At 36.0% G+C, this 251,713-nt stretch overlaps 1 protein-coding gene and 1 non-coding gene across 2 annotated transcripts; both read right to left on the bottom strand.

Moving 5' to 3' along the window:
* Nucleotides 1-13,269: 13,269 nt before the first annotated feature.
* Trnai-uau lies at nt 13,270-13,372 on the bottom strand. Its single transcript has 2 exons — nt 13,335-13,372; nt 13,270-13,305 (listed from the first exon to the last, which is right to left on the bottom strand). It is a non-coding gene; the product is annotated as a tRNA-Ile (tRNA).
* Nucleotides 13,373-17,908: 4,536 nt separating this feature from the next.
* Nucleotides 17,909-186,249, bottom strand: LOC120774337 (acetylcholine receptor subunit alpha-like). The gene is made up of 10 exons (XM_040103896.1): nt 185,216-186,249; nt 105,257-105,551; nt 101,558-101,738; nt 88,387-88,502; nt 47,951-48,119; nt 40,635-40,771; nt 27,605-27,751; nt 27,412-27,504; nt 26,324-27,320; nt 17,909-18,523 (listed from the first exon to the last, which is right to left on the bottom strand). The coding sequence occupies exons 1-10, from the start codon at nt 185,268-185,270 to the stop codon at nt 18,323-18,325; spliced, it is 2,391 nt and encodes a 796-aa protein (XP_039959830.1). The 5' UTR covers nt 185,271-186,249; the 3' UTR covers nt 17,909-18,322.
* Nucleotides 186,250-251,713: the final 65,464 nt, after the last annotated feature.

The raw sequence follows: 251,713 nt of genomic DNA, 5'->3' as shown, positions 1-251,713 counted from the left end.
ACTACCTTCTGTATTCATCGATCAAAACCCATTAGAAAAAAGTCGCTTTCTATAAAAGGTGTGATAAAAATATTAATCTTAAGATCAGTGCAAAAACAGTACCTTTACCCAAAGCAAATAACTATTAATGAATGGGCTAGAGCTTCTCATCATACCATAACTACTCAGATAACATATACAAATTTTCACAAATTCAGTTTCAAGAACGTGGGTAGTCAGTGTCTGTATTCGGTTTAGGAGCTGTGAAAGTTGGCTGTTATTTTCTTCCGTGTTTTGGCAATGGATCAATTAAAACTTAGGCGAAGTAAAAGTTTGGTGGGACCTAAAGGGGTACTAACGCCAATTGTTGGCTCTAAACGGCAGTTGTCAGACCGATTATGACATACGATATATTGGTCTGGTGGCGAATACTGAAAATGAAAGATGCATTAAGCACATTTATAGTATACAAAGAGCAGCAAGTATTCATAAGTATGAGTGCAGCTCTTAGAACAACGCATCCCACAGATTTGCTTTATTGTCAATTTGCAACGAAGTCGACACTTGGCCTGCGGAAATCTTCTCTATTGGTCTAACCTGTAATAAGGGACATTCTAATTTACTTGGAAAGTTTCCAGTCTACCCAATACTAAGCATTCTTTGTAGTCCTTTAGAAATAAATCTAAATTCGGCACTTTATATTGCCATCCCTTCCAAAGAGGTTTAGGTTAGGGGTGACGTTGACAATGACACAGAGATAAGTATCAATACGTTCACGTCCAAATCAAATGAATTAAACATCAGAATCACCTCCCGAATACCAGATTTTATAGTGTCTTCCAAGCAGAGTTCACTGCAATTAAGGAAAGCCTTGATCTGATAAGGTGGGTGCTTATGACAAGGTATATATGAGACTAATATCCTATTCCACGATAAACCTGCAATGGATTTTCAGGACACAGTGATATTTCAACAATCCCACACTTGTTCAACAAGCAGACAAATGAGGTATGGGCTGCAAATCTAAACAGATTGACACAAGAATTCTTGTAAATCACTGTCTTACTAGAAGGCACTCCAGCGGACTGGAAATACCATACAATGGTTAATGTAAAAGAATGCAATGCTTTGCATAGGAAATAACATCCCCATAGACAGATAAGCAGCAATCAAGGCAGAAACCTCGTAACGCATATCGGTCTTGAGAAGCAGGGCGGTAGTGGTAAGTGCTGTCAAAACCTAGCATCATCACTTCTAATGGGTGCCAGGCCACAAAGGAATCGAGGGCAATGAAACAATGGACGAGATTGCCAAGAATGGTGTATGGCTAACATCCGAAAACGTGATCAACATTGGGAAGCACATGCATTGTCTATACGACGATCTCGACAGAAACATGGTAAAGAAAATCAAAATCCCATGGAACGAGTTATCTGGATGCAAAACTGCAAAAGTCAATGTGACAAACGGTAGAGTATGCAAAAATCCTATTGACACTCGATAGAAGAGACTGTAGGAACGTGATGTAGAATATGATGACTGACTAGTCACTGTCTGGTGGCGCAACATGCCCGCAAAATGTGGCTGACAGAACGAGAAGATCGTAGGAAACGTCTAGACCCGGGCACCAGGGAAACAGTGAAGCATCTTTTGTGCATGCATCCTAAAGAATGACTACTCGTTTTGGACTTAGCAACTGAACTTCATCTGGTATCGCAAAGGACAAAACTGGTCTATGTGTGGCTTATTGGCCTACCAGATTAACCTAACCCAACCTTTATATAAGAAAAGAGTCGCATCAATCGGCTGTGGTTATCATGATGATGCCTTGGAAGTTGCACAAATTCAGATTTTCGAATTGATCAACTTTAGCAAGACCACAGAATTCTTTAAAAAGGACATGCTTGTGTGAGAGAATGTCGCTATAGTTACACAATGGGTCTTTTGAAAGCCCAGATGCGTCATCAGCGATCTATTGAACCTACCTAACCCAACTTAATCAGAAATAGTCTTCAGTCAACAATGAAGGTTTTGAAGGAATTGTCCATGTATAGTATGTATACATATGTACATACGTATATAACTACTCTTCTTTTGTACTAATATATACCGGGCCTTACTCTGTAACTTAATTTAACCTAACTTTTGTACCACTGGACTTACTTTATTCATTCATTAAAAATATTAATATAATTAGCTCGAGCTTCATTTTTCTTTTTTGAAAAATAAAGCGATTGAGTTTTTATTTATTCTATTCTATTATGTAGCTATATATTTCATTTTTTCTCAATGCTATTTGGATATATATTGGAAATAGTATAAGAACTTCATGTACTATGCACCTTGCTTGTTCGATTCGGCAAAAGTTGGAAGATAGCTGTTAAAATAATTTCAGGCTTTTTAAACACAAAAAGGTATACATCGAATTGTTTTGAATTTACTTGAAACACTTTGTGCCATGATTTTCATAGCAGACTGTAAGCAAATATTTCGGAAATCGCGAATTTGGAAAATCGTTCAGTGTTGATGCGTAGTGAAATTTGTAATTTAATCAATATGCATATGTTATTAAATTCTATAGCTTAATTGCCAGCAATAATGATATTTGCCCCTCAAAACACACACACATACACAGGTATAAGTACAATAGGCGTTGGTTCTGTGCAGCACAATGTGAAATGTGATTATAACTTATGCGCACAACATATACATTGTATATATACAAGTATATGTACTAAAATTATATGAATTTATATATACATACATACATATACATATACTTAAATGTATGTTATGTGTACGTGTATATATTTGTTTATTTGCTTATTACCTAGACTTATGATTAGTTGAGATATTTTGCAATTATTATTAGTAGGTATGTATGTAGGTATATAACGTTAACTATGTTCCGTCAATGAGTGTCTATGTACAGATGTAAATGCTGTGATTATGAATTCATTGTAATGAATGTTGCGTGCAATATTTGTGCATGTGTTAGTGATGCACAAACCCAACAACAAGTTTAGTGTCTTTGGTTTTTATTTTTGTAATTTTCTCGATTGATTTCGTGTCTTATAATTAGAAATTTTAGAACTATTTGCTTTAGCTTTGCAATTCTTTGTGACAAAGAAAGGGTTTATACAGGGTGTGGTTTTTTTGGACTTTTTACTTTCCAAAAGTATCTATGCATATTTTTTTTTGTTGATAATTTCAAGAATATACAATGTGTATCTTTGTATCTACAATTAGTGAGAAATATGCAATATTTAAGTGGTTAGGTTGTTTTTCGAAATCATATTTTAAAAACAAACAATCGTTTAAATAAGCAAAATTTAAGGAAAATTTAATTTTGAAGCATTTTTGTGGAGCAAAAAAGTTAAAGGTTCAAATAATGTCATAATTAATGGCCTGCTGAGGCTATGGTCTATTTACCGCAATTTATGATTAGGGCGCGGCATGTATTCTGTAGTCATTCAGCTGTCATTCGCACACTGCTTCGCAGGATATTCGCGCTAATGAGCTTCATTAGAATGCGGCTCACGCTTTTAGCACGCTTCTATGATAATGAGTTGCATTGTGCGTTAAGTTTTGAGAGCCTAATCAGTAATCAGAAAATATTATAATATTTGTGACGCAGAAAAGTACGAATTAGACAAACCTATTCGCTTGAATAAAAAAATGTATGAAATGTTAATTATAATTGGAATCACTAATTATATAGAAAATAAATCTAAGTCATCTGTGTGCTTTTACCTAAATGGGGTGATTTAAAACTCATTGTTTTTCCAACGATGAAAAGAAAATTAATTACTGCACCTCTACGGAGTTCACAGCAAAAATATGAGAGTAGAGACTTACTGACCTTATTACATATTTCTTTTAAATAATTCTTTAAAAACCTCGGCGAAAATAATCAAAAGAAAATGAAAATATCACTAAAATAACTGTTTAGCTCCCATGGATTACAATTACAGGATGCAGCAGTAGCAATATATGTATACAATTCTCAAAAGATTCATATATCTACAATTTTATGAAAATTCAACAGTTTTTATTTCACTCAAGCCTCTTTTGCAATCTTTTGAAAAATTTGTTCCATCAGTTTCCATTAATATTTACATTTTTTGGTTAGAATACTTGCTTCAAATTATTACAACCTTGGTTACTACTTCAGTAGTTTCTGGAATATTTGCTAAAAATGAGGGAACCGCACAAACTCGTTCGTACTTATCGGAAGTGAAACAACTTCACACTCAATGGAAGAAAAATACTTATAGTGCAAATAGTTATCGATAAAATCGATACTTTTATAGTCTGAGTAGTGATCACAATTATCAGTAAGTATATTTATTTGACATATGACTTGAGTTTTCATATCTTCGCACAAATTAATTTTCTTAATTTCCGAAGTATCTTAGAAAACGCTTACCGATCATTATTCGAAATTTATATAAAATTATAAGACTACCTGAACTCACAAAGCAATCAAGAATACACAACAACTGAAAATGCTTCCTAGTAGATCACATCCACAATTATTGGTATAAAATGCATCGTAAATTACTTGAACCAATAAACCATACACCCCCAAATTAAAACACTCTATCACTCTACCACCATGCTTAACTCAAGGAATAGTCTACTTTAGTCGTAAAAATTATAACACAAGGAACACTGTAAACTACAGACCAATTATTTGTTTAGCAACTCCCTAGAAAATCCTAGAAAAGATCATTATTATTAGAGAAATAACCACCTTTTATATACAAGAAATTACTCATTTATAAAGAGTAAAGCTGTAGAAAACAAAGTCAATGCTAATGGAAAAAAAGAAACCTCCCTACGTGTTACATAAAGAACGAAAAGCCATTTGAAAAAAGCACCAACTAGTTGGTACATCAATGTATTTAAAATCTAGAAAATACCGCCCAAACTCAGAGACATTTTAAAAACCAAAATTTCACACTGCAAAATAGGAATTTCTTTACAATCATCAAGAACAGATAAAACAACAGCAATTATATACATATATGAAAACATGAATATTCCAAGAAGACGCGTTCAGGGTATTATGATTCTGTATAGTTTTTCAAATTATCTACCTCAAGACATACTTCTTCAAACAAAACACAACAGTGGTACATAAAACAATGATATACATAAGCTGGCAAAGAACTTAAGCATTACGGATAAAATCGGGAGATACCAAAATAAACTATGAAGATTACCATAAACCTGTGGAAACATAATTAAATCCATCGCAAACATCGGCACATCAATCAATCAATAACAATGAGAAATAAGGGATTTTATAAGAGCTGTTCAAGATAACGTGACGGTGACGAGAACTTATTGTGAATACATTAAAAACAATCAAACCATCATATCAGACAAATGTAGTATTTGCAACATGCACACATAAACCTCAGACCATATAACATAAGAATGCCCAATACTTCCGGTAACAGCGTACAGACACTGTGCTTAAAATATACATAAAGAAATAGCATATAACCCAAAGCAACCCAACACAAACACTTCATACTACCGATATACATACACCACAAAAAATATTTTAAAACTGCTTTTAAATCATATAACAAGTGATCAAAGTAGAGGAACTTTTCTCAATAGCCTTTTTTGACAGATCACGCGTGATTTGTGCCAAGCTGTCCTGTTATGTTTGTTCAGTATTGAGTGGCTTTCATCAACGTTTACAAATCGTTCAACTTTGTTACGAAAATTCACTTATGGTCAACATAATTGGCCTACTGAGCGTACTATTCGCAACGCCATCACCTACAGGTATACTGAGACGTAGATTTCATTAGTAGTGAAGAAAATATAGCAACCGTAGCTGAGAGTGTACGCGAAGATCGTGGAGAGTCAATTTGGCGCCGTTTTCACCAACTCGGACTGCCGTATGACTTGACTCTTGAAAAGTTTGAAGGAGCAAAATAAGCAAGTTTGTTACATTTGGGACTAAGAGGAACATGAAGAGAATCAAGAGCTGCCATTTCGTCCAGGTGATATCATGGATGCACATTTTTTCAAAAATGATGCCAGTGAGAACATAACCGACCGTTATCGGGTCATGAAAACTGACTATTTTATGTCTAAAATTGAAGCTCGCAATCTCGGCGCTATTTGATTTCAACAAGACGGCGCCACTTAACACAGATCACAACAATCAATAGATTTATTGAGAGAACACTTCGGTGAGCAGATAATTTCACGTTTTGGGCCGGTTGATTGGCTACCAAGATCACACTATTAGACTATTTCCAGTGAGAATATGTAAAATCTAAAGTCTATGCGGTCAATCCCGCTTCGATTCAGGCCTTGGAGCAAAACGCCAGTTACCGGTCGAAATGATCGAACGAGTCGTCGAAAATTGCACTCAACGGATCGACCAACTGAGACGTAGCCGGGGGCAACATTTAAAAGGGATAATATTTAAATAATAAAGGAAAAAGAATTTTCTTTCGAATCATAAAGAATATTCCTTATTAAATTTGAAGTTTGTGTATTTTTTCTTAAAAAAAGTAGGGAACCTCGTTATGGATCACCCTTTACAAAGACAGAAAAATTGCATGTAATAGACCAAATACACCACTCTCTCGTGTGGGAATAATAAACAAATATAGTAGTTATAGATAAAGGGTTTGATAACGTAGGACTTCCTATAAATTTCTGGTAACTAAAGGTCTCATTGGAGCAAAGAACGAAAACAAAGACGATTTCTAAATTTACTTTAACTTGTATATAGCGTAATAGAAAATGCAAGTCGTCTGGACCAAAACAAAAAATTTCAGAAAACGAGGAGTATCACGGGATATCGAGGATGAATTATTAAAAATTTTTGATGGATGCTTACAACTATCATCTGTCTCGATCGATAAAAGTTAATAAATTTACTAACGTCCAAAAACTATAATTTCATCAATTAGTTTTTTTAATTTAGTTAAGCAAGTACAAACTTATATGCAATATGGCTTGAATGAAGAGCACAATAAACAGTAAAAGTATGACGAAGACATAGAACAATACACATTGCTTGACTAAAAGGTTCACTGACCTTGGTATCACATAAAGTTGTACCACATTTGCTCCTTTCACTTTTGTGTAGGAAATACCAATATTATATATTTATACGTATGTTTGTTTATTTCAAAGCTTCCCTGACAATTGCAACACTTCCTACTCAAACAAATACAAAATCCTAAGTAATACACAAACATAGATTACTCAGGAAGAGACAAAAAATTGAGAACTTCTGTAAGGTGTCAATGATATTGTGCTACTCTCGGCTTTATCGCAATTTCGTTTGCATATATACGACTAAAAGTGAATGTATTGGGTGCTAACGGCAATTTCATATTATTTATTTGAATATATAATATATTTATAATACAGGCACATATGTATGTACATATAGAGAACAGTTAAATGAGCAGAAAACCAGCCGAAGCGCCATAATAAGGAAGACCACGATGTAGCACAAGAAGTTCAGAAAGAAGTGTGAAAGTGTGCGAAGAAGCTGTGGCAGCTTTGCGAGCAAAACCATAGCGTGTCAGTGGACTCATAAAATAAACGAGCGTAACTTTACGATATTTTTATATTAACCCCACTTAGCTGGCGATGCCCTGCATTGCCATTTATTCGGCCACTATTCGGTATGATTTTTTTCGCTTTAGCAGGAAGGTATGCACGTGTGTTTGAGTATGTTTAGGCTCTTGAGTGTTTGTGTTAATAACCGAAAAATATTTTGTCTGTGGCCAATAAAGCGCGTTAATGGGCATTTTGTGCGTGTAAACCTATCTACTTGTATATCTATATATAGTATAGTACAAGCAATTGCAAAGGATGTATATAGTAAAAATCGGGCTGATTTTTGAAAGAGACTACTCCCATAGTAACTATTTTGGGAGTATTTAAGAAAATACCTTTGAATTGTTAGGAAATATATATCTTTTCATTCTTCGAGAAATAATTATTATAGTAATCGATGATTAAATATAAAAAATAGCTTTATGCATTGCTGTTTTTTTGTCCGATAAGAGGCGGAAGGTATAGTGGCGCCTATACTATAAAGGAAACAAAATGAACTTTAGAAATTCCTAGAACTGTCAAAGGTGAAGTAGTAGTACATATATGTACAACAGTTTCTAGTGATCTTTCAGTATGAAGTTCGAGTTCGGAATACATTAATCAACGAGTGGCATTACTCATTAATATAGGATTAAAAGTTCTTCGACTAGTTTCAAAGAAAGCTTTAACGAAACAAAATGAGTATGTCTTGCATTTCTACAGATATTGATAAGTTTACTACCGGGTACACGTTCTCTCAAAAAAAGTGTAATGAAGTGCTCTCGTATGCATTCCACTTCCTCGCCTTTGTTGTGGGGCAATTATGCTTTTGCGGTTGTGGAGCTCTTTGTGTTGTTTATACTCATTGATATTGTAGAAATATTGCTGTTATGTTTGGTTGCGGTTATTCTTGCGGTTATTTTTCACTCAAGTTTCCATTTTCTTAAGGGCCTTTGAAACATTGACTCCGGTGTGTCTACTTACATATTTGCGCATAAGAATTATTTATAGAACAGTGTGCTAACCCAACAGGTAAGCTATAGTGGGGTGGAATATACTTTAAAGCGGACAAAGTTCAGAGTCCTTCATGGAGTTTGAAACAAAGTTAAATATTCTGTGTGTTTAACCTTGTTCCTGATTGGAAACAGTTAAGCTAAATCGAATATAAACTCTTATGTGTTATAAAGCAAATCTCTCTCTATCTCTCTCTTACTTTTTCTGTGTGGTATTTGTTTGTCAGGGTCAATTGAGGGATTGAGACTGCAATAAACAGACTTTAAGGAAAAAATTTTATTTTGAAAGTGCATCATTGAATGAATTTCAGTTGTTAAATATATTATCCTATTTGTTTAATGAAATATATGTCCCAACAGCAAGTCTTATACGAAAATCTCTCCACATATTTACACGTATATTGTAGTTATTATTTTAAAAATACTTACAATAATATTAGCGTGACTTTCGAAAAGGCTCTGCTTAGTATAAAAAAGAAACTCATATGGAATAATTTTTCCTACAAGCCATACTTTTGCCTTTTCCTGAGCAACTTTGCATTTTTGTGGTCAACCCTTTTCACACAAGTAATTCTGCATGTATAGAAACATTTTGTATACAAAAGGTTGCCGGAAGTTTGTAATTTTCTACCTTAGTTGCCCCATTTTTTTAACTTTTTGGCAAACAAATTTGCTTTTCGATCTTATCCTCATTGACTGCATAAATATTAATGTATGAGCATATTTGTTCGGATATTATAATAATTTAAAAAGGTGCAAAATATTGTTACTGAGCTTTAATTGGCCAATTGAAAGGTAATTTTATGGAATTGATGTGAAAATATTTTTTTCCGCAGAAAAAGTTACAAAGTGGCGGTAATAAGAAGGCGCCTTTGGGGGGTCTAATTGCTCAAATGAAGGGAGGTATACATTTCTGTTAATTTTTTGAAAACAGTTTCAATATAATATATATGTACATATATTTACTATATTAAAAATTCCGTGCATATGTCTAAATACACCCTTAAAATTTTTTAAGCAATTTTTGCCGTAGTAGCTTTTTATTCCTAAAAAGCTTCCTGTTTTAGGCTGCTTCACTCATACCAAACAGTTTTAAATTAAAGAACATTAAGCTTACAACTGAAAGTCAATATTCGCAAATATATATATGTTTATGTATCAAAGAAACAAATAGAGTAAAAGTAAGCAAACGAAAAATCAATTAATCGAAGTCTAATGAAAATGTTACTCATACGCCCGGACAGAAAATACAGGCAAGCAAAGGATGTTACAGATGTATAGTAGATACATGTTTATAGGTATGTACATATATGCTGATGTGTTTTGTATACAAGTTGAAAATTTAATGCTAAAAGATTTTTCGTATATGTACACATTACAACAAACAAACAGACAACAAACACAGGCAATGTCCTCTCATATGCACTTCCACACACATAAATATTTATCTTTCATTTATTTGTGTATTTTTTTCCAACAAAGCACTGTCTCTAAATTTGGCTTAACTTTTGCTTTGTTATTCACCAACAGTTACACACAGTTACGCAACATGTAGCGGCAGCAGGTGTTGTTGCAGTGCTGCTTTATTATTGTTATTATTTGTTTTTGCTGACTGCTGGTGACCATTGCTTTTAACAGTTTTCTAAGAGTATATCGTTGTAGCACCGTTTTTTGTGCCTGCGTTTGTTTTCCAAAAAGATATTTGTTGTTTTTGTTTACGCAACAATTTCTCAAGTGCTCCACATAAGGGCAATGAATGTTGGAGTAGAACAGAGCGTGCGTAACAAAGTTTACTAAGGGAAACTGTTACCGTTACATTTGTAATACACACACTTTTGTCGAAACATTGTTTATGTACATAAATTAGAGGGGCAGCCAAATACATGTATGTATGTATATGCATGTACACATATGAATCATAGTATTATGAGGATGAAAAGGAGGAGTCCGTATGGTTATTTCCTTGCAAACAGTAGGTATTTGTCTACATTTTATATGTACATATGTATGTGTACTTTCCTTTTAACGTTAGCTGCGTTGGTCAATGGTTCTGAGCTGAAACTGCCACAGCTACTTGCAACACTCATACTTGTGCAAACAAAAGCGCAAAATAATCGAAAGACTTCAGATTATTGTTACATAAGTACAAGGTACTTATACAAGGTAATATTAGATATCTAATATTAACAAAAGAGCTTACTTAGAAATGGCGCACATATATATGTATTGTCAATACGAGGTTCGTTTGATAAGTCAAATTTTGACAACTTTTTTTTCCACTGTAGGAGTACGGACAATATCAACTATTAGTAGAGATTTTTTAGGCTTCATCTACGGAGAAGGTCAATCGGTCTCCGAAAATATTCAATATTCAAAATTACTGTGTAGAATATAAAATATGATTAAATTTTTCAAAATATCTGTCAGTGTATTGAGAAAATTTCAGAGCCATATGTGTGACAGCTATGAAAAAGCAACTTCCAAATTAATTTTACGAAATTTGACGAAAATGGGAGCCGCTCATGGCGATCATGATCGAAACAAAGATACTACTTAACAAATAGAAAATTTCGATATCAATTATATCAAATATGAAAAAGCCAACAACCGATTGCAGAAAAATGTTGTCATTTAAAAACTTGTTATATCCAACTACGCTGTTATCCATAAGCATAAGTCCGCATAGAAAAAAACTATCATAGACGAAATTGACTTTAGCGACGAAAATAGCTTCGAAAACTACCGTGTTATTCTTAGTTTTTTTGAGTCTTCTGCTTGTTGTTTTTCACTTAATATCCGTATTTTTATCCAAATATTGGATTAACTATTTTCCTTCGTCTAAAAGTAGACTCTCTCCAAGTGTGTGTAAGTACACATATTCAATATTTAACTTCGCCATCGAAAATACCACTTACATATAAGCTTCATTTTTATCGCTTCTTACAAGTCGTTACCAGCGTCATAAATACGTGATTTACGACATACATATGAATCTGGTTGAAAATACTTGTATGCTTTTATGAGCACATATTGACGCCTTTTGACATTTTATTACATCAATTCGTGTTAATTTGAAGTTTCTTGGCCTTATGTTAAGCGGTCAATAAATCATAGTTTGTGCAAAAAATTCTGCATATTTTTGACTAGTGAACATTAAATGGTTTGGTTATGCCTCAAAACAAACAAAAATTAATAATAATAAAAGTGACTAAATTTTGCCCATGTATTGGTATAGACCGGGACCGAGAAGTAACGAGGAAGTTCGACTCTATTCGAAGGATCCCACAGGATCATTTATTGTTTGGAGAAAATAAAAATTGGCTTTCTAACAGCGATTGTCGCTAAAGTCCCTAAAGCACTAGAATATTATAAGCTTCTTAAACTATCCTACAAAATAACGGGTGATCAAAGTAAAGGTACTTTTTTTAGTAGCCTTTTTTGACAGATCACGCGTGAGTAGTATCAAGCTGTCATGTTATTTTTGTTCAGTATGATATTGCACTTTATCATGGAATGACGTACGTCTGAACAACGATTTCTAAGTTCAACTTACGAATATTCACGTTCTGTGAAGAATGTGTTTCGCTTAAATTATGATCATCATAATCGGCTTACTGTGCGTAGTATTCGCAAGACCGTACCTCACATTGAGACGCAGCATTCGTTACTGGATAATAATCGACCGAATAGATCACGTTCAGTACGCAGTGAAGAAAATATAGGAGTCGTAGCTGAGAGTGTACACAGAGACCGTGGAGAGTCGATTTGGTGCCGTTCGCGGCAACTCGGACTGACGTGTGGAACGATTTGGCGCATTTGGCGTCGAGATTTTAAATTGAAAGCGTACAAAATACAGTTTGTGAAAGAACTGAAGTTACTACACCTTCTCAACCAATATTGCTTCGCCCTATGGGTTCTTGAACAGTTCCAAAAAAGATTTGACGTTTTCCAACCAAATCTTGTTCAGCGATGAAATGACTCAAAATGTAGCTAAACAAGCAAAATCTTCATATTCAAGACTAAGAGCATCCTGAGGCGATTGAAGAGCTGTCATTTCATTAAAAAAAAAAACAATGGTTTGATATGGTTGTGGACCGGTGGAATATTCGGTCCATATTTCTTCAAAAATGATGCTGGTGAGAACGTAACCGACAATGGCGACCGTTATCGCACCCTGATAACCGTTAGACTTTTTCCTGTGGGGATATGCAAAGTCTAAAGACTATGTGGATAATCCCGCTTCGATTCAAGCTTTGGAAATATATCACGCGTTTCATGCGCCTATTACAAGTCGAAATGTTCGTACGTGTCATCGAAAATAGATCATCTGAAGAAAAATAATGTTCTTTCGAATGATAATAAACATTTCCTATTAAATTTGAAGTATATATGTTTTTTCTTTAAAAAAGTTTAGAAGAGTGTTTTCGAAATATGAATTTCATTGTGGTATATGTTGGGGAGTTTATGCATCAATAAATTATATTAATTACTCAAAAATTAAAACAAGAAAATTGCTATATACTAAAAATATATGGACATAAATATGATAATACTAATATTTTTAGTTCCTTTTTTTTACAAAAAACATTACAGTATTTAGTGAATCTCATGTTACCCAAGAAAGTCAGTGTACAACATACAAAAAAAAATTGTGACATAAAACTTTCTGCAAAATATTTACTAATGCTGCTCCAGGTGAGGCTCGAACTCACAACCCCGGCATTGCTCAACCTCAACACACAAGTTACTGATTATAAGTACCGTGCGCTAACCAATTGCGCCACTGGAGCGCTGCGTCATCAATTTGAGCGAGCAACTAGAACATTACTCACTGCCTTCTTTCTGACAGCATAAGGCGAACTTTTTCATTAAATGCCTGTTGCTAAGTTCGGTTTTAATTATAAAGCAAACATACAGACATTTGTACATAGAGCTCATAAAAGTCCATTACTTACTTGAGTGGACTTTGATAATGCTTTGAGTATTTAACATTTTGATTAGAGTTGTGGCTTTGATATTTTGTGTGTTTTATGTTGAAAAGCAGAAAATTTTAATTGTCATTGCTTAACTGCAATAATTTTAATTGAATGATGGGAATGTTTGAAAATATGATTTAGTAGATAAAATCTACTAATGGATATTTGTGACTAATCGGAAAGTTATAGTTCATAAGTGGTTGGAAATTGTTATCTATACAACACTCACATATGTATATCTGTATATATAGTTGTTGTAAGCAATTTATCTGCATTTTTGTGAAGATGTTCATGGAAATAGTTCATAGATTAGCTGATAAGTCACACATGGTGTAGATAGTAATGCATAATCATCAATGAGTTAATGCTAGAAATTTCAAATCGAATTCGAATCTACATTTTTTATAAAAGTAAATACTATTTGACAAGTTCCGAAACCTTGATTCACAAAATTGCGTGGAAACAGCGCATTATGTTACAGTTTCATATACGGATACCATTTATGCTACCGTTACTTTCATATCATAGAGTTGTATGCAGTTGGTGCAGTGGTTAGAGTTGTGCGCTCCCACTTCGTTGGTTATGGGTTCGATACCCAACTCCAAGAAAAGTTAAAAGCGAAATGTATTTTGTCATAACAATCATTCTTGGCCAGTGAATGACAAACCTTCGATTGCAATGAAAAATCTGTTGATAAAAAGAACCAGTTGCTTAGTGAGCGGAGACTTAAATTCACTAGGGTTTAAACATGACCTTAAAGATTGGGCGTAAAAAGCTCGACCAGACATCTATTAAAGTTGCACGTTGCAATGACATATATAGTATTTACAAATTATATATTCGTATACGTATTTTGTAGCTTTTATATGAGTACTTAAGCCACAGCGAACATAGTACTTGTTCTGAATTATGGTTTTGAAGTCAATGTAGGAATATGAATCAAATATATTGCACTTAAAATACACAATTTGTGTAATTGTCACTTTCCTCAAATATATTTTACAAAACTGTGCTTGACACATAAACTCTGAGCTTGATAAGTTGATTGACACTTTGGCTGATGAATGAAGTCACAAAAGCAATGACAATCACATAAAACATAATTCAAATGATATTAGTAGGTGAATCTCAAAATGTAAATATGTATTTATCATAAATGCCAATTTCACAGGCATTCGATATGAATTAAATAAACAAGCTTTACTTGCCATAAACCACTTGAGACAATAATAAGCGAATATGGTAATTATTAGGTGCCAGGCGCATAAACTGCTTACCTGATAAGAAATTTGTTTGTATATTGCTTAGGAAAGTTATATACATACACATATTGCCTATGTTCTACGCCATCGCTTCTGGGAAAATTTAATAAGTTACCAACGAGAAAATTTACAAGTTACTGTTTGAAGTTCATTTTATGAATTTTCATTGAACAACATTTTATAAATTTCGATTATGATAACATAATAATTTATATTGAAGGACTAGTTTCAACTCTACTCTTAGGATAAGCACATATTTCTTTAAACCATCCTAAATAAAACCCAATACCCTCACAAAATGAAACAGATCATTGACACGCCCACATAATGGTTATATAAGTAAATTAACATCCAAGCTAGGATAATAAAGCTTGGTTAGAAATAATAAATGACAAATCGCAAGCTAATGAGATTCCAAAAATCGGTCTATGCTATCGATTGTACATGTAATTGGTTTTCGAAAATTTTAAGTTGTTCCGGAAAATGGTTTCGGAGAAAGGAACATATATAGTACATAAACGGAAGTCATCTTCAATCTCAGACACCTCTTTTCGGAGGTCCTCCTAAAGATTTTTAATTTCAAAATTAATTGGCGATTATTAAAGGAAAATAATATGTGTAAATGCACATTAATTTTTTTAATTCATTAAATAAAATGCCCTAAAAAAAAAAAAATCACGAAAAATACATTTTTTCTAACTTACAAGTGGATATAAACTCTTTAAAACTCAAATATCGTATATATGTATGCAGGAATAAGCCAGAAATCATAATTACTTTGTATACCCCACATTCCTCATTTCGAAGGAATTTCTAGGTATAAATAACATTTTAATTTCGGTATGAGGTTCGTCTATTTCGATCAAAATTGGTTACTTAGGTTACGAGGTTTGACCAAGCGTATCGCGAATATTGAATATACGTAAACTCGATTTTCGATTGTTTTATTGCTTTGCATTGGTACCCATATCTCTTGGTTATGCTGGCAAGGTCGGCAATTTGGAATGCTTAATTAATTTTTGAAAGTTGTTTTGCTTGGAAACGTTTCTGTTATTCCAGAAATTGGTCAGAGAGCCTATATGAAATTTTGTGTGAAAAACAAAATTAAATGTGTGGACGCTATCGAATGGTGACTGTGGCATATGGTGAAGCTACTTTCGACAAAAGCAATGTTTATCGGTGATACAAATGTCCTCAGAGGGACATGCCACGCCAAGAAAAAACGAAAAGCATTTAAGAAGTGAAAAAATCGTATTGGCCAAAACTCGAATCACTATTAGAGTAATTGCTTAGGAACTAAACATATTCGATTGGTTCATGACATTCGATTTTAAGCAATGATTTGTGTATGAGTAGATGCGAAGTATGCACCAAAATTACTCATTTTCGACAAATAACTGCGTCCCGTTGACATTGCTCAGGAGATTTTCGGCTCAGAGTGTCATAACTGGTGGCGAATCATGTGTTTATGGTTTTATAAAGGGGAAACCAGAGCTCAGTCATCCCAATGGAAGCGTCCGCATGAGCCTAGACCGAAAAAAACGCGCCAAGTTAGGTCGAAAGAGAAGGTTTTGTAAGCAGTTTTCAGGCGGTTGCAGGGATATCGTGCATACTGAGTTCTTGCCAAAGCGTCTTACGGCAATATAGAATATTATCTGCAAGTTATGCGCAATTTGCGCGAAGCAACCCGCCAGAAACGCCCGGATTTATGGAAGAACAAAAATTGGCTTTTGCCTCATAATAACGCTCCAGCCGACGCATCGGTGCTTGCGCGCGAATTTTTGATCAAAAGCAACACAGTAATGGTGCAGCAGCCACTGAATTCCCCAAACCTGACCTGGTTTGTGACTTTTTGTGTTTTTAAAACTGAAGACGCCCATGAAGACAATGATACCTTACGATTGAGGAAATAAAAACTGCAGGGAAAGAGTAAACAAGGTCACAAAAAATTACCCTTTTAAGTGTTTCCAGAATTGAAAAAAAAACTCGGGCAGCAGTGCAATATATCTGGTGAGTGATTACTTTGAACAACACTAAATAGATAATCATGAATAAATAAACAATTTCTTAAAAAATAAAAAACTCGCGAAACTTTTTCAACAAACCTCGTATGTTAGTGTCATATTATATAAGTAGTGAAATATTAGAACCCTTCAAAGGTGGATATTTTTTATGAGTTTTAAAATTCCTGATTTGTTTTGAAATTTAACAAAGTAGCTGCGGCAGCACTCATAGTACAATAACAAAGGACTGAAAAAGTTTTTTCGTTTCGTTCGTTTTCGTGCGACTTTAAGATCATTGTGGATCTATGCAATTAGAGTGGTTATGGGAACTACTCTCCATATGACAATATAATTACGAAGAGAACTTAATAGTAAAACAATTAACCTTCAAACACCGACACTCAGCCACTCATTCACTCACACACGTATATGCTCTGAATCTCATGTAATTTATAATAATTTATACATATGTAAATACTGTGTATATTTACCACAAATTACTTAATTATAATATTACATAATTACTTATAACAAATGTTACTATGCCAAAAGTGCACCTGGCAGCCGTGCTTGCGCATGATTTTGCATGCCGCAAACTACCGGCCTGTTAATCATCGCACATACACTTCACTTGCAACATTTGCCATGATTTTGTTTTCTACTTTGTTATTTAGTTACTAATATAGTAGTTAGTTTTTGTTCTAATAATATTAGTTGTGTTAGTGGTACTTGGCATTTATACAGTTACAATACAACACTGCATTCGAATTACCGTCCAAAATCATTAATATTAATGCTTTAATGATAAATATACATACAAATGGATCTCGTTTGGCATTTAATTACATATTTATGCTGTACAGTGTTAGGTCTATGTTAGTAATTGGTTCGTATCAACTGCTTGAGTTTTGTTTTATTGTAATTGTTAGTAAACATTGTTGTATTATATGTAATCACTACAAGTATGGTAATTACTCATTACATTATTAGTAGTATTAGTAGGTATTAACTATTTAATAGTAGTTAGTTAGTTGGTATTAATAGTAGTTGTATTTGTAATGCTTTATTATATAACTTACATGATTAGTTGTTGTTGTTTTCCATGGTGTAGTGCGTTGTTATGTACTTGCAAGTCCATTTCCATTATGATTAATCCTTTATTGCTGTTTTTATGTTGGTATATATATGCTTGTAGGTATGTATATATTTCAGTTGACTGCTGCCTTCCACCTGCTTCTGTTTCTTAAGTTATGTTTATGTTTATTTTTTTTGTTTTTTTTACATTCAACTTAATTTATGTAGTGTACGAGCATTTGTTATCTCTTCTAAGCACTTTATGTTAAATTACTTTTAACGTTCTTCTTATTATTTATTGTTGTTGTTGTTGCATTAAGAAACTATTTTATGTTTTCTGCTTCTGTTTCTGTTGCGGTTTCTGTTTCGGTTACTGCTTTTGTTTTCGTTTTTTGTTTTTGTTTTGGTTTCTTTGCAATTTGTTTTTATAACACAGGTTTGGCAATGCTCGGTTTCGCTGTTGTCGTTGCAATTTCCGACAATTTAATATCGATTGGTACGCGCGTGTCGTATAACGTCGGCGCTTGCAATATTATTCCGGCCGTACCAACGACAACGGCTATTGTGAATAACCATAAGAATAGACGATCCAATACCATGGCCACGTATTTCCAATCTTCTTTGACCTATTGTGCAATAAAGAGAAAAAGAAAATATTTGTCAAAATCTTGCTTACATTCAAGATGTTTACAGAATGCGTGTAAATCATTGTAGAAAAACTTTGAATAGAAAGTTATAAATAATACAAAGGTACTTGTTTAGAAATTTTTATTACAGTTTTCTTTTTAAAGTCCTGAAGTGTTCAGTAGTCTATGAAATAATAATAGTTACAATGAAAGTTTATTTTAGTTGAAAAATGCTTTTAAATAAAATTAATTAGAAACTCATATACCATTTCTAAAAACAGTTAAATCACAACTTGTAGAGTCAAGAGTTCCAGAAATTAATCGTTCTTCTCAAAAACAAATTAGCTTGTGGAATTTGATACAGATTACTCATTACAGGGTAATATATCTTCAGCACAGATTAGTTACTGCTCCACGGATCTGTGTCGCTTCTGTGACCGAAGAGCTGATATACCAAAGTACATACCCCTTGGTTGCCCATCAATCGCAAAAAAAAATGGATTAAGGAAAATGAATCCGGTGAGAGAACATATTACAACCATTAACTCAGGAGCTTTACTAAGATTCGATTGGATTAAACGAAGTGTTGTGAAAAGAGAATAAGGGCAATATACCACTGTTCATAGTGCATTATTCAACTTTCAATCTATCCCTGGAATCATCGGCCCATATTTCTTCTAAAATGCCGGTGAGAACGTAACCGTCAATGGCGGCCGTTATCGCGCCAAGATAACCGACTATTTGATGCCTGAAATTGGAGCTCGTGATCACGGCGACATCCCACTCATCGAATCAATCAATGGATTTATTGAGAGAACACTTCGGTGAGCAGATAATTTTACGTTTTGGGCCGGTGGATTGACCACCAAGATCACACCGTTAGACTTTTTCTTGTGGCGATATGTAAAGTCTAAAGTCTATGCGGACAACCCGCTTCGATTCTGGCCTTGGAGCAAAACATCATTGCGTATCATTGTTATTTACCAGTCGAAATGCTCGAACGAGCCAGCGAAAATTGGACTCAACGGATGATTTGAGACGTAGCCGTAGTTGAAAGAGATAATCTTCGAAAAATAAATGCCAAAAAATGTTCTTTCGAATGATAATAAACATTTCTTATAAAATTTGAAGTTTTTGTGTTTTTTCTTTAAAAAATTATGAACCTCAAAATGGATCACCCAAAAATTTGTACTAGAAGATGTTGAAGAACAACAAAAAATTATAAAAAATATGTGTAAGAATCAATAAATTATTTTATAGAAAAATATTATTGATATTCAGTACTTCTTTATTAATACTTCACAGATATTAAGAAAAAAAAAAAATTATTACTGAATGTGTAATTTCTCCTCCTGCAGAAAACAAACAAACTGAACGTTCAAAGTAAATATTTTCTCTATCATGATTAAACTTTCACGAATCTAGTCCATACCGCAGTACACATAATTAATAAATTCAAAGTTCAGCTGCAAATGATAGAGACATAAAACATGGAAGGAGCTAAAAGAGAACAAAGCGTTGCCAGCTTTAGCGATGTAATTGAAAAAAAGATATAAAAATATTTCGCGCTGATATTGGCATTACAATTGCCAGGGCGAAAGATGCGAGGGATAGTGCAAACTCTGTTAAGCTATAAAAATCAACAATCAATAACGATGTCCGCCAGTTACTCGCTTCAAGCACTCGCCACCGTGATTCCAGTGATGCGGCACATTATAAGTGCATTTTAATGCGACACAGTGGGTTGTACTCCGCAGATTAATACTCATTGCAATAATAGTGGATGTAGAAATGTTAATGACTCAATTGCACATAATGGGCATATTACTATAATATTATATTGATATTTTCACTTTCATATTGAACTTGTAAAAGGACTGTAAAACTGGTACCAATGAATTCTTTTAATTGTTTTTGAATATGTTTAAGAATTTTAAATAATACTATTTTCAGTCCTTTCTGAAAGTTGTACCACTATAAGCAAAAAATAGTAAGACTTTGTAAATAATAAAAAAATCTTAATTTAATTTACAAAATCTATTCCCCTCAAAGTAATGCCACATGTGCCAAAAAATAGCTTCGCGCAAACGACGCATCACACTGAAATAGTATTCTCTGTTGACAGTTTGGCTGGTCGGAAGGAATTCGGAGTACACCACACCTCGATAATCGAGGTAACTCTTAACATAATCTTCATTTTTGACCTGCTTTGACGTATTTTTTTCGGCTTAGGCTCGCTTTTGTCACCATATTCGACCGATGGATCGTCTTTTTACGGGTCATAATCATAGATCTAAAACTCATCGACTCATCGCCAGTAATAATACGTTTCATGACTTCCTGGCTTTCGGAAAGCACAGACATTAACGCGACGTTGTCGAAAAAAATTAGTAATTTTGGAACCAATCGTGCTTTCACTTTTCTTAGGCCCATATGATCTTGCAAAAAGGTCTTCACTGATCCTTTCGATATTCCAACGATGCCAGTAAGATCTCTAACTTTTATTCGTCGATTCTCAAGCATCAATTATTAACGTGTTGATCATCAGTTGATGTTGATGGCCCTCCTGGATATAGTCAACAAGTTCTCGACTCTCTTTGAATAATTTGTACCAATAAAAACCACTTGCTCGCAACAAACAATTATCACCAAAGTCCTTTTCCATTATTTTTTGAAGCGTTGGAGATAATGAAAATGCAAGTCAGCGAAGTGAATTAAGGCCCTGATATTGTGGAAGCCAATCACGTTGAACTTTGGTTTCGTTGAACCATTTAAATTAGGCTGGATCTAACAAGAGGCTCGATGTCTGAGTGCCACACAAACTAAAGCAAAAAACCTCATGGATTGAATTTTCATCTGCGAATCGCAACAAAATCGATCAATTTCTGAAGCGGATGGTGAGTCGGTGGTCCTGGTACGATTGACTGACAGGAAGTGTTAGGTGTATGCGTGATTTAGCCGTTTAAAGCAAGCAATCGCCCATAAGGGACTGTTTTGGACAATATGAGAAAATTGTGTTCATTCCAACGTAAGGCCACACACATCGATAGTGACTCGTCTGTAGCTCAAGAGCTTGGTTGGGATGTACATATGTATGCACCCACGAACAAAACGGTTTTTCATAATAACTCTAAGCATGTTAGATAAAATCTACAATTTAAAGCAAAAATTATTGACTTCATAAATAGATCAATCTTAGTTAGTTTGGCTCACCCTAATGCATATTTTTCTCAAAAGGCACACAAAGTGATATGCTTTTCCGTTATCTTAAACTACAAGTATATATGTATGTATATTTGGGATATTTTGCATTCTGCACTTCATCGTTATTGCTTTTATGGTTTTATTTCGTCCTTCATTTGCTTGATCGCCACTTCTGTCGTCACTCTGGTATATATTTGTTGTCTTTCATCGTTTTGTTGTAGTGTTTATTTGCTTTTGGCCAAATCGACTGCACAAAATGTTTGGCAGCAACGCTCGTACGGCAATTTTTACCGAGCTGTGCCACTATTCATTCGGTTATGCATTCATTCACTCATTCATTATTCGCTACAAATAACTTCCAATCCATTCAGTTGCGATTCAAGACGACGGACGATTGCGACAACTCGGAGCGACTTTGCGGTCTGTTTTTTCAGCAGTTTTTTGTTATTTTTGTGCATATTTATTAAAACAGCTTTTGGAATTATTGAAGATGGATGAATGAAATATTGCATTCGAGTGGAATTGACAGGATATTGCTAAGGCAAGGTCATCAAAAGGAGCGATGAGCGCGATTAAGCGTGCGACCAATGAACAATGAGTAGTTATTGTTGCTGTTGTTGGTGTTTTTCGTCGCATTGCAACTACTGCGCCAATAAGTGAAATAAAAATGATGAGATTTTGTTGTTGTTGTAGTTTAAGCAAGCATATGACGATGATAACGATGACGGTATTTAGTCAATATGTCGCGCTTCACTGCTCCAGCGAGGAGCCCGCGCCCCATATAGCGGTACTTATGCTGCCTTGTGTTGGTGTTGTTGTGGAAAACGAGTTTTGTTATTGCTACTGTTGATGTTGATGTTGGCTGTTGCTTGCTGCTGGTGATGGTGATGGTGTTGGTGCCGACTTTAATGGTGATTGTATTGCTTTTGCCGTTGCCTGTGTGCTTCGATGACATTGATGGCGTTGGTCCTTCAGCTTGTGACAATGATGAATGACAAGTAGTTCGTGGATGCAGTAGTGGGCGCATGTGGAATGTACTGCAGCAACAGACTTTCGCAGCGGCAATGTAAAATGTTCGCATATCAATTTTAAAGGATGCGTCGAATGAGGTTGACGGGAGAAGTATAAAAAAGAAATAAAACAAAAGCCCGTATGTATTGCTTTCAAACCCCAATGAACGCAATAAACCCGTTACTCTTCCTTAACCTTGACCGCAACGCATCATACTAACTAAAGGCTTGGTTCTTTCACCCCGTCTCTCGCCGTTCAACAACTCGCCATATTGTAATATTTAGTGAAGCTTGGGTGCTCATCCTTCCAGCTTTTATGCTACAAATACTAATGCCATGCTGTGCAAAGTGTGCATAAAGTCGTCTTATGCATGTTTTTCTTTGCAGCTTAGCATTTACAAGTCATAAAGTAGCTTTGCAGTGTGCTCTGTTTAACAAGCGCTAGCGCTCAAAGCCATGATATGGCGTAATCCGCAGATAGAATATGTTGTTCAGGCGCATAAACAAACAAATATGTAAATGACACACAATAACAACAAGTCAACAAAGAAGCAACGTAAAATGCAAATATGTATGTGGATAATACTTAGAGGGGAGAGAGACAACGCTTTGGAGTACTTAGGTATTGTAAAGCACACGAATTACTTATATGTAGTACTGGCTGGAGGGAAAGAGGGCAGGAGGACAAGCGCTTAAACACTAACCAAATAATGCGGAATTTTGAAGGTTTTGACTTTTGTGTTGAAAGCAAAGTATGGGTAATGCCACCGAGATATAAATAAGTTTAAATATAAACATTGAGAATTGAAAACATCAGATCGAACTTTGTTCTACATGAGAGCGTATGATCGTATAAGAAAATGAAGAGTGTTTCAGTTGGGGCAAAATCGAATGTTAAACATTCAGTATTGATTGCAGAAGAAATTGAACTTCGAAATCGATGTAGTATTGAACTTAGCTTATTCCATATGTCCGCTTAAAAATGAATTGTGTTGGCAATGCGAATAAGAAGAATCAGCTGACTTTCAATTTAGTTTGAAATTTCAAATTTGTGAATGGAATATTAATACACTATACAATATACATATATGTACGTACGAGTATTCATTTGAGGTTTAGAATACAAAAAACTGAAAACAAGTGTTCATATTTGTCTTAATTTTAACTCAATACTCATCCAAAAAATCTGTAATTTTGGTTTGTTTACATTTTCATCTATAAAAATGAGGTTTCTCGCTTTGCCAACTACTTTTTTTTGGAAAAAACCTTGCTATTGTGAATGAAAAGCGATGAACTGGCAATGCCTCTAATTCAATATACGAGCTATGATAGGTAATGACAAGCCAACATAATTATGTTGGCTAAGTCTTCGATACAAAATAGGCTAATAGCTTAATTTGCTGGTCAAATAAAACACGCCTAATGTTTTTGACATACATATTTAGTAATAGGTCTTACAAAGCTCAATGAACAGGTTGGCTCCAATTTTAAGGTTAGATAGAAACACATATAGTATATTTAAGATATATCAGTAGATTAGTTATCACCATAGAGGTGATATACACTGAAGGCAAATAATAGTAAGACCATTCATTGAAATATTTTGTTTTTGGTTGGTATGACTCTCAGCGACATCTGTGAAAAATGTTACATCGAAATAGTCATTAGTGTTTAGTATACCCTTGTCTTTCTGAACTACATTAAGAGTATTCGGTGATTTTTCCGATAAGTGAAACTATTCAACAAAGAAGTTCCATTAGATTTTGTGTGCGGAATCAAGTTTCTGGGAATTGGAAAAGGCCTTCGGTGATACGCCCACGTCCAAGGGTCTTCAACATCAACTGATGATCAACATGTCAATAAAATAAAGGAATTGGTGCTTGAGAATCGACGATTAACAGTCAGCGAGCCAGTAAGAGCATTGTTGGAATATCGGAAGGATTTTCGACTACCAGAAAGTCATGAAACGTATTATTATAACCCTGATCGGTCAAACACCGGCGTGTATCAGATTTTTTTCTCGTAGAACTCCTTCTTGCGTGGAGACGATCTACCGCTCGAATATCGTGGCAAAGGTGAGACGAAGATGAAAAAAACATCGTCAAATCAAAGTTATGTTGACAGCATCCCTGGATTATCGAGGTGTGGTTCACTCCAAATTCCTTCCGACCGACCACTGAAATACTATATGAGTGTTATGCGTCGTTTGCGTGAAGCTATACGCAAAAAGACACAAGTGTATTGGGGCCAAGGGGGATTACTTGAAGAATAAACTAAGAATTTTCAAATTGCGAACAAAGTCTTACTATTTTTTCTCATAGTAGTATATATAAATATTCTATGGCTCAACGTAAGAGCATAGGGCGCAGCAAAATAAAACTCCCATTTATTTATTTTTTTGGTATTCGTGTAAGGTCATAGAAAAGTCTATAAAAACGGCAATCCAATTAAACCCTCACAAATTTAAGAGATATATCACTTAGGAAAAAAATTGTGCTGACAATATAAAAAATTTTAAATGATTTGCTGAATTGTGTACAGATTATATGAACATAGAGACGTCAAAAGCAGTGGATTTCCAGAAGAGGCCTTTTGTGTGGTCTTTAGAGCTATTTAAACTCCATAAACATAAATTATTGCATTTGTGTTCTAAAACTCAATCCATAGTGATCCTCATGGAATGACTGAACCGAATATAAAGTGTAGAAGGTTGCAACAATATTGGATATAAGGACAGTACCGAAAAGAAACTGCACACTTTCAATTCAATATTTCTCATGAAATATACCAGCCAAATGGCTGGTTACATTGCGGTAAGTACCGTTAGAAAGCTTTATAAGTTCTGCTTCGTTTGTTTTTTCTTTCTCTGTTCTCTAATTAAACGAAAATTCGACACAAATTAAGATAATATTATTTTTTTACTAGTTTTACTTCAAAGTGGATAAAAATCCCTCTATTTGTTATTAACAAAGTTATATGCAAAAATTAATAAAATCCGTGACGTTACAAATAAAACATTGTGCGCAGTTTCTTTTCCGTATTTTCCATGTACTATTACACTCGCTTCTAATATCATTTATTATTACTAAATTAAGAAATATTTTAGGGGAAAAATAATTTTACTAACTACCAATAAATACCGTTAGTCATAGTTCTACGTTAATTGTTGCGTATTCGCTTTCGTGAGCGTTTTTAAAAAATTTACGATAATTGTGTACTGACTGCATTAGTCAAATCTCTCTTTACGTAGCACTTCCGGCCGTTGAGCTGTCCGTCGGCGAGGAGGACCATTTTCGAGCAGTCCAGTCTGCAGACATCTTTATTTAACGGTCAACGTTGCCCAATAAATTTCACAGACTTAGCGCAGCGGTGCCGCGTATGCCACACCCACATACAAACAATTTAATTTACGACCGGCACCGCTATTATTGCGAAATTTTATTAATGGCCTTTCGAGGTTTATTGGCCGGAATACGCTTTTTGGTCAACTAATCGCCAAGCGAAGACCTCCGCGTTTTTTTACATGCTGTTTGTATTTAGAAGCCACAATAAAAATGTGAGAGTAATAGGAGATATTTGTACTCACCCTTGTGCTTTCCTCCTCCTTGCGCGTTTGCTCCGCTATATAATTCACACCTTCCATGGCTTTCCGCAGTTCGGGGCAGGCATGCCAATGATGCCGCGTTTCACTAAAGCAGCCTCCCTTTTCGCCCGTTAGACAACAGTGCGTGCCACCATCTCGCTGACACGCTGGCAGTATTTCACGCGGCAGGGCGCCACCAGCGGCTCCTTGCGCACCGCCAACGCCAATGCCACCGGCACCAGTTGTGGCATATTGATGCGGCGGCTGTTCAGACGATTGGCAGGCCGCACCAGCACCCGCACCTTGGTGTATGCCGCTGCAACAAGAGTCCGCCAGCGTCGAAGCGGTCGCCACCGAGTTCACGGTGGTCGTGGACTTTATCACATTTGCATTGCTGTGGCCCAGCAGATCGCACGTCGTGGTCGATTGATGTTGCTGATGGGGATGCAGTGGTGCTGGGACGGGTGAAAATTGTGCAGAGGACGCTGACTGTTGGCGATACAGATGGTGTGTAGAGGTGCTGGCCGCACCGAAACCTACACCGACACCCACACCCACCGAATGCGTGTGGACGTGATGTAGCGTCGAAGTGGACGCCGAGATGGCGCCGATGGGCAGTTGTTGTTGGTGTTGCTGGTTCAGTCGGCCGAACTGTGAGGTGGATGGCCCGTCGTAACCGTTCGTCTGTACCGAAGTGGAAGTCTTTTGTTGGCGAAATTTCGTTGGCGTCAATGGATGATCGAGCAGTGAGCCGCCAGTCTGTTGATATTGACTATGATGTTGTGCGTCCACGAGCGATGATGTAGTCGATGTTTGTTGATTCACCGTCGAGATATTGGAGGGGTAAAGTGTGGAAAACTGACCAGCTACGGACGCAGTGCCGGTGGTACTGAAACCCAGACCACCAATCGTCGTGTCGTCCAGTATATTTAGACTTTGTACACGATGCTGCAGATGTGGCGAGGTACTGCGCGACGTTGTCTTGGGGCTGTGATGCATTCTATAAGTATTCAAAGAGGTTTATGAAGAGGTTAGTTTTCAGTAAAGCGAAAGCTGAGTTAAAGAGCAGTCTTTATAGTATAAAGTAGTACCTAGACAAGGCCGCTGGTGGTGGTACCGGTGGTATTTGGTCGCCCAAATCAAATCCGTTGCAGGTGCGAACCATCAGGCGACGCGATGATTTGCTGCACGAAAAGGCAAATACAAAGTAATTAATTATTTATAAAAAATATTTGATTGAGTTATTTAATTGAATTTTTGTATGTGTATTTGTTTCGTACTCACATCATCTCACTAATAGGGTAGAGTGGTCGCCGTATGACCAAAAAGCGAGGCAGTTGATTGATGAACACCGTTCGCACCCAGGGCGCCATCGTATGTGTCTGCGGCGAGCGGAAGTGTATGTTGAGCACCACGACCGTGACACATATACTACAGGGTGACACCCAGGAGTGAGTTTGCGGTATTAGTTGTGCAATCCATGGTGTTGCAGGACATGTGGACATTGCGGATGGTGAATGTTCCAGATCGAGCGGCGTTGCGTCCAATGTGGCACACCGGAAAGCATTACAAATTGCAGAGAGATAGAAAAACCATAAATATGTATGAGAAAATTGCACATATACGTATATATGTACGTATGTATGGTAAATATGTTTGTGAGCGCATAGGGCGGTCAATAGATAGAGCTAAGCGTGTAATATACTTGTTTATAAATTATTTTGGAGGAAATTGATGACACACTGTGCTTGAGATGAATTTTTTGCGCTTTGCATGTAACGGAAATTACTGCGTGGTGCTGGCATGCACTCTTTCACGATTCAAAGCAAAGGACACACCAGAAAAACTCATTTCCACGCAAAGACACATCGGTAAAGCGGTTTATTAATGGTTGTATGTGTAAATACATATATACTATTAATATTTTCAATTGCATTTCAAATCTGTAAAGCTGTAATTGACTATAGACTATCAGATACGAGTACAGGGTGATTCATATGTATATATTTCAAACATACAGTTATAACTGTGATCAGTGATAAATATAAATAAATTTATTTTAACAAAAAAAATAAGCTATTTTTAGAAATCCTGGTTGTCTCAAAAAAATCATTCAAAAGCATAAATATGTTTATAAATAAAAAAAGTAAGATTTTAAATAAATGTTCAAATCGGAAACTGTCCTGTTGATTTTTATTTAATTTTAATATTTTATTTCCTAAATTCGGTTTAACAATATTGACTCTATGCTCATACATATGTACATATGTATGTTTGTAATGTGTTTTCTGTTCTGCTATAAATCTAATAGCTCTACTCAACATACGTTTTTACTTTCCCGTTTAGTAATTCTATACTCTCGCAACATGTTGCTACAAAGTATAATCGTTTTGTTCACTTTACCATTATTTATACACATAAACTCATCAGGAATAAGAGATAAATTGAAAATTAGTAATGGATGTAAAACCACCTACTTTTATAACTGATCCAATTTGACTCGGACTGGTCCATGTAAAGGTGCGCAAATCGAATCGAAAATTTTTCTTTTCCTAGGTTGGCACACATTTTTCATGTTCATGTGAAGTTTGATATATAGCAGTGGGTCTCAACATTTCTTATGGATTGATTAAATACATTATGGTAGACCATAATCTTTTGCAAAACAGTTGAGATCGCAAATGGGATGCATGATAACCTAGCCTGCCTTACAATAATAAAACCCATCTTTACTGGCAACGAGATATGGCTTTATGAATATCAAATCGAAAATTTCCAAAAATATGGCGAAAGACGAGCCCTCCTAACACTTAATTAAATGAGGCTAGCTTGTATTAGCAAAAAAGGAGCCTATTTTGTATACGCAAATCAGTCTCTCACATGTCGTTCTCTGGCGTTAGGCCTCTCTGTGACGTTGTTGTGGCGAATTTTGCGAATAGATCTTGGCCTACATTCTTATATTTGGTGCGATTTATGGGCCGACTTTACTGTGCATGGGAATCGCTACCACTCAATGATAACCGAATACTTTTGGGCCAAAATGGCCGCCTCGGCCGTGCGATTTGACGCTGTTGGACTATTTCCTGTGGCGCTATGTCAAGTCTATGGTCTATACCAACAAGCCTGGGACGATTAACGAACTTCGTACGAATATCGAGCGTGAAAATACAGTAGTATCAGGCGATTTATGGCTTAAAACCGGCGAAAATTGCGTTCATTGTCTGGACTTCTGCAACACAAAAGAAATCGAGTTCCATACATAATGGCATCGAATATGCTTTCACAGGAATAAAAAATTTCCTTGATATCCCAAGCCGTTTTTGTTTTATTTAAAAAAAAAATATAGCTCTCTTGTGGAAAAATCCGTTACATACTCGGAAAATATATAATCTTCGGTTGCACCCAAATGTAGGCCATCCTTACATGTATTAACTGGTTACCCAATGATTTTTTTTTGGTCGACAGCGGTTTGGTATCATCATTTCGAAAGAAATACAGTATGTAGTTATATATACATATATAACCCGCATAAATATATACCTATGTATGTATATTGAAAGCGTAGTCACCTGAAGTAGAAATTCCAATACAAGCAAAACAAAAACTATTTTCAAAATGTGTGGGTTCTCTGTGTTTTTGTTACATTTTTAACTGTTATTTGATAGTTTGAGTATTGAATAATTAAGAACCCAATCAATTTTTACGTCGTCCATGCACTGGCCAGAGGGAAATAAAAATTTAAACAATCCGCTGGTAATGTGGCTAATCGACGACTGAGATAAATTGAAACAGGTCAGAATAAAAAGTGACAAAAATGTGGCAACCGTGAGCGTATTGAAATTTAAAGCGGATTTTTAAATCCCAGAGGTACGATGACATTGCTTCACATAAAAATTGTATTTGGCAAAAAGTTAACTGTAACAAGTAAGGAAGGGCTAAGTTCGGGTGTCACCGAACATTTTATACTCTCGCATGATAAAGTGATAATCGAGATTTCATTATCCGTCATTTACATATTTTTCAAATACCGTATTTGTGTAAAGTTTTATTCCGCTATCATCATTGGTTCCTAATGTAAGTACATATATATTATTCAGAGAAGGCATCAGATGGAATTCAAAATAGCGTTATATTGGAAGAAGGCGTGGCTGTGAACCCATATTTCGTAAATGTCATCAGGGTATTAAGAAAGTATTATATACCGAATTTCATTGAAATCGGTGGAGTAGTTCCTGAGATATAGTTTTTTGTCCATAAGTGGGCGACGCCACGCCCATTTCAAATTTAAAAAAAGGCTGGGTGCAGCTTCCTTCAGCCATTTCTCCCGTAAAATTTAATGTTTCTGACGTTTTTTGTTAGTCGGTTGACGCACTTTTAGTGATTTTCAACATAACATTTGTATGGGAGGTGGGCGTGGTTATTATCCGATTTCTTCCATTTTTGAACTGTATATGGAAATGAAGGAAACGACTCTACAGAGCTTGGTTGACATAGCTGCAGTAGTTTCCGAGATGTGTACAAAAAACTTAATATGGGGCGGGGCCACCCCCACTTTTCCAAAAAAATTACGTCCAAATATGCCCCTCCCAAATGCGATCCCTTGTGCCAAATTTCACTTTAATATCTTTATTTATGGCTTAGTTATGACACTTTATAGGTTTTCGGTTTCCGCCATTTTGTGGGCGTGGCAGTGGGCCGATTTTGCTCATCTTCGAACTTAACCTTCTTATGGAGCCAAGGAATACGTGTACCAAGTTTCATCATGATACATACAGCTTGCACGGACGGACGGACGGACAGACGGACGGACGGACAGACAGACATCCGGATTTCGACTCTACTCGTCACCCTGATCACTTTGGTATATATAACCCTATTTCTGACTCTTTTAGTTTTAGGACTTACAAACAAACGTTATGTGAACAAAGCTATAATACTCTCCTTAGCAACATTGTTGCGAGAGTATAAAAAGTAAGTAAAAGTTGTGTATGTTTATAATTTCGCATCACATTGAATACATGATTTGGAACAGTTTATATTAATTTGCTTCCGGTTGGTAAAAAATGCAACAGCAGGGCCGTTATATGCTTTGTTTTGTAATTTTTATATGGAGTTCCGGAACTTTTAATATTTATAAGGAAAATAATATTCGAATACTTCTTGTATTAAAAATCACTATTAAAATTAAATACATTTAAAATTTATCAAAACGAGCTCAGTCGTCATATTTTGTTTGCCTTGTGTATAAAAAAAAAGTATAGGAAATTTGATGAACGATTTTCTAAAAGCCAATTTGCTATCGTTACTAGTATGCTTCTGCAAGATTGAGAGCCCCTATGGCACAATTGTTTCAAAAGATATTCCAAATTTATAAAAGCACGATTTTCTAAAATATTTGAGATATTTTTATCGACATAAATATAAGTAAACAACCACCTATGTATATCGAACTGTTTGATCCTCTGTCTGTACAAACAATAATTGGCTTAAAAGTAAAGGATGTCGTCAGGCAATTGAATAGGTTTTATGAAACTTTTGTCACGCACTCAATATACTATTTTTATAGTTTTGTTCACCTAAGGCTTGTATGTATCACCTAAAACTAAACGAAATAGATATAGGGCTATACACCCTGTCAAGAAAGTATCGGAAATTTATAAATAAAACGAAAATTTTTAATCATCATCCAAATTTATTTTATCGCCTTCAAAGTAACTTCCATTTGAAGCGATGCACATATGCCGACGCTTCTTCCAATCGTTAAAATATTTTTTATAGGCACTTTCCGGCATGGACTTCAGCTCTCGCGTCGAATTTCTTCCGGTTTTCTCGGAGCGGTCGTTTGAGTTTGCTTAATAGCCAGAAATCACACGGACCTAAATCAGGTGAATACGTTAAAAATTTTTGAAAAATTCCACAAATCACTCTACTCGACTAGGAAAAAGAATTTATCTGTATTCCATATAAGCGGGAGATGAGAGGGAAAATGAAAAATTCCCGATGCTTTCTTGACAGGGGTATAAATGATCAGGATGACTAGAAATTTCGGTTGATTGTCTTCTGTCCGTCCGTCTTAAGTAAAATTGACATATCTCGATGAAACTTGATACGTGGGTTCCTAAATACAAAAAAAATTGAGTTAGTAGATGGGCGTAATCGGACCACTGCCACGCCCACAAATTGCCATTAACGGAAATAAGCAATAAATTAAGATATAAACTCATAAAATCTTGAAAAAGTGAGCGTGGCCACGCCTTCTAATAAGTTTAATGTATATATCTTCTAAACCACTAACATTACAAAGACCAAATTTGCTGAGTATAAATCTTATAAGAACTTCTACCGACAGTGTGAAAATAGATGAAGTCAAAGGATAACCCAACTCACTCCCCATTTTACGGTTCTGGTAAAAACTACTAAAAGTGCGATAATTCAATAACTAAATACGCCACAAATATTAAATTTTACCATCGAGATGGAGCAAGAGAACTTTATGAGAGCTGGTGTGAAAATTGGCCAATGGGCGTTGCACCGCCCATTTTTTGGTGCAATCCCAAATCTCGGAACCCGAGGGACCGATTTCGACAAAATTTACTACGTGGCATATACTTAATTTTAATTAAGATTTTCGAAATTCGAATATTTGAGTTATCCCAATGAAAATAAGAGGGAGTGTTTTATTCATAACAGTGAATCTTTACGTCTAAAATAATTAAATTTGAACGAAAAATTGGCTTAGCTCCTATATAACTAATATCAGGATTTTCGAACATCCGGCTGACTTTTACACCTTAAAGTATTTCCCCGACTTCGATTCTTGCAAGTTGCAAGATTATAAAATATTCGGTTGCACCCGAACTTAGACATACTATACTATACTTATTATATGTATATAATATTACTCACGGTCAATTGCGATCACTGACGCGTACAATTCGAACTTCTTACTGTGACACGTCGTGTCGTGAAATAAGAAAAATGAGTGCTCGGTATTAGAAAAGTTTTGAAGCATAGTTTCTAACGAAGCATCCTAAAAATCTCAAATGGAATATGAAAAAAACTGCAAAGTATTTAAATATGATTTGTACATTTGTGGAGAAGTGGTCTGGTCACTATGGAGAAACTGGAAATGTAGAAGACAAGTCAGCTATTCTTCTCATTTTTGAGAAGAAATCACTGCTCAGTCTAAGGGAAAATTTAGTTTAGTAGGGCATAACATTTATCTCTAAATACAATACGGGAAAAACTTCAGAGATCTGGTTTCAAACGCAGCAGTACTGTAATCAAACCCCGACCTTCATAAGCACACATTGAAGCAAATTTGCATTGGGCGCATGATAACGTCAACCGCGATGGGAGAAATGTCATATTTCTATAATAGTCAACTTTTGTGTGGTTAAGCTCCTTGACAAGTGTTTGAATAAGGAAAGGGCGAACCTTTATTCAAAGGGCGTTTATGGACGCATCTCTGCTTATGGATTTGAGGTTTGAGGTGCTTCACAGAAAACCTAAATCATAAAATGATATAAAAAGCGAAGTGAGCTGAAATGCTTTACGACAAAAATAAACATGATTGGATACTGAATAAAGAAAATGATCCAAACATAGAAGCAGACGATAGATTGGAGCAGGTATTGAATAAACGTGAGCTACTACGAAAGAAATCTGTTTTTTATAATTACAACTTTTTTTCCAATAAACGCTACATGCACTTTAGAAAACGAAAACGTTATTTTGTAATGAAAGCATTACATTGTTCACAAAATATACTAAAAACGCTATAAATTTAAGGTTTGGGAAAAAAGAAGGTTCCGTCTTCATTTAGGTGTAGTATATCTCTCAAACTACTTTTCCGACTCGCATAAACTTACTGGGTAACATTTACACCATTTGAACAATATTTAAACATGAGAAAAATCGGACATCAACCACGATTATGTAAAAAAAACATACTGTGTAGATACCAAAAATTAATGAACATTGATTTCGATTCGCACAACTTCTCTTTATTTGAAACAGTGAAATATTTTCTTTCTTTTCATTCGAATAACCAACAAGCAACAGTCTGATATCTGGAGAAACTGGTGTAGCATACTCGTATATTATAAATTCATAATATTTCATATAACTATTATAGTTCTGACTCATTTCTTTCTTTTTTCCACTCAGAAATCTACAATCAAACTCCGAAACATGCAGATAATTAAAGTGCAAATATCAAATTTACATTATTTCATACCCGACTACGCTGTGAAATTGCTATCAACTGGGCGCGACTTAATTAGGATGCGAACACAGCGCACATACTCGTATATACCGTACTCGTACCGGTTATTACAGCGAAAGCAAGCGAGATACCTGACGACAGAGAGGGTCGCGCAGAGACAAGAGAGGAATGAAATGCAAAGGAAAGGAGAAATTACAGATGGGCGTTGAAAAATATGAGTTGTTGGTGGGATTTCCAGCGACGTTGACACTTCATACCGGTCATTATGCCGCTGGGATAATGCCACAACAACAGCTGCTGTGGCACTGGCAACTTGCCGGACACTAAAAAGCGACAGCATAATGATTACAATGCGCAGGTGGCCGCATATTGTCTACGTAGTTGCGTGGAGCAACAACAACGCTGACGGTTGTGTTGATGAGCGCGTTAAAATCGTGGCTTCAATTCGCTTAAAATGAAGCTCCGTTGATAAGATGGGATTTGCTGGACAGTGAGAACGGTTTGAGCGCTTTGACTGAATGCAAATTAAGTTAATTAACCGAGCGGAAGTGAGTGAGAGTAAGAGTGAAACTATTAATAGGGATCGAATACATGAAATAAATACTTTTATACTATATACAAATATATATGTAGAAGTAAGTTGAAAATGGTGAACAAAACCGAAATTAAATTAAAATATGTTAAAAATTATAAAGGAATTAGAGAATATAAAAATGGATTGTAAAAAACTAAAATAATTGAAATAAAATTAAACAAGTAAGGAAGGGCTAAGTTCGGGTGTCACCGAACATTTTATACTCTCGCATGATAAAGTGATAATAGAGATTTCATTATCCGCCATTTACATACTTTTCAAATACCGTATTTGTGTAAAGTTTTATTCCGCTATCATCATTGGTTCCTAATGTATATATTATTCAGAGAAGGCATCAGATGGAATTCAAAATAGCGTTATATTGGAAGAAGGCGTGGTTGTGAATCGATTTCACCCATATTTCGTACATGTAATCAGGGTGTTAAGAAAATATTATATACCGAATTTCATTGAGATCGGTCGAGTTCCTGAGGTATGGTTTTTGGTCCATAAGTGGGCTATGCCACGCCCATTTTCAATTTTTAAAAAAAGCCTGGGTGCAGCTTCTTTTTGCCATTTCTTCCGTAAAATTTAGTGTTTCTGACGTTTTTTGTTAGTCGGTTAACGCACTTTTAGTGATTTTCAACATAACCTTTGTATGGGAGGTGGGCGTGGTTATTATCCGATTTCTTCCATTTTTGAACTGTATACGAAAATGCCTGAAGGAAACGACTCTATAGGTTGACATAGCTATATTAGTTTCCGAGATATGTATAAAAAACTTAGTAGGGGGCGGGGCCACGCCCACTTTTCCAAAAAAATTACGTCCAAATATGCCCCTCCTTAATGCGATCCCTTGTGCTAAATTTCACTTTAATATCTTTATTTATGGCTTAGTTATGACACTTTATAGATTTTCGGTTTTCGCCATTTTGTGGGCGTGGCAGTGGGCCGATTTTGCCCATTTTCGAACTTAACCTTCTTACTGAGCCAAGAAATACGTGTACCAGGTTTTATAATGATATCTCAATTTTTACTCAAGTTACAGCTTGCATGGACGGACAGACAGACAGCCGCATTTCAACTCTACTCGTCACCCTGATAACTTTGGTATACATATATAACCCTATATCTGACTCTTTTAGTTTTAGGACTTACAAACAACCGTTATGTGAGCAAAACTATAATACTCTCCTTAGCAACTTTGTTGCGAGAGTATAAAAAGAGAATAAATGGTAAGAGAATGGTAATTTAAATAATAGATAAAAGTGCAATAGAATATTTCGTATGTAGAGTGTGGACAATATCGACCACCTATATTTTTTATAATTCGAATTGATAAGAGAATCCAAGAAATGCTATTGACGAAACCCTCCTCCCTGGTTTCGTCAATAGCATTTCTTCAAACTTTCTCAACTTCAATTTACACTCTGAATCAACCAATTTTATCTTCAGCAATCCTAAAACGTTAACTCTTTAGTTTATTTTTAACGTACGGGAATAAAAAGTTATTCGGGGCAATAGCTTCCGGAACATCAACAATGTTGGAAAAACTTCACGAAATTCGTCTTGGAGTGAGCGAGTCCGAATTAACTTCATCGACACACTATTACTGAGTTTTTCCATGTCGAAGCTGTTAAAAAAGAATCACGCGAAAATGTTCGCTATTTAATTTAATTTTTGTCTGAGATGAATATTTCAAGTTACCGTGAACAACACAAATACCGCTCGTATGACAAAACATTCTGAGTATGTATACCAAAATGTCAATCTTTAGGGTTGCCAAATTCTAAAATCTAAAAGAGAACCTACGTAACCACTTTTTGCAATTTTTTTTTACATTAAAATTTTTTGAAATACAACTGTTATATCAGACAAAAGAATTGTCAGACTGAATTTTACACAAGTGCCTTGTGAAGGCTGAGTCTAGCTATAAAAGTGCTATTCCATGATAATTTTGTGATGAAGTATTTGGAGTAGACCTTAAAAACTTATCTCATGCGAGTCGTTTAATAAAAAAATTCGTCGTTTTATCGAAAAATTCAAAAATGTTCTTTTCAACAAATTCAATGCTTATAGCAGATGTTCCTATCATACGGTATACAAGGAGCTTTCCAAAGTAAGCAGGACTATTTGAGTCTAGCGCCCCCTGGTGATATCTATATGTCGACTGGTGCGTTAGAATTTGCTATCTTTGGCGATTGTCCAGTGAGAATTTCATGACATTTCATTAATTGGAAGTGAAGTTATTGCGTTTTAAGTGTCAGTATGTTTGTGTTATCGGTGCGAAAATAATCTTTGAACATAGAGTCAACATTAAATTTTGTTTTAAAATTGGAACAATTTTTACCGAAACGTTTCAATTGATGAAACAAGTTTATGGCGATGATTGCCTATCCCGTAGCAGAGTGCACGAGTGGTTTCAACGTATTCAAAGTGGTCGTGAGGGCATAAATGACGATCAACATGTGGGCCAATCAAAATCCATGATCACCGGAAATTCCATCGAAACTGTGCGTGATCATGATTCAGATTCAGCCGAAATCATCATTGAAATTCATGCAAATGGAATTGAACATCTCCAAATCATCGATTTATTGCATTTTGACCGGGCTTACGAAAGGAACCCATGCGATAAGTGAGCTGAGAGTAGATAGAGATAGATGCTGGCAGCTAATTACAGGTTTGCAGGAATAAACTGCGGCCACTACTGGCAACTTATACCGTCACCAATTAAATATGGGCATAGCCCTTTTTGAAAATTATCGGTTCTGTGACATAGAACCTGAAACTCCGGTTTCTAGATTACCGGAGATATAAATCCGAGTAGGGCGCATATTGACTCAATGGCCTACTATATAACAGCATACTCATACTTAATGGAGTGCTGGACTTACAACGTATAGGTCGCTAAGTATTATTCTAGCCTTGGAAAGGAACTTTGCATGATCCAAATTAAATGCATAAGCCATTGTAAAAAGAACAACATATACTACATACCGAAGTGTACTGTTTTTATGTTTCACCGACTTATCGAACCACTTTGGTCGATGTATTCGTATTTCGAAATTGGTGTCAGCACTTTATAAAATTCATTTACTATAGTACATATGTATGTATAGTATATACAGGAATCTGCAGCCGAATGTTGAAAACAGATTTTATTCACCTTCACGCTTTTGTGGCATGTGGCACAGTCACACGCTGTGAAGGTATGCGAGTGTGTGTGAAAAATTCATAACGTATGAACTGGCTGCTGTATTGTGCTGGCACTGTATTGCTGCCAAAGGTGTTGCCGTAAGTTTATTTTATGGAGAAACGTACAATTTCACACACAAATACAGACACATATATACAAAAATACAAACATATGAAGTGAAATATTGACGCTTGTTTATTTCGCTTTCTATGCCGCACAGTGCTGCCAAGCGTTTATTTGTAATGAAAAAAGTTAAAAGACGATTTCTTTCATAGTTTTGGCAGCAACAACAGCTTTGCCAAAAACAACAACAAGGCAAACGCCAACGCCGATAGTGCCAACAACAAGAAGTTTCCTCACACCGCAAACTTATCCAACGCCAATTCGGCAATGGTTTGTGGTGTTGTTTGCCGTTGGCCGTCGGGCAAAACGCCAAAGTCATTGCATTTTTCGCGAAATTTGAGAAATTCGCCAACATTTCCGAAAAACTGCCAGCTTCCGTCAGCATGACAATAACAAATAACTTGCTGAATGGCTGAATGGGTGGTAAAATTGCATAAAAATATGGACTCCGCGATGAGCAGGAAAAAAGTTTGGCCAAAACTTGTGCACGAATGTTTAGAGAATATGGAAAAGGTAGCAAATAACTTGGAAAGTGACAAAAAAGTTGTGACAAAAAAGAAAAATACGTGTTGGAAACTTAAAAGCAATTTAGTGGCACAAAATGTGTTTTATTCCAACAGTGGTTTCATAATTCTGTTTCCATTGGGCGACAAGCTGTGTGATAGAGAGTTTTCTATACGATACCAATGTACTAGAGGTTTCATCGGAAAAATGTCGATCCAACTTACATACATTGTGACAAAAAAGTACCAAGGAATTGTAATTTAAATTTTCTGAATAAATGATATTTCAAAAAAAAAAATGTTAGAGAGATGCCAAGAGAGCCCGACATTTTTCGCGAGTCCTTTCGAATGATTTTGGTGGATATTTTGGGTATGAAACTCGTTCTTTCTCGACTTTGTTCTGATACACCTGATTGTTTTTTTTTCAAAAAGGGTACTGTATAAAGGTCTCTTTGGACATGCTTGATCGTGCGAATGCCGATCCCACGTTAATGGAGACTATTTATCTGCCGATGAGATTTAGGCATATGAGTTTGACATGCAAACAAGTCAAAAATCATCGGAACGGAGTGAAAAAGCAAACCGAAACCAAAAAAAAAACCAAAGTCGCTCAAAAATCATGGTGATGTTAATTTTTTTCGATATTCATGGTTTGGTTCATTATGAATTATTTCCGGAGGAACAAACGGTCAATAAGAAGTAAGGCCGGAATGAAGAAAGAACAATTTGTGGATTTTACACGATAATAATGCACCATAGCATCGAGCCACGATTGTGGCACGCAATGAATACCATCGATCAACCACCGTATTCACCAGATTTGGCTACATTAATTACATACTGACAGAAGTGTCACTTCGCAGGAAAAATAGAGTTCAATCAATTTGAAGACCAAAAATTTTATTTAAGGGTTTCCCAAGAAAGAAGAAATTCATTGGGAAAAACTTTGGACTATTAAGTGGCCTTTATGAGTTGTTGGGCTGTGAAATGTCCCATTGATTGAGCTGGAGTAATGGTGAATGATGGGTCTTTTAACGAGTCTGTATTTATAGGATAAGTGTCACTCCAAATTTGTTTGCTCACCCGCCTGGCACTGATAAATTTAAAGCTGGACCATTTTAATTTGTTTAAATATTCGAAGACTTTGAAAGACGGATGATGAATGACGAACGTAAGGGAGGTTAACTCAAGCTAGAGGCAGGAATTAAGGACAAATATGTCAATGGTTTATTTTACCAATAATCCAATACAAAATTACAAAACAGTGATTGGTATGGAAAAAGGTAGCAAAGAAGTAACTCTTAATTAGAAAATATTAGAAATATTAAATTATAAGATTTGAACGATCCGAAAACGACTCGCATAATCATAAAATACTCCTATATGGCCCACTCTGATATTCCATATTTTATGCAAACCTGAAGTTGGATTATTGTAGTTTTGATATAATTCCAACCGTATGAGCTTATTATTTACATAATTCTATAAAATTCAATGATTACTGTAACTTTCAACAACTTATAGAACGGATTTCTTTATATTTATATTTAATATAAGAAGAAGATAAGAATAAGAAAATAATAAAATATATACATATGTATCTGACGTTGATTGCTGACAGTGTACCGAGTGTATAGAATATGTTCAATGGATATACATATGCTAATATATAGTCTTTTATAACTCACCTAAACGTGTCCAGTATCATTGTGAAGAGCACAAATTTCCCTAAAAGTGGCACAACTAACGACGTTGGTGGAATAATTTCAGCCAACAACAAGAAGAACACAGTCAGTGACAGTAAAATGGATATGCTTAATGAGACCTATAATTGAGAGATACATAAAAAATACAGATTAGAAAAAAACACATGTGAGAATACATAAATAAATGCTTAAAGTTAGTCTTAATGCAATGCTTATAAAGATATTTGTAAATGTATTTGTATGAATCACGGCAATGTAATGAATAAGAAAAAACAAATATTTTTTCAATCGAATATAAATCTGACTAAAGACAGAATGGAAAGCGAGAGAGAAATTTTATTAATACTCATTTTATTTCGATTCCCAACTCATTTAAATTGCATCTAAAAATTTTTTGAGATCTCAGCAACGAATCTTGTATTAAATATTCCATTTTATAAAACCAAAAATCTAAAGTATGATTAACAAATTTTGTGACTTATTCTAAAAAAGTAAAAAAAGTATTGCTCGAACAAAAGTCGGAACTATTTTAAGGAGAGGGGTAGACTCTTTATATAAAAATCCCTTGCAATAAAACTATAATGGACAGACAACGGATTTATTGGAGAGACCCTCTGGTAAAAGCATTGTCAAACGGTTTAATGATTTGAGTAGACGATATATACTTAAAGTATCAAAGGATAGGCCAACTATGCGGATCCTAAAAAGATGTATCAGTGGGGTTTTAGACTTAGAATACGTGTCATAAAAACCACTTCAGCCTGAACGCAATATCGGCTAATGGATGCAAAGAATCCATCCATTTAAAAGTAATTTTATAATACAAATTCAAAAAAGGTCTTAAATTTTCGTTTGCTGTTTCAATTTAACACCATAGAACTACCTAAAAATTTAGCAAAAGCCTTCAGGGGTAACCATATATTGGTCCCAAAGCTTTAGTTTCTATGCCAGTCTGCAGTGAAATCGGTCTTTAAGTATATATTTAAGTTCAAAGCAAGTAAGGAAGAGCTAAGTTCGGGTACAACCGAACATTTCATACTCTTGCAACTTGCAAGGATTAAAGCCAGCGAAGTACCTTGAGGTATAAAAGGCTTACAGTTATATGGGGTCTAGTTCGAGTTTTCACCCGATTTTATTCAAGAAAATATTATTAGAAAATCTTCATATTAGGTATATAAGTCCATTTGCGCCCATCTACAAACCTGTCCTTACTTTTTTGGCAAGGAACATATGTATAGTATAAGAAATGTCAACAAGATATCTCAATTTTTACTCAAGTTACAGCTTACACTGACGGACGGACAGAGAGACAGTCACCCGGATTTCAACTGGTCTCATCATCTAGATCATTTCTATATATATAATCCTATATTTAGCTCCATTAGTGATACCGTTAAGTAAGAAACCTATTATACTCTGTAGCAATATGTTACAAGAGTATAAAAATGACTTTCAAAATACTAAAAGTGAAATGCGACCAGTGATTGTCTGAAAGTCATCGAACCTTAACCAGTGAAATTCCACCGAACATTTGAGTGGTAGAGTGATTGCTTTAGCAAAATAAATGTGAGACAATGCGTAAGAGCAGAAAACCCCGACCCACAACAACAACAACAATTTTCGTTGAAACTCGTTGGCCACGTTAGCGGCTGTTACCTCAATTATGCAAAACGCCACGACAAAATTTCGCGCAATTCCCTCGTTGAGTGCCACCGAAGCGCCAGCGAGAGTCGGCGAGTTCAGTGAATTCGGTCTTGATTGTCACAACATTTTTGTGGCGGTTATGCACGTGCCACCAAATATTTGAAAACCCATTGAGACAAGCGAAAGTGCACGCATGCGGTCGCAAGTGGCACATACCGCCGCACAAAGATGTGTATGTATGTATGCAGGCAGGCGTGTGCGTTTATAAGCAAATAGACTCCATGTGGTCGCATCGATGTGGACACCCTCGCGTAGCATCGATAACACTCCCAGCATATTTTGACACATGCCGACACAGCTTTATAAACACTTGTTTTCATTTCTGTTTGTACACGTGTGTAAGTATGGCTGAGTGTTTGCCGACGCAATAACCGAAATGTGCGTGGGCGATTTTGAGCGTGTCCTTTGTCATGCTGAGCTTTGCCTGTGGCATGGCGTAAAGAGGACAATGTGTTCCGCAGGCACATTATCCCGTTATTTCGAGGTTGAAGGGCCTTTAATGAAGCGATTTACAAAATTTTGTTTGAGCAAAGTTGAGCTTCAATGAAAACAAGAATTATTGCTGTTAAAGCCAGGTTGTAGATTATAGTGAAATGGTAAAATATTCCAATTTTAAGTCTTCCGATCACTTTGTATAAGGTAAATATAATAAATTAAACAGACAAGCCTTTGATACTGTAATATAGTATATTGTATACATTTAGCTCTGAAAAATGCTTAAATGGAGTGTTGATATACACAATGGTATGTGAGAACAACGACAACTTGTGTTGGAATTTATGCTTACTTTAAGCCACGTCCAATAAGTTATCCTTGTATAATATTCAGTCATCAAAGCTGGTCCAGTTTTTTTGAAATGTAAAATTTTTATTTTTTTGAAGATCCAACTTTGTTATATGGGGAATATAAAAGTAATGGGGTAAAAAATAAAATATTGTACACCATCGAAATAGAAGGAACATGTTGTTCAGCTATTCTTCTTACTATAGTTAAATTAATTTCGAATTTCGAAGCAATTAATTCGATTTTAGAGGATAATTTAAAAGAGGGAAAATTATTTTGTTTTAGTATAGGAGCAATCTCTCGAATGAAATTGTCTTGGCTCTGTACGCAGCCGAATGTTGTCAGTCCTAATGATCCTAATGTTATTGTTGTATTTGCAGCTACACTTAGACTTCTGAAAATATATTTGTAGAACTCTGCCGTGTTAATAGTAATTGGACAGATACAAATTCGTGTTCAATTCGGTTTTGCAGAGTCTATTAAGGGAGGGGTTAGCGTTTCAAGGTAATAAAAAAGACTTCTTTTGCGAATTTATTACTTAAATATGGATCAAGTAATTTTAATCGGACATTTTGTACTTTATTGAGCGCACTTTTGACAATATAGGGTAATTATTTTCGTCACTTTTCTGGTTCATAAACTTTAGACTCGTTTTTCTCAAAACTAATATTTCAAAGTTCCTTGGTAATGGTTTCTCTTTAAGGTTAAAAAGGTGTGCTTCAATTAGCTTTAGAGGTTTCTAGACCTCCACTGTTCAATTGATGGGAAGATCGTTGAAAAATTTATTTCTATTATGAACAAAAATTTAATGAAATCTAAAAGGCCTATTGCATATTATAATTATTTATGTTTAGGTTAAAATACCCCTAACCACAGTAATTTCATTCAAGATCATTGGAAAATTTTCCAGACAATGTAAATCTTCTTATTATATCTAGGAGAGTCTTATGTTTCAGTCAAACAAAAACACAGCCTTCTTTTTATACGAAAACTATCTAATTTAAAGCTTGAATAATCAAACTTCATCTTAAAATAAATATAAATAAGCAAATATGTACCACTTTGGTCGACCACTTTTGGCATTTTTCCGCTAGGGACATTATTCCCTCAGTGTAGATCGAAATTTCCAGAATGGAAGCAAGCGAACCATTGTAGTGCTACACGAACTAATATAGCATTCTTCCGTAAACTTCACAAATTTCTTTTTTCATCAAATTTTTTATACAAAAATTTCAAAATGTAGCAAATTTCTCCATTATTTTCACCCATTTTTGAACAGCTGTAATTTCTTTTCAACTTCCCCGAATTAAATTTTTTTGATTAAATGAGCTCTCACCTTTCCAACACTATATGGTATGACACAAAGTGATTGGTAGCACTGGAGATATACGATGATTGCAACGACATCGATTGATAAAATACGAAAATACTTTTTCGACCACTCAATATGTAGTTTATAGCACATGGCTGAATTTATCTATTTTATGGATTAAGGTATACAAAATTTGGTGCCCATCTCATATTTTTCAAGCACCCGAAAAACAATTATGGGTCAGAGAATTCTGAATCAAAATTTTTCTTCTTCCTTAAGAATAATAATATGTTGAAAAATAGTTTGTAAACATTCCTTTAGGATATTTGAAATATTTTAAGGAATTCTCGATATTGCTGTGGATCGTTTCTAAACCGTCTAGATATACAGAATGTACACTGACTGCCGTGCACCATCAGTTTGAGCACAGTGTTTGCCTCACACAAACACCCATAAATTTGTAATAATTACAAAACTATATCGGTAATTTCAAAATAATGTGCAGCTATAAATATTCTTTTGCGGTTTTGCGGCCACAAATCGGATATTTCGTAGAAATGCTTGTGCGCAGCATTCAAAACACATTTCCTGTTTATGCAGAGCACCCCTTTCCTTCCCTTTGCTATTTATTTGTTGATAATTTGTGTTTTTCTATATTTTACAATTATTCACAATTTGTTTGCACATTGCGTTTACTATGTTTTTACTAAATTATGCATAATTTTCATTTCCAGTTCAGATTTTATGCGCAAACTTTCATTGATCACTCATACGCCGTGGTCAACCTGTATTGCATGGGTAATGGGCTGTTAATTGCAGACCGAATGCAAATTAATGAAAATTGTTTCAGTTGCCATTTATGTTTGTTAATACGAGTATATGTATGTAAATGAATTTATTGATTATTAGGATTTGGCTGTTGGTGTGAATTTTTGATTAAATTATTTAATTGGCGCAAATTTAATGTGAAAGTCGATGAAGGGATTTCTAAAGTAAATATTTTCGAGTGAAAAAATCTGTGATGATAAGTGGGCATGCATTTATCTTTATTATTTCATATTCTTTAAATGTGCATTTAAGCTTTAATTAATTGAATTAGGCTTTTTCATCAGTTATTGCAATCAATTAAGCATTTTTGCGAAATTTTTTCCTGAAGGTAGCTAATTATGAATAATGGTACACTATTTATCACGATAATGATGACTAATATGTTTTCATGGCAAACATATTTAAATGCGAGATTTAATGCTTGAAAATTGATTTGCAATATTTATTTGCGGTGAAATCAATTTGGCGGTGAGAAGAGGAGTTCAAGGGGTAGTTTGAGTTTGTAAATAAAAATGCTGTTAACTTTTGTACACAAAGAAAAGAATGACACTAGTGATTTCAGCACTATGGGAGTTTTAAAATTAACCTCGTTGGAAATAGAAGAAAGGACTCAAAATAGAAGTTTATAACTATTTTTTTTCTTTCTAGCCATTATAAGTAATATTAGGTTGTCAAATATCTCCTATATGTCTTTTGGTCTTTTGAATTTCGCGGCTATGTATAAAGCGCTACAGAGCTCGTATCTAACAATACTATACATCTTTGAAAGGTCTTGACATAACCTACAAAACGCCGCTATGCATGATAAGTTTGGATATTGTGTTCAACAGTTATAGACGTGTAAACGTGGAGTTCACTAACAATGAAATTCGCGCTCCTTTAAAGTTTTCCTTCGTTAAAGACAAATCCGCTAGAGAAACGCTCCGTGATTTAATGGTGTTTTGGGGGATGGAACTCTATCACTTCAAACTGCGGAAGAATGGTTTCGACGATTCAGAGCGGGTGAAAACAATACCATGGATAAGCCAGCCAACGGAAGACCTGTGACGACGAATACCGATCAAATCTTGGAAAACATCGTGTTAGACCGGCATGTGGCATCTCGTGACATCGCCCAGAAGATGGGAGTTAGTCACCAAACCATTTCAAACCATCTGCGATATGCTGCTTAAACGGAATGAACTCGACCGCTTTGAAGCGGATGGTGACTGGAGACGAAAAATGGATCACATACGACAATATCAAGCGAAAACGGTCGTGGTCGAAGGTCGAAGGCCGGTGAATCAGTGGCCAAGCCGGGATTGACAGCCAGGAAGGTTTTGCTGTGTGTTTGGTGGGATTGGAAGGGAGTCCGATTTCTTTGCAAGTAAGGAGGGCGGCTTCTACGGGTTGGTATTATGAAGTTGCCGTCTAGATGGAAACAGATTATCGAACGAAACGGCACATTTTTGAACTAAATCCGATCACTGTAACACTTTTTATAAAACATTGAAGAAAGAGCAAAAAAGCGGAAGGGAGATATTTGACAATCTAATACTTCAAAGAATTTTGTAGTAACTATTACAACATCGAGAGGTTTGCCAATAAATGGTGAAACTCGATTGAAAATGAGGAACAGCAAGTATTACCGATTAAGGTTGTTGGCAAAAAGAGCTCAAGCTCGCAGAATTTTTAGGAGTAACTCATGCGGAAACAACTGAATATTTGCAAAAGCAAGGAAATTGTCATATGAATAGCAGACTTCAAGACTTTTGAGACTTCGATAGATGACTTTGCATACCAAAAATGCTCATATGAATAGCAGACTTCAAGACATTTGAGACTTTGATAGATGACTTTGCCTACCAAAAATGCTGCTTTAACGCTGGAAAATCGGTTTGTGACTAGTGATGAAAAATGAATCCATCACTACAACCTTTAACCTATAAATCCATGTGTGAATCCTGCCAATAAGCGAAATGAAAAGCAAAGCTGAATATCCATCACGCCAAGGAAAGACTCTGTATTTGATGGGATCAGAAGAACGTGCGGTATTATGAGCTTCTAAAACTAGAGGGTACCATTAGTTGGAACGTTACCGACAGCAATTCATTAAATTTAAGCATGGTTTTACCAAAAAAATCGAAAAATTTGTTTCTAATCGCAAGGCAATTGTTTTCAATTATGATAACGCTCAGAAGCAAAACCGGTTAAAAATTATTTAGAAAACAGCGACTGGCAAGTTTTGCCTCACTCGCCGTATAGCCTAAACCGTGTCCTTCCGACTACCATTTGTTCCGGGCAATGGAGTACCCCCTAGTAGAATAAGTTTCGCATCAGAACAAGGTATCAAAAACTGACGTGATTCATTCAAGGTCACAAAGTCCACACAGTTCTTTTGTGATGGAATCTCAGAAATGTCGGGAGGATGTGAAAATCGTATGCTGTAGATGAGCAATAGTTTGAATAATACTTTCGGTTATGTTTTTTTTTGAAATCAACATTAAAATAAAAAAAAAACACACACGAACACATTTATAGGTTATTGAAAATAGAGGCAAGGGTTAAAGTTTAAAACTAAATTAATCTAGCCACTGTAAGTAATACTTATGCTGTATCAATCTTACAATTCTATAAAATGAATATATTTGATTTCATTTGGTAATTAAAATTGTGTATCGTTTCTACTTACCTTTTCGCCACTGTCCGATGGCAGATAAAAAACTAATATTGTTAAAAAACTAATACCCATGCAGGGTATAATGAGATTGACCGTATAGAAAAGCGTCTTACGGCGCATTGTGATATTGAAGGTTATGTCCAGATAAGGTTCATCGCAACACGTGTAGAATTTCTCATTTCTGCAAGTAAATATTAAAAATAAATACAAATTGGTTATTATTAAATACCAGAAAGTAATTATTAGTTTAAGATATTTAAAGATTTACTCATCTTACATCTTGATATTTTATTTAAAAAATGTAGTTTCATTCATAAAATTTGGTTAATTAAGTTATTAACACACATTTTCAAGTTTTACTGAAGATTTAAGGAAATTTAATATCTACAGCCAGGCTACCAGACACTTACTTCAAGTACTTAACTATATAAGTATGTATGTTTACTAGGGTGGATAAAAAAAAATATTTTCTTTTCGTTTGGTACTCTGAAAAATAGGTTCCTAGACACCTCTAAGAAAGCATCTCCAAAAACCTATGAGTTTCATAATTCATAATGATTTTTTTTCATTGAGTTATAAAATTCATAAGAAATAAAAAATTTTCCAAAAAATAATCAAACTTCAACCGCTAATATCTTTTAAAAGGTCGGGTTTACGAAAAAATCGTAAGAGACCTTTTTTGTAGAGCATTCAATTTCCTACAAAATATAGTGAACATGATATTTTTTCAAGTAGTTGAAGTGAGATATAAATTTTTCTATCCGATAATAAGAAAAAATAGAAAACTGTAAGAAGGAGGACCTTCCCGTTAAAATTAAGAACTCAAGCTTGGAGAGGCTTTCTTAGAGGTGTCTAGGAATCTATTTTTCAGAGTACTAAACGAAAAAAAAATTATTTTTTGTTTATCCACCCTAATGTTTGCATTTCGATTGTGTTAATAATTTATAAACATATCAATGGTAGATATATTTATGTATAAGTACGAAGCATGCACATGTACACAAATATTATACATATTTTCAACTGGCCAGATATTTTGCAAAATTAAATTAAATAAATTTACGCAATTGCTTAAGTGATTTACAAATTAGCCAATAAATATAATTATACTTGCAGGCTCAAAAATTTAGTGATTGCAGTAAATATATTATGATAATGCCTATTTATACACTTCTGCGAGTAAAATTATAGTTTTGTTGTACAATTTTGGACAACAATTGAAAATAGCATTTGTCTAAATTCTCTACTTATTTCAGTGAGGTACGTTACAATGTTTTCGAAAAAACTTGTACGCTAAAAATGATTTATATAAATCACTTGCTGCGGGTTAACTGAAACCAGACATATTTACCCACATGTAAATTGTACATTATTTGTACATTATTTAGCACAGTTGAATATCTTAAATGTGGCAACATTACCTTTCAGTGAGCGGGCACGTTTACTGTTATAAATTTTTAGTGAAATTATTATTTTTGTATCTTGCATTTAATATAATTATTATTGATTATTTGTAGTTCAATTATTTACATATTTCAACAAAATTGTCCTAAAATTTCTTCCGGTGACATCAACCAAAGCATCCTGAGCGGAAATATAGTCTACATGGTATGTTGATTCGCTGGAAATCCTATCAAAACTTACACCTTCATGTATAAATATAAAAGCTTTGCATTCTGCAATAACCCAACAGTAAATTATTGCTGCCTAATGATAAATGCAGTTGCTTCTAACAACGAAAATAAATCGGGACAGAAAGGGACTCATAAACTTTAATTGAAAGGCGTGAGAAAGTGACTAAGATTTATTGAAATTTGTTTTTATTCAGCCTAGTAAATGTTGAAATTCAAAATAGTGCACTCTTTCAAAAGCAATTGGTGTTTATAAAAGCTTGGATTATTGGCATAACAAGTCTGACTTTTAACGAGAGTTATCATTATTATCAGCGTAATTTTCTTGAAATATTATATATTCTTATCTTGGTCACGGTGGGAGAGGAATCTTCTTCTTAATTGGCGTAGAAACCGCTTAACGTGCTGTCGAGGTGCATGCCCTCAATTCGTAGTCCTTATTTCGTTTGCCATGGTCGTCATCAAAAGGGGGGTCTCTCATCCGAGGCTGGTTGTAGCTCTTCACTGGGGGTGTTTTTTATGTGGCGGGTCCCAAACCCAGCGCACAACCCTTGTAGGGAATGTTTCGCCTTCTCACTTTAGCTCGCCTTCGAACGGATGTTCTTAGGCTACCCAGAGGATACTTGGTCAAAGACCGGAAGTAGTGAGCCGCTTGAGCCATGTGTAAAAGAATGGTTTCTGGCCACTACCAAGTGAATGGCGATTAGAGAACTTTCCTCACTTGCGTGAACTTCTACACATGACTCCATCCTGGGAGAGGAATACCAAAATAATATTTTTGAAAATTTGATTATCCAGGTACTACTCGACCAAAATTTTTAAATTGAAACCAAAATGAGCTACATCGGTTTGCATTTTCGGTTAATAACGAATCATATCGTTTTGTATGTAACTCATTTTCTTATCAAGTTTTAACAGTTACTGCTAAATGTTTTACGTTTTTAACACATGCAAATTCTAAGAACTTTACAGGGTCTACCACGGCCGATGTTAAGACTTGCTTACTTAGTTAGAAATATTCAGATTTTTAGAAAATATTTACTTGTATTTATAATTTATTATAAGATTTCAAACATATATTCATAGTTACTCAATCGTACCATAAAAACTCATAAAACTCACTTAGTTCATTTGTCAGAAGAAATGTTCCAACTGAGTTGCAGTTATTTTAAGTTTTAGTATTAAAAAGCTATCTTATTTTAAAAATGTATATACAAAGTAATGTTTGTTAGGATGGCAATTAAGTAGAATAGGGCGGAACACAGTTATCTCGAAGAACTGCCTATAATGCTTAATCCATTTCATAATGTAGAACGGCGTTAAAAAGTTAAGAGTTTGTGTTGAAAATGCACTTAAAGAAATGCAAGCGCTATCAGTGGACCAACTCACTGGAAAAACGAAATTTTTAGACAACCGAGAAGGTTTATTTGCATAAAGTTTAGGTTTTTTCACACAGTGTTTTTAAGTTTCATATGTTTAATACCACATATTAGGGTGGGTCAAAAAAAAGCGAATGTTTTTCACATTTCGTACACAGAAAAAGTATGAGCTCTCAATTTTAATAAGGTCCTTCCTGCCCAACGTTTTTCTATTGAAAAATTTGTATCCCGCTTCCAACTAGTTGAAAAAGTATTTAGTTTTATGGATAAGTAGGAAACTAAATGTCCTTTAAAAAAGGTCTACTCCGGTTTATTCGTGAATCTACCATTTAAAAAATATTAATGGCTAAAGAGTGATTATTTTAATGAACATTTTTTTCTTGTGAATTTTATAACTCAACGAAAAAAAAAAAAAAATAAATAAAATCGGAATACTTTTGGTAGGAAATTTTTTGTAGGAAATTTACTGCTCTACAAAAATTGCGACTTATATTTATTTTTTTATTTCTTTAACATTTTTTGCTTATAATGTTTTGTTTTACAGCTTAGAGAATTTTAAAGAGAATACAATTTGCTACAAAAAACACTAAACAAAATTTTTTTTTGAAATAGTGTACAGTGCGAAAATAAAACCATTCTCATATGCATTTGTATTTCCTTAAAGTTTTGCAAGCAAGCACAATTGTCAGGAAAATGTACCATACTATATACATATCAAATGAGTGTGAGTACATGAAAATAATGTGTACTCAAAAGTCCTTCAAACTATTTTACTCATTGTGTCATTATTACAAAATGATATTGTAATTAAACTGATTCACTTCATGTTTACGTTGAGTAAATTGTAAATAAGTGTGTGATAGTATTTAAATAAGTTTTTCATTGTCTAAATATGTATGTGAGCAGATCCGCTTTTCTATACATACTCAGAGATTTCTTGCATGTTGAGTGCATTTAGGGGATGTCACAAATATAATGAGATTTGAAATTGTGGATATTCTATATATATTTACACACAACTTAGCTTTTCAAAAAAATGTTTTCCAGCTGTCAAAAAGAAAGGAATGGCGCTAGTTTTGTGCTGTTGATGTTTGGAAGATTTTTCATAGAAAAAAAAAAAACTATTTGTTTGTATTATTCTGATTAAGTTTGGATACATCCTCTTCGCATAGTGGAAGAAGGCACTAAAACAGACTACAAACACGTCCACTTCTACTTTAAAAGGACATTGCATTCAGCTTATATGACTTTGTGATATTGTGCCGCACTTTTGGTGATCGCGTCATATCAAGAAGTTTAGCATTTTGGATAAATGATTTGACAGATTGAAACGAATTTATATTATGGGTGTGGTAGACCCACATACATAGGTATACCAGGAAATGTGTCTCCATCCTACGCTTATGGGATTGATCTAGCCCTTTTATGCTTCATTCTTTTATTATTAGAAACCTCTTTAAGAAATATTCCCTTTTATATTAAGCTTGATTCGGATACTGTGTATTATCGAGGAAGGGGTATCGATGTTTAGTTACGCTAAGTTTTCATTAGCACTTGTGATATAATCTTTTTTATATTGATTGGAACTATTCTAAAAGATACCCAATACTGACAGAAAACAATATGCAAAGTGCCACTCAAACCGACTTCTTAGCGATTGTTTAGAAATTAGATATATTGAGAGCTTGCACAACAAGTCTACAGCCATCCTTCTATCAGCCATAAATAATCGTATCTGGCTTGATTTTGAAATCTGTTTAACTGCTGAGCGTGAGGGACATCAAGCGGAGGAAAGTGCCACAGACACAAGCATATGCTTAAGCACATACTAAAGAACAAACTACCGACTTGTGCATGTTAGCAGGCAAAAATAATAATAATAAAAATATATAAAAAAAAGTATAGTCGAGAAGTGAGGTAAGTCGAGATGTACACACGCAATAAAACTTTCATAACATAAAATGGAGGACCAACAAATCATATTATACTTATGTGAATGACCCTTACCGTTAGAAATTATTGCAAATATATGTGTGTAGAGCGGCAAGTGTATTTACATTTGAAATATGAGCGCTCCTTCATCGAGCATTCAATATTTCTATGGCTAACCGACAGCACAGACCGTTGTTATTGGGCTCAAGTTGTTGATTTATACAACTTTTTTTCTTTATTACTTGTGCATTCTTGATCTCGGCTATTGTTTGACATTTTTTGCTTATACTCCTTCACTCAGCTGACTGCTTGAGAGTTTTGCGTAAACAAACAAAAACTTTTCACTTTATAAATCATTTATGTAGTAGGTTTTGATTTTTCGCGTTGCTCCCGCAATTGCCTGTGCTCTCCTCAAGTGTTTTATGCTGTGTGTTGTGATTGTTGCCCTTTTCCGGTGACCGCACCGAAATCTACAATAATTCTGCGGTCTACGCCTTCAACGCACTCAATTCAAAAGGAAAGCCGGAAATCAGTCAACCCGAAAGCAATGCGTTGGACAATTGGTTAAATATAGCTAGTTTGCGTGAATTGATTGGGTAAGTTTGGGTTGCTGGGATTGCTTTGGTGTATAGTGTTCGGTTGATCGGTCAATAGATTTTGGGGTTATCTATTGGATGCAATGATACATAGTTGTTTGCTTAGATTTACTTTAGGCAATTGGGGCATCCTTTCCCATTATTCTTCTAAATTTAGTACCTCCTCTTTCGTATTTTCGCAGTTTTCACTTAAATGATATTCGTGTTGGCCATTAACATAATTGAATGTTTATGTTAATCAAGAAAGTTCACTGCTACTTTGCATTTTCTCTTTGACGTGTGGTTCGCCAGTTGACATTTGTCAATCATTATTTATCATTTCGGCGCAATTTTTTACTTGCGTAATAGGCTTGTGTAAACCCGGCTATAACCGCGTGTCTACGCTAAAAAAGCAGAATGGATTTGAAACTCAGTTACTCCCCTTGCTTCCCAATTTTCAACCTGTGCAATCTGGTTTAAAACTAGTAGAACTCTCTGGATAATAGTAAAAACACATATAGAAAAAGTTGGAATCGTCTATTCTTCAAGTTTGATCCAGTTCAAAACCTGATTTTATTATAGATTAAAGACAATGAAAATTTTTTTCTTTTTCTTTTTTTTTTTTATTTCCTCCCCCTGCAGGTTGCTGAAGATTTTTTCAAGAGAATTGAAGTATCTTAAAGTTATTGAAGGCATATTTTCCATACGTGATGTACTGTGATGCTAGGTTAGGTTAGGTTTAGTTAAATGGTTGATGAAAGATCGCACGTGGACTGCTATATGAAGTCCTTTTTGAAGCCATAAAAAAGAAGAATTCTTGTGTTCGAACTAATAAATTAGCAAAACGCTTAGTAGGCAATACAAATTTGCACATGCGTTCAATTTCTATTTCCGTCAGTTCGGTGGGATTTCTGAAGATATGCGCACCCAAGTGTCTCAGTCTCAGTTTTGACCTCCCAAGCGCAGGATAGTCAAGAGTGGAGTTGTTTCCACCTCATTTTCTTCCATACAGCCTTGCTGTGGGGACGCCAATAGGACAATGACCTGTTAAAAGCCTCACAACTAGAGAGAGGCTAACCTTACTGAGGGCAAAGACTTTTGTATTTCTTGAACTATATGAGTTTAGACTAATGTAAGACTAATATAAGATAATTAAAAAATATTTTGACGCCTTAACCTTAACCACTCTGATGTTGTACAATATACTATTATCAGCAAGGTTAAGGTTCTCATTTATCTGTCGGCACTTTTTTGCCGCTTTAAAGACATTTAGCAAAATGCAATGAAATTGGTGTGTTAGGCGAAATAGACGCCAATAAAGGCCTTTATACGTAGTACGAAAACTTGCGTGTTGAGTGGATTCATCGTATTGGATTTTCAATTTTTGAAGATTAGAAATCGAATTTGAAATCACGACTACTAAGTTTACAACATACGGATTTATGTTTTAAGTCGTCGCTTTAACCCTTTGCGACCGTTTGTCTGCTCTCAGCCACCAAAGCCAAAAAAAGTAATAATGTTGTTGCCTATCGATCAGGTGATATTTTATTATTAGCGCGGAAGGATAAGAGAATAGTTACCATTTTAAGCAGCTACGATGATGTCGATAAGGCTGATCAATATGCAAATTCATATTGTGTTATGAGAAAATCATGTAAATGGTGGAGAAAAATGTTTTTCTGGGGAGTAGAGATAAGCGCAATCAATGCATACATTTTATATAAGAAGTCAGCAACAAGAAAAAACAAGACGCCTGTTTGTCCGAAAATTAGTAGAACAACTTGTAGGTGATTTTCGTGGTGAAATATTTTCAAAACCAGGAAGACCATCGTCCTTAGATACAGAGGAAAAGCTAAAAAAAGTAAAGATTATTCCGTACATATGTTCAAACAGAAAAATTTCAGGCGGAAGACGCCAAACTAACTGTTTTTGTGACACATGTGAAAACTACCACACCATGAAGGACTATAAAATATAATTACACCCTGAACAGGGTGTATTAAGTTTGCCACGATATTTGTAGCACCCAGAAGGAAGCGTCGGAGACCCGATGAGCTGAGTCGTTTAGGCATGTCCGTCTATCTGTCTGTCCATCTGTATATATACGAACTAGTCCCTCAGTTTTTAAGATATCGTTTTGAAATTTTGCAAACGTCATTTTCCCTTCAAGAAGCTGCTCATTTGTCGGAACTGCCGATATCGGACCACTATAACATATAGCTGCCATACAAACTGAACGATCGGAATCAAGTTCTTGTATGGAAAACTTTCACATTTGACAATGTATCTTCACAAAAGTTGGCACTGGTTATGTTTTAAGATAATAATGTAATATACGAAGAAATTGTTCAGATCGGCTTACTATAGCATATAGCTGCTATACAAACTGAACGGTCGGAATCTAGTGCTGGTATGGAAAAGTTTGCATTTGACAAGATATAATCACGAAATTTGGTATGAGTTATTGTTCATAGAAGTAATGTAATATCGAAAGAAATTATTCAGATCGGTTAACTATAACATATAGCTGCCAATACAAACTGAATGATCGGAATCAAATGCTTGCATGGCAAACTTCTTCATTTGACGCGGTATCCTCACGAAATCTCCGAAGAAATTGTTCAGATCGGTTACTATAACATATAGCTTTCATACAAACTGTTTTTATATAAATTTAAACATATTAGTTTTGAAAAGAATTAAAAAAATTTATTTTTCCTTTACAATCTGTGCATTACTGTTTTTTCAACGAAAATTAATTCCGACCAGCATGACACCCATATATAAAATTAATACGGTCGCAAAGGGTTAATAAGTCGTGCTAGTCGGCGGTCAATAGTGCCAGTCATGGTTTATTTACCAAGAGGAATAAAATCCTAGGCTTCTCTATTTTCTTTGATGTGGCTACCATTTAGGTAGGAGTAGATGCATTGCACCGAAGTGCAGGTTTTTCCTGGGAGGTGTCCATTCACTCCGATAATAGAACGGTAATACTAGCGCTGAGCTTAGTGACATTGAACTCACAGCTTTGCAAGGAGGGTACGTTCTCATTAGCAGCAACGTCAGATATGATACTTCATTATCAGGTTCACTTGGGTGCCTAGTCACAGCGGTATTGCTGCAAATCTAAAGAGTTAGCAAGAGGGTGCACCCTTACCGCAATAAAATCAGGAGCCATACACGAAGCCGGTTTTAGTCGCCTCAACAAATTTCTTATAGGCTCAAGGCGCCATTATGATCGATATACGGAATTCTAGGAATTAAAATAAGCTATTTGAATGCAATCCATGCTGTCACATGTAACTGTATCGAGTTTTTAACCTAACCTAATGTAACCTATATTTATTTTAGAGAATCTGAGTGATTTCACTCAACTTTTGATTACAAATACATATGTATATGACAACAAGTCTCGATTACTATCTATTCTACTACTTTTCCCTCAATTGAGTTGTGATGCGTTAAAGCTACATTTTAAAAGTTCTATTATTTCTAATAATAATAAGTAATAATCAACTTGTTAGGCTTTAGCCACCGTCTTCATTAATAAAATTACTCCGCATACGCAAAAACAAAATAAAAACAACAAGAAAATGAAATAAGTGCAAATAAAATTAATGAATTAAGAGCAATGGCCAAGAAAAGTATGTAGCGTGAGCATGTGTGTGTCAGCTTAAGGCCAAGTAGTCGATGTGTCAAGGCAAAAAGTTAAGCAGCCGCAGCAATGACTGACAGTCACATGCAATAACTGCCAGCAGCAGACTAGTAAGGTAACGGAACATGTGAAAGACGAAAGCTGGAAGAGTAATAGGGGGCTGGAATGCCTAGCTTAAACACAGTCCATACAAATGCACACATCCATATAAGATATTGTATACAATTGTGTATGGTATTTGCCACACATGCTCGTTCACACATTTTTACCAGCGCCGACACTTGGATCAGGTTTTGAGCCGACCTTTATCGAACGCTGGTCAATCCAAAGACAATGCGAAGCTTTTGAAGCCGTCGAATGGTAAACAATACAATTGTAAGAACAAAGCCAGCTAAGCGCCTAGACAACAATAGCCAGCAGCCGCAAATGGGAACAACAAAAAGAAAAAGAAAACAGAAGGAGGAAGCAAAGTGGTAAAGGGCTTGCTTTAGTCACGGCATTCCAAATACCATAATGGCAGCAATAAATCATTTGCGAAAACTTGCAAGGATTTAGCGAGACAAGACGAAAAAAAAAGTGAGAGCGTTTGTTTGCGCGCCGAAAAGGATATACACCGAGCTCAAAGCGAGACACAAGGAAAGTAAAAAAATGCAAAAATAACAAAGGTTGGCAAGCGTGCAAAAGAAAGTAAAAGAGAAGCAACTGAGAGGCGGCAAAAGTAAAATATTTGAGGTTGAGCTTGTTCACAATAACAATGCGGCTGAGGCGGCGCACTTATTTACTATATGTGGCCTAGCGCGGCATATCGATGTCTTCTGGCGCCAATAAAACGTTTTTTTCTCCGATTCGCTGACCTTTTGTGTCGTGTAGCATTTACGCTGCGTTACTTTTGCCGTGGCAAACACATTCTTTCTGGTTGTAGCAACCTTTCGTTTGTAGTTTTGGCTCAGTTCTTTCGTCTTTTGGATATTTTCGAACTTTTTTCTCTTTGTTTGTTGTTCTTCTTCTTTGAATGTGGTTTTCAGTTTTCGGATTTTCATTTTGAATCTGTTTCCTTATGAAATCCTTGATTTGTCCACTTGTTTATTATTGTTATTGCTGCTACTTCATTGCATTTTCTGAAGTGGAAGTGGAAGGAGTGGTGGCACAGTAAACGTGAATGAGGTCGCCTTTTTATATTGTTGTTTTCCTCAACATAATTGCTAATGCAGCGGAAATATTTATAGGTCCTTATAGATTTCGAAGCCATTGATTTCAACATGTGTGTTGCCGTCTTCATGTAATTTATTTGAAATATGAGTATTAACAATAAATAATTACTTCAAGTGGGGTTCTAGCGAATTTTTACTGTGTTTAGTGAACTTGGCCGGCATTTGGAATTTCAATTTTAAAGCAGAGATCAAGAAAGTACAAGGTAGCTCTGACTGCCAACTAAATCATTACGGATTTTAGCTACATGAGGTTTGGAATTTACTTTCTTAAATATGGCAGAAGTAAATTTTATAGGATCGCTATATTTTGCTTCAAATACTGCCACTGATTTATAGGTATGAAAAGACTAAGTTCCGTGCGAGGTTTCTTACTGAGAGAGGATTCCCCTCAGGGCGCCTTCTGTCACTTAGCCATAGGTTGTGCTTACTCAGTCTATTGGTCCATTATACGCGACGTCGCTAAGCACCCTTCTTGCCCAGTCAAGTGTGCTGCAGTCCTTCTCAGATTCCGGAAAAGTGCTCCTGCCACTGTAGCGAGTTTTATTTTTGCTGGCATGCTATGGTCCGACTTCAACTTCTTAACTGCCCTCTACTGAGTATTTTAGCGTTGCCAACTGTCCCCGAACCCAACATGAACTTAACGGAGGTTTCTTTTCTGATGCTGGCGATTCTGCCTCGCCCCTTTGTTTAACTGGTTGGCTTACCACCCTTAACCGGTAGCCACGCTTTCAAAAGAGAGGTTTTTTCGCTGCCCCTCATGAAGGGCGAATCCGTTACTCCAGGCAGTGAGCCACCTGCGACGCTGTTCGATTTTATCGTCGGTATTAACCTTCTCTACCTACATCCCTTTCGATATTTTTTTACCTTACTCATGTCTATTGGGTGACCACTATCCAACTCCCGGAAGGTAATTGCCTTTAATGGTCCTATGGTTATCTCTGTTAAGGGGCCAAGGCGATGGTTGACACCCGCCTTTTGGAGCACAGAGTACAGAGCTGACCAGCCAAAAGAAGGACTCCTATCAATCGAAACCTATCATATCAACTTAATGATGACCGGAGAGAAACGTATTTTGAGGCCTGCCAGGTTTTCAACGGGACGGAAGCAGCCTCGGCACTAATCCACCAGCTATTTCTGCAGTGTATTATTTTTACATATTCAAGTGACGGAATACCAGAGTTCAACCAAATCCAAAAGCTTCAGTCATGAAATCATAGTTCTAGTCGAATCAGAGGTCACGTTCTTTAGTAGTTTTTACAAGCCGTGAAGGCCGCAGCTCATTTAGCGTTAGCCAGGATGCACCATGCGATGACGGCCTACTTTACATCCGTAAAGATCTAACTTAAATTCTAACCTTTATTGCTTCAAGCAGCCTTTACAAGGCCTCGATATTAATGAAAAGTATGCTACCTTAGTTCATCAGAACCATTTAGGTCATAGTAATGACCCTCAAATCCTCTTATAGATAGGGGAAATAAAAAAAAAACACTGCTTTCAAGGTAGACGAGGAAGCATTCATAGCTTTGATATTAAGACATAAAATAATAAACATCTAAGATTCCACTTCGTTCTCTTGCATGAAAACATTTTTGAAATTATTTATTTGGATTTATATTTTAAGGCTGCAAGATTTTTTGTGACCTCTACTCTTGAAATAAAAAGGGATCTATGAAAATTACAGACAATGTGAATTAATGGTATTGATATATGTATAAGTTCTCTTAACTAACTGAAGGCAATGCACACCATAAACCACATTACAATCGTTAATTTGAATCAAATTCATCTATAAATAACCGCTTTCCGTTTCTTTCTTTTTCTTTGAAATAAATAACTAGTCCTTAAATGTACACTTTGTCTCCAGAAAGTTCAATTAAAATTCTTTTAAGCAGTAAAACATTTGATGTTAACCTAAATTAACCTTTTGCCCAACTAAAACAAGTCATTACTAAATTTACTTGGGTCAGAGTTGAAGTGCGCCAGCTCTTGGAAAAGTTTCTTAATTATACAATCTGTGGTACTCAATATTTACCTGCTTATAATAATATCTAAACACACACATAAGGGCAAATGAGGCACACATAATGCTTAAATACATGCCAACACACACACAAATACATACATACACACACACACACACATTCTATTTAACTACTCGTAATAACGGTGTTAAGTAAACAAGTTTGGCTTGCCAGCAGTGGTTTGTATGTGTGTATGAATGTTTATGTGAATATGTGCTTCCTGCTGTTGACATTGCTGCCTATTCATGCTTGACCCACAAAAGGGTGTCCCACTCATATTGAGCAACTTACATCAATCATAACAGCAAAGTCAAGTGAAGCGCGACAAAGTGAAAGTTGAAAAAATATATATGTTTGTATGAATTATAATGTGTAAGGTAAGAGTTTTATGCCCAATACGACAAACGTAAATTAGTCAGCCATAGAATTTGAAAAGCTTGAGTAGTGAAGGGAGTCAAGGCAAAGGGTTTGTACCTTTAAATACTTTTCTTAAATCATTTTTGCACTCCAGACACGTTTTGGCGACGAAACAACCTTTGACTGCCTATTTTTAATTGCGCCAAAGTGTGTCGATAAGAATTTAAGCAGAATAAGTTTCATGCGACATACACATACATTTTCGTATATTTAAATATACATATATATGTACATATATATATGTATACCTAAAAAAATTAAAACTCCTGCAAAAAGGTTTCTAATGCACCCAATTTAATTATATCCCTTCTGCAAATACACACCTACATGTGTTTGCTTGTAAAATGTCCTCCCACAGTGTGCTTGCGTTCGGCACGCCGTATGAGTGACTTTTAATTCATGCAAAGTGCGCGTACACGTATTTGTCGCGCTCGGCGACTTGCCTACACGAGCGTGTGGCCCGTCTGGCGCCCCAAATCAACGTAATGAATTTTAAATATAATTTTCTGCCACATCGGCCGCTGTTGGCGCGTTACCTACATTGGTGCTGTGTGGGTCTGCGAGCACGTAGGGGACAAATGGTCCCACGAAATGTCAGTCGCTTGTTTGAATTTGGATAAAATATTATTATTGAAGATTTATACCCAAATCAAATAATGTAAAGTTTTCTGTGGGTATTTGACTTTCGACGTAGTCCACCTTTTGCGTTAAAGGCAGCTGTGTATGTGTCTTGTGTGGGAGCGACAGGTAAGATTTGATGTAAATTAAAAGTAAATACACAGAAAATTACTGAGGACCGAAGCGTTTTCTGAGTGGGTGTGAAAATATGCATACAAGTAACATTTTGTACAGGGATCATAGTATTTGAGAGTAGAAGTTTAAGGTAAACTCATTCATATTTTATGTAATTTACTTAACTTTGTAGTTAACTAAGCTGGTGGTTTAGGTAGGATTTTCATTGAGGGTAAGTTTAGTATAAATTTCGTGACAAAAATACATAAACTTCTACTTATTGGCTGAATTATTAGAAAGTTGATTGTTTATTTATGAATTTAAATTGCTAGGCCATACTTTTACCTTTAAGGGTAAAACATGTCAAATTGTGGGATTTAGTAAAATTTTTTAAAAATTTAGGTTAATTGCCTTCTTAGTTTTCTAAAACTTATTATTTTGGAATGGTGAACTTTCCTAACTATAGTGAATAGCTTAAGAAAATGTTGTGATTACTTTATATACCTTAAAATAATTTTCTTGCATATTTAAATAAATTTCCTTCTCTTTCTCCAAAAATGCTGATCACGTGATTTAGAAACCGTTAAACTTTATAGATAATGACCTATGGTTGAAGTGACTAAGCATATTAATGTAAGTAGGGATGAAAGTGAGACTTTAATGGTGGAAAAAGTCAGTGAAATAATTGATAGCGATGCAAATTTTACCATGAGAAGGTTGTCTGAGCGATTAGACACGAGTATAAATACTGTTTGGAGAATTTTAACTGCATATTTGGTTAAAAGAGAGGTCTGTGCGCAGTTTGTTCCGTATGAATTGAATGAAAACCAAAAAAGTTGTCGAGCTTATGATGAATAAACGGATTTATCTCATCAACTACCCTACGTATTCCCCTGACCTATCTTAATTTGACAATTTTCTATTTCCAAACTCATAACCAAAATGTAAGGAGCCTTTTATAGTACCTAGTTTTCCAGGCATTCAAGCAGCCGTAACCGAAGTGCTGAAGAACATTTCTATAAAAAACATAAAAAAATCTAAGAATGTGCTGGTTGATCGTTATAAACGATGTGTTAAGTCTAATTGAAATATTTTCAATAAATAAATTTTCAAAGATAAAATAATTTCATTCTGTATTAAAAAAATGCGGTTATTTTTGAGACACACTCTCATATTTCAGATAATCTACTTCACTCTCAAGTGATTTCTTCAGACCGCTTATTATACATTATGTCAGAAAAACTTGCCATACAAGACACTTACATTAGTTCGTGACATCGCTATTTGCAGAGTTAATGGTTTAAACATACAAGTACAGCCTGATTACTTAATTCATTTGTAATTCGAATTTGAGAAAAAAGGCTAAATATAGAAAGATTGTACAAAAGCATAATATATTTATTTTAATGCTCGGATTGGAATTTTGATTAATTAGAACTATTTTCGATATTTTGTATAGGAGATCAACAACTGGCTGGAAATCTATTAAAAATCATAAAGAACAACATATGTACATATGTATGTGTAAACATCCGGTGACGGACAAAGTTAAAATAATGAAGAAAATTTACTCCTTCTAAAAATATGTTTTTTATTTATTTGAAAGCGCTAGCAATTGACTTCATTTAGATGCCTTTGATGACAACTTCGGAATCTTTGCCATAAATGAATCATTGCACTCTCAAAAAGTCTAGCGGCGTGAAATTTCAGAAATTGAATGTAAAAGTTCTCATTCATCAATCTATTTGCACACCATCAACCAGAACTGAGTTTAATTTATTTTAATTCAGTTTTATATAATTTCATTTGAATTGACAAACAGCCTTTAACATAATTTCAAAACTTGTTGGCTGATCAAAAGAAGTATGTAGATGAAAATCAAAGCAAACAAACAAAGCTAAACGTAAGATAATGATAACGACGGAAGAGTGGATAATGAAAGGGCTTTACTAGTTAACTGAAAGGGAAGATTTCAAAGACATGCAATTAGGCAGTAAGATTAATAATGACTAACAGAAAGATTAAGATATAGCACATTTGAATATTCTTGAAAATTTCGAGATAAAAAATATTATAACAAAAATAATTGAAATATTACTCAGGTTATAAAGTGTATCCCATTAATATTGCAGTTATATTTCTTCATTTAATAAATGGTCTGTTAGAGAATTCATATGTAGAAATGAAATTTCAAGCAAATGCGAACATTTCGAATTTAATTGTGATGTGTGCTTGACTTTGGCTTTAATTGGTTCAAAATTTAATTGTTAGCTTAATATAATATTTTCATTTGAGTCATAAATTTCGGATTTGTGTGATTGCTTGTGTGTCTAATTCTTTTTAACATTGCAATAACAATAACAACAATGCAAAATTCGTGCATGCATTGAAACATTAAGCTTAGAAGTACTTAAGAAAGCAAATGTTTTTATGAGCTTTATTAGAAATAAGCTTAAACAGCGAGGAGCTTTTAATAAGTCTTTATATTTTTATTATACTAATTTCATTTTCTGTCATCTTTCACTTATGGTATATCTTCTTTTCTTCTTTACTGATATATGACAACATCTCAACTTACACTACTCAACAAATCTGAAGGAAAAATTTGCGACTTATGTGCTAGGAGGGTTTAAGTTGCAGGGTTTTTAAGTTGTCCTGATTACGGATTTGAATTCAAAATATTCCATCACGTACAGCTATTTTTGTCATTTTATTAAATGGTGATGGTTTGACCCCTACACCCCTTGACTGCAACACAAAATATGTGTTTTCCAATAATTTTTAGTTTTAGCTAGCCAAAATTAGCAAGAAACAGCAGTCGCAAAATGACTATAAACTACTGTTATTAATTTAGTCAAACTCCGTATATTTTGCGAAATAAATAAGATTTTAATTGCGTGTAGAGCGAAGAAGAAAGGTAAATAACGATTTCACCTTGGAAAGTAGTTAAATTTGAGAGAATATTTTGTGTTAATTTCGATTTTGGTATTTTAAAGCTTGAGCGATTGAGCTCTTTTTTCGAAAAGTCCAAAAAGTTGAATGACTTCTAAATGGATTTATGTGAAAAGTGAATAGTAGGTGGTATTATAATAGTAGGTAACATACAATACATAGTGGGTCTGGTAGTGAAAGAGTGCTAGACGAAATATCTCCTCGTGGCATTCACGACTTGGCTCCCACGCCACTGTTGACAGTAACTTTGAAGTTGTAGATAATTTCGTCTATCTTGGAATCAGTATTAACACCAACAATATTGTCAGCCTTGAAATCCAACGCAGAATGACTCTTGGCAGAATGACGAGTAGGCGATTGAGAATTAAAGTCCTCGCTCGACGAACAAAAACCAAACTCTACAAGTCAGTCATCATCTCCGACCTGCTATATGATGCAGAGGCATGGACGATGACAACATCTGATGAGTCGACGTTGCGAGTTTTCGAGAGAAAAGTTCTGAGAAAGATATGGTCCTTAGCGCGTTGGCCACGGCAAATATCGCGTTCGATGGACCGATGAGCTGTTCGAGATATACGACGACATTGACATAGTTCAGCGAATTAAAAGACAGCGGCTACGCTGGCTAGGTCATGTCGTCTGAATGGACGAAAACATTCCAGGCCTGAAAGTGTTTGACACAGTACCCGCCGGGGGGAGCAGAGGAAGAAGAAGGCCACCACTCCGTTGGAAAGACCAGGTGGAGAAGGACCTGGCTTCGCTTGGAATTTCCAATTTGTGCCACCTTGCGAAAAAAACGACTGACGTGTAACTCGGCTATAATCGCGTAAGCGTTGTCTACGCTATGCCACAAATACTCTCTCTATAAAATAATGGATATCAGATAAATCAAGGATAGAATAAAAAGAATCAGAGAATTTGGAGGACTTCATTACAGGAATAAATAATTTTGTATCGAAATTAGGTAGGTATCTCCCGAATAACAACTTTAGACTGTCATGATCTTTTTTCTTAAATTATTTAAAGGAGTATGTTGCAAGTGGGAGAAATATGACATTGATTATTATTTAAAACAATATTTAAATATAAATTGCGGAGGAAATATATTTAAGTTAGGAATTCGCATTTTAAGCACAGCGTTGACATAAAAAAAACCTTAACCCCTTGCTGCCTTGCTGCTTTAAAATCATATTATATTATATTCTAACGAAAGAAATATTTCTAAGCTATGCCAAGTTGAGTACTTCCTGCTAAACTCATAACCACACACACACTCACGACTGCATATACGCACAAACACACTCGTTTATTTACTTTTCAACTAAATTGCGCTCTTTACGGTGTCGCACACATCTGTATGTCCATGCATGCGTACTTATAAGCATGAAATATTGCACTTTTGCAGTTAATATACGCTTGTATGCACAACAAACGTGCCGCATGTTGAATGCCACATGCCACCAGCCGAGTGTGCTGCACCGCCTCGCTGCGTGTCGCCGCCTGTACAATAACGCTTTTTAGCTGCCTCTCTTTTTATTGCATTATTTGCAACATTTATTTCATATCTTTTGTTGTCGACGTGCATGAATGCGTCTGCCCCATTTTCACCGTGCCACATAGTCCAAGCGCTGCTACCTGTGCGCAAATCACCCAGCTACTTGAGCTTTGGCTTTGTTAAGGTTTTTTATTCAGGCTGCGAGTGTATTTCCGGAACACCCGGGCAGCAGATGTGTGTGCCTTCGTATTTTTGAAGGTGCAATTTATGCATGTGCATTTTATACATACATCCATGTATAAAGTATGTGTATATAAGCAAGCGTTTACTCATATGAATAAATTTGGAGCGGTGAGCGACAATCCTTCATATGAATTTCGGTTTCGTTTTGAAACGTAGCAGCACACACATTAGGAGCAAATTGCAGAACGTGATTCGAATAACGGTAAACTATAGCTTGGACCGCTAACACTCGTTGTTTTTTGTCATTTTCACAAAAGATTTGGATCGGACTGGTGTCAGCTTGGATATTTTATCATTCTTTCTTACACTGAGAAATAGGTACAGTTGTTTGATTTCCGGTTTTTAAGTAGTATGACAAGGAGAGTTGGGTGGATATGGAATGCGCTATGAAGTTTACTTCGACTTTAGTTGTCCATTCTGTTACCATGCAAACAATGAAAAAGAGAGGCATATCTTTCAATATTTAATTGGCTTCTTGCTATTGATATAGAATTTTGGAGAATAAGGTGTGTGAGTCAAATATGTCAAATTTTTATACTCTCGCAACAATGTTGCTAACGAGAGTATTATAGTTTTGTTCACATAACGGTTGTTTGTAAGTCCTAAAACTAAAAGAGTCAGATATAGGGTTATATATAACTTGAGTAAAAATTGAGATATCATGAAGAAACTTGGTACACGTATTCCTTGGCTCCATAAGAAGGTTAAGTTCGAAGATGGGCAAAATCGCCACGCCCACAAAATGGCGGAAACCGAAAACCTATAAAGTGTCATAACTAAGCCATAAATAAAGATATTAAAGTGAAATTTGGCACAAAGGATCGCATTAGGGAGGGGCATTTGGACGCAATTTTTTTGGAAAAGTGGGCGTGGCTGGCCCTGCCCCCTACCAAGTTTTTTGTACATATCTCGGAAACTACTATAGCTATGTCAACCAAACTCTACAGAGTCGTTTTCTTCAGCATTTCCATATACAGTTCAAAAATGGAAGAAATCGGATAATAACCACGCCCACCTCCCATACAAAGGTTATGTTGAAAATCACTAAAAGTGCGTTAACCGACTAACAAAAAACGTCAGAAACACTAAATTTTACGGAAAAAGTGGCAGAAGGAAGCTGCATCCAGGCTTTTTTTTTAAATTTAAAATGGGCGTGGCGTCGCCCACTTATGGACCAAAAACCATATCTCAGGAACTACTAAACCGATTTCAATGAAATTCGGTATATAATATTTCCTTAACACCCTGATGGCATGTACGAAATATAAGTGAAATCGGTTCACAACTACGCCTTCTTCCAATATAACGCTATTTTGAATTCCATCTGATGCCTTTTCTGTATAATATACATATAGTACATTAGGAACCAATGATGATAGCGGAATAAAACTTTACAAAAATACGGTATTTGAAAAATATGTAAATGACGTATTATGAAATCTCGATTATCACTTTACCATGCGAGAGTATAAAATGTTCGGTGACACCCGAACTTAGTCCTTCCTTACTTGTTATTCATAAATCAGTTACGGTGAAATACGAAATCAGACCTTATAAGGCTAGAACCGATGATGAAATCAGAAACCGGAGTAAGTTTATAAAGTTCTCGAGTTTAAGTTAAAATGTAAAATAAGAAGTGAAGCAGTGAATCAAGATAGTCAACTGATTCGATAACGTAACAGCTTTTTAACAAGCCAATCTTATATTATTCCAGCTAACGCCCATAATACCCAAAATTCAACCGTTCAGACGAAAAATATATCTCTTCGAAGTAACTTTTACTACCTTTTCATAGCGCCCGTTTGCTCGTCGAAATTTATTTGGATCTAATCGTAAGTGAGGCAGTCGAGCTTTTAGTACATTAGACTCTACTCAATTGATTGAAACTCTTCTTTGAGTAAGGATTACTTAAGGAGGAGAAGAGACTACAGACATTTTAAAACGTCTTGTAAAGAATTTATAAAATATTTTCTTAAAACATTTCAGTTATTCTTTTTTTGCTTTGGTTAAAAAAAAAGTAATTCAGAAAGGACTCCTCCAGTAACCCCTTATTATAATGTAAGTATTTCAAAAAAATGTAGTTTGCTAAGTTGGTAGGACTGTCCTTAATTACTATGCCAAATAAGCGATCTTTCAACTGGTTTGTTAACAGCAGCAGCTTAAGTCGGTGCACCTCAGCAGTGCGTTGAAATTTTTACAATGGATAGAAATATCGAACAAAGAATTTGTCTGAAATTTTATATTTCTAACCGAATTTCGTGTGCGGAATTGGTGCGAATGTTGGAAAAAGTTTACGTTGATTCAGTTTTATTAAAACCACCTACCTTTGGTACAAAACCTTCAAAGACTTTCTGGATGATCTTCAACCTCTACAACTGATGAAAATAGTAAAAAAAATAAACGATATGGTGTTTCAAAATCGTCAGGCAAGTGTTAGAGAGATGGCAGGAAAGCTCGACTACTCGCGCGAGTCCCTTTGAATGATTTCTTTGGATATTTCGGGGATGAAATGCGTTCTTGCTCGACTCGTCACGATAAAGCTGATTTTTTTCAAAATTACTACCGTAAACAGGTCTCTTCGAACATGCTTGATCGTGCGAATTCTGATCCCACTCATCATTATAACTACCGATAAGTCCGAGATTATGAGTTTCACATACAAACAAATGAACAATCATGGGAATGGAGGGAAAAACCGAGCCGAAATCAAGAAAACCACACCAACGTCTTTCAAAAATCAAGTGATGCTCATTGTTTTTTTCGATATTCGTGGTTTGGTGCATCATGGATTTATTCCGCAGGGACAGACGGTCAATAAGAAGTTCTATTTGGCTGTATTGAGGCGTTTGCGTGAGAACATCTGCCGAAAACGGCTGGAACTGTGAAAGAACAATCCATGGATTTCACACCATGACAATGCACAATCGCATAGCCCCGCCGGTGACCGAATTCAAAGCCAAAAACGCAATGAATTCCAACGATCAACCACTGTATTCACCAGATTTGGCTTCGGGTGATTTTTTCTAAACTGAAATTGCCGCTCCGTGCATCCTGTTTTCAAGGTGTCATCCCAAAAGGTGCTTATGAAAAGTGTTTTGAGGGCTGGAATAATCGTTGGCATAAGTGTTGGTCTGGTGGGGACTACTTTGAAGGCGACAAAAAAAAATTAAATAGTATTTTGCGTTTTATTTACAATTTCCGGGAAGGTCTTTACCAAATTTGGCATGAAACTTATATTTTATATTTGTGACTGGTATTGCAGCTTCGGTGCAACCCAAGTTCTTTGTTAATAAATAGATTGTTATAGGCGAGTGTTACGGAAAATCATTTCTTTACTATGAACGAAAAAAGCTTAATCATCAGTTCCATAACAGAATTTCTTACAGTGATTACTACTGTAGAAGATTACTACACTTCGTATCTTCCACTATATGTATGTATATTCAAAGAGGAGGTAATATATATTGAACTAGAGGAAATGTTAAATTTTTTTTAAAGAAATATTCGATGTATCTAATACATGACGTCATTGTTATAAAGAATTCACTCCTTTTTCGACTTCAATGCAACAACTCAAATCAATTTGTTCAAAATGTGCTTTGAATGCCAAAACGATATCGACTGAAATTTATTTAATTATGTAATGTAAGACAAAGAAATTAAATAATTGAATTAAATTAAGTTAATTTCATTAGGCATAAAAGCAAATAAATGTTTATCAAGAAAAACGATGGCGAAAGGCGGACGAAAGACACATGTGAATACACCAGATACACAAGTAGTATGAGTGCTCAAAGTAAGCAACTTGTCATAGGAGTGCTATGTAGGAAAATTGTCATATTTACGAGGAATTCCTACACTACACAAAAACGGTAATTTTTGGAAACTAAAAAAACAATGTATAAATTGCTGAAAAATGATTTTAAGGCTGCATTTATACATTTTTTAAAAAGAAACATAAACAAATTCTCGATTACTACTTCCAGATATTGTCCGTAGACTTAGATGCGGTCGAAAAAAAATTGGAATGCGGCGACGTTTAAAAAAAATTGTTGGTCTATCAGAATTCGATTTCGATTAGATAAAAGAATTCTTAGGTTATAGGCAGGTCACTGATAGTGATTGGATCATTTGTCGCCGAGTGATCAAGCAAATTTGAAGGAGTAGTTTTGAGAAAACTTGGTTTAGAGATATCGATTCAAAATTTTGGTATGTTATTTTTGAAGTTATAGCGTATAGAAACAAGAAAAGTTGAAAATTTCTTACTAGGTGACGATAAAACTCTTTATTAAGTCATTTCAATCTAACTTTGTAACGTTTTTGTTTTGTCCAATGATTGGAGCTCAGTTTAGTCAAACATAAAAAATAGGCTCTCTATTTCCGTTTGGGTATGGTCATATCCACATGTATGGTATTAGTAGATATGCACATAAATATATCAACTTCAACACGCCTTACGATGGCAATTCGCCGCTGTTGACAGACCAGACACCGATGGCAACGATGACAGCGACAAGGACGCAAGCGATACATAAACACGAAAGGATGCGCAATAAAGACAAGAGAACAATCACATAATTACAACGCAGATGGCATTAGCCTCCAAATCCACTCACACACACTTGCACATATCCGAGTAGCAGTGTGCCAGGTTTGTGCCAACGTAAGCCTCGCAATTTTCAAACCTTCGTCAGGGTAGACGTGTGCTTGAATTTACTTATTTGTTTGTCAGCACTCAAGGCATGCGTGTTTGATTCCACGTGTTCCAATGTCTGTCTGCTTTTTGTACGCTAGTGCCAGGCCATATATACTGGTTGTCATGTGTGTGTGAATTTTCATTTTTATTTTGTCAACACATGCGTCTTTTTCTTGGCCATGCATTTGCGAATGTGTCCTAATCAATAATTTGGTCCTTGACTTTTGTGCAAAGATTAGCAGGCCATGGTGAAACTTTAAGACGGTGAGAGCAATGGTAAGCGTAAGGGCTATCCAATGGCAATATGACCATACCAGAGATGAAAAGAAAGAAAGTATAATCGACAGAGTCAAGTGGTACAACGATACTTTGAAGAAGAGGGGCGTAACGAATTTGCCGCTGAACATGACAATATAAATTATTCAACATAGTTAAGGCGATTTAGGACAACTGTAGGATTAGTTAATAAGAAGAAATCATCTTTAAGTATTCTTGTGATTTATCAGTTATATACTTCAATCTAAAAGCCGATATCTTACACAAATTAAGCGGTGAAATTATCCTTTACATATATTGCTTACAATTCAGAACTTCCCGTCGACGTCGCACACCTTATACACATAGAAAAGTTGACACGGAAAGTTTTAAAACGAAGAAACTTAACACCAGGTGACAAAGCAAGCGTTTTTGCATGGGCAGTTGGAAAATTAAGACTTCACGATAACATCTTCGACAATGGAGGGAGGCTGTTTGACTTCGTCATAGCGCGTAACATGGTAGCTATTCGGTTGTCTCCGCGTCACAACAGGCGTAACCAAATTGATCATGTTGCAATAGATAGAATGCACGGTTCCAGTATGCTAGCCATATGTTCGATCGAAGTGTTGATATCGACTCACATCACTATCTTGTTGCAGCCAAGATTTCCACAAGTCTCAGAACAGCTAAGGGCGTACGTCAAAAAGCTGCAATCACAACAGACAGTCGTGGACTATTGCACTGGATTATTCATCCCGCTTAACCAAAGCGACTCCCTTCAAGAGGGCTATACGCACTGTGGGACTTTATCGCCAATATCGCGACGTCACTGCAGAGAAAAACGCCGCGTACAAAGCCACCCTACCAAGTCCACCAACTATATTCAGCGAAGAAGCTAAGGTACTTGCTAGTATGCCGCCCATATATGTACGTCCAGGGAGACGAGCTCACGAGATTATATGAACTATCAGCGCGAAATACAGTAATAAAAAAAGAGGGGAGAGAAAGAATGTCATAATTATATGACAACGGTGGCAAACCTTAACCAAAGGACGGTGGACTCACAGACTAATACCTGACATACATACGAATATAAGTTGAAAACATGAGCACTTGGATTTCCACCTGACCAAAATATTAAGCAGGAATGGGTGCTTCAGTCTGTATTGTTCGATGTGTACGGAGTTCATAGAAGACTCGGAATACGTGTTTTTCCATTGTCCTCGGTTTCTAAACATAAGGGAAAAGTTAGAAATTGCACTAGGTGGTAGTGTCTTTACCGTCTTCTTAAATTTAAGGCTTGAAAAAAGTGAAATACGCGTTAATAAGTACCGCAGTGGCACTGTCTGTTCTAAAAGTTCAACGCCATTGGGCTTCACAGATAATATAAAATCAGCGCAGACTTTTCCAGCCAAGAAAGAGAAGCAAAAAAGGTGTTGCGGTGAACGAGGACATGACAAGCAACGTGGAGGCCACATTGTATTTCCACATTGTTATTCCTCGCGACTTGTTGGCAGCTTTAAATTTGAAAATATGAAGGACTTTGTCTGTCTTGGAACTACTAACAATCTAAGAGATCACGCGCAGAATAATATTGTTAACAAGTGTTGTTTTGAGAGGCATTGCTATTGGGTAGGTAATTGTGATGCAGATCCCTATCTCGAAGAACAAAAATTATGTTTGTTGAGTCATTTATCATTCCCATCCTATTATACGACTTAGAAACACGGACGATGATGAACGGAAAGCACTTGTCTCCGAGATAACCGTTCTTCGCAAGGCGTTTGGAGCCGTCCGCGTGAGCGATGAATATCGAAGGAGATGGAACCACGAACTGCATGGAACCATGAACAGCATGAATATGGTTAAATGCATAAAAATCCAACGAATTCGCTGGTTAGGCCATATCGTACGCATGGGAGATGAGGATTCAGAAAAAAAGCTTCTTTGATTTGCACGTTGCAAGTAAGGGGCGCCCACACTTCGAATGGAAAACAAGTACCATAGTTATGGATCTGTCTGCGTTTGGGACGTAAAATTCGCACGCAAAGAATAAAGGCAATTTTGTGCTCTCGGTCTACATAGACGATTGTTGAGCCAAAGGAGAAGAAGAAGAGGTTTAAAAACGTATATATTAAAATTTTTTTGAAAAACATTTAATTAGCAGGAGGATAAATTACAATTTAACACAGGTTCTAAACTTTGCATAGCCAAGATGTTATCTCCCTTTTTAATGAAAACTATCAGCAGTTTGGGAAGTTTCTATTTTTAATAAGCAGAAATGCGATGGTGACTCCTTCGTAACTTCTGTTGAAAAGTGCGATTTTAGAAAACGATTGTTGCTAGAAAATGCTAGAGATATTAGTGCGAAACATGATAACTGACCTATGGGTTAGGAAACAGTTTTTTTCAGAAGATGTAAACTTTCCATCAAATGGAGGCGTAACGTTGAAGCTTTGGTTAACTATATTTGAAATCTTCCCAACTGATAATATCATAGAAACGCAAAATATTAACGGTTTTTTAGTACTCGAATTGTTGACACAGAAATTAAGATCCAAAAGAAGGTGAGGGTATATACATATGTATATACATATACATACGTTTTTAAGACCGTCGAATCTAGGTATCTTATCGGATTTCAAGGTCTGTCTGCTACCTTTCAAACATCTCCTAAATAGTCTTTATGGAATATGAGCTAAGCGGCCTAAAACCATTTTACTATTTGCAAGATTTACTCCATATACAATTTCCCAGTAATCGGGCTGTCTATTTAGTGAAAAATACAAAACACCTGTCAGCTTGTCAGATTGAGTGTGAGAACATCAACGTCACATATTTTTCTGAAAACTTTAAGCAGTCTAAGCAATTCCAACACCATACTCACACGGTTGCGAAAAAACACTAACGGCATCGTTTACGTCCATCACTCGCTCAGCGACAGTGTTTTAATCGATTTTGCCGGTCTTCGCTCACCGACGCTATTCAAGTCATGTCACCTGTTTAGTCGATCACCGGAAATATCAAAGCCTGCAGGCGTTTTCTTCCTACACATACACACACACACAAATGCATAGGTATAAGTGTGCATATTTGATACAGTTGTAGAGTTGCAGATACCACGGCTGCCAACCGTTCCTCTGCCACTACACCACAGCACCACTGCTAGCCTGTTTGTTGGTTTTGCCTTCTCTATTTGTTTTTCAAACATGCACAACTCAAACACCAGCTGCTGCCATGTCACATTTTATTCAAATCAACCATCAACCGCTGCCAGTATCTACACATCACTCCACTCCCTGGTATACCTGCCCGATGTGTTGTGCCACGCGCAATTTCGCTAGCTGTCAGCCTCACCTGCCACCATCACCGCCACCACCGCCAGTGTCATCTGTCGTCCGCGCATCGACTTCATCAGCGTCACAGCCACAATCACAATCCCAATCACCGTTACTAACCAACACCACCACTATCTAACAAGGCAAAGCAGAACACACATCGATCCACACCTACTATTCTTCTTCTTGCTTTGGGGAAATTCAATTTTTCATTGCGTATTAAAATTATGACTTTGCTCGTTATTCACTATTCGGTGTGGCATATTTAAGTGATGAACGTGCGCCAAAACCATACACTCGGGTGGCTCCACAGCCAATCGCTGACAACCGGTTAAGTAAGCAGCCCACAAGACTTCATCTTCAACAGCCTTCCACCAGGTGACTGCCGCCTTCACTACTGCCTGGCCGTCCATGTGGGTCGCTATGGTGGTGGTGTTGTGGGTAGGGTCCTTGCTGTTGAGTCAATTTGCGTTTAGTTTCAGCACGTTTCAAGTTTTTGCCTGCGCCACCGCTACCTTATCATAGCAACTGCTAGGCGGAAACGGAAACTGTTATAAATTCAATGGGAAGGCAGTAGATGAGATGATAAAACTGACGATGATTAAATAGTTTGTATTTTGCCATTTTCTATCCGAGTATATGGAGTTGGAATTAATTTATTGCGGTGTTGTTGCTGCTGTTTTTATTGCAATCGTATTCTCAGTAATTATTCTAGCAATATTTTATTATATGTACCATATACATTAGTATATCACAAGCAAATGTGAATTTATGGAATATTTCTACTTTTATTTGAGGACGGAGCTTACGGAAATGATTTACTTAAATGAACCGACAATTCAAATACTGCAGATTCTATGAATGAAATTGAAACAATGTCTGCAATGTCGACAAATTTTAATGTTCATTATTAAGGACATCAATAATAAGTTTTAGTAAACTTTTTCCCACAAATTTGAATATAGCACTAGTTAATAAAACTATTATGGATTGAGAATAAAACTTCGAAAAAGAAATACGAAAGGATTTTGAAATAGAAATTATCCTAGTGTTTTTTGGAAGTGGCAATGAGGCAACACCTTGTTTAGGATTGGTGGTTAATACTTAATTTACAAGGTGTATTCCAAAGTAAACAGTACTTAAAACAAGAAAAAACGTTAACTTCGGCCGCATCGAAGCTAATATACCCTTCACAGGTGCATTTCTTTTAGTAACTATGTGTTCAGTTTGTATGGAAGCTATATGCTATAGTAATCCGATCTGAACAATTTTTTCGGAGATTACATTGTTGCCTTAGAAAATATTTTATACCAAGTTTGGTGAATATATCTTGTCAAATATGAAAGTTGTCCATACAAGAACTTGATTCCGATCTTTCAGTTTGTATGGCGGCTATATGCTATAGTGGTCCGATATCGGCCATTCCGACAAATGAGCACTTCTTGAAGAGAAAATGATGTTTGCAAAATTTCAAATCGATATCTTAAAAACTGAAGGACTAGACAGACGGACATGGCTAAATCGACTCAGCTCAACATACTGATCATTTATATATATATTTTATAGGGTCTCTGACGATTCCTTCTGGGTGTTACAAACTTCGTGACAAACTTAATATACCCTGTTCAGGGTATAAAAAACAGAACAAGTGGTTTTTTCGGCAAAATCAATTTATTTTACTCAAAATAGTCTCCTTCTGCTGTCGAACAAGTGTTTTAGCTCGTTGGCCGGAAGGGCGCCAGTGTGTCGGTGCAAGCCTTTTGAATGGCCTCTACGTCTGCATAACGCTTTCCTTTCATGAGCAAAGGCATTATTCCGAAAAGAAAAAAGTCGCACGGTGCCATATCAGGTGAATACGAGGAGTGGTTAATGGTTAAAATGTGATTTTTGGTCAAATAATCGACCAAATAATTCGAATGTTGGATTCTGAGCAATTTTTGGTCGTCAGTCAATTTGTGCAGAACAAACCGTGCACACACCTTTCGTAAGCCGAAATGTTCGGTGAAAATACGAAAAATCGATATTTTGGAGATGTTCAATTCCATTTCCATGCATATCAATAATGATTTCGGCTGATTTTTAATGAATTCACGCACAGTTTCGATGGAATTTGCGGTGTTCACGGATTTTGATTGGCCCACATGTTGATCGTCATTTATGTCCTCACGGCCACTTTGAAAACGTTGAAACCATTTGTGCGCTCTGCTATGGGATAGGCAATCATCGCCATAAACTTGTTTCATCAATTCAAATGTTTCGGTAAAAGTTTTACCAATTTTCAAAAAAAATTTAATGTTGGCTCTTTGTTCGAAGCTCATTTTCGCATCGATAACACAAACAAACTGTCGCTTAACACGCAATAACTTTACTTCCAATCAATGAAATGTAATGAAATTCTCAATGGAAAATCGATAAGAATAGCAGATTCTAACGCATCAGTCGACATTTAGATGGCACCACCAGGGGGCGCTAGATTCAAAAAGTCTTGTTTACTTTGAAACGCTCCTTGTAAACACAATTTGGTTTGCGATTTCAAAATGAACTGATTTACTCCGGACCAACTTTTGCAAATCGTGCAAATTTATTACGAAAATATTGGGCATCGCTCTCTGCGTCCAATATTTGGTCGATATAATCGCCCAGCAGAGTCAGTAGTACGAGTACCCATGAATCAGTTTCGCACAACGTCTACTCTATCAGATAATACGCATGTCTAAAAAAACACATGCACAACTTTTCATCAAAGGCATCAACTGTTTGGAGACAGCTAACGCTTGTAAGATTTATTGACTACCGCTTGAAAAAATGTGAAAGTAAAGAGCTCCCTTTATTCGTCCCCAGAATATGGTCGAAATCGATCAATGTTCTTTGAGTCATATAGAAAATCCATGGTTACCTCCCACATTCAAATATTTGTAACGAGTGATCCAAGTAGAGTTACTTTTTTCAATAGCCTTGTTTACCATTTCATGATGGAAAGACTTACGCCTAAACAACTTTTAAAAATCGTTCAACTTTTTTTCGAAAATTCACGTTCTGTTTTCGCGCGCTTCGCTCAATTTATGGTCAACATCCATTTTTAAAGATATAATCTTCAAAAAGAAAATATGCCGAAGAATGTTTTTTCGAATTTAATAAGCATACCCCATTGAATTTGAAGTTTCTGTGTTTGTTCTTCAAAAAAGTAGGGAACATCGAAATGGATATATAATGTTTTGAAAAATGTTGAGGAATTGCAGCGTTTCCAAAAAAACTTGGCTTCTGCATATAAGAAGTTTTGAGACTATCTGACATTGGCAATTTAAAGCAGAGATTGACTTAGTACATGTCAAGGAAAGTAAAGTTACGGCTTCACTATATGGGACTTTATTGGTTATTACACTCCGCTGGTTTATTTTCTACTTGAAAAACATTCAAGAATTTGCTTTGGAAATTCTAAATCAGGATCTAGTGATATCTCTGTGGAACCCTATATAGAGAATAAAAAAGTGAATCGAATTTGAGCTTATGATGGTTTTAGTTAGCTGATCACAATGAGTTTTTGTATAGTTTCAGGTAAAGGGTTGGGACCATTGAACAATTGCTTTCAATTCTAATATTACAAGGCGTACAAGAAAATCATTTAAATTTGAAGCAGTTGGTGTGTCGAGCAAATTTTTTACTGATATAGCAGATTTGCATGTTTTTACTGAATATTTGTGACTATAGAAGGAAGTCGAACCAAGAGCGTTAACGATAAATTGTTTCATCAAAAATTTGGTCCAGACCTATTAATAGAATTTTTTGTTGACCTTAAAGCAAAAGCTCTTTCGAAGCGTGATTAGTTAAATATGAAAAATAGATCTTTTAGAGCGATCGGAGCCTTTCAACCTGTTTAATACCATCTGATCAAATTTGGTCCGGTCTGGTTCATTTAACCTGCGCGCTCAAACCAAATCGAAAACTTTTTACAACCTGTTTTATGTTTGTGTTAAGTTTTATCTCTACATATGTACATATATGTTATAGTTTAGATTTTCAAAAATTGAGATTTGTTTGAAATTTTGTGTTTTCATCCACCATATTAAAGACGATAACATCGAATGAGTTAAAAGAACAGTGATTGAAAATTGTCGCGTTGGCATCGAAGAGATAACAGATGATCTCAACATCTCTTACTTATCGAATCGATATATTTTAGTTAATGTATTAAGTGTGTCAATGCCAGGGTAGTACCACAATATCTTAATTTTTTGCTGAAATGACATCGAGTAGAAGTCGCAAAAGAGATGCTTGACAATGTAGTTCAAATTGGACGTTCATCCAAACCATCATTAAATTTGGGTTTAAGAATATAACTTCGAAATTGACCACAAATTTAACGAATGAAGCTCTAAAAATTAGATGTGATCGAAAAAACAAAATTAGCTGAGGAGCCTATTTTGAAGGTGATAATACAGAATTTGATTAAAATACGTATAAATTTGTTTCTGTGCGAGTCAAATATGATCGGATGCTATTTCATTTGAAGTACATTTCTTTTGTTGGGAGAAGTTTTCAGTTAAAAATATCTGTAAAATGCTCAGCAATATTAATAATAGAATTAACTGTAACAATGTAAATCTGTGAACTTACTGAATATAATCGGAGCGAAACGGATGTTATGTTAGGTAAAAATGTAAAACTATAAATAATTTTGAAATGTTTTTTCCAAGAATACATAGTTTGTCATTCACCTTTTTGGATGTGTATCTAAAAAGAAAAGTTTTACTCTCAATTAAGGAAACGGAAATGGTAGAATATATTACAGATAGAAATAATTTGAAAACTTTTCACGAAAAAAAACAATTAAAAATGTGCCTAATAAAGTAAGACAACATTAAAGGTACAAATACACGCACATTAAATAATTATAAAATAACAGCTAAGAAGCCTACCCACCCACAAAAGGCATAACGCTTGGCAAATCTTCTCACTATCATAAACTTTGATGGAAGAAAATATGCTCGGGAGAAAAAATAAAAAAAAAAAATAATGCAAAACAAACGGAAAAGTTGTCACGTCTAAAAAACGCAAGAAAGCTAAGCAAATGCATTTGCAGCTTGTAGACTAACTTGGCACAAATTCTTTGCGACTGAGCTGGCTGGCTGTCTGCCTTGACTTTCAATTTATTTGCTTGTTTGCTTATTTGGCGAGTTGGCGCAGGTCAAGGATGCAACGCTGGATACTACTCAAATATCAATTTCTGATTGTTTTGCATTTTTGATTTTTTTTGAGAATGCGAAAATTAATTAAACGCACTTCCATTTTGTGTTTCGGCATTTTACACTAATGTTTATTTTAATAGCAGCGCAAAACATCAACAGCGATTCGCAACTCACTCAGCGACTGAATTGACTGAAAGCAAGTCAAATAGAATAAACGAAAGAAACAGAAAGAAGGTTATATGTATGTATGTATGTATGTTTGTAGGTATATAGATACAAGTGCATTGGAAAGCAGTGAAACTTTTTAAATTAAAAAACTTTTGCCACTTACAACATTATACTCACACGAGCCGAACGGAGAGGAGAAAGTGGTGTTTGCAGTGCCGTCGTTGGGTAATTCTGTGCGAATGTACTGAGGTTCTTTAAAAACTAAAATGTTTCCATACAAGAACTGGATATGGTATAGTGGTCTTATATCTGTGGTTTCAATAAATCAGCAGCTCCTTCCACAGAAAAGAATTTGTTGAAGATTTTAGATTGAATTCTCAAAAACTGATGAACTAGTTCTCGTATATACAAATAGAAAGACAGAAAGATGGCTAAATCGACTCAGTTCGTCATGCTGATCATGTATGTATAGAGTTTGTCGCACCAACTGGATTCGGTAGAGAGCGTTCCTAGCTAACAAACGAGCAGAGGATCAGTTGTCTGTGAGCACCTGGAGAGTCAGGATAAACTTTTTCGCGCGACGTGTTTCTGTGAGTGGTACAAGCCGAAAATGCAGCGTTCGTTAGAGCAGAGGTACGCGATTAAATTCTCTGTGAAACTCGGTAAATCCGCGACGGAGATGTTTGATATGATCAAGCAGGTTTACCCAGATGTTGCTTTAGCAAAAAGTGTTGTTTTTCGGTGGTATCAGGCCTTTTTGGAGGGCCGGGAAGAGGTCACTGATGAAGGCAGTGCTGGGAGATCTGCGATTTCGACAAACACTGACAATGTGACTCGTGTGTGCAATGTTTTGAACTCAGACCGTCGATTAAGTATTCGTTTAACAAAATCTGTCCTCAGGAGACTCAAAGTTGGAAGTTGAACTCAAAGTTGGATTTTGCCCCGGCTCACACCACCTTTCTTGTGAACAGCTAGGTAGGCGTACCAACGCATCCGCTGTCGCCCCACAGCCCAGAAGTGGCCCCCTGGACTTTTTGAGTTTCCTTGCCTGAAAAGGCCGATGAAAGGCAAGCATTTTGAGACCACAGAGGGGATCCAAGCAGCATGCACCTCGGCTCTCAAGGCTATTCCGGATAATGTCTTCTCTGACTCCTTCAATGTTGGGCCTATTTTCAAACTTTTTAAAGAATTGTAACGGTTGGTTCAATAAGTTTTTTTAAATCGACTCCAATCTTATTACCTGAAAAACAAACCTTATATGGCACAACTCCTCCCCAAAAATTCAAATGCGCGTTAGCTTTTTGGTTAGTTAGTGCAGACGCTTTCGGAAATGAGTTAAATACTTGAAGCGTGAAGTAAGCCACATGCGTTCAACCAATAGGGCTCTAGTAAAACACTACAACATCTCAAGCACAACAACAACTTAAGCACAACAGAAGCTTCGAAGTTAATCATGTTGTTTGTCTGTTTGGATAGACTTCATGAGGGGAGAAACTAATTTGTCAAGCAGATCTTAAATCTCAAAGTTGAGCGAAGTTTCAAAGAGCAGCTTAAGTAGAACGCCCAAGTTAGAAACAACAGCGAAGATAAACAGTGCGCCATAAGTAGGAGTGGAATAGGGAAGTTGTGGAGTATCTCCCAAAAACCAAGACACATAGCCACTTTGTAGTCAGCTATTAAATACATAAATGTCTGGCGAAATTGTTTGTAGACAATGCCTTACCGAGTGTTATCAATCAGATACATGTGTACAAATACTTATAATGTTACATAAGTATTTAGCTCATAACGTCTATTATGCTCATTTGGCGAATGTATTGTGATAGCCCACAGGTTTGCTCCATGTACAAAAGTCAAATGTGTGTTTATATGCACACTTATATCTGTCTACACACACATATGTAGTCATAAATGCCTGCAGGCCACTTAAGTATGTCGCAGCTGCCTGAACTTTTGTTGAACGCCACAATCTTTCATTCTCTCTCCCATCATTAATTGATTGCTGTCATTTATCGAAGTCATAGGTTTATGCTCAGTGGCGGCTGTTTCACGCCCATACACGCGCCACATGCTTCAAAGTGTTACGCAACTGACATATTTTAACCCATCAACACATAATGCTTCGACGAAAAACGAATATGTCTACACTTATGAATAGGTACATGAAGCATTGGTGTTCATAATGGAGGTTATATACCCTGAACTGAATATATTAAGTTAGTCACGAATATTGTAACATCTAGAACGAAACGTCGGAGTTCTTATAAATTATACTATATGTTTAAGATGTCCAGTATTACGGAGAACTTTTTCCATTTAAAGAGAAATATTCATGAGTCCATTTTCAGAAGAAATTTTTTAGATCGGATCACTGTAGCCATATATACTGACCGATAAAAATCAAGTTCTTGTTATTAATGAAGGCTTTTTTCTTGTTATTATTCAATTTATTGTGACCACTATGTATATATAGACTTATACCCTTGAAATCTCATATTGAAATCTTCAGAAAGATATACTGTAATATCAATAATTGTAATATATAATTTTGTAAATAAAATGTTGCCTACATTTAGGATGAATTCAAAATTAAGATGTCCATTAGCACAAATAATGCTTTAGAAGTGCTTTCGAATATAATTTGCATCCGTATAAATATCCACTGTTGAGTATCATGTTCGAAAAGAAAGTATTAGTAAAAATCTTAAGAATTTTAATATTCTTTTACTGACTAATTATGTTTTGAACTCTGCAATTTACTTGCATTTAATAAGGATTATATTTTGGGTGAGCGGTAAGCGGAAGTCAGAAGGAGTAATTCCTATGAAGTCGCCTACACAATTGTTATAAATATATAACATTTTTCGGAGTACTTTTATCTTGTTTATAAGAGCTTTTACTCTGAGAAAAAAAGTGTATGTTAAGCGGGTCTCGTGCCATGAAGTTAAATTGCTGGAATTTAATCCTTCTACTCGATTTTGGTCGAACAACAAGAAAGATTCTTCAATAGTTATTGTAAAAACAAGTAAGGAATGTATGTTAGAAAAACGAAAATCTTTATACCATACAAATGTAATGTATGTACGTAGTATATTGGAGTTGGGAGTAGTATCGTTTTTATTTATTTTTGCTAACACTACGTACTAATTAAATGTTCCCTGAGATTCATAAAGGTACCTCACATCCCATCACCAAGCATTAGGAGTAAAGTCAGCTGGATGTTTGAAAATTTTGATATAGTTATACTATATGTATATGGGCTAGGCCAGGTTTTTGCCAAATTTTAACTATTTTAGGTAGAAAGATACTATCATATTTTCAGTAAAACATGCTGCTTCATTTTCATTGAAATAACTCACACATTGGTTGATGTATGAGGTATTAGGTATGGGGGGCTAAGGAAAGTATTTATCTGATTCAACTCATTTTTGATATACAGATATTTTATTATCCGGACCGATATTTGCTGTCAGAAGTCAACTGTGGTCAACATTTTCTGTACCTAGGGGCTTGGATAGTTTTTTTTTTGGATTCGAATAATTTTTGGGCACAAGGTATAGCATACCCTAAAGACATTATTTGAACAAAGTTTTATTCCGTTATATTGACTGCTTCTTGATTTGTACACTAGATAGACAAAATCAGATGGAATTTAAAATTATGTTACGTGAGAAGTAGGCGTGGTTGCAGTCCGTCCATTTTCGCACTGTTACACAGGAAAGTGAGAAGAATGTCAAATATCAAATTTGCTTGAAATCGGCCGTTCAGATACCGAGATATGTAATTTTAACTAAAAGTGGGTGTTACACCGGCGGTTCGCGTTCAGTTTTGACCACGTCTCCTATTGGGCCCTCCCACACTATCTCGAGTGTAAAATTTTATGTCCCCGGTTTACTTAATTAATTATCAACGATTTGACAGCTATGTACATTAAACCTATTAGATGGCAAGGCCACGCCCACTTTTTAAAAATTTGTATCTCACTTGCTATTGCGATCTCCTGTGCCAAGTTACAGTTCTATAGTTTAGTTAAGTGCTTGGTTTAAGCACTTTATTGGTTTTCCTTGAATGGCGTTTTGTGGGCGTGACAGTGGTCTGATTACGCCCATCTACGAACATTGCCTTACTTTTTTCCTGGGAACATGTGTGTCAAGTTTCATTAAGATATCTAAATTTTTACTAAATTTCCATCTTGCATGGACGGACGGTCGGACAGAGAGACAGACACTCGGATTTTAAATAGTCTCATCATCCTGTTCATATATGTATACATAACCCTATCTCTATAACTATATCGATTATTTTTAGGTGATACATGAAAACGTTAGGTAAACAAAATTATTATACTCTGTAGCAGCATGTTGCAAGAGTATAAAGAGACTGGGGATGCTTTTCTGGAATAGTTAGTTTTTTAATGCGTTGCAAATGAAAAAAATGTAGGACCCATCTCACGGTAATAGAAAAGCCAACCATTGCTTGAATTCAAAATTATATCAACTAAACTTTAGGTCAATAACTCTATGCGTTTGAGAAGACTTGAGAGAATTATAAATTAAATAAGAAAAAAGGTGTAGTTGATCTATGCTTACTTACTTGAAACAAGAGTTCTACCAAGGTTCTATGAGTGAAAAATATCTTATATAGGTGTATGTAAATGTATTTGACGTATTTTTAGAGTCACTTATATAATCTACAAAACTTTTCTTGCCGATATAAGCAATAAATATGTGTAGCTTTACTAAATTTAGACCTCTTAACTCGCAATCGCTCAAACATTAGGTAAGGACTTGGAAAAAGGTAAGAAAAAAAAAACTAAAAAGGTGAACGTGCCAATTAAGGAGCGAAATCGTTATAAAACGAGTCAATTCATAAACGTTGTGACTATATTGTGTAGCATGACAATCTCATTTGAAGCATACCTTTAGGCGCAGAGAAGCGTAAAAGAGACATAAACTAGTAAGTGACAGAGAAAAAGAAAAGCACGTGTGCAAAGTTGAATAGAGAAGCGCCTATAAAAGCATACTTTCGTAGGCACGTACACGCGCATACGTTGCATAGAAGAACATGCATAAATACGAAAAAAGTCTAATTCACTGCAGTGACTTTGCAGAGTACAACAAAGAGAGCAAGCAGCTGGCAGTTTAGCTGCGTATGCGTGAGTGCTTGTTGACGCCTGTCACGCCAAAGGCTTTTTTCAGCAATTTCGCCTTTTTTCGAACACACTTTTCTTAACAGCGCTTTGTTTGTTGCTGAGCAAATGAAGCCACTGCGAAAGATGTGTATAGAGGAAATAAAAAAAAATTAAAAGGTACAAAAGAAAAAAATTAGATGAGCTGAGCTGAGTTGAGTTGTTAGTTGCATATGTGATGGTTGTGAAAAGTACAAAGTATGCTGGTGACTGCTGGCTGGTGCCCTGCCATCAAAGAGTGTTGCCAGTATGCGCTCTCCGCCACTCTTGTTGCTCATGAATCCATATGGGTTATGGCGTTTTTTCCTTTGGCAAACACAGTCGCTTTATAATCAGCTGGGAAATAAGTGTGCACACGTGCCTCTTTTTGTTGTGTTTTTGGAGTTTTTGTTACTCTGCCATGTTCACTTTCTTACACACGCCTTCTCGCAAATTTTTTTATTTGACAGCAGTTCAGCAAAGTGACATTGTGTCATCATCATTGTAGCTATTTGGCAGCGCCGGGCAACTAACAGTTAATAAAAAGGTCGCATTTTTCACTTTTTCACGCAGTTACTACTTTATTGCTTGTTTGGCTATTCACGTTTTCCCCTGGAGTGTGTTTGCGACGTGGACGAAATGTCTTAATGTCCACCAAAGGTATTTGGACCTCAGGGAGAATGGGACAAAAGGCAAATAATCACATGTGAGCTTTGTATGTACATATGTGTTCATTTACATATCGTTACTGCTCTCTGGAATATTATTCAGGGACGGATCACAATGATGTTGGTAACAATAAGGCGTAACTGGAGTCTGGAGCTTTGGGCTAATAAAAGCGTAATTTGGAGGTGGGGGAATAATACATATGTCATTCACATGTTAAACATAATGAAGGTAGTAAAGACATGATTAGTTCAAGTTACACCAAATACCAATTTTAGTAATTATGATATGCTAAGGAGGATGAAAAGTTCATATGGCATAAAAAACTCATAAATGGTGACCCTAAACTGAAGTTGATCGAAATGGCTGACACTTCTAATATAATAACAGAAAAAAGAACAATCTTGCTGAACAACCGACCGATTCACTGTGCCAAATATCTGAGAAAAACAACAATACATCGTCTCTTCGAATACTCTCTCAATAGTTATTAGTCAGAAGTGGGATCTTTTAGTCGATATTAGAAAAAAAGCTGCTAAACAGTGATTTCCGTACGCAATTTCATACAACAGCTTTTTCTTAGAATACTCGATTTAATTTATATTATAGGGAATGAATTTACCATTTACCCATTTACCACAGAAACTTCTTGAAAATCGTAATAATAAAAAAATGTCTTTATAAAAGGAAGACTATTTACATGAAAATAAGTCATTAACTCTCATAAGCCATAAGAATTCTACTAATCGTCTAATTTAAATGGTGAAATTACTAAAACAGGATTATTTAGAATTAAAATTGGCTGCTACATTGAGGGAAAAAACTCATTATATCGGGTTTTCCAACAGAGATGATATCATTTCTAAGTGACGTTTCGGCCATTTTTAATATAATATGATCTGTAATTTCTTTCATTGTATTCAGTAATACAAAATGCGTTCCAAAGTAAATAGGACTTTTTGAATCTAGCGCCACTTGGTGGCGCCATCTATATGTCGACTGGTGCATTAGAATCTGCTATCTTTATCGATTGTCCAGTGAGAATTTCATGACATTTCATGATTGGAAGTGAAGTTGTAAAGCTGGTTACAATGTCATTGTCAAAGAAGAACAACATATATCGATTATAACTAAATCGGAAGAAGTTGATCTTGACAATATCTGGTTCTAACAAGACGGGGCTACGTGACAAACAGCACGTGCAACAACCGATTTATTGCGAGCACAGCTTGGAGATTCGATTATTTCAAGAAATTGTGAGATTGAATGGCCTCCAAGAAGTTGTGATTTAACACCATTAGACTACTTCTTGTGTGGTTATTTGAAGTCATTGGTCTTTAGCAATAAGCCAGACTCTCTTCAAGCTTAGAAGTCAATATTGAATATCATGAATAGCACCATAACATATGACTCGATTTAGTGGAAAAAGAACTCGAAAACTGGGTTTATCGAATTCGTTCATGAAAAGTGTGAGTCATGTTATATTCAAAACTTAATGATATTAATTGTACTTCACATTATATAAAAAAAAAACATTTGAATTTCCTTAACTTACTGTTTGTTTTTAAAAAGGAATCATATCACAGTTATTGGAAAGCACTGTATATATATTTTATTCCGTCCAAGGCTTACCGACAATGTGTCTGAGGGAGTAAGTAGTGAAACACTAGAACAATTCATACAAGATAATTAATATCTGATTAAAATTGACCCGGACTAACACAGAAAAAATAAATGTTTACGTATTTTAGTATAAATCTTTATAATTGCCTACAAAATAGGCTTTGAGCCAATACAATCATGCCAATGATTAATGAAATTTTCTGTACACTTGTTATGGGATGGATGGATGTTGGGACGGTGTTCGTGCCTTCAGCGAATTTTGTTTTTTTCGGTTTTGGCTCATTTTTGGGGCGATATTTACTAGGTTGACATGTCTCGACACGAGTAAGGTTTTCAATACGTTTTCAATTATCTCTTTCGCGAACACTACTCGACATCGTATTTCCAAAATAATCAGGTCTTTTAGCACTAGTCTGACATTGACACGCTTCATACTCAAAATCTTAATCAAAATGTGTGGAGCCTATCCATAAGGGATATTGAGATCGTCCCATTTTCCAGTATCCTAAATTTTACGATGGTATCGACGACTTCATTAAATGTTTTGTGCCACTTAAATTTACTTTACAGGAACATACGATGGTTGTATCAATTTAGAAACATTTTTTATCGATTCGGCTTGTGCGCAGTGTAAATAAGTCAGTCAGCGTTAAATTTGATCAGATCATCTAAAATTACTCAAAGGATTTGTTTTGGTCAACTAAGTTCTGATTTTAGATATGAAAATTCCGCCAACAGCTAAAGACAGAAATAAAATCTACTAACATGCTTCATTTGTAAAGTGACACTCTCTCACACGTGTTAAAAAAAAAACGAATAAAGAGCACCAATGAAATATTTAGTTGAATATTTATTAGTTGCTCTGAACAAATTATTACGCTACGGTAAAAGATATTGGCTACAAAATAGAAGGATGGAGTCTGAAAGCAAAATCTCTTAGAAAGATGTTTGGTTTCATTTGCAGCAAATATTTTAAATTTTTCTTAAATTTCATACGAAACATTTTTTTTTTAACCGCAAATACTTTCCATTTAGAAATATAATCACAGTCAAAAAAACAAGGGAGATAAAAAAACTATTTAAGTAAATTGTTGCTCACTCACCGCACTGCAGGAACTTCTAATATATCCCATTCGACTGATGTGTAAAATTCTGATAGATCAACACCAACTTCAACAACGTTAGTGCCATTCAGCTCGTCGATATGCCGCAGGTCCACCTGAAGAGCAAATAAATTAATAAATAAATGTGGCGTAATTAATATTTAATACTGTGTAAATATCAAACAACTAATTGCAAGATAAATAAAGAGCATAATTTGTTTGCAAAATAACAACAGCGGGTTTTAAACATAACAAAAAAAGAAAAAATTAATAATTTTTCGGGTTTTATGTTATTTTTTTCCTATACCAATGGTTAGTAATAAAACATGTGGACATACATATAAATATCAGTCAACGCTGTGAAGTATGAGAACTTTCGTTTATCTGCAACCACACTAATGCAAAACTTCAAAAATAAACTTCCAAAAATATCTAAAGTTGTAAGGCTTCTTTAAGTTCTTATTTATACCGCAAAATGTATTTATGCTCATTTTTATTTTATTTTTACTATGGTCAGTTTATTATAATTTATGTATAATACAACATTAAGTTTTCATATACAAAAGTATAGTAAGACGCAATGGAAAATATTGAAAAATCTACATAAATACTACAAGTATATAAGTGCAGGAGTCTATGTATCTATCTGACTTTCTGCCCTCTTTTGTCATAAATTTTTTTTCAAACTTCGCCGAATCACTTCAAAGCAATCAAGTAACAAGAAACCTTAAAAAATCAAACGAGCAAATAAGCCAGTAAAGAAAGATGAAAATAAAATTCATGAAGAAGAAATAAATTAACATAAAATTATGCAACAAAAATCGCTGATTGGTGATGATTGGCTAAATCAAATCACAAAGTCAGCACAAGTACTAGCCAAATTTATAATGTCATTTAAGCTAGAAGACGAAATTCCAAGCAAGAATTAGAGATTTAAGTTGCAAATACATTATAAGCATTAAATTGCAAATATAAAGAAAGTTTAGAAGAGATGGGAGAAGTAATTGCACCGTCGGTCTTAGTGTACTTTAAAATTTACTTTCTAATTGACATTGTCATTGAGTTGTTACACAAAACTATCTTCATGTTCCAATAACTTTAATAATATTCGGAATTTAGATTGTTAGTGGAAGGGATCGTTTTCCAAATAATCCACAAATTCCGCTGGGTACAGTCATTATAAAAATCAATTGATATATAGGGAGTTCTTTTTAGAGGTACATATAGGTTTCAGAATTGCTGCTAACTTCATATATTTTGAGGTTAGCCATGAAAACGTTTAAAAAATTGAAAACTGAATTCCAAATCTCAATTTAACTGTGGCGATGAGGGATAAGAAGCACGAAAATTTTGATATTTGCAAGGCTAATAATTGTAATAAGACTTTGCAGTCACCTTTGCATCTAGAGAAAGTTGTATCTGATATCCAAATATAAATATGGTGAAATGTTTCAGAGGGGCAAAATAACCGTTGTCCCTTTTAAAAAACGAAGACCTCTTCCGGGCATGAGGCCCCTAACACTAGGTGGCAGGAGGTGTTTAAAAAGGTGATATTGTTTTGCCTAAGTTTAGACTCAACATTACAGTGGAACAGACATGTGAAATTAACACTGTCCAAAGCCACCAAGACACTTATGATATGCAGACGCATAGCCTGCAGATCCTAGGGCTGCGAACCAGGTATCATAAGATGGCTGTATGTATACCATCATCATAAGGCCTATTGTCACTTATGGAGTGGTTGCTTGGCCATCTAAGGCAAGGCAGTCTTCGATAGGCCACTCAACTACTGAAGCTGCAAAGGCTCGCCTGTACACTAACTGCTTGAGAACACCGTAAGGAATTGGAGCAAGCATTGCGGGACCGCATACCAAACTACCCATACCAATGGGATGTTTTCTGAGCATCTTTCAAACAGAAGTCTTTGCTAAAAATCAATGTGCAGAAATCAATCTCCACCACAACTATCGCAACAAGCGTATCGCTATACTTAGTGATAGTCAAGCGGCACTAAAGGCGATCTAAGCTTATGAGGTCAATTCGCTTATAGTGGATGAGTGTGTAGGAAGGCTGAACCGTGGAAATTGTTCAGAATTTTGGACCTTTCTGACCATATGTGATATAGGAGAGGACACAATAGACCATATGCCGCAGTGTAAAGTCTTAATTTTTTTTGGGTTTTCTATCTTTTATCTTCTTCGGAGGGAATCAATATACCATACCCAAACCATTTCAGTTTTATATGTGTACAGCAGGCGGTGTAACAAGACCTACAATGTAAAAAACCTTTACTTCATTGAGATCAACTTTAGGTGACCGAATGATATAGGGAAATATTACTGTCTATTGGACCAAAGTGTTAATCATACCGTTCACTTTTTAGTAGTTTTTGTTGAAACATAACTTACAGCACTAAAAACATTTAGGGCTGCACAACTACAGATATGATATCGCTGGATCTCAGCTTCACGATTTGCAATTATAACACAGTGCTCGGTTTTGCAGGTCCGCTTATCCCTAAGCAAGAATCTTCGACAGAGAAGTCAGCAATGTGAGTGAAAAACTAATTCTAGGGTAAAGCGAGGCAATTACGGTAAATTTTATCAATAAATTTGTATTTTTTGACCTACTTTTGAAATAAGAGGCTTTCAATATATAATTGCTACACAAATTATATTGAATTTTGGGTATTGAACAAGAAAGAATTCAATATTTGAAAGCAGCGGCCCTCGTAAAATCACGAATTCACTATGAATAATTATATATGTCAATAACAGTTTTTATTTGTATTTATTACTGCGCTTGTAATCTAACGCTAAATGCAATGCAAATATTTGGTTTCGTTCAAATTTAGGAATTGTAAATAAATCACAGGCGCGTATAAATCGAATTAAACGTTGACGCTGGTCGAAAAGATTTATTTACACTTTATTTCCGGTACACTGGCACCACAATTGTGGGACTTTGAAAATTTAACGCAGTTGTTTGTTTTTTGCTCAATTCATGTACATTACATTTAGGCAAATTTATTTACTTGTGCATGAAATTGCTTACAAAAAACTGAGAAACATGGATAATGGCAAAAGATTTTGACTATTAGCAGCACTGGCTATGGTAAATAGTGGACTAAAGCATTGATGAGGAGATCCGTATGATGGTTTTAAACTAATATCTCTTCCGCCTAAATGTAGGCAACACATTTAATAGATGAATATGGAATTAACCAGAACGATTTAATATTATTAATACCTAATGTTGTATACTTAGACACCACTGAACTCGTTTTTTATATCCACTACACATTTTTCTCATACAAATTTTTATTTCACCGAATTTTATCGCTTTTTCTATTGTTAGCAACAACACAGCGAACTCCATCACGCGCTTAACGCAATATTTATTTTCCTTTCTTTGCAATTTTTATGCACAGCACTTTGACTTCGTTTCTGATATTCTGGAACGCATTAGTACCAGGAAATGCTGCCGGCTATACACGATTGCGGAAGTTAGCAACGGATGAGTTGCTTTCAGAAACGTGTTTAAAATTTATGAAAAAAGGAAAATACGAAAATGTGGGGAGTAGTGTGAGGAAGTGTGAGGAAGTGTACACACCGAAGAGTACGAGTATAAGAATGACATGAACTTTTTTTGAATAAAAACAAAACAGAAGAATTTTGAAAGTTTTGTCATCTATTTTTTTGTTTTTGCTCACAAAAAAACTATTTTTAACTTTCAGCAATTAAGGCGAGACGTGTTGTGCATCTGCTATTTGTTTGTGCCTTAATCTGTGAAGCATACCTCTAGGCGCGTAGCTTTTTATTTTTGGTAATATGGTAAATTCACTTATTGTTTGTACTTAAGAAAACCATTTTCGTTTTGTTTTTTATTGTAGAAAAAAATTTAGAATATTTTTATATTATTTAAAACCTTCAAAATATACTAAATTCAAATTTATGATATACATAGCAATTAAAGAAAAAATTTTCCCAGATTTACTAGCAGCACAAGCAAAGAGGTGTACAACTCTCATGACAGCGGCTACTCTGGCAAGGTCATGTCGTCTGAATGGAGAAATCACTCCAGCTCTGAGCGTATTCGACGCAGTACCCGCCGAGGGAAGCAGAGACCTCCACTGCATTGGAAAGATCAGGTCGAGAAGGACCTGGCTTCGATTGGAATCTCCAGTTAGTCCCAAACAGCGAAAAGGAAAAACGACTTGCGCGCTGTTGTTAACTCGACTAAAACCGCGTAAGCGGTGTCTACGCCAGTAAATAAAGAAAGAAAGTATCCACATTTAGGTGAAACCCCATATCTCAGAATGTACTCTACCGATATCCACCAAATTTGGCACAAATATTCTCTTGACATTCCTGTGTTCCAGTGCGAAATCAGAGTACAACCAAGAATACTTCCTATATGAAAAAATTTTAAATTAAATCTGCTTCTTTTATTTTCCTGTATCAATGATATATCGCTTTGCAAGAGCATGAAATAATCGGTTACACCCGTTCCCGTTTGGTTTCGTTTACCAAAGTTGCATTTGATGCATGTTCGCGCTTTGCAGTCAATGAACGTTGCCACAGGGGACGTGTGCCATTCCCGCAAAGTCAAAGTGTTCGATGTGAAATGCGATAGAGAGAAAGAGAGTTTGAAATGGAAATCAAAAATTGAAATGAATTCGAGGTGGTCAACAAATGTTCAACTTTTTTCTGAAAGAAACCCTTACAGTGATAAATGATGCATTTCGATGTATGTATGTATAGTGTGTGAGTTTATCAAAAATGTCATTTGCTTGTCGATTGTTGAATTGGTAATTGGTTGCTTTGCATGCTTGATTTACCTTACAATGCCTCTAAGGTGTTAATTGATAGGCAACTGACAACGTGGCTGCACTTGTGATGAGCCTGTGTTGGTTTTGTTTTGAAAATTAAGTTGAGTGTTTCGATTAACACATTTGTTAACGAGTACATTAAAGAGTTAAATCAATAGAATAAATTGAATGTTATTTCGTCATTGAGAGAGATGGTTAAAGTTTCGTCGAAAAATTTAAAAACCCTTCAAAATTGTATATACAATATATAAACTATAATTCGCAGAGCTGTTTATCGCGTGCTATATTTCCAAAATTTGAAGGCTTATTTAAGAAAACCATTATACCTTGAGATCAATAATGAATCGAGCCAATTTTGATACTTTGTTTTGATGGTAACCGCCTTCTAGTGAGGTCGTTCTGCATCGACCGGAATTAATGATAGTCATAAACAACAAGGTCTGGGCGCTAAGGCTGAAGAGACATAAATCAGCCATTTTTTTTCAAATATTTTTTAATTGGTTTTGCAACATAAGTCCGCGCGTTGTCAATGGTTAATCGCAAATTCTGGACATTTTTCGGCAAAGCCGCTGAAAACGGGAATAAATGGACTTTTTGTGAGAAAATAGTTTCCTTTACGACTGCACGAACAAGGATATATGTATATGCATCTCTTAAATGCAAATGGTGAATTTCGCAAGCTTTAACTTTTTAGCGCCTAAAAATTTTACAACCAAACAATTTTATGACTACTTTTATTTTTTTTTGGACAAATGGCGGAAATTCGGCGAAATACGCGAAAAAAGTTACATATTTACCATTCATTTTTACGTTTACTTGAGGCCACTTCGCGGCGGCGTCGTAAAAAATTACATAGCCAATGGATAAACAATTTTGTAAGCTCGGCGAAAGCGTAGTAAAATGAAAAATTGATGCCGACATAATGCACTAGATTATTATGTATGTATTTTTTTGCCGCAAAAAATGTGAAGTCGTAAAAACGACACTTTTTGCCATAAAATTTACAATGTGACGAGTCACATCAGCCGTGAAGTTGTAGTGTTGTGAAAGTCTCTGTTGAAAATGTATTAAACAATAAACAGCAGAAGGCATGCAAATTATTTAAATGAAACTCGGTTTGCAGTAATTTGGAGGAATACCAAACGAAGGCCTAAAAGCTGCAGTTTCGCGGTTGAATATTTTTTTAGAAGAACTCTTAAGTTATAAAATATGTACATATGTGCTGTAAAAAGATAAAATATAACTTTCAAATTTGTATATGTCGGAATTAAAATTCACAATATTTAAATGTTAACGTTCTTAAGGTAATGTGTATATAGTAACACAGTAAATTTAATAACTTTTACATTCCCAAGCTATTTTTTCTAGGAGTTATTCCAAAGCATAGATAAATATTATCCCTCAGGATGAGCAAAGGTTCGTATATTGACTCTATTATCTTACAAATGGTGGCAGTTTATGATAAAAGCTTCAACATATTCAAACCAATCCCAACTGAAGGGCAGATGTCATGTTCGCAAGGTTTAACTCCAAGCCAATGGCAAGAGGTTAGTGTCGGTGTTTTGAAATAAAAAGGAAAATGAGGAAGAACTTTGAAGTGAACTCATACATAGTTAGACTATCACAGACAACTTCACGACTAACAGGCAAGGAAATTATTTGTGATGGCCTCAGCATCAAGTAAATAACACCCGAATGTTCTGTATTCTGGTAATATGTATACAAGTGATATTTGTATGTAAATCGAATGATATTATTCTACACGTAGGACACGTAGGTTCTGACTGAGATTCTAAACATCATTCATAAAAACAATTGCATCAAACTACAAGGTCGCATTTGGTTCTTGCTAATGCGTAGCATAATCTTTGGGAGTCACTCAAACAATCATTTTAAGATATTTAAACGAGGCTGGTTACAATCAATAGCAAGAAAACTGGGTGTCAGAGTGAATTGGAGCCAAGAGAGGTTGAAAGACGATTTTGCATGTCAGAAATGCCGCTGAAACGCTATAATGTAATGAAGTCGATTTTGTATTGGCTGGTGATGAATGAAACGCAAAAAGTCATTTATGAAAGCTGGCCAATATTCATACTGCCGAGGTTATGCTCTGTATTTTGTGCCTTCTAGAATCGGGTGAAACTATTAATGGGAACCATTCCTGACAACAACTCATAAAACTGAAGCGAGCAATTGTCGAAATAACCACCAGGATTTGTGGCTAGACAAGAGACAATTAGTTTCTAAAATGAAAACGATCGGCCTCTGTCGCAAGACGTATTTGGAAAACTGCGACTGGGAAGTTTTGTCTCATCCATTATGTCCCTTCTCATAACATTTGATCCGGTCGATTAAAAAAATACGAGAAGAACCCGCCGAATAACCTACCGTGACAACGTTATCGTCCCGCCATTCTAACAAAATGAGGTTAAAACAATATGCGAAACTTATGGCGGGATTAGTCTTCTTAAAATAAGGTTCATTGGATAGCATTATGTCGAAAACTTAAGCTCTTTGAAAATAAACTAATTGGACTTATCAGTGTGGATTTAGCTCTGTAAAATCGAGCTTGGACTAGATTCTTATAATAATTCAAACATTTTTGTCGATATTAAAGCCGCTTTCGATGCACTGACAGGAATAATTTGGTATCCCTGTGAAACTCATACTGTTAGGCTAAATGACATCGAACACAACCATCAGTTCTGTCAAAATCGGAATGGACCTTTCTGAGCGTTCGATGACGCTTTAGCAGGGTGATTCTCTAACGTCTTCTTTAATATAATGCTAGTCAAAGTCGTTAATCTGAAGCACGTTACGTTGACACTATCTATTTAAAAAGTACAAAGCCACTGGGAATGATATTGACATCGTAGGCCTTAACAATAGAGCCGTCAGCACACCTTTTGAAACCTGGAGGTCACACACAAAGATTCCTCGTGTATTGGGAACTTCATATGTCACTTTTGGCAGCTTTAAATTTAAAAAAGAAAGACTTTATCCGCCAACAAGCTAAACCTGGGTACCGAACGCAGAATAAATTTTGCGACAAGGTGCTAATTTGTGATCGATAGGCAATTGGAAAGTTTTGTGTTCTCAGTCCAAAATGATCCACAGTTTTATAGAAGACATTTTGTTAAATAAAAATGTTTTCCACACATTAACAGGTAATGTTCAAGTTATAAATATACGAATAGCAAACATAAAAAGCAAGTGTCAGACATTGAAAGAGAAAATAAAGCTTAAGGAAAATAAAAATTAAAAATTATTTAGCAAATATCTAATAATGAAGCGTTAATAACTAAAATCTAATTAAAATATTCTGCGAAAACACAACTCTACTTATTCATATAGCCTGTATTTCATGAATCAGTCTAATTTTTGTGCCACATTTTGCATTCAACTCATTTAATTATTTATGCATTACAATAACATATAGAAATATTTATTTGTACGTGTTGGTCTGCTTGCAACTTTTATGCGGATCAGGAACAATGCAAACGCAAATATTTATTCGTTGTCAGCGGTGTCATGAAGTCAGCGGTGATTTCAGCAACAAAAGCAATAGCAAAAAAAAAACAAAATGAAATTGCAGCAGCAACAACAACAGTGTAAAATATGAGATTGCATTTAAATTGAAGTGTCACATCTGCGCACTATAATATTCCACCTACAAACACGCGAGCGCTCGTGCCACCACTGCCACCGCTAGCACACGGGTGCACGTGGCGTATGAGTAACCTATCGCAATGAATTTATGCAAAGCAATGCGAATGCTGTGAGTAAGGGACACAATCAAATAAGCTGGGGGCAGTAACAACTGCAGCTGATGCCAATTGCTGGCATTAACATACCGTGCATGTATAGGCTGTTGTTGGTGGTTGTTGTTGTTTTGCTGATGTTCGGTTGCTGCAAATACCTGTATGAGTGTGCAAGCGATTTATTATTTATGCACATGTTGTTGTCGTTGTTGTTGGTGACTGTTGCTGTTTTCGTTGTTGTTGTTGTTGTCTCTACAGTTGGTGTTATTAAATTGCAAATTTAATTTCATTTGCTCCACGTGCCACACTCCTTCACCTGCCGCCAGCCTAGATGGCATAACAAGAAGTGGAAATATTTCATTACGTTTCGCTTCCACTTGCATGATTTTCCATCATCAGCACATGGCAATCCAAGGGCAGGTGAGAGAGGCAGCAATAAAAAAAAATAAAGACAAAAATGTTGCAAGTTGTGTATAAGACGAGCGATATGCCGAAGCATTTCATTTATTTCCCGCTCCAATTGTTGCCGTACACCATTTCGGCGTTGCGCCACCACCGAAGATGCCTTTAATAACAATTTACGCCACATCAGCTCATCAGCGAGGCGGCGTCGATGCTCGGTAAGGCTTGCACTGCGAAGTCCTATGCCTCGGAAACTTTTGGCAGGCCACTATAAGTGCTTCCTGTGCCACGAAATTGCTTGCCACCTGACTTTCTTCTGTGCTGTTCCAGCATCTCCGCGATTACCTCAGCTGTCGCGCCTCAACTCCGGCGCTTGTCGTGTTATGCGCTTCAATTGTCTGCAACATGAAAACCCAATTTCGATACTTGGCAGCCGTGAATGCTGCGAAATCGCATTCATAGCACTCAGCTCACTTTGGCGGCAATCACTTTTGGTCCGCCTGCTGATGCCGCGAGCTCAACTGGCCGGTGTGCTGCTCCGCTGAAGTTGATTTTGTGCGATTGCACGTGGGTGTCTATAAATGGCGGAATTGCGCTTTTCTTTCGTTAGCGGATTTCATGGAATTGGCAGTTCAGTGGCACGCCGCACTGTAAGTGTCTTCGCACTTGCAAATAGTTGTCGTTGTTTGTGGTGTTATTGTGCTCATTCCGCGATATTTAGTGGTTGCTTGGTTCTGAATATGATCAGTAAGGATTTAATTTGATTACTTATTATACATATAATTTATCATTTGAGGGAGTGGGAATTCACGGATATTCTCAAGGCCGTGGAATATATAGTAGCGAATAAAAAAGGAGGCAATAGAGGGCGTGCATGTAGTGAGAGTATTGCTCTCAAAAAAGCATTTTAAAGAATTCCATGCTAGTGCAGCAATACATCTCGCGCATTTTGACTAACGATATGGTAATGTAGTAAGGATGCTCAAAAAGAGTTTTGCGTTACATAAATATATCTCGGGTGACAGAAAAATTTAGCTCCGGAGCCACATCAAAACAATATTAATAAAAATTAGAACACTTAAACTAACAACAAAGCGATGATAAAACCAGTTTCAAATGAGCCACCGTGGGCGTCAGCTCAAGTCAACTTGATTCCTGTGATCATTCTGCTTATGGTTCTTGAAAAATTTGGTGTTTGCTGCCCGGAATTCAGAAAAAAGTGAGCTACAGCACGAGTATTCCTGAATCTTATATCCATGTATCAATTAGTATTTAAGATGTTAGAGAAGTGTGAAGAGTTAGTGAAGATCATGAAGTTATCGAAAATTTCCCTCATGCGAGTAGTCATCTATTTAGAATGATAAAACCCAAAACATTAAAGAACAGTGCTTGATAATTATCTTGTTGGCAACAGAGAAATTGTAGAGAATCTCATTATCTCTTATGGACCGACTCAGCACATTGTGGTTTACGTTTTGGGTATTAAGCGTTACCTGAATCTTTTCTGAAAACGGTATCGAATAGATGTCGCAAAAGTGATACTGAGCACCTTACATTCATCAAACGCATCATTACATGTGATGAGACGTGAGTTTCTGAAGACGACATCGAAACTGTCCAATAACCTAGCGAATGGTGTTCCAAAAAAGAGCCGAAACGAAAGATTGTAGATGACTAGTTATTCATTGACTACCAGAATGAAAGAAGGCAGTTGAAGCTATTTCTGTGTATGAGACTTTTGGAAAATATTTCTTGAAAAACATAAATTGTATTTAAAAATCTTGAATCGTGCATAATATGTAGTAACAGATTTTAAATAGAGAAGGCTACACGCTAATACATAGCACCTTGTTTGAGTACATTTTCACCACAGTTAAGCTTTCATGGCTTAAATAAGTTGGTGAGTTTATATTTATGTTTATTGTTTGTTTACTACTTTTGAAGCGGTTTAAGTCGGAGATCTTAAAGATAATGCGACTAGATTGTATCTAAAAATTTTACAGCTGAAAAATATAAAAAATTAATGCTGATCTACGACTGATTCGTTTGTATTTATTTCCATCCAAGTTTGATGTGTTTTAATTTTCAAATTCCCTAACTAAAGTCATAATAATTTTTGCTTAATTGCGGAAGTGTATAACCAAGTAAATTAACAAGTTTTTTTCGACATCTACTTTTTAGAAATTTTTGTTGAGTGTGCTATGGTGTAAATTTCAGAACTGGGAGAAAATATAATAATTTTTCTAAAACTAGTACTCGTTGCACAAGAGAATACTAGATTAATTGTGTATAGTAAAACCGTCCACCCTTTTGATAATTTGAGTCAAATTTGATACTGACGCATTATCTTTGGATTCTCTTATTAGTGTCTTCTTCCTTTACACCTTCTTAAAATTAGTCAATAGGTATTTGGTACATATTTTTTGTTTTGTAATATCTATCCGAAAAGCTGGTTTGATCTGTTTTGGGTCAAAATATATCGAAGTTGATAGGTAAGAATTTGTTTGCCACAATAGTTAGCTTAGATTAAAATCTTCTTGACAAAAATGTTATAATGGACCCGTTTAAGATTTTTCTAATAGACATTCAGTTTTAAATAAAGATGAGTTGCTTTTGAAGGAATATTTTCAGTATGAAGGTTTTGAGAGAGGCATTTCGGCCATTTCCGAACGGCATTTCAACTATAAATAGAAGTAAAATATTTTCTTAAACATTATCCTTGTGTATGCCATTTCAATTCAATCAACCTCTGGAACATTAATCTGTTCCAAACTTCGTGAAGTTATCCTGTCAAATAAAAAAGGTTTCGACACAAGAACCTGATTTTGAATGGTTCGACAAATGATAGGTTGTTAGGGAGAAAAGAGTAGGCAAAGTTGTAGATCGATATGCAAAAAATGAGGAGCTATTGCGCGTGTTTACATACGGACATGATGAATTCGACTCAGTTCACCACGTTGATTTATAAATATATTTTATAGGGTCTCCGACGTATCCTCCTGGGTGTTACAAACGATGAGGCAAACTTAATATATCTTGTTAAGGGTATAAAAATTACGAATATTTTAAAGAAGCCACTACTTTCGAACATGAGGGGGCATGAAAGTGGATATTTTCAGTATTTCTAAACGTATGGGGATGTATAGCAATATTTTGAAGTTATGGAATAGAGAAGTAAACAAAATAAATATCTGACTCTTTCTTATTTTCACTTAAAGTTTTGAAAGCTTCAAATGTGTTCTGCTGTACATTATCTCTATAAAGCCAATCGGATTCGATTTTACCGATAGTTTCAGCAAGAACTCAAAACGGTTTGAAAATCGGTTTGAAACTTTTGCTGCTATCGACAGAAAATATTTGAAAATATTGTAATATTTGAAGCAGTTAAGATAATTTTCAAATTCCGGATTCTTTTAGTTTAGATATTTTTGGAGTAGAGTTGATAATGAGCATTAAACAGAAATCCGAGCAAAATATTATCAAATAAGCGCCAAATATCAAGGGTTTCAGAAAGTCGTTTGGGGGAGTAATTGGAAAGCTCTAAATTAAATTTTTTCCGGAAAATATTTTATCGTAAAACTGATTATAAGCAGTTAAAAAACTGCACAACGTTTTAAAAGTGCTTTCTTGAAATGTATTTTGGAACAGCGTTTGCTGCATATAAAAAAATTGAAGAATCTACATACCACCTACATCGAGTTGATAAAAATAATTTAACAAAACATAAATTAATAGCCACGCAAATCTGCACGCGCTTCCATTAAAATTTCCAGATGTAAAAACTTTATTCTAAACTAATCGAAAATCCCCAGCTTTTCTACTCTTAAACAAACTTCAAACGAACATGAAACAAGCAATTAACGATTCGAGTCAATTAAACATTTGATTGAGTTCAGTTTACTCAGACGAATGAGGTTGCAAACGAAAAACGTGTAAATTGCATAAAAAAATAAAAGAAAACCGTAAAAGACGCACACACAACTCCATGAAGTGCTGAGTTTACAGAACCTGAGTTAACTACATATATAACTCCTTATATACCCGTATATGTAGGAATATGTATGTACAAAGGTATATAAATGTATGTGGGGCAAAACATAAAATAGCATAAAAACCGGTAAAAATCCAATAAGTAAATCCAATCGTACTCGTGGCTAAATTTCAATTACAAACTCACCTGAAAGCCATCATATGTCCAGCTGCCGAATTTCATCACACACGTCTGTTCGTCGAATGGAAAGTACTCGACATCGATTTCGCAGGAGCTCTTATAAATCGCCGGTGGCCGCCACTCGACGCGCCCCGTATAGTTGAGAGTGGCCTTTGTGGCCAACGTCACTTCGAAATTGCCATCGGCGCTGTGGCGGAGCGGAGCAGCAGAGTGGTGGTGTTGCGGTGCCGGTGGCGATGGTGGATAAAGATTGCAAAGAAAAAATGTAAAAAAGAAAAGAAGTAGTTAGCATCGGACAGGGTGAATTATTGCAAAAAACTGATTTGGCTGACTCGAGGAAGGTACAAAGGTATTGTATAGTTGTATGTATGTATATGTAAGTATATTTTTGGTAGAAGATGTATTGTATGTCTGGTTGTAGAATCAAAAAAGATTAAAGAAGATTGAACACAATTAAAAACTTGCAAATACAGATATTAATATATATAGTAGTGTACAAAAAAGTAGTAGTGCAATGAATATTCAATCTAAATAATTGTAGGATAATTTTACAAAGGCTCACTGCATTGATCCACGCTGTATAGTTAACTGTCGTTATAAAGACATATCATAAGATTAATTGAGGATTTATAGGAAACGTGGAGGTAAAATATGTGAAAATAGTGAGGCGATAACTAAAATTTAGGTCTAGATAATTAAAGCAAAAACTAAAGTTTTCTATTGGAATGACCGTGGTTCACTAAGAAGCATGTTACAAGATGTCTGTGAGATGAAAGTAAGATGTTGTTATTGTTACTTGAGTTGAAAAGAAGTAATTTAATTTTTCACCGAAATCAAATAAAGGGTTTCCATGAGATCGGACCACAGAGAAAGAGTTAGATTAGTTGGTTTTATCGGGCATGCAAAGTGGTAGTTAGAGTCATGCGGAGATTGTAATTTCGAAGTTGATTTCTAATTTAAACTGCTATAAAGCACTAAACTGTTAGATTCGCGAGGCAACTAAAAGCTCTTTTTATGCTACAGGTGGTAGTTGAACTCTAAGAACGCCTTTTACTGGGTGGTAGCTTCACTATGAACAGCGTTCAGTGCTTCTCTAATGATTGATACGTTTGTAGTCTGGGAGGTTAGGAGAAAGGGACTCCAAATAAAGATATGTGTGATCCAAGCAGAGATCCTGTTTTTGACGGATTACGCGTGAGTCGTGTCAAGCTGTCATGCTATTTTTGTTCAGTATCGTTTGACATTACTTTCCGGGATAGACTTACGCTTGAACAACGTTTACAAATCGTTCAACTTTATTAGGGAAATTCACGTTCTGTAAAGAATGTGTTTGGCGCACTTCGCTCAACTTATGGTCAACAGGACGATTATTACTGTGAGTGCTATTCGAAACCCATCATGAGACTCGGCATTCGATTCGGCGCCGCTCGCAGCTACTCGGACTGACGTATGGAATGACTTGTCGCATTTTAGGGTGAGATCTTAAGGGGTTACCTAGGTTTACGGGTTTCAAAAAATATAATTTTTTTATTGTCTTAATAAAAAACACTTCTAGAATATTGTCCTAAATTTTTAAGTTAATCCGAGCAACAGTTTCGGAGATACAACGTTGAGAACTTGTAGCTTAGCTAGACTAAGTGCGCCGTTTTAAACGCATTTTTCTCAAAATTGTTTTTGAAATCGGTTGGCGAAGTTTTCTCAACCAATCTTCATGAAATTTTACATAGTTCTTTGAGATACAATTCTTAAAGACTTCAATGAAGATTTTTTTTCGATTACAGCTATTTGAAGAAATATTTCGCGAAATTTTCATTTCTTGTAAAAAAGTCTGACAAAAATCCAATTTTCAGTTTTTTTCCTTCGTTCAAGTTCTAAGTTAAGGTATTAACTAAAATAACGTATTTTTTCACTTCAGATGATGCTGAAAGGAGTTATCCTGCTAACGCGGGCGCATCTTTTTTCCGATGGGTCACTGAAAATGGCGTAATAATGGCCGAGTTTAAAATATTTTTACCAAAAATTTGAGAATTTCTTTCCGCTTGACTTCCCCAAGCGACATCACTTCGCTCAATGGACTTTTGAAAAGTTCCAAGAAGATTTTCGAGCCAAATTTTGTTCAGCGGTGAGGCCCATTTCTGGCTCAATGGGTTTGTAAACAAGCGAAATTGTCGCATTAAAGACAAAGACCAACCTGAAGACAAAGACCATCCAGATAACACAACGGTTTGGTGTCGTTTGTGGGTCGGTAGAATCATCGGTTCATATTTCTTCAAAAATGATGCTGGTGAGAACGTAACCGTCAGTGGCAAATTTGACCACGCCAAACCGCCTATTTGATACCCGAAATGGAAGCTCGTGATCTGGGCGACGTTTGCTTTCAGCAAGACGGCGCCACTTCCCACACACCGCATCAATTAATGGAATTATTGAGAGAACACTTCGGCGAGCAGATAATTTCACGTTTTGGGCGGTCGATTGGCCACCACCACGTCGTGTGATATCGAGCCATTAGACCTCTTTTTGTGGTGATATGTAAAGTATTAAGTCTATGCGGACATTTTCGCTTGGATTCAGGCTTTGGAGCAAAATATCACGCATATCATTCGCCAGTTATCAGTTGAAATGCTTCAACGAGTCATCGAAAATTGGACTCAACGGATGGACCATCTAAGATGTAACCGCGGCCAAAATTTTAGAGATAATCTTCAAAAAATAAATTACAAGGAATGTTCTTTCAAATGATATAAGCAATCCCCACTAAACTTGAAGTTTCTGTTGCTTTTTCTTTAAAAAATTTGCGAACCTCGAAGTGGATAACTTCTTATATTAAGTGAGTTTCAACATATTTCGAATAAAATACATATGTACGTGCTAAAATATGCTGCGGCATATAAAATTGCACCGAAAGAGGACGGGATTGTTCTTCTCATCGAATTTTTTTAGTGATTCTTAACAGTCTGGGAGTATTGGAGATATGGATATTAAACCGATTAAATAACGGATAAGAAATAGTGAAAGTTTTGAAACAACCTTTATGTACAAAACTATTTCAGACCTATATTCGCAATTATGCATGCAATTCAAAAAGAGAGTGATAAATAGTTCAGACTTAAAATCTTTGACTTGGAAAAATGTTTTGCATTTGCATATACTTAATTGGAAATACTTAAGCCAGCAGAAATCATTTGCATATGTGTGTATGTGTTTGCATGAGTTTGCATAAAATGAGAAACGGAAATGTGAAATTTCATAGAATATTTGCCAAAATAAAGGAAACAATAAATAAAATTGTAAGACACGCTTCGGATGAAATAAATCAAAAAACCGCAGTGATGAGTAAAAGAGGCGATGACAATGACAGCATAGCAACAGCAGCAGCAGTGGTAGCGGCACTGCTAGTGAAAAGACTAGCAACAACAACAGGAAGAGAGTGAGTACACAAAAAGATAGAAGTTCCGCATGTCAGCGCTCTTTTCGAGTCATAGCCGGATTTTTAACGGAACAGCAACAACAATTAATTTTTTTACTGCTAGTTTTGCAACACGCGTTGTTGCTTGTCGCTCACTCATGCTGCTGATGATGCGGCTGATGATTGTGATATATGGGAATTTGATGTGGTGATATTTCACTGACTGAGCGCGCTGACTTTGCGCTGAGTGTGTGTGTGTGTGTGTTGTGGTTTTTTATTAATGCCAAACTACTTACTTATTATATAACACAATATCCGGCCGCCATATATGATCCGAGGGTACATGCAACATTTCAACACCGCCATACTCTTTCGGCTCCCATTGGAGTTTGTAATCGTACCAGGTTTGTTCCACCCACAAATTGGTTGTCATGATTTGATTTTTCAAATTGACATCAATCAATTGTGATAGCTTCAATTTGATGCGTACAGTTAGAGCGTCAGTCACATTGACAACGGGACGCACCAATTTGTTATAGTTGCTGAGGAGATCGTCGTAGAGGCGCTTAGCATCGGGATTCGATGTGCTGCCTAGAAAAAGCACACACAAAGAGAAGAGAAAAGCAATAAAAGTAATGAGAGAATGCACAAGAAGAGTGAGTGTACAAAAAGTGACTAGAAATTTTTTGTTAATACGGAACTGACAAAAAAAAATAACATCCACACCCAAACACACCCTTTCACACACTCATATGCTACAAAGAGCAAACATTTGTAATCAATAATCCATGTTCTGTTCGTAGAAGGTTCTCTGCAATTGGTCGCGTGACAAATGACAGGCCAAATTGTATTGATTGCAAAAGGTTATTCGGCGAAACTTGGCCTTTATGTAAAACAACTCGGAAAGTCACAGCGCGTGAAGACAACGACTTTCCATACCAAAACTATGCAGATAAAATAAATTAAATGTGAGAAATAATATTATATAATACATATGTACAAACCGCAAAAATTGCTGTGGCAAATAAATCTGCAAAGCTTTTGTGTTTGTCTGCGTCAATTTGGTTGGATTGGCAAATACTTAATATAAAACGCTTAATTTTCTTTGATTTTACGTCCACACAGCAATATTTTACGAGCGTTTTATCTTAATTAATAGCTAGCAGTTAATTAGGGCTTAGAAGCAGATGGTGCATATGTCTTAAAAGCAAGAGATTGAACGCTATAATATTTCATAAAATGCCGTTATTAATATTCGGCGATTTCGAGCGACACGATACGGATTTGTGCACGAATTGTCTCAATAAAGTCTATGATTTATATTGCACAATTTATTCGAAAATTATGGCAAAAATCACGAAAATGGAGGAGTAGCAAAAGCACAAGTGATAAAAGCTTTTCTTGATAAGGACAAACAAACCAAGCTAAACGACTAACACTGAGAGAGGAAAAGTAAGTTAATGAAGTTTTGACTGGAAAGAAAGCACCGGAACTCGGAAAATCTTTATTAAACATTTTTTTAATATTTTCAGGTCAACTTACACATATATGACGCAACTAGAATAAAACCTATATGATTTCTAGTTAGCCCTAATTTTCAAAAGGCGTGTATAAATTTGGCAGCTGTTGGATTCTTAGTTTGTGAATTGTCATTTGGAGCGAAGCAACGTTTGTTATTGTGAAATAAATTCATAAAAAGGAATGATTAAATATTTTTGAAGGAAAAAAATACAGTTGAAGCAAAAACTTGGCTAGATGACGAGCTTCCAGACACTACTCCAGAAAAATCAACCATCAAAGCTTTGTATGCCATGTTTAGACGTGTTGAAATGAGCACCGAAGATAGTGAAAGCAATGGACGCCCAGAAATGGTTGTTACCGACAAAAACATCAAAAAGTCCACAAAATAATTTTGGATAATCATAAAGTAAAGCTTGCCGAGATAGCAGGTACTCTGAGGATATCAACTGAACGTGAACATCATATCATTCACGAATATTTCATTATGCGAAAAGTCTGTGCAAAGTGAGTGCCGCGCGACTTCACTTTCGAGCAAAAACAACGACGAATTGATGATTTTGAGCAGTTTTTGGAGATGTTCAAGCGTAATAAAACCGAGTTTTTGCATCAATATGTGATAATGGATGAAACACTGTTCCTATTTTCTGTTCTAGGATCTCAACAGAATGCACGCTGGAAAAAATGTTCGTCGAATGTCCGTGATGAGGACTATTTTGAAGCAAAGAACAAATCATACAACAAAAATAGAGACGATAAGTACGATCACTATAATCAATGTATCACCTTTGAAGGGAACTATGCTGAATAAAATAACGAATTATGCAAATAAATATGTTTTATTTTGGTAGGTCGCACAGTGCATTTCGGCGGTAAAAATAGGATTTTTACACTTTCCAATTTCAAAACTTTCATGATTTTGTTTTGTAAAGAAATATTTGGATAAGAAAAATTCAACAAGGTTTTTTATAAAAAGTGAAATTTTATAGTTAAAAAAACTAACATGCAATATGCAATTAAAACATTGCATATTATATTGGATTTTTATTAAGGTAAAGGTATAAATAACGTCACTTTGCTTTTAAGTTTAATTTTTTTTCATCAGGAGAACTCAATTAAGAGGTGTCCCGAATTTCAAGTCCCTAGGTCCAAAAATAAAAATTTTGGCAATTGCAGTTATATGGGAGGTGGGTGTGGCAGTGGGCGATTTCCCAAGATTTTTTAAAAATTTCTTAATTTAGTCCAGAGTAGTGTTTCTGCAAAGTTTCATTGTTGTACGACCACTCCTTCTATTTTTTTCCAAGAAATGTATGGAGCGGTGCCACTGTGGGTCGGGGACTTCTCAATTGACCTGTAATTTATCTATCCACCGTATACACAGTAAGTCATTTAATTTAAACAGTTGTTTTAGGAGCTATAGATTTCCTAGAGGGATAATTACTAAAACGTCATATATTTGCTTGAATTTTATTTTTTTTGGTATTTCACAGAGCAAGTTATTCCCTAGAATTTTAGAACCCAAGATATTTATTGCCATTCCTGCATTAAATAAATGTCAGCGATTCTATTGTTAAAAAATTTTCGGCGACAAGTCACCTTTTTGAATTAAGGGCATCGTAAATAAAAAAATTGCGAACAAACTTGAAGAAATTCCTTAGAGTTTTGAGGGTCGAATAATAATAAGATATAGGTCTGTTGATCGACCATCTATGTTATGTGATTCGATTCCGTTGATTAGTGGATTACGTCTAGTAATTTTTCTATGACGATGAATCAGTTATGACTGATAATAGGTTAGTACCAAAGTTGTTATTGTTATGGTACGGCTAACCCGGAAAAGGATGTTAAACAATTGTTTGAAAGCATAAAAAATAAATATAAAAACCTAGAACTTCGTTATTTGAATTTTTTCACGTAAATTGCAAGATTATATCAAAAAAGAGTTAATATAAGAGTTGGAGAAGATCCTTTTATCACCACTACTTGCCATTTAATTTTTGCACGGACGGACGGACGGACAGACAGACATCCGGATTTCAACTCTACTCGTCACCCTGATCACTTTGGTATACATACTTATATAACTCTATATCTGACTCTTTTAGTTTTAGGACTTACAAACAACCGTTATGTGAACAAAACTATAATACTCTCCTTAGCAACTTTGTTGCGAGAGTATAACAAAAACCGCGAAATAATCACCATAATATACATACATATGTAGATGCAAAGAGCTCAACTGTGAAACACTTATTCATTGCCTCCAACTCCGGTAAGTTCTATATTTCACTCCAATTGTTAGAATGCTAATATCCTAGTCAGGCTATTTCAACAGCACAAACAAATAGTGATAGCACAATGATAATCAAAATTAATACGGCATAGCATACCAATAACATTTACGAGTAAATCACCGAATATTGCACAAGCAAATTCGAATTGAAATGAAATGAATAAAGACTTGTATGTAGATATGCGCCGATATGAATAAATGATTTGTAATATAATGAATTTTATGGGCCGCGCACATTTCGAAGAAAGCAAACAAAGACGAAGACGAAATAAATTGAAACGAACCAAAGTTAAATGAAACGGTCTTAAATGCTGGCAACAGCTACACAACCACACATAGTGGTTGCTTAGCAAACATTCTTGGGTGGTTTGGGTATAAGCGTGTGAAATGCGCCGTAAAAATATGCACATCAGCAGATCATTAAGTTGTTGGGTAATTAAATGTGTCATCACTGCCGACAGTTAGAGCGCCAGCATAAGAGCGAGTGTTGGTGCTGATGCTGATGGCGATTGACACGTGGCTGAATGCTTGCTGGGGGGTTTGCTCAACCGACTGTGTGTGAAATGGCGGCCTTATTACCACTCCTACACCTACAAGTATTCATTTGCTCCAGTTTATCTGCCTGGTAGGCAGACATTATTTATTTTATTTGGTATTTGGGATTTATGTGCGAGACCATTAGTCAGAGCGGATTTCGGTAGGTTATAAAATGGTATGTATTATTACAGCTCTCTAACTGAGAAAAAAATTTCGCTTAGTAGTTGTTCCTAGTTTCGTGAACTGCTATAAAGAATTACACCTACAATGATAAGGCTCCTTAAAAACATGTCCAGTATGGTTTATGTAGGCCGAGATTGCTTCCAAGTGAGTGAGTAGAAGCTTACAGCGGCTCACTGATTAAAATCTCAATTCACTTCTTTTTATTTGTTGAGTACAAAACCAGAAAGGATTCAGATTTTTATTCATACAAAGACTGTCAATTCGACAACAATAACTTGATTTATTTTTGGAAAGTATGAATTTCGACAATATAAAAGATGTTAGAATTATCCTTGGCCTTTACATAGAATATTATATTCATTCAGAATATATGAAGTATGAAGAAGAAGGTCTATTCAGGGGATCAGTTATTCCTGCCAAATGTTCCTTCGTATTTTATTGGGTCTAAGTAACCGAACGGATCCAGATTTTTATCCGACCATGTCTACTCAAAAGTAATAATGCGTTGGATGAATAGAGAACTACGTTGTCAAGCAGCTTCTACCAGTTTCATACCCAAAACATTAACCAAATGATTCCCTATAAGAGATATAGAGATTTTCGGCTACCTCTCTCATGTCAACACGATTATTTTCAAGCACTGATTCCGCTGTAAACACTAAATTTCAAGCAAAATCCTTATTAAATTTCATTTCATGGAAAAATCGTCAGTCAAACCCCTTGTAATCAAACGAATAGCTGCCAAACACACATTAATGGACATGCAGATGAACTTCAAACGAACATTAAAAAGCGTGACATCAACATAATATCCAACGGTTACCTTGGTTACAAATTTTTTTCCGAAAACCCTTAAACAGTAAAGCTCTTTGTGTATCCGAGTACACGAGTAATGCCATCATTTGAAATAATTAAAGGATTTACGAGATTCACGAAATCATTATAGAAACATTAAATAATCACTTAAGTATATTAAAATAACTGAACCTACCACAAAGCCAAACATCAATTCAACCCTAGCCACATTATGCCTTAGCGCTTACGTACACAATTTTATTTACACAAATACATACATACAACATTATTATATGTACATATGTACCTGTATGAGTAAACGAAGCAAGTTAAATATCTGCATAAGCTGTTTGCTCTGCAGCAGAACAAACAAAAAACCTTGAAAATCCGCATTAATGTCAGAGTTTCAGAGAAAAGAGCAAACAACTTGCCAGGTGGGAGTAAATGCTGAACAATCGGCAGTGAAAAAGTCTAATGAAAGTCTAAGCAAATATAAAGGAAAGAAAATAATGAATGTAAGGGAACAGTGAAGCTAATATCAACGCTTGGCAGATCACTAAGTGCCTGAGAGAAAATGAATGGCTAAAAGACAGAAATCCGATTAAAAGTTTAAAACGATAAAAATTAAATGATTTAATGCCATTGGTAGTATATACTTATGTATACTGCATTTAGTATGTATATGAATGTTCCTACTTATGAAGTAGGCAGTAGTGGATACCCTGCAGGAAAAATTTGGTTTGGTAAATAAATTTTAAATTTGTTCACTTATTTCACTTTTCAATTTATCGTATATAGAAGAAAAAGAAGTTAGTGTTTAGTAATGAATAAAGAAAGTTTGGCTGTTTTAAGTTTTTACTAAAGTTTTTATAGGGTTGTCATCGAATTTCCTACTGCAATGCCTTACAAGTCGTTCAAAATTTATATTCAAAACAGGGACAGAAAAAAAGTTTCTGAGATTAATTCAAGCATGTTTTGCTACAGCCTTAATACCTATAAAAAAAAACAAATGCTGATATTTAGCTTCAATCTTGGGATCATTTCAGTTTAAAAAGAAATATCTGGAGAAATCTAGTAAATAGCAAATATTATGAAACCAGCTCAATAACTTTGAGCAAGCCTAGTTTTAAACATCATATTAAGGGTTTGCTTACTTATGGTTCGCTTTCGGGTTCGGGTTCGGTGCTCTTCAGGTCAGTGTTGAGGCCAATCCGAATCAGTCGGGTCAACGACGCTTTCCGTATAAGATTGTGTTGGCACAAGAAGTGAAGCCAACAGACCATTTAAAGCGCCCTAACCTTGCCGATTGGGCGCTAGAAATGATGGAAGCCAACGATGATTTTTATCAAAAACTCATCTCTTCAGATGAGGCCCATTTTTTGCTTAATGTCTTCGTCGGCAAACAAAATTGGGCTCTATTGGGGTGAGTCAAATCATGGTTAGTTCGGGCATTTCATTTTAATTAAAGCAGGAAATGCCGTTTGTCATCAATATCGAATGTTATAACACGATGCTGACCGAATCTTTTCCCAGAATTTGATAAAATCAACGCGGACCATCATTATTTCTACACACGACACATTGCGTATAAAGTTTGGCGAATCGATAATTAGAATTGGTCTATTCTGTATATATAAAAAGTACGTGTCACGTTGTTTGTCCACGATGGACTCCTAAACTACTAAACCAATTTTAGTAAAATTTAGCACACTGTGTCCAGTTCGAACCAACTTAGAAGATAGGATAGTAAAACCAATTCAAAAATAAAGAATATAGTGAAAGCTCTATTAAATGAACGCCATATTAAGGGGACATTTCCATTAACCATGCACATTGTTGATGTTTATTAAGTACAATCGATTAAGCGGACTCTCTCTACTCTAGTACTCTAGTAACTCGAACTCTAGTAACTGAACAGACATTGAGAAAGCAGCCTCAAATTCGTTATTTTTTCCAATAAAATATATTTGTATGAATATACATATTCAAAACTAAATATTAAGTGCAATCCCTTGGATTCTTATACCAACAAAAACGTTTTCGTCTTTATTCGTAAATAAAATTTTCACTGTATTGAATAGTTTATTACATGAATAATAGTATAAAATGTATATATAAAATTTATAGAGTCTCCGACTACGTGGTAAACTTCATATATAAGTACTACATGCACTCTATTGAAAAATTTGTCCGCCCACGAATTTAATCACTATTTATATATTTTCTTATATATGTATGTAAAGACAGAGTCTACAACCAAAGTTAGCCACCTTCCACCAACACGCATAAAATGACAGCCAAAGCTGAAGTGCTTTGTCGCTCAAAAACAAAAGCTAAAAAATTACGGAAAATTTTCATTCTCCACTTCTTCGCCCTCTCTTTTCATTTACTACTTATGCTATATAAATTTACATAAATATTTTGCCCATCAAACTAGAAGCTTAAACCGTCGCAATGACCTTAACAAAAAAGCAAAAATCAAAAATTGATGCTGTCGGAGTGACGCAATTATATTTCCAAAATAATACCAAAAAGCATATGCCACGGACAGACACGCACGCCAAACACAGAGGCACAGGGCGCGGAGCTGAAGCTGGAAGGACACCGAAGGGCCAATGTAAATCTGCCAAATTTCAAACCGCAAAAAAGTAATTACCAAAGTGGTCAGAAGGATGGTCACACACACACTCAAACATACAAAGAAAGGTATATAGCAAGTTATAAAGCAAAGATCTACTGTGCGCTGGACACGACGCCTGAGGCGTCAAGTGGCGAACAAACAAACACATAATGGTTTACAAACCACAGTCAAATGTCCCGTGACTAGTCGAGCGGTGTTGGGTGTCGCAAAGCAGCTGTGCCGCAATTCTATGCCAATGGCGCGCAGACCGTCTCTAACTGCCGTTGCCTTGCATATACAGAGTTTAGAAGGCATGTGTGAGTGCGTGCGTGTGTTAGACAAAACTGGCAGCCAAATAGACAGACAATTTTCGTCGGCGACTGGGTAATGCCGCTTAAATATTGCGCCATTTGCTATTTATGCCGTTCGTTAACTGTTTGCCAAGCTATTAGGCGTCTGCCACGCACACGCACGCAGCACGCTGCTCAATTGGATTGGTTGCTCAAATTAAAGCAGCCGAATTTGCATAGAAATTTCTCGCTGTGTTTACTTAAGGCTTAAGTGTCTTAAATTATCTATGCGTTCATTTAAAATTTTGCCATTTTCATGTCTAATATTATTTGGATAATTTTTAAATATCTTATTGGATTAATGAATTGTTTCTGATTATGTACTGAAGAAGAAAATTTCATTCAACGTCGAGCTTAATGGAACTAAATATAATATTTTTTCCTAAGTAAAGAGACAAAGTACACAAGTAGAAAGAAAATATTATAAATAGCTTTAGAAAGTGAAATAAAATGTTCATTCTTAAGTTGGTAGTAAGTTTTTACGATAGCTGAAAGTAAAGTTTCTCTATGCTACTCGCTAGCTAATTTATTTAGGTTTTAAGAGATGATTCTGCTCAATCTGATCCAACTGAATTTTTTTATTACTGTTATAATAACTGGTTTTAAATTTTTTTAATTATAAAGGGACTTCACAAACCAGAGTCCTTCCGATACGTGCAAAGGTTGTTGAATTAGCTAAAGGTAAACAATCACTGATTTCATAATATATAAACAAAGGAGTCATTGTGCTCGGCCAAATATAACTTCATAAAATGTAAACAAAAAAAGTCATTGACCACAAACGGTTAGCAAAGGTTGTGGATTTGGCTAACCGTAAACAATGGTTGTGGACTTGGCTAAAAGCATATAAAGGTTGTGGACTTTGACAAATGTAAACAAAAAGGTCATTGACCTCATAAAATGTATAAAGGGGTCCATTGCCTCGCAAAATGGAAACAAAACAAAGCTCCTAAAATAAAACAAAGGGGTCATAGAACCCAAATTGTAGGCAAAAGTTGTGGACTTAGCTAAATGTAAACAAAGGGGTTATTAAGCTTACAAAATTTAAACAAAGGGGTAATAGACCCCAAAATGTAAAAAAGATTGTGAGCTTGGCTAAATGTAAGCAAAAGAGTCATTGATTTCAAAATGCAAACAAATACGACATTAAATCCGGCCGAATGTAAACAAAAGAGTCACTGACTCCAAGTGTAAGCATAGATTTGCACTAGTCTAGCCAAAGATCCTAAAACGCTTTCAAGAAAGACGCTAAGTAGAAATTGTAAAAGTGAAAAACATAGTAGACTCTACATTCATCCAAATGCATCATTACTGATGAAATGGAAACTGAAAAAAACGATAATTCTCTGTGGATAGCGAAGACTATCCCAGCCGCTGCTTATACATAAAAGGTATAGGAATTTTATTAAGTATTGACATGCTTGTATTGATCAGTGCGTGCCAAATTTTTGCATAGTAGGTCAAGTCGGCCTTTGCTGGCTTTGTTGCAGCTTCGTCAAGGACTACATGGTAGAGCACTTATACTTATATGGAGTGTGGTAGTACAATTATGTTATGAAATGACGGACCTCCGATATAAATAATAGGAATAATCTCAACTTTGAAGTATAAGCCAAGTAAAAATCGGATAATCCTACATTAAAACGATGTTTCTACCCCAGTTCCGATTGACATAGAAAAATTGAGTTTGTTAATTGTTCTTGGTGTACTTTATTTCATAGAAATCTGACTGAGAATTGTTGGCCGCGTCATTTATATGGTAACACAATTGAGAGAAGAAATAATTTTCTTCCCTTTCTTTATGTTCTGATAGTTTCGTTATAGGCACAGTTTTTATAGCTATAAACTGAAACAGTAAAAAAGATCATTACATCTGAACTGAACATCATCCCTCTCACGAAAAAACGTGATTTTAGGCGTAAACAAAAGTTTAATATTTTTTTCCAATTATTCGTTTCAAATTATGTCAATTCATAAGGATCGACACATTTCAAATTTGGGCATAATATTTAGCTATTACTTTTCCTTACTTTGGATGAAAGTTCAGGTTTCGAGATGTGTGCGCTAATTATGAACTCTTGAGAAACATGGAGCAAATTGGTAGAAATAAAACAAAATGGGTACCAAAGTGAAAATATTTTTGAAAATCATAGGCCTGCTTTAAAATAGAGATAACATATATAATTAAAACGGAAAATACTACCAATTTAAAGCTTTTTAGGAAGCCTCACAGAAGGTATTAGGGAAGCATACGATGAATAAATATTTTCTCAGACAATTATTTTACTAATTTAATTATTATATGCAGTAGAAATGATAGAATTTTTAAGATATATAGTAAATATAATTTCACAGCTTTAAGAGGATATTCTAAACTACCAGCATGAATTTCGAATTTCGTCGTTACAATTTTTACACGTGCGTTCAAGGAAACAAAACAACCGATTAAGGATTACTATAAATGTCATTATACTTGTAGTATGAATCAATATAACTAATAAAACAATTTCATAAAATGGCTGCTACCAAAAATTTAGATACATTTTTATTAACTTTTTTTATTTTCTTATTCTTTTTTTAAATATTGCAAGTCATAAAATTAGAAATTTTGTTGAATTATATGAAAAAGTGATATGTTAAGAATAAACAGGCCAAATTTCGATTAAATCAACTAATTAGATTTTTAGATATCGTGACGTCCGCATCCAACGTTTTTTGGTCCACGCAAACCGGTCGAGTTAACTTTGAAAATAATTTGAATTAGGAAACATCATTTTAGAATAGCCTTTTTGAATATTTAAACTAACGAAATATGTTAAAATTTTTTTTTTGAAATTTGGAAATTTCTAGATTAGTATACCATTTTGTAAATGTTGTATACATGTAGGAGTGAAAAAAACAGGAATAACTTCAATAGACTATATTAATAATTATTATATTATTTCATTTAAATAAAAAAAAATTAAATATTTAATAAAAAATAAGGTTCCCGAGCTTTGTGTAACACACATACACCGACACTCGCGATCGATATTTTGGCTTAATGTTAAAGCTGACCGCGTGTGAAATTTTTCACGTGGAATTTGCCGATTATGCGGCCATTTGTGTTGACTAACGATGTCCGCAAATAGCGCACAAGCAAATACAAATACAATTACTATTGCAATTCATAGCCAATACCAATACATTTGGATACACAGTTAGCTATATTTGCAGTATATTGATGACTATACAATTAATTGTCTACAAATATGCGGGCCGAAGGTGGTGCTAGTGGTAAATGTTTATATGTATGTGAGCAAATATTGACAGAATATACAAGTATATCATTATAAGCCCATATATTTAAAATCGTAATAGAAAGTGTATGTGTGTGTTTTTATACCCAAGAGTATATTAAGTTGGCCTCGAAGATTTTAACACATACAAGAAAGCGTTAGAGACCCCAGAAAAATATACCCCTTATAAATGTAAGTGATCAGCGTGTTTGGCCGAGTCGATTTAGCTACGTCCATCTAAATTTTCCGATATCGGCATATAGCTGTCATGCAAACTGAACGATCGGAGTCATATGCTAGTACGAAAAACTTTTTATTTGAAGAGATATCTTTACGAAATTTGGAATGGATTAATATCTTAGACAATAATGAGATTTCCGAAGAAATTGTTCCTATCAGACTACTATTACATGTAGCTGTCATACAAACTGAACAATTAAAATCAAGCTCTTGTATGAAAGCTTCTTCATTTGACGGTATATTTTCAAAAAATTTGGCTTAGATTATTGTCTAAGGCAATGGTGTCATCTCCAAAAAAAAAAATGATCAGATCGGATCACTATAGCTTATAGCTGCCATATAAACTGTATGATTAGAATCGAATGCTTGTATGGAAAGCTTTTTAATATGACATGAATTATTGTCTAGGATAATGATACAATTTCCATAGAAATTCTTCAAATAGGATCACTATAGCATATATCATCCATACAAATGGCCGATCAAATACAAGTTCTTGTAAGAAAATGTGAAATGTGAGTCAGTGAAGCTTAACATAATTTCGATGCAGCCAAATCTAACGTTTTTTCTTGTTATTTAAAAATTTGAACTTTGTACTTTCAAATATTTTTATATTATCAATCAATTAATTACCCCTAGTATATTAGTATATAATAGCTAAAATATTTATCCAAAGTACTCCTTTGCATTCATTTTTACTTCTCTGCACTCTTTCTACAAAAATCTCACAATTTATATACGCTCGTCTTATAGAAAACACACACAATTACACATAATTACTCCCCACCGTAGTCATTACTGCGCTTTTATAATACTGTCTTCTTTATATCTTCGGCTCTACCCAGCCAGTTTGGTTAGCGTGTTTTCACTTCATTGGCCTCATTTGTATTTGGCTCACAAAACGAGTTAACGGCCAGAGATTAGTTGGACCAGTAACGACTTTGATTTCCTTCATCATGCCATAAACTGTCTGACATTTGCTTTTTAACTGCTTGCATTACCACAAGGAAATGGCAATATCAGCACAATAACAATTGCCGTCGTGCCGTTGTGGCATCGTGTTGAATGCGGCTGTTCGCAACAATGTCGTTGATGACCGTATTTACCTTGGTCCTGATTGCTGTGCCGCATCATACGCCGCTACATAGTCGTACCTACTGAAATCCAGCTTCCGAAAGAGATGCTTATGCAATTTCACCACAATAAATATATTGCTTTTGTATGTGCTGTCGCTGCGCAGCTCTGGCAACCAGCTCATAATGTGGATTTTCATGTGAGAAGGAAATGAGCTATGCAGTTGCCATAAGGATAAGCAAGGCAAACGCACGAAGGACGATTTGGCTTTATAGTTACTACTATGAGCCGAGATTGCATGGAAATTGTTAAGCATATCGCTTACTGATGAAGCATGTTGGAGATAAAGAGTTTTGATTATGACTAAAATACCCTGTAGGAAATTTGCGCAACTAAAACTTATTTGAAACCTATTAGTAGCAGTTTTTTGAGACAATCTGGTTAATCTTTTGAACCAATTCAAACGATAGTATAATGTATTTAGTTCTCGATAAGTGGAAACCTGAAAACAATAGGCAGAAGCATGCTTCGTAGTTTATTGCAAACTAGATAAAATTGTAATAAATTATGCGTTGTGAAAATAATTTGTTGGTCTCGCCGAACATAGCGTTTATAGAAAAGGTGTTTTAAGAAAATGGGATAATAATGTGAAAAAAGTAGCCGAATAATCTTTACCATCCTGACTATCTTCAAACCACTTTCATATTAAGCTTGCCTGGCTACTTGGCCTCAGTAGAATCGCCATCCATACTTAAATTCCACCAGGATGAGAACAAGCAGGAGTTCCTCTGTCTTTGTGCGTTCGAACGCTGGTACTATGGGCTTTACACGAGTTCAGTAAACGTTGATCAGCAACTAGAACTTGTAGAAATGCGAAGGTCTTATGACCCAGAAACATCCACAGAACTGCGGCGTCCAAACTGGATACTGGCAAAAGACAATGGAGGATGAAACTTATCAAAGTTGCCACGAGGAAGAAGATGTGGAAACATCAAGAAACTTTCTGCTTCCCTGTCTAGCTTTCGCCGGACTAAGGCATAAGCATCTCGGTTGCAATACTTTTGTCGAATCTGGCGAGTTGGCTGGAACGGATATTAGCCGCCTTAGTTACATTTGTGGCAGGCTTTCGGAATTTTGTCGATACACGACGCTGTTCTTGATCCATACCTGGGAGTTCTGGGCAACATAAGGGACAAGCGCAGTTACAAGTTCATTCAAAGGAATTTCAAAATGGATTCCAGAACTTTTTGGCATTAACAATTTCAGCGATATCGCTGGAAGTACTATGCTGTATAGAAATCACATATAATAGATATTCTATTAATTCTATTAACTCAATCATCTCTTAAGTCTGCAAAAAATAGTATTCTTTCTCTCTTTCAGAATCCTTTGCGATAAATGAGGAAGTTCTCCTATTTTTCTACTTCAGCAGTGGGTCTTATAGATATGATTTAAGATCCCATAGCACTCGGGTAGGCAACAAAAAACAATCCGTATTTGAATCCGGCTTTCTTTGATATAAAATATTTACCATTTTTGAAAGTTGGTTATCTTTTTTCTATACATTTTTGGTGTTTTGAGACTTTGTCGTTGAAAAAACTCCGAAGTTATGAGTTTTAATACTAAAGGCCTTATTGTATTACTCTGAGTTATCCAGCAGACCAGGTTCGGCTATTGTGAGATAAATACTATGGTTTTCAAGTTTCTTAAGTAAGTTATTCTAAATTTTCCTTTCATGATCATATTTTATATGAAAGTATGTAAGGAAATGAAATAGGATTGGAATGGCCATTAAACATCAATAAATTTCCTACCGGGTCGCTTTGTACAAGCGACGAAAAGTAAATTGGATGTCATTTACGAACAATGTACCACTTTTGATTTACATAAGTAATTAAAAAATAATTCTCCATATATACATATTTGTACGTATGATTATGCATAACCAACATGTGTAATGTCATGTTATCAGAGATGAAGTTATATGATAAACATTTATTTTATTCACGTTAAGACTGGAAACAATGTGACACTTTTGATTCACAATTCTCAGAAACTAAAATGTTGATAAGAGAGGAAACCAATGAACTTTTATTTCAAGGTATGTAGAGTTCTTCAGAATAGAGCACACCTGTCAGATATCTAGCAATAGATATGATGTGATTTGAACAGCTCTTGTCGACCATGTGTGTTTACGAATTTGTGTAAAATTTAGTCAGTGTGTTGCGGAAAGTTTGTCATTTCATCGTGTATTGTTTGACTTTGGAACAACGCTTGGATTTTTTTCGATATTGTAAGGCAAAGTCACGTACTCCGGTGGCTACTGTAATATGAAAAATCATCTTCTCAGACGAGGGTGAGGCCAAATCCTCGTGTAGTTCAGACAATGTAATTGCACCTCCAATAATTTATCGCAGATGATCCCTATTTGCCATTTGCGGTGCACCCCGTCATGTTTCGTTTCTAAACATGGACACATTGCGTACAAAGTTTGGCTACTACATCATGAGACTTAACGCCTCTATGTTAGATTATTTTCATTGATTTTCATTCAATGAGAAACTCTCAAAGGGTTCGAAAGCAACATTCAGCGCACTGTAGTCGACATTCCAGCCAAAAAAAAACTGCACCGAGTCATCGAAAATTTAATAAACAGGCGGAAATATAAAAACGGAACTGTGGTGGCCATTTGGCCGACATTTTGTTCACATCATAAATGGCCTAAAATTATCTGCTTAACAAAAGAAAACAGATCCCATTTTTACTAAATTTGAGTGTTTTATTTGAATATTTTAACATCAGGTTGTTCTTGTCGGTAGACTTTGTGTATATGTCGAGAGATGTGACAACAAACTTAGAAAAAAGTTTCTCATAATCTTATAATCACTGATCAAAAGTTCAGTAAGTTACGGTAATGTTCTTCTTGTTTATGAACAAATATTGGGTAAGGACACATTTAAATTTTGTAAGGGGTTTATTTTCATTTTAACATTTACCTCCCAGATTTTTACACAGAACTGCGATAGAAAGCAAACAATTTTTTCTACAACATTAAATATTTTTCGCCCTTGTTCTGACGAACTGGAGTTCAACGCACTCAACTACTCTAGCCGCTTAACAATGCCACACTTTGTGCCATTAAAAAGGAATTTTATTTCCGACAACACATCAATTTTAGAGCTCCTTTGACACTTAGGAAAAATGTTATATTACAAATTTTCTACTCCCAGTGGAAAGCACAAAAATTTGAATATAATCTATGTACAGCAAGAAAGCAGCTTCATCAAATTAAGCACAAACAAAATTTTCTCAATTTTTCATCCGCCTCTTCTGTTACGCAACGTCAAAGTGAATTTACAACATGAAAGGCAATTTTGTACATTTTACATGAAAATTAAATAATCCTACAATTAACAAAGCACTCATTCGAGCCAAGACATTACGGCAGCATAAGCATGTAGCTTACATGTACACACATATATACATATATACACATGGATTCGAGTAAATGGACATTTACTGTTGTCGACTGCTGTTTGTGTATACATAACGTTGTGGCAGTTAATTTTCAAGGTGCACTGGGGAGACATCAACATAAACGCACCCAGGCGCGTACTAAAAAGCGATATTCATTTATTTATGCGTGTGTATCTATGAGCTTATGGGTGTAGGCGTTGGTGATTTTACCGCTGCTGTAAAGCGTTACTAAGCTGTTAATGCCTTAATTTTTTTTGCGGTGATGTGCCGCCTAGCAAACTCACAATTAAATGAGTGTAGCGCTAACTTTTGTGTGGTCAGCAAAGTTTTTGTTAGCCAGGAAGCTTTTATCGTTGCATAAAAAGTGTTAAAGGTAAATGTAATATGGTTTCTCGTACAAAGAATGATATTTTTGCAAAGCTAACAGTATGACGATAGATGGAACAGGAATTATTTTAAAAGGTTTGGTTATGGTTTTCAGAAAGTATTGACAATAGGAACCGGCAGTCTTGGAAGCAGGAAAACATTTATTTGACCGCGGGCTATTCTGCTTTACTTTCGTGTATCATTATGAATATTATTATCATTACCATTACCAATACAGTTACCATTGCAATAAAATTACAATTAACCACTTCACTATCACTTTAATCTTATGTTATCTTAAGGTTAAGTTTAAGTTTAAGTTTAAGTTTAAGTTTAAGTTTAAGTTCAAGTTCAAGTTCAAGTTCAAGTTTAAGTTTAAGTTTAAGTTTAAGTTTAAGTTTAAGTTTAAGATTAAGTTTAAGTTTAAGTTTAAGATTAAGTTTAAGGTAAAGGTTAAGTTTAAGTTTAAGTTTAAGTTTAAGTTTAAGTTTAAGTTTAAGTTTAAGTTTAATTTTAAGTTTAAGTTTAAGTTCAAGTTCAAGTTCAAGTTCAAGTTCAAGTTCAAGTTTAAGTTTAAGTTTAAAGTAAAGGTTAAGATTAAGATTAAGATTGAGATTAAGATTAATACATATTAATGTTATGATTAAGGATAAGGAAGATTGCCTTAACCTTAACCTTACCCTTAATTTTAACTTTAAACATAACCTTCATTCTTTTCTATCTTTATCCATTATAATTTCTTACTATTATTACTAATCACTATCTTCATCTAATTCTTTTCTTAATCGTTATCCTTATATTTATCTTTGTCTCAACCGTTATCTTAATCTTGACGTTTCTCTTGATCTTTTTTATCATCGTTATTTTTACCATCTCCTAGAAAAAGTTTAATGCATTTGAAGTTCCGTCCGGTCAGTTTATAAATTTCAAAAACACATCAATAATCTCACTCATTTTCTCTGTCAGCACAGTCTCAGTTAAGGTTATACATCATATACGCTATAAGCTAACAACCCAATAGCTACATATATTTACTTATTTCGTTGATGCTGGGATCTAGGTTGGCTGCTACTTACACTATGCTACATAATTCACTTTTGGTAACTACGAATTTGCTGTCAACGCGGTGACATTCCAGCTCGTTTGCTTGGTTTTTGACTTTAATGCCAAGGTGTTTGTTATGATTACATACATACATACATACGCAAACAAACATATGTACATGCACGTATGTGGCAGTAGCAGCAACAATAATGCAATGCTTCTGGTTTTTTTCTTACTTTTGTGCTGACAAGGTGCGAAAAGCACGCAAGACACACATGATTGCATACAAAAATACACACACACACATACGCACAAACATATTTATTCTGGCTGCTTGTGTAACAAAACAATGCAATAAATTTTCACGTTGTCGCCAACGTCTCAACGCGCCAGCAAAGACAATCTAAACAGTTGAAACTATGCAGTATATAGAATACAGGCTCACAGAAAACCCGAAATGAAGCCATGGCGTATACGTAACGCACATATATTTATGTAAGCATGCTCACACACATGCTCATTTTAGTTAGTATGTCTTTTGTGGGCAGACTTTCAAGGAGTGTGGCGTCGTAAAGAAGCTACCGTTGTCAATATACAGTAACACTAACAACAATATGTGGGAAATATTGCTGCAACTTAGTGTTATTCGGTGCTGCGAATATCCTTGACACTCAGCGGCCGCATTACGAACAGCATTAAATAGCTGGCTGCCTTTGAACCACTGTCACACACACACACAAAAGGCGAGGTAAAAGTGTGTGAGTATAGGCATGTGCAAGTGTGTGTACATCTGCGTTCAGGTTGCATATTTCTTCGGTTGTTGTGCAAGTGCAAGTATTTATGTGAGTTCACTGCGTTAAACGGCATATACTTTATGTGATCACAAGGCAACAAAAATAACAACAAAAGACAGTAAAGAGTTTGGAAAGGGCTGCTGAGCGCTTAGTTGTTGTTAAAGTTATGCGAGCCTTTGTTAGTGGCTTTTATAATATTACATACTCCCATATAACCGAGGCATTTCAAATAAAGTAGCGTGCTTTAGTTTAATCTTGTAGCTCAAATGGGGGATTGAGTGTATAATGAATTTATAAACAGAGTATGCATTAACCACTGGAATTGTTTAACTTAAATAGTATTTGATGTTGAGTCGTAGAAAATAAATGTATGAGTTATGTAACTTTAAAAGTTGGAACAGTAGAATGAAAGGTAAGAGACTCACTGATACTTTAGAAAATTTCGCTTTAATACAAAAAATATGCAAAATTTAATGAGAAACGAGTTTCTAAGTGATATTTTAATACTTTTACTTGCATGCATTATTGGTTTCATTTCGATATATTACCTAATATTCGAAAATGTTATTTACATTTAAGGGGATTACATGGGCTTTCGAGTTTAAAAAATCGAATTTTTTGTTGTCGAATTATATATTATAGTTTCAGAGATACAGCCTTGAGAACAGCCTTGTGCGCTCGAGGCTAGCTCGGCTAAGTGTGCCGTCTTTGAACGCGTTTTTATCGAAACTGTGTTTTATAGTCGCTTGGCAAGATTTCTCGAGAATTACTTAACCAATCTTTATGAAATTTTACACAGATCAATGCCGTGTTTTTTATTCAAAAATTTCAGAATTTCTTTTTTAATAGTGTATGTTTGTAACAGTAAATATTCTAATAAAATATTTCAACCTTCAGACCAATCAACATGAACACTTCACACGAACTTTTTAAATATATATGTATTTGTCAGGTAACGATCGAAAGAATAAGATTTTTGATGATAAATGCTATGTTTTAAGGCACTATAAAGTGAAATTCTTTCTAAAGACAATTTTTTGCGACTTCCCAATTTTGTCCAAGAACAAAAGTTTGGCTAGCCAGACGATCATTAGCTAGGCTCATCTATCGCAATAATAACTTCTTTTGGTTTTTGGGTTGAAATAATATTAAGTATAAAAATCTTTCTCACCGAAAGTCATTTCTGTTTTGGATGTCTTCCTAAAGATCGGATAATTGGTCAAGGGAATCCAAAATGTTTCAAACTCCTCAATATTAGTTATGAGTGGCTTTTTTCCCATTTTAACCATTTTGGGGCAAAACAATACACTGGTATAAAAAAATAGCTCTCAGAATTACATTAAAATAACTCCCACATTGGCCAATATAAGTGGTACAAAATCAACTGGAAGTTCGAAAATTTATAGACTTGACATACGGGGCCTCCTAAGCGGAAGTATTTACCTGATTCAATCCAGTTTTGGCAAAGGGTATATTTTTATCTCGTTGGCTATATTGTCAAAAGTGTGCTCAATAATGTACAAAAGATTCGAAAAAAATTACTCAAAACATATTTAAGAAATAAATTCGCGAAAAGTCATTTTTTTACCACGAAGTTTTAACCTACCCCTTAAAGCAGTAATTTTATGGTAATACAAGAATCTTTAATCAATTTTCTGCTTCCCACATGCGGCTAATTTGCTCTTTGAACTGGTTTCATTCAACAATTTAAATGAAAAATTTCTAAATTCTGGCGCTGTTTCGAAATTAAGCCACTAATGAACAAAATCGAACTGAATTTAACAGAATATCTCAGCTATTCAAAGTTTGCACACCGACAGAAAATGAGGACACCCTATACAAATATTGATTGAACATCGAAAGTTTGTATACCAATACTCAGTCTGATCGCTTCTAGCTTAAAAAAAAAACATAATTTTTATAGGATAATACAAATAATATATGTATTAATTTTATTTATTAAAAAACACTGGCGCGTAGAAAAAATATCACTGAGGGTCTCCTCCGTACAAATGCATAAAATTTAAGTTTGAAAATTTTAATGATATTGAACTCTTATGTAATATGAATATTTTCGATCAATCCGTAAACAGAAGAAAATCTGAAAAATTTATGTGAATGCGCAAACATTAACAAAAACTGACAAATTCTTTTTCCGATCTTCCCATCAAATGTGTAAAATTTACGAAATTCAATTTGCCACCAAAAAACGCAGCATGGCGCGAAAACTACACACTTTTTCAGGCACTCAAAAGCGAGTACATATGTATTCGCATGTCTTTCCAGCTACTTAGCAGTCATCATGCTGCGCTATAAATTAAAGTAAATTTTACGATGCATAAATTGTACGACGCGTTTTCTATATTTTTTACGATTTGCATAGCTGTTTTATGCAAGAGAAAACTTTTAGCGGCATATTGCGCGTGTAGGAAATGGAATAAAAAAGAAATTGCAACATACACAGTAGTGAAAATTCTCAGCCATATATATTTTTAAAAATGCGTGTGTGTTTTATAATTTAAAAAGCATAGGCAAGATATTTGAATGTAAGTATGTATAAGGATATATGTGTATGTATGGTATATAGAGTACCAGTATATGCAGGAAACTCGTCATACATACATACATATGCATATAACTGAAAAGAGCTAATAACAGAGGCCAAGTTGTGTGCGCTGGGTTGCAGGACCATACATACATACATATGTCCTCGATTAACGTCTTGCTAACGATGTGGAAACGCGTATTGATTTGATTTCAGAAATAGATAATTGTGGAGTTTTTGTCACAGTTTATAATTTAGAATATATGTATGTACATACGTACAGATTAGGTAGCTTGTGAGTTTTACATATTGAAATTCTATAGTAAATAGTGGTATCGTTAATTTTTTAATGGTTTTTTGTTATTTTATTTTAATTAAAAAGAAATATGCCATGAAATCAATATTTTTAGCCTTTATTATTTTATGTAGACATGCAGTTAGGACAGACATGGTCAAATTAAAATTTTATAATGAAAAAAGCAAACTTAAATAAATAAATGTTATCCCATATAAGTAATGCGTTTTTTATATTTTACAGGAAAATTTGCCAAAATGGAAGGAAAGATGTTCTAAACCCTCTCAAACAAAATTATATTTTATCCTCATTCCTCACATTTCATTTTTCAGTGTCGCCTATCATTTTCTGTTCAACTCTATTCTAACAAAGTTCTGTATGGTTTTTAAGTTCATATTCAGAAGAGTATAGCACGAATTTCCGTATATAGAAACTATTTTTTGGACAACTAACTACTTATATATGTATGTACATACGTAAGACGTCAAAGTAAATAACTGGAAGAGTTTTTGCTTACATTTCCAAATAATATATTTAAAATATTTATGAATTTATTTTACAGGACGAATAAGTACTTTTTCTAATCTATAATTTTATGAAGAAGTACATACATATGTGTAATTATGTATAAATATCTTTATATACTTATATATAATATGCATATATGTACATATGTAGGTACTTGTTTAACAATTGAAGCAACCTGCCTACAAGTGAATCAAAAATACGCTCGAAATCAAACTTCGAATGAAACATATTATATAAATTCGGTACTTTGTTATTTCAAAGTGAAATTTTACAAAAAGGCTTCAGTAGAACCGCCAAGTTAAAAATAGAAACAACTAAACTATCCTAACGGTCCTATCATTTGTAAATGCAAATATAATGAATACACTTCTATGTCGACTCACCTTCAACAAGCACGAACATGATCGTTTCCTTGCATTCCTTTCCAGGCAAGTTTTCACAAATTGTAACTGAAAACTACTTATTCTTACTATAATTGACACTTTTTACATAACATTTCACTTTTAGTTACACTCCGATTCATTTTTGCATATTTTCCTGTCCCGATTGGCGAATTACATTAACAAAAGTCGCGACCGCAAACTCGGACACTCGGCACATTGCTAAAAACTATTTTCTATTATTGCGCACGCGAGCTTCACTAACACTTGCTCATAAATAATAGAAATTAATTTCAAACTCACTTAATACTTAAAAACTAGTAAAATTATTGCAATATTACACTTTTAATAATTAATAGCCAATTTCATTTAATGCCTTCTTATTGCACTTTGCTTTCCCACAACGAATGTAAACAAAAGCACATGGCTGCATTTAAGCTTCAGCACAGGGCAATTCAAATATGTGATAAAATAATATTTTACTATTTTAAAATGAATTGTGAAATTAAAATTTATTTATATTCATATTTACCAATACAAAAATATAAAAATAAATAAAGTTAGTAGAAATTAAGAGAAATTGCTACCGTGCCTTTATGTGAAGACAAAAAGACCAAATGGAATTCAAAGAAGTTTTATAATATTTTAATAAGAGAATTAAAATATTTTTTTAATAATAAAAACTTACTTGTTCGTCAAGTTTTACATAAACTGTTTTTAGTTTTTTAATAATATTTTAAATGAGTATTGGTAAAAAAACGGGAATTTTAGAAAAAATGCAAAGCTTGTTATTGTCTGCAGAGGGACAAGCGTAGTTAAAAAACTGAAATTATTAAATTTTTTCGGTCAGTGACTTGTTTACTAAATATTATAATAAAATCTACATATTTATTAAAAAATGAAAGAACAATATGAAATAAAAAATTAAGGTTAAATAAAATAGTATAGAAAAAACTAACACAAAATAAAATAAAAAATTTAAAAAATAATAAAAAATTCTTTAAAAAATTAAATTATAAAAAGATACAGGCTTAAAAAAAATAATAAAAAAAACAAATCATCCAAAGTAAGAAGAAGCGATCAAAAAGTGTTTGACAAAATAACTCTGACAGTTACACATGTAATTTTTAGCAACATAAATTAGCATAGACACTTCAATTTCGTGTTTTCTCTATTGAATGAAAAAGCACAATGAAATTCCAACATTGAAGTACTAAAAAAGGTTATTTAATACTTTTTGTGGTAATTACGGTGAATGTTTTGAGTAGTTTTTTAGGTATAGCACAAATAATTTGGAAAGTGTCCTCCCTTTTTGTTTCCGTACACGTGGGCGATTTGGCCTAAAATATCCAACCAACAAGAGAAAAAAACCTTGTAAAGTAGCGCGGAGTTATAACTTTCAAGTCTTTAACCTTTGTTCTGAAGTCATGGTCTCCTTTTTAATTTGTCACCACCTCCATCTCCTGGTATTATTGTTTGATACGCATTGTTAGACATTTTCGTCAATTCTTCGCACTCACAAGTTTCGGCCTTTTCTTTCGATAAAAACAATTTCCGTTCCGATTGTAACCTGGTAATGTAAGCAGTTCTCATACTTTAAGGTGGTATGAATACTTCATCGGACCATTTTTTCTGTCAATAAACACTTTTCCTGTATAGCTTTGACTTTGGAAGCATTTCAAAACGCCGGCGGCAGTTGCTTGGAGCTGTTTCACAGTACTTTGTTTTGCTAACTTCCGCTGCCAGTTAGTGGCTGCAGGTTATCAGTTTCTGCTTGGCCCTAACAATAACCGCTTAATTTCCGATATTTAGTCAGCTATGCAGTCAAGTCGCCAGGGGTATGTATGTAGGCTGGTTTGTTTGACTGCTCGTGTACTGAAAACCATCGCCTCCGGCACTGCCAAAGCGATGGAGACTTCCGGCAAAGGCAGGTGCCAGGCTGAGGTTGGCGAAGTTTAATGGCATGCCAACGTTACATGAATAGTCAATTAGCCGGATAATTGTTAGAAGACTGATGTTTTAGGCATATTTCCGCAGGCAATAAGCAGCTGATTTGGTTTGCAAGTCATTTGTGGTTATTATGAATGAAGTTCAAATTAAAAGTTATGATTTTATTATTATATTTAACATTTATGTCGGTTATACGCATACTTCATTCACCAGTTTTAATGAAAAGCTATAATTTGCAGACGATAGCAGTTTGCTTATTTCCTTCCTTTCTACAAAGCTACTTTTAAGTTTCCACTTTCATATTTCACCCAAAATGGCTTTATTGCTCTTCCCTTGCCACATCACTGCATTGTCAATCACTGTTGTTGCACATGAAAGCAGCCATTTTTAAGCTGCATAGCCAATTGCACCCTTCCGTCTGGCGGCGTCAACGATTGAAATGCAGTCGGAAGCGGATGTGACGCATTTGACACTTGACGAGTGCGTCCTGAGTGCAATCTCGTAAGTGGTTGTATGTAAATATGTACGAATATGCTTGTAGCTTTATAGTGCCAGTTGACTGTGCTTGCTCAAGTACCACATTTGTGTGAGTGAACTTATGTTCCATATAGGTACTACCGTATATGCCTTTTGGAATTTTCTTGCTGCCTCAGCGTAAGGAATTTTTACCAATATGAAAAACATATTAAGTTTTATGGCTATTACAATATACAGCTAACAGTTACAGTTTTTTAACTGTACTTATATAATCTTAAATCTATACTTATACATATATATATATATATCAAGAAAGCAAAAATTTGATATTTATTCTTTTTTTACAAATCTTTAGTATTACCTTCACAAAATGTGTTAATGCTTAGTCCAATTTTATATGTACTTGTTATAAGCATCGGATGGAGTGGCCTTTAGCGCTATAACGCATGACTTTGCATAGCTACAATGAACTCACGTTGCGTTCCCCGAAGTGGAGTTTTCAGTTTTGAAAACCGAAAAGGTACAGGTAGCCAAATCAGGCAAATATGGTGGTCGAGCGATGACTCTCGTTTATTGTTTGTCCAAAAAGTGAGTCACAATCATGCCATTATGGGACGGGACATTATTGTAGTAAAAAATCCATGCATTTTCGGTCTCTAAATCCATTCGATTCTGACGAATTCCTTCATCGAGCCAAGTTTTTTTTATATTGAAAGTTTGATCACATGGTAAACAAAACAAACCTAGATATGTGTGTGTGGAAAGGAGTCGCTAGAGAAATGTATAATGAGCCCTCCACAGGGTTGTGCGCTGGGTTTGGGACCCGCCACGCAAAAAACGCCCCTAATGAACAGTCAAAAACAGCCTCGGATGAAAGACCCTCTTTGTGATGACGACCATGGAAAGCGAAATAAGGATTGGTTCGCCGTCAGATAGCCGAACGATTTTCTCTGCTCTCTAAGAGCATTTCTCAACAATTCGGTATAAGAAAACTATGGAACGGCATTTCAAGCTCCTTACGTAAGCAAAAGAACAGCTGGTACGACGAGGAGTGCCGAGTCGCAGCGGAGAGAAAACAGACAGCCTACCTTGGAACGTTACGATCGACCACAACATGTGTGGAATTGGATAGATACCGAGAGTTGAAGAGGGAAGCGAGACGCATTTGCGGACAGAAAAAGAAAGAGGCCGAAATGCGTGAGTATGAAGAGCTGGACAAGCTGGCCGACAGAGGTAATGCTCGAAAATTCTACGAAAAAATGTGGCGGCTAACAGTAGGGTTAAAGACCGAAGCATACCCTTGTAGAACCCCCAAAGGTGATCTAAAATTATGGAGGGAGCAATTCTCCAACCTGCTGAATGGCAATGAAAGCATAACGCCAGGAGAAGACCATTGCCCGACCATGAAGAAGATCGAATAGCAATCACCCGTCTGAAGAACAACAAAGCGGCGGGGGCCGAAGGTTGCCGGCCGAGCTATTCAAACAGTGCGGTGAAGAACTGATAAGGAGTGTGCATCAGCTTCTCTGTAAAATATGGTCGGACGAAAGCATGCGCTACGATTGGAATTTAAGTGTGCTATGCCCAATCCATAAAAAGGGAGACCCCATAATCTGCGCCAACTACCGTGGGATAAGCCTCCTCAACATCGCGTATAAGGTTCTATCGAGTGTATTGTGAGAAAGATTAAAGCCCACCGTCAACAAACTGATTGGACCTTGGAAAAGACCCGTGAAAAGAGAATCGACACACATCACCTCTTCGTCGATTTCAAAGCTGCTATTGACTGCACGAAAAGGAGCTGGCTTTATGCCGCGATGTCTGAATTTGGTATCCCCGCAAAACTCATACGGCTGTGCAAACCGTGGTTGAGCAACACGAAAAGCTCCGCCAGAATCGGAAAGAACCTCTGCGAGTCTTTTGATACCAAATGAGATTTCAGACAAGTACCTAGAGGTTATGGACATCACAACGAATAAACCATCAGAGAAAGGTTTCGCGTCCTAAGAGAACAATTGGCACATAAGAATAAAAAAGATTGCGCCAATCTGGGAAAACAGATTTCATCGATTTGGTTTAGACGCTTTATTTCCACAAAATGTTAAACGTTTCAGCCATTTCGTTTGTTTGTATTCGAAAACTTCTTTAAATACGTTCAACTATTCCATAAAAAGGTCAGCGAACTGTCTTTACTCCGCTACTAAAAGCTTATCCGAGTGATAACAATAATTTTAAGGCCCACACACTTATTTTCACACACCTCTTTCAGTATATACCGTATGTATTTATATTATTAAACAAATTCCACAAATACTACCATTTGAATATAGATCGTCCATGCAAATTCTGCGTACATTCCCTGTAGGAAAATTCTATAGTCTCAAACTAGTATGAGTTCCATTCAACTCATTACTAGTTAACATTTTTTTTTTTGTTTTTTTTTAATCGTCGGTAAATTTTTTAACGACAGCTGTAGACCGGACTAGCAGTAATCGGAATGCATATGGTTTCTAAACACCCGAACACTCTCTTCTCAGTAGCATTTCCAAAAACTATACAGCGAATATTTTATGCCGCTAAAGCAGCACCAGCAATAAAAACTATCCTCAATTGGTATTAAACTAACAGATTAGCTCTAGTTCCCAAATCACAGATTTATTCGACCGATTTTTGTTACCTTTTCGTAATAAAATACACCATCTATGCCCATAAGTATTTAGTACATACATTTTAGTACAAAATATTTCGTACACAATTGAATTCACAAGAGACATTTTCATGTTCATACATATGTATACAAGAGCCTATACACAGCCGAACGCCATAAACATTTCGTGTTGCTAACTATGTGGCTATTGTGGTTTCCTGCTTGCCCATAAAAACACCAAAACCATTTACGGAAACAAGTGAATGCGAAATCGACAAAAGTCGGTACAGTTATCAGCAGAGTGAAACAAAACAAAACAAAGCTAAGTGTCTCTAAAAATAATCAAATAGAAAAGCACAACACAGCAGCAAAGACTATAAACATATTGACACATTCCTAACAGACAGACGGACAGATTTTGACAGACATAAATGGAATAAAATAATCGTAAAAGTGGAAATATTTAGTTTTGTATTTGCATTTGTTTTTGTATTTGCACATTTCGTGTAACGGTGCCAATAAGCAATGAATGAAGTTGAACATATGTCACTTGAAGGACAACGGAGCGTCGAGTAAGCCAATAAAGCGTACAAAAACTGGAGATGGTTGAAGTTGTGTACATTTTATGGTATGTATATGTAGATATATGTATATGTACAATTATTTAGCATATAAAAATATCCTGCAATGGCACGTGCTTGTTTGTTTTGGGGGGTTAGTTTCGGCAAGGGATGATAAAAGGCTTCGTATCGAACCATAAGATCGATCAACTTTTGCCCATTACCACACTATTTGAAAACTTTTGTATGGAAGTTAGTTTTGCTTTATTAAATATCCAACTTTAAATTGTGCTCAAAGAGCAAAGAGTAACGAACTGAAAACTTGTGGAATGCTCGAATGATTCATCGAAAATTGGACTCAATGGATGGATCATCTGAGACATAGCCCTAGCCAATATTTGAAAGAGATAGTTTTCAAAAGATAAATGCCAAAGAATGTTCCTTCGAATGATAAGAAAGGGTTTTCCACTCATTTAAAAGTTTCTGTATTTTTTTTTTCTTTAAAAAAGTAGGGAACCTTGAAATTGATTATCCTTTAAAATTCTAAAAAAAAAGCAATTACTATTTTTACTATCCATTTTTTTATTAGTTATTTGTTAATTTTATAAGAGTGCAGAAAAAAAATTAAAAACTAAAAAAAATAAAAAAATTTAAAAAATTATGAGCTGACGAAGTGGGGGGTCTCTAAAAATGTTCACGTGACCATACCCATGGTTGAAATCCTAGTTATCTGAAACCAAAAAACAAGATTATTAATCTAGAATAATGACGCAAATTTTTTTCACAAAATGGCGACTGCCTGAAAAAAAACGTTTTTTTGGATCACTTTTTCTGACTATTTCGAATTTTTTAAAAATAATAAAAATAAAAATTTGGGAATGAGGCTAGTTCCAACCATAGACAAACCTATAAAGAAGACTCTATAAAAATTTCAAGTAAATCGGTAAAGTAGAACCTGAGAAATCGTGGGTATCGTTCCGAAAAAGTCAGTTTTGAGAAAAACGCGTTTAAAGTTTCGCGTAATGTCTTTTGTTCGATTAGTTCTGGCCGAACCAGTTTGGATGCCGAGTCAGAAAAATACCTAATTTGAATTTTGAAAAATCCTCTTGTACACATATTCTTGAATAGTTAAACTTTGAAAACATAAAAAAAATTTCGATTTTTTTAATTTTCTAGACCAGAATACCCCCTTAACCTTTTCGATGTTATCGTATTAGCAAAGGATGGACAAGTCGCATGAGAAAAGTTTTCGCTGAAATTACGACCTTGACTGTATACTTTGTTTCATTCGTCTTAAAGTTGACTCCATAAAGCATAAACAAACAGCTGTCAAGCACAGTAGTTTCAATGCTTTCAAGATCCTTTAGAATTGATTGCATACCTGTATACACTAGCATACGATCTGATCAAAAATTATCCGTACTAATCCATTTAAACTGCGACCGCAAACTGAAACGAGCATTTATTTTTGTCTTCATTGGTACTTTTATTATTTTTGTGTGAAGTTTGGTCTCCATACTATATATCAACTAGTGTGTGCTTGACAGCTGTTTGTTTATGCTTTATGGAGTCAACTTTAAGACGAATGAAACAAAGTATACAGTCAAGGTCGTAATTTCAGCGAAAACTTTTCTCATGAGACTCGTCCATCCTATGCTAATACGATAACATTGAAAAGGTTAAGGGGGTATTCTGGTCTAGAAAATTAAAAAAATGAATTTTTTTTTATATTTTCAAAGTTTAACTATTCAAGAATATGTGTACAAGAGGATTTTTCAAAATTCAAATTATTTTCGGAGATATAGGCATTTTTCTGACCCGGCATCCAAACTGGTTCGGCCAGAACTAATCGAACAAAAGACATTACGCGAAACTTTAAACGCGTTTTTCTCAAAACTTACTTTTTCGGAACGATACCCACGATTTCTCAAGTTCTACTTTACCGATTTACTTGAAATTTTTATAGAGTCTTCTTTATTTGTTTGTCTATGGTTGGTACTAACCCCATCCCCAAATTTTTATTTTTATTACTTTTAAAAAATTCGAAATGGTCAGAAAAAGTGATCCAAAAAAACTTTTTTTTCGTGCAGTCGCCATTTTGAGAAAAAAAATTTTTTCCCACTTTTCCGTAGTTCCGGCCATTGAGTCATTATTCCAGATTAATAATCTTGTTTTTGGTTTCAGATAACTAGGAGGGTTGAAATCATGGGTATGGTCACGTGAACATTTTTAGAGACCCCCCACTTCGTCAGCTCATAATTTTTGAAATTTTTTAAAATTAACAAATAACTAATAATAAAATGGATAGTAAAAATAGTAATTGCCTTTTTTTTACGACACTTTAAAAATTACCTGAAATTCATGCTTCTAGACGAGAATACCCCCTTAAAGAAACAGTGCTAGAAAATCGTCACGTAGACATCAGAGGGATGGCAAAGGATTTTAACAGCTCTTATAAAATTACTGAACACATTTGGTTAATGTTTTAGGTATGAATGGTAGCAATGCTAGACTCGTAATGACGGATCTGAGATCGGATTGCAAAAGGGATGCTTAAAAGAATAGCTGTGGTTATAGGCCAATGAATATTACGTAAAAATTGTCCAAAGGTTTATCGGAAGGTGCTTCAAAAATGAAACGAAATTGAAAAAACTAAAATTCACTGAATACTATTCCAACAGAGGATTGTAAAAAGTGTATCCGAAATTGAGCTTGGCGTTTTTACATTGCCTGGAACCTATTTTGAAAGCGATAGTAAAGTATTGTTTTAAAATACTTGAAAGTATAGTTTGGGGATAAAAAGGAGTATACTGGTCCCACAAATTATTAAAGTTGTCTTAATGAAGCGATAGGTCAAATGACAATCTTGCTATATCGGTTTACGCATAACAACAATATTTGCCAGAACATCAACTGATTTTGAAGAACTTTCACAAAATTTGTCTTAATATTATCTACGACCTCGATACCATTGACACTCTGGTACTTGATGAAGCTTCGTTGCCAAAAAATAAATTTATTCACGTCGAAAGTTGTAAAAAAAATTTTGGTCGAGATGAATATTTTAAGTTACTGTAAATAACACCAATAGCGCTCATATATCAGAGCATTTGTAGTATGTACTACGGAGGGCAAAAATAGTAAGATTTTATATTTAAATTTTCCGTGAAACCCCATTTACATTGGGGCCAACGAGTGGGGAGGATGATATAGATTTTTAAGGAATAAATTAAGAATTTTAAAATTATGTACGAAGTTTTAGTATGTTTTGCTCATAGCAGTATAACATAAAAAATTTCTAACTTTGCGATAAGGGGTTGTGAAATCCCGATATATCACTGCCTACAGAGTAGGATACGTTTAAATGTTTGAATCCGATATTCGTCTAATATTCCATACAGTTTTTGAGAAAAGTCGGAAGTACGTATACTCACATTTTTGTCTGTCTTCTCAGCCATAATTGGTTTGTAGGCATAGGACATGCTATATATATAACCACAAAATATATCTGTTGTTGATATGTTTGGTAATGAAAATTTCTTCCCAATAAAGTGATAATTTCAAAGGCTGTGTTATGTAAGCTTTCAGCACTGCTTTTGACAGATATGGTTCTAGGCAATTCTATACCCATAAAACGCTCTATATTTGAGTTTCCTAAGAAAGTTCAATTTAATCTACGCCTGAAAAATCTGTATTATTAATAATGACTTTTGGCTGTCAAAACAAGAAAAAATTTGATAGTAAAGCTTATTGGAAAGCACACAAAAATTTTCCTGATATACATATGTATTATCTGATCTGTAGACCAAAAGAATTCTCGAAAATGTCTGTTTAGTTAAGAAAGTCAACAGAGTACATGCCCTTTCTATATAAATTACTTTTTTTATGACTTAGACTCAGCTATTGCTTTCACTCTCTCCAAAGAAAACACCGCAAAGTTTTCTCACCAGCGCATATCTTTTCGCTATTCAACGGCCTTGCTTTTAATTCTCCAGCACTTGTGGCATAACTTTGTATGCTTTTTAAAACAAGTGCCTTTTCTTTTTGACACTAACGCGATTATAAACTTATGAAAAATTAAGTGAAATTTGAATGTCTGAAATGTGGGCTGCCCAGAGCTGGAGTGAAATGCACTTGACAGTAAGAAGTGAGCGCGAAGAGAAAGTGACGGAGCAGCTTGCTACACAACGAAAGCAACGAAAGAGTGAGCGGACGAGCTCGAGTGCCACACCGCAGCATAACAATATAGCCGCACTGACGTCGCACTCAAAAGTTGGTCACGATGTCAAAAATGTGCGCGCATAATTTGCATTTTTGAGACATTGTGTCATGCAATGGCACCAGTTTTAAGTTAGTCTAACCCGGCAGAGAAAGAATGAAAAGGGTTGTTTTGGCATTTTGGGATTCTTAAACACTTTTCTAAATAACGGTGTACGATATCCTATATTGTAAGCAATTAATCTTCGTTCCTGGATTTTGTTCTTCTTCTACTGACAATTTATTACATTTCTATATAATTAAATATATTTTGTAGTAGTAAGAAGGGTTGAAAATATTTGGATGCTTCTAAGGTATTTAATGATCGATTAATAATTAGAATAGTCCTAGCCAGGGCTAACTATCCGCTGAAAATAGCATCAAGTTACTTCATCATCAAACTTGCTTAGGTGAGGTGGAAACACTTTTTTTCATTATCCAGGCTTTGCAAGACTGAGGCTGAAACATCTCGTCAGTATTACCTTCAACGAACCAGAAAATAAACTGATTGACGTTATAAGTTTTCCAAATGAGATCTCTGTTAGTATGGATCTTTCAACCTAACTTAACCTAAGCCTAACTCCTCCTCAGAACTCCGGGTCCGGGAGGAATTGTCATCGTGGACAATCTCAAATCTCGTTCACTATACCACTGCTTTTTAAAAATAGTATCAAGCTACTCCATCATCAGACTCGTTTAGGTGAGGTCTTCCCCAATGTCCTGCCTTTGCAAGACGATGGCTGAAACAACTCGGTAATCTTACCTTTGGCGAACCAGAACACATAGCCGAACTGACTATAATTCCCAATTTTCTAAATGAGTTTTTTTTTAGGACCGAGCATTTAACCTAATCGGGTACTCCTCAGAACTCTGGCGCCGGGAGGAATTGTCCACAACCCCCCTCTCCTACACTATATCATTGCTTCACTCTTAGAATCCAAGTTTCAAAAATACCGACAGTTTCACTTAACATGGGTGCATCCCATCCGTAAACCTGTAAAGGTTCAACGATTGCCTCGAAACCCCCATTGCGGAACTCTATTCTTTTGGAAAGCTCTTTAACCAATTTGCCTAGGTTTCAGTCTCCATTTTTTCAGGTCTTTCATGCCATAAATTTTCTTGCACCATCTATCTATCTCACTCTACCGCAAGACTTAACTATCTTCAACTGTATTTGCGGCTGTCATTTGAATGACAAGAATTTGTAAAATTGTAAATTGTCATCAGGGCATGCGGAGGCATCCACAGGGGCGAGCGAGCGTAAGTATTAAAGTAGATTTGCTAGCTTCTTTATGTCAAGCCTCTTTACCGAGCGAACAGCCAACTAAAGCCGGTGAAGGGGCGGAGTAGTCGAGGTAGAAGTTGTAAAGAAAAATGTGCTGTGAAAAATTTGCAAGCTGAGGGGAGCTGCAGCAGCGGTTGGGTGCGGAAACGCAATGACGGCACATCATTTATTGTGTAACTTGGCGAAGGCGACATGTCGAGGGTTGCGTGTTGCACGTCGCAACATTCAGCATATACAAAACTTGCTTGCTGCTGCAGGCATTCGTTAAACGAGACAGCAAACTTTTTCTATGAAAGCGGCAATTGTTATTGTTCGCATTGTTGTTGTTATTGTTGTTAATGTTTTTATTGTTGGCCGAAGCGCTGCAAGCAACTTTGACACTTCGGTGTCACGGTGCACTCAATTCTTGCCTCACAGTGACATGACCTGAGCCTTAGCCTTTGCCACAAATGCAACACTTAAGCGTTGAGTTGAGGAACAATGCAATAGTTGCGACAACAACAGCAAGAACAAGAACAGTAGTAATAATAAGCGCGTGTAAAACTAGCTTGTAAGAAGAAGCACGAAACAAAATGTGGAAAAAATGGAAAATGCTGAAGTTTTCTCTGTTTTATTGTTGCTGTTGTTGGAGAACTAAAACTGTTGGCTGAAAAGTCTGCAGGGAAAATCATTTTTCATTCTTCACTTCTCACTTGACATACATACGCTCAGCTGCAGTGGCATTTCGAGGCGAGGTTGCATGTTGCAAGCAAGCGAAACACGAAACACGGAACACAATACGAGAAAAAATTAAGGAACAGCAAAGCTCGACAAGCTGCACAGAATTAAGAAGCAGAAGAAATATAATCACGAAATAAATATAATAAGCAGACGCTGCAACATAAGCGTGGGCGCGCAAATTGCTGGCGAGTGAATGAGATAAATTTGCATGCCACAAAACGCAATGTTGCAAGCAGGAGTCGGGAGAGAAGACTGTTGCACCGAAATTCAAAGGGATTTGTAACAACAACTGCCTTCACCGTTATGTCCCTCCAACAGTGCCTGTGTGAGTATGTGTGTCAATGCATTGGTGTCTAGTAGCAGCACTTATTCAGGTTAACTGTAAATGCGGTGGGCGTGATTCGTTAAGTATTGCCTGCTCCGCGCTTGTGTACACGAGTTAATTTCATTTACGTCGCGTGCTGTTGGCTAGTCGCTCGACCGCTTGGCTAGTTACTTGCCACTTCTGTTTATTACGGTAATTGCCAAAGCCAGCTGGAGTCTAACTCTGTGTGTGTGTGTTAATGCCACACGATAGTACAAAAGCACGAACAAGTGTTTCACTGACATCTACATGAACGACGTGCGCTTGTGGCAATTTGTAAAAGAACAACAGCTTACTTTGTTGCACGCTAGATGTGTAGCAGTGAGCAGCTTTCTTGCCACAAGCGACACGTAGATAGTAAGTGCATGTTAGTTACAATAACTTTGGCTGTGGCACGCTGTTAAGCGAGGAAAGGAACTTGAATAGTGAAGCTTCAATGCAGGAGACATATTATGTAGAGTTTTATGTTGTTGCTGCAGGGGTTAATGTTGCAGGTTCACAGTTCCGAAAAATCGAAGTTAAATTTGCAGCTTTCAGTTTTTATTAAGTGACAATGCAGATGCAGACAAATCGTAGTTACTTGCATTTACTGAACTCGATGACTTTGAGCTTAAGACCGAACATTTCTTATTTAGATATAAATGAGTTTAGCTTCTGAGTATATTCTCCTACCGTTATCATTACGCTTGAATGATGGTTGTCGGTTGAGGACTCCTTTGCGCTAGGCGGCACTGAACGCACTACCTCCTACGAACGTGCATCAACCCTCGTCTTAGCCTCGTAACTCATACAACCTTGAGATCGTAAAAGATGACTAACTTCGAGGAGTTGCTTAGCGGCTCTGAGTAGAGAACTTTTTCGAACGAACAATAAGAAAAGAAAGGACGAGGGAAAGAAAGGTTTTAACCGATTTCCGTGAACTCGGAGAGTTTCTCGGGTGGAAGGCTATTTGTCCTGTTGCCACTTGTAAACTATAAACACATCTGAGCCCATTGAAATCACTTAATTCTGAAGCCAATAGACGTCAACGAATAACAACTTTTAGTTAACATAAACACTATTAGTGAAATATGTCTAAATGAAACTGACCTCCTGAAGGATGGTCAAAAGAACAAGCTCTGAAAAGAGCATGGATTTGGTCTAAAGAGCGAAGGCTGAAAACGCTAGCAACAGTCACGAAGTTTCCATAGCAATTTTCCATTTTTAACTGTTTACCGAAATTGTAGACTATTTTTTTCTGAAAATTTTCAATTCGAAAGCAGCTGGTAACAGTAGACTAAAGCGAAAATAAGTGCGGATTTATCGTCACTAGAGCGACTTTTACGAGAAAAGAAACACCACTCTGTAAAATTTCAGGCAAGAGTTGTATATATGTATCTTGGATGATGGAGTTGGTCCAGAGATAGGCATAAGGCAACCTTTTAAGTTGCCGAACCACTGCAGTATATTTCAAGCTTAGGTCTTTGCTATTGCAAAAGCCGCAAAGCTGGCCTCTAGTGCACCTGCAGGCTATTCCAGAATCAACAACTATGGAGACAGCCAAGCAGCAATCAAGGCAGTAATCTTTCATCGCATATCGGCTAGAAGTGCCTTGGGTACTCGTAGCAGTTGAAAGTGTTGCCAGAAGCAGGCAACTTCACTTCTACTGGATGCCGGGCCAAAAAGGCATGGAAGGCAGTGAAATAGTGGACGAGATTGCCAAGAATGGTGTACGGCATCCGTAAACATATGCATTTTGTCTTTTCGACGATCACGACAGAAGCATGATAAGGAAAACCAAAACTCGATGGAACGAGCTACCTGGGTGAAAAACTGTAAAAGTTATCTGAAAAACGGTAGAACGGAAGTACACAAATTTCCTATTCGCACTCGATAGAAGAGACTGTAGAAACATGATAGGAATACAAGTACTATCAGATCGAGAAGACTGCAGGAAATGTCTAGAGCAAGGCACCAAGGAAGCAATGGATCATCTCTTGTTCAATTGTCGCGCATTGATAAGACTACACTGTAAGCTTCTGGGGTCCCTAAGGTATGATACACTGCACGAAATATCGATTGTCAGGGCTCAGTGTCTATTAAAATTCGCGTCAAGCGCAGGGATCCTAAAGGATGACTACTCCTCATGGTCCTAGGTACTGAATTTTATCTGGTATGGCAAAGGACCAAAATTTGTCTATGCGTGCCTCATTGGTCTACCAAATTAATTTAACCTTATCTGAAAAGAAAAAAAACTTTGGGAACGAAAAGGGTCCGACGGCTGGAAGAGTCATTGTCCATGCCAAAAGAAAATTTAAAGGGGGTATTATTGGCTAGGAATTAAAACAATAATCTTAATCTGCTTATAAGTCGATAATATATATGTTTACAAATACCTCCTTGAAACGAATTAGCAAAATTAAAATTATTTTTAAAGTTACATTCGTTTTAGAGTACTCACAACGAAATTTTCAACACACTCTTCTCGAAACAATCAATATTCTTTAAATATCTGTCCTACCATCTGTTGGTATACAAAACGGATCTAAAAACCGACAAAGTGGTAAAACAGTCAGAAACATTTTCGATTTTTAAAATCTCATACCGAATTTGTTTAAATTTTTGTATAGAAATAAGTTGTTAAATTTTAATAATTTGAAAAAAATATCTCAATGTATGAAATATTATTTTCAACATCGTATTTGTTTTTACAAAATTAGCTAAAGTATAGTTTGTTGAAAATGGGGCAACTACATATATAATAAAATATTAACAAACAACCAATGAAATTTAGCAGTTGTATTAAAAATGTATAATTCAGAATTACTCAAATTAAAGTTAATATATGAAAATTGGCAACAGCGCATTTTCAACTAGTCGACTATTTCGAACCTTTACCGTAGAAATGCTATAAAAAACAGTAAATGATATCTGAGCAAATAAAATTGCTAAAATCTGCATAAGCAAATATTTACACACATGCTGATAAGCACTTCGCCACACAAACACCTGTAAATACATCCAAATACACCCCCTAAACACTATATTTCCCATAACGCAGCGAACTGTCGATTTGTCACAGCATTTGCCATATGCCATTCGCCATTTGACAGTAGATTTGAGCGCTGTCTCAGATAGAAAATAACAGAAGGGATATTTTTGCAACTACCAGACGTATGCATTAGGGTCAGATTTGCTGCGAGGCAGAATTTTTAGTGTAGCTTTCAAAAGGTGTGGGTGAGCACTCTAAGTTTCCCGTATAAATAACACATCGAAAATGTGCTTTCATTACAAATACTATCACTTCTGAACCGTTTCGGATACAATTTTTCAGATTGCGGATACTTGCAAATACTAAAAAATTTCCTAAAAAAATGATTTCAAGAGATTATTTTTTCAATTCGAAAATTTGTACATGTAAGAACTTTGAAATACAAATGAAAATGTTCATCCGTCTGCTCTTTATTTTCTGCACAATATATCGGTTTAATATTGAAAAAGTCCGGCGATAACTCAAAAAAATTTTAACGATCTTTTTGTGAAAAAATCACTAGTATCTTTTGGAAAGCTCGTCTCAAGTTATTCTCTTTTTAATGCAATTTGGTTTTCATCAATTTTGTTTTCGTCTTTTTCTGTAGTATTAACCTTGCATACAACTTTTAAATTTTTTTAAAATTATGATCGACAAGAATCCGCGATTTAAATATTCTATTCTATATGATTTCTGATGTATATGTGAATTTTTGAATGCTATCCGACCATTTGTGAATTAAGTCAAAAATCGTGCCTTCCATAAATTCTTTAACTGATTTTTTTTTGCTTACCCTCGTATAAATGTCTATGGCAGAATATGTGTGTACTTCGTATAAGCTTACATTTCTTAGTGCAGTAGGAAAGTTTCCGTATGTTGCAAAGCGAAAATATGTTGAACGCTTTTTAAAGATTGAAATCTCATTTGCATGGTCTTGAGATGACTCTGAATGCAAATTTCCCCAGCGATGATTGCAAGAAAATGCAAAGGGGGAATATATGTACACATATATGTAAGTATGTACTTATGTATATATAATATGGATACCTCTTTGGTTACTATTGAGGATATTTATTGTTAGGTGCGATTGACTAAGTGTAAAACACTGAATTACTAATCGCGCTGAAGAGTAGTGAACGCTTTTAAAGATACATCTGATAATACACTATGAGCAAATATAGTAAGACTTTGTTCATAATAAAAAATCTTCGAATCAATGTCGTCCCCTCAAAGTAATTCCCCTTGGCCCCGATACACTTGTGTCTTCAATTGACTCAAAACGATTCCCCCAGAGCGCTCGTTTGAGTAGTCGTTCTGAATAGCTAGAAGTCACACGAGGCTAAAACAGGCCACGATATTCGACCGATTTATCGCCTGTTTCCGAGTCGTAAGCTAGATCCTAGACAAATCGTCAGTAATAGTATGTATCATGAGGTCATGGTAGTCGGAAAGCATTATTTCACAGACACATTTTCGAATCAATCGTGCTTTCAAATTATCATTTTTCTTTGATTTTCATTGATCCTTCCGATATTCCAAAGATGCCGGTAAGATCTCTGTCTGTTAATCGCCATCAGTTGATGTTGATGGCCGTCGTAGACGTGGTTAGTAGTCAACGCGTTTTTGATTCTCTCTGAATAATTTGTACGAATCAAAAATTTTATTTTAATTGAACTTCTTTGTTGAAAAAATTTCACTCATCGCAAAATCGCCGAATGCACTTTATGTGCTTCAGAAAGACATGCATACGAGTAAAAAAACAATTAAAAAGTCTTATATGTTTTTGAAATTTGATACGCTGAGTAGGATTTCCAATAATCTGATAACTCTTAGGGACTATTCACCTCACGCTTTAAATCATTCGAAACACACTATTATCTAAAGATCGGCGAAGAGTGGATAGATCTTGGTGTGTTTGCAGTTTCAGAAGGAGGTTTCGATTATTTCGGGTGAATTTTTCGATTGTGGCGAATTATTTGAATTCGAATTTGTGAATTCGAAGGGAGATCTAGTTACTGATAATCACATCATACTTAGATTATGAAGATAAGAATTCGCTACTATATAATAATATAGAGTAATCACTCTGTAACAATTTCGAAATGCGGAGGTAAAATATTAAAAATTTCTTATCAAGTCCCTCGCTTTCTTTGGTAATTCTCTTTTTACTATTAAAACAAAGTAAACTTCCAAGCCTTGGAAAGAGCAAACAGCAACAACAACACTGTGTTTGCGCAATACTTCAAGTACACGGACAACAATTCCTGCGCTCCGGCTAAGCATACGAAGATAAGTACATAGAATAACAAGCCAGCTCCTCACCGGCCACGTAGACAACAATAGAAGTCAAGGAAAAGTTCAACTAATTACTAATGATAGATCGATAGATGGGGCCATTTTAATTAAGTACAACAAGGCTTTTGGGGGGTCGAGCCGGGACAGCAGGAAGCAATCAAGAAGCAGCAGCAATAAATTAGTGTGAGATGCTTGAGGCTGCGGCATAAATCTGCAAATAGTTTTATGCACACAAAGAAGTGTATATCTGTTCTTGCGTGCGCGTGTATGTGTGCTTATTGTATAGGTGTGCGTTGGTGTTTATCGTTATCTGTAGATATTTGAGTGGTTAAGTACTAATCAATTAATTAGGAAGTGGTGATGGTGTGAAAGTAGAAAAGCAAGATAGGAGGTATAAAATGAAGTGAATAGAGATGAGCAAATGGCAAAAGTCAACAGATCTTTAGTAAATAAGAAACATAAGTTTTAAGGATTTTTATTTAATAACGAGTTTTTTCTATATAAAATATATTGTATAATAGTATGGTTATTCGTTCAACGATTGCTGCAAAATAACTAAACTACCCTGCATTCATAATTTTGGTCTCTAGACACGGCTATAACCGCGTAAGCGGTGTCTACGCCAGTAAAGAAAGACAATAATGGTAACTCTTCGTGTGTGGAATCATTGCGAATGTTGGGAAAGACGTCAGTTTTATCAAAAACACAATCCTACGAGTGGTGCAAAGTCTTCAAAGACGGGCAAGAGGTCGTTGAAGACATGCCTCGTTCTTGACGACCTTCGACTTCTTCAACTAATGAAAATATTAAAAAAATGAAGGATATGGTACTTGAAAATCATTAGGCAAGTGTTACAGAGATGACAAGAGAGCTCGACATCTCTCGTGTGTCCGTTCGAATGATTTTAGTAGATACTTCGGGTATGAAACGTGGTTTTGCTTATGATAAAGCTGATTTTTTTTCAAAAAGAGTACGATTGTGACTGAATTTAAAGCCAAAAATACAATGAGTACAGTTCCTTGCCGTGTTCCCCAAACTGAAATTGCCGCTCCGTGAAATTCGTTTTCAGTCAATTGAAGAGATAAAATCAAATTCGCTGAAGGGTCTGAAGGACATCCCAAAAAGAGCTTATGAAAAGTGTTTCGAGGACTAAAATACTTGGCCTGAAATATATAGAAACTTTTTCAAGAATAAGAAGAGGGTAGTTAGTAATATAGTTTCCTCCCAAAACAATTTTCTCTCGAAGTTACTAATATATGGAGTTGAGCTTTGGATTTGTATAATTTTATGATGATTTGATGGTTTTTTAGTTATGTTTAGAAGATGTTCTACATAGGTGTATAGGAGAAAAAATATGGGCAGTGCATTTGATAGTCTATGAATGTATGTATATCTGTCAATTAACCTCGATTACATCAAAATCTAGTTTAAAATCAACTAAAATCTAACAATTAAATTTGCTAATAATAAGTAACAATAACAATAAAATGCCACCACGGTACGGAAAAGGGGAGCGCGCGTGTTTGCGTTGGCCGAAAAATTACAGCAGCTAGTACAACATGTAAGCCGCAATTAATGCCCGGCCTACATTCGAACGGTCACAAATCAGTGAAACATAAAGTTATGGGCAAATGTCGCACATAAGCACACAAACACAAGCACACCTCTCCCTGCATGTTTGCATGTGGCTTGAAGGGCGTGTGTGATCAATTGTGGCGCATTATGCAACTGTTTGCTAAAACACGCGGCGAAATGGTTGCAAGTTATTGGAAAATGTGTTGCGCTTATGTGTGCAAGCATATTTCGTAAGTATGTAAGTGAGCGTGCGCGCACAATTATTTATGTCTGCGTGCGATTCTGGAAGGCATTATTTAATTTTCAGCTTTGTTGCAAGTATCTAACTGTGTCAATATTGGGCTTGAAATGTTTGCAGAGGCATAAATAATGGACAGATTTGCATACAAATACATAGATATACATATATAGCTATGTTTGGAGTTGTATATCAATGTATTCGGTTGCAAGCGTGTGACCTAGAAAAGCAAGCGCCACCAACTGCAGACATACATCGAAAACAATGGCAAGTATTCGCGTGTTGCAAGTATATTCGCATTGACAATTGGCCGCCAAATTGAGCAAACGGTAACTCATTAGTATGCATTGTGGTCACACTTTATGTTGCATGTGTTGCTGTCGCGCTGTGCATGGCATTATGCAAGCTTCCCGGCTGGCAAATATAATAAAATTTGGTTAGACCCGCGTCGCTGGTCGATTGGTTGGGCGGTTGAATTAACGCTTCGTGCAACTAAAACTATCAGTGGAGCAAAACAGCAAATATTCATGTGTAGAATACCTTAAATTATTGGCGTAAGTGAAGGAAAGAACTTTAGACCAGTGATCCTTAGATGCAACTTAAATTATATTACAAACTGTGTGGAGAATGTCCCAAGCAACGCATGAAATCCCAATATCATGGGTTGGTGGTTACGTTTTCCACAGAGCTTGTTGTTCTAGGAAATTATGAGTTGTAGGTGAGTAGTCATACTCTTAAAATTTTAATTCGTTAACCCGTTTAAGTAGTACACTGAACTTAACTCTCCAACGAAATAATACATCAACGCCTAAAGATATGCTAAAAATCTTAAAAGGATTCACAATTTCCCAGACCGGTCTAAAAGCGCTGTCGATTTATATAACTTTGAGAAGCAGTCGGCAAAGGTATGTTATCTATATTTAATATATTCTGAAGGCCAGGTAAAATTTTATCGGCGTGGCAGATTCTGAATACTTTTAGATACAAATAATATGATATTAATAAAGAAGCAAAAATGTAAGGAAAGGTGGTAATAATAGCAAAACAGGAAAGAGGTTATTCAGCTAATAGGCATTCAGGTAGAGAAATACCAGGTGATCAAATCTGACTCGGACTGGTTAAGATAAACTGGGCACGCAAATCGAATCAATATATTTTTTTTCATAAATTGGTCGTTTTTGTCGTCTACTTGAAGCAATGCTTCGTAAACGAGTAAACGACAAGTTTTATGGACAATGAATACATGGCAAATCCTCCACTGTAATGCTCCGTTACGTTCTTGCATCATTGTGACTAAACGTTTGACCGAACACGTAATAAAAATCATTGCACAGCCAGCATATTCGCCAGATTTCGTTCATTGAGACTTTTTCTGCTTTCAAAACTGAAAAATTCATTAAAAATTATTCACTGAAAGTCATCTTATTCAAGGTTTAAATGTTGGCTCAAAAATTAAAATACATATTTGAAAATGTCAGTCTGTTCAATTTGATATATGTAATATTTTCGAGAGCTGCACATCTACCATAAAAAAGCTCGAAAGAGCCTTATCGGTATTATTTGACACAAAAGCGCTGCTGACGCTTCGTTAGAAATTAACTCAAACTATTTAAAGTCTCTTTAAAATACAGTAAAGTTCAGTTTCTAACGTGCACATACATACGAATACTTATAAAAACAGTTGAAGATCGATTAAAGTCTTCAAGCTATATTGAAACAGTGCTGAAAGCAACAAAAAATGGCTAAGGGAACGTTCAATATCACCAGCTTATGCCAATTTAGCTTGAAAAGCCATCACCGCTATCGATAAGGGAAGAACTGGCCGAAGGACATAATCTAGCACATCACATCCCCCTAGGTTCAATACCTTCAAATAATCTCTGTCAGGGTTTAGTGGTAAAATTTGTATTATTGTGTATACCAAGTCAAGTCCATAACTACAGTTAAAGAAATTCTCAAATTTTGCACTTTACTCAAAAAAGCAGCAGATATTTATTCACCTTCACTGCCTTACATTCAGTCAGCACTACCTGATATATTAGGTATCCTTCTGAATATTAACCTATTTTCTATTCAAAATAATTTCAAGGTCAAAATTTAACTCCCGATCTAAATTTGTTTGTTAGACACATGGTGAACTAGCCCCGACATTAGCTCAAGAATTAAGCTATCTACATCAACACACTCACACAATTGCATAAGCCGCGTCGCATTATCCGCTTAGACAACACCTTTGCATGTATTAGTGACGCACGCTTGTCGGACGAGCCACTCGTAATGTTGTCGCTCGAGTGCCAAGTCTCGATTGACCTATAAATAAATTTATGCAAATTTTATCCATACTCAAGTAGGCACCTAATAATACGCCAAGTGCGGCGCTGAGTCGGTGTAGAGGGAATGCTGAGCAGCCGAGAGAGGTTTGTTGAATTTACTGATGTGTGTGCAGAATAGTGGTTGTGGCTATGAATAAATATTCAAGCATAAGTATTCAGCATGGAAGTTACTGTTTGAACTAAGGATAAATAAATTTGGAGACAAAAAGACGAAAGTAATGCGATGCTCTTTTTTAATTAATTTTTTAGATTATTTTCTGGAATCCATTCATTTAAATAAAGTCAAAAGACACAGTAAAACATAGTTTTTGACAAAATTCGTTCTTTTTACTCAACACAGTTCCCTTCAAGGGTGATTGATACACTGATTATAATGACAGTTCAACTTTTCGATACCATTTTTGTGGTATGACCTTTGTCCTTTGGTTTCAAAATAGGCCTTAGTTTCAGCGACCACTTCTTTATTTGATGAAAATGTCTTCTCGGTGAGCGTTCTTTTGAGATCTGAGAACAGGAAATAGTCTCTAGGCGCCAAATCTAGAGAATACGGTGAATGCGGAAGCTACGCGTTGCTCAATTAATGGATTATTGCCATCGTTTTCACCGACTTGTGACACGGTGCATTGCCTTGGTGAAACAGACTTTATTTTTCTTCAAATGTGACAGTTCTTCAGCAATTGTACTTCACATTAAATAAAAAAATATTTGAATTCCCTTAACAATTAGAGTGTTTTTTTGGAAAAGAAATTATATCACTCTTACTGGAAAACCCGATAGGAAAAACTAAAGAACCCGCCAAATAATTGTAGTTGTAGTACTGTCTGCGTGGAACCCTTGTACAGCCAATAGCTCTAGACTAAGAAAACCGGCTCAATCAGTCTCGATATATTCCTTTGGGAAGTCGAATATAAAATATTTGGATGAGCTAAAGTAATTCATTTACAGTCTGTTAGCGTTTGGGAGCCAATGAGGTGTTAAGCTAATGAGAGAAGCTATGCTTGAATATGTTAGAGACTTTGTACTTCCTAAACAACTTTATTGCATTTTAATAATCCTTTGGCCTTTTCGATATTCCCTTTTTTTAACTGAAATACTTCAGAAGACAAATAAAAACAGAACTGCAAAGCTGACATGTCCTTGCTATGTATGGAAGCAAGTAAAGTCTAACCAACCAAATACCTCATAAAATATGCTCCGTCACAAAGAGCCTGAATTTCCCCCGACATGGCTAAAAATGTGCATGAACACCAATTAAATGCTTGAAATCTCACTTTACTGCCTTCCTTGGATTTCGTACATTTTCCCAGCCATAATGAGATTTAAGTGCCATTTCAGAAAATGTATTGTGTTAAAATTGTTGCTGTTGTAAGCCGAAAAAATGTGGCGACACTTAACCGTATTTGTGCGACATACTGGGTCAGATCGGAAAGCAGGCTTCAATTATAAGGGAGCAGATACAACGAGTATGTTGTAAGTGTTGTTGTTGTGCAACTTACTAACCAGGTAAAATGTGTATGCAAATTCAGAATTTATGCAAGCAAGTTTATGATGGTTCACCTTGGTCGGTAGGCACGTTTCACATGCGCATTACTTAAGTGGGCAGCCATGAAGAGGAATTGAGCCAAAGAAGGCTGGAAGGCGCATTAAATTCTTATGCATACACACATACATACATATATGAGAGACTCTAAGCAGGTAGTGGAAATGCCAATGGCTGAGCACTGGAATTAATCTCACACACACATCTCTATATATTATCCTGTATATATGTGAACATATATTTTATATAAGTATATGTAGGCGTGGTGCTTTACGGGAAGGGTTCACATAGTAGGGTAGTTACTAGTTAACTCGTCTTATCTGCTACTGCGCGGCGCTTAGTGCGCTCTTGATGGCCGACTACCCGCCTGACTGCTTGCATGGCTGACTCCTGCCGCTCAGCTCATAAGGTATGCTAAGTATGCTTATGTGCCTGCTGGTGGCAAATGGTTGCTTCGCTTGAATATGCATGACGCTGCAGCCGCTTGTGGCACCCATCTAGCCAACCATCCAGTCATCCAGTCTTCGTTCCGGTGCGGCAATAATGCTGAAGGTGATAAAGGTGATGATGATGTTGTAGCTGATGCAAATGATGTGGCTGATGATTATGTGTCGGTTTAGGCAACTGTAAAATTATTTGTTTTTGTTTCCAATTTTTCATATGTGTGTATGTTTTGCGTGTAATTTCGAAAGCTTTTCTGTGCCTTTGCTCCATTTGGTACAAAACAAGTGGCGGATAAGTCTCGAAAATTGGTTTTTGAGTGGAAAATTACAAATATGTGGATGAATGTATGTTTAAGTATAAGTACTAAAACTAGAGTAAAGTGGCGCCACTTTCGGCAGATTCAGGCAGTAAGAAAAATGCGAACATATTAGTTAAACTCTTTCGAAACATGTACAGCATCCCGCCAACCCATTACAAGCCTGGCAAATACTTCAATTGGGGTTAGCATTTGTGATTTCTAGCTCATCAGAGATAAATTGTATGGCAGTGGAAGAAATAAATTTTTTTCTTTTGTGTTTAACTATTATTTCATAGACTCCTGAGTTTTATTTGTTAGGTAAATATCTTTTTGAAGTTTTCTGAAGCTTTATAATATAACCTCTAAAAATATACTTTTTAGGTAATAGGCAAAAAATCGAACATTTTAAACGAAATCCGAAGTGCTATTGTTGCACTTTAAAAAGAAAAATGTGCATCCTATAGAAAAATAGGAAAAAAATGAAGTGAGTGCAGCTACTGTCACTCGAGCAGCGAAAATTGTGCACACGTTCAAAAATGGCACAAGTATGCGCCAAAATGCTGCCTAAAATGGGAAAATGACTGAGCGCATTTGACATAAAGTAGTGCGGCATTTTTTCAGAAAATAACCTAAAATACCGCCGTCCAGCAAGGAAATCAAAATTGACCAACGAATGAAAAATCAAAAAGTAATATGGGTTAAGTTCTATCAGAACTATACAAATTTGGATAGAAACGAGGTAAACATAAAAAGTTATGAACAACCCCCGAAAGTCACCCATTCAAGGTTACCCTGTTTAACATGATTTTTTCCTTAACAAAGATTATCTTTAGCGACGAATGTCGGCTAGAAGTAGTGACAGAATCCATTTAATTTGTGCGACGCAGACCGTGTCAACGTAATGCAGAGAACTGCATTAAAAAACGGTAAAATATCTCCCCAGTGTAATGATTTGGAACTGCATATCGGTGGAAGATAATGAACCAATTTATTTCGTTGAGTGAACGATGAATAGTGAACAGTACGTCAATGTACTTCAACACGATTTTATACCATATTTAGCTACACTGAACCCTTCAGCAGCTCAAAATACAAATATATGTATGCATGATGCCTTGCCACACCTCCAGACAAAGGACTGATGTCCTTCACAACTAGTATATCGATATATTATCTTGTGCGGCCAATTCACTTGACCTAAACCCCACCGAAAATTGTTGGAATTACCTTAAATCGAAAGTGTATTCCTGAAAAAATTCCACAGTAGTCGCACTCAAAGATAACATAAAGGATGTGCGCCTAAATGATCCTGATTTAAAAATAATCATAAAGAGTTGTTTAAGCAGTATGCCTTAAAGACTGAAGCCTGTTATTGAAAATAAAGGTTTGTCAACTAAATACTAAAAAAAATTAAAGTTTTTCTCAATTTTATGAAAAAACGGTATTTCAAATAAATATTTTACAAAAAGTTGCATTCATATGGTGTTTCGTAATAATTTTTGGTTTATTTGACTCCGAACGTAAAATTAGTTCCCTTTTTTATGCTATAATGGTTCAATATCGGCGGTTATAACAAATAATCAGTTCTTAGAAAGAAAAAAGAAAAAAAAATCAGAAAGTGAGGAGCTAGATCGCAAAAAATAAGGTGACATTTGAATTTAAACTGCACGCGTAAAAGGATTTGGAGCATTATTTTTTTTTTAGGTTGGCAGTACTGACGGTCACATTTATGTCAAATTTCATGTCAAAATATTCATTAGTGTTTGAGATATGTGTCGTTTTGTGAGCTGCTAAAAGTGAGTTTTTCGTTTTTTGCGATGTCGAAATTTGTTGAGCAAAGAATTTGCATTAAATTTTGTTTACGGAATCAATTTTCTGCTGCGGATACGTTGAGGATGGTGCAGGAAGCCTTTGGTGATGAGGCTATGTCGAAAAAAAAAAATGTTTAAAAGTGGACGTGTCGAAGACGAAGAGCGTTCAGGGCGACCATCAACCGACGAAGCTCACGTTCAACAAATCAAAGACTTGGTGTTGAAAAACCGTCGATTAACAATTAGAGACCTTGCTGATGAAGTTGGCATATCGAAAGGCTCAGCCAATACCATTTTGAAGGATGTTTTGGGCCTCAAGCGCGTCAAATCTCGACTGGTACCGAAAACATTGAATTTGTTGGAAAAAAGGCGTCGCGTTGAAGTGTGTGAAGCGATGCTTTCCGACAACCAGGGTGTCATGAAACGCATTATAACTGACGATGAGACTTGGATCTATGCTTACGACCCCGAAACAACCGATCATTCGAGCGAATATCGTACCAAAAGAGAGCCGAGACCAAAAAAATCGCGCCAAAGTCGCTCAAAAATCAAGGTCATGTTGACTGTTTTCTTCGATTATCGTGGTGTAGTGCATTATGAATTCCTTCCAACCGGTCAAACAGTCAACAAAGAATATTATTTGAACGTTATGCGTCGTTTGCGTAACGCTATCCGTCTAAAAAGATCGGAATTGTGGAAAGACAATTCTTGGTTTTTACACCACGATAATGCACCATCAAATACTGCCCTCGTAATTAGTGATCATTTCGCCAAAAACTCAACCCATATCGTTCCCCAACCACCGTATTCACCTGATCTGGCGCCGCGCGGCTTCTGGCTGTTCACAAAGCTCAAAAGACCGCTCCGGGGACACCGTTTTTATATGATAGAGGAGATTCAAGTCGCAGCGAAGACGGAACTGAAGGCCATCCCGAAAAGTGACTACAACCAGTGTTTCGAAGATTGGAAAATCCGTTGGCATAAGTGCATTGCATCTGGAGGGGATTACTTTGATGGGGATGAAATTGATTTGGAAGAATAAATAAAGAATTTTCAAAATAAATACAATGTCACTTTATTTTTTGGGTACAGTATAGACGGGCATTGCTTAAATCAATTCAGCTTGTCACACCCTGATTGTTTATGGTATAAATACATACATATACTTTATAGCGTCCACCAATTATAGTCTATAAATCAAATAGTTTTTTAGAATTGATTTTTAAAAATTTGTTCAGAATATTTGCCAAGTGGAAACTGGAGCAAACTCTGAGTGCTACTGTCGGCAAGTCAATCGGTTTCTATGGAATATTTCAACGTGGTCATATGTATGCTCTAATTAGAATCGACCCATTTACCAAGGTACGATTTTAGAATTATGGAATTATTTTAATAATGAAAAAAAATACGCCATAGTAGATCATTTAACTAGTAATGAAAATAATAAGTTTACTGCTAGAACTTGTGGTATTTGCATATGGATATAGTATAATTCTTACCTATATCCGTTTGCTACTTAGGAAATTCCAGCTAATTGTGTGGACAAGATATGACAGGATCGCTACAAGGGATTGGATTTCCTAACAACGTATGACTAGTTTTGCAACTTAATCGTTCCTTGGACAGTTTGCTTAGAGGTATGTATAGAAATTTCTAGACAGTTTTGAGATTGCTGGACTCAGTATTGTTTGAGTACACCATAATTTACAGTTTTTCTTCGAGAAAAACAACATGAATAACATCCGGTCAACACGATTTTTGGGTCTGACATCTACATATGAAATTTTAGTTTTTCCTATGACAAAACTAAGGAAAACATTTTTGTTCCCGTTAAAGTTTGCTTTCGTAGAAATTAGAGCAATTTTTCGATGATTTTTATATTTTTTCTACAATTTCATTATAGATTACAATTAGAAAAGTTTGTTTTAGTTACAAGAGTCGTTTTTATTCAAGATGTGTGATAAATAATAATATATAAATGTAAAATAACAAGAAATTACTGACTAAAAGTGAATATTTTTTGTATTTCTTTTATGCTCATATGAGCTCTCTCGTATTAAACCCCAAATATACTTATCGTTGTAGATCAGCCCAAAGAAAACTTTAAGAACTAAAGATTAATATTTAAATGTTTTTCAATGTCTAGAATCAGAATTCAAGCATGAGAACAGAAACCCCCAAAAAATATTTTTTTTGTTGACCGGTGTAATCTTTATGGTCGTGATACTGTAACAAACAATCACACCCAATTTTGGTTTGTCGATTTCATTCCGGCAATTTTGATGTCAAAGATCCACATAGTTCTAAAAGGCCAATTCGCAATTTTTTCTATGAATCGATATTCGGCTATCAAATCGATATATATTTAAAAATATCTGCCTAAAATATATTTAAAATCCAAATTATTTCCGAATTTATAGTCAGTTTAAGCTGTGGACGAAACTTAAAACGGGTTTTCTCGAAACTACTTTTTAATGCGGTCGCCTCAGTATCTCGAGCTCTAATAAGTCGATTTACTTGAAATATGGCTTGAGTATTCTTTAAGTATCTCTACAATACATAAAGCAAACAAACTTCAAAAAATATATTTGTAATATTTTTAAAAATTCGAAAAAGCAGCCGACACTTTATGAAAGTTATTTTTTTCAGTTTTGGAGCTTCTTGAGCTAACTCATTCTTACCAATCAAGATTTCATAATTTTTTATTGATCACAAGGGTAATTGAATTTTTTAAATTTAATGGTAAAGAAGTGTATAGTAAAAATAAAAATGGTTTTAATAAATAACTATTTAAAGAATTTTAAGTGCCAAAAAATGTTCAAAATTTATAAATAACTTCAATGCATGTGTTCCGCAGGATTTAATGCGAAAGAACACAATGGACAGAATTTCCATTCGAGAATCGTTGCCAAAACGCAACAAATTAAATCAATATCTGAAACAAATGGTTCCTGGTAATAAGCAGTGGAGAAGTGTTGAAGAAGGTTTACCCACTAGGCGAGGAATTGTCCTTTATCAGAACAACGGCCACCTACACACTGTAATAGTGGCCCGTTAGACGATGCGGAAGCTTGGTTAGAAGTCTCTTATGTATCCACTTTATATTCCGGACCTGATAACTGGTGGTTACTGCCTTTTTCTGCCTATATCGAATAATTTTCCTTGTTGAAATTGACTGTCAAATACTAAATCGTACCAAAATTGATGTTTGCACATACTTTACATAACTGCATAAGCTAACATATTTACACGCGTGTTTAAAAATAATAAACACAAGAGAAATTTTCAGAAAAATTAAAAATAATTTCCAATAAAATATCAAAAACCGTTGCTATTAATTCTTTTAAAAACAAAAAGTGAAATATTGAAAAGAGCGTCAAAAAAGAACGCCATACTTGTCAAAAATAGGATTAGCAAATGTTTTCACAAGAATAACAGTTTTTCTATACTTTTAGTATGTAATTTTGAAAAATTTTAATATGAATAGTTGCCAAAATGTAACCAACCAAAAAAAACCTTGAAATTTGCATTTGAAAAGTGAAATATAACCCGCGTTACACGCATACAACCGCAAGTTTGTGCCGAAAATGTAGGGGAGCACGGCTGCTTGGCAATAGCAAATATACGCAGAATTTCGTTCATTTTTGTACTCAAAACCAATATCATTAATCAAACGCATTGAAAATGCGAAAAAATATATTCATGTGAGCGCTTGTTGGCTGCCAGTTGATGTGAAGGAGGTGAAAAAGAAAGAGCAAAAAAACACTTTCTAAACGGTGGTCTAAATCAGAAGGGACCTTCGCCAACATGAAAACAATGTAATGAATCAAGGACACAAGTGAGCATTCATTTATTGCGTAAGCATGGATTGGTAGGGGATTATTGCGGCTAAAGGTTGTATTTATGGAATAAATGGTTGGATTTGTTTTGCAATGATTATTGTGTGATGAACATGTGAAATTAAGATGATAAGTTAGGTAATCTCCAGAAAAAATGTGGAAATTATAAAAATTTGTATAAAATTTTCTAACAATGATATGCATTTTCTTGAGTATTTGTAGTTGATTTCTGGGTTTTAGGCACTGTTGACCCTGATTAGTTCGATCGAATTAGAAACTAAGATATGTATAATATAACGATAGATGGCGCTATACATCATAGAAAGATAGAAATTAATTGAGTTTTACACTGCGACCTTTGGTCTATTGTGCCGTCTCCTATATCACATATGGTCACAAAGCTTCAGCACTTTGAGCAATTCCAGCAGCTTGCTGGGCGCGATGGACGTAATGTGATCCCTGCCCACTTAGATGGGTCCAAGGGCATTGAGCCTGCTTCTACAAATTGCTGGGAAATCTAGAATTAAGTGTACTGGAGTTTCGGCAGTTTGTACAAGAGGCACAAGTATTTTTTCAGCCTACAGTGCCCAGTACTGAGTGTGACAAAGGAGACAGATTTGGTCTCTAAACCTTACCAGGTTGTAACCTCCCAATAGTAGCTTTGGCGTGGCACATTCCTGTTGTCTGCTGCCAGTTCTCTCCCCATTCTTTCCTCCGTGCGAAGCAACTCCTTTATGGTTAGGGCCCCACTGCAATGCATGGTTCTGCAGAGCGAGCTAGTTCGTCGGTCAGCTCATTGCCGTAATCTTGGTAACCTCTTTTCTAGTGGGGGTGTATATAGCAGGCTAAGTTTTTTATGGAACTTCTTGAACACGGACCAACGTCTAATGTTGCCTTACGTTTAGTTTTACGTAAATCTCTGTCCATATTTAGAATAATATACGATATAATTAGTGTGAAACGAATCATCTAAACCTAAATACTTAACTATTATCAGAAAGAAGATAACTGGAAAACTAAGCTACTACGTGATTTGACTTATTTGGGTGCCAGGTCACAGAAGAAACCCTGGAAACTCCAAAGTTTATGAGCTCGCTAGAAAGGGCACCCTTACCTGAGCGCTTAGCGCTGATCAGCAACCGAAACTTACGCTGTGAGACTCTTCAACTCCAACAATTTGCTCGTATCAAGGTTCGTGACACCGCTATGGTAGGTGTTGCGACTAAACACTCCTCAATGAGGTCACATGCGGGCAGGTAATATAGCTTGTCGAAAGCAAATTATTGAAACTGTATGGAGGAAGGCGATTTAATGAGTGTTAACAGAAGATATTCTTCTAGTATATCCTGAACGAATGGGAGAACCTCGAATCTCGAACTTCAATCTCCATAAATAACCATATAGTATATTTAGAATTCAACAGCATAATAGTGTTTTAGCGATCTCGAAAGGCACACACAAACCCGTTAGACTCATATAACCGACAGAAAACGAACCTAAAAGGGAGAAGTTGCAAACTTTCGAAGATTGTGCCCAAAACCTATGTGATCGGATTTGAAAAATGTTGTATCGAGAAAAACGCGTTTGGTGTGGCTGATTGAACTGAGCGGTTACTCTTTAGAAGACAAGAAACTCAAAATCTATTTAGATATCGAGATAAAATTTTCGTTTGAGATTTCTAAAGGTATGTACAGCCTATCGAAATATGAATGAGTACCACACTGGGCATGTTAAGGGACAATGATGAATCAGAAAGTTCAAATGGTATTGATTTCTACAAAAAAATGTATTGTTTTATACTTTTTTAATCAGACATAAATGAATATTGCAAAAATTTTATTAAATTCTACTTTTGACTTCACCAAATCCACTTCACCAGCCAAAATTGAATTGAATTGAATAAAGCTCAAAGCACCTTTGCTGGCTAGTAGTGCGACTATTCAGTAGATTGGCGTTAAAGCGCAAATGTATTTCTAATGCTCCCACACATTAGCGTTGCCACTGTGTCACACTCGTGCCAAGCCATGCTGATTCCCCATTCACTTAGCGCAACCAAATAGAAGCAGCTGCGCGCACACACACACACGAACATAAATAAGCCGCACGCAGTCGCCCAAGTGCCTTCAATGTCACATCCGCCATTTACAATGATGCAGTCGTGGCAACTTTGGCAAAGGTCGCAAATACTCATTTACACTTCGTAGGCACTTTGAAATTTGCAAAACTTTCGCTTTTCCACATTCCACATTCCACTTTTCATTTTCAACGAATTACTTTTGTAGAAATTTCATTGCCAGCATCGCACTTTGTATGCAGCAGCCGAAGTAAGCGAATAATGCAAAGTGGAGCCGAGCAGCGAGAGTGGCTTAGCGGCGACAGGACGGAGGTGGCGGTAATTTTATTGCCTAAAACTATTTGCCTTGCTAATGCAGTTAGTGCGATGAAGCGAAAGGTCAATGAAAAATGGCAAATGAAGAAGAGAGCGAAAGAGAGAGATAGAGAGAATGAGGGAGATAATGCAGCGCCAGCACTGAGGACAAATGTCGGAGGACAGCATTCGACTGCCACACCCAATCAGGCACAGCTGAGTTGAGCACTAAGCCAGGCAGGCAGGCAGCCGGCCTGAGAGCCTTGCCTTTGGCAGTCACGCAGTCACGCGGTGTATTTACTTTCATTTCATTGCGATTGAATTTGCAGTTGTTATTCCAGTGAGGCTTTGTTGTGGCTGTTGTTGTTGTGCGCCATGAAATGCGTTTGTTTTATGCAGCTGCTTGTGGCAGCAAATTGGCGCTACTGATTTTATGGGCCGTCATGTCACGCGCACACCACACACAGACACGCCATATACACAGACACAGAGACGCAGTGAAAAGCCACGCTTCGTGTGTGTTGTCATGGCGACCTAATTCTTTGCCATTGTTGTCGACAACGACGACGACGACGCGCCGACGATTGCACCCAGCGCTCGTAATTCAGGGCCAATGTGCGGCGGTGCACGGCGCGGCGCAGGCAGCTCATGCCGCGCCATGCGCACAGAATTACAGACAATTGCACTTCACTCTAAATTATACCCTCCATATGTATGTATGTAAGTATGCATGTATGTCTATATGCGTATGTGTAGTTATGCGTTTATGCGCCTTGCTGACATAAACTTTCACTTCTTCCACTCGCAGGCGTTCGGTCGGTCGTTTGTTAGTTGCAGCGCGACGCTATTGACCCGCTGCGCGGCCACTCCCATCATCCGCCGTTTATCTCGCTGACATTGAGCAAGATATGCGCTGCTAACTCTATTGCAAATACACATACAAATATTCATATATATTTACACTTAGCTAGAGTCACGCGTTCTGGGCCACGCTAAGCCACACTAAAACTTTAAATGTCGCACGCACACATACGCAGTAATTCGTGCAAACGAAATGGCGTCGGTTTTGAAATTTCACTTGCAAATTTAGTGCGCTTTTCGGCAGATAGGCAGCAAAACTCATTTACTTGCTTGGCGCATAGATTTGGCGGTAAAATGCATCAAGGTCGCCGGGAGGCAGTGTTGCGCTGGTAGGGGTCCACAGAAGAATACAAATAAAATTGAACGAGAATAGAGGGTTATAAATTTTGAGTGGTTTGCAAACGCACCTCCAATAAATTTAATGAAATCGGGATGACAAGGTTTTGACTTCAAATTCACGAATTTGTGTAAAAAATTCCTTTGAAACGCGATTGGGTTTTTCCTAAACTGCGTTATACTCTATTTTGGTATTATGTTAGAAGAACATTACAGTTTCATAACTTAAAGAAGTTGTGCTGACGAACTTTACCACTTTCTTCCTTGTTCATAGTATAAAAGGAGATCCATAAATAAAATGATCTAATTTATTAAGCCTGTTGAGAATTGGAAATATCTGAACTAAGCGAACGAAATGATATACTTAACTATTACTATTTGCCACTAAGTCTAATTAATCAAACTCTTGTATACTTCAATGATTATTCCTATACTGAAATTGAGAATTGCAATGCCGGTGAATCGTCCCAAAGAGTGGTCATGCCGGGGTTGATGGCCAGGAAGGTTTTGTTGTGTGTTTGTTGGGATTGGAAGGGAATCATCCACTATGAGCTGCTCACATATGGTCAGACGCTTAAATCTACCGTCCACTGCGTACAACTGGACCGCTTGAAGCAGGCGATCGACACGAAGCTTCCAGAATTGGCCAACAGGAAGAGTGTAGTGTTCCACCAGGACAACGCCAGACCACACACTTCGCTATTGACTCGTCAGAAGCTACGGGAGCTCAGATGAGAGGTTTTATCGCATGGCGAACACCCTTGTTGGTGTAAAGTTCAACTCAAAAGAGGCTTGTGAAAAGTGGCTGTCCGAGTTCTTCGCAAATAATGAGGGGGGCTTTATAAAGTTGCCGTCTAGATGGAAACAGATTATCAATCGAAACGGCGCATATTTGAACTAAATCCGATCACTATAACACTTTTTATAAAGCATTGAATAAAGAGCAAAAAAGCGGAAAGGAGATATTTGATTGATTTAGTCAAATAACAGGAACAAATTTAAAGGAGCAGTACTTGTAAATTGTCGCATTGGGATCAGAAAAATACCAGAGGATCCCAATGTATTTGATCAGTTCAAGGGTACTTTTACGTTCCACTTTAGGTCAGAAAGTTCTTGTAACCACAAAGAGCTGGTTGTTGGGTATTTTTTTTTTTTTCTTAAGCTCATCGGCTTTTATTTGCGACGATTCTGCTTTGGCTAGGTAGCCAGACAAGCTTAATATGGAAGTAAAGTGATGCAACTCTTAGTGAGGCCATGCAATCCTCACTGCCTGCAAGCTCAAAGTCTGTTTAGCAGCTCTGATTTCGGAGTGCCTGCCTCCCTAAAAGAAGCCGAAGCTCGGAGAAGTACATCTGCTGCTAGTTTGATTGGCTCCGCTGGTTTTTTGGCAGTCCGGGTCAAATTTAATCACATGATGATCAATGTCTTGTGTTCAGTAAAATACCATCGATCCCACATAGCAACCTTTGTTGTTTTCTATAATATTCCGATTCCCAGACATTCATTAAGAAGACTTTTCTCTTCTAGAACAGTCCAAAAAAAAGGAATTATAATAATTCGCTTAAATTCCGCAAATCCCTTCCAAAGATAATTACTAAAGTGCTAATTTCCATTCTTGTATAATGTATTTCAATGATTCACTATTGATTCTGCAGAAAGTCAACTGACAAGTTGACAAAATTGTTGAAATTGCATCCACCCAGCTAACTCTTTTGAACAACGCTTAGCAAATGCAGCAAAATAAAGCATCATCAACACCAAAGTAAAGTAAACAAATAATAATAAAAGCAACTTGCAAAGCACAAAGCTCGCTCATAGTTGCAATCGAACAAATGGCAGTTTATTCTAAATTGCAGAGAAAAAGAAATAGACGCAATACTAAAAGGAGAAAATAGGAAACGAAATAAATTGCGAAGAGAGACGAAAACGTAAATAATATCGCCAGCGATTGGCGTGAAAATTTCGCAAAGGATTTTCGATGGCTTTACGGATTTTGTTGGCAAGTTCGAAATGCTTTCACACACACAATCAGTTCAATCAAGCTTTGTTTGGGAAAATAAGTAAGAAAATAGATTTTGCTTTATTAAAAATAGAAGTGACAATATTTATCTGTATTTACATATATAAAAGTTTCACAAATGCTATTATTTTGTTTAGTATTTGTGAAAGCGTTGGGGCAAGCTGTGAGTTGGTGGCTTTAAGATAGTAAACTAATACTTAGGGCGTAACTTTTGTAGCAGCTGATGAAGTGAGAGCTTGGTGAAAATTATGAAAATTTCTTTCACGACATGATTATCTCTTTAAAAAGCTGTCCAGAGGAGCGCTAAATGTCGCTTGGAGTAAACTGTTTCTAGATTAAATTCAGCTTAAAAACTAAATTGACCGCAGCAAATTTGGCTGCGGTTGTGAAAAGTCTAGTTTTCTGAAACTATGGAGCCAAAACTATAAGAAATTCGAAGTTCAGTAACTTCTTTCGGCTGAAGTTCATTCCTTAAGACATTCCAGTAGAAGTATTTTAAATCAAAATAGTAATGATTAGTTCAAAATAAATTGTTATCTGAGTATAGTAGTCATTTCTTACATAAAGTGTCTTTCTCTTTTTTTCCATCAACCTGTACCGGAAAGAATATCGAGAATGCTATCGTGCTTTAATACATTATATAAAATTATTTCAGTCAATACTCTTGTGTTCAGTAAAATAAATTGCAAATTGAAGAACTGGCAAAGAGCGGGGTATCTCTAAGAAGCTACTGTAGCCGATTTGAATCAGGTTATCATCATAATAATAATACCCAACGATTACCCTCCTCCCGCCCAACCGACGCGAGGGGCGCAATCCGCGAACAAGCGGAATTAGCCGAGTCATAAAAGGCAAGAGAGTTTTAAGCGTTGCGATCTTAAGCTGCTCAGCTACAGAAACAAAAATTTCAACAGCCGAAATTAAGAATTAGATTAAAGTTTATAATTATTATATATATACATTAAGAGTAGATAAAATAATTTTTTTAATGGTAAAGAGTGAGTCTGTTAGATCAAATGTGCTGGAATGAAAATTGAAATCATGACATATACGGCGGAATGGTTCGTTTAACTCAAAATTTGTTCTGGAAAATTTTAAAAGTAAGGGTCTAAACTGCCTGGTAGGGCGAGCGGGAACGTTAAAATTAATATCAGATGAAGAGATGGGCTACAGACTGACCCATTCACGAGTTTTACAAGAAATATTATACCAAGCATCTCCCTACGACTAGCGAGTGTCGGGAGATTTATAAGTTTTAAACGGTTAATGTAAGGGGGAAGATCGTTGCTAGAGTTCTGATTTCGAAGGTTTGGCATGACTTTAGAGACTATTGACTGACGTACTTTTTGATAGTTGAAAAAATAGTACTTTCTTTCAAATTAATATATTTCTACCTGGATGTATGATGTTTTCTCATAGGTTAGTTCTGCGAAATTGGAATAATCACGATTAATATCCGGCCAAGGAGTGCCACTAATACAAATATAAACAGTCTAGCCGATAAGTTCAGATGGGGTTATTCTTCAATAATTTTTAACTACCTATGTTCAATAATGATATATGGTCACAAAATGATCGATGGTAAATGATTTATACGCAATATAAAAGAACGTCTTATTATTACTTTGAACAGGCTTCCAGTTAGTAATGAAGACACGAGCATCTCGAAGGAAATACTTGTATAGCCATAGTCAATCCGTGCGTTCTTGGACGCTTACTATAGTATATCAAATTTGACTAACTAAAAACTAGGTTAAGTAAGGTTAAATGGTCGATCCTAAAAAGGGGACTCTAACGTGGTTATCTTCTGAAGCTGACCCGTTGTGGTTTCTAAAACTTTTGATACATTTGTCATAAAGCCCACATAAATCGACAAAGCGCTTTGAGTCCATCACAAATTCGCTGAGACGATCAATGTTAGTTTCGACTATGCCTGCTGATTCGCCGAGGGTATGACTATCGAGATGTCTCAGGCTCAGTCTTACAAAGGCTAGATAAAGGAGGATAAATTGCCTGCATATCGTACAATGTCCAGTAAGAACTCCTACGATTGGTGCTATATTAATATTGCTAAGAATAAGCTGTTTAGAAGATATCTGTAGTTTTACTTTGAAGCAGAATGATCTCACAGTTTCACAGAAGCCGGGCGTCGACCAACGTCTGGTAAGCGTATGCGGGGTTTATAGGTCCGGTGCTGAAGTGCAAGATGACAACGGAAATCCCACCTGTTCCCACTCCCATGTGAGTGGCGTGTGGGTGCCCCTACTGCCAGCTCACCGGATTTGAAGTTTCCAGTGATTCCGCAATGACAAGGAACCCCAACGAGTATGGTAATGAAGTAGCTAAAAACAACATTTCAACGTAATTTAATCCAATCCGGTTTTCCACAAACTTACTATGAACCTCGACTGGGTTTGTTTCCAGTGCCTTAAGGGCATTTTGGTTATTTTTGGTTTCGGCTCATTTTTTGGGGTGGCATTCGCTATATAGTTGGACAATTCCGACGTCATATTCATAAGTCCACGTCTCGTCATCAGTAATAATGCGTTTCATGATTGTAGGCTCCATAGCTCATTCAAGCATCTCTTTTGCGACGTCTCCTTCACGTCTTTTTTGCAAAAAAAATGCAGACCTTTTGGTTCGAGTCTAGCATTGACATTCTTCATATCAAAATATTAACCATAATCTGTTGAGTCGAACTAAATATAAGAAAAACTAAGATCTCTAAATATCTCACTGATGCCAACACAACGATTTTCAAGCACCATTTCTTTAACTTATGCGATGTTATTGCCAGCGGCAGAAGTGGACTGAACACTTTGTTTCCCTCAATTATAGTAGACTCGCCAAAACACTTTTGGAACAATTTAAATGCAGCATTTTGGATAAAATTTGATCAGATGTTATAATTAACCATGCAACTTATTATCAAACCGAAATTCGGTCCCTTAAACAACCATAAGCATTAGTTTCTGGTGGATGTGGAGTTTTTGGTGCTCTTAACTGTGGTGAACCATTTTTAACTTTTCCAACTTTGCGGATGTCATTTAACAGTTTGTGTTTTCACGCACTCAAACATTTTCAAAACTGTACAAATATATCCAAATGTTTATGTATGTGTTGGCACATTAGAGTTAAATTACTTTTTGAGGCTATTAAAAGTTGCTGGTCAAAATAGAAAGTTGACCCAAATACCAAGTAAGCAACGCAAAGGGTGGCAACTTTCTATCAACTTCGCATTTGGCTGCTGCAGCTGACTGCAGCAACGAAGTAACGTCTACAATATTGTGCTCTCGCAGAAGAAAATGCCAACAAAAGGATGCACGAGGTGATAAATTCACGAAGAGACAAATTTTCTTAACTCAATTAAAAGTTAGGGCACATATATTTTTTGCTGCTTGAGGAAAACAATTTAAGGCGAACAAAAATATTGGCGGATACATAAAATAAAAGACGAAGCAAAAGCTGTCTAAGATTAAGAAAACGGAGAGTTAAACTTCGTCGTTTAACTGGCGCAGTTGAATTGCGGTTTTCAGTTACTTAATGTGTAGAAGGGTTGCATTTTGTGTCTCCCATTCACTACATTCTTGAATTAAAAAAAAAAAAAAACAAAGAAAAAAATGAAAACTCTTAACGAAATCTGCAGAGAAACTATAAACGCCGGAAATTGCAAATATGTTCGGGAAAAATATAATTTTTTTTTACCAGCTCTCCCCTGAGTAAATCTTTTAACTGAAAAAAGCATATTTTCATACATATACATATACTATATATATGTATGTCAATCATTTCCTCTCCTTCTCACACATCATTTATCCTTACTGCGCGCCACAAAATATGTGCTATCCAAGTGCACTTTGCTGTTGGACAAAGGCCACTGATTTACTTGCCCCGTTACTTCATTGTGAGTGTTGTTGTCGCTCGTAACCGTTGCAATGCGTTTTGGTGAGCTTTCAAAGGCAGTCGTGCGGCAATGAACTTTTGTTGTGCTAACAATTTGAAAAATGATCCAAGTTTTAATACAAGGACAGGCGTACAGCAGGCGAGTGCATCCAAGGATACAGCACGAGAGCAAAGCATGAAGTTGGATGAGTGGCTATGTGTGATGGAGTGCATTCGAGTATTGCTAGGACACTCGGAAGTTGGAAAAACGGTTGCAATAAATAAATGTTAACCGCAATACGCACGCATTTTAACATGTCGCATTTGCAGTGAGGGTGTGTGCATTTAAGAGGGCTAATTTTGTGGCAGGAAATTACGCAGTGTGAGCAATTCTGAATATTGGTTGCCACCCTTGGATTATGTTAGAGATCTTACAAGTCTTCTTGATAAATTCGTGGAAGCTCTGCGGAATAATGGGACATACGTCCAACTAATCTGACCAAAAGTTTAACTGGTAGGCTTTCTAGTATGGCGGTTTTCTATTTAGTTCGCATCTACATTCCTGCTTTTGTATGTTATCTGTCCCATAATCTGTGTCAATAGTTGACCAGTTTTGATGAATAATGAGCACTTTGAGGGAGATAAAGTTTCGTGACTTCTTTGTTATTACCACATTTTTTACCACCAGTCGTCTCAGTAATCAGAAACTTCATCCCTCATGTCGTTGTCCAATCGTTCCTTAGCTGATAGTTTGACTACCGGCACTACAGGTTCTATTCTGAAATCGCTAAGCAAAGTTAGCATGGTCAAAGCAATCTCGAACCGAAAGTTAGTTCTCTATGAAGCTTATGAACTGAATAAAGAATATAGTAAGTTCTTTATAGTTGGCCATTGACGGCATTATTGAAATTGTCCTTAAAAAACTATAGGAATGGCTGCCAATTTTATGTTGGTAACATCTGGTATAATAATGGGTTGTCAAAAAAGTCTTGCGGCATTTTTATTTAATTTTTTTTTATTGAAATCGAAATGAATTTTTGATGACTCATGCCCAGCTCTTGGCCGATGCTACGGCTGCTACTATGCCGGTCTCTTTCGACCTATTCAGCGATTTTATCGCAATTTTCGACGACAGGCCTTCCGGAGCGTGGCGCATCTTCGACCACCTCTATACCAGAACGAAACCGCTGAAACCATCGTTGTGCGGTGGAAATGGAAACTGTATCGGGCCCATAAACTGCACAAATTTTATTGGAGGCTTGAGATGCATTTTTGCCTTTATCGCAGTAGTACTGTAAAATATGCCGTATTTTCTCTTTATTTTGCTCCATGTTTGCGACGCTATAACTCACGAACGACTTAAAAGAAACGACAATCAATCAAACACGTTTTAGCGCGTGAAATGAACTTTCCAAAAACGTATAGCATGACCCGATGCGACAAATAAAACTAGAACTACGCGCTTTCAGCGCCAACTAGCGAAAATACCGCAAGACTTTTTTGACAACCTAATATGTTCGATTCGCTGGAAAGTAAGCTTACCGAATCGAAGACAGTTATATTTTGGTCTTTCAATCCATTGAAAGCTCTAATATAACTGGTTATAGAGGCATACCAACTAGCAACCCACAAACTTATTGAACCAAGTGAAAACATAAAAAGCTTAGGTCATTTCCGAAGGGCTAGATATATGCTTTCGTAGTCGAAGGCATTACCGAACTGTTTAAATAAAATAAAATATTCTTGGCATCTTCGATAATGCCTAACAACGTAAAATGGGAGTTTTCAGGTACAAGGATCGATTGCTGAAACAGTTATTAACATGATATTGGAACTTGATGTAGAAAAAATCGATTTTGGCACAGCGTTTACTACGTATTTCTGCGCCTAGTGTTGACCGGGATAATGGGAATCGACAAAAAAGTATACTTGTCTCAGAAAACCATTCCCCAGTTTGAATTTTTCAAATGATATGAATTTCTAAGTCGAGAAAGATCTGATCAAATTTGATCTGAACCATTTACACTGGCAGGCAAACAAAATTGAGTCTATTTTAATACGAACAAGGTATATGAGTGGCACAAAGCATGCAGTTGAGGTCGAGAAGTCTTCGAAAAGGTTAAAGAAACAATACTTGCAAATCGTCTATTGCTTTTTCAAGGATGGATCGAAGTTAAGGGGAAGAGTAGGTGGTGATGCCTTCAGTCAGAAGCAAGTCGAATCGTTGGAAACTGCAAGACCGATGAACTCGCTAGGGAGAGCGGCCTTTCCTCACTTTCATCCGATTGGAGTCGAGTGGGTCTGCTTGCGTGAGCTCAGCAGACTCTTGCCAACAACCAGCACTTGTGCAATCGCGAGATCTTTTTGGCCTAGAGTGGTCCGTTAAAGATCATCCGAATTACTGAATCTTAGTAAAGTCAATCTCTCCACAATTATACAAGATTTGTCTGGACTCTGTTCAATTGGTTTTCACGTAGTAAGGCCAAATATTCTGTCACACGCTCTTTGCCAAAGCTATAAAGAGAAAGGACTGAGATTTAAATATTTTGATAGACACGCCTTTGCCGAACCAGACGAAGTTGCTGGGATTGCTATTTACCACCTTAATGTGGTAAGTTCTATATGTTTCGTCGATCAATGAGAATATGGTGATCAACATTTGCGAGTTTGTGGGTAATGCAAAGGACGAATTTCTTTCTAACCTATATGATATGGCACTTTTGGCCATCCCGGCAGAGGGTTATAACTAATGTATGGAAAATTAAATAAGGCGTTACCAATGTTGCAGTGCCTCCAAAGCAGTATATTTTGAAGACGACAATAAAGATTTGTATTATAAAATGAATTTTGACCAGACGACTTTAAATTTTTCGAAGAAAGTAATCTTTCGAGAGCAACCTTTTTCAATTTTAATGGATTTACTATCCATTTTTGCCTTGAACTGCCGACACCGATGGATATACACACATACATCTTCGTAATTGCAGCTTTTATATTAATTGAAAAATATATTTGAAATTACAAGAACTTATGTGCGGTTTTACTTGGCTCCAATTTCTTTTAATTTTCGCAAGCTACAAAAGTAATTTGGGCCAAAAATCGAAAGGCCGCACACAAAGCGATTGCCAGCGCGCAACTTAACCTTGAATGCCCGACTGCGCGCTGTAAATGCAGTAAATCAAGTGCGTACCTTTTTTTTGCCCCGGCAGCCAATGCCAAGTGGCAGAAAGTTCAAGCGCGCCGCGCCATCATTTATAGCTACTTTGGAGATCACCTTAAGGAAATCTCACACACGCACATACATATATACATATATACACACAGGGGCGCACATAGCCGTATACCAACAGTAATGCACTTACATTGGCATTATAAGAAACTTCACCTTGCCACATTACTTTCCCGTGCAGCGTCTTCTACTGCGCTCTCCTTCCTTCACATTCCGTTTCAGCGGAAAGAAAACTTTTCATAATTCCTTTAGATTTCGCCACTTTGCAAGCTCACCCAATTCTCTCATCTCGGCAAGTGCACTCGGCAACGCTTTTCTTGATTGCATTCAGGTGAAAAATTTGTTGCAATCAAAATTATGCTCTTCTTCCTTTCCCTTTTCCTTGCGTAATTTTTGAGTGCCAATGTTTTCATTGCTGCACAGTTTTCTTTCACCACTTTCGAGTAGTTATTCTCTAGAAATTTCTATAATTTCGAATTCCTGCATTTATTTGCTACCGTTGCTGCTGTTGTTGTTGTTGCATCCTTCGCTCTTATTAAAATACTTGAATATGTATGAGTGCATACTTTGTTGCCATATTTGCTTTGCTTGGAGTATGATTTGAAAAAGTTTTGCTTGAGTGGCGAACACTTTGTTAAATTAGGCGGTGAGTGGATACTTGGCATGTGGCGAAAGTGTTTCGCTTTGCGAGTGAAATGAAACGAAATGGAATGAAATGAAATGCGTGATGAAGAGGATTGGCAAAACTTCACTTTGAGTTTGGTTTTGGATAGAAGGTTTGTGTAGTCATAGTAACTGCAATTAGTAGCCAGCGCGAGGACATTTGTTTGGAGCTGTGAATTGTGATTATACGAAAACGAACTAAGAACCCCTAGATTTAATTTTAATCTGAGATAGAACGAAATTTTTGCTCCGTCGATGACAAAACTCTATCTCTCCTTCGAAACTGAAAGTATGATGGAAAAGTCCTCTTTATTTTTGAGAAAATTAGTCGCTAGTGGGATGCAATTAATGCGGAGCTGTGGATCTCGAGTACAGCCCACAAATGCTCATCACTTAATTAGAATCTAGGTAGAAACGTAATGTTTACTGTTCTTTAAAACTTGTAGTATGTCTCACCGCTGCAAGTTTCAGCAGATAATCCTATTTATGCATGACTAGTTTAAGATCTGATGGTTGGAGCCAAGTTTTGAACAGTCCACTATATTCTTGAGGGTCTCTAAACTACATAAAATTCTTTAAACTACCTGCCAATACCACTTTCAATTATATTAAATAGAAGAGATCTAGCAGCAACATACAAAAGTCTTTCTGGACTCATATGTCATCCGCACAAAACGATTGTAGAGTCGAGAGAAAGCTGTTCCTTTTGGAACCCTCCAAGAACATATCGATTGTGAAATGATTACAAGAAAAAGAAGTAAAGTCATTGGATCGCATTGTGTTTCTGTTTAAGGCACTATCAGAACCAAAAGTGATCGAACTTGATGAGCTACCGTGAAGAGTAAAGATCACAATAGACAACAAGTCAAATATCAAACCAATTTTTTAGTCTATTCTATCCAAATGCGAAATATTTATTTCAGTCTGCCTAATTTATCTCACATTCTATACATTTTATTATCGCTTTCTCATATTTTCTTTGTTTTCTTATCGTAATGTCAGAGGTTTTTTCGAAAAGTGCAAAGTAGTCTAGGACCCATGTAGGTAATGGTAAATCGGAATAGTAAAGGGAATTCCAGCTGGGGCTTATGAAAGAATAAAATTATGCTTCAATACTTTATGTAATGAAAAATTTATGAAAATTTTGTGTGCGGAATCGTTGCGAATGTTGGAAAAGTCTTACGGTGATTCAGTTTAATTGAATACAAAAGCCTACGAGTGGTTCAAAGCCTTCAAAGACGGTCGAGAGATCGTTGAATACATGCCTTTGACCTTGTCAACTAATAAAAGGTGCTGAAAATCCTCAGGCAAGTGTTAGAGAGATGGTAAGACAGCACGAGATCTCTCGCGAATGGGCTTGAATGATTTATTGAATGGTTATTTTGGGTATGACACGAGTTCTTGCTCGATTTGTTCCGACAAAGCTGGATTTTTTTCAAAAAGAATACCGTAAAAAGTCCTCTTTAGACATGCTTGATGGTGCGAATTCGGATCCCACATTCATGAAGAGCATTATAGCTGCCGTTGAAACATGGGTTTATGAGTTTGACTTGCAACCAAGTCAACAATTACCGCAATGGAGGAATAAAACGAGACCGAACCTCGCCAAAGCCGCTCAAAAATCAAGGTGATGCTCATTGGTTTTTTGATATTTGTAGTTTGGTGTGAATTTGTTACGGAGGGACAGGCGGTCAATAAGGAGAACATCCGTGGAAAAAACGGGCGGAATTGCGTTTTATTTACAATTCACGGGTACTTTTTTGTCACAGTTTATACTTATACATATATCTTCAAGGTTAAAAGAATAAGTTTTGTAGGAAATAAGACATATCCAAAATTATTTTAATTAAAATCTCAGTTTGAAAGTTTTGACTTCGAACAACATTTCTGTTCCCAAGCAAATTTCGATAAGAAATGGACTTTAAGCTCCGGAGAGCTCCTTAAAATCGAAGCCTTTGTAATGAGCAGCAACTTTGGTACCTCAGCTTACTACTTAGCCCTTACAAACCAAATTTTATTAGCGATTCGTGAGCATTGTTGTATTTAATTCCACTTTTATATCTCCTTAGAAGATAAGACGAAAATTAGTCTAGATAAAATCTGAAAAAACGGAAGCGGAAAAAATTGCCTCGGGAGAATTGGCGCTTACGCTTACACATTCTTAGTCAAGATGGCCCGGTCAAAGCGATCACCTTTGCTTTAACTACTTTGCTTTGTGCGGGTTTGCTTTTGTTGTTGCTGTTTGTGTTTTTTGATTCTTTCCTTCCTGTGATTTTTTTTGCTACCAACATTTTTCACGTTTTTCTTATTTATGACGAAGGTTGCGAGCATTGGCACGCGCAGACTAAAAATCTTTACAAATTTGTTTGCTTTCGTACTTGCACACAGACATACCTTTGTATGGATGAATGTGTATACACATTGTGAGATTTATGTTGTGGCACATTGGGTGCGGTAGGTGAAGGTGATATTGGCGCCGCTGTTCGTGTGGGCGAGTGGCGGCGTCGTGTGAATTGTCTCCATGAAATATGCAAAGTGTGAAATGAGAAGAAAGCGTGAAAGAGAGGCGAGAAGGAAGAACGGAAGAAAATATGGTAACATTCGTGGATACAGATGTGTATGCATAACTGTTTACCGGTATTGAAAGCGTGTAGCTTTTGCTGAAGCTGTGAAATTGAGACGGAAATTGTGGCGATTGCATAAAAAAGTCATCCTTTCTTGACATCTGCCACATGCACAATAAATCAAAGGCGTTGAACGTGCGTGCGAAACAGAAGTTAAAAGCCAAATTGGAATTAAGCTACGACAAGCGTCGAGACAGCGTAAACTCAGATTAGACGAGAGATAACGCAAGATAAAAACTATAAAAGGTTATAATGAAATCAGAGCTAGTGGGAATTGAACAGGAATTTATTGCAGGGAATAAAAAACATAAAACTGAAGTAGATTTATTATATGCGGTGGAGAAGTTGTACTGAAGGGACTAAAAAATTAACAGCTCAAAATTTAAAAGAGGTTAGAAAATACGTGGTTGATTAAAGGTTAACAGAGCAAAGGCTGGATAAATAATGAATGCTATGGGACAACATATAGCAGTGAGAGCAAGAAAAACGATAGGGACGCGAACGACGCCATGTGTTTTCCTGCTCTTTTGACATTTCTCTTCAGTAAGGTTTGCCTTTTCATCACTGAAAGATATGCAAATCAACAATTAGTCTAAATTATTAAAATTTCGAACCGAAATTCGAAGTCAGTGATCTCAACTTTAAGAGCGCTACGTCCAATTATGTTATAATCGGCCTGTCAGATTAACAATTGAGAGTCTAGTGGAAAAATTTGAATCCACAGGCACAGTACTAAATGTTACCGTGCCAGTGAGACAAAGAAGTGCCCGTAGAGTCAAAAATATTGCTGCCGCTAGCACATCAATTGAGGAAGACCCAAATCAGTCTCTCACATGTCGTTCTCAAGCACCGGGCATCTCTGTGATGTCGTTGTGGCGAATTTTTCGAAAAAGATCTTTGATCCTTACAAGATCAAATTGACACAAGAACTGAAGCCGCTGGACCACCAGAATTGTCGCATGTTCGTGAATTGGGCTGAGCAACAACTTGAAAATGATCGGGATTTTCATCGCAAAATCATCTTCAGTGCTGAGACTCATTTCTGGCTGAATGATTTCGTCAATAAGTAAAATATGATCAATAAGGTCAGACAAAAATCCACGCATACTCAATCAGTCAGCATTGCATCCCGGTACAATTGGGCTGTACTTTTTGCGTGATGATCAAGACAGGCACGTTACTGTGAATGGGAATCGCTACCGGCCAATGATAACCCAATATTTTTGGCCCGAATTGGTTGATACAGAAAACAAGTGGTTCCAACAGGACGGAGCCACAAGTTACAGAGCGAATGTCACAATCGATTTATTGAAAACCAAGTTTGGTGAACATGTTATCTCACGAAATGGCTCAGTCAATTAGCCGTTTCGGTCGTGCGATGTGACGCCGTTAGACTATTTTCTGTGGGACTACGTCAAGTCTATGGACAATGCCAACAAGCTAGCGACGATTGATGAACTTCGTACGAATATCGAACGTGAATTTGTAACAGTATCGGGCGAGTTATGCTTGGAAACCGTCGAAAATAAGGATCAGCGTCTGAACTTCTGCAAGCTTACCCCTGGTGGCCATGCAAAAGAAATCGAGTTCCATACTAAAACCGTTTTTGTTTTATTAAAAAAAACGCTCTTATTGAAAAATGTATAATGTAGTATGAGCAAAAAGTAATCCCTTTGTTTGTTGTCTCCAACTAAATCAAAACGGTTTCTGCGCTGGTTGTGGCACGATATTGATTGAAAATTTGGTGAAAAACTTACGAAGAATCAATGCAGTTTGCGACGGTGTATTGTCGTGGTGCAAAACCCAAGAGTTATCGGCCCATAATTCCGGCCTACTTTTACGAATAACTTCGCACAAACGACGCGTAACACTCATAGTATTTCTTGTTGACAGTTTGACCGGTTGGAAGGAATTTGCACCACACCTCACTAATTGAAGAAAACTGTCAACATAACCATGATTTTAGACCTGCTTTGACGCGGCTTTATCAATTTTACCTCATCTTTGCCACGATATTCGGCCGATTGATCGTCTGTTTCAGAGTCGTAAGCACAGATCCAAGACTCATCGCCAGTAATAATACGTTTCATAACGTTCTGCTAATCCAAGTCTCTTCGTTTCATGACATCCTGTTAGTCGGAAAGCATTATTCGACGCTATTTCTCGAAAAAATTTTGTGATTTTGGAACCAATCGTGCTTTCACTATTCTTAGGCTCAAATTACCTTTCAAAATGGTTTCCATTGATCCTTTCGATATTCCAACGATGGCAGTAAGCTCCCTAACTCTTAATCGTCGATTCTCAAGTACCAATATATTTAATTTATTGCCCTGTTGATCATCAGTTGAAGTTGATGATTAGTCGTCAACGCGTTCTCGATCCTCTTTGAATAATTTGTACCAATAAAAACACTTGCTCGCGACAAACAATTATCAGCGAAGACCTTTTCCAACATTTTGAACGTTTCGGCACTTGAAATTTAATACCGCACACAAAATTTAATGAAACTTCGCTCATCGTAAAAATTACCGAATGCTAAAAGTATATTAAACACCAGTGATTATTTTGATGTGACATTTGGTACAGAATGGGTTTTCATGGTTTATAACAAAAGTCTTACTACTTTTTACCCATATGTCTCTGACTCTGACTTTCACAGTATTCTATTAGAGCCCAGATGAATAAGGGATTTGCACAGATGCTCACAGTGTCAACTAAAAACCAATAGAAAGCCAATGGTTAGACAACAATTTATAAAAACCGCGTATTCGAAAATACCACTTCATATTCTATTCACAGTACTTAACTAAATAGAATCGTGCGTATTTCAAAGTAGTAATTACCAAGATTTCGGTCGAAAAGTGAGCATATAACAATAGCTTCTTGTCTTGGTCCAGACAAATAAATACTCAAAATTCAACAACGTCTGTGGTTCATTTCTTCGCATCGCATCATTTATAATTTTAAACTAAATAACTTGGAAAGAAAATATACAAACAAATGACTTAAATGAGTACACACACAACAACAATAGAAAAATAGAAAATTTAATGTGGTGATTTAAAACCACCAAGCAGCCATTATCCAAGCTCCGAGTGGGTATACGACGGGGGGGGGGTCGTCGGAGCCTGCAGATTTGCGTTGAATTTCCATTTAATCGAAGACGAAACAAAGTGAAAATAAAAGAGAAAATAGCGATTTGGGAAATGGAAAATCACTGTTGAATAAGATGCTCGAGCTCACGCGTATGTGTGTTCGTAAGTGTGTGCGTGTAAGTGCGTGCAACAACATAGAAAATGGAATCACACAATAATCTAACGCATTACTTATCCGCAGGACCAGCACCGCTGCATTTAGTCCACGGCAGAAAAGGCGCTTATCTGTTTCACAGCTTCGAAGGAAATTTGTAGCGAACAAGCAATGACCAAAATTAACGTATATGCGTGTGTGCGGTAAGCACTTGGGCTTGTCGTGGCTGTAGATAAGCTAGCCAAGCAGTGTGCTAGCATTAAGCAATAAGAACAAAAGCGTAAAGAATAGAAAAATGTCTATAATGTAAGCTAATCTGCAATGCGTTTTATGCGCACACAATCACACTTGTATATTATCTCGACATACTGTATATATATATATACATATATACATATATATAAATACATTAACAATTCCATGTGGTAAAATGTAAGCGAAAGCCCTCCAACTGAAGATTGTGCGGCTAATGTCTGCCCGAGGCTTAGAAACTTACTTACAGCTGTACACCCAATGAAGCAGGAAATAGACAAAAGAAAAAGAACGAAAGCGGAAGAAAGAGTGTGATAGAGAGACAAATACAAATACGTGTGATTGACCCAAAAAGATGCCAATACAAGATTATAATGCTGATGTCGCAGCACTGTGCTGGTATGTGTGCGTGAAAGGCCCAAGAGAAGTTTTGACTTAAGAAAAAATAAAAAAAAAACTTAAACTTCGACTGCTTCGAAGTTGTGTTACCCTTCACAAATAAAGTTTACATAGATGAACTTAATTTGTATGACAGATACATGCTAAATTCGATCTGAATTTTTTCAGAAATTATATTATAATTATAAGCTAACTCAAATGTCGGGAAAATATCTTGCCAAAAATAAAGAATAATCATACAAGCCCTTGACTTAGATCGTTCAGCTTGTATGACAACTATTTGCCATAGTCGACCAATATCGGTGGTTTCGATAAATGAGCAGATTCGTGAGTATAAGAGGACGTGTGCAAAATATCATATCCAAATCACATAAGCTGATTGACTATATACAGACGTATATATAGACAAAACGATATACAAACATAGCTAAATCGAATCAACTCATCACGCTGATCATTTATATACAAGTACATACATATTTCTAGGATCACCTACATTTCTTTCTAGGTGTTACAAACTTCGTGGCAAACTTACATATATACCCTCCTGTTCAGGGTATAAAGCAAGAATGCTTACAATGCGCTCTGATGAAGCCAGCTGTGGCTTTAACCAACTTCGTGTCTTTTATGTTGGCAATGTGCGACACATGCACGTTTATTTCCCGAGGGTGCGGGTTAGGGGACTCACGTGCTTGGCATTGTTTTTCTATAAATTTGTAATGGTTGCGGAGAAAGTGGACTATGATGAGAAGAAGGCAAATAGCGACAAAGGAATTGAAATGAACAATTTTGGACGCTTTTTATATGGACAGCCTTTTGTTGCTGTAATTTATGTATATTACATATGAACGTGGGGATGTAGGTCGCGCATAGAAAAAAATTTCGAGACCAAGTATCTATATTCTAAAATGTCTCATGTTGTGCTAGTTAAGCATTACAGAAAATTTTTTGTAATATACGAGCTAACAGTGGCAGATTCAAATCCTTTGATTATAGTTAGTTTTCGAAGAAAACTGTGGAACTGTTTCCTAAATATTGCTATCTCTTATTAGAAGGCTAAAGGTCTAATTTCTAGAAGAAATTATTATTTGTTAATATTAAAAGAGGGAACATATTCACATAAAAATACACTTTCCGACTTTTAAATCGGTAATGTGATCATATAAGTAATATGCCTAGTTCCTGCAAAAAGTTGTTGTCTGAAGAAATAAATGATGTTAACTTTGAAGAATTTTGATGGACCCAGAATATAGATTCCAGAGAAGTATTAAAGTTCATGTGTTTCCTGAAAGATTTGTGAGACTATCTGTAAAAACTTAATACACTTAGACCAGTTAAGGTGAGGAGAAATTATATGAAATACTAAGATTTCAAAGAGTATCGCAAAATTTTCGGGAAACCTATTCTTAAGCACACTGGAGAATTGTAAGCTGGAATGCGTTAGATGATATCGAACACTGCAGACTTCTACGATTTCTGATAATGCTGCAAACGTATTTATTTTTAAATCAAAAAGCGTGAAAGCCTCACCAAATGGCTTGAAATTTTTACAAAAATAATCATGAGAAGAGATAACACTAAATATACTTCTTAATGAGAAGCGAACAGGCCTTTCACCTTGGCAACTTCTTCGTCAAATTTGTTTCGTCGGACTTCCCAAAGAACATATTTGTTTTTCCGGATTAAAGCTTAAAATTTAGTGTAATTTTACAAAAAATTTAATTAATTTTTTCACTTCATGCTCGCATTTATTAGAATTATTAAAAACTACTGAAAGTGTTATGATTACCCAAAGATAATAGTGTAAATATTTAACAACGGCTTTCTATTCGCCTGTGAAAATTAAATTACCTTTATGGACTCCAATGTGTAATCTTATGAGGGACATCCAATAAAAAATTTAATTTAAATTTTACAGGAAATGTTTTGAAATTTTAGGGATATAACAGGTCAAGTGAAATTTCCGTGGCTTGACACATACATAGATAGCTTTACTAGAATTAATTCCGTATGATTTTTAATTAGCCCTAAGCTTCTTAAGACGCGTGTATAAATTTGACAGCTATTGGAGCCTTAGTTTGTGAATTTTATCATTTTGAGTGAAGCAACTTTTGTTATTGTAAAAAAAAAAGGATTAAAAAAGAATTTCGCGTGTTGATAAATATTGCCTTTTGAGAGGAAAGAATACAGATGAAACAAAAGATTGGCTTGATATAACTAATTTTCGAACACTATTTCAGAAGAATCAACCACTAAGGATTGCTTTGCCAAGTTTAGATATGGGGAAATGATCACCGAAGACAGTGAGCGAAGTGGACCCCGAACAGATTTTGTTATCGACGAAACAAAAAATAATTTTGGATGACCGTGAAATGAAGTTGTTCGAGATAGCAAGCATTTTGAAGATAAAAAATAAACGTGTACATATTGTATTATTCACAAATATTTGGGTATGGGACAACTCTGCGCAAAACGGTTGTTAAACGAGCTCACCTTTGACCGAAAATAATGACGAATTAATGATTCGGAGCAGTGTTTGAAGATGTCCAAGCGAAATTAACCAGAGTTTTTGCGTCGATATGTGATAATATATGAAGCATCACTTCGAAATCCAATCGATAGTCATCCGAATGAACTGCACCCGTTGAACCTGCGCCAAAGTGAGGAAAAACGCAATTGTTGGTTGACAAGCTTTTGGAGTTTGCATTTTGGGATGTGAATAGAATAGTTTTATTGGCTACCTCGAAAAAGGAAGAACCATCAACAGCGACCATCACATAGTGGTATTGAACCGTTTGAAGGACGAAATCCTTGAAAAATGGCCGCATTTGAAGAAAAATGGTACTGTTTCATCAAGACAATGCACCGTGTCATTAGTCAGAGAAAACTATGGCAAAAATCCATGAAGTGGGCTTCGAATTGCTTTTGTATACACGGTATTCTCCAGATCTGATCCCCTGCGACTAATAATCTCAAAAGAATGCTCGTTGGGAAGAATTTTTCGTCGAACGAAGAAGTGATCGCCAAAAACGATGGCTATTTGTCGTTATAGTACCACAAAAATGATATCGAAAAGTTTGATGGTCGCTATAACCAATGTATCACCCTTCAAGGGAACTATGTTGACTAAATAAAAACGAATTTTGCTAAAAAAAATATGTTTTACTATGGTAGGCCAGCAGACTTTGAAAAAAGCGACATTTAACGAAAAATTAGACACTTTTTGGCTTGTCCAAATAACATTTTTCACATAATCAAAAAACTGTAGAGTCATGTACAGAAAACTTTCACAAAATAAATTGCAAATTTCAAGGGATGGGATTTTTCGAGGAATAACTTAAACCATTTCGAGAAATATAGATTTGTGAAAAATGCCAGGAAAGATGAGTGCGCTTATTGAACAGAGCTACTACAGTTTGGAAGAGTATAACTCAAAAAATGTTTTAAGTATTTTTTTTTTAATTTTAGTAATGTTTTTTCTCTTTTTTTTTTAAGGAAATACTATAGAAATATGTTTAACAAGAGTTTTTTGAAATTTTGAAGTGTGCCCCTCTATGAATTAGTAAATCCAGTGGCAGCTATTTTCCGGAAATAAGGGAGGTATAATTACCTACCTCGCATCAAATTCTATATTATTGATACAGACTATGACTTTTGTGTAAGTACCCCAGAAATTGAAACTTTTTACGTTTTAATTATTTTTCTACAATCACTACAATAATATTGCACAGTGTAATTGAGTAGGTGAAAGCGTTAAGAATTTCCGATTATTTATAAACACGCCTTTGCGCATTTTCAGAGATGTAAATAGACATACGCTCGCAAGACCAGACCAGAAAAAATAATCAAAAGCGATTAAGGATGTGAAAAAACAACCTTTACAAAATGCGGCAAAAAAATGAAACAATTACAACAACAACAAATCGCTAACAATTGTATTGGCAATGTGAAAAGGTACACGATTTCTGTCTAATGCCCGTTCTTCAGCAGTCATACGAAGGGTTTGAACAAGGAGCTACGAATAAAGCTCTAAATATATTTATGCGCGTTTGTAGTTAATGCCTGGCAATCCACAGCCTCTCCGTGTTCGCCATTTCATTTATGTGTGTGTGCATCTCTTTGTTTGCCTTAGAAATATATTGAAAGGAAAGCGAAATTATGCTGTGACAATAAAGTAGCAAATGTATGCCTTAAACAACAACAAAGTAGCACACCAGACTAGGCGAAGTAGTTTTCTTTGTTGTTGCTATGCTTTTGTGTGCTACTTTTGTTGCGTGTGTAGGCAATAGAAATGAACACAAGATTAAACTCGATCATTTGACTAAGCACAGCTGGCGTACGCAAACTGTAATTTACTTTTAGCATGCACTGTACGCACACTTCTCATGTTTACATTGAGTTTTATTGAATGTTTGGCTGACTTGAATTTTAAGTGGCGTCTCATGACAACACGCATTTCATTACCTGCCGCACAAATAAACTAATTAAAACAAAGCGATTGGAGGGGAGTTGAGGCTAATCAATGCAGGAAATTCGAAATTCAACAATGAACTTTGGCTGTAACGAAGCTATTACACCCTTCACAACACAACTAAATAAGTTGTCATACAAGAACCTAATTTTGATCGAGCAGTTTGTAAGGCAGCTATATGTAATATTAGTCCGATCTAAACAATATGTTCGCAGATTGTAACGGTGCTTTAGATAATATTCTGTGATGAATTTCTTGAAGGTCCTTTGTCTAATAAAAAAGTTCTTCATATAAGGCATTGAGTTTTATTGGTCAATTTGTATGGCAGCTATATGCTATAGTGGTCCATTATCGGCGGCACCGGCAAATAAGCAGCCTCTTGAGTAGAAAATGATGTGTGCAAGATTTCAGAACTATATTTTAGACAGACAGACTCATAGACACACGGCCAGGGTTAAATATGCTGATTTATATACTATACTATATATTATATACTATATGTATATTTCATAAGGTCCCAAACTTCGTAGCAAACTTAATATGCCTCGTTTGGGGGAACAACAAAGCAATTTTAGGGTAAGAGCAGCGCCGTAAAATCGTGTGAGGCTAATCAGAAGCATAAAATGGAAATGCAACAGCAATACACGGCCAGAATTGGAGGCGTTTGCTGTGGAAGTCGCTACATAACTATTGCGGTCTGTTGAAATCTTTCTGCATTAATTTAATTGTCTGCTTCCTTCTTAGAAATAAATTAAATTAGTCCCGTGAGAGCAAGGCCTCTCCTCTTAGAGTATTAAACAAAAACATATCGTCACACCACAAAAGCAATTAAAATTCTTTCAATAATCAAAATTCCAAACAAATCGCTTGTTAGCCATCGACACCTGTGTATTTTTAATTTAATCTCACTAAGTACTTTAAGAGCGTGAGCACTTTACTCCTCTCTTAGTTAACACTTTTTATGTCATTTTAGTTTTCACCTCATTTACTCAATTAAAATTGTGCAGCAATGAATTGGCAGGGGAAGAAGAAGAATAAAAGTGCAAAGAAAGAAATCAACTCGTTGCTTTCCCTACGTATTGCTGTCATAAAACTGGTTGCCAGCAAATATTGTGGGCAAGTGTGCGCACAACTCTTACAATGTTACTCATACGCCCCGGTGCGCGCTGTGTAAATGTTGTGGCCACACTTTTAACTCTTAAGTGGAAATTGCTAATTAAACGGCAGCAGCGTGTATGTGGGTGACTCATGCGGGACAAGTAGCTGTGCAAAATGTAGCAGAAATTATTTAGAGCAATAATTAGCGGAGCAAAGTGAAATGAGGGTGAAATATTGTATGTGAAGAGGAAAGATGTGTGAAAAGTGACAGTGAAACTATAAAAGTGTAGTGAGTTGGAAAGCACATGGGGCACTAATTTTTATTAAGCAGTAAATGCTGCCTTGTGGCACTGTTCAAGTGCTACTTTATAAATCGGTTGAAACTTTGAGGGGCGGCTGTGGAGAATTGCTTATGCTGCTATGGTGGGGAGATGATCTTGATTTTTTTATCTTCTTAAAGTGGACTAATAAATTAAAATTACTTTACATTAGTTTTGAAACGTTCGGTAGCATCTGTTGTAGTTCCACATGAATAATACCGTGACTAAGAAAACAAAAAGCGAAATAAATATTAACTTCGGTTTCTCCGGAGCAATAATATCCTTCGAAATGCAAAACACCATAAAAGAATTGGATTTCGATCTGAACCAGTTCTAAGATAATGCTGTTGCTTTGGACAATAGTCCTTACAAAATTTTGTGAAGATATTTAGACATATAAGAACAGCTTTCTGTACAAGGACTCGTTTTAATTTGTATGACAGCTATATCCTGTCCTGTTCCAATATAAATGGACAGCGTCTAGGAAAGAAAAGGACTTGTGTAAGATTAAAGAACGATATCTCAAAAACTGAGCGACTAGTTCGGGTATATACAGACAGACGGAGAAACTGACATGCCTTGGATCGTGAGGGGACCGCCGTTGTCAATGCGCAAAAGAATTGCCTACTCAGTCGAAAGTAGCACCTCTTTGCCAGAGTGATTCTGCGTTGGATTTCAACGCAGATATTGTTGTTGCTGTTGATTGAGATTCCAAGACGTAAGAAAAATAATAGAGTCTACAATAGGCCCATCACCTGTCTTCACGCCTTGGTGTTACACAGCGGTAGTCAAGCCAATCTTGCTTTACGTTTCTTTGGTGTGGTGGACCGTGGACTGCAAAATCTCTAATAGAAAACCGTGAAATTAATACAAAAACTCATTGTTCTCTGCATGCCACAACCGCTTAGAACCACTGTAACGCTTGCCTAGCTCAGCCGACCACTAATCGACCTTGAATTAGAAAGATTTGTATCGAAATCAGTTGCAAGATTGGTGGCGTTAGGTGCATTTTCCTCAGGAACCTTCGTGCTTAACTCGATAAGCAAGAGGTCGGTGAAGAAAGTAGACCACATTCAAATATGTGGCCGCTGAACATGCAACATCAAAGCGGACGGGCGAAAAATGGCAGATGAAGTGATCTTCAAGGTGGAAGCCTTTGGTAAGAAAACTGCAGCTGTAGTTAACCACGCACAAACAAAAAAACATGGACATCAAAATATATATCGATAGCCAAGCGGAAATTGAGGCAATGATCTGACATCGAATTAGGTCAGAGAATGTCTATAGAAGCAGACAGGTAGTAGATTTAGTGGCTGCAGAAAGCAACTGCCAAAATACTAGGTTCCAGACCACAAAAGACTGGCTACCGAACCGGTACAAGATATACGGAAGTCACTAGAAATGCTTGCACGGTCTCACACGGTCTCTGCAGGACTGCAGAACGATGGTTGGCCTTGTGCTTCTTTGAAAATACCTAGAACGACACAGTTCGAAGGAAGTCTTACATCAGGGCTACCGAAGATATGCAAGATCTATAATACTCTCTGAAGACAATAAATGATCCGAATAGAAACAAAAATTAAGGAAAAGTTTCACATGTTAGGCCATTCACAATAACAATACTCGGTTGCAAGCGGCATAAGTATTCAAATTCACCCCGTTAGTATTGGCTGGGAACTCATAGGACCATCGCAGAACTTACTTCGCCAGAACTCTTTTTGTATTGCATGATGGAAAATATTTTTAATGAAACTACTTTATACAACGATAAACAGAAATACCGTTCTAAGATGTTTGAAACATCCAAAGGGTAACGTCGGAAACCCAACAAAGTATATTGTTTGATGAAATGACTTCCCAAAGTTTGGCATGGATAATAATCTAAGGCATCGTTAGAATTTTCCAAGAAATTATGCTATGGCCTATAGCTGCCACAAAAAGTGACTTACCGAACAAGGCATCATCCTGAATTTTGGAATAGATTTTTTTCATGCATCGCTACAATTTACGAAGATATTGTTTATATCGGATCACTGCAGCATATAGCTGCCATATAAACTGACCCATCAAAATCAAGAAAAGATCTTTTACACCCTTTTCAGCTGTGGGGAATAGTATTATGACGGCTTAAGGCCTGAAAAAAATTTCGATGAACATATGAATGGAAAAAGTTCCAAATTAAGAAGTCTGAAAGTTCCTCCAGTATAATATGCAATTTATCTCTCCTTTTATGCACATCTATCACTAACTGGACATACTTCATCTTAGTGGCCGGTTTCAACACAATTTTCAACACAAAATGCTGTAGCATACTTTCAGGCCAATGGACATTACCGAATTTGTCCTTCAATTAGAAACAGCTGGCCGACAACATGACAGCTGCAACCTCAAATCAGATTCTCCAGCTCAGTTGAAACAATGTTTGCTTACTGCAGCAAGCTCACACACTTAAACTCGCACGCACACACACACAAAGATACATCACTAAGTTTAAATCGTCTAACTATGGCTACGGGCACTTACTTGTTATAAATGAAAGCACAAGGAACATATCCAACGCCACTTGAAACCACTTCATCTCATTTCCCTCTGCGCTTTGTGGCTGCCTGGGTGCTCCTTGTGCTGCTGCTGTTGCGGCTTCGTGATTGCGGCCCACTTTGCAACGCCCGCTGCTGCTGCTGCTGCTGATATGGCTCTTACGGCTACGTGTATGGCTATGGCTACTTCTCGGCAGCGCACTGTTGCTGCCACTGCGCCTTTGTGCCGCCTTACGCAAGGCACAGATGAGTGAGCTGTTGTTGCAACAAGCAAAGGGTAGAGTGTTCTGTGCGGCAGGCAGGCACTTGCTGACCTAGCCAACAACAATACGGAAGTTGTTTGCGTGCTACACTATTAGCAATGTTGTTGTTGCTGCTGTTGCATTAACTATTGTTTTTGCACTTGTTACGCACTGCCCGTCCGTACGTTTGTTGCTATTTGTTGTTGTTGTTATCGGTGCAACTTTACGTGGTCCTGTTTCCTTGTTGTTATTGTTGCCGTTGTTGCGGTCGTTGGCAGTCGTAATTGGCGTTGCTGTTGCTACTGTTGTATCTGCAACGTTCGTTGTGCTGTTGCCACCGGCTTGCAGTTGATGGCTGCTTCAATTCAAACTTCTTCGGCCTTTGTTGTTGTTGTCGGCTGTCGGCTGGCCCGTTGTCTGCCGGATTGTTATCTGCGGCAGCAAATGTGTCTGTTGTTGCTCGGGTGGCGTTTGAGGCTTCTGCTGTTGCTGATGTTGTTGTTTTTGTTGTTGCTGTTGCCGCAAAAGCTTTTGCTATGCTGCCGGGGCTTGTTTCGTTTGCTACGCTTGCGACTTTGTTTGCCGCGTGTATGTTGCAATGTTGCAAGTATGTGTTGTCCTATATGCCACTTGCGCGGTGTTGCCACCGAATTGTGTGTGGCTATTGGCGGTGAGCGTAGGCTGCTTAACACTTTAACTCCGCTTGCTATTTTTGCAATGTTTATTGTTGTTGTTGTTGCTATTGCTCGCACATATGTTGCTGTTGTAGTTGTTGTTGTTGCATGCGCGGATTTATGCATTTGTATGTGAAATTATTGGCGTTTAAGGATGTGTGTGTGCGTGGGAAATGTTGATATAACAGTAATTTCTTTGTAACGGTATTACCTTTTTGTCAATCTGTCATTTATTTGCTCCCTCGTACCCCTGGCGCTGTCAAGGAGTGGACGATTGTTTATATGTCTTCTCTATATCAACTATTTAATGGTGTTGTTATTATTGTTATTGTTGCTAGTTTATATAATTATTTGCTTGCAGTGTTGGTTGCAGTTGCTGTTGTGGCATTCTTAAGTTCTCCGGAGGATTAAGTGGCAGCACAGTTACACATACATACACACACATTTATATTCACATAGACTCAACTAATTATCTTAACAGATTATTTTCTTCTACTTAGTTATATATCTAGGTATATATTATTTCTTGCAATTTCGCTTATGCTTAGTTTCTTCGCTTTTACTGTTATTATTTTGTTTTTATGTCAGCATTTTTGCGGTTTTACGCTTGTTTAATTAATTAAAGAAATTCGCAATTTATTCTCGTTGGCAGTTTGCGTTTAATTTGTTGTTGCAATTTCAGATAAACCTCTTTGCGATTGTTGCTGTTGCTTTCACGGCTTCAATCTGCAATGAAAAATGAAATAAGACCATCAATTGATGTCATATGCTCGATAAAGAAGAAAATAAACGATTTTGCTATCTTAATGGGATAATTGGGGTCTAAATTTTTTTATAGTATAGCAGGTATGGAAATGCTTCGGGTGTAACCCAACATTTTATACTCTCACAAGTATCAAAGGTGGGGAAATACTTTTAGTTGTTAGCAATTTATACTAAGGAATGTTACGAAAGAATTAAAAATTAATTATTAGACGAAATCGTGAATAAATCGCAATCATGTCCATATCTTGTTAACTAATATTATTGGTCATATATTCACTTAAGTAGTTTCATTACTACATTTCATTTTATATCTCAATTTTTAATAATGGGTTCAAGCCAGTTGACTTATATGAGAAATATCTGATTTGTTCAGAATACATCGCGAATTTTATATTTCTTAAGAAATTTTTTATTTATTCATGAAAACAAGGTGCGTTGTTCCAAAGTAAACAGGACTTTTTGAATCTAGCGCCCCCTGGTGGTGACATCTTTAAGTTGGAATTTGCTATATTTATTGATTGTTCAGTGAGAATGCATGACATTTCATTAATTGGTAGTGAAGTTATTGCATTTTAAGTGTCAGTATGTTTGTGTTATCGGTGCGAAAATGTGCTGCGAATAAAGAGCTAACATTAAATTTTGTTTTAAAATTGGAAAAACTTTTACCGAAACGTTTCAATTGATGAAAAAAGTTTATGGCGATTTATCGCATTTTAACCAGACATTTGGGCATACGAAAGGTGTGTGCACGGTTTGTTCCGGACAAATTGACTGACGACCAAAAATTGCTCAGAATTCGACATTCGAAGGACATCATTAAAGAAGTTTATTTGGCCAAAAATCAGATTTAACCATTAACCACTCCCCGTATTCACCTAATATGGCACCGTGCGACTTCTTCCTTTTCGGAAAAATGCATTTTCCTATGAAAGGAAAGTATTATGCAGACGTAGAGGCCATTGAGAAGGCTTGCAAAGGCATACTGGCCGCCATACCGGCCAACGAGCTAAAATACTCGTTCGACATGCTTTTGGACTGTGCAAAAAGCTGTATTGAAACAGAAGGAGACTATTTTGAATAAAATGATTTGTTCTGTTTTTTTTAAGTCCTGTTTACTTTGTAAAGCACCTTTCATAATAATTTGTCCCCTTTAAAGCTTCGAAGTAATCACCCTCAGATAATATTTATTTCTGCCTTAGTTTAATATTATGTCGTAGAGCCAGAGGACCAATTTCGGCGAGAGACCCCACCTTTTGCCAATGGCACCTCTATGGCTTGTGTTCTTCATTTTTTTCGAATGATTAAAATCATCTGCCGATTGCGATATTATCAAAGGACACAACCTAATTTATAGGCTGGACAACAACCCCCACCAGTTGCATTCCAGCCTCAACTCATTTTTCACTCGATTAAGCATTAACGTAGTAAAGTAAAATTTTTAGTTTGAATGGCAAACCGATCTAAATTAGCGCTTTAATCGAGCAAAGCACTGTTAGTTGATCAATTAACTCCTGCGAAAAGACTTTTAAATATTGACCCCTTTATATTAAAAAGCCCACAGGAAGTTTTAAATGATTTATAATAGCTCAGGAAATATTGACACAATTTATCAATTTTAAGCGCAAGGGCAAATTATTTTCATTTGAATATTCTTTCAATACTACTTACTGCATCTCACAGATTGACCTATATTGTAGGTAAAACAACAACCATAGGCACTGAGCTCCACATATTCGACAAACAGGGCGTGAAAAGTTTTGGTTAAATTTTGACAATTTTTCTACTTGAGAAGGAATACCTTGAGTTCCAGAAAAGTGTCAGCAAATTGTGTTCAACGATGATGCCCATTCCTAGCTTAATCGGTACGTAAACAAGCAAAATTGCCGCATTTAGGACGAAAAGCAATCTGAAGGTATTCAAGAGCTGCTATTTCATTAAGAAAAAACAATGGTTTTATGTGGTGGGTGGCCGTTAGAATCATCAATCCATATTTATTCAAAAATGATGCCAGTGACGTAGCCGTCAATGGCGATTTGTGAACCTAAATTGAAAAACTTTTCATGTTGTATGTGGAGAGATTTTCTGAAGAATAATATATTCAATAAGAAGATATGTACGATTTTATTTTTGGTGACTCTTTTAAAAAGCGGTTTAAAACTTTTTTCCAGAAACGAAAATATAATATGCATAATCTAATTGGATTGGTTTTATTCCGAGTCTTCAAATTAAGAGTATAACATTGATTCATATTTTGATTAAAAATATTGATATTGAAGACGTCGTTCCAATCGCCTGTATATATGCTTATATACATATTTTGCAAATCACGAACGTGTTTCAAATTATGAGCTTGGCGAAATTTCGCGAAATAATGGTGAAAGCGTGGCGCAAGCGTAATCCGATTGCAATACCACTCAAATGTCACAAACATAGAGAAGACGTAATCGCGTGATAACACCACAGTAACGCGCGACACGCGGCACATATGTATATAAACGCACACAGTTACAGCAATTAACTTGCGTGCCACGCACTTCCTGTCACTGCTGCCTGAGCAAGGATAACAATTACCCATCTTCTGGAGGTAAGGACCATATCATTTGTGGTCGTAAAAGGACGAGTGGAGAGGCTAGGGGTTAGAGACACGATGAAACGCCCGACACGCACAACAATTTACAATTTTAATTTGCGCTGCAATTAATCATCGCTGGTGCGATAACTGATGGCGCTCGCATGGCCAACTGGTGGTCGGTAGGGTATGGAAAAGGGTTGGCTGAAAAACTAACTGAACGATTTTTACAGTCTCGGCTTCACAATAATTGCACTACAGTATAAAATATTACATATAAATTTTGAGTGAGATGGTAGAAGTTTAAAGTGTTCAGCAGAGGGATCATGGTTTCGATTATTAATGCCTAAAATACTAATGGGTGTTTTTAGAGGTGTAAAAGTAAAACTGTTAAACTAGCTGTAAAAAATAAATATATTCATACGAAACCTATGCTTAGTTCTTTACAAGTGAATAATCTGGATCTCAAACAAATTTATAAATCGCTTAATTTATAACTAAACCTTCATGGGTAGAACTGAGAAGCAGAGCGGTGACGGTCCCTGGGCAGTGGCTAAAGCTACAGGCAAACGATTCGCAACTGTCAGCTTCTCTTCGTCAGTATCTGTAGCAATCTCTTAAGTGCTAAATGCTCCCATTTTTCATCGTGAAATCGAAGATATAAAGCTCTGCCGCTCTGCTAACTAATTTTAGACTGACAGCGACAGTTATTTTCTTTTTAAATATAAGGAACAGCTTAAATTGTATACACATATAAGTAAAATAGTAAATAAGCTCAAATGGGTTTCTTAGACAAGTTGATATGATCCCAAAAGTGAGATTTTCAATTTTTAACTCTTAAGTTTGCTACGAAGTTTGTAACACCCAGAGAAAACCCTAGAGACTTTATTTATAAAATAGTTCTATACAGTATTAACGTGACCCGCTGAGTCAATTTAGCCATGTCCGTATATATGTCTGTACCTCACTTATTGAGATATCGATGTGAAATCACCAATAATATATTTATTTTTTCGAAAACCCGATTGCGACTATCTTTATACATCGTATAGCTACCATACAAACTAACCGAGCAAACTCAAGTCCTTGTATGAAAAACTATTTTACTTGTCAAGATATGCATGAAATTTGCCTCAAATTACAATCTCCCAATATATATTATTCAGATCGGTTCGCTATAGCATAAAGAAGCCACACAAACTGGCTGAAGAAAATAAGAAAAAAATCTTTTTCTACCCTTTTTGCTATACAAAATACATCTCTGAACGTGGTCAAAGCTTCGGTGCAGCCGAAGTTAATGTTTTTCTTGTTTTTCTACTAATATAGTAAATTTTTAGTTGCATTTTGACACGTACATAAAACTGAAATGCTACTGGAACTTACTCAAATACAGCATAAATATAATGTTGGTCATTCACTTTTTATTACATCACACTTTAAACGTTTTGCATGCGTATAAACGTTTACAAAACATGCACTGAAGTGTGGCGAGTTCAATTGATTTATATTTTTTATTTAATACCACTTAGTAAATAATGTTTTTTGTTGCGGTTTCTTTTATTGCTGTACGCATGGATATGCTCGATTAAATTAATGCTAAGGCTATGACCGATAAGAATTAAATACAAATTTTATATTAAATAATTATCCTTATTGGTGAGTTAGAAACATATATCTATACAAGGTTTTCAAAATCTTGTACAATAAATTTTTTTTGGAGAAAAATTTCGATGAATTACATTTATGCGTTGTTAGAAAGTATGCGGCCTGCCAAATGCGGTAAGCTTTCGTCCAACAATTTTTTTGATTTGTGCCTAACCTACTGTTGCACTGTTTTATTTGCGAATAATATGGATATATAGATGGAAAATATTATCAGCAAACGATCTAAATCTTATTTAAGTCGGTCATCGTACTTTTTGGAAATAAATAGGTAAACTTTCCGTCGCTCGAAATTTTATTTTTACTCATATTTACTACCATTTTTTCACTTTAGGAAGGTTTGGATACACTCTTGAAGCTCTTTGAAGCCATAAAATTATATATTTATTGCATATAGCTATGTCTAAGATTTCCACAAACAGCTACAATAAAGTACCGTAATTGAATAGTGAAGCTGGGTTTTCAAGGATTTCTACAAAATTTTATAAAGAGGCGAATACAAAATAGAAGAACTGCCGGTAAACATTTCTGTATTTATATTTTCACCTTCCGCCTTTGAATTCCGAATATTTCGGTCTTTTTGGATAAATAGTTACATTTTGAAGGCTGATTATGTTCAAAAGCCATGATCGCCAAGTCAAATAGTTCTGCCGAAAGTTTTTCGTTTTCGTCGGCATAAGCAATATTTAAAATAATTTCTTAATTTTTTGTGAAGAACTCTGGTTGGTCAACAAAATGTTCACTGAAGCAGACGTAGATTATTAAATATTTTGCATTAAGCAAGCAAATCCGAAACTTCAAAAAATGTGATATTCTAATACAAAATTTTCCGCTCTACAGAAAAGGTTTCAATAATTTTTTCCATAACAACATTCCTTTAAAATTTATACGTAGTTTAAGTCATACATCAAGTGACATGAGCATTCATACAAGTGCATTATGCATTCCGTGTTGCTGATACGACATGGTGTACCATATGAAAACAGTACTTTTGATACACAATTAAACTGGGTATAACTTTTAATGGATTATTTTTATGGTATAAATTAATCGGACCTTTTTATAGAACGAAAATTTTGTACTAGTATATTATTTTTTTTCAAAGTTTTAGATTCGTTTTCTATGGATATAATATAGTATACCAAAAGATTAAGAAATACCATGCTAAATATGTGGAAAAAGTAAAATAATTTAGACACCGTTTAAAATGCAAATAAAGACTTTGATAACGTTGGATTTTTTTTTACCGAACAGTCTAATATATACCAAAATGCTTGTTGAGCGACACACAGATGAACAGTTTGGGAAGACACTGCCAAATTTGTCACTCAGTGTATCTTTACACCAAGTTTTCTAAATACCAGTGAAACTCCTTATACTTAAAGCATGATTCAAAACTTCACGGAGGTTGACTTCACCAAGTTTTCAAAAACCAATTAAACTCCCTATTCTTAAGGCGTGATCCAAAGCTACAGCCTTTAATGAAACTCAATGCAACGAACGTTATTTTATCAACTGCAGCGCTGCCACTTCGTCCGTGGTTGTTAAATATGAGAACATAAATTAAAATTTTCACCGAACTGCAAATGGCCGGCGCATTAATGCCACTCGGTAGGAGTACGTGGCCTTGAATGGCTTATCGCTGCATGCAAAAGTGCATTCCAATTGCAATTTGCAGTTTCCGGTGTAATCTTTTGTCAGAATCTGGCTGAGATTCTCCACATAAACACACACAAACGCAGCTATAAATCAACAATTTCATACACATATACATACATACATGCATACATGCATATGCACCGATGTTAAGTGATTTATTTGTAAACAGATGAGCACAGGAATAAAGGCATATATGTATGTATGTATATTTATAAAAATACATTGTGCTTGAATGCATGTAGTATTTATTGCGGCTCATTTGTGAATGGAAGCGCAAAAGCCGACAGCAGATGAATGATGCCTCGAAAATGTTACACACATTAAAATTACGATTCATTTAAATTGCGCAGATAACAAAGTGAACGGATTTGCAGGCACAGTTGAGTTTGTGCGTAATGAATATGCACTTAATGACATTTACATTCTATATGCAAGTGTGTGCGTGTGTATATATCACTGGCATCTGTCCGCTGCAGCTTGGAAAGAGCGAATAATTAAAATTCACAATGCGCGCGCTTAAAGCTCATTTGCGGGCGTGAAAAATGAGTTTTATTCACAATTTTATGTGATTGCATGTGCCAGTGTGTTTGTTTATAATATACCAATGTATATTTGCATATACATAAGTGTGCAAACGCAAACATACATGTCTTGCGCTCAGTAGTGGAATTCTGTCAATTTAATTTGCTTCAATAAACCGAGTTATAGGAAAATTTATTTCTTTTTCTATTTGCTTATACCTACTTCAGAAAAAAAACATAATAATTTTCGAAAATTAATAACCGAATCAATCAAGCTGACCATTTAGATGTATATTTTATAGGCTCTCCGACGTTTCTTTCTGAGTGTTGTAAAAATCATGGCAACCTTAATATATCCGGCTAAGGGTAAACAAAAATGAATAAACATTTGAGTTAAATAACTTTAATCTCAATAAATGGATTGAAAAATAGAAAAAAATGTTGAATCCCAAAAACATGACTCAGAATTAAAAAAAATGTTCCAGAATTAAATTTTCTCACGATTGCCTACTTCATTCAAATAAAAAAATTACATTTTCAATATTAAAATATAAAATTAAACAAGTAAGGAAGACCCCTCTACTCTTTCGACTTGCAAGAATGAAAACCGGCGATATACATAAGGGTTGGCAAAACTTTATTTTAAATTAGCACATTAACCGATATATGTGATATAAAGTCAACTGGAAGTTTGGAAACTTTTATATTAGATATATGGAGGCTAAGGAAAGAATTGATCCGACTCAACCCATTTTCGTCACAACATTATATATAGTCAAAGAAACATTTTCCCCGGATTTTCAATAATGCATCTCAGGGTTTGACCGAAATTTCAGCCATACGCAATGATGTTCACGTATTAGGAGGCTGGGTTCTTGTAAAGATATAGTCCGATTTCAAAAATTTTTCGGAGCATGTTGAAACACCTTAAACGCTCTGTTTGTGAAAAATTTTATTTGAATACATAGCATGGTTCTTTATTGGTATACTGGAAGTTGAAAGATTCAGATGGAACTAAAAATCTATAAATATAGCAGAAGTAGGCGTGGTTTTAATCCGAATTGATGCATAGAAATGTTAAGGTAACATTATAAACCAAATTTGGTCGATATCGGTCGAGTAGGTTTTGGTTTCATTCAGGGGTGCTTAAACGATTTATCCTGAACGAACTTGTTTATTACATCTGGAATGGCTTGGAAAATAAGTATATTAAACGTTTTAAATGGAGGTGGTATGAATTTTTGAAAACTCGTGTTTTTCGATGACGCAAGTAAGTATTTTTGGAAATGATGGACTTGAGTTTGGACAAAACCAAATAATGCGCTTGGTATGAAGAATATTGTACCTACAAACATGGAGACGATTACATTATGCTTTGGGATACCATGGCTTTATCTGAGGTGGACGTTTGGTTTCTTTAAAGGGTGCTATGAACTGCTATGTTTATAAAAACATAATGCAATTCTATTTGAATGCGACTTGGTTAGTTCATTGGATTTTCCAAGAAGACAACGATGTAGAGCACACGGCGCATGCTGCTCGATACTGACTTCTATATAATGCCTCCAGACAAGTAAATTCACCACCACATTTACCAGTTATAAGTACAATCCAACATTTTTAGCACGTTCTAGAAAAACACGTTTATAGGCTATCAGGAGCCGTGAATCCCGAAAAAACTCCCCTTACCCAAGCATGGAAAGCGAAAATTCTTCCAATATAGCTAAAAATTGTGTGATTTCAATGCTTCTTCGTCTAACAACAATGATTATTTGCTTTCATGAAAACCCTCAATCGATTCGGCCATTGATCAGCAGCACGCAGTTCTGGGCACAATCTGCATTACAATGGTTTCAAATCTGCACATGCAGACGGTCAACCAGGAATATTGGGTTTATGCTACTGTGGGGTGGTTTTTGCTTTGTGCGGTGGAGCGGAATCTTATTCGAAAATCACATGCTATGAATCGAATGCATTGCTGAACTGCTTTACCACGCCTTCTAAAACCTCCTCCTGGTACACTTTCGCCCCAGTTTTAACACTGTTTTTCCACAGAGGTGAAAATGTGCAATGCTTTGTTGAACCCTTGGAATGACAGTTTTTGCGTGTTTAGAAGTCTTTGCGTAGATTCTATAGTTCTAAATCTTCCTCAGCGCGAAACTTTTCTGATCTCTAAAAATAGTGCCACCGAAGAAGCCGCTTTGTTAGAAGATCACCAGTTGAGCGATGTTAGGCTTTCCTACGGAGATCATCTCGAATAAATGTTGACATTGATTTGGTCTATATATTCATTTCTCTTGTTTGGTTCTTATGCATAAACCGTATAGTCGAGAATTAGCACCGACTGATTATCACTTGTCTTCGAAGATATATTTAATTTTTGTGAAAATCGACGATTCCGGGTCCAAAAAAAAGCGGAAAGTCTTCAACAGCAAATTTCTGATTATATTTTCGCGAAATTTGATTACATTTTGGTTAGTTTAATAAAAATGTCAGTGCTGTGATAACTTTATCACCAAATCAGACGGTTATGAGTTTTGAGCTCAGCCTGGTTCTAAAACATTTTCTTACTCTTTCCCATCAACCAAATTGTTTTTTCTCTCAATGAGAGCCCACCAGCTGCCAGAATATCTTCACCCAAATTTCCAATGCATTACTACACGTTTTGAAGTTATAGCAAGCCCCCACTAATAAGCTGAATGATGTGTCAGACTGATTTCAATACGAATTGTCCCTGAATCCATCAAGCTCCGCGTCTCCCATTCATATACTTAAATAAGTACAACTGCAACCCTGTGTTGGCAGCTAATACCGACAAATTATATAATTTTTCAGCAGTTCAAGCAAACGACGGTGAATGTTAAAAGAAGAAAGATACTTCGAATTACAGCAACAAAAAATAGCACAAAAGCTTACGCCAACATAGCCACATGCACTTGAAGATTTTTATCGTTGACCTACTTTGGCGCAGCATAAAGACGACACCGTTATGTCTTGTCGTCTAGGTGGACAATTTGTATGGACGGTAAAAAGCAAATAAAATGGCAGAATATTAAGAGCACAAAAGAAATATTAGCAATGAATGCAGTAAACCTAAATAGGCGCTTAGCAAAGGAGGGTGCAATATTTTTGAGATTACAACAATTACAAAAAAATATCATTTTTGTTAATAATAATAATATCTTTTTTAGTACGGGTCAAGGCGATTTAATTTTTTAGCTTGGCGCCAAAATGTAGGCAATGATTTGATGGCTCTAGTTGATATGGTGAATTTGGTAAGGGCAAAATTAAGATACAAGTTAGAGTAATGGTTATCGCTAATTAAAAATAAAAGGAATATTAAGAAGTTTATGCTTAATTGTCTTGAAAGCTATTCATAAAAAATCTAGAAATTGTGAAAAAAATAAATAAATTTTCCATCAAAGTGGCCACACTACACCGTACAAAGAACTCCCCCAATGCATAAGCCGCGCAAATCTAGATAAATGTGAATGCAATCGCCAGACTGGCAATCGTTGATCCATTCAAAGCACAAAGTAAACGGCAATGACTTGGCGGCTGGCTTTAACAGCAACAACAATTACAAAAACCTCAAACCAGTGAAAGTAAGAACTTTTGTGACAACTTGGCGTGAAAATGCTGCAAGCTAAGCACTAAAGAACTGGGACAAAATGTCAGTTTACGAAGGAGTAATTGTACGCCGTATACAACGACGATATGTCAAATAAAGTTTATCTATGAGGAACTATTTTTGGGCAATCTCATAAAATTTACTTTGTTGTTACTTCTCGAATTAATGAATACAGCTGATGTTTACAATATTTGCATTTCCTTCAGAATATACAAAAGGGTCTTAATTGAATCGTATCAGTGGGGAAATAAGGTCGTTACTTTTGCTTTTATGCGACCCCTGTCTTCTTATGAGTCTGTCATAATTCGGTTTTGTCCCCAAATAAAGAAAGAATTATGTTTAATGCTACACAATTTAGAAACTCTAATCTCGCACCTACTTCAAAAATTTCTTTTCATATAGACCCAAAAAATATTGGTAAAACATGATAATGCAAATAATATCAATTTTTGAAGACGCATCTATGCTTTTTATACCCTGAACAGGATATATTAAGTTTGTCACGAAGTTTGTAACACCCAGAAGGAAGCGTCGGAGACTCTATCTTCACAAAAGTTGGCACAGGTTATTTTCTAAGATAATAATGTAATATACGAAGAAATTGTTCAGATCGGCTTATTATAGCATATAGCTGCCATACAAACTGAGCACATTGTTACTAAAAGAAATGCACCTGTGAAGGGTATATCAGCAGCCGAAGTTAACGTTTTTTTTGTTGGAGGTTAATTTTAAAACCACAAGGACTAAAATCTTCTCAAGTCCATTTTGTCCTCTCTGAAGGAGACGTTTTTTCAAGATTTCAAAACGCTGATTTGAAGTTATTCAATGTAAAGCCAATAATTTTCTTCACATTGCATATACATTTAGATTAGTATATAATAGAGATTCATTGATGGTGAAGAAAAAATTTGTATGAGAGCAATGTGCAGCCAGTCACACCAATTGAAGAGATATGATGTGAGATCCAGCTATACATATTATATAATGTTAAAAATCAAGACGTTAACTTTATCTGCACTGCAACTTATTACAGTTTTTAGTTTAAGTTTTCCTCACAGGATCTCCCTTTTGTTCGATAAGTTTGTATGGCAGCTATATGCTATAGTAGTTCGATATCGGTGGTTCCAAATGAGCTGCTTTTTCGGGAGAAAGGAACGTGTGTATAATTTCATATCGATATCTCAAAATTGAGGAACAAGTGCGCATATATTATATTATATATAGACATACAGAAGACATGACTAAATAAACTGATCAATTATATACATATTTTGTAGGGTCTCCACCGTTTCCTTTTGGGTGCTATAAAATTCCGAGCAGCTTAACTGCCTATGATAGGTGTTAAGTAAACTATTTTCTGTTATATTACTTAATATTGTCACTAATTTACGGCTATATTACATATAAATAAATGATTATCCATTTCGAGGATTCCTACTCTTTTGGAAGAAAAAACACAGAGACTTAAAATTTAATGGTGAATGTTTATTATCATTCAAAAAGAACATTCTTTGGCGTTTATTTTTTGAAGGTTATGTCTTTCAAATGTTGGCTGCAACATTACATTAACTATCCCTTGAGTGCCATATTCGATGACTCGTTCGAGCATTTCGACTGGTAACTGTCGAATGACACGCGTGAAGTTTTGTTCCAAGGCCTGAATTGAAATGAGATCATCCCAATAGACTTTAGACTTTTATCCCCCCAGGAAAAAATCTAACGGTCTGATATTGGTTGTCAATCGGCCGGCCCAAAACGTAAAATTATCTGCTCACCGAAGTATTATCTCAATAAAACCATTAATTAACGCCGTCTTATTGAAACCAAATACCGCCGAGATCTCTAATATATCTCTAGTTAGACTACATTTGATTGGAATTTGAAGAATGCAACGCAACCTGAGAACTATTATGCCCTCTCCAGTTATTGCAACACTTCGTTTTATCCAAAATCAAAGAAGTTAACAAATCCGTGCAAAAGCGCCTTAAATATGTGCAGATGACACCATAGCCTGCAGTGAACTATATAAAATGGGACAAGCTGTCTTCATTTGTTTCTGAGAAGAGCGATTAGTTTCTTCAACCGTTTTAATCGAACTCTCCCAGATATAGATTACGGAAGTCCAGACACTATTTGCCTGTGGCGTTTTCTACTGTTCCTTCCCCCTTTCTGAAATTCCTCTCGTAAAGTGTAGGGGCTCACAGCGAAGAACGGTTCTGGTCTTATCGGACTGATTGCCGCAGCTTCTTTCGCCAGGATATGGTTTAGGTCGATGCTGGTAAGGTATTGCTTTCTTTGGCAACTTTGTTAAGCATCTTTATGCACTACAGTACCAATGTTGATTTCATTTCAATGTACACTATTGCCTCTAGTGCCGCTTGACTATCCTACAATAGAGTCCTCCCATTCGCTTTTGCTGACAACTCGTTCTCCGTGATAGATTTTTTCGAGAATAATTTCTGCACATCTGCTAATGGCAAAGACATCATCTTAAAAAATGCTTGAAACCATACCACACCATAGGCACTGACAGTTTAATACGTGGTCCCAATATACCAACTCCAATTCCATATGGCGTTTCCAAGCCATTATGCTACTACTTGTATGAAGAGATTCCTTATGGATGAAGCCCTTCCAATCACTAGCTGTCCAGTGGGACTTTGAACACCTTTTCAAAGTAAATTCTTTTAGTAATGTTGCCTCTATGAAAAGAGCACCAACGGCAGACTATCTCCAATGACGCTCATCTCCAGTTATGATTGAGCTTCTCGAAATTGCACCACCTCCAAATTGAATTTAGACATTTGTCACTTGTACCTCGCTGCCTGCAAAGTGAGCGAAAAACACAAAAAATCTTTGAACAATGTGCAGAATAAAGAACCTAGATGGTGATTTTTGTGCTTGCACTTCATTTACTGCATTGCATGTAAAGTATTTTTATACATTTTTTGTGTTTCATCACTTTTTACTGTCATTTGCGCTATCAAATGCTGTTGCTTAATTTTTTCTCCAAATTTTTTGTTTGCGCCAGTTATCAGCAACTGTTTCACTCTTCTAACCTAAATTTTATTTTCGTGCACTTTCCCACTTTATATATTTAAGCACATATATCAAAGTTTTCTTTATTTTCCTAACCACTTTGGTGCGCCATCATATTTTTGCAAGCATTGCACTTTTATTGCCAGCAATTTTTAGACGCCTATGCACACCCGCAACCGGTCCCGTGACCCGCTCGTCGCTGCAACAACTTTCGCTGCCACATTTCTCACACTCGCTACTCGTCCGGTTTTCGGCGGCGAGTCGGTGCGCCATCTTTCATTTCACTGCCTCTCAAATTTACTATATTTCCTCATATCTTGCTTTCTTCCACATTTTATTATTTATTTTTTATTTTTATTTTTAGTTTTTCCTTTTCCGTCTTTCTTGTGGGCGCACAAAGACAAATGTCTGTCGGCGTTGCCAGCAATTTCACTGTTATTGTTGTTGGCGTTGTCGCTGTTGCACTTGCAGTGGCGGTGGCAGTGGCAGTAGCGCAGTGACAGCAACTTCGTTATGGCAGTGCATTGAAATAGAAGTGACTTGAGAAAGCGTGGCACACCATACATCTAGTTTATACTTATTTAGTGCGCCGGAGGATGACAGTGAAAAAGTTATGCTTTTGACGACTAAGTGCTCGGGAGGGACGGCACTGAATGAGTGCTGTAATTTAGGACAATTGAATAGGAAAAAATAAGTTATTTAATGATACTTCTTGGGAGAACAGTGGCTGGTAGTTTCCATCTCTCACACATAGTTAAAAACTTAGTTTTAAGCGAGATATTTAGCTGGGTGTTGTTGAATTATAGAGTTTACAATAAAGGATTTGGATTTAATTTGTTTGTACAGGTACAAAGCCACATCAAAATACTAATAGTAGAAGTTTGCATTCATCAAAACAACCCAATTGACATTTAAACATTTTTAGAAAGCCTAGGAAGACTTGATGTAATATTAAGAAACTGTTTGGAACTGTACTGTTGGTACTGATTGATGAACACATGCCGATATTCCAGCCGGCTGGGGACCAGTAGGGTAACAAGCGTTTCAGGAGTACTTGTGCTGTTGCGAAAACCTCTTGGATCAGAGTGGAACGTTAGAGGTCTATTCAATTGCTTTTAGCAAGGCTCATCTTCCCGCTATTGTAGGAGTTCTAAATAGATACTAATCTAATTATATTACTGCGTTGAAGTTAAGAATTATGCTTGAAGAAAACTTTCAAAGTTGTATGGAGTTGAGCAAGGAGAAGATATCAAGATATTTCCTTTTCCCCTGCCCAGCTTTCGTTAGACTAAGGTTGAATCGTCTCAGTAGCTACACTGTTGACAAACTAGCCGAATTGGCCAGAATTGGTATACAAGGTGTATTCAAAAAGTATCGCGAATTTTGTGTTTTTTCAAAAATTATTTATTTATTCATGAATATCTATTTTGTCCCCTTCAAAGTAATCCCCATGAGATATTATACACTTGTGCCAACGGTTTTTCCAATCTTCGAAGCACTTCAAAAAATCATTTTTTTTTCATCTTCTTCAGCTCCTCCTTCGATGCTGTCTTTATCTCATCAAGAGAAGCGTAACGTCGTCCTTTCATGGGCCTCTTCAGTTTAGGGAACAAGAAAAAGTCACAGGGGGCCAGATCTGGAGAATACGGTGGCTGCGGCATCATTACTGTGTTGTTTTTGGCCAAAAAGTCGCGCACAAGCAACGATATGTGAGCAGGGGCGTTATCGTGGTGCAAAAGCCAATTTTTGTTCTTCCACAAATCCGGGCGTTTCTGGCCGATTGCTTCGCGCAAATTGCGCATAACTTGCAGGTAATATTCCTTATTGACCGCTCTTCCTTGTGGCAAGAACTCATGATGCACTACGCCCCTGCAATCGAAGAAAACTGTCAGCAAAACTTCCGCGATACTTTTTGAACACACCTCGTAAGTCATCTCAACGAATTTGGGACTGGGTCAAGGCGATGTTTGTGGATCGAAATTTAGAAGTAGGGCATAGGATTGACATCCGCTGCTGTCCAAGCGAGATTCTTATCGACTTTGCATTCTTGTATGTTTTGTTTAGTTTATAATTTATGATGATCGCACTTTACAAAGAAAACTACGAACCCTTACCGGACGGATATCAACAAAATTGTTGGTGTCCATATTTTCGGCTTAGTTTTGGAATTCTATAAAAAATTGTGGTATCATTAAATTTGTTTAACACAAATATGTCTTACATATTTTTAAGACATTTTGCCATTTTTTTAAATTAAAAATAAATCTGTCGTGAAATTAATCTTTCTTGCCTTTATTTTTTTTTATAGACATACTGCAACGATTGAAAACTCACATTAAAATTTTAGTAATAAAAAAAAAATTTCCAAACCCGCTCATACAAAATTATAGCGTAACCTCATTCCTCACACAACGCAGCCATTGTGTATTTTTCAGTGTCGCATATTATTTTCTGTTCAACTCTATTCTAACAAATTTCTGTGTTAGTTAATTACATGCAGATATTTCATATTCAGAAGAATATAACACGAATTTCTGTATATATAAACTATTTTCAAAGGAACTAGCTATATGTCTTTAAGCCCTCCAAGTAGATAGCTGTTTTGGGGTAAATTTCAAATTAATATATTTAAAATATTTATAAATTTATTTTACAAGGGAAACAAGTTCCTTTTCTAAGAAAATCTGGTTTTTCTAATATATGTATGTTTTTATGAAGAAGTGTGTGTAATTCTACGGATGTATGTACGTACTTGTTTAATACTTGAAGCACCCTGCCTACAAGTGAATAAAAAATACGCTCGAAATCAAACTTCAAAAGAAAAATATTATATAAATTCGTTACTGAGTTATTTCAAAGTCACATTTTACAAAAATTCTTAATTAGAATCGCTTAATCTAAAAAATGAAACAACCAAACTATCTTAATGGCACTATACATCCATAAAAGCAATTACATTGAATAAATTTCTATGTCTCACCTTCTCACCTTCAACACACACGAACATGATCGTTTCCTTGCATTCTTTTGCAGTTAAATTTCGACAAATTGTAACAACTAAAAACTGGTTTTTCTTAATATAACTAAATTTTTTACATTCAATTTCTCCGAATTTCTCTTTTTGTTACACTCCAATTCATTTTTTAACATTTTTTCGTTCCGTTTGACGAATTACTAAAATTATAAAAGTTGCGACCGCACGCACGGAACTGCTACAAACTTTATTGCACTCGCACGATTCACTAACACTTGCTTATTAATTATAGGAATTAATTTCAAATTCACTTAACACCTAAAAACTAGTAAAATTAGTGCAATATTACATTTTTAATAATTAATAGCCAATTTCATTTAATGCCTTCTTATTGCACTGCGCTTTGCCACTACGAATGTAAACAAAAGCACATGGCTGCATTTAAGTTTCAGCACAGGGCAATTCAGATATGTGATAAAATAATATTTTACTATTTTGAAATTAATTGTGTAATTAAAATTTATTTATATTCATATTTACCAATACAAATATGTAAAAATAAATGAAATTAGTAGAAATTAAAAGAAATTAGTACTGTGAGAAGACACGGAGAAAGAAAAAAAATTCAAAGCAGTTTTGAATCATTAATTTGAATTTGGTTAAATTACTCCACATCTTCGGTCCTTGTATATCCCATTTTTGAAGTTCCATCCCTTCGGTTCAATTTATATCGTATATATCAGTCAGAAACCGAAAACTCTTCATGGAGTTAGGCTAAAATAATAAGAAATCAACGAAGTCTGTACAGGTTTAACAAGTAATAAAAATTGCCAAGCTCATGAAACCACGTCTAAGCTTGGTGGCTGCTGCAGACAAAGTATGCAATTAATACAACTGAAAATTTTGATGCACTTAAGGTGACACTTGGATTCTCCAAACCCGCCAAATTTTAAGAAACTGTGAGGTATTTTCGAAAAATTTTGAACAACTATGATTTTTTTGGAAACCACATTTTTCGACTTTGAAAAACTAATGAGAAAATTTTGCTAATAATTGCTACTATAAAGTTTGTTCGATAAATTTTCGTATCAAGTATCTAATCATAAAGTTGCCTCACCCTAGTGTGGAGAAATTTATATTTAATTTGATTTATTGGCTTGTTTCACAACTACATATTGGAATTACAGCACATCATTTGCATAGAAATTGCTCATTGCTGTTATGTGCACATGCGTTAATCTCGCTTTGCAGAAAACGGAATAAATTTCCAATAAAGCTAAAAAATAATAATAAGCCGCATTAACACGCCAGAGTAACGGAAATCCACATCATAAAACTTGCCTGAGCGCTGTGTGTGTCCGCCGAGAGCAGGTGTACACTCGCCACGCGCCACTCCCAAGTCAAAACAAAATAGAGTAAACACCAAAGACGGCGAGGAGCGCGCAGAGTAGCTCAGCGTTGGCTTTCTCTAATTCTATCAACCACATCGACGCAGGGTCAACTTCGGAATTGCCTTGCAAATGAAACACGGAAACTCGGATCCACTGCAGCACCAACATCATAAATTCAAATGGAGGGGGCGGGGGACCGGTATGGTGAATGTGACCGCAGCTGTAGAGATGACAGGATAGTGGCTTGCTTGTAATTCCCCAGTCAACGCGGCAAATATTAAGAGCATTTTAAAGCGCTTGTAGCAATTTAAACCGCATGCAACCATTTAACTTTGCGCCGACCTCTAATTCACTCGAGACACCCCGCCACACCACCACTTCACCACTTTGCTTCACAGCGGGTATTGGTGGCTCATGCAACTAACTATTCAAGCGGCATTCCACTTCGCGCACTCCTTGCGCACCCACTCGACGCGCTCCGTCAGATCGGCGCTCACCAGGTGCGGTCTGGCCACTTATGAAAATGAATGAGATGAGAGAAAAGCCGAGAAAAGTTGCGCGCACACGAACACAAGCGCATGTGTCTGTGCGTGTTGGTGGATTTATAACATATATGTGTGTATTTCCTGTGTTGCATGCATATGTCGCTGTGCGCTGCGCGGTTGCCACAGTGTAACTCAGCAGGAGTAGAAAAGTTGAATTTTTTATAGATGTCTTATTTACATTGCACTTAATTTACGCTCTCAGCTCGGCATTGCGGCGCAGCTTCGAGTATTAACTTTAATTTTTTACATCCCATACATCTATGTAGACACATACAACCACACATATGCGTGAATATTAATCACAGTTGTAAATCATTTAGTTTTGAACTAATTTTGCATGGAAATTTAGTTGCAGTTAGTTACGATGTGCTTAGAAACCACTTTTTCCGAATTATTTTTGCATTAGTTGCGAATTTTTTTTATTTAGTTCCGAACTCTTGCCATAAATTTCAATAAAAAATTTTAAAATGAAGCTTTATCCCGCAGTTGTTTTAAAGAGAACTAAATATCAATAAAAATAAAATTTGCATAAAAAAATTAAAAGTTATAAAAAATATTTTCTAAACACTTCCTTCTATAATCAAAATAATCTCTTCATATAACGAATACGCGTTGAGCCAAAATATTTATTTGTATTTTAGAATATACATAAATACATAAGAAAAATCGTTAACTTCGCTAACACCATTCACAGATGCATTTCTAGTTACTTGATTTTGATCGACCCATCAAAGTTTGTATGGCAGCTGCTCTAGTGGCCTGATCTGAATAATATATTATGTTCAGTGATTGTACCGTTATCTTGGAAAGTAATCCATTACAATTTTTTTGAAGATACCTAATAAATTTAAAAATTCCATTCAGCGACTAGAATTTGATAGATCAGTTTGTACGACAACTGTATTAACTATATGCTACAGTGATCCGCTGTGAACAATTTGTTCGGAAAGTGTAGCATTACATTTCGGATTATTTAAAATTTAGGGAAGAAGATATCTTCTTGTCAAATAAAGTAGTTTTCAATACGTGGGCTTGAGTTTAATCAATCAATTTGTATGACAGCTATATACTATAGTGGTTCGACAGCAGCAGTTCCCGCAAATGAACAGTTTTTGAGAAGTGTGCAAAAATCGCTTTGTTTTCAAGAAATAAGGGACTATTTTGCACTTATGCAGACGAATAGACAGACATGCATGGCTAAATCGACTCAGCTCACTGTTCTGAGCATTTATACTTATAGGGTCTCAGATGTTTAATTCTAGGTCTTTTTCATGGCAAACTTAGTATACCTGTAGTGCTAGCTGCCTTAGTCGTTGAAAACTTATTAGAATTTAGTTGACGAAAGTTTTAAATAAGCTTGAAAAGTGATTAAAACTCCATCGCAATAGAACGCCAACAGATCCAACACAAAGTAAAGTGTGCATAGATGTCGATAAACTAAATATCTCAAATTCATTATGTAAATAATTCTTTTATTATTGTTTAAATGACTTAAGCATCCACCCACTCTACCCGGGAAAAACTGGCGCACCCTAATAAGACAGCTTAGTTCACCACAGCTGAGAACACGACAACACAAGCCTATACACCAACAAGCTTATCAAAAAGGATGGACAACGAGAAAGCAGATGACATTCAACTTACGCAATTCAAACGTCCGACACGATCCGATTCCCCACTGCGCCGCGTAGACTTTACTTTCGTTTTAACCTTACCGCCATATACCTCGCTGTTAGCAGCTTTCGTTACATACAAAATTCGCCAGAACTCTACGTGATTCAACAACAATTTCGCACTGGGATAATTTATACACCGAAGTTCCAATTCTATTTCGATCTATTGAAAATTGTATCGTATTTTAAATTTATCAAACATTAAAGTTAATTGTACACAAAATTACTCGCGCATTTTCATTTGTATGTTTAATAGCGGGTGTAAGTGAGTTGGGCATACCCCAGCCAATGGGATGTTAATCAATTATTATTATTTTGAATGAATTAAATATTTTTCGACTCCAAAATGTTATTTCTTGTTTACTTAGAACTTAGAAGAATCCTACAAAAATCATTTTAAAGAAAATTGCTGAAAAAGTGAAATGTATTTAACCATGTTTTAGTTAAAAAATTTAAACAAAAAAACAAAACTGAAAATTGTATTTTTGGCAGACTTTTTAAGAAATTTCAGTGAAAATTTGTCGACATTTTTTTTTCAAATAGTTGAAATGATGAAATATTCAGCGCTTCTTAGTATGTGGAAATTAAGGAAGGAAACATCAAAATGGTCCACAAATGATTAAAAATTGGAATTGAGCGTAACAGCGCACACTTTGGAGAATGATTCTCAAGAATATTTTTGGTATGCAAAAGCTTTTGGGTAGACACAAAGGAGTTTTTGTTCGAGCTCATAAAAGACCCCAGCACCATGTCGCAAAGCAATGAAAACGATGAAAACTATTTTCGAACTTTTTTTCTCATCCTCCGTCACCTGAAATGCAAAATAACGTAACAACATTTTTGGAAATTTACAGAGGCATGAATGAAACACGAAATAAAATGGAACATGAGTGAAAGAAAATTTTAGTATTGGTTAAAACTAGTTCATCTTTGATCGTAGAACCAGAAAATGTTGAACATAGGTAATATTTGAAGTAGTGAAGCGTAATCAATAAGACATTCAATTTCGAATTTTTTGATGATACGTTATTTTGCATTTCAGGTGACGATATAGTCTAGTTATCTATGGTTTTCTAAAAACATTTTGCGGTTCTGAATATTTAAAAAATGCTCACTATACAGAAATTGACGTTATTGCGGACTATGCATTTCGATACAAAAGTTTGATCGTAGTACGAAAAATTCTTAAAGGGTTCAGTTTAGAAAATATTCAAGTTTCTTGCATCTTTTCCACACTTTGTCCATATTTTTTATAATTTTAGAAATCATAGTAAATGTTTGAGGTTAATGAGAAATTCTCAAGAATGTTCATAAAAAATATGTATTTTCATACAAGCTTTCCAAACCTTTTATTATGTTTTATATGTAGTTATAGCCAGGCATTCCACACATGTGCGTAATTAAGTGCAAAATAAATAAGTTTAACCCAAAAATTGTGTGTATATGTATTGATAAAGATTCAATCACTACACATACACATGCACACCGGCACAGCAGCATTAGCGCTGAAAGTTCTGGAGTATCATGCTTCGCTGAAAATATTGGCGTTTATCTTGCTTTCGATGTTAACGCTCCAAAGCAAACTTCCGACAAGTAATTCGAGCTTGATGTGAATGCGAAACACACAAATATATATACAAACACACATACTTATATGTGGACATACGTATATATTCAGCATATCTGCGGAATACTTGACAGTTAACGATTTTCGAGCAGCTGGTAAATATACCAATCAGCGGCACAACTGCACGGTGGCAAGGGGGATCCAACGTCATGAAGACAAACGGGAATACATCAGTGATGGTATTTGTAAAGGCCAATGTACGCAGATGCCAGAGCATTGGTTGTGGGGACCTTGAAAACCCCTTCAACAAATTGCCAACGCTGCTGACAACAAGAACATGCGGAGATACGCCATGACAGCAAACATGAGCACACAACCACACACACCTAAATGCCAAATTTTACACACACACTCCTATATCCCAAATATACATACACACACACTCAGATAACCAACAACAACTAGACAAACAGGCGTGAAATCTAACTTTATTTATTGCCAGCTGGAGAGGGGTGTGGCGGGAAAAGCGCCGAAAATGCGTACTCTTATGTAAGAGAGGATTTTATGTGTGCGTAAAATGTGTTGATATGTGTGTGTGTGTTTGCCTTTTATTTCTTGTTTTTCGGTTATAGATCAAATGAATAAATGGCAAGGACACGCGCGCACATAACTCAACGAAACGGAAGGAAATTATATGTGAGAATATAAACAGTGGCGCGGTGGGGTAATGGTGGGAGAGGAGGTTTGGTGTGCGAGAGTACCGTTGAAATTTCGAGTGCTTTGCGATATTTAATGTGATGTCATAATTCAACTAGAACTAATGCGAAAATAAACACAAAACCAACAACAACAACAATTAAGCACAAAAACAAAAACAAAGTGGCGGAAATTTACATGATATATTTATACGAAAACAAAAATAATTTTGTAATCTTTACTTAACACATATACTTACAAACAATACAAATTAAGCACCCGCAAAAGTCTCGGTTTAGCATAATTCACTGCTTTCCAAGGTGGCTGGTGTGGGTAGCGCTATATTTTATGATAGAAATCAGGCAAAATCCACAACAATATTATTTATTACACCAGCAACAATGAAGAGGGTGAGAGTTGTAGTTATCGAAGTGGTCCAAAACAAAAACAAAACTACAAGTTAATTAAGCAGTTAGGTAAACCAAAATCTTGCTGGTTAGTACCCTCAGTATTTTGGGAAAAGAGATAAGTATATTGTAAGAAATACATATATGTAGCTATACATATGTTATATATCATAAGTCAAAGATAAACTCAATAAGAATGTAAAAAACGTACACCGTGCGGCAAACTTTTTTTCTATTCAAAATTAAAAAAAAAATAATCCTTAAAATTAAACATTGAAGAGAAAATTGTACATTGAGACAGTCATGAAATTAAAAATTGTCCCGAAACTAACGCAAGATTAGAGTTAAATGCAGTGTGTCCAAAATTGTGTTAATTTTAAATTTAATGCCATTTTTATAAAAAAGTGTTGACAACCTTATACAAATTTTGGCCATTTTTTGCCTGCTAAAGTTCGATTTGTGGGCAGATCAAAAGACTGAAAGTCGACTATGCTAGTTTCTATTCAGTTTCCCAATTACTTCTTGAACAAACTAAAATTAAGCAATTATGAAAAATCAACCAGATATTGGAGTTAACTAATTTTTTTATATAAAGTTTTAATCACAGAGTAAAATTGTTTTAGATAGGGCATGAAATACATATAAATTAAATTAAATTAGCAAATGATTAAAATTTGATTCAATATTTTTTACTGGCCACCAGTTTGCACGTTCATTTCTACTGTTTATTGAAACCAGTTGGCTGCTTTATTTGAGACACCCTTAGATACGTATTTTATTGCAATACACGGCGTATGAGTAATATTTCAAGTGGTTACATCCTTTATCAGTGGTTTGAACGCCTCAAAGTTGCTATTATTTTAAAAGTTTATGACGTTATACTATACTTCATTCATTACTTGGGAAAAAGAGATATACGAGAAAATTACTCCAAGTATTCGGAAACTACAAATATATCCAACGTAAGCAAATGAAACAGCTCCTATCAAAATAACTCTGGATCTGTGATGCGTTATCTGGAACTCGTCCTAAATATCGAGGTGCTTTATATTTGAAGGGATTGTATGAAGTATTAGAATAAGATACCAAGTCTATATTAAGCTTAAAAAAAACCGTTGACACTCTGCAGGAAAAAGGGATTCTTAACCCATTGTTAGTTTCAGTGTGTCATTAGCATCAGGAATCATAAACTTATTTCAGTTTTCTCGACACCAAAAAAATTTGGGATGCTAATAGAGAGGATTCCCTCAGTCTAAAAGCAGTGATCGCTGCCCGTTGCTTATAGAAGAAGTATTTGGATAGTATATGTAAAATAACGTTTAGTACCTTGCTTGCTATTGTTGTAAGAGCTTCAATGATGCCTACACTAGTTGGTCTTTGTATGCTTTTCATGCGCCTTACCGCGTATTTCTTTTTCATTATTAGGTACCATTAAATTATACCGTTTGTTATAATCGGTCATACGAATCTTACATAATTGACTACGCGGACGACATTACAGCAGTAATTACAGCACAATACACAGAAGAAAAGCGAAGAAAGCTTAATCAGGTCAGGATACGGACCCAAGCAAGGCTCAACTCACACAACCACCAGGTCGCTACGGAAAAAATAGAGCCACTACTGCTAACAAATGAGCATATAACCCACATTTCGTGGGTATGCAAACGACAACGGATATTATTAGGACGCAAAAAGCAGTAAACTACCTAGACGTAAGATTGGCTTCAGACTAACCGTCTGGGTATACATCACCACCGCCCAACTAAGCAAACTATTGGCCAACACAGGGGACCCCAGCCAAGAAGAGAGAAAGCTCCTGATGTCGACGACTATCAGCCTTCTATTATACGGAACCAAAGTCTGGGCAGATGTGTTAAAAAAGGAAAACCGGCGTAAGGTAGTGACCAGAGTGCCGCGCACAACTCTCGGACTTGCATCAGCCTAGCGAACAGCATCAGGCAATGCAATATTAGTTATAAGCGGTAATTTCCAAATTGACCTTCTGGCATAGGAAAGGAAAAAGCTGTGGGAGACAAAGAAAACATCCGCAAATAACAGGAGCGCTATAAAACAAAAAATAAAAGGTACAATAAAAAATGTTTACAAAAATGGGAGAATAAGAGTCTTGGCATATGAACCTTCAGACAAATAAAAGACCTTAACTTAGGGACAAGCTGTAAATTTGGAAAAGTCGACTTTTACACAACCCAGCTGTCATCCGGTCACGGACACTTCAAAAAGTACCTCCACAGAACAGAACAAATAAGGAATCATTGGTTCGTAATGTGTATGTATATTATACAGAGAAGTCATCAGATGGAATTCAAAATAGCGTTATATTGGAAGAAGGCGTGGTTGTGAACCGATTTCACCCATATTTCGTACACGTCATCACGGTGTTAAGAAAATATTATATACCGAATTTCATTCAAATCGGTCTGGTAGTCCCTGAGATATGGTTTTTGATCCATAAGTGGGCGACGCCACGCCCATTTTCAATTTTTAAAAAAGGTTTGGATGCAGCTTCCTTCTGTCATTTCTCCCGTAAAATTTAGTGTTTCTGACGTTTTTTGTTTGTCGGTTAACGCACTTTTAGTGATTTTCAACATAACCTTTGTATGGGAGGTGGGCGTGGTTATTATATTATTATTATTCTTCCATTTTTGAACTGTATATGGAAATGCCTGAAGGAAACGACTAGTATAGAATTGACATAGCTATAGTAGTTTCCGAGATATGTACAAAAAACTTAGTAGGGAGGGGGGCCCCGCCCACTTTTCCAAAAAAATTACGTCCACATATGCCCCTCCCTAATGTGATCCTTTGTGCCAAATTTCACTTTAATATCTTTATTTATGGTTTAGTTATGACACTTTATTGGTTTTCGGTTTTCGCCATTTTGTGGGCGTGGCAGGGGGCCGATTTTGCCCCTCTTCGAACTTAACCTTCTTATGGAGCCAAGAAATACGGGCAACAAGTTTCATCATGATATCTCAATTTTTACTCAAGTTACAACTTGCACGGACGGACGGACGGACGGACAGAGAGACATCCGGATTTCAACTCTACTCTTCACCCTGATCACTTTGGTATATATAACCCTATATCTGACTCTTTTAGTTTTAGGACTTACAAACAACCGTTATGTGAACAAAACTATAATACTCTCCTTAGCAACTTTGTTGCGAGAGTATAAAAATGCGAAGAGTTGTCATACTTATACAACGACGCTGATAGCACATTCTTTGAATGTGTGCGATGGCAACGTGAACGCACCGTCGTAGAATACCCGATTGGCCCAATAAACTCGGGACAATCAGCGTCATACTAGATAGTGAAGCAAAATGAGAATTATCCAGAAAATAGGAACAGTTTTGCTACGCAGCAAAAAAGCGGGACCTGGTTGCAGGTACGCAGATGTAAATTTTTCAATGAGAAAAATGGAACGCCCCCCTGAAGTAATGCAAATGTAATTCCAGGGTTAGCAACGGTTCTTTGGAAGGGGGTTTTTAGTGACCTACAAGTGGCACATACCGTTGCTGTCACGAAAGCACTGACGATGCGGAAAGCATTTTTACCCCCGCACCCGTAAAAAAAATGTTAGAATCGGTCTAACTACTACCGGGGAGAGCCAAATAGTTACACGAAATGGTAGCGCCCATTTGGGTCCCACTACTTTTTTACAAACTGGTGGTGTGGCTGTTTTCTTTACCTTAGGGTCTAAGCTTACTTTCCATGAAAGCCTGCTGTCTAAAATTAGTTTAAAGTTTGCATTCTCTCCTGTTGGCATTAATGGCGGCATAACTTCTGGAATTCAGTGCATATCGTTGACAATAGCGTAGCACCCCTTGGATATGTTTTAATATATCAGAATGCAAATTACGTTTGATATATGATAAAATTTAAGCTTACTATTAATAAATATTATCTTCTTATGCTTGACGGAAATATAAGTGACTTTTTTGGTATGCTTTAAGATCAGTGCTCAATTCTGCAATTTTAGTACCATAAACTATCTTCTCCTTTCCAGTTATACTATTATTAAAGAAATTATTTGTCTGAAATTAAGTGGCAAGCAATAAACTGTCCTCATAATGAGCAAAGTACTCGCACAGAGGCTCGACACACAAGCTTTTACCAATAAGCGGAACTTAAGTAATATTTTCTCAAAGTTTTTTTAACCTTTTATTTCGTTTTTTATTTAATTTAATCCACATTAAACTCGTAAATTTCATGCATTTCGGTGTATTTTCGTACATTCATTTTTATACTATCGCAACAATGTTGCTAACGAGAGTATTATAGTTTTGTTCACATAACGGTTGTTTGTAAGTCCTAAAACTAAAAGAGTCAGATATAGGGTTATATATACCAAAGTGATCAGGGCGACGAGTAGAGTCGAAATCCGGATGCCTGTCTGTCCGTCCGTCCGTCTGTCCGTCCGTCCGTCTGTCAAGCTGTAACTTGAGTAAAAATTGAGATATCATGATGAAACTTGGTACACGTATTCCTTGGCTCCATAAGAAGGTTAAGTTCGAAGATGGGCAAAATCGGCCCCCTGCCACGCCCACAAAATGGCGGAAACCGAAAATTTATAAAGTGTCATAAATAAGCCATAAATAAAGATATTAAAGTGAAATTTGGCACAAAGGATCGCATTAGGGAGGGACATATTTGGACGCAATTGTTTTGGAAAAGTGGGCGTGGCCCCGCCCCCTACTAAGTTTTTTGTACATATCTCGGAAACTACTATAGCTATGTCAACCAAAGTCTACAGAGTCGTTTCCTTCAGGCATTTCCATATACAGTTCAAAAATGGAAGAAATCGGATAATAACCACACCCACCTCCCATACAAAGGTTATGTTGAAAATCACTAAAAGTGCGTTAACCGACTAACAAAAAACGTCAGAAACACTAAATTTTACGGAAGAAATGGCTGAAGAAAGTTGCACCCAGCCTTTTTTTAAATTTGAAATGGGCGTGGCGTCGCCCACTTATGGACCAAAAACCATATCTCAGGAACAACTCCACCGACTTCAATGAAATTCAGTATATAATATTTTCTTAACACCCTGATGACATGTACGAAATATGGGTGAAATCGGTTCACAACCACGCCTTCTTCCAATATAACGCTATTTTGAATTCCATCTGATGCCTTCTCTGTATAATACGAGTATAAACATTAGGAACCAATGATGATAGCGGAATAAAACTTTACAAAAATACGGTATTATGAAATCTCGATTATCACTTTACCATGCGAGAGTATAAAATGTTCGGTGACACCCGAACTTAGCCCTTCCTTACTTGTTCGTATTAATTTTCCGCTCGCACATAAATCCACTTTTATATTAAATGACTGTGTGTGGATTGAGTGCTTTCGCGCTATGCTTTGAGTATATGCGTGCGCGCCATGTGAAACCCAGCTGATTGCCTTGAAATGCGCCAGTTTTTATTTCGCAAGCCTTTGCTGGTTGCGGCGGCGGTGACGCTTGATATATTCGTGTTGCGTATACGCCCCGTGGCATTATTACTTAAAATGCGGGAATTTATGAATTCATGAATGTGTGAATATGCGAGTGCGATTGTGTGCGTGTGTAATTTAATGCAGTGTTGCACATTTTTCATTTCGCTTCTTTTATTTTAACTTAATTCAAAATTCTTTCCACATCCTGCGACTGAGCGAGATTTCTTCGGCCACACTTTGAAAGCTCCCACAATTTTTTACTTCAATGCACACGCTCCGAATGCGAGTATGTTTGTATATGTATGTATATATATGCAGTGGTGTGCATTTGCACAGCAATTTGTCTCCCTTTGCCGCGCTCATTAACTGTCAGACTCTCAAACACACACACACACACATGGGCACAAGGCTAAGCGCTCGTTTATTCAAATTTGTATAAGTATTTGCGGTTTTCTGCCGCTAAGTAGCAAAAAACAGTTATAATTTGGGGAGAAATGCTTGTGGCAAATATTAACTATGCAGCAGTGCCAGCTTGTCTGTGTATGTGTGCATATTTTCATGCTTTTTGGCTGTTGAGGAGACTCGCTCGCTGCTCGGAGTGTCAGCGTGGTCGCTGCTAATTTCCAAAACCACAAACTAATGTGTGCTTTTAACGAAATATTTTGCTTAGCATTTAGCCTTAGTTTTTTATTCACATCTTGTGTTTGTATTTGTGTATGTATGTGTGTGTGCGTGTGGTTTTTGTGGCCATGAATATTTGAAATGCACAAATTTTTTTTGGGAAATGTATTTTCATAAATGTGTGTGTGTGTGTGTTGTATATGCAACAGCTGAGAGCACATGCACTAATTGCACCAAAGCACATGTTTACACAAACATATATATACCTACAAGTATATACTCAAATACACAGATTTTGGTTGCCTTCAGCGCTAGTGGCAAGCTCTGAAATATTGGCTGCGTACGAGTGTGGAAATGTAGAAGCAACCAGTTTGCGGTTTTTGTGGCGCATAACTGGACATTTTGTTATAAATTATTTTAATATTTCTACTCAAAATAAATACTATAAACATATTTCGAAAGATGAAAATCTAACTTTAAACCAATTTGTACCAACAATCTGGATAACGACAGTGGAGTCTTATTTTATATAACAAATTTACTATTTCTCGAGATAGTAAAATGTAGATGCAATGATAATTATAAACGGTTTTTGCTAACATGACAACTACAGATGAGAGCTGATAGCTGACATGTTGAGTAGCGAACAAAGAATTTGGAATCATTGCAACTGTTGGAAAAGGCTAACGAAGATGCAGTTTTATCAAAAACACAATCCTACGAGTGATAGAAAGCTTTCGAATACAGTTGAGAGAAAAATACTTGAAAATGGTCAAGCAAATGTTACAGAGTTGGTAAGAAAGCTCGACATCTACCGCGAGTCCGCTCGAAAGATTTTGGTGAGTATTTTGGGTATGAAACGCGTTCTTGCTCGACTCGTCCTGAGAAAGCTGATTTTTTTTTTAAAAGGAGTAGCGCAATCAGGTATTTTTGAACATGCTTGATCGTGCGAATTCCAATCCCACATTCATTGCGAGCATTATAACTGCCGATGAGACAAAGGTTTACGAGTGCGACATGTAAACAGATCAACAATCATCGGAAGGGAGGAAAAAAATGTGCAGAAATAAAAACACCACGCCGTAATAACTAACCAACAACCTTTATTACGCACTAACAGTAAACTGCCATTAAGTGACGATTCCATTATCATTGGTGTCATCCGTCCATAATTTTCATATCCTGAAACCATTCTCGCTGTTCATCATTATAATTTCAAAAATTATCCGAAGATTTATCCAGGTGATTGCAGAGGTAAACTTACATACTTGGTACTAACATCATAATTTGGAACTTGATGGATACCTAAGAAATTTATACTATTAACACAAAACTTTTCCATGATAAACCGGTTGTGGTTGAAGCGTGGCGTATCGGCGCAAACGGCAGCCAAGCAAGGTTTGATGGTCAAGAAGGAGTTGCTAAGTGTTTAGTGAAATTGGCAGGCAAACAACTACTGTAAGCTGTTTCCCTACTGCAAAACCCTTCTTCCGGACCAGTACTGTCGGCAATTGTCTGAAGGAAGAAATTTGCCTTGAAGCGGCCAGGTTTTGGATATCAGGAAAATAATTGTGTTTTTGATTTGAAGACTATTTGAAGACTCTTATGCCTCAAGCTTATAGTCCGGATAATACCCCATACGATTACTTGCTAATTTCAGCTTCACTGAAGTTATAAATCCTTTCACAAATAAAATGAAAATTCGTGCAAAAATTTGAGTTTGATCTTTCATTCCTTATAGCAGCTACATATGTATGTATGTGGTATAGTCGTCCAATTTAAAATTTTTTTTCGTATATCGCATTATTTCCTTAGACAATGATACACGCCTAATTTCTTGAAGATATCTCGCCATATGAAAACATTTTCAAAACAATCTCTTGATTCTGATCTTTCGCTTTGTATGGCAGCAATACGCTTTAGTGTTTCGATATCGGCTGTTCCGAATGTTTCCTATACGAAAAGAACGTGCCCAAAATTCCACTGTTGATATCTCAAAAGCAACACAACAGAAACAGAAATTTATAATTTATATTTAACGGAAACCGAGAGAGAGGTTCTTGAATAAGCGCATTTCGGCAGAAGTGAGCCAGAAACGCCGAGTATCAGACGATCGCTGATAGCAAAATAACTCGCAATCGATTCCTAACGTTACAGAGTGCAGTTTTTTCGTAAATTTCAGATATTTTTATACTCTCGCAACAAAGTTTATAGTTTTGTTCACATAACGGTTGTTTGTAAGTCCTACAACTAAAAGAGTCAGATATAGGGTTATATATACCAAAGTGATCAGTGTGACGAAATCCGGATGTCTGTCTGTCCGACCGCCCGTCTGTCCGTCCGTCCGTGCAAGCTGTAACTTGAGTAAAAATTTAGATATCATGATGAAACTTGGTACACGTATTTCTTGGCTCCATAAGAAGGTTAAGTTCGAAGATGGGCAAAATCGGCCCCCTGCCACGCCCACAAAATGGCGAAAACCTATAAAGTGTCATAACTAAGCCATAAATAAAGATATTAAAGTGAAATTTAGCACAAAGGATCGCATTAGAGATGGGCATATTTACACGTAATTTTTTTGGAAAAGTGGGCGTGGCCCCGCCCCCTACTAAGTTTTTTGCACATATCTCGGAAACTACTACAGCAATGTCAACCAAACTCTATAGAGTCGTTTACTTCAGGCATTTCCATATACAGTTTAAAAATGGAAGAAATCGGATAATAACCACGCCCACCTCCCATAAGAAAGTTATGATGAAAATCACTAAAAGTGCGTTAACCGACTAACAAAAAACGTCAGAAACACTAAATTTTACAAAAGAAATGGCAGAAGGAAGCTGCACCCATGCTTTTTTTAAAAATTGAAAATGGGCGTGGCGTCGCCCACTTATGGACCAAAAACCATATCTCAGGAACTACAAGACCGATTTCAACGAAATTCGGTATGTAATATTTTCTTAACACCCTGATGACATGTACGAAATATGGGTGAAATCGGTTCACAACCACGCCTTCTTCCAATATAACGCTATTTTGAATTCCATCTGATGCCTTCTCTGTATAAAATATACATTAGGAAATGAAAATACAATTCAATGCACAGAGTACAGAAATTGATCTAATCTAATTAGTTTTACAGCACAATAAAAAAATATGTAAATGACGGATAATGAAATCTCGATTATCACTTTATCATGCGAGAGTATAAAATGTTCGGTGACACCCGAACTTAGCCCTTCCTTACTTGTTTCGATACAAAATTTAAAAATCAGAACCAAAAACAAATGTCGTTGGCTATTTTGAGCGGTAAGGGCAGCCTAGAGCCCTCAAAACAGGCTTGAATTTAACAATTCATTCGGCATGTAAGCAAAAATTTTAATTTTTTACATTTTAAAAATTTTCTATATTAATCTTTTACTACAAAACAATAGGGCTGATTTAGGAAAGAAAAATACTTTTTGAAGCCTGACTCGAATGTTTTTCTAGTAAAACAGATTTTAAAGGGAAAATTTTTGTTCAATATTCAATAAATTGGGTAGTAGTTTTAGGTCCCTTAATTATAGTTTAACTAAAATTTTTATTTTTTGAAAATATTAAGTTGAAGTGACTTAACCCTTTTCTCAAATATGGATGTTTCTGATACCCTAAACAGGGTTTGCAATAAATTGATGCTAAAATTAGGTAACCGCAACAACCTCCACATTTCAAATACAAGGTGGGTTTAAAATTAAACAGGACTTTTTGAATCTAGCGCCACCTGGTGCCATCTATATGTCGACTGGTGCGTTAGAATCTGCTATCTTTATCGATTGTCCAGTGAGAATTTCATGACATTTTCTTTTCGGAAAATTGCATTTGCCCACGATAGCAAAGCGTTATGCAGACTTAGAGGCCATTCAAAAAGCTAGCACTGGAGTACTGGCTGCCATACCAGCCAACGACGTAAACACTCGTTCGACATGCTTTTGGACCGTACAAAAAGCTGTGCTGAAGCAGAAGGAGACTATTTTGAATAAAATAAATTGATTTTGTCGAAAAACCCATTTGTTCCGATTTTTTAAAGTCCTGTTTACTTTGGAATGCACCTTTATATCTTTATTTTAAAAATACATTAAGATTATTGAAAAAAATATTATTACTTAGAAATAAAAAAGTGACTAATAAAAACTTTTTTCATAAAAACCACACAAATACAAGAACTCTTAATAATAATATTACGTCATTTAAAAGAGATTAATTTCTTGCTCGGGTTAAAACTTCAGCGCCATGAAAGTGGATAACAGTAATAACTCCATTTGCTTGATTACAAAATTTTTTAACTAAAAAAAAAATTGAAACTATATTAAAAGCGTAAGCGCTATATTACGCTACTCCATCTTGTGCGCGCCATCACTCACTCAACGTTCAACGGATTATAAAATTTCTTGAAGTGAAAAAAGTATTAAGAAAAAGGCACCAAAATGTGAAGCGAAATGAAAGCGAAAAGCGGAAAGTTACCAACGCTGCAGGGCCAAACCAACCGGAGCAGAACTCGACACGAGCACACATTGTGCAGCTCAACACTTGAATGTGGTGCAATGCAGCCCGATACAAGTCAATGCCAATCGTCAAACGATATGCGAGCGGAAAAGCAAAGGCAAGTGTTTGTCAAGCTTTCAACGACAAGTCGCAAACAAAGGCACACACACACGCATATGCATATGAGAGACCTTGTGTGTGTTACTAAAGCTAAGTGAAGCTATTAAAAATTATGTATACATATGTATGTGTGTGTGAGTGTGCACTGACAACGTTTAGCTGCTGCTTGTTATGCACGACGCCTTCTCTGTACTCATTGCGCATATATGAGGTTACGTATACGCCATGGTGTGTGAGACGCTCGTTCGCCGCTTTACTAAGTGAAATATGCATGTATTGTGTGCATGTGTTTGTATAGTGATAAAGCATGAAAAAACCGTTGACGTTCAAACACCTATTAAGTGTGACGTATAAAATTTCCAAAGCGCCTTGACTTAGCCGCGTGACTCAATGAGTGATTGAAGGCGCGCTTGCTGAAGCGTTTGTATGTGTGTTCGTTTCTGTGCACGTAATTGTGCGCACCAATAAGTGGTTATTATGCGCACCATCCAACTGCAGATTGGCATTAATTTTTTAACGTTTAATGGCATTAAGCCGTAAAACTTCAAAGGCAGTCATCAATTGGTTTAGCTGAGTAGCAGCGAGGCAAAAGAAACAAGAAACCAGAAAAAACGGTAACTGCGGCTGCAGCGGAGCTATAACACCCTACACAGGTGCATTTTTATGTCATAAAAGGGTATAACAAGTTATTTAAAATGATTTTGATCGGCCAGTTTGTATAGCAGCTATATGCTATAGTGAACCGATTTGAATAATTTCCTTCGACATTAAAGCGTTGAATTGAGGAACAGTCTGTGCCAAATTTCGTAAAGATATATTTTCAAATAAAAAAGTTTTCCATACAAGTACTTCGGTTTACATGTAAAAAATTTCAGGTCGATATCTCAAAAACTGAGAGACTAGTTCGTGTATATGCTGACGACCTTCAAACTTCATGGCAAAGTAATTACACTCCCTTCAGGCTATAAAAACGAAAAGGCTCTGAAGCTGCTGATAAAGTATGTGCCAACACACATATATTTCCGGTACAAACCAACAAAACACTAAACTCATAAGTTTGAGTACCAAAAAGTAGAAACATTTTGTTATTTGATCGACTGAGATTCCACTGACCCGAGTTGCAGCTGAGAAAGATGTATCTGAACTAAAGCTGTAATGCGCTAAGCAAAGTGAGTATGTACTCAGTAGCAGTGCGACTGTAAGGTGCTTGGTAAGTCTATTGCATAAAAATATGAAAAATATATATAAACAAATATATTGCCCGCCACAAAGAATCACAAAATGTACAAAACAGAGAAAAAGTTCGAAGCAGATTAAGTGGAAAACTTGTAAAATTTGTTAGAAGCAAAGAAGTATCTTCAAACACTCAACTCGCGTAAGCTTGTAACTCAGTAAAGCCGTCTGCTCATCCATAACTCGTGAGGGCAGTCAATATGCTCTGTAGCCTGAATACATGCATATAATGTATATATATATGTATATACATATATGAATATATATATATATATAATTTTTTTATAAGATTTAGTGGCAATATACTTAAATTCGACCATTCATGCGGTAATCACTTAGGAAGTACTTTTCCGTTTCAGCTCAATTTGGGTCTTTGCTCATTCCACACGATGTTAATTTTTTTCTTTTTCCCTTCGGAGTGCGCTTTCACATTTTCTCTTGCACCTACTTTACGCTTTTATTTATATTTTTTTATATAGTTGCTTTTTTAATAGTTTTAATGCATTTATTCAGTTTGGTTTTTAGAGTTTTTGTTTTACGACCGTGAGTGTTTACACTTAAAGTGCTCTTATGGCCCTAAAACTTTTGATGAATTATAAGAAAGATATTATTCAAGTACAAAGTAGTGTTCTACTCACTTAGACATTCACATATATATTGCAGTATACTTTTTTGCATGCAGAGGTCAGGAAATATTAGCACAATTTATGAAGAGTACTGAAAATATAAGAAAAATATATTTTTTAATGAGTTTTTATTAAACAATTACTTGGTTATTTATAGAAAATTGTTATCAATAAGAGAATTAATGAATGAGCATTTCACAAAATTATATAAAGGTAAGTCCTGACAATAAAGTAATTAATTTTGTTGAGCAGATTTTATATTATTATACACAGTTGTTCATATAATAGGAGTGACAATATGAAATATGTATTTGGTTCATAACTTCCATGGATTACTAGTTAATAAAGAGCTACAAAACGATACACATACCGAATCATTGTCTTTAAAATAGGAAACAATTTCTCGTTCAGCGTTGCTAGATCTCGGATACCTAAAAAATAATAGTGTTGGATATTTCTTTTCTAAAATAATCTTACTTCCGAAAAATTATTCGCAAATTAAAAAAATTCTTTACAGTTCTATAGTTTAGCAGCATTTTAAATTTGTTACTCTTAATAATCAATCTATTTGTCTGCAGCGGGTAAATGAACGTATTCTACAGAGGTAAAGTGAGAAATGATAAAAGGAATTAAGAAAACCAAAAAAATATTTAGGGAGATTCAAGAAAGTGTAACTAATAGATTAATTGAAAAGTTCCCGGCCTACCATTGTAAAAAATTTTTTTTTTGGCAAAATTCGTTTTGTTATTCAACATAGTTCCCTTCAAGGGTGATATACTGACTACATATACCGACCCTTCAACTTTGCGATACCAATTTTGTAGCACGATTGGTCTTTTGCGTGAAAATAGTCCTAACTTTCGGAGTTCACCTCTTCTTTCGACGATAATTGCATTCCACCGCGGATTCTTTTGAGATTTGAAAACAGGAAATAGTCGCTGGGGAGCCAAATCTGGAGAATGTGGAAACCACTCGAATCCTTATTCATGATTTTTGCCATCCTTTTCTCTGTCTTGTGACACGGTTCTTTGTCTTTGTGAAACAGATCTTTGCTTTTCTTCAAATGCGTCCGTTTTTTGAAGATTTCGTCCTTCAAATGACCCAATAATGCTATGTCATAGTTTCAATTGCTAGTTCTTCCTTTTTCTAGGTAGTTAGGTAGTAGGTTTTGGCGTCTGTATATTGGGATGCGCATGGAATAATTTTACGTTGCGCATTCCAAAATACAGACGCCAAAACCTTGATAACTGACAGTTGCGCTTTTCTACTCTTTGAAGCGTGTTCATTGTGTGCAGTCCATTCGGATGTCTGTCGATAGCACTTCAGAGTAAATGCTTCAACTCGTCGTTGTAATGATCGCGGCACTCATTTTTTACAGAGCCTTCTTATACCCAAATAATCGTGAATGATATGTACTCGTTCAGTTGATATCTTTGGAGTGCCTGCTATCTCAAACAACTTCACTTCACGTGTATTCAACATTATTTTTTGATTTTTTCATGTATAACAACTTCTTTTGGGCGTTCACTTCGGTGCTCATTTTACCAGGTCTAAACCTGGCATATTAACCCATGATTGTTGATATTTCTGAGGCAGTGTCCGCAACTCGTCACCAAGACAAGTTTTTGCTTCTACTGTATTTTTTCCTCTCAAAAGTCTTATCAACGCGCAAAATTCTTTTTTACCTTTATTTCACAATCACGAAAGTTGCTTTACTCAAAATGATACAATTCACAAATTAGTGATCAGATACGCGCCTCTTGAAAGTTAAGGCTAAAAACCATGTGGATTTAACTCTAGTAGCACCATTTAACTTGTTCTAACCCCTATATCACTAACATCACTGCTCTTATGCTGGTTTCTAATAATTTTGAACATATCATATTTGGAGTCTTAATTTAATTTTCTGCCAACTATTGACACACATTGTCTCTAAAGAGACTTTTGGTATATTCATTACTTGTGTACAAGTATGTATATTAATACCTAGGATGGTTTAAGAAGTGTTTAATATATTTAAATGCATATTATGTTCATTTTTACTTTGAAATCAGTTGCATGTTACTTAGGCATGATAGTTTATAAAGAAGCGCCTTTAAATTAAGTGAGCGGTTCAAGTTTGTGTATCTCTCGATAGTTCTCTAATATTTTTATATAATGTCAAAAGGATAAAAGAGATAAAGAGATTTTATCGTGCTAGCGAAACAAAGCATATTTTAGATTGGCTGCGGCACCGAAATACGTTGGAATTTGTGCTACCTATTTTTGAGCACAAAATCTTTCAGGATTGTAATTACCTTCCGTTGTTTCTTGGAAAATGAAAAACTTTTTTAAAAATGAAAAACTTTGATTCGGCTTGTGGATAATTTTTATTTGGTCTTTTAAATTTGTTTACATCAAGTCGAGAATATCATGTAAATGGCCGCCGCCACAGTTGATTGTCATTTGAGCCCTTTTTATACAATTTTCCATCAGTTAGCCGTTCTTTCGGCAATAGGTCCTCACATTCTAGACGGATATTGTCTTTAAGAGCTGCAAGAGTCTGAGGCTTGTTGACTTCAAAAAGACCCACAAAAAGAAGTCTTGAGCGGTCAAATCAGGCGATCTTGCTGGCCAGTGCAAAGCGCCAAAACGGGAATCTCCCGTTTCTCCGCCCGGGAAATGCATCCTGCAGCATTTCGGTTCTGGCACGCAGTGTAGTGTACCATTGTTTATTTATGTGAATTTTGCATGTGTTTACTACACAAATGTCAAAACAAAACTAACATTAGAGGTCAATTGCAGAAATTATAGCATCTTCTGATCATCTTCTGACTTTTGCGCCACTCTGTATTATCAAAAACTTTCATTATACTTTATACTAATTTGTATCATTGAATAACCAAATGTAATAATTAATATATTATTATTGACACTGTTGTTTTAATTCAGTTTTCAGCTGTAAGTGCAATAATCATTTAATTATTTCAATTTTCATTACCATTTAATTGACAGGCGCAGATATCCGAGCATTTTAATGAAATATAGGGAATCAGATATGTTTGTACTTAAATGCGCCCTTTGTTAGTATTGTATTTGTTTAATTGTTGCACATTATTATTTATATAACTGCTTTTGTTATTATGTTTTACTGCAATTCACAGAAAAACTCTCTATTTTTTATTTTACGGTTAAAATCACATCTCTTTCATTGTATACTTTTCAATTTAGTCACCAAATCTGAATATTTTTATTTAAAGCAATTTTTGCCGAAATAATTTTGCTTTTAGGAATTTGACATGATTTATGGTGAACTAGATAATTTAAATGCTAAACATTTCATTTATTTAGCTAGAAAAAGAAATGTTCGAAAAAAAGTTCATGTGTGGGAAAAACAAAAAAAAAAAAATTAAACGAAAATGAAATTAATTGTACGTAATTTTTTATTTAGTTTGTTGTGATTTATTGCACAATTGGTATAGATGTTTATTAGTTTTACTATTTTAATTACTTTGGCTATGTGAGAAAAAAGCGCTACTTATTTATATATACATATTTACTCGTAGAGAATATTACATTATAGGAGAATTGCGCACATCAGGCTTAAATTTAAAAGTTTTAAGCGTATTGAAGCCATAAAATTCGCAATATAAAGCTATATTACAGATAGATGGCAATACTGGAAATTAATCCACATGATTTTTAGTCAGCTCTAATCTTCACACAGCCTGTGTATAAATGTGACAGCTTCGACAGCTGTTTATGGATTATATCATTTTGAGGGAAGTAATATATTTTATTGTGAGGAAGCATGGAATTTCGCGTGTTGACAAAATAGTGCTTTATGAAGGGGAAAAATACAGTTGAAGCAAAAATTTGGCTTGATGACGAGTTTCTGTACATTGCCTCAGGAAAATCAACCTTCATAAATTGGTATGCTAAGGTAAAACGTGCTAAAATGAACATCAAAGAAGGTGAACGCAGTGGACGCCCAAAGAAGTTACCGATGAAAAAATATCCAAAAAGTGTCCAAAACAATTCTGAATGGCCGTAAAGTGAAGCTGTTCGAAATAGAAGGCATTCTAGAAATATTAACTGAATGTTTACATCATATAATTCACGAATATTTGGTTATGAGAAAGCTCTGTGCAAAATGGTTGCCGCGCGAGCTCACTTTTGATCGAAAACAACGACGAGTTGAAGATTTGGAGCAGTGTTTGGAGTTGTTCAAGCGTAATAAACCCAAGTTTTTGCATCAATAAGTGACAATAGATGAAACATGGCTCCATTATTTCACTCCGAAGTCCTATCGACAGTCATCCGAGTGGACTATGTACATATATGATTAACTCATTCCAAAGCATGGAAAAAAGTAATAGTCGGCTAGCAAGGTTTTGGCATTTGTACTTTGGTATGCGCATGGAATAATTTCTATTCATTACCTTGAAAAGGCTATCGACAGCGATTATTTCATAGCAACATTGGACCGTTTGAAGGACGAAATTGCCGTAAAACGGACGCATTTGAAAACAAGAAAGTGTTGTTTCATCATGACAATTCACAGTGTCACAGGTCAGAGAAAACGTTTGCAAAATCCTTGAATTGGACTTCGAATTGCTTCCGCATCCACCGTATTCTCCAGATCCGGCCCCAATGCCTATTTCTTATTCTCAGATCTCAAAAGAATACTTAAATTTTCTTCAAATGAAGAGCAGATCGCCGGAACTAAGGTCTGTTTTAAAGCAACGACAAATTGTACCACAAAACTGGTATTAAATAGTTGGAGAGTCGCTATAATAAGTGTATCACTCTTAAAACGGAACTATGTTGAATAAAGAGTTAATGCAAGCATGAAAATGCTTAACACATTTTTTCATACACTTGCTATAAGCATCTCCTGGGGTAACGTTCCGTGCCTTCAATAAATTTTAGTTATTTACTTTTGGAGTTAAATGAATGTAGGGTCTTCAACCACATTGCCAAGTACCTCGTTGGCGATTTCTATTCCACGATGTGTTTGCAAAAGATTCAGCTATTTTAGTACTTGTCTTCAATAGCACTCTTCATACCCAAAACACTAACCAAAAGGTGTTCGATCCCAAAGAGATATTGAAATTCTCTACTATATCTCGGATGCCAACAAAACGATTTTCAAGCACTGTTTTGACGATTGACGATTGCCATAAAACACTTTTGCAACATTTCAAACGATTCTGAAGCCTTGATTCCATTGAAAACAAAAAAAAAAAAAACAAAAAAATCAGTCAAACTCACATCTTTATGGAAAGTACATTGTGGATTTTCTAAAATTTTTTGTGAATTATAATTTGGTACTCTTATTCTGTGAAAGTAATTGCTAAGATGTGTAGTCATCTAAGGCTTTGTTTTCTTAAACACTCAACTCCACCAAATATTCCTAACTTGCAGCAAAACTTCAATTCATTTCGAGTTTATGCTGAATAGCAAACTTCTGTCAAGTAATTGTGCCAGCTAATTAAGCGTCTTAATTAACGCAAAACGCGCACGAGGCGAACTTTAAGCGCATAATTGCAAAAGTGTGCGAAATTCCACGGAAAGTGTTTTTACTTGACGGCAATAATTTGGCAAAACATTTAATTACATGCATGTGTGCTCAACTCAGCCAACACAAAGGTAAATATACTCAAACTTATAGAAGAGGCAGACGCATACATATATAAAGCACTGCCACACAAACACATTTTGTAAACACATACACTTACACAGGCACCCTTTAATACCCAGTCGAGCAAGAAAATATAGTTGTCATCATTTTAAAAGCCGCAAAATGTTCCTAAACACACACATAGCCACCTGAACAGAGCATGGTATTAATAAAATAAGAAACATGAACGAGCAAAAATAACAACAACTCGAACACATACACATGCCAGCAAGCAGGCGTCAGGTGGAGCGAAAGGGTTGCGATTGCAATGAAATCGTTCGAAGTGCCACCTCGCGAATTAACTACGTAATTCGAAACAATTATACGGGTGTGCATACATATATTTCATAATTAATCACTCGTTTAACTAACACATGCATAAACGCACCCACCAACACACACGCAGGCAGCGCAGCCTGTCATGTAAACGCGCGTTTTTGTATAAATATTTGTGTGTCGGTTGGGCTTGTTTTGTGTCATAATGATTTTCGTTAAATGCCACAAATACAACAGCAACAACAATTATAAATATAACAACAACAATAGCGGTGAAGTAACAAAATCAACTGCTGCCACGCGAAACGATATCGAAAAATTGCCAGTCACGCTAATGGCAAATACGTGTGAATTGCCGCAGTTGTTGTGGTAACGAAAAAGCGCGCGGCCAAAACCCTGCAACAACAACACCACCATAACAAGCAATATTTTGTATTTTGCGCTGGCTAAATGTTTCAACACCGGCTTCCAGCTTCTCAGCGCCGGCATTTGTGGCGTGTAATGAAATGGGTAAATGGATAGGGGGTTGGGAGGGGGCTTGTCAAGTCAATTGTGCTGACAACTCAGCGTAAAATAACAATACAAGTGTATTTTGGTACAAAAACAACAGCAATAGTAGCGCGTATTTGCCAATTTCAGTAAAATTTCTGGCATTTTGTTTGTTTTCGGCTGCTTCAAATGCGCTGCACAGGGCGTATGAGTGACCTACCGTTAATTTGATGGTGTAGCGCTGCCACCATGAATGTAGTCTGCGTTGCGATGCGTTGCCAATTCATTCGCCTCAATTTGGCAGCGCACAACTGTGGCTGTGACAAATACATGCACCTTTTACAGCATATTTAGCACAGCGACGCCGAGAATTATGCCATCTAAAATAATAACTCAAAATATTTATATATTTGTCAATGAAAGAGCTTGGCGCGTTATAAGTGCTTAGTCCTCATACGTGAAAAAATGTATTTATATTGAATTTGCATAGAAAAACTTATTTAAAAGCTTTGCAGAAAAATTTAGAAAAAAGTGTTGCCACATGTTTTAATTTAAAGAAATCGAAAAATCTTTGTATTTTTTATACACTTCTTCGTATGCCATCTTGTAAAGTCAAGTTTTAATATTCTATAAAAGTTTTAATAGAATTGCCACCTGACTAAAAATAAAAAAAGTGAGGAATATATTCATTTGAAACAATCGTGGGAGTCATATTTTCTTCAAAATGTTTTGATTTTGCCTATTTGTATGTATTATTATACATATATTGTGGTCAAAATCGAGACCTTTTTCCCTAGTAATGTTTGTAATTTTAAACTTAAGTTTGTTCGCATAAAATATTTCGAGATAACCGGAAAATTCTTTTCCGAAAAGGTTGAATATGGCAACAGGATTCAGGTTAAACCATGATTCCATCATGTTATTTGTAATGCTAAATGACCTAAGGTCTTCGCGGCCTGTAAAAATTCCCAAAAGTTTGACTGGGGATATATTTTGCTAGGCCTGAAGTTTTTGGATCATTTGATCGAGGTATTCCGTCACCTGATTATGTGGCTCACATCCTGAAGAAATGGTTAGCGGACTAATACCAAAACAGCCTCTGTCCAGTTAAAATTCTAGCAGGCCTCAAAGCAAGTAGTAAATTGGTGTATGTTGAAAGGATTCCCTGTTTGTGCTGGTCACTTATAAAAGCATTGCAAGAAAAGGCGGTATGTTACCTCTTAACAGAGATAGCCTTCAGACCTTAAAGCGACTACCTTTGGGGAGAGGGTAGCAACTCTGAGTAAGGACCCGACAAGCACGAATTAATAGCATTAAAAATGTTAAAGGACGTGAAAAAGGGTGTTGGAACCAATCTCGATTAGGCTTTGAAAGCGTCTAGCAAGAAATGGCCAGCCAGTTGTAAAAAGTCATTGAATTGACAGCATCAGCAAAATAATCTCTGCGAGATCCATGAAATCTTGGAGACCTGAGGAAATGTTAGAAGTTCCGGTATGAAGTATGTGACGGCAGCAAGGAAACTGAAGTCGGGCGGGCACATGAAATCTGTTGAGAAAGAAGATAGCCCCTCGTGGTGTGAAAGCACATTCGATGCCATTATAATTGGAACTCGATTTCTTGTGCATGGTTACCATGGGCAGGCTCACAGAAGTCCAGACGCTGAAGACAATTTTCGACGGTTTTCAAGCATAAATCGGCCGATACTGCTGCAATTTCACTTACGAAGTTCATCAATCGACCATAGACTTGACGTAGCCCAACAGGAGATAGTCTCACGCCGTCAAAATGCACGACCGACGGCCATTTCGTGAGACAACACGTTCACCAAACTTGGTTTTCAATAAATCGATTGTGACATTCGCTGTGTGGCGCCGTCATTTCGGAACCACTTATTTTCCAAGTCCATATCATTTAATTCAGGCCAAAAATATTCGCCACTAACTTTGAATTGAGCATGATTGTGAATACATTTTCTAAAAAATTTGGTTAAAATAGGTTAACTATTTTTGGAAATATAAAATTTCCCATAAAGCAAGATAGTGTCATACCTAAAGTCTATATTAGATCTAGGAAGTAGTAATATTTGATGATCGAAAAATTTCTAGTTTTGGCCAAATGGCCTTAATCCTAATAAAGAATTGTGCTACATTAAATATATCCGTGTTTTGAGATATCTTTTTTTTGAGATACATAGCTTTTGAAAAGCAACTGCCACAAAAGGATTATCAGTTGAACGGACGGAGAGATAAAAAATAAGATTTTGTTGATATTCCGAATGTTTCGATATATGTGGGTTTATCTCTATTGCTGTTGTTACTGACTACGGTTAGATGAACAAAACTACTAAAAAAAACTACTTTTAAAGTTCAATCAAAAGCTTTTTGGACTCTTCTATTACAGAAGTAAGCTAATAAACTAAAAAAACAATAAAAATACCGGCATCTGTCATAACTCGGCACACATTTACGGAAGCAAATATCCTACATACAAGCATTACAACTCTCACTGTCTCCCCAAAGGTACACTGATAACAGCTGCTACTTGTGTACCTTAGCGTTCATTTTGTTTACTAGGCAAGAAAGCGTAGTTGCGAGTCAACAGAACGCGCTTTTCTTTATCACTCATTCCTTGTCGGCGGCTTTGATGAGAGCCACTTAACTAATTCAACTTGTTTACTTTGTTACTCTCCTGGGCAGTTGGTGGTTGGGCGTTCGGACATCTGTTTTTGTTGCCCCCTTTTTTAGCTTGGCAAACAATTGTCAATGTTTTCGGACAGCTTAACAACTTTGTTGCTGTACTTCATCAAGTATGCTTAAAGCATGAATAAGTACACCGAGTAACTACTAAGCAGGCACTTAACTTGGCGTGCAATTATGTTTCTGGTTACTCAAAATTGTTGTTGTTTTCATTGTGATATAGCGCCGTGTTGCTTTAGAAGTATTTTAAGGCACATAATTGGTGTAGCTGTTGTGGTTAGAGCTGGAGCGTTTTTCTGGTTAAATGTGTGGGTTTGAGCATATGGAAACAAACGCCTTGGGTTACCTAACTGGCAGCTGCACATCCTTGAAGCTAAACAGTTAATGGCAGCAGGAAAAGGGAGTGAGTAAATAAGTACAATTTTGCAGACAGCAAGCAAGAAACGCTCTCATTTTCATATCCTTTTCTCATGTCTTTGCTGATGACAATTGTGATTACTACGATGAGGCTGACAATTATGTGCTCAGTTGACGACTACCGCCCACATGTTCTACTCAGCACACGCCCAAACCAAAAATGTGTTTTATTTCTTTCTGAAATCATTTCCTCATATTGCCTTAGAAGCGTCGTATTGGGAATTCGCTTGTTGACAACTGGTAATTAAGTCATTACGAACTGTCTGTGGGTTGGCTGAAGCTAAGCGACAATAAACAAATGAAAAAATGCCAAATCGTCAGCACAGCAGACACAAAATACGCTGTCATAATGATTTTGGCAGCCCAAAACATAAACGTATACATCCCGGTGGACTCAGAATCCCACGACTGTCCACATCATCTTTCTTCAGTTTGCTTTCATCTAAATGTACGCTATTGACATTCCAGTGATTGGCTCAGTGATTGTCTTCATGCATCGCGCTCTTGCCATACTGCATAAATGTGTTTCGAAAATGACAGGGCTAATAGCTATAGCTAACTGATCGAAGTAGTAAGCAGTCGTTTGTCTGTCAGTAAATGTGGAGCGTCAGAGCAGTTGTCGTAACGAATGGTCGATGATTGACTCAAGCTTCCATTTACGAAATCGCAAAACTAGTGCAATGAGCATGGATCTGGATACAGATATAATGTAGGTATGTAGATATAGTCTTACGAAACGCGTTAGTAGGAACTCTGCCCACTTCCATAATATATTATTTGCATATCTACAATTTTTTTAGTAATTTGTTGGACATTTTAAGTATACTCGTATAGTATTTCATAGTTCTTATAGAAGTATTAAAAGCAGCACCTCGAGAAGCAATAATACATTGAATACATGATTTAACTAAAATATAAAGTTCGTTACAATTCATTCAAATACTTCTTCTTGCAAACATTATCACTACTCTCTTCCTTTTCGTTGTTGTCGCGTTCTGTGCTTCGCTATGTGCTTGGCCTAAGTAATATTGTATACTTTGGGATGGACCATGAAGGAAAATGTAATGGTACAAATAAAGACTCCGTTTAGAAAGTTGCCGTAAGCATTTTCATATACTATACGTATTTTGGTAAGGTGACTGAAAATTGTATATTTCCAAAGAGCCGCTGTTGTTTGAACAACAAAGTTGCAACCTCAGCGTTTTCTTGATAAAAAACAGTCGTTTTCGTATTGCAATCATTCATTTGGAGAAATTCGCCTTAGATGACTAAAATCAGGCCCAGTTTCCATTAGCATCAAATGACTCTATAAAATATACATAAGTACATAATCACAAAATACCATGATAGCTAATATTCGCTGAAAACTAAGGATATTTCCAAAGCTTGCTCATATATGAGCTAGAATCGGAATATTTGCAACCATTTTAAACTACATATCCGTCGGAAACGTCTCGGTTCTATCAAGTACATGGCTTTACATGCTCAAGTGATGAAATAACAGAAGTTTTGGTGATACCAAATAGCCTAAAAAGCATTACATTTCTAACTACGGGTGTCTTTTTAGACGTGTGGTTTTCAATGAGACAAAATTTTTTTGGAGTTGGTCTTTTCGACAGCGTGTTTAACTTTTTCATATTGAACAGACTTACTTTGCAAGAAAGTTTTGCTCAGCGAAGCAAACTGTCGCATTTGATACTGATAACTTTGATGATGATAACTTTCAAGCCATGCTTCAGATGTCGTTTTGTCCTCAAGAAGTCACTGTCTGTTGTGCTCTATGGGAAAAGGAAATCATTGGTTCATATTACTTCAAAAATGTCTATCGCCTGTCTACCCAGATAAGCCCCAGACTATTGACGTTTTGAAACAGAATATTCGGCGTATTATTGCTGACACACGGCCCCAATTATACATAAATAATACATAAATAATGGCAAATCCTTATTTTTATAACGATGCAAAAAACTTGGACATGAGAAAACTTTTCAGCACAAGGTATGCTCTAATTTGGGTTAGCTAAATATAAATCACTCTTAAAGCACTTCTAAAGCACTTCTAAAGCAATTTGAGAACAAAAGAGTTACAGGGGTGATTCGTCAGCAGTTATGAGCCCCTGGGGCAGATGTCGATCGTCGCAGACTGAGTCGAACATATCCGGAGCAATATCAAGGCGACGCTGTTTTTGGTCGAAAGTGAGTAATTTGGGCACAAACTTTGCGGTGATCCGATTTATTGGTTAAAATCGAATGGCACGAGCCAATCGATATGTTTAGTTCCTCAAAAACACCACAGTCAGAATAGAATTAATATACATATTTCTACGTTAAATCTAACATTCATTTGTATACAAGTATATTTCAGAAATAACGGTCAATAGGTTCGAGGTCACTTGGACAAAATATTTGTAAGACGTTGCACTCTCATTTTGGAAGAAAGTCTTTACTTTATACGTGCTGCCTACAACCTAAATTACAATGACTCTATGCATTTATGGCGGTAGAATGCAAGAAGTTTCGGAAAGTTCATTCGTAGAGCCCATTTGGTATAACTACATCTTCAAGTTAGTCATGTTCGAAGGTCCACGTATCTCTGAAACTAATTCAAGCTCTCTGATTTTCTGATAGTTCTCTGATAAAATTCGACTCTCAATATATTTCTATCAACGCTCCTATTTACAAAAATTTCTTATAGAATGATAGATACAAGCACTAGTAGAATAAGTTGTCGGAAAAGAAATTTAGCCAGGCCAAAACAGGTCCAATTTCATTACTTTTGACTCTATAGGGGGGGAAATGGAAGACATTTTTGGATATTTTGCACAACTTATGGATTTCATGATTGTTGCATTTTAAAAAACTGGGCCAAATTTGATTATGGGGAATATCTTTTAATTTTTGGTATTATTAAAGATAAAGAAAATAAGTATTTAGTATTTTTTTGTGTACCTTTGAGCGGTTCATAAAGACTTATCAGAGTTCTCCACCTCGTTCATGATGGTGGCCTTATGAAACCATATATGGAACTGCTACCATCATATTTGAAATCTTTCTTTCCAGTTTTAAGCTATTAGTAAATTCCATTCCACTATGCCATACCCCAGAAGCCTTATTTCTGAGCCTTAAATATCAACACCACCTGTTTTGACCCGTTCTCTAATTTTGCAAAGTGTAGCTAATGCTAATGTTCAAGCATAATGTTCGAAAATGTAAACAAACTAGAAAAAATCGCATTTCCTTCCAAAATTTTACGTATGTATGGCCACAACATTTCCATTTGGCTTCGGTTAAACCGAATAACTAATCACCTGGGCAAAACCAGTCTATGTGCAACACTGCCATTCCGATTTGGGTGGAAAATAAAACAAAAAAAAAAACACGAAAACATGTCATTTGCATTTTCATTAGAAAACTAATATCTGCACGTTGCAGCTGGGAGAGTTCACGTTACATCTTGTCCTCGGCTAAATGAAATCGTAATGGACTGTACATTTTGACATGCAAATCTGCCAGTAACCAGCTCCCCAGTGGAGGTAAGAACATAAATGCAGTGTCATTGCCTATCAATTTATGTGCTCACATGTGTAACGGTACATTCCTATGCGTATTTATTAGTTGGTGTCGCAAATGGAATTGGCAACAGGATATTAGAAATATCGAGTTAATGGGTAAATATGGTAACTCAGTTTCTAAAAGCCAAGAGTAGTTCGTGATGACTTATGAGGTGAGGTGACTTATATATGTATATTAGGGTGTTTTTTTTTAACTATTAATTTTTTTCAGTCCCGTTACGAAATTTCCTTGGAAATACCCTAAAAAAAATTCCCTGGAAATTTTAGCCCTTAATATTAACATTAAAAACTGGATCAAGGCCTGTAAAAATTTTCCATAGAAAATACACTACAATCGTGAGTTTTTATCTTTAAATTCCTACAGATCAGAGGTATTTTATGGCATCGCTTTGACTTTAGATGCATATTTCTCAGAATAGTTCACTCTATGTACAAATGTGCCCAGTGCAACAAAGTCGTAACTCACACCGGCGAGGTAGTACGAGCGTCTAAACCCAATTTTTCCAAGAATTTCGAATTTTTTTGTATATATGAAAAAATGTACATGAAAAATGTAGGAAACTCCTTGTACTTGTACATCTTTTCTATAGCTCCTGTCATTTACTAGATATATACAAAAAAATGCGAAATTCTTGGAAAAATTGGGTTTAGAGCCCCGTACTACCTCGCCGGTGTGAGTTACGACTTTGTTGCACTGGGCATATTTGTAGAGTGAATGATTCTAAGAAATATGCGTCTAAAGTCAAAGCGATGCCATAAAATACCTCTGATCTGTAGGAATTTAAAGATAAAAACTCATGATTGTAGTGTATTTTCTATGGAAAATTTTTACAGGCCTTGGTCCTGTTCTTAATGTTAATATAAGTGGTGTGAACTTGGTTGTACGGCTTCGAAATGAGTTTCTTGCCAAGAAGGTTATGGCAACAGTGTTTTGGGATGCGAGAGGAGCAATTTTCGTTTGTGGATTACTTGTAAATTGGTAAACGAATTAATACTGAATATTATTGCCACCTTTTGAACCAGTTGAAGGAAAGAATTCTTGAAAAAAACCCAATTTGCAGAAAAAAACATTTTTTTTCATTAGGACAATGCACCGTGTCACAAGAGCATTTTGACAAGGGCTAAAATCGGTGAATTAATGTTCGAGTTGTTGGAGCATCCACCGTATTCATCAGATTTGACCTCCAGCGATTCCATTTGTTTTCAAAACTCAAATAAGCATTTTTCATCAAATGAAGAGGTCAAAACGGCTGTTGAAGCGTATTTTGCAGATCTTTTGGATTCCCACTTCAGGGATGGAATCCACATATTGGAGGACTTTGCTCCAACGATATTGTATTGATGTTCAGGGAGATTATCCTGAATAATAAAATGATTGTGTTTTTTGGTACCACGTGTGTGAAAAATTGGATTAAGCCATGGTATGCACATTTTGGCACAAATTAGTTTATTTTAAAGGAAGTAATAAAGATTTGTTTTGATATATATGAAAATACAGTTTTTTGACAGTCGGGGTCAAATTTGATCAGATGTACATATCTATGTATATCTCATGTCTTATTAAATTTCCCGTAAACAAACTCTCGAATTGGATGAAACGATCAAAGATCGTGGCGCTAGGTTATAAACAATACTTTGATTGAAATGCCATATACAAGTATCTTCCATGGTGTCATCAAATCAATAAAAGTGGAAAGGCTACAAGAAGAAGAGTTTCAACAGTTTGGAAATGTTCGCAGCTTTAAAGTATTGTGTATATTGATTTCCGAAGAAAGTATGTCTTATAAGAGAAAAAATTAAGAAAACTTGTAAATATATTGAGGTTATAAGTTTATTGAAATCTCGAGATCATTTGTGGTCACTCACAGTTCACCCTTTTGTGCACAAATCTACTTCTCGAATCAAGCTTAACACTTTGCATCCCCTTGTAAGTATTGCCACAGAAATTGCTGAGTTAAGTGTAGACACTATTAGTAGTTAGTCTGAGGGCTTAAAGTGGTCGCCATTTTGAGAAAGTAATTTTATTTTTTGTTTGAAGCGCTGATCTCTTTTGATTTTACTCACATTAATTGGTAAATATTTTGTCAACCGACGTTTGAAATTTACCATAAATGGAGCGTTTTGATGCCGCTAAGTTCATGTGGAAAATTTTGGAATAACGAATTTCGAAGTAACTGAGGTATTATATCGTTGCGACACTATGTATATATGAGATTCTATTGCACTATTTGAATATTCTGATATTTTACAGATATGAGAAAGTACTCGGTTATTTATTTTTACCATAAGCCATACTTCGTTTAATTTGATATTATCTTTAATACTAATCAAATATAACATTTTCCCTTTAAAGTAAATAGGAGTATATATGCCATTTATTAAAATGTGTGTGTGCGCTCTCAACACATTAACGCTTATCACAGCGGTGTTAACAAGCAGTAAATCTGTCAAAATTTCATTTTGAAGCATTGCTTTTTTACTGGTCTTTTGTTCAGCATTTTTCGCAGTTGCACTGTCAGTCAGCCTTGCCACACCTTGTCACACTAATCCATTAAGCCCAAAGTGGTATTAAGCGGCCTTGGCGTTGCGGTTGATTGACTAAAATCAATGGCATGCTTGCCTCGTTGCTTGATAAGCTCTCCTCGGGCTTCGTGTGACGGGCGCTATGCATACACGAGTGTGTGTGCGGTGCCATCAAACAATAATCCCCCCATTATTGGTTGTAAATCTCCGTGCGATTTTTTTGAAATTAATTGCATTTTAAAAATGTTTCTAATTTGTGGTTGCTGTCACCACAGCGTACAAGCGTTTTAACGGTTATTATAACGGCATCAATCATGCCCAGCTGGCGAAAGGTGAGCGAACGTAATTTGTCGATATTTTCGTTTATGCTCCTCTGGCGGGATGAGGGTTATTTACGGGTGAGGTGGGCTATTAATAGTGACTTTATTGTACAGGTGTTTAATGATTTGATATGTGTGTGGGATTTTTTATTCTGAAATGGTAAGCTTTTGCTAAAAACTGCGTTTTTTTTGTCATTTTCTGTTTAAATGTTCAGAAACTAATTTAAAAGCAATACCTTTTTTGCGTCTACTAGAATGCTGCTCTTTTTTATATTTATTTTAAGTTTTTGTTCATTTTTGATTAAGCTTTTGTAAACATTTGTTATTGAAAAGTTGCTTTTAAATATTTTGAGGTTTCACAACAGAAGCTTCTGTGTTCGCTACAAAAATAATTGCTAATTCAATTTAAAAGTCTGCGGTTGAACAAATGCGGAATTGCAAAAAAGGCTGATTTATTTGTTAAGTGTTTCATTTATTCTTCCAAATAAATTCAGAAAAAATTGAATTTTTTTCGAATGCAATCGAATGAAACGTTATAGCTTTGTATATTGAAAACTAATTTAATATATTATTTAGAGCAAATGTCTATACATATGCATACCATACGGTAGTGGAGATATAACGGGTGATCCAAGTACAGGTAATAGCCGTTTTTAGACAGATCTCGAGTCAGTCATGTCAAGCTGTGATGTGATGATTGAAAAGTTTCAAGAAGATCCGACGTTTTCGAGCAAAATTTTGGTCAGCGATGAGAACTATTTTTCGCTCAATGGGTATCTAAACAAGCAAAATGCCGCATTTGGGACGAAAAACAACCTGAAGAGATTGAAGAGCTTGCAATTCATTCAGAAAAAACAACGGTCCGGTGTAATCATAGGTAAATATATCTTCAAAAATTGATGCTGGTGAGAACGTAACCGTCAATTCTGACCGTTATCACGCCACGAAAACAGATTATTTGATGCCTAAAATTGAAGCTCGTTTTCTCGGCAACATTTGGTTTCAACAACACGTTGCCACTTCCTATACGTCGCAGCTATCAATTTATTGAGAGAACACTTCGGTGGGCGGATAATTTCACATTTTGGGCCGGTCGATTGGCCACCAAGATTTTTCCTGTTGAGATATGTAAAGACTAAAGTACATGCGGACAATCCCACTTCGATTTAAACCTTGGAGCAGAACATCCTATCATTCACCAGTTACGAGAGATATTCTTCAAGAAATACGAGGTTTGACAATTAAGTAATGAGACTAATTTTATTGCCGCGCTTGTGGTAGGCCTGTGACCTTGAAATTCCCTTTCTCTTTTTCCGGCATCCCTCCCCTCTCCATTGAGCTCTAGCAAGTTTAGTTCGCCTGCTGCGTCAAGTTGAGTAGACGTGTGTGCTAATCACGAAAATGGAAAAACGCAATTACGAGCAACGCGTCGCCAGATTGGTCGAAACAGCTTCGGAAACGTACGCTAAAATTGTAAGAGTGTTTGGTGATAGTACTCTTAGTCGTGCCCTAGCTCACAATGGTTGTCTCCGCGCGCCCTCCGCCCGAAAAAAGCTCGCATGAGCAAGTCGAAGTAGAAAACGATGATTATTGCCTTTCTTGATAGCCGTGGAATCGTCCGCAAAGAATTCGTTCCACCGGGGAAAACTGTGAATTAAGTCTACTATTGCCAAGTACTCGAAAGATTGCGAAAACGAGTCAACGAGGTGCGCCCAGACATCGCTCGTAACTGGATCCTTCATCACAACAACGCGCCGTGCCACACCGCCCTCAGCGTGTCCCAGTATTCGGCCTCTAAAGGGATCACCGTGTTGCAACAGCCGCCTTTTTCGCCCGACATGTCACCCTGTGACTTTTTCGTTTCCTAAAACAAAATCGGTGGTCAAAGGAACCCATTTTGAGTCGATTACGGGCATCCAGGCGGCCGTAACGGGGGTACTCGCGTACATCGCAGTCGAAGCGTTCCAGAAATGTTACGAAGCATGGAAAACACGCTGGAATCGCAGTATAGCTGCTCAAGGGGACTACTTTGAAGGGAATGGCAGAGTTGTAGAATAATTTTCAAATATACGGTTTTTATGGAATCAGTCTCATTACTTAATTGTCATACCAAGTAAATACAAAAGAATGTTATCGAATGATAATAAAGAGTTCCTATAAAATTTGAAATGGTTCACCCTACATATTATTCATAATTATTATTTATAACCTTTCGTTTCATATTATTTTCATGCCTTCATACTGATAAATATTTTAAAGGACTGGAATGCTGGCCGTTGCGATTCTGATCTAAAGTATAATCTTGATTTGGCGCATTGGTTTGATTTTAGGGAGAATGGGTTGACTGATTCAATTACTAAATTTTGTTTATTTTATATGAACAAATATTATTCTAAAATGAGCTTATTATTTTCTTAGATAATCATGAGTCTTTTTAAACAGCAACAACCTAGGGGTCGACCAGAAGTTCGAAAACCTTTTTATTAGATATATGCTGGCTAAGGGAAGTATTGATCCAATTTTACTCATTATTGGCACAACAGCATACTGTCGTCACAAAACCCGATATGTTCGGTAAAGAATTGGCTATATTTATAGCCATATGAGATCTATGTATTTGTTGTCTGGGTACCTGAGAAATTAGAGTCCGGTTTCGACGATACGAAGGTTTATTCTGATAACATCATTGATGTTTGATTTGCATCCTTTGAATTGAAAGAGCCAAATGGAATTTAAAATTTTGTTAAATGAGAAGTGGGCGTGGTTATTATCCAATTATATAGTAAGGTGATAGTGGATGATAACTTCCGTTTCTGGTATCAACGAAGGTAGCCGAAAGATAGATCCACTGTTTTCTAGAGATAATCAATGATTAACCTCTCGTAACCAAACAGAGTTTACTGATACCAACATATCGATTAAGTGCGACAAAATACAGCAAATTTGCATTAATAAAAAGGAAACGGACAAATATGCGATGAGAATATGGCCAGATATGTAACTATATTGCAGCAAATCTTCAGCAACGTTCTTAAACAATATTAACAACATTTATTTCAAAATAACTTATGCTACCAAGTACATGCCCGACCACACAGAACACATATCCTTTGTCAAAGTGAAGCCCAAATCAAGAAGTAAAGTCACGTTTTATGTATTTATCAAGAACGCTGATTGTTGGCTCAAAATTTATGTCTGGCCATTAACATAATAAATAAGCAACTAAACATATGCGAGCACATTGGCAAGCATAATTGGCTGCTAAAAATACACTTCGCACTTCGGAGTGCGGATGGACGCTCACAAAAAGTCGAAAGCTAAGATTAGAAGTAATGGCAATTAAATCATACAGAGTTTTTCCGGAAAGAAATAGGCTTGAGTCGATTTAAAAAAAAATTGCGGAAACGTTGGGATGCCGGCCTTGGTTAGATAGCTGTTCACAAGAAAGGCGGTGTGAGCCGGGGCGTTGGCGTGGTGCAACTTCCAATGGGCTGCGATGTCTTGTCGGACCCGATCGACATTCCTTTATTTGAGTCTCTTGAGGACTTCCACGTAAAACTTAGCATTGACAGTTTATACAGGAGGAACAAATTCATAGTGGACGATGCCTTTGGTGTCAAAAAAGACAATGAGCATCGTCTCATCTTTGGATTTGCTCATTCTCTCGGTCTTCATTAGTGACCTTTTCCCGACACTTCAAAAAGGTCTGGTGACCCGAAAACACCCCACTTCTTGCTAAAGAAACATTTGGGTACGCCTGCTTGAACATATCAAACGTCTCTGTCGCAGATTTACCGAGTTTTACAGATAATTTAATCGCGTACGCTCTAACGAACGCTGCAGAAAAATGTCGCGCAAAAATGTTTGTTCTGACTTTCCAGGTGCTCTGAAACAACTGACTAGCCGCTCGTTCGTTAGCTATGAACACCTACCGAATCCAGTCACACGAATCCGGAGCACAGACGAACCCCGTATACTACAATAAGGCAATACTAAAAGATGAAAGTAATTTTAAGCGAAAACACTAGCGAAAGCCAATAAACACTCCCTGCTGTCCCTGCAAAACTAATACAGCTGTGCAGGGGCGGATCCAGAGTAGAGTTTTGGGGAGGGGAACTTTATAATTTCGTAATTGATTTAAGAAATGTTTAACTTTAAACTATAATTTGTTTTCATGTTTCAACATTTAATTTACAGCATAAAATCAATACGGTGTTTGCTCATTTTACTAAATCTTTCTATTATTTATTCTGGTTCCACAGCAATTTCGTAGTTTATGCTGAAGAGTCCTAGGCCGTTCAATCTTTTCTGGAGCATCGTTGTTCTGAGCCATGTGCTGATTCGGCACAAAGCAGAAAAGGATTGTTCGGCGCTAGCATTTGAGGCTGACAAAGTGCAGAGTAAGTGAAGGAGAATATGCTACTTTTGCTTTGAGCTTCATTTTTTGCAGTTCTTTGTTTCCGGTCAAGACTTTTCCAAAACGTCTAATTAAGCATTCAATGAGTGAAGTTAAATCCTTTTCTTCCAAGTTTGGGTTAAATTTTGGTAACAGCTGACTCAAATTGAAACTTTCAAGGACTTCATCGGAAAACCGCGTTCTTAAATCCTGCGTGACTGTGTCAATGAGTGGAATGTATGCAAAAACCCTGTAAAAGTCTTCACAGCTTTGAGATGGGTGATTGTTTCGATGACTCTGACGACCACATGCTCCGGGTGTTTCCACTTCCACATCTAATTTTCAACCATCTGTGGAGCATTTGAAAAAATTTCATTAAAGTGATGATCAGCATTCATTCTTTGCGTGTTCAGTGTTGCAACCAATGTTGTTATGACGTTTGATGCTTTCGCAAGGGCGATTGATTCGTTCTGCCGAATCACATTAAGTGGCTGCGTCAGTGACAAAACATCACTAAGGCAAAAAATTCCAATAATAAATTCGAAGTTGCACAGTACTGTGACTAAATTCGACGCTTTTACTGCAGTCGTTCTATTCTTTCATTCGCTTATTTTTGTCAGTACTTGAACGATTTCTGGAAGGGTGACTGTGAATTGATGAACAGCATCATGTCTTTGTACCCACCTTTTCCCACAAAACTGCACAATTTTTCTGCCCAAGAATAGAGCAAAATCAGAGTTACGTTTCGGTCTTGAAACTTGGAAAAATGTTGTAACTTCTCTAAATATTTCAGATATCTTTCCAATCAAAGCAATTTGGTCAATTCATGGGAAAAACATGGTGTCATCTCAGCGTTTGTAGCTTCTTTTTGTATTTCCTTTACAGCTCCGCGATATCTTTCATGTCTTTCAAAACCAACTGTCATAACGCAGCTTCCGTGAGTGAAATCTCTTCGTGGTTGTTTTCTTCAATACTTACATATATACTTCAATACTTATACTCGTACTACTGTGATCAAATTGAAAGGTGAATTTTTAATTTATACTTCAGTAATTTTTTTTTCTGTAAGTTGGTAGTACTGTTAATGACATCTATGCTAAATTTCACGCCAAAATATTCATTAGTATTTGAGATACGCATCGTTTTGTGAGGCTCTAAAAGTGAATTCTTCGACTTTTACTATGTCTGAATCTATTGAACAAAGAAGTGAGATAATGCACCATCTCATACTCCATTTTGCTTATTCGGAATAATTTCACCACTTTTTCAATTAATCGTGCCGCAACTACCGCATTCACCTGATTTACCTTCGCGTAACTCCTGGCTATTCAGCAAATTCCCATGACCATTCCAAGGACCCCTCGATACCAATCGAGGTTTCTCCTCGAAATCCAACAGAGAATAACTCCTGCCAACGGGTGGTGCTTTGGACTGAATAGGCAATTGAGAAGTAAAGTCCTCTCTCGACGAACAAAGATCAAACCCTACAAGTGAATTGTTATCCCCTCCAGCTATATAGTGCAGAGGCAAGGACGATGACAACATCTGATGAGTCGACGTTACGAGCTTTTGAGAGAAGGGTTCTAGGGAATATATGTATGTGGCCCTTTACGCGTTGGCCACGGCAAACACAGAAGAAAATGAAGCTGGTGACTCTTTGGGCGAACGAATTATGAACTAAAACCTTTGTACGAAACTATTCTTGCTGAAGAGTCATGACAGACCTCGCGCCAAATGGATAGACGGTCTGCTTAAATATGCAAGTCGTCGTATAAGTACAACACATGAACCGAATAACCCACCGGTTCACTTCAGCTGCCCCTCCAACACGCGAAAAAAGTTTAACAACCGCAGAGAAGCGTTTCAAAATTCTTGCTGAGCAGTAAAAATGGCGACGCATTCACAACGCGAACGCAAAAAGTTTCTTGTCGCATATTTGCCGTGGGGCCTCGTTTGACACAGTGGTCGCCTGGCTATGCCGCTGTACAGTTACACCCTTACCGCTGCGTAGTTGCTGGCAGCGTGACTTTGCTGTTAAACGGTTAACGGGCAGCATAGTCGCCAGGTGCTGTATGCGACGATATTCCTGCGTAGATATGTATATGTATGCGTGTATGTGTTCAGCATGCAAAAACTTGTAAATAAATTATGCCGCTGTTGCATGCAACATTTCAATACAAATGCATATATATTTCAACTTTTTCTCGTTATTTAAATTTTATTGTTGTTGCTGTTGCGTTGCCGTGGCAGAATGCCATAAATGTTTGCAAAGCATCGTTTGTACCGTCTCATTCGTAGGTGCAATCAGCACAATAGCATTGTGCCAGCGAAGCAGTAAATATTCAACATTTGTAATGTGACTAACGAGCGAGCGTGAGCGCCTTGAAGTAGGCAACATTTGCTAAATTTTTCAAACAGAAATTTTTTCCCACACATCCAAGTAGTTTGAATCGTTAGCAATTAATATAATTTTTTACCTTGGTTGCACGCTTTTCAGAGTTGTGCTTCCTAACGACCGAGCTACAAATGGGATATGAGATACTGTGGGGAAATGAGCGGTAAATCACTGGCATTCAATTGACTCAAGTATGTTGATGCTACTTTTGGAATCCTTTTCACAAATTTAGATAGTAGAATGCATATTTTAATATATACTGTGGTACATGGAAACTGTAATTTAATTCCCTGCGTAAATGCTATTTAAAAAATTTATTTTGCTGAGTTGGTTGGACTATTCTTAATTACTATGCCAATATGAGCGCGTCTGTAAACTCTCCAACTGATGAAATATTAAAAAAATGAAGGAATGCTGCTTGAAAATCGTCTCGGCATCTCTCGCGTATCCGATCGCATGATTTTGGTGGATATTTTGGGTATGAAACGCATTCCTGCTCGACTCGTCTCGATAAAGCTGATTTTTTTTTTTTCAAAAATAGTTTCATAAACAAATCTCTTTGAACATGCCTTATGATGCGAATTCCGATCCCACTTTCATAGAGAGCACTATAACTGCCACTGAAACATGGGTTTATTAGTTCGACATGCAAACAAGTCAACAATGAACGGAATGAAGGGAAAACACGGGACGAAACCAAAACAACCATGCCAAAGCCGCTCAAAAATCAAGGTGATGCCCATTGTTTTTTTCGAAATTCGTGGTTTGGTTCATCATGAATTTTTTTCGGAAGGACGGAGGGTCAATAAGAAGTTCTATTTGGCCGTATTGAGGCGTTTGCTTGAGAACATCTGTCGAAAACGGCCGGAATGGTGGAAGAACCATTCATGGATTTTACACGATGATAATGCACCATCGCATCGAGCCACGATTGTGACTGAATTTAAAGTCAAAAAACAGTGACTACCACCTATAAACCACCGTATTCACCAGATTTGGCTTCACGTGATTTTTTCTTTTCCCCAAACTGAAATTGTCACTCCGTGGAAACCGGTTTCAAAACAAAATTCGCCGAAGGACTTGAAGGCCATCTCAAAAAGTGCTTTCGAAAAGTGTTTCGAGGACTTGACAAATCGTTAGCGTAAATGTATTACATCCGGTGGGAATTATTTTGAAGGGCAAAAAATAAATATTGATGAATAGTTATATATTTTGCGTTTTGTTTACAATTTCTGGGTACGTTTTTGTCGTATAAAATAGTTTCGTAATCTTATTGAATATTTTAGGTATATTTAGGATATTTTTTGAAACGACTCGAAATTATTATTATCAGTGGCCTCAACTATAAGAGCGCTAGTCCAATTTAGTCTTGTCTAGTGGAAAAATTTTAAACACAAGCACAGTACAGAAATGTTCCGGTGTCAGTGAGAGAAGGGAGTGTTTTGTCGAGAATATTGCTGCCTCAAATGAGGAAGATCCAAATCAGTCTCTCACACGTCGTTCTCTAGCGTTGGGCATCTCTGTGACGTCGTTGTGGCGAATTCACAGAGAAAATATCTTGGCCTACATTTTTACAAGATCAAATTGACACAACAAATGAAGCCGCTTGACCACCAGAATCATCGTGTGTTCGTGAATTGGACTGAGCAGCAACTTGAAGATGATCCGGATTTTCATCGAAAAATCATCTTCAGCGATGATGCTATCTCCGGCCAACTGATAACCGAATATTTTTGGCCCGAATTGTATGATACGGACTTGGAGAATATGTGATCCTAACAGGACGGCACCACATGCGACACAGCAAATGGCACAATCGATTTATTGAAAGCCAAGTTTGGTGAACGTGTTATCTCACAAAACTGTCCAGTCAATTGGCTCCTCATTCGTGCGATTTGACGCCGTTAGACTATTTTCGGTGGGACTACGTCAAGTCTATGGACTATGCCAACAAGCTAGCGAATATTGATGAACTTCGTACGAATATCGAACGTGAAATTGCAGCAGTATCGCCCGATTCTTGCTTAAAACCTATTGAAAGTTGGGTTCAGAATCTGGACTTCATGTAAAAGAAGTCGAGTTCCATACATAATGCCATCAAATGTACTTTCACAGGAATAAAGAATTTCATTGATATACCAACCCGTTTTGAGAGTGCTACTCTGGTTACTACTGGTTTCACAGTAGCCTCCACTGTTAGGGATCATAAATGGTAAATTAGGCTAAGTCGGTGAATCTTGGCTATATGTAATATAAAAATGGAAAAAATCTGCATAAAAAAAAAAAAAAAATCTTCTATAAAATATTTTTGCGAATTTATTTTTCTAACTAATAATGACTAAAGAAAGTATAGGGTGTCTTTTGTGGAGAAATAACTGAAAATGTTTTGTATACTAGTTGTTTCTGCTTTATTATTATGACTTATTATGAAAACCAGCCAATTCAGTAACATTTTGAACCACTTTTTTCAGCAAGGATATCAAGTCGAATGTTTCCAATTATTCTCGCTCCCGTTCAGATCTAAAAGTTTACAGGGTAATATTTTCATGTGTGATTCTTCGGAATATTTATGACAAATACTAAACACATCTTCGACATTTAGTTCGACAGCTATTCCTAAGTGAAATGTTACACCTTCTAAAAAATACCCCTTACTTAAGGAAAAGGTCATAAAAAAGTTCAATGGTCAAATTAAAATAATCCTTAGAATGCTTCGCTTCTAAATATCAACCTCACTCTGGTCATTTAGAACATAAAAGGGAGTTAGAATAAGAAGATTAGATTAGAAGAAGTAAGAATTGAATTCACTTTTTATAGAGAGAGTTTTCAATTTTTTTCTGCCAAATAAATTATATGGCACAATTTATTAACCGCATGCAACCACTAAATGTTCAAACCGCAAAATCTGTTGTGTAGCTCCTTTAGGCGAAATTTCTTGTTGCACACGGAGCTGGTAACTTTCTGTATTATGGAGCGGCTACAGCTGACAGGCAATGCAAAACTTTCAACAGCCACCTGGCAACAGTCTGGCTTTGTATTTCATTTTTTTCTACGTTTCGTCATATTTTTATTATTTTTTGGAATGCAATTCTCTGGTGCTTGGCCTGCTCTAAAAGAATTTTTCAAAAGCTACACGAACATTTAAGTCTCGAAAGAAAAGAGCAAAAGAAAGATTGCTGCTGCCATCTTGCTATGGTGTATACTAATTGCTCGTGTTGCTGCTTGCTGCTGCATTCGCTTCCACCTGACTGCCAAGTTTGTTGAAAATTTTCTTAAGAAATTCCCAACCACCCATAGCTTTGATGTAATGGCAGCAAAGTGCAGCTGCATTTCGCCGGTTGTTATTATTGTACTTGTTGTTGTTGTCACATAGACTCTCGCCATAGTTGTAAAATACTTTGACATATTTCGTAAAGTTTGCAATTTGCTGCAAGCACGCAACCAGACAAACGCACACCCACACTTGCATCCACAGACACATAAACATAGCTGCCTATGCGCCTAAAAGTATGCTGGTGTATACGCTGACTGCTTTTATTTTCATTTAATTTTTTTTGTTGTAATATTTAACAACTTCCTTCGGGTAATTCTTTGGCTCTTCTTGGAATCGAGTTGGTCAGTCGAATTTATGCGTCCGTAAAATATGCAAATTCTCGAGTTATGTGTTTCTTTGCAACATTTTCCGGTTCGTTTACATTTACATTTTTACGCACGCACACATATCCACATAGGCACATGCGTGCCACAGACAACACAAGCGTGTACATATAATGGCTATGTAATGCCTTTATGGTAGCAATTATCTTGTTAACTTTTAGTTTCAATTTGTAATTTGGTTCGGTGCGGAAAAAGTTATGAAAAGTGCTAACAACTTTGCGAAACATCAAGATTAGAGGGCGTCTGTAAACGTATTACAATAAATGTAATAACTGTAATACAGAGCGTATGATAAACTTTGTTACATGGCGCTGCAGGAAAAACTGCCAGTGGAGTATAGGCTCCGTTTACACTATGCCATTGTTTACCAACAAAAAAAAAATTAAAAAAAAAAAAATAAAATAACCATTCATAAGCAATTTCAGTTTTTGAACATTGATTTTGAAAACCTTTGTAACATGGTGAGTATGCGAGTATGATGACCTGATCACCTGCCATATTTTAGACAATATAAAAATCAGAAACCAAGGCCAAGAAAGAGAAAATATGTCACATTTACCACATTTTCTTAGATAAAGGCGAAAAAACTAGCCATGCGGTTGAAAATGTTAATACTATTTATAGTCCATACACTGTAGCAGCCAATCATACGCAATTTCATTTTCATCAATTCCGCGATGTTTCCGTTCTATCACGATTTGAAAGTCCAATTATCGAAAATATTAATCAAATAATTGAAATTGTCGAATCAGACCATTTATGTAACCTCCGTTTCGATTACCGAAGAGTTAAACCGTGTAAAAAAAATATTTGGAATCAATCAAATAAGGCTGACTACAAGAGAGACTTTATGTTTACCCGCCACCAGTGATTCGCTGATAGAAATTTCATACGATTTTCGCTTAAAATATATATATTTTTGATACGGATGGTTACTGATGATGAAAAGAGAGTGGGAAATAGATCAATAGAGATAACGCCAATTGAAAACGGTCATGGTGGAAGCGCGATGAGGCGGCACAAACTGTGCCATTTGATTGTGTGTTGTGTTTGGTAGTAAATAAACTATTACAAGTATGTGCTGCTTCTCTACAGCTTAAAAGCTAAGATTCGAACCTACATTGTCAATATCTGGACCATCTGAAGATAACAATCTCTTAGAAGTGGCAAGCTCTGATCAAAAGAAGTGGAATTGTGTTCTAAGAGGGGTAGATCATGCCACTTGAATAAATAAATTGAATCAGAAGAAACATATAAATAATACCAGACCGCAGGAAAAGTTTTAAGCAAGTTTGGGCTAAAAATAGTAAGAATTTGTTCATAATTTTGAAACTCTTAATTTATTTTTCAAAATCTATGCCGCCCTCTCAAAGTAATCAACCTTGGCCCAATGCATTTACGTCAACGTTTTTTCCTATCCTTGAAAAAGTTGTTCCAGAAAAGCCTTCAATGCACGTAGCGAATCTCGTTTAATGTCTTCAATTGACTCAAAGGAGATTATTCGAAGCGGTGATTTCAGTTTGTTGAACAGTCAAAAATCACACGGAACTGAATCAGGCGAAGATGGTGGTTGGGACACGGTATTGGTTGAAAATTGTACGAAAAACTCACGAAGAATCATTGCAATATGCGATAGTTTATTATCGTGTTGCAAAAGCCACGGGCCATAACTCCGGTCTCTTTTTAGGAATATGTAGCTTCGTACAAACGACGAATAACACTCGAGTAGTATTCTTTGCTGAGTTTTTTTCGTCTGTTTTCGGGTCATAAGCATAGATCCAACACTCATCGGCACTAACAAAACTTTTCAACTTTTCATGATATCCTCGTAGTCAGAAAGCATTATTTCATGGACGCAACTCTACGTTTTTTTCGAAAAAATTTAGTGATTGTGCTTTTTCTTTTTTTCAAAATGGTTTTCACTGATCCCAATCATGATAGTAGGATTTCTTACTGTTAATCGTTGATTTTCAAGCCCCAATTCCTCTATTTTCATGACATGAAACTCCTCATGTTGCGAATTTGAGGGTTAGAAAAAGGATAGCTCGATTAGATCAGATATTTTCCTTGGAGCAAGTTTCTATTCTAAAAGAATATATGAGAAACGCTCTTTTATGTTAATATCTATGTACATTAGACTGGACTTATTTTTTTTTTTTTGCAGAAAGAGCGTACCGCCCCCTCAAATTTTTCCTTTTTATGCCAATAACGAAATTCCAAAATCTTAGACTGATTGCCCTAGGTTAAGGCGTGGCACATGCCCACTAAATTGGCTAAAACCGGTTTATATGGACTTTTCAAGAGACAAGGCACGAAAATATAAGTAAAATGTTTCATATATGTCTTTATTATATTATTATATTGAAATTAACTTACGTTTAATGATTAATATTCAATAAAAGTGGTTTCCAAATGCAAGAAGAGCTCACAAAATCTTGGGGAGTTAATCAAGTACACTCAGTCCTTTTTTACGCGATTATTGGTTCTTCCACTAATCGCGTAAAAAAAATCGCGTATAAATGGTTAGTTTTCCAATATTAACTGACGAATTGGTTCCGAATATAAAAAATATCGCGTATAACAAAATATTCGCGCGAAAAAAATATTCAAAAACAATACAATAAGTTTCAAATTTCAGACATATGAAGAGAGAAGAAAAGAGAAAATAGGTAGATTTAATGAAAAAACCGTTGAATGCTGTTTAATCACTGTCATTATCCGTAGTGGAAATTATTCTTAGCCGCTTATTTTGATGGCCGGCACTGATATCACTAGAATTTGTATCAGAATCAATAGTAAGAACTATGGATTGACTTAGCATCTCCGACTGAGTTTGCACCATAAATTCAGTTAATTTTGTTTGAAAGCTTCTTTTTGGACCCAATAAATTCCGATGTAGTTCTTTATATCTTAACATGCAGAGACTCAATTCTTTTTGAAAAATTCGTGCACGTTCGGCATCAGTATCATTTGCTACAAAATAATTTTCTAATTCTGCTGCAAGTTTAAGACCAAGCAAAAAACGAAAAAAAGCAATCGCGTTAAAGTGAGAAATTCGCGTAAAAAAGGAATTTGCGCTGCAAAAATAACCGCGTTAAAGTGAAATAGCGTAAAAAGAGATCGCGTAAAAAAAGGACTGAGTGTATTTCAAAACGCAGTCGGTTACATTCGAATGTAAGGAAATTGGTTGTCATATAAATGGAAGTCAAAAGATGCTAAAAGGCAATTTTGTATGTCAGAAATGCTACATAGAACTACAAAAAGAAGTTCTTTTGCATAGGGCTTCATATCTTAATTCATATCTGGCCAACCAGCTAAGTCGTCAATAGCAAAGTCGTCAGAATAGCGAGAGGTATGCCACAGGAACTCATCAAATCGAAGCGAGCGATTGCCGAAAAATACACGGAACTTGCGCCTGGAGACGAGACAATACTTTTCAATGCCAGCTGCGCTCGGTCTCATGTTGCAAGGTTG

This window comes from Bactrocera tryoni, chromosome 4, assembly GCF_016617805.1.
Source record: "Bactrocera tryoni isolate S06 chromosome 4, CSIRO_BtryS06_freeze2, whole genome shotgun sequence".
Classification (NCBI taxonomy): Eukaryota; Metazoa; Arthropoda; class Insecta; order Diptera; family Tephritidae; genus Bactrocera; species Bactrocera tryoni.
The sequence above is the reverse complement of the archived record's forward strand: the minus strand, read 5'-3'. Positions and strand labels throughout refer to the sequence as shown.

Bases quoted from the DNA above. Each gene is read 5' to 3' on its own strand.
- LOC120774337 (XM_040103896.1), bottom strand. From the start codon at position 185,270: ATGAAGTGGTTTCAAGTGGCGTTGGATATGTTCCTTGTGCTTTCATTT. The intron at 48,120-88,386 runs GTGAGTGAGCAA...ATTTACTTGCAG, and splicing joins TTAGAAGTTCCTGCAGTGCG to AAATGAGAAATTCTACACGT. The intron at 27,321-27,411 runs GTACTACTTTAT...GAATACTTATAG, and splicing joins CCACCAGCGGCCTTGTCTAG to AATGCATCACAGCCCCAAGA.